We start from the raw sequence: 288,358 nt of genomic DNA, 5'->3' as shown, positions 1-288,358 counted from the left end.
GCAGCTGAGTACTGCTGAAAACTTTTCCAACGATCTCAACTTGGGATGTAACATTTGTACACTCCTGGATTCTGGGCAGGTTGGGTCTGTATTTTCTTGGGTAGGAAGTCATTCTCCTCAAGCTACTGTTTTTCACTGCTGTATGTCCACCATATGCCAGAGGAGCATTTTCAGGTAGTTTTATAATGCATGTAATATAGGTATTTCTAATGATATGTCAATTTCCTCATCACTTGCAGATAAATAGGTTACTTAATTTTGAGATCCACAAGTCTAAAAGTCTACGTAACCAGAATTTCTACTTCCTTTTCTTTTTGTTTATGTAGAGTATATAAATATTCTCATTACCTTTCCTTCACTTGCTTAAAGATTTTCTCAGTGTTTTATCTTGTTGCCCACTGATATTTTCTATTTCAAATTAAAAGTAGGTAGTTGTTCGTCACTGCTAAAAAACAAAATTAATAGCAAAGTCACACGGTACTCCTTTGCAACTTGTTTGTTAATTGCAGAGGTGAGAGGTCATTAGGCTGGAAGAAAATATGAAGTACAAGAATGTCTCCGGTCTGCCTCCCATCACAGCACCCTGAACCTTAACTGCACCCGCCAACGGAGTGAGCAGGACTAAGCAGTATGTCTATAACTTTGTGGGGAAAACATAACCACATTTTATACCACTCTGACTCACAAAGGCATTCCCACTTTCCCTTTTAGTGTTGTCGGGAGTTTCTATTCCTAAAAATGAAGCTAGTAGGCAGGCGTTACACGGAGAACCATCCCCTGGTCCATGGGGAGCCATGGAATGGTGGGACGTGAAGCGAAGCTGACAGATGATAAGGAAAGCGAGACTGATAAGCAGATGAACAGACAGGCAGGGTGTTTTGAGGGTTTGCTAGTGCTTGCGAATAGCAGTCCCACTGTACATATTTAACTTGGGCTGAAAGTAAATGAATCATAAACAGAGGTCGTGAGAAATCAGCTTCTTGGTCTATAGTCATGCTTAAAGAATAATAAATCAAAAAAACAGTGGCAGTGACGTGGTTTTTGAGTATCATAAAATTCCCTCACAGAAGGGGAAATGAAATAAAAAAAAAAAAAAACAGATCTCAAAGGGATAGCATCCTCAATAAAACTAGTAATAAGCTGCCACCAAAGCCTCCAAAGGTTGAGTGGCTACGACGGATCCCAGGCCTGTGTGTGACATATGTCCTATCATATGTGATATATTTATGATAAATACATATGATCATATACTGGGATCAGGAGCTACACGGAAGGAGAAAAAAATAAGAGGATTTCTGTTGATCCCATGAACCACATTTCAGAAACTGCTTTAACATATTCATCTCTAAAAGGAAAACCACAATCTGAATAGAAACATCCGCGAGCATTTGTCTGCCGACAAGTTTGAGGACAAAGGGTGAAGACAGTAGAAATTTGCACGGACTCTCACACTTACAGGCTGCAGCCCCGAAGATTCCAGGCAGTCTGCATTCTTAATAACTAGAAACTCACAAGCAAATCATCCTTTTATTAGTTCAGAGCCCACTCTGAGGAAATATTGCTAAAAACAGAGCCCAGATTGACGAGGCAGGAACACTGGTGATACAGAAGAGAGAGAAGGTCCACACACTCCTGAGGAGAGATCCTGAGGAACCAGATCTCAGAAAGCTTTTTTTTTCTTTTGAATGTTTATCTTTGAAAGAGAGACAGACAGAGAGATAGAGAGACAGAGAGATGAGCACAAGCCGGGGAAGGGCAGAGAGAGTGGGGGGACACAGAATCCGAAGCAGGCTCCAGGCTCTGAGCTGTCAGCAGGGCTTGAACTCTCAAACTATGAGATCATGACCTGAGCCAAAGTCCAATGCTTTACCAACTGAGCCACCCAGGGGCCCCTCAGAAAGCTTTTTTTAGAGCTAACTGCAAAGGCAGCTATTACTTTTCATAGCCCACAGCACAAACGATGAGGGAACTCCCAGTCATCGAGGGTAAAATGCCCCATGCTCAAGTCACAGCCATCACCTTAAAACCTTTTTTCAAAAATATAGGAAAACCATCTCAATGAAACATGAACAACAGAAAGGGATGTCAATGATCACTATACTCAAAAAGCGAACCAATAGAGAAACCGTATAACTGTGTCTCAAAATTAGCTAAAAAGGCATTAAGAAAATGACCGAAGTTATGACTGAGCTGTGTAAGTCCTAAAAAGAAAATCCTAAGAATGACACAACTGGACAAGGAGAAGTTAAGGTACAACAGGGAGATCAGGAAAGGAAACAATTCAGAAATAAAAACTAATAAACAGAATATTAGAAACACACAAAGACTGCAGAGAATATCGTAAGAAAAACAGAGCTTAAAAAGGAGGCAATTTTTCTAAAAATCAGAAGTATAAGATACAGAAAGAGGTTTGTGGGAAAAAAGGTAACTATGGAAGATGCCACAGATACTTCTGCCATGTATCTTGCAGAAGATATATCATCTGCAAGAAAGGAAATTAGAGAACAAAAAAGTGCAGAAGACAAGAAAAGGACACTGGGGGGACCTCGGTGGCTCAGTTGGTTAGGCATCCGACTCGATTTGGGCTCAGGTCATGGTCTCATGGTTTGTGAGATTGAGCCCCATGTCAGGTTCTGTGCTGACAGTGCGGAGCCTGCTTGGGATTCTGTCTCCCTGTCTCTCTTTCCCTCCCCTGCTGGCTCTCTCTCTGTGTCTCTCTCAAAATAAATAAACATAAAACAACAACAACAACAACAAAAAACAGAAAGGGACATTGCACTGGGGAGATCAACTAGGGACAGCCAACAGCCAAACATACCTGCATCAACCAGTTGGGCCTTAGGAAAAGAAAAATTCAGGGGTCCCTGGGAGGCTCTGTTGGTTAAGCATCCGACTTCGGCTCAGGTCATGACCTCACAGCTCGTGAGTTCGAGCCCCATGTTGGGCTCTGTGCTGACAGCTCAGAGCCTGGAGCCTGCTTCGGATTCTGTGTCTCCCTCTCTCTCTGTTCCTCCCCCATGCGTGCTCGCTCTCTCTCTCTCTCAAAAATAAATAAACATTAAAGAAAAGAAAAGAAAAAAAAGAAAAAAAAAACTCTGTAGACATTCCAAACAAAAAGGGTATATAATTTGTAAAAGAAAGAAAAACAAAACAGCCTCAGACTGTTTCACGTCAACATTTTGTGCCATAAGACAATTTTTTAATTCTGAAGGCAGGGTGGGGAGGAAACCATGAGCCTAAGATTTTATACACAGCTAAGTGAACTTCAAACGTAAATGCCAAATAAAAATAGTTATAAACAGGGGCGCCTGGGTGGCGCAGTCGGTTAAGCGTCCGACTTCAGCCAGGTCACGATCTCGCGGTCCGTGAGTTCGAGCCCCGCGTCAGGCTCTGGGCTGATGGCTCAGAGCCTGGAGCCTGTTTCTGATTCTGTGTCTCCCTCTCTCTCTGCCCCTCCCCTGTTCATGATCTGTCTCTCTCTGTCCTCCAAAAAATAAATAAACGTTGAAAAAAAAAATTAAAAAAAAAATAGTTATAAACATTCAAGAACTAAGGGGTTATTGTTCTATATGGTCTCCCTGAGAAATCCGTAGAAAAGAAGACTCGGGCAATAAGTAATTATCAAGATTCCTCGCAAAAATAGATAGCCCTGAACATATAGAACTGTAGAACACAGTTAATAAGGGCAAAACATTATAAAAGTGTACATGCTTTAACCATGTGCATACAAAACTAACAAAAATGAAATTACGGGATTATACATGGAGAGTAGGATACACTTCACAATTGCCTCCCGAGAATTAGATGAATGTCTAAAAATCACGTATAAATCAGACGTTGCAAGAGAAAAAAAATGATGAGATGTCACAAATTTCAATACTGATCATTATAAAGGACAATAAATAGTCACCGGAAGGCGATTCATGAGGCCAGGACTGCGATCAGGAGCTTCTCTGTTCAAGTACTGGGTTTGGTCAGGTGTGACTGCACTGTGACATAGTGCCTCGCTTTTAGGAGACAGTTACTGTTAACGCTTTGTTATTTTAACTTCTGCTGTCTCTTGTGGACATAAAAGGGAATGTCCCTCATCTGTACCAAGAAGATCCCATCAATGGCACTGATACCCGATTCTCCAATCAAAATGAAATGTGATTTGGGAAGCTCCTGGAAGAGATTATGGAGTTAGTTACCTTATTTAGCCATGCTGACTTCAAAAAAGAAAAAGAAAAAAGAAGAGTTAGAAAGAAAAAGCATATTTTCATTACTTTTTTTTCCAAATACGAATCCTGAAGGATTTTTTGTTTTAAACATTTACTCATTTTTGAGAGTGAGACAGAGCATGAGTGGGGGAGGGGCAGAGAGAGAGGGAGACACAGAATCGAAAGCAGGCTCCAGGCTCCGAGCTGTCAGCACAGGGCCCGACGTGGGGCTCGAACTCACAGACTGCGAGATCATGACCTGAGCCGAAGTCAGACGCTCAACCGACTGAGCCACCCAGGTGCCCCAAGATTTTCTTACTTTGGATAATTCTCCTTCCTGGTTCCACCTTCAATTAAATGGTGACAATTTCTACATGATGGACAACTGTTAAAATGCCGTCCTTGAAAAAGTTGACATACTCCAGGACAATGAGCAAGTCATTTTTATCAGTACTTAAATATTTCATTCAGTACCCAAGAGCCTCACAGGATCATTTCAGGACCATATGCAAACTTTGAAACCCAGAGTTTGCTTTGAAAATTACTTATCTACAGAAAAGAACTGTCAATAAACTCTAAGGATACCTAAATCAACAAATACTTATCAACTGTGATAACTGGACACCCAGTCCTGTTCACGTCACAGGCATTATGAACAGACCATATGCCACATTCACAGTCTTTCCCCGGAAACTTACTCCACAGCAAAAAAGCACAGGATCTCTTGCAAAGGATTTCTAAAACTCCCCAAGGGGCTATCGACAGAAAGGTTCATTCAATTTAGTCATCAACTTGCCTGTCGTTTACTCATGAGACTACTTAAATCTCTTCTTTTTCAGGCTCACTGAAAAATGGCTAATGACTATTCATGTGGTCCCAGAGAAAAATTTCATCTGGGAGAAAGAGAAGGCAACCTCTACTTGTCATAACTGAACAACACAACCTTCACCGGTAGGTGAAAAACACCAGCAGGGCTTCAAACCTTCAAGAATCAGCTCTTGAAATCAAAAATGCAGGAAGAGCTAAGTTTTACATTTGTATTTTTGAGCTTAGATTTCAAGCATCTTCGGGGCCCCTGGGTGGCTCAGTTGGTTTAGCGTCCGACTTCCGCTCAGGTCATGATCTCACGGTCCGTGAGTTCGAGCTCCGCGAAGGGCTCTGCACTGACAGCTCAGAGCCTGGAGCCTGCTTCAGATTCTGTGTTTCCCTCTCTCTCTGCCCCTCCCCTGCTCACGCTCTGTCTCTCTCTCAAAAATAAATAAAGATTAAAAAATTTTTTCTTTTTAATTTCAAGTTTTTTGGAAAACACTTTTGCCTAGTTAAAAAAATTATTTCTAAGAAAAAAATCTTAAGGTCTTCCAGGGCCAATCCTTAACAGCATGTTTATGGTCCTCACCCTAAAATACTTTAACTACATCCTCTTCAGGCTGCCAATAATCACAGAACATTCAAATTGCTAGAAAGTCCTTATAAACACGTACATATACTGGAAAAGATCTGGTCTTACTTCTATCCAAATCGATTTCTATCCAAATACCTAATCAAGTCAATTGTTTGCCATCTAGTACGTAATTCCTCTTCAAATTTGATTTAATCTGGGTTTTCTTTCACACAAAACCCAAGTAAAATTGTTCTTTTATACAAGGCAGTCTTTATCAAGCTCTTTTTATTGCTAAACCAGGGAACTAACTGCAAAATGAAGCAAGGTTTAAACATGTATTTCTTTGTTTACTCTTAGACATTGTGGTAGATCCCTCTGATAAATAATACTAGGAAAAAAAAGAGACTTCGGTCTGAAAAATATTAATCAAAATTAATTAGCTGTCTAATATTAGGTTCAAAACAAACATTAAATAACATAAGACAATGTGAGAGCCATTTCAGGAAAAACAAACAAGCAAACTATCTATAATCTGGAGCCCTGGTAATGAAGTCTTAGTAGAATAAGTCTTAGTAAGTTTTAACTTTTTTTCTCTTTTTACCAACTTATCTAACAGCATTATGGCCACAATGGTGGCCTTATGAACTGAGAATAATGATATATCATACCATAAATGGAAGTATAACCAGATAAACAGATTCTTTGTACTTACACGTACACACATATATACATACATACCAAATGTACATTTTTAAATTTCTAGAGCTGATTTGGGGTCTCAAGCATTGCTGTCCTTTTGTTTGGCCCTATGAATGTGTCTGCTGTGGCTCTCGTCGAGCACCAACAGCACGGTGGGTTCACAGGTGTAGGGACTGGCTGCTTTGGGCACACCTAGTAATTTTACATTTTTAAATCTCAGAACTATGAAAGATCTCAAAGATTAATTGTTTACCAGTTCTCTACAAATGCCAGTTACATTCAATTCTAACAATAGGCCACGAGAGAGCAAATGTAGTGTCTGTTAGTTCTATGCATCCCCTTATTTTAGTCCATTGTTTCAGAAATTCAAGAACGCAGGTTTTCACAGACACAACTTTGCTTGGATCACTCTAATGTTATAACTTAGGCACTGACAGCAAGTTGGAAATAATCGATTTATGGCAAACAAACACGGTCTTCAAAGAAAACCAAATAATGTAGTTACCATCCCTATACTATTAATAATTTCAATGAACCAAATCAGTTACAATGCTATTCAATGGAGCTCTGGGCAAAAAATACCATTTGCATAAAAATGTATTTGTACAAAGGAAAGACTTTTTAAATTAATTTTAAGGTATCACACTTAATTTTTTAAAACATCAGATTGATTCATTTCTTAAAATTATAGCGAAAAGAAATATTTTTTGGCAATGTCAGTTTAGTATCTGATGTCTCCCCTTTCCATTCCTTTGAACTTAAAAACATGTTGGGGTTTTTTGTTTGTTTGTTGCTTTGTTTCATTTGCAGGTTAGGCTAGATATATTGAAGCTAAAAATGAGAGTATGGCTGATTTGTGTTGAGTGTGTACATATACACAGACAAAAAGCAAATGGGAAAGAAATAAAAGAAATATTATACATGAACTCTTAGGTTAAGGATTTGGTTTTAGTTTTCATTCTGATAAAACAGTTTTATCTGTGGAGACTTTGGTCTGAATTAGATTTAATTATTACCAATCATTTCAAAAGATGGGTGTAAGACTTATGAACATGTGTCATGCTCTCATTTTTTAAGGTTTATTTATTTATTTTGAGAGAGAGAGAGAGAGAAGGCAGAAGATGGGCAGCAGAGTGGGGGGGGGAAGAGGGGGAGAGAGAGAATGAGTCCCAAGCAGGCTCTGCCCACTGCCAGGGCAGAGCCCCACGCAGGGCTCGATCTCATGAATTGTGAGATCACGACCTGAGCCGATATCAAGAATCAGATGCTGGGGCACCGGGGTGGCTCAGTCGGTTAAGCGTCCGACTTCGGCTCAGGTCATGATCTCGCAGTCCGTGAGTTCAAGCCCCGCGTCGGGCTCTGTGCTGACAGCTCAGAGCCAGGAGCCTGTTTCAGATTCTGTGTCTCCCTCTCTCTGACCCTCCCCCATTCATGCTCTGTCTCTCTCTCTGTCTCAAAAATAAATAAACATTAAAAAAATTTAAAAAAAAAAATAAGAAAAAAAATAAAAAATAAAAATGTAACAACTGTTCTTAGCTAACAGCCTATCCAGAAGCAAGCTGCTGGCCTGGGGCAGTGCAAAGAACATTATGTAAACTGAACGCCTGAGTCTGAGCTCTCCACTCTGCTACTGAGTGAGATTACCTCTCTGGGCCTCAGCGTCCTTATCTACAAAATGAGAGAGTTGAGGGGTACCGGGTGGCTCAGTCAGGTAAGCATCTGACTTGAGCTCAGGTCAAGATCTCGCGGTTCATCAGCTCAAGCCCCATTTCAGGATCTGTGCTAATAGCCTGGAGCCTGCTTTGAATTCTGTCTCCCTTTCTCTCTCTGTCCCTCCCCCACTCGCCCTCTGTCTCTCTCTCAAAAATAAATAAAAACATTAAAAAAAAATTTTTTTAAATGAGAGAGCTGAAAAGTCCTTTTTCAGTTTTAACATTCTAGTGAGATCATCACCCCATAGTTGATATTTGGTAAAAATGATTGGTAAGATTTGTAATGGTGTTTTATAGTTAACAAAATGCATTTGTGTCCTACCCGATTGCATCCTCAAAATGTCCTGCGATGTGCAGTTTTACCAACTTTTCAGAAAAGGAGATGGGTTGCTAAAGAAATGTCCCTAAAGTGGCGCCTGGGTGGCTCGGTCAGTTGAACGTCCGACTTCGGCTCAGGTCATGATCTCACAGTTCACGACTTCGAGCCGCGCAACAGACTCTGTGCCAACAGCTCACAGCCTGGAGCCTGCTTCGGATTCTGTGTCTCCCTCTCTTTCTGCTCCTCCCCCACTCATGCTCTGTCTCTCTCTCTCCTTCAAAAATAAACAAAAACATTAAGAAAAAAAATTTTTAATGTCCCTAAAGTCATACAACAGCTGGCAATAACAAACTCTTGTCTTTTTTTTTTTTTTTTTTTTTAATTTTTTTTTTCAACATTTATTTTTGGGACAGAGAGAGACAGAGCATGAACGGGGGAGGGGCAGAGAGAGAGGGAGACACAGAATCGGAAACAGGCTCCAGGCTCTGAGCCATCAGCCCAGAGCCCGACGCGGGGCTCGAACTCCCGGACCGTGAGATCGTGACCTGGCTGAAGTCGGACGCTTAACCGACTGTGCCACCCAGGCGCCCCAACAAACTCTTGTCTTAAACCCAGGCCATATCAAATTCTCATCACATTCTGATACTCTGAGAAAATCATATTTAACACTCACGTTTTCAAAATTTTTTATCACCTTGGGAAACCAAATGAAAATCTTTCGATCGATATTACTATACTTCTCTTACCTTTCCCAAGACACAGACTAGGATTCTGAGAAGAAGCTAATGAGGTCTAAAGAAAGAAAGGGGAAATTAGCTGGAATAGTAATAGAACATCTGTGTCTCATCAACATAGCTTGTAAAATTGAGACACTGGTAGCCGACACCTACATTTCAAGGTATAAGTATTGCATTTAATTTTATATCCCCGTAAATACAATGCTTATTTTCAATTCACCTACCAACATAATGGTTACATTCTTTTTTTTTTTTTAATTTTTTTTTTAATGTTTATTTATTTTTGAGACAGAGAGAGACAGAGCATGAATGGGGGAGGGGCAGAGAGAGGGAGACACAGACTCGGAAGCAGGCTCCAGGCTCTGAGCCATCAACCCAGAGCCCAATGCGGGGCTCGAACTCACGGACCGCGAGATCGTGACCTGGCTGAAGTCGGACGCTTAACCGACTGAGCCACCCAGGCGCCCCGGTTATATTCTTTATGTAAAGATGGTATCATCACTAAACAGAAACATCAAATCTCTAAAAATTTTGTCCTGGGTTGGATGAAGAAAATCTTTATTTTAGACCTTTCCTCCATGCTTGACTCTTGACTTTCAAAAAGCTACAAATACTCTGTGGGCCTGAGTTTAGCCACCAGAGCCTGAGAATAAAAGACTGTATGAAGAAAGGGTTTATAACTACTTGGGGTGAGAACGTAGAGTAAACTGAAAGAAACTAAGCTTGTAATATCTTAACTTTCTGATCTAAACTATGGATAATTTAAGTTTTTGTGAATTATGTACATTCATTCAGAAATTATTTTGAATGACGTGCTTATCAAGTATCGTTCTAGGTCTTTGGGATAAAACACGACTTTTTCCCTTGTGAAGCGTATTTTTTGTTCGTGGAGACAGATAAACAAATAAATGAAACATGATACTCCAGGTGGCAGTAAGGGCTATGGAGAAAAACAAAATAGGTTAAGGAGGAAAGAGCCAATGAAGATGGGGCTGGACAGACAGGCCAGGCAGAGAGAACAGCACATATAAAGGCCCTGAGGCACCACATGCTTATCAGATCAAGGCACACCCAAAAGGCCTACATGGCTGGAGTAAACAGTGCAAAGGGGCAAGTGAGAGGAAATGAAGTCAGATAGGGTTCACTCTGCTTGATGGAGATCCTTGAAATCTTTCTTGCAGAATAATATCATCATCTGACTTGGGTTTTGAAAGGATCATTCTGATAGTATGTGAAGCATACCCTATAAAGAGGCAAGGCCTGTTATAGGGATAACAAGAAATGACTGCAAAGGTCCAAGTGAAAATTTATGGTGAACTGAGAAAAAGTCACAGCAGAAGTTATACGTGGTGGCCAGGTTGTCCTGGTCATATGTCAAAGGGAGAACTCTCATAATTTACTGAGAGTTTGGTTGTGGGAACTGAGGGAAGTCAAGAATAACTGAGTATTTTGGCCTGAGAAACTCAAAGATAAATATGACTTTCAAACACAATGAGAGAGTGTGACTTTATCAGACTGGGGGGTAGGGAGATGTGTACAAATCAAGAATTCGATTTTGGGGGTGCCTGGGTGGCTCAGTCTTTAAGCATCTGACTTTGGCTCAGGTCATGATCTCACAGTTCGCCCCTGCATTGGGCTCGAGCCCCGCGTTGGGCTCTGTGCTGACAGCTCAGAGTCTGGAGCCTGCTTCGGATTCTGTGTCTCCCTCTCTCTCTGCCCCTCCCCCATTCGTTCTCTCTCTCTCTTTCTCTCTCAAAAATAAATAAACATTTAAAAAAATTTTTGAAGAATTCGAGTTTGGACATGCTAAATTGGGGAAGCCTATTACACATCCAGATGGAAATGTCAAATAGGCAGTTGGATATGAGAGATCCAAGTTCAGGAGAAGTCCTCGAAAAATGAGTCCACCCAGGAAGAGAAAAGATAGACACGTTAAATCCTGTGGGATGCACAAATTTTGAGAAGAGCAAGAGAGACTGAAGAGAAGCAGCCAAGGAGGCCGGAGGAAGAGAGAAAACTGTTCTGGAAGCCAGGTGAAGGAAATATTTTAAGAAGGACATGTATCATATCCAACACCACTTAAAGGCTGCATACAATGAGAATTAAAAAACTGACCACCAGGCTGGCAGTGCAAAAGTCTCTGGCAACCTCAATACAAGCTGTTTGAATCCAGTGCAGAGACAAGAACCTGATTGGAGTTGGTTCAAGAGAGAAGAGTACAGGAAGTGGAGACCGTAAGTATAGGTAACGTTTTGGAGGAGGTTTGCTGCAAAGAACAGAGAATTAGGGTGGCAGGTTACGAGTCTGGGGCATCAAGGGCAGGGGCAGGTTCTTTCAAGGCGGGAGCTATTCTAACATGGTTGCATAGGGAAAACAGTCAATGGAAGAGTGAAGGGGAGATATTTCAAGAGAGTGATGCTAGAGCAGGTAACGGGATGGGGTACAGTGTACGAGAAGGTCTGCCTTGGGAGGACAAAGTACAGTCAGGGTGATAAGAAGGAAGAGAATATGGTGGATGGTAGACACAGAGGAACGGTGGTGGATACAGTCATGGGAGAGCTTTTGTGACTGCTTCAGCTGCCTTAGGAAAATACACAGCAAGATCATCAATTGAGCATAACTGAGGAGGAGGTTTGGGAGTTGGGGGAAAGCTGTGGAGGAATGGCCCGACACAACAGGAGAACAAAGGAACTGGGGAAATGTAGCATGTTTCCTGGCAACACTTAAGAGTCCGCCGGGGACCTGTGGTCGTTAATACATTTTTTAAGTTGTTGTGATAGTGTGCTTTCCTCCAGGCTCGGTCAAATTCTCAAGTACAAGGGCAGAGCATTCAGAGTAAGATTTAAAGAAGAGCGAGGGTTTCCTGGGATAGCACTAGGCACAGGTCGAGGTCAACACGTTGGAGTTCCCGGGGAGGTCACGGAGTTGCTGGCGTCTTACACGTTTAGGGACAACGAATGGGAAAGATTAGAAGTACTGTTCAGAGGATGAGATCCTTGAAGTTAAGATTATGGAGGGGACAGAGATGTTGGTAATAACAAATTCTAGAGCGTCACCATGGAGGTGGGCGATTGAGGGTGGAGAAACAGCTGGCTGGAGAGCAAGGCAATGAGGGTGAGAGGCCATCGCTCTCCAGCTACCCAAACGGCGGCCCTGAGGCTGGCAGACGGGAGAGGACACCAAGAGCAAGGGGAGCCCGTGCAACCCTTTGGCTGTCCTGCCGATTGTGCAAGGACCCACAGAAAGTGTTGTATGGGAAACTGGCATAACTCTGTGGGGCTCCTCTTCTGTCATGTCAGTGGCACATTCCCACACATGGAATCCTGTGGACACCTCCCGGCAGCCATGAGAGAGGGAGTCAATCCATAGTAAAATCAGAAAAATACACTGTATCTAGTTATACGACAATTTTGTACTCTGAAGTTGGTCCGAAAGATTATCTCCTCTGACTCACTGGGAGGCCTTTGTCAGGGAAGAACCCAGTGAATTCATCATCGTCACCAAGGACATGCAGTAATATCAGGACAGGGTCAGCTTTCTCTTCTGCCTGATCAGTTACCTCCCTTGTCCTTCTTAGAAAGAAAAGAAAAGAAAAGAAAAGAAAAGAAAAGAAAAGAAAAGAAAAGAAAAGAAAAGAAAAGAAAAGAAAAGAGAGAAAAAAAGAGAAAAGAGAAAAGGAGAAGGGAGGGGAGGGGAGGGGAGGAGAGGAGAGGAGAGGAGAGGGGATCTGGGTCTTTTTTTCAGTTCTATCGACCTTCATTTCCAAAACCCTAAACAGAGAGAAGGTGAAATGTGGATGAAGAGTGGTATATGGACTGCTTAGCAAAAACCATGATCTATGCATTAAGGAATAGAGGTTTAAAAAAAAGTTCCTCCTGTGCCAACTAGCTCACAGGATAGAGAACCTAGCTGCAGTTAAAACTGAGATCTTATCTAATGTCTTTCACACCCCTCCATCTTTACTTAACATTACACCATGAATTATTTTGTCAAGACAAAATAACTTGCAAGAATATAATTTTTAATATAGTATGCCATAATTAGGACACACTGCAATGGCACAGCCAATTATCCTACTGCTGAGTGTTAAAGTTATAATTTCATAGTCATAAATGACACTAAAGAGAGAAATACTTTTATACAAGTCTGTGTCTGCATTTCTCATAATTTGCTTTAAATAAATTCTGGAAGTGAAGTATATAAAGCATTTTAATGAGTATTCTCATCTCTGACCCTCTCTGTTTCCCTCTCTCTCTCCTTCTCTCTCTCCATTTTTCTGTCTCTGTCTCTAGAGAGAGAGGATGGATGGATATTCAAATTGCTCTCCAAGAAGATCAGAGCTGTAGCGAAATCTCACCAGTAATATATAAGAATATCTTCTCACTATTCTGATACTCCCTCATAGAAACTAAATATTAAATTTAAACACTGTCTCATTGTTTTAAGAGTACAGAATATTTTTTAAAAATGTGTTGGCTGAGAAGATAGAGGTTGTCAATAATCATGTACCCATTAGAAAGTGGTAAACTTACGGGAGAAAGAAAATTGTTAGAGCACATGTGGGTAGAGGTAAATGAAGGGAGAAGCAGACAATGAAGCCAAAATGGAATTAATATATAGCAGTGATGGGAAACTTCATCCATTCGGCAAGTTGACAATGACTCATTAGCTCAAAGCCGAACACCTATCGAGGTCTGACCTTGATGACATTCTTCACTGATCTGAAGTCAGAAGCAGCATGGAGGAGACTGTCATATCAGAATTCATTCTAATCAACAGGGAGAAATACATTAGCAATGGAAAAATTGCCATGAGACAAAAATAGGTAAGTCATTTCAGAGGAATCGAGAAAGCTTCCTTTGTGTAATTCTATGAGGCAGACCTCACACACAAAGGAGAGGATTTGATTCTTTGGTTCTTTCTTAAGAAAGATGGATTAATAGAGTTTGAAAGCTCTAAAAATGTAATTATCTAGGCACAACTAATTATTCCAATGAGGTACAAAACTGATGGGTAAATGAAAAAATACAGGAGTTCCACACGCTGTTCTCAGTAAATTAAGGTCGTAATAGATGCGTACAACATCAGGAAGACTGAGCACATTGCCAAGGACAAAGCCATCGAACAAGCCATATAAGATTCTGGCTTGGACAAATCAAGAAGGTAAAATCCCCAAGTTAGCTGTGGGCTTATACTATGCAGTGTTAAGAAAAAAACAAGCACAAAAGGGATAAGTGCTACTTGAGATTTGTGTTTTGAATGTTAATGGATAATGGAAAGAAATAAAAACACCTCTTGGATTTTTATTTTATTTGGCTGCTCTCTCACCTTTATAAGGACCTTCAAAATGCAGAGAACGAAATATTACTAAGAAATAATCAATAATTTATTCCAGCAATGCCTGCTAAAACCGTTAGGTTGCGGGATGTTGGGAACAGGATATTTGCAAAGTGTTAAGTGCCCTCCACAGATTACTTAGGTAACGTTTACATTGGAGACAGGCAGACCTCACACTTTAACAAAAGGGCCACTCTTCGCATTCTGGGACATCCTGATACTACGTACCTAGTTTTATGCTTCAATATATACCAAAAATGCCTAATCTAAATATGAAGAAGGTTTTAGAGATAATTTCCAGTTAACAGAAAATGTTAGTTAGGAGACCCAACTGTATAGTTTAGGATATTTTACCAAAAAAAAAAAAAAAAAAAAAAAAATCAATAAATAAAATAACCTGATATCCCTCAAAATCAATGTTATAAAGGAATTTAAAGGTGGGGGGTAAATGATTCGACCAAAAGAAATAAAAATAAAATACACACACTTGATTGGACACGGGTTCAATTTTGACCATGACAAGAAACTAGAAAGAGAAAAGGAAACTACACCCAAAGTTAGCAGAAGGAAGGAAATAATAAAGATTAGAGCAGAAATAAATAAATAAAAGAGAGACTAGAAAACAACAGAAAAATCAATGAACCTAAAAGGGGCTGAAGGATGGAGGGTGTGTGGAGATGCTGGCCAAAGAGTACAAAGTTCCTATTATGTGGGATGGAAAAGTTCTGGAAACATTTTAAATTTTCTGAGAGAGTAGATCTTAAGTGTTGTTAGGCCAAAAAAAAAAAAAAAAAGGTAATTATGTGAAATGATGTAGATGTGAATTAGCTTCATCGTGGTAACCATTTCACAATTTAGATATCAAAACATCACGTTGTGCATCTTAAATACACAGTTTTTAATTTGTCAATTTCATTTCAAAAAAGCTGTAAAAGAGGTTAGGAAAAAAGTAACTGAAATCTAAAACAGGTTAAGATGATACTATTCAATTTAGATGCTAGAAATTATCAAGTCTTCTCATTCAAATGAATTAGACCCTAATACGTTCAAGGAACAACTAGTGTACTTTGCGTAATCAAGGAAAATGGCAAGGAAAAATAAAATACATAGTTTCAATTAGCCAAAAGTGAAGGGTGAAGTAGAAGTTCATGTCTGCAAATTATGCATCAGTAAGCTTGACACTCAGCTTGGTCACTTCACAAAACCAGTGGTAAAGGGTAAAATACAACTACTCTAAAAAGGAAACCATGATTATCAGGACTTAAGGTTTCACTACACAGAGAGGGGTCAAATCAATCATTTCTGATTTAGCAGATTAAAAGACTTGATCAAATGATCAAGGGGGTTGTGTAGACTGGATTTAAGTAAGACAGTTTGTAAATTTATCACTTTGAAACATTTTTTAATTCGTTTAATGTTAACATTCAGCAATCCAACAGAAGAGGAGAAGCCAGCAAAGGAATCTAAGGAGTACTGCATGAACTAAAAGAAAAACTGAAGAAAATGGTGCCATGGGATCCCAAAGAAGAGAAGGATTTCAAGCAGGAAAGAGAGATCAGTTGTGCCAAATGCTTCTCAGAAGGCTGGCAAGATGAAAATCAAGTTAAATCTAGTTTAAGATTGTAGTCACTGGTGACTTTAATACAAACTATTTCACCAAGTGGTAAGGACAACTGGCCAAGGGAGTTGGGTCAAAGTGGTTCTAAAAAGAAAGATGGAAAAGTAGAGACAACAAACATAAATAACCCTTTCAAAGCATTTACCTAAAAACACAAAGAGTTGGAGAAGGATTTTTGGAGGGGTACTGGTTTTTTTGCAAGACTGACCTTGAAGAATGTTTGAATGTTAACAGAAATTATTGTGAGACACAGTGAAATCAATGCTGTAACTTAAAAAGGGAATGAATTGAGCAGCAGGTTCCATATATACCAAGAGGAATGCAGATCATGAATGGAGCAGTCAATGTAAGTATCAAATGTATGAGAAAGAAGGCAGCGTATGAGGGAAGAGATACATGCACGTTGGTGGATGGGTAATTTATTTTTTTTTTAATTTTTTTTTCAACGTTTATTTATTTTTTGGGGGACAGAGAGAGACAGAGCATGAAAGGGGGAGGGGTAGAGAGAGAGGGAGACACAGAATTGGAAACAGGCTCCAGGCTCTGAGCCATCAGCCCAGAGCCTGACGCGGGGCTCGAACTCACGGACCACGAGATCGTGACCTGGCTGAAGTCGGACGCTTAACCGACTGCGCCACCCAGGCGCCCCGTATTTTTTTTAGATAACCTTGAAGTTAGGTCATTAGTTCAAAATTTGGAAAGAGGCAGAAGTAACTGAATATAAACAGAAAGAGCTGTGAAACAATCATCTGAAAGGATGAGCAAAAGGTAAATTTTAAAAATCTCAAAAACACCCAAAAGTGGGGTTTGGAGCCAAGACATGTTATAAACAGTGGAAAGACTATCTAAAATATGGCCAACTTCTCGTCAGAAGCAATGGTGGACAGAAGACAGTGGTACAACATCACTACCATGTTGAAAACTCAAAACCACCAGCCCCAAAGTCTGGATCAAGCAATAATACCTTCAAATCCAGGGTGAAAAATAAAGCATTTAGAGATAAGCAAAAGTTGAGCACATTTGTTACCAGCCAACCTACACTACAAAATACACTAAAAGTTGTTTTTCAGGCAGAGGGAAGCTGGTACCGGAAGGAAGACTGGAACTAGACGCTGGAGAAAGGAATGAAAACCACAAGAAATGGTAAATCAGTAAGTAAATATCGATTTTTTTCCCTTCTCAATCCCTCTAAAAGACGTCTGTTTACAACACAAGGCAGCATCTGGAGGGCAAGAAGACAGAGGACGATAAAGATTGATGACATTAACTTCAAAGAATCCTTAGTATGAAAGAGGAAGGACAAAGATGACCAGGGATCGGCAAGAGGGTGAAAGAAAAGTAGCTCCCTCTATTCGTTTTTCCAAGAGAAAGCTTTTATTGGTAGGGGCTGTCACTTTCACAATTATTATGAAAACATTACTATACCATGAAGCACCAAGCAAACATAATAGAATCCCCAATTTAGAACTGTTACAGATTACTCACCATACACAGTTCAATAAGACTAGGAACCTATGTAATACTTAAATAACAGACTCCAACTAAAGATTTTTAAATGATACAGGATCAGGAAAAATGGACATGAAAATAAAACACTTTTAAATTAAATATTACCTAGCATACTATGGAAATTTTTTCTTCCTCAGATTCGGAAAGAATGCCTCTTAAATACCAGCCATAGAGCCATTTTGAGGGCCTTTTCCCCCTAAGTTTTCCAATTTCTTTCACAGCTGTTTATCATTTGACTCACATTTTTTGTCTTGATTCAATGTTTATAATTTATATTTTTGCTCTAAAATTATCTGTTGAATCCAGATTCTCATGTGTATTATATCCAACTTTATGTCACCTTAAAATTTGTTAGTTCATTTATTTTTGTTCTTTTTAAGTTACTATTGAAAACACTTAAGCTGATGGATTTATTTCTTAACAGGCCTATGATAATAACTCATCCATTTTCCTATATAATACTGAAATCTCTATCTACTGCAAAGATGGATTGATAGGAGGTTGGGAAACAACAACAATAAAAAAAGGTTTTCAGGAGTTATTTCTATAAGTGAGACTATGGTCTCCTTTACCCCCAATTTACTTGAATGAAAGATCTACTTGGTCAAAAATATAATCTTATTTACAGCTATACCGCCAGTAGGAGTCTGATAAATATTTGTTGGTAAGTGAATGAAACAGTAGAAGAATACGATAAGATGTATTCGTGGAGGTACCAGAACAAATGAGAACCTTGAACTGATTCTTCAAAAAATTCACCATCTGTTTGGTGGGAGAGGAAATGAATGGGACAGGGCAAAGAAGTAAAGAGAGCAATATTCCAGGGCAGAGGAAATCAGAAGGTCCAAAGGGAAGAGACAGCTCTGTGCTCTCCTCTGCAGGTACACGTGTACAGCTGATGTGCAGATGGGAAGACAGAGCTCATGGAAGACGAGTCTTCACCAGCAGGCAAGTCCTCATCCTGAGGGGCATTTAGGACACTAATGATTTCGGGTTTTAGGCAATAAGCAATAAAAATCTAATAAAGGGTTCAAAGGAGCTGTGCGGCATGAGATTCATCCCAATATATGCTCTCTTAGAGGTGTAGTATCCGTGGTGACACCAAGCTCAGACTCTGAAGTGAAACCAACCTATGGGCCAATTCCAGCCCTCGCAACTTATCCTGAGTAAGTCACTTAACTTACAGTAACTAGATTCCTCATCTAAATAATGTGGATAACAACTCTTGAGACGAACAGTGAATTCAAAGAGCTTAGCACAACGCCAGGCATATATACACTATATGTTTACAGTTTTTATTGGTATGAGATCTCATGTCAACAAAAGCTAAAGTGCACTGGGTTTGTCCAGCAAGATTTCCCCCACCTGAATTTATTCGCAGGTTGATTCTATACACAGACCCTTCCCAATGGTGACAATTGTCCTTCCTCCTTCAGTTCGTGTCTCAACTCTTCTTTTTCTCTTACTCCTGGATCTTGAGCCACTCCCCAAACAAGGTTAAGAACTATGCTCTCATCAAAAGCCAATTCAATTCCTCCTTGAACCCCCTCTACCTGACCCAACTCTACCTTTTAGCCATTTCCACTCTGTTTTCCTTAACTCTGTTATACTGACCACAAAGGAAAATCCTTTCATTCTTAAGCTTTTGTTTACTGAAGGACAAACCTTTCTCCAGCTCAATTTTGGGAAACTTCACTTTCCCCTGTAGACTCTCCTTTTGTTTTCAAACTCTCTCAGAAGTCGCAAATTTACCCACATCCTCCAAAGCCTCAGCACTTTTCCTTATACTGTCTGCCATTTTCAGACTCTTGTTTCAGCACATTGAATCAATAACCCTCCTTTGGAGGGACAGTAGGTTTCTTGGGGGCTAGGACTCCTGGTTTATGGTCTTTCCTTCCTAGGATCCCTCTTGGTGATTTCTGCACCTGTGGGAATGAATCACGCAAACCCTGGTGTGGTACTTCCCAGACATCTTCTATATCAGTTCTCATCACATCTGTGGCCCTCACACATCACGTGGTAAGCCAGGGTCGTCCTTGTCAGAACCTCCACCTACAATGGCATATTCTGGTATTACACCCTGTAAGAATAATCCCAGACGCTAATTCCTGCTCCCACTAAATCTACTCTTTAAAATTTTTTTTAATGTTTATTTATTTGTGAAAGATGGAGAGACACAGAGCGTGAGCAGGGGAGGGGCAAGAGAGAGGGGGAGACACAGAATCCGAAGCGGGCTCCAGGCTCTAAGCTGTCAGCACAGAGCCCAACCCGGGGCTTGAACTCTCAAACCCTGAGATCATGACCTGAGCCACAATCGGTTGCTTAACCAACTGAGCCACCCAGGCGCCCCAGCACTAAATCTACTCTTGAGCTTCCACTCTTGGATGCTTTCCTATCCTCTCAAGGGCTCAATCTCTAGTCTTCCTTCTTTCTTTTTTTTTAATTTTTTTTTAACGTTTATTTATTTTTTGAGACAGAGAGAGACAGAGCATGAACGGGGGAGGGGCGGACAGAGAGGGAGACACGGAATCTGAAACAGGCTCCAGGCTCTGAGCAGTCAGCACAGAGCCCGACGCGGGGCTCGAACTCACATACCGCAAGATCATGACCTGAGTCGAAGTCGGACACCCAACTGACTGAGCCACCCAGGCGCCCCAGTCTTCCTTCTTTCTTTAGCCTGGAAACCACAGCCCATTATTTCAAATCTACACACAAATAACTTGTGAATGAGCCATCATTTTTCGACCTGACCAAATCACTATTTCATATTATTCATCTGAATGAAATATCTTTCTTCTTCGTTTGGCAAGCTCTACCTTGAGTTGGTTACAACACAAGAAAACTATGATTTGAGTATAAGTATAGGATTTTTAAAGTTTAGTTCTAACTAAATTTTGACAAGGATGTATAAGATGTCAGGAGAAAAGTTTAAAGTAAATTGTGTGCTGCCTTTTTACTTGTCTTTCTATTTAACTTTTTTGAGAACTTTTTAGGGGCAATGTAGTATATTTGACTGTGAATACAGTCTGGCATTCTCCATTCTTTCACTGAAGAGATGATCAGAAAAATCAGAGAACTAAAAATCAGAGGGATTTTTAAGGAATGATAAGAAATTTAACCCCACGGTTGGGTAAATTAATCTGGAATCTTAAATAAAACAACTCCAGGGGCACCTGGGTGGCTCAGCAGGTTAAGTGTCTGACTTCAGCTCAGATCATGATCTCACCATCCATGAGTTTGAGCCCTGCATTGGGCTCTGTGCTGACGGCTCAGAGCCCGGAGCCTGCTTCAGATTCTGTCTCCCTCTCTCTCTGACCCTCCCCCTCTCGCACTGTCTCTGTCTCTCTCTCTCTCAAAAATAAAATAAAAACATTTAAAATTTTTTTTCTAAATAAAAAATAAAAATAAAACAACTCTAAGTGAATTCCATCTTAAACCAAAGTGTTAGCTTTTATCAGTGTTTACCGAATATGTCCTTAAGTGAAACAGAACAATTAAATCTTAATCTTGGCATATTTGTAGAGTATATCTTATATTATTCATATAAATTTATGGCATCATATTTGGGGAGGGGAGGACAGTGGGTACCCATCACACTAGATATTAAAATAAAGGACTGCATTTATTTGGGGGTACTGTAAATCAGATCAGTCACACAGAGTATTCGGTCACATGAGCAAACCTAATTTAAAGACTACAGAAAACTAATAAGGCTCTTTTTGGTAGATGCACAAAAACGCTGAAACAAATTCTGCTAAAAGGATTTGATAAATTAATTAAAGCCGATTTGAGGATTACAAAATTTCAAGGCCGCTGAATTTCACAAAGACCTTAAAACAAAATATAATCTAACCTTTAAAGCCTTAGCAATAACAGTTTTCAGCATGGTTTTGATTAAACTATCCCTTTCCCTTCTTCCATTAAATAATCAAAATTAAGAAGTGACTCACTATAAGTCATGCAATGCCTTTTACGGATGCTTAATGTAATCAGCACTTGATCTTTGGATTTTACATAACGTTACCACATCCAGAGGTGACGATACAGCTAGCTTAATTTGGCTCCGTGGAAATAACACAGAATTAGGTCTCTAGTCGTGACTACTCAATTTGCCTTCAGAAGGGCACGTAGGCAACAGAGGGGATAGAAGAGATGAGCATCTTTCATGGTGACCAAGTGGACATCAGCCATGTTAACTGACCTCTTTATGTCTCCATTTCCTCATATCTAAAACTGTTTCCAGATGACAAATTGTTTTGTGGATATAATGAGCTAATATGTTATAAAGATCCTACTGGCATATAGAAAGTGCTCTATAAAGGTTAGCTGCAAGAAATGACCTTGGCACAAGGAAAACTACATCAGGTCACAAACCTGAGATTTTAACCTCATTGTTAGGCACAATTGCTCTGCAGTAAAACAGTTGTATGTTCACACTGATTTTGTCATTGACAGGCTGGGTGACCTTGAACATGACATCTAATCTTTCTGGGCCTCCTTTTTCTCGTGGAACTTGGAACATAACAAATTCTTGATCCATAATAGTAACAGTAGTAATAACAGCATTAACCCAAAGTCTCAGAAAGAAGCCATCAACATGACCAACTAAATTTAATTTATCAGCCACTGGAAATTTCTAAGCTTTAAAGACATTAAGTCTGTCTTGGGTTCTAATTAAGTCCCATACCCATAAGACTTAGTCAACTGTCTGAAAACAAGACCCTGCAAAAGTGGTCTTGCTGAAAGAGTAAGAGAATATGATTACTAAGGGGAATAATAAGAAGTTATCTCGAGGCACCTGGGTGACTCAGTCGGTGACTGAGTCAGGTCGGACTTCGGCTCAGGTCACGATCTCACTGCTCATGGGTTCGAGCCCTACATCGATCGGGCTCTATGCTGACAGCTCAGAGACTGAAGTCGGCTTTGGATTCCATGTCTCCCTCTCTCTCTGCCCCGCCCCCATTCGTGCTTGTTCTCTCTCTCGCTCTCTCTCTCAAAAATAAATCAATATTAAAAAATTAAAAAAAAAAAAAAAAAAAGAAGAAGTTATCTTATATAACGACCAGATCGGGGATATAGCTAGAGCACTGACAGGAAGAAAGACACAAGTCTGTCTAGTGGAGAGAAAACTGTAAAGTCTAATACAGCACAGTTGTTAGGATGATCGCAATAGGGCTTCCGTTGTCTCGGCTCTGAACGTGAAGTACAAAGATATGCTGCCACTGTTTCTTCACACTACAGTAATCAGTCAATGCAATCAATTCTGCCAAAGAATAATGACCTTCATAAGGAAGTTCAATCCAAGTTTTTAACAGGGCAAGTCAACCAAAATTGCTAAAACAATCTTTCCACTCCCCTACTGCTGTAGTCACACGTGTAAATGCATAGTGTACGTGCATATTGGGGCTACTAACTTTAATGTTTAAAGCACATAACTTGGGATTTACACTTTTTAAGTTTATTTATTTATTTCTGAGAGACAGAGGGAGAGAGAGAGAGTTGGAGGGAGCAGAGAGAGAGAGAGAGGGGGAGAAAAAGAATCCCCAAGCAGGCACACTGTCAACGTGGAGCCCGATGCAAAGCTCAAACCCACAAACTGTGAGATCATGACCCAAGCTGAAGCCAAGAAGAGCCGGCCACTTAACTGACTGAGCCACCCACGTGCCCCAATCTGGACTTTCAATTAGATGCATTTCAGTGAGAAATCCAACATGTAGAAATTTTTTAAAAATCATTCTTCGATATACCAAGATTTCTGTACTACAGTATTCTAAAAATCAAAACACAGACTTTAAAAATAGTAGCACTCTGCTGAGTCTGCCAAAATGTTCATGTTGCGATACATACCCTTAGGGAAACAGCTGGAACAGCCTTACGCCATTACACTAACCCACTGAATCCACTCATAATTGTTAAATAAACAACTTAGCTTTACATTAGATATGGGAGATGGGGCAAGTAATAGATACTTTGAAATTATTTTTCAGGATTATTACAACAAGAAAGGGTCTGAGCTAAAGAGAAAATACAGTACACAGGACCCATTTGAATTATAAAAATTGTGTAATTACGTGAAATGGCTATTTAACGTACAGCGTTTTATATTTATATCCCTTTTCCCCTCCATGATACTTAGCACACTAACTGGTGTTTACAGTACCCCTCAGAAATGTTTGAGGAGGATGTGATATCAAGAAGGGCATTCTTGTGTCCTTAGACCAAGTCCCATAGAAGAATTATATGGAATTTATTTTAATGTATTTCAATACAGAAAAAGACAAAAATCCAAACAGTCATAAACATGGAAGTTCATCCTCAGGATACCGTCTGAATTTCAATTAAAGAAGCCATGCATGGAGAAGGTCATCCCCAGGCAGCAAAAACGTGGCACACGTTGTTTACAGCCACTGGACCGGTGGAGATCCAGCCTCCATACTGGCTGAAAATCACTTTGTTTTCCTGCTAGTGGAAGCTCGGCTTCGAGACAGAAGCCACTACTTTCAACTCAGGCATTACAATCAACTAAGTATAGTCAATAACAAGAATTCTAATACGGCATACTGAGCTCTTACTATGCATCAGGAAATGCACTTTTCCTTAGAAGGAAGACTAAGGTCATGATTTAAAAGCAGAGGCAATAGAGTTAAACCACGCGGGTGGCCAGCCTGGCTCCATCATTTACTAGCTGTGCGACCTCTCCGTGCTTCGGTTTCTTCCTCTGTACAACGCACCTAATCACAGTACCCACCTCGTAAGCCTGTTGTGATGTAGTGCTTAGTTACGTAGGAAGCTGAATGCATAGTAAGGACCGTCTGCAGAGCCTGGAGGTGATCAAGGGGCATCAGTTTGTTGCATGGGAAAGGTATGCATGGAGCTTAGAAATGTATCTGGGCTGAAGTATCCACACCTGTGCGTGTGAGGCCTCTCGTGGTGGGGGACAGAGCCGAACGTGAGAAAAGAAGTCACAAGCCAGAGGCCGGCTCCAACACCTGCCGTCCCCTTTCCAGCCCAGAACCTGGAGTGGTCCAAGAAGTTTAAACTCAGACCTGCACGGCCAAGTCATAATGAAGGTGACTTGGTTAAGATGGGAGAATAGAACATGTTTTATGTAACAGAGCGTTAGCTTGGTTTATAGTTTCTAGATGTTTAGCCAAACATTATGTGGGCCTACCTGTACGCTTCTACTCCAGACCCTGCTAATGTTAGGGGAGGCTAAATAATACAGATATAAAAAATAGTAATAAATAATAAATAATAGAGCCATAGCTGAAACTAGAACTTCTCTCTTCCTCTCAAAAGAACTAAAGAGCTCAGTACCACAGAGAGAATGCAGTGACACAGTAATAGGAAAACGGCAGGGGAGACCCGCATCCTTCTTGATGGTGGGTTCCACCCAGGCAGACAGGCAGTCTCGCTCCTAAGTCTCTGTGATCACTGTGAGATGATGAACCTAAGATAATATTTCAAAACTCTGCTTTCTGGTACGACAGCTACCATATTTACTAGAAAATAGATGTCTCCAATGCTAGCCTTTTTCCTAATGAGACCCATATGCAGAAAGGAGAGAAGGTTGGCCAGAGAAAAAAGAGCTCTGCTTGTCAAGGCACAGGCCCCCACGCAGAAAGCCTGTTTTCACTTTGCAGCCCAGTGAGATGTTGACTTTATCATCAGTAGAAATGCTTGTGAGCCAGGCTGCGATCTCAGAGATCCCGGGGTGGAGGACGCCGGCACACAGAGGGTGTGGCTTCGTCTCCACACCAACATGGAAATCGCCAGCGTAGACGTGGGCTGCATTGTTTTCCAGCCTGGCAGCTTCTCTTATCAGAAGCCGGCAAGCTAAAAAGCAACGTGGGAGGTCTCCGAAGGCTACCTCTGTTCAGCAAAGCAAATGCCGTATCAGTTTGGTTTGTGTTATAGGGATGGGCAATGTGAATTATAATGAAGCTGAGGGCACTCTTGCTCCTTAGGAAAAGGAAAAGGAACTGGAACTGTGGGGCCTTTGTAGGAAAGGAAACTGCCAGTGAATCCAATCGGCACAGAAATCAATTTCTCACGGCCATAATTCAAGGAAACGGGGCAGTATGTAATGACGTGAACACTCATTTTGCTGTTTAAGATTTGAACTTTCTTCTTGGCTACCATACTATGCTTCAAAACAGCTGGGATGTTTTCCTCTCTCATCTCCGTCTACGAGCACTTTTGCTAACATGGGAATCTGTGAAACCCAGACTCACAGCATGACTCATTACTATTGTCCCCTTGACTTTTCTCACCAACTCATCCTGCATCATTTCCCTTCTCTCAAGAAGCAAAATCAGTAAGGAGAAAAATCAATGGTTTAAAACATACGCTGATCATACAATGCGAAATATACCAAGATACATTCGCTAATTTTGCTTTGACTTCCCACTAGCAAATATTTGGAAATTCATACACAAAGCATGTTCAAGTACAGAACTATATTATTCATGTAATAAAGCAATTAGTAAATTTCCATTACGCACCCCCCCACCGATACAGCTAGAAAAAGAAGTCTATGGATTTTGTTTTCTGATTTATATTTCCACCAAATGTGTGTCCTTGAGTCTTTTTGTAGATCTGCTATGAAGATAACGGTTTAATGCATTTTAAGGACCAATGGCAATGTTATTAAACATTATTAAGTATTTTTAAAAATATGTTCAGAATTTGAAGAGATGGGAAACTCCATGTAACTTTTTTATTTGACTGGCAAAGTATGACAGCTCTGACTTTGGTCAGATCAGCAGATGAACAGCAGTGCTTAGGTTAACCCTTTAAATACAGATACCAATGTTTTCATGGCACCTTTTCAGAGAAATTCAAGAGCAAAGATGTAGCACTTCACGTCATGTGATGGAAAAGAGGGGAAAACAGCATCATACTCTGGTCATCAGATCAAAATCTCTAGGAGAAAGATGACACCATGACAGGATGTGGAGACTCAGAGGGGATACTACAGAGGTAGGACTGAGGACTCTCTTCTAACCCAAACTCAAGGCAGCAATGCAGAATAGTATGGTATCTAATCCATGGAATGGACTTAAGAAATCAGTGATGAGACCTTCTCATGTGACAAATGAGCAAACCGAGGACCAAAGGTTTCAGTACCTTCAGCAAAATGGCACAGAGTGGAGGAAGCCTCCAGACTTTGGATTTCAAAGGCAAGAGCCCGTGCCTCCCTGTCCCACTGTCAATAGTGTTAATAGCATACCATTAAGTATCCATTTTTTAGGTAACAAAATCTTAGAATGAATAACTTTATCAGCGATGCTTTTTCTTAGGGCAGAGAATTTATAAACACAAATCAGCATGACTTCCCATCCATTTATTGCCACTTCTGGGTTTCCAGGACAGAGGCAGCGTCTCGCACAAGAAAAACGCCTGGACCGAGCAAGAAAGACCTCTGTACTGTCAATTAACCAGTCTTTCAGTCATGACAAAATTATTTGAACATTTTTTTTTTCATTTTAAGTTTCTTTGAGACAGAACACAAGCAGGGAAGGGGCAGAGAGAGAGGAAGAGAGAAGGTCCCAAGCAGGCTCTGCACCATCAGCATGGAGCCCGAGGTGGGGCTCGAACTCACAAACCTGGAGATCGTGAACTGAACTGAAATCAAGAATCCCACACTTAAGCGACCGAGCCACCCAGGCACTCATATTTGGACTTTCTGAGGTTCAGTTTTATCATGTATATAATCATGATAAAGATCACATGACCTGCAGACCTTTGTGAAAATTAAATTCGGTGACCAAAATGGAAATACCAAGCCCTGTGCCTGCCACCTAGGAGGCGCCCACATGTAACACAGAAGATGAGGACATCACACCTGACATTTAAGTGGGGATATAATGAACTTTAAAAAAATAAACACCTAGAGGAAAATCCAAAAGTGTTAAACAAACACTAGCATTTTAGTAGTGCGGTGATAAAAACGAAGAAAATAGAGACTGAAGACTTTTTGGACCAACGACAACAAAGAGAATGAGTGTGGGGCAAGGCACCGAGTCCGTGGAGAAGACGTCCTCAGGTGGAGATAGAGTATGTCGGCTGGACTTGGCGGGCAAAGCTGTCCCAGGCGTGAGAGAAAGACCAGAGCTCAGAGGGGCAGACGTGGACAAGAGGAGACCGTCGCAGGCCCAGGAGGAATGAGGAGGACAGTAGTGGCAACCTGTGGATCTGCCACAAGAATCTGCGGCCCGGTAAAGGCCTTGAGTGCCAACATGAGTGGTCTGTACTAGATCGCAGAGCGGAGGAATAACGGAACAAAACCAGCGATGTAGACACAAGCACACAAGCCGCCTGGCCATCAAGGGTGTGATGGATTATGTTAAGAAAACAATCTTCAGGCGGGTGGAGAGCAGGGACAAAGGCAGTTCAATAATCCCAGAAGGAGCGGATGTCAGCCTAAAATAGGATGATGGTGAAGAAGTCCAGCTTCTGGCCAAAAACCTACGTGCGATCTTTCCAGCCTGACCATAAGCAGTTGTAAATAAAGGCTCTACCGGGCTGGCCTCAAGGGGAGAAGCCACCTTCTCTGCCCCAGGCTGGGGGGTGCGGCCAGTCTCCAAAGGGAGGTGCCCTCAAGGACTCAGCCCCCTGGCCAGACTTGCTTTGATGCATATCTGCAGTGTGAGCCCAGGGCCCTCCCTACAGAGGCCTCTTTGTGCAAGGCTTGCCACTGAGGCCTTCCCCTGACACCTCTGGGGGCAAGGGGTGTGCCTGGAGATACATCCTTCAATGCTGACTCAGTAGCCAGAACTTTCCCCCGGGTACCCCTGCCCTCCCCATGCACCCTCCCCATCCCTCCTCTCCTGGGCCCACAAAGTGGCAGGTGTCTTTGTTCGGGAGTTAGGACACAACCCCCCCTCCTGTCTGGGAGGGTACATCTGGTCCTCACCCAGCACTGTTCCATGGGCGGGGGGGGGGGGGAATTTTCCCAGTGCTTCTCCTACCTCAGAAAGTGATTAAAAGCTCGCCTGGTACTTTCATTTGGCTTGTTGTCTTAATTGACTACTCCAACACCTGGCAGCTCAGCTCTTGACAGGTGGCACAGGGAATTAAAAAAAAAAAATGTTCAACCTACAAGAGACCCTAATTCTAATTGCCATTCTTGTTTTTAAGCAAATCTCCTACACTCTCAGTCACCACAAATGTAAACTATGTTTACAAAACATTAGAGAAGGCTTATTAGAATATGAAAATTAGCTTTAAATTCTTTCAGCAACGATCAGAGCAGTATTCCAAGTGAAATATAAATTGCTAATGTATATGCAACGTACTAAAAACCAGTACTTCACGGTGGGGACTAATCTGAACAAAACTTTCACCTCACTAGCATCCGTGATGCAAACTGAGAAGTCTAGAGATCTCTAACCTACCGCATCTCAGAAATGTTACTGAAAAATAATAAACTATGTGGACCTAACGTCTCCTACAACTAGGACGATGATGAAGTAGCTGACATCTACTTAAGATCAGAGATGGGGGTAGAGGGTGAGAAGTGGATTTATTCCCCTGCACTGTGCCCATCGCTGGCATTGAATATTCAAGCGCATGCACAAATCAGGGCGCAGAGATACCGCGGCGCCTGTTGTGGCGTTTTGTGAAAATACTGCCGCAGAGCGATTGCCGGAGAAGCTCACCGTCGGTGTTTCTGCAAGGCTAGGGGCTCCTTTGCACATCCCCCCCCCCCCCCCCCCGCCCAAGCACGCCCCGCCCCTCCCCTGCTCCAACCCGCACTTTCATCCAGGCCTGGTCCCTCATCACCTGGTCCTCCGCCTGGCCTCGCTCCCCCTCCGTGACGGGCTGCTCGCTTCCCCTCGTGCCTGAGTCCCATGGCCGAGGACGCGGTCACTCCTACAGCGACCAGGTGTGAATGAAGGAGGGACAAGGCTCGTGTTCTCTTCCACTTTGTGAATTCCGATGCGTGCATTAACATGTGACATTTAGGATGGAGACTCTGAGGAACAGGTCTTTTTGGTCATGTCGGATGTAAGCTTTTTACAATATACCTGTGTATTTTCCCACTCAAACTATTGAACTGTACCACTTTTCAGAACGTGATCAAATCGTTGCTTCGTATCACACTTTGTTGCTTTTTTCCTAATGTGATTACTCGGGCACCCTTTTTGTCACTGTTTCCCGCTGAATACTTATTTCATATACAGACCTTAAAACTGGCTTTTTGAATTTAAAGCTATACTCAAAGCCATACTCAAAGCTATACTCAAATTATGCTCAAAGCCAAAGAATCCAGAAGAAGTAAAAGGAAGGAAAACTGGGTGAGCTTTGTTTTTCTGGTTGCAAAGGGCCCGTAGCCAGTGAGGATGGAGGTGAAGGGCAGAAGCGGGTTACACGGATCCCCTGGGAAGCTCAGTGTACCTCCGTCAGGAAGGGTCACCATTTATGAGCGGAGACAGAATAGAGCATTCACAAATCACTAATCCCTATGAAAAGGACAAAGTGGGATTTAAAACCCAAAGTCTGAGAAACATCTAAGGACACGTGAACTTTTGCATGCAATGTATTTTCCTTTACAGAAGCCATCTTTCACTTAGAAATGGGAGAAGACCTCCCTCATGTAAATTAAGCTTGTTTCACTCTGATTTTGTAAAATCTGCCCTAATCCAACAAGCCCTATGCCGGCACCAAGGGCTGGATATAACGAAGGCTTGCTGCTGTTGTAGGGATGATTTCAAAGCACGTTGTTAGACACACATCTGCACAAACATACACTGCCAACTGCATGACTTTTTTATTCTAAGCCACAGAATGAAACAGTAACCTCACACTGACATCCAGGAGTGAACTGCCTTTCTCATGCACGTACAAATTATTTTACCACAAATTTAAATTCCCTGCCTGCCTTCTGTGGTTTCTCATTTATTGCCCAGCTATACATTTTGGAAACTGTGATGGAGATTTTTTTTTTTTAATTAAGTGAGAAAATAAAAATTCATCATTGCTTGAGTACAAAATGCCTCAAGTTCCTTGTAGGCTAATGGGGAGGATTATTATTGTTACAGTTCAACAAACTCGTCACTTTGACACAACTAGAGGTGATTTCTCCTCAGCTGGTCCTAGGCAGGCGAGAGGAAGCCCAGCCCAGCTGCAGACAATGACTGACATCTGCTGGATTAGAAGAGCCATGAAAACCAAAAAGTTCAAGCATGCAAATGCTGACAGTTAACCATTCTAGAATCCATCCATGTCTACAATCTGTAACACAACAAGGCTGGTATAAATCCTCAGGAATAAAAGGGTAACGCGGTGTCAGGGGAGGGAGACAACGCGTGCTTCTGTGGTGTTGCATTAGGGCAGGTCCAATCGAGGGAGACCCAGAGCAGTTAAAAAACCTCTGTAAATACTGTGTTTCTGTTGCCTGCAACTTTCTATATCTTAGTGTTGATTTCTTTAAGCTAATGGGTTCCCATCAGCTCAGCTCTGCCTGGTCTTTGCGAGCCATCAAACGATCTTTGCAAATCTAGGACCAAGAAATTAATCAGAATCAATCCCTACAGGGCTCAAAGGACAACGTGGTCCCCAGCTGGGGAAATCCCTGCCACCAGACTTTGTCCGTCCATTGCTTCAACTGGGCTTTCAAGCTTATTTTCCATCTTAAAAACGATTTCTTAATGAAGTGAGGGGATGGCTACTGAAAGCCTACCATGTCGTTTCATTTAGGCTGCACTACACTCCCAAGAAGTAGACATTTTTCATTTCTTTTATAGATAAGCCAAGCCAAAGATGTGCGGGAACTTGTCCAAGATGACACAGGTTGTAGGAGGAGTAATTAATGCTTTGGTTCTACCTCACCGCAAGATCGGAACTTTTCACTGCAGACTGGTTCAAGGGACATGATATTTTCGTACCTTCCGGTACCGTTTCATGCCACCTTTTAACTGTGCAACTTTTATTAACGATAATAAGGATTGTCCGTTAACACTAATGGGAGACTCTGATTCTTTATTCACAATCTGGTTCTGCATTTGGACACTGTCTATGAGCAAGTACTTTGTAAAGACCCGCAGACCATTAAGACGGTATTTAACAAGGAAACGAGAGGCTGTCTTGGGTACGCCTGGGTGGCTCAGTCGGTTAAGTGTCCACCATCGGCTCAGGGCATGATCTCGTGGTTCACGAGTTCGAGACCCACATTGGGCTCTGTGCTGAAGGCTCAGAGCCTGAAGCCTGCTTTGGATTCTGTCTCTCTCTCTCCTCCCTCTCTCTCTTAAAAATAAATTTTAAAAGAGAGAGAGAGAGCCCTCCTTTCCTTCCTCTCCCAAGTACACATTTAACATGTACTCTGGATCTCCGGTTTCTTTGCTTGTACCATGACTGAGATGGATTAGGTAATGTCCTAAGATTTCTTCTGAATGTGTATTCACCGCAAAGAAAAACAGGCTGAGCTGTCAGGTTCCTTATTATGCTGGAATAACACACTCAGAGAATCAATAGATACTATACTCTCCATTCAGTAATTGAAAGAAGTTCTGTTTATTTTTCAGAATTTTTGTTTTTGTTTTAATGTCTTATGACAGCTGAAGTGAAACTAAGTACTCAGAGGTAGTCTATTTTTACATACAAACATAGCCACTCAGGATGTTTTCTCGCCTGGTACAAAATTTGGAAAATGGAGCCCCTAGTCTTTCAGTGGTTTGGAAATGCTTATTCCACCTGTACAGGAAAATAGCTATGATCAAAACTTAACAACACATGTAAAGATGACCAAAGAATTATGTTTTATAATAAAGAGATAATTTCTATAAGTTACAATAAAAATATCAAATACAATACAAACATGCTATCAGCTCTTAAGAAGTCAACTGTGTTTTCAAATTTCCAGGGGCTAAAAATTTTTATCATTTTACTTCCAAAATGGGAAACAGTGGTCTGGACATCATTTTAAATATTAACGTAGAAGGGAAGAGTAACACAATATAAATGTGTTCTATAATTACTCAAATTCTTGCATTAAATATACAAGGGGTTGAATCTTGAACTCAGATAGTACCATCTAGTGGAAATCAACCAAAAATGCTAGCTTTCTTTTGCTATTCCTCCCAGTGCCTAGCAATAACTAATGCAGTGGTCAAGGATCGGAGGGGATCTCCATGCCATAGGTAACAAAAATGTTGGCAACGAAAAGGTTACTTGCTTAAGAATAACTTAAACTGACTAATGAAATATGCTGAACAGAAAGTTCTAAAAACATAAAAACCTGTGAGCTTATCCTTAACAGTCTCTCATACAAGATGTTGATAAATGTTCTCACAAGAGGTGAAATATTAGGTGTGTGAAGTGTGTGCACACAAGTATAAATATGTTTACACACACACACACATATATATGTACGTATATTTCACCCATTCATTGGCAATCATCCTTTATTTAGAGTTTCTTTTCTTCTCTGTTTCTGCCACTGTACGTTTACCCAGAGCAGTCTTGCGCAAACCCCTGTGCTTAGCTCAACCTTCTGAGCACTGACAGCCAACCGAGCCCAGGGTTACAACCACCTTCCTCTTTCTTGCTGCTGCTTATGTTGCTTCCTGAATCATCCAGGACACCCGGTTCACGCTGCACTCGCTTCCCTATGGTTCCATTTGTGCTACCGTATTAAAAAGAGGCCCCCTCTGATGCAATGTGGCTCTCTACTTCCCTTCGAAGCTAACTCCGGGTATGGGTAAGACCGTGTTTGGTGAAGATGAAAAATTGGCTTCTTGATAAAGTGGCACCAGAAAGAACAGCCCCTACAGGAGCGAGTAGACTCGCTCCGTATCCCCGACAGCAGCCATGGTCAAGATTAAAGAGAATATAGGTCTGTGGGAGTTTCAGACCTGAAAATTGGCTGATAACTTCATACCGTTCTGCATATATAGGTTACAAATAATTCTCCGACTCTGATTACAGAACTCAGAGCCTCCTCTACCTCTCGGACTCTCTTGGATTATGAGTAAAAAATAAACTGGGCATCTGGATGGCTCAGTCAGTGAAGCGTCAGACTTTGGCTCAGGTCACGATCTCACAGTTCATGAGTTCGAGTCCTGCACAGGGTAAGCTCAAGCCTCCCTTCGGGTGAGCCCCATCTCTCTCTGCCCCTCATAAGACTCTCTCTCTCTCTCAAGCCTCCCTTTGGGTGAGCCCCACTTCTCTCTCTCTCTCTGCCCCTCCTAAGATTTTCTCTCTCTCTCTCTGCTCCTCACTCACTTGTGCTCTCTGTCTCTCTCTCTCTCTCTCTCTCTCTCTCAAAAAAAAATTTTTTTTTTAATAAATGTATATTGTTATTAAGCAACTGAAATTTGGGGGTAATTTGTATTTTGGCATAATCCAGACAACCCTGATAGAAACAAATAGTTAAATATAAAATAAATAAAGCAACCCCTAAATCTACTTGGGAAACAAATATACCTTAACATGATGCAAGCGAGGGAGCGAGGTATTACCCAGTCTCTGTGCATCAGGCAAGTCTGACCTTTCCTGAGGAAGCTGTGTATGCTGAATACGCCTGCGACTTTCGGACACAGTGACTGAACAAGGGCCCCAGACTCCATGGATATTTAGCCTCTCTGACCTCTCATTTCTGCCTTGCTTCATCATGTACCTGCATCATATTTATGCTTGATAATAAAGATAAATATTCTCAGTCAAGAGAGTAACTTCCTCCCAACATGTGGATCCCAAAAGGGCCAGGTTCCTGTTTCAATGTTCAGTTCAATAGAACCATCTTTGTTTCTTCGGGGGATGGCAGGGGCTGGGGGATGCTTATCTCTGGAGTGTAGGGCCTTTAGAGTAGAGCAGTGATGAGGACAAGAAGCACCCCAGAGTCATTAGTGTAAACAGGAAAGATGGCCCCTTCTGCATTCCTAGACTCTGATGATGGCCACGAAACACAGCACCACCTGCTGGTTCCGAGTATGTATTGCATCTTATCAGAAAGTACCACCAGCTTGCAAATGTTGCAGGTCAGGTGACTCTATAAATTAGTCTTCATAAAGCCATTCCACCATTATAAATGACCAGCTATTCTGGATATGCTTATTTTATTGCACAAAAATCAGCCTTACTTCTTTTGCCCTAAAACAACCTCCTCATTCAGAAAGTGTGTCATAAATGATACTAATACTGTGAATTAGGCACTCAGAAAATTCACAGCTGGTGTCAAAAAACACCAATCTGTATTCAAAATAAGTTTCCATTCCAGCAACGGCAAATGCCTGCGTTCTTCACCTTAGAAGGGGTCCAATATAACCAAGCGACCCCTAGGCGACAGGACTGCCCCCCATTTTCCTTGGCATAACATGATATTACGGACCATCGTTGGTCAGTGCCACAGGGACTCTGAGTAGTAAGCAGGGGTAGTAACCACTTCTCACGTGGCAAGCACGAGGGATCTTTGTGGTTGAACCCATGAAAACCCGCCATCTTTGCTAACATGGCCACTTTGTCCTGAACCCACTGAACAAGAACCAGAGGAGAGAAAAACAGAACCTAACATCTATAAGACACTTGGTCATTAAGACCTATGTCTTCAGTGAGAGCCCTTCAGTGAGCATTGACTTGAGTCACTAACGTTTTACATTCTTGGCACATTCGTGGACGTCCTTCCACACACCGTTCCCTAATCTTACCTGCCACCTACTTTCCAATTTTACTCCTTCCAGGAGCTGATCGAGCATCCAAGCCATGACCAAGTCCCCAAGAATTGGTGCACCCTCTCCATCCAGAGGAAGTACATCATGAGAGTCACTGAGATTTCCTCCTCCATCATCCCAAGGCCATCTCTGGGTACCCTAACGCTAAAAGCCTATCACTCCTAACTGATGCCAGAATGTCGTGGAGGACCATCTAGAAACCAAATTCAAAAATTTTTTCCCTCTGGTAACTCAGTATAGGTCACAGATGTGGACTGAAAAAGGGATGGATGGCAGGGAGCTTATGAGTTCATCCAGAGCTTGTATGAGCCCATATAATCCCTTCGGTTTAATGTTGGAGAACTGTAATGGCTTAAGGCCTCACGGATCAGAAAAAACGTATTTTATGATGTGCCTCTCAAGTCTTACAGTTACCTGGTATTTCAAAGCCTGATAGTAAGCCTGGAATTATTCTGAAAAGAGTATTTGCTTTCTGAAGAGAGCAGAGTTTTGCTCCAAAACCCCAAGGGCATTCACCCTAATTCACCTACCAGAGCCAACCACAGGCTCCACACAGCCCCCCGACCAGATGCAGACCCTCACGGCCCCACTGGATCCACCAGGACGTGTGGCGGAATTGCTTGCATAGCAAACTGGGCAAACAGAAGGATCTTCTTTTATTCTGGGCCACATTCAGAGCCATCAGCCCCGGAATTACTGGTTTATCTAGTATTTGGATTGGAGCGGCACCTAACTACGGTATATGTTGTCTCGTAAACCAAAGATGCCCAAGAAGAGAGGGTGCTTTCCCAGCGGCAGTGGATACAAGGGGTTACTACGTGCCTTTCACTTTAGAAGTGACATACTGGGGCACCTGGGTGGCTCACTTCATTAAGTGACTGACTCTTGATCTTGGCTCAGGTCATGATGTCATGGTTCGTGGGATCGAGCCCCACATCAGGCTCTGTGTCGACAGTGCAAAGCCTGCTTGGGATTCTCTCTCTCTCCCTCTCTCTCTCTCTCAAAATTAAAAACAGAAACAAACGAAAAAGCTTTAAAAATGACACATTATCATGACCCAGATTTCTGAAGCCATGGACACTTCACCATAGTGGCAGTTCCCAGAAATTTGTGGGGGGAAAGCTCCCACCCTCTGATATGCATGTATATGAATAAGCTGGTTCACAAAATCCTATCAACATAATGTCACCAAAGTTCTAAATGGGTATTATCCATCCTGTAAGATGGTGATATAAGGAGGCTCCCTGCTGACTAAATCATAGCAGGAAAAACAGAAAACACCGATGCCCAGAAGCAAGACAGTAAAACTTACTTTAATGTAAAAGCAAACTTCTGGCTTATTGGGCACACGAGAAAGAGAAAAATACACTTACCGGGTCAACAGCTCCATAAAAGTTGCCAAGGGCTGTTTTCATTCCAGCAAAGAGATTCCTGCAAACTTGATTTGCCACCGGATTGAACCACATACCCTAGGAGGATCTCCTGCCGCAGTACAACTAGATCCTACATAAAGTAAATAAATGCACTGTTTGCACTCACTGTTCATGAGTTCGAGCCCCGCGTCAGGCTCTGCGCTGACAGCTCAGAGCCCAGAGCCTGCTTTGGATTCTGGGTCTCCCTCTCTCTGCAGCTCCCCTGTTCATTCCCTCCCTCCCTCTCTACCTCCCAAAACTAAATAAACATTTTAAAAAATTTAAGATTTGGAAAATAAACATTTAAACAAGAAGTCTTCTTAAAAATTAAACAAATAAATACATGAATAGATAATGATGGACAGCAGTAGCATGTAGGTCACAAGCAGGTGAATAGCTAGTGTTCCTAGATCGCATACACCTGCCACTCTCCTAGATGCTGGGACAACAGCAGTAGACAAACACCCCACCTCTCCTGGAGCTTACGTTTTTTTAGACCTTACATTCCTAAGTATTCATTTATGAATCCTAAGAATTTGTTACATATGCATGGTACTATTTCAAGGTTTACATAATTCTTTTAAAAATCAGTGAATTAGGAGCGCCTGGGTGGCTCAGTCGGCTGAGCGTCCGACTTCAGCTCCGGTCACGATCTCGCGGTCCATGAGTTCGAGCCCCGCGTCGGGCTCTGGGCTGATGGCTCAGAGCCTGGAGCCTGCTTCCGACTCTGTGTCTCCCTCTCTCTCTGCCCCTCCCCCGTTCATGCTCTGTCCCTCTCTATCTCAAAAATAAATAAATGTTAAAAAAAAAAATCAGTGAATTAAAAAATTAGGATCACCTGGGTGGTTCAGTCGGTTAAGCATCTGACTCGTGATCTTGGCTCAGGTCATGATCTCGTGGTTTGTGAGACTGAGCCCTGAATCACTGGGCTCCACACGAAAGAGCAGGGACTACTTGGGATTCTCTCTCTCTCCCTCTCTCTCTCTCTCTCTCTCTCTCTCTGTTCCTCCCGTGCTCACATGCACGCACTCTCTCAAAATAAACTTTAAAAAAAATCAATGAATTAAAAATTAAATAAAAATTAAATACAAGAAAAAGGCTCAATCCAAAATAACACGAGAAAAAATAAGCAAAGAAATAGATTGTACTTACAGTACAAAGAGAACAAGTCCAAATACACTGACATTCATATAATGACCAATGAAAATTGGATTTTAAAACCCGTCTTAATCTATTTAGCACCTGGGTGGCTCAGTTGGTTAAGCGTCTGACTTTGGCTCAGGTCATGACCTCACAGTTTGTGAGTTTGAGCCCCACGCCGGGCTCTGTGCTGACAGCTCAGAGCCTGACGCCTGCTTTGGATTCTGTGTCTCATTCTCTACCCTCCCCCAGTTGTGCTCTGTCTCTCTCTGTCTCTCAAAAATAAATAAATGTAAAAATAAAAAATGTTTTAAAGAGATCTCTCTAAAATATCAGGACCCAAAAAGGATGAAATTAAAATGCTTGCAGGCTATTTACTGTAGGGCCACACCATCCACTGTTCTAAGTTTGTTGTTCAGACTGCCCAGAAAATACCGTGTTTTTCATACTGTTAGTGGGTCTGTTTTTACTCGGATTTTCAGTGACATCTTAAAACTTCCTTGTCTTAAAGAAGAATAAACAAAAGAAAATAAACAAAACTTCCTTGTCTTGTTTCAGGGAGAGGGGATTTAGTGGCAAGGTGCACACACATGTGATAAAAACAGATTTATTTCTGTTAGCCCCTCTGAAAGATGGATAATTCTTTTCTTTGACACTGGTTTTTGAGTCTGGGCTCAGTTGAGATTAGATACTGCTTTCCCTTACCTCAACACTCTGCAAGGCTTTATCAATTTCCATGTGAGGGAAAACTAAATGCATTGACAAGTGCCCTTTCTACAGGTAATTTTTCTTTCCAAACTTGAGCCTTGCGCAACTGTGAACCTGACACAGCGATCCCGTACAGCGCGCTTGCTTTCCCCAACGACACCACCAGAGGGCACCAAAGCTCCAGCAATCAGCAGACCACCAGCCTTTGCGAACAGGACCATCGCAAGGATTCGATTTTCCCACAGCCCTGCACCTGAACACAGCTGAGCATGGTGAAGAACTTCCACTTCATGAGGGTCATATGAAATGCCAGCGCATCAAGGCGCAGAGACGGCACCGAGCCCAGTGCCCTGAAGGCTCTTTGCGAAATGATCTGGCCCTACACCATTTTCCGGCAGAGAAGTTAAATTTTAAAACCAAGAAACTCGGAAAAGCGCCTTGGTGAAGATGACTTCCCTCGCTAGTGGTTTTACAGGTTCAAATCGATAAAAACCGTTTCACTTACGTAGAAAATTCTCCGCCTGTGCCGCCTCACTTAAAGAATTCACTGAAGCCGCGAAGCAGGGACACATTGCTTCTTTCTGCCATTAAACTTCGTAGAGCTTGTTGGGCCTGGGTTCCTCCCACCGCCAGTTGTGGAAGATGTTACCAGGAGGCAAACCCGGCCCCAGGGACCGTAGAGGGGACCTCGTGGTGCTGGCACCCGGCCCAGTGTACTCAGTCCTTCCCAGTACACGCACACCCCGGGGCGGGGGGGGGGAGGATACTTTATACATTACGCACAGTAAGAGACTAAGGACAATAGCTAATGATCACACAGGACAACGAGAACCATCCTGTAAAAGCTATGGGACCGTGACCTCTTTCTCGCACCCCCCAGATACCTTACTGCGCTCACTCCTGCTGCGGGATAAAACACGCCGGCAAGAAGGGAGGGAGTGACGTCAGCGTTTGACGTAAGACTGACGTCCTGGCGCTCGGCGGGAAGGCGGAGCCTCTGCCTCAAGACCAGGGTCCCTTCCCTCCTCCTTCCGCTGCGAAGGGGAGGGTTCCGATTTCCTAATAATTAGTAAGGGTGAGCACACCGGGGGGCGCTTTCACAACCTGTTAACAGTGTTGCTGCCGGTATAGGTCATTACCGATCGGAAAGGTCATCGAGGATTTTGAGTAGATACATGGCAGGTGGAGAGAAACACCATGAGGCCCTGACTTAAATAAAAATATTCAGAACCTGATGGAAAGAATGTTAATACTGGTTTCATTGAATTTGTTATTGCTGTGATATAATCCAGGGTGAAGAGCTGGTGGTTTGTGAACTGTCAATCTTTAAGTTAAAAACTATAAATCTGGGGCGCCTGGGTGGCTCAATCAGTGAAGCGTCCGACTTCAGCTCAGGTCGTGATCTCACAGTTCGTGGGTTCGAGCCCCGTGTCGGGCTCTGTGCCGGCAGCTCGGAGCCTGGAGCCTGCTTGGGATTCTGTGTCTCCCTCTCTCTCTGCCCCTCCCCTGCTAACAGTCTGTCTCTCTCTCTCTCTCTCTCTCAAAAATAAGTAGACGTTAAAGAAATTTTTTTAAGTTACAAACCGTGTGGCATAGAAGTGTTTCATGCTCATCTCTTAGTCTCCTGATGAGGTTTGCAACGCGCTGCCTTGACGATGACCACTTCCTGGATACCGACCTATGGTGTTGCCAGAGGATTCTGCGGTTTTCATAGCGGTCCTGGTAGCAAGGACGCTGTTAAAATTTTCTGAGCCCTGTGCTCCCACAAGGAGGCAGTAGTTGAGACATTTCGCTACCTTGGAAGTTCAGAGAAGCAACTCACTTCCGGGGATCACCTCCCCACACATTCCGAGAACCCAAGGCTGCCTCTTGATTGCCTTGTTTACCTCTATAAAATGCCAAGTCTTCCTCTTTGAAACATCCTCGTGCAGAAACGAATGTTCTCCCAATCGCAATGGCCGGGAGAACCTCATCTCCTTCATTGTCTGGCACATTTTGTCTTGCACACCTCCTTCCAGCCAAAGGTTTATTTGATTTTTTTTTTTTTTTTAAACCTGGTCCTTCTTATTTCGCATGGTTAAAATGAGGGTAAATGTTTCCATACTTTTCATGACCGCTAATAAGCTAATCTGACTGAAGAAATTGGTCTTTTTCCATCTTTACTAGAAAAACACCGAAGCAAGACTCACCGTTTTGCATCAAGTGAAATAACGACATAACTTGTTCTGTAATTACATGTACGAGAGAGAGGAAAAAAACTGCGTCTTTGCTGAGAGACTTTAAAGTCTGTGAACTGTTCGATTCTGTCCGTTCAACTCCCCCACATGCCCATTTCATAGAAATACTAAAATCCTGCTATATGCTCCGAATGCTAGAAGGTTCTTTTCTACACAGTTATTTCTCACAGCAAGTCTGAAAGAAGTTTCGATCATTCCCATGTTTCTGAGGAAACAGCTCAGCCTTCATGGAAGATGATTCAAGCTCTCGTGTAGATGCCAGGGTGTGAATATTGGCTCTACCGCCAGAGACCCTCATGGCCTCGGACAGGCTGCTCGCCTATCTCAGTTTCCTTGTCCTTAAACTCGGAATGATAATCCCTCATGGGGTTGTGAGCTCATTTCACAAGAAGTATATGTGAAGCACACATACTAATGCCAGGCACCTACAGCTCGGTCAATACCAAGCATTCTGCGTGGGCAAGTTGCTCTGTTACAAAACTAATTATGACTTGCCCCAGTTCGCAGAGCTAGAAAGCGACAGAACCCGAATCCAAACCCAGATACTTCTGACTTCAAAGCTGGGAACTCTTTGTTACACGGCACTCTGCCAAAGCTGACAGAATGCTTGGAAAGAGTCTGAAGTCATAAAAGAAACACTCAAAGATCCGACTATATTAAGAATTTGTATTTACCAAGAGACACCATGCAAGGAGTGAGAGGGGAAGCCAGGGTGAAATACATGTGAGCAACAAGACTGAGATGGAGAATATCTAAAGAACTCTTTTAAGTCAATGGAGACAGACAAGAAGAGGGGTGAGGTTTGAACAGGCACTGTACAAAACACATCCAAGTGAGCAATAAATATCTGAGAAGAAAGTCAAAATGATTACACTTTCATAATCAGGAAAATGGAAATTAAAACCAAAGTGAGACACCGCTGGACATCCATCAGCCCGACAAGCACCAAACTCTGTAAGACCAAATGTAGGCGAAGTGTAAGCAAAGGGGTTTCGCGCTTGAAAAAACCATCTGGGGAAAGCTGGGGGAGAGGTAGGAGAGACGAGGATGTGAATCCCCCAAGACTGAGAACATCCCAGTCTTAGGCATATATGTTAGAGCAGTGGTCTTCAACTGGAAGGAGCATGAAACTCTGCACAGGACAGACTGCTCCATGCAAATCATCAGCTTTGCACTTTTCTAACCTGACCCGGCTGACAATGGGCCTGACCTTGAGGTCCTCCTTGACCAGCTTCCCTTCGCAGAGGAAATGTGGACTTTACCCAGAATCTTACTGTGGTGCATTGCTGCAAGGTATAAAACCCTGGGGGAAAGAGAGAATTTGACGACTCTTCTAATAAGAGCACCGTCAATCATGACGCCCCCATCTGAGCCGATTTCACTGAGTTATAATTATTTAGTAATGATTTATCAAAATTTCTAATATATCTACATTTTGATTGTGCACTGTTGCTGGATGGACTAGCTTTTAAACACTTAGGGGGCACCTGGATGGCTCGGTTGGTTAAGCGTCCAACTTAGGCTCAGGTCACGATCTTGTGGTTCATGGGTTCGAGCCCCACGTTGGGCTCTGTGCTGACAGCTCAGAGCCTGGAGCCTGCTTCGGATTCTGCCTCCCTCACTCTCTGCGCCTTCCCCACTCGCGCTCTCTCTCTGTCTCTCAAAGGTGAATAAATGTTATCAGTGAATAAATCAATAAACAAACACACACTTAGAACAATGAGGTTACAGAAAATTTTATGTACATATTTTGACTACGAAGAAGCATGGTACAGTTACCAAAGATTTCTGAAAATATTGCTATCTGTACCGATACCCATTATGATAAATTTTATTGGGGCAAAGGAATGTAAGTATGATTTTAAGCAGAAGAAAAAAGAATAATTAAACATTTTACCATTAAGGAAGAACTTGTTCATTAGAAATAAAATCAATGTGACTATCAATCATATTTCTATTCCATTTGATACATTTAGCTGCGTGTCTTACAGTAATACACCAGTTTGTACTTTAAAATGTTAATATTTACACGATGCCAAAAATTACAACCTTTATACTATTTTCACAAGATGAAAAATTTTAGATGTTTAATAATATTAGCAATTCTTTTTTTCACCCCATAAATCTTTGATGTGCAACCAAAAATGTCTGAAGATCTCTTTCCTAGAGAAACACAAACCCACCAGGCTACCTGTGTGAGAATACTCACAACTGTCCATCAATAGAACAGGTGAAGAAATTATGCAGACTATGGATTGCTATGCATTACTATATTACAATTATTATTACACAATGAAAATTCAGCATAAACTATAGCTTCCCACAAAAACATTAATGAATCTCTCAAATTTACAGAGCCAAAGCAGCAAGACAAAAAAAAAAAAAAAAAAAAAAAATTCCTATGATAACATTCACTTGTGCTCATAGCCAAGCAAAACTAAATTACGTCGCTTAGGGATGTGTGATAAATTATGTCATTACTCCCAAGAATTCCCTCCCCCTTCCTCTTAAGAGGATTACAAAGTGCTTCTTGAGACTTGCATTACTTCCTGATCGATTTTACATCTCCACCCTTTTGACTTTGGGTCAAAGGCTTTGCCATGTGACATGACTGAGCTGATGAAATGAGTAGACACGAGGCTTGTCACATTCAATCAGAGGCTCCAGGAGGTACTGAGAATTTCATGCAACGCGAGCCTGCTTGGCAAACCGAAAGATCAAGTTGGTCAATGGTGGCTGTGTGTGTATGTGTGTTATATGCTGGAGTGCTTTCGGTGAAACAACGTTTGCTTAGGCTCCTTGTATGGAAGCCACGGAGTCCCAGCAGCTTTGATGGGCTCTCAAGTGTTCAAAGTTACCCGCACTTAATAGTCTGACTCCCAGGAATCTCTTCCAAGTCCTAAAGGCATGGAGAACACTAGATCAAAGTTGGGCAAGAGCTGTGAACAGCATTCACTGAGAGATCTTTTGTGTATTCGAACAGCATTGAGTGATGCAAACAGCAGCAACCAGGGAAGAAGGAAATCAGTATAAACTGGGTACCCCTTCACCGAAACTTAAAAAACAAAAATCACTCTAAGGAGGGAGTACTAGGTAGAAAGATTACATTTGTCAGGGAATTCTAATGCCCGATAAGTGTTTTAAAACCTAACTCTTAAAACCTAATATGCTCACTTTCAGAAAACTCTGAATGCCTACACAATTTAAACAAAAAAACACAGAAAACGCTAAAACGTTATGTGACGCTCCTGGGCCAAGCTAATTAAGCAGCAAGATTTCTGCAGTTTCCCCCACCCCAGCCAGCCAGGTGGAAGGGCTGTGGGCCTCCCTCCCTCCCCCCACCCTGGGATGGCTGTCATGAGATGGGACACACCTGGGCCCTTCAATCACACCTTCTGGAAAACTGCCTGACCACCTCACCTCCTTCCCACTTTAGCTTCCTTAAGGCAGGAAATGAACTACTCAACTTTTGAGGTTTCTCTATGACAGCGGTTAGTGGGACCTGAATTAACGCAGAGTATTTGAGATGAGAGCAGCGAGCAGGTAGCCAGCAGTCTCTCCCAACATCATAGCGTTGGTAAAACATTACTTAGAGGTGAACGTGATTCCCAGAGGATTTCAGGCCCTCCTGGTCTCGGCAGACAGGGTAATACAACAGCGGGGGTCTTAGCAGCAGGGGCTGCAGCAATGGGACAGGCCCCCAACTTCTTAAACAAACGTGGGGGGGCTCTTCTAACGGGATGCAGTGCCCTCTACGCCCAAATGCCCTTGTTTTCGGCTTCGCATCTCAGACCCCTCCTCCTCCCCACTCCTCCAACTCCCACCCTTCAGATTTGTCCTCCCCTCCTCTCCCAGGCAGGTTACAGCCCTTCCGAGCCTGCAAGGGAGCGGGGCGAGGGGCGCAGAAGTGGTGGCCCTTAGAAGAAAAGAGCAGAGGCTTTGTCCCACGGATCCCCTGCCGATCAGCACGCTTACTTTCCTCCTCCCAGATGCCTGCTGCCAGCTACGCTCAACAGATGCACCAGCGGGATGTGTGGGAAGCACCCACGTTCCAGAAAGGAGATGCCTCGATGCTACTCTCACGGGGGAGGGGAAGGCCCAGCTGGGAAGCTACTTTCAGCTCCACGTCTCTTCAGGTAGAACAGGGCACACCCACCAAGGCTATGCACTCCTCTCTCTGCAGCAAGAACTCAGGAATCGGGCAACGGTTTACTGAGCCCCGGACTCTTGCTTTAACCCATGCCCTGGCGAGTACAACACAGATCTAAGCACCGAAGTTCTGATGCGGGGTTGCCCAGGTTTGAAGAAAACAAAGCCAAAAGCTGGCCTGACCTCTCGTATCCTCCCAAATAACATACGCTTAGGCTTTAAAACGCAAGTCCCCACTGAAGTCGGCTGGTTTTCTATCCTTGAGGGAGTTGCTTTGGCTGAGTTCCCTGGGAAACGTTCTGTTTTCTTCGAAACTCCTCTCTCTTCTGAGGTAGATAAAGGATAGATAAAAGGTGGAACTTTCTGGAAATGCATAGGTTCAGTGCAGCCCCGTGAGCCAGACGTGTGAGGGCTGGGGGGCAAACCTGTGCAGGCTCGGCAAACCAGACCTTGACACGGAGGCACCCGCATTTCCCAGCAATTTCTTCAGGAGCTAAGCACGCATCTTGCAGATTTTGAGTCGGGTCTAGGTTGTGGTTTTCTCGTACTAGAGTAAAGCACTTTCCAGATCACTCCTCCTTCACTCACTACCCCTTGGCTCGCTCACGATCAAAAGTGAGGGCTGGGAGAACGTGGGTCACAGAAGCAGGAGGAGCAGCATCCTGGCCTCCACTCAGCAGCCTAACGGGGCTGCAAGGAAACAAGACTCACCCCACATCACCGGGAGCTCAAGAACGGAAGCTGGCGGCACTCACCAGGCAGGGAGAGTGTCGGCAACAAAGCGGCCCCCGCGGTTTGGCCACAAAGACAAAGGACTTCATTCATCATCCGTATTTATTAGGCGCCTGTTCCGTGCAAGGCACTGTGCTAGGCGCGGGGAAAGATACAAAGACAAATCCGACAGGACTGCCCTCAAAGAGCTTACAGTCTAGGAAGGGAGCATACAGTGTCTGGAGAAGATATTTTAGATGTAAATAACCTCCCCCCACCACCCACCCCACAAAAAGAAAAAAAAATAAGAACTTAAGTTTACTCGACTTGGCTTCATTTTCTTCTAGTTCAGCAGCTTGACATAAAAAGCATGTACCTGAAAGTCTTTTAAAATGCACACTTTTACTCGTAAACAAAATTCATCTTCATTAGAAAAAAAGGCTGTTTATTGCAATTACGAAAATCCTCAAACATATCTTCAGTATTTTCATGAATTTTTTTCTTACGAATCTGTTATTTGTAAACAATTTCCTAAATCGCTTCAAAACGTGCAACTTTTGAAAGAGACCTCTTTAAACCCACTGGCCGTCACACAGAACATACACAGGCTCTCTACTAAAAGCCAAGTGTCTGAAACAAATAGGTGTTGTTTTACTACCCAAGTTCACAGCTTACGGCTTTTCTCCCTACACTCATCTCACGTCAACTCAAAATATTATAAAATAGCACCTCCAGTAACCTATACCTCAAAGACCCGAAGCTTTCAATCACGAAGCTTTAGATAGAATATTGGGGGAGAAATGTCTGATACAACCTTAAAGACCCATCTTCGTGCTATTACTAAGCCGGCCAGACCCACCAAAGAACTGTAAAACAATTCCAAAATAGGAAATTTACAATCACCCACTTTCCCATTACACCCTTAGGAATTTCTGAAGGGTCAGTTTTCTGTTATTTTCCTTTAAGCATCAAGAAACCAAATGTAATCAACTGGGGAAATAAAAAAGCACTGACAGAGCTTCTCCAGGCTAACCTGCTACAGAAAAGGACGATGTGAGCGAACTGCAAATTACTTGGCTTCTCACCAGAATTCTTTTAGGTACGTTTCTTGCAATCGTTCTCCTTTCCCAAGATCCTCTCTGGACTCAGACATTTCTAACACTTAGGTTTCTGTTCAATCTGAAGCCTTGGACTTCGTAAGACTTCTTGAAAACACAGACACTAAGGTAGATGATATGCTGATCAAACTGAACACAAGGCCATCTGTTTTCATGAAGAATCACGGTCAAGCAACAAAGCCGTGCGACCCAAAAATGAGTTCCTGAGACAGAGGTTTCTTATTCCCACGTTGGAGCATCCTTGTCCTGAGCAGCTGCCCGAAGTTCAGTAAAAACCAAAACCTAACCATTGTGCTACTGGGATCTTTCTGCTCCTCTTCCTCACCAAACTCCAAAGAAGCAGGCGAACTGGTCAAATAAACTTCAACTCAAGTGAACTTCAACATTCATCTCCGGCAACCTAACACACGCGCCATCACAGAGGTGTAGGGAACCACCACACGGGCGCCTGCACCTGGTTGGAACCGCAGGCTTATTGTGGTGCCCGCCTTCACGAATGCACCCTGGGGTTCAGCCGAGACACCTACGGATACTACGCTTCCACGTGTAATATCTGTACAAACTATAGAAAGTTAAATTTTCTGGGTATAAAATCTAACAGAAATAAAGTCAAATCAGGAGGAACAGTTGTGTGTTAGTCTTCTGGTCGCCTTCTCGTCATCACATTACTAAAGAGCTTTTCTGTTCAGTCTCTGCTGAACAGATACCACGCATTTTAGACTCCTGTGGTTATAGAAGAACCACTGTTTAAGTTAAGGACTCTCCAACTCCGTCTTACAGATAAAGAAACCGAGACCCTGAAGAGCTGAATGAAGAAGCTGGGGGCCACACCCACTCTGGTATTGGTGATCGGACACCTGCAACCTTTGACACAAACCACGGGATCACACACAGTGACCGCTAAAACCAATGTAAGGAAATGGGGAGGTGTTTCATAGGAGGTAAATGGAACAACTGTTAGCTTAAACCTATTCTTAGAAAACATTAGCCCTTTTTGGTTACTGCTGAGAGTGTAACTACAGTGTCTGGTCTTGCTTTTAAGGGTAATTGATTTGTACTTGCTTCCTTGAGGACATTTATTTGTTCACAGTAAGAAAAAATCATGTTAAATATGATCACATATTCAACCGTGTATTATTCTGCATTTAAATTATTTCTATATACATTTGGATTCTTCTACTTTTCACAAAGTAAAATTAATTTATGCAGAGAATGAAACGAGAGATCCTCTCTGTAGAAGTTGTTGGCAGCCTGAAAATTAGTCACTTCCTTACAGGATGGGAAACCGCTTTAAGGAGAGGCCGAAAGAGGGTCCAGGGTCACGGAAAACATAATGAAAATTGTAAGTGAATTCTGATTAGCCGGTAATCAGAGCTACAGGAGAAAGGACAGGCTTAGAGAATTAATCTGAGGGAACTTTTAACTCCCTTCCTTGCTAGGTAACCGCAAAGCAATTCAATAAACTTCCGGGTGTCAGTTTCTTCATCTGCAAAGACCTAACATTCGAACTACTTACCTCATTAGATTATCGAGGAGAACACATAGTGAAACATATGAGAGTGCTTCTAAGTGGAAAAGCACACCAACAAATACTGATTATTACCGCAATAATTATTAAAATGGGGACCTACAAAAAATTTTAAATAATTACCACTCAGTGGCACGAGGCATGCTCACGAAAACAAACTTAACTCAGAAGGTAAACCATGCAAACGTTCTCAACTTTCAATGGCAATGCTAAAAATTCACACAAAGATATAATACAAAGGAACAATTTTAGAGAAAGCACTGAGACACACATATTTGGTTGACTTAAGAGACTTTAAAGTGAGTTAGAATGATTTCCAGCTTATAAAGAGGTATTTAGTCTTTAAGTGGAGAAGGTTGCTCGTCACCTGTAAGAAAACCAAGCATCAAGGGGCATTCCTAAGACAAATGGAACAAAATCCTGTCCCTCTTGGCTGTTTTATAAACCAGGTGTCTCACAAATAACCATCTTAATGCTTCCAGTAATGAGACACACCCTCAAAGAGAATGTCCGCTTCTGAATCACATCCGATGTGAACCTGCATGAATGCAAGGCATAAAATAGCATTCTCATAACTCCACAGGCGCCTAAAAGTTTTAACAACTCTTCATGCTCACTTTCTATTCCATAAAGAATCATGGACATACAGGGAATATCTCCAAGATAAATTTGTTACAAATCTTTATTATGTAGTTGTCTTATTTTTATAATACTCCACTCTGGTGGCCTCCTTTTGTGTGTGTTTGGTTTGTAAAATTGAGTCTAAATAGCACATTAACCTTTCAAATATGCCTTTTGATGTTAGTCTTATGCCCCCCCCAAAAAAAGTAACAACCAAAAAACAAATGAAGATACAAGGGAAGAGAAAAATGAGATAGGATTAAGTATAAAAATATGTTGCTTCAAATTCAGAATAATTTAATAACTCTTCGTTATTTCATATGTATCTGGAAATGGGACAGATACATGACCTGATCCTGTCACAAGAGGTAGAATTCCAGCATTTGGTACAACGTTCCAAGACAGGGTTAAAGTGACATTCCTGTTTCCCCTATAAAAAGATATAATAATAAACGGATGTCAGCAGAAACATTTTTAGTTCAAAGAAAACATTTTAATTCAAGCACTGAGGCTCAAATACTATAGAACTAGCTATTTGTAACTGGAACCCTCATCTATCAACAGAAGTTTTCTCGTCTTCTGAAATCCCAGGGACCCGCATTCTATTTGCAGGCATCCCATGATGACCTACCTAAATTCGCTCAGTTACAGTTATTAGAACCACCAGCCAAAAAGCTTAAATGAGTAAAACACAGAGAATATAAAGAGATTTGAGCTAGATGTCAGCAGGCAATGATTTGCAATCTAATTCTATCCTTATCTAGATTGTGAACACATCACAATTTCTCACGGCTGGCAATTTTTCGTCTGCAAAACCAGAGCTTTGGTTAAAACAGCTCTCCCCTAAAATCCTTTCCAATGTTTACTCGCAGAGCTTAAGAGCTAAAAATGACCCCAAAAGACCAGCCGTTCTAATTCCTTCACTGGGTGTGAAAGGAAACTGAGGTTCAGGGAAGTTCAGAGCAGCACAGCCAGAGCCCTCAGTGTCACCTCCTGCATGAATGCACTCTTTCTCCATTAAGGGTCCCCAAGAACTTCCCTCCCCATGTTCCAGAAGGAGCCCCCTGCCAACCACAGTCCTACCGCAGGTGGGACAGCCCAAGCCCCCTGCGCACTTGGGACTAGAAGCATCCGAGGGCTCTCTGAGCGTGACTGGGGTTCACATACTGCAAGAAACTGTGTGCTTTTCCTAAACCCCAGTTACTATGACAGTACTTCTACCCAATCCTCTGGTTTGGATCCGTATACGTTTCTTCTTTCTCAACTGTCCTCTTTGTACCCTCTAATCTTTTTCTTTAAAACAAAAAATACTTCACATCGTTCTCTCCCCCGCACAACTACAAGTAAAGAAGGACAAAGAATTGCTCACTTGAGGCCATTTCCATCGTCAAAGAAAAAATATTTTGTTTTCATATCTTTCAACAGCAGCTTTGGATTATCACCTCGCAGAACAATCTTGTCCCAAAGGACTACTTGGTTCAGAGCCTACATCAAAATGAAAATGAATTAGACAGCTCATCAGAAATTCATCTCCGTCACTTCAAATTCAAAGCAGTGCTAAGCAAATAGTTTAATTTATATTAATAATACAACTTTTGAGGGAATTGCTAAAATCTTAACGCACACAAAACAATAACAAGAGGATACACATAAGAAGTGGAGCTTTGCTGGGACAAAAGATGATCTCCCAGGAAATCACTGCTTTTGCTAAGGCAACTGTCATTGAGGGCCCCCACAGCTTACTCCGAGGGTGTAGACCTACTCGCTCTCCAGAGAGAGGCCCCTGGAGACACAGAAGGGATTATTAGAATCCCTGGAAGGAAAGCATTCTCGTAAATGACCTCTCCTGCCCAGCTCAGTGTGGACTCTGCATCGTGTCAGGGAAACTGAGGCAACTATTCCTGGTCCGTCACACTGTTAACAGGGGTCACTGCAGCCAGATTAGATCATGAATATTTACGTATCTCCAAGGTCTTTAAATTATCAAAGAACCACTAAAGAAATGAAGCCTTCTAAATATTTTTCCCTTAAATTAACCATAGGCACATCACTGCTTCATTTATGGCAACACTCTAGAAGCCAATTCTTTGAAACCGCTATTTTGACATATCAAAAGCAAGTTCTGTTTGGAAAATGAGGGGCATAAAATGAAGACAAAACACATTTGTGATCACTACTAAATCCCAAGACATCTGTTCTTATAAAGCTATTATGCATTATTAGCTTGGGAGGCCAACTGCTAGCATGTGGGGAGTGTGCTCACTCAAAAGGAATGTGGATGTAATTTCTAAGAGGTTTCAAATCTTCACCATAAAACCGCGAAGATTAAACAGAAACATCGAGACTGAAGAACATACAATCAAAGATATGCCGAAGTGAAATGACACCTTCTATACATTTATTCATTCACCAAAGCAATGATGTGTCAAAGTTCCAAGTTGTATTAACTCACTAGTCACACTGGGGTAAACCAGAATTATGAATATGATTTAGGTACACCTGTCGCCAAGGTGACACATAAATTTGGATAATTTGTCGAGACCTGTAGAATAGTATGTGTGTACACAGTCATTACTCTTACCTTCAGAGTAAGTTTTTCTAAATGACCCTTCTAACATTCTGTTGATTCTCAAGGACAAGGACCAAAACTCAGCCAACCCAATAATCCGAGTGCCTAACAAATTTTGTGGTATAAAAGGTATGCTCAAAATAAATGTAAAATGAATTGAAATACTAAAAATTCCAGTTAACTAATCAAACCAATCAACAGGTAAAGTTGATTAATTTTTCATCCCTTGAAAGGAAATATAGTTCAAATAACATACAGAAGTAGACTCATGTCTAAATACGAATTACCTCCAGACTGTATGGTAACAAACACAAGAGTGACTTAGGTGAAATAACAAAGAAGCACATTTTAATTCCATGGATTTCACTTTTGTACTTTAATTCATTTATCACAATCATTCACTTGACACTTTCAGGGGATTTCTGTTTTAGTGACATTCCGTACAAATATCTCAACCCTTACTCTTATCTGCAAAAAAAGCTCTAAATCAAAATGGACCAGTAAGTTTCAATCTACAAATTAACAATTTTAGTAGTGTTTTAACCTAATAGTTTAGTAGCTTTTCATTACAAAACTTCTGATAAAGTCTAGTTTATGATTAGAAAGACTACTTTTAAGTAAATAATTGGTGAATCCCATACAACTCCAGAGCAAAGGAAAATATTTCCCAGCAGACAAATGTTAACTGGAGATGTACGGCTTGGTAAGACTATCAAAACAGTTCATGAGAAGAAAAATAGAAATACTTAGATGGATTTTAAATTAATCTGACATGATTCAAACATTTGTCACCTTTACAGTTTTTAATTACATACATGGGTAATGAGAGCTGTAAATACAGCTCACAGAGTTTGCTGATTCACATACCTTTCTCCAGTCAAAGCTGTGGAAAGCAAACTTTGGCCTGAAGAGTGTGACACCCGAGCAGCAATGCCTCACCCCCATTTCCTCGTACACCCAGCATTCAGCAACATCCTTTCTGACCTTATCGTTGGAAATGGTCTCCAAAGATTTTCGGTCAAAAATTATTTGGAGCACAAACCCCAAAAGATGCATTTTTATTTACAAATGATGTGCACAGTACACGTTACTACTTTCGGACGATATCATCACTGATAGTCAAGGCAAATTTGCATTTCAAATAGTATTCCTGACCAATGTTGAATTTTCTCAGCCAACTTTTTTATTAGATCTCAGCTCTCTCTTTTTTTAATCCACTGTGGCTAAGCAGCTCCAAAGAGAAAGAAACCCACCAGCTCTGCCCCTTTCCTGTTGCTTACATGTGGTTGAACCGTTCACATTTTCAACCTGTGATTCCTTTGCAGGAATCTTTTCAACCATTTTTTCCATTTTGTGAGGATTCATTTATTTAAAAATAGATGACATCAGAGGAACCTTGGCGGCTCAGCGGGTTAAGCAGCCGACTCTTGATCTTGGCTCAGGTCATGATCTCACGGTTCGTGGGCTCAAGCCCCATCCATATCGGGCTCTGTACTGACAGCATGGAGCTTGCCTGGGAGTCTCTCAGTCTCTCTCTCTCTCTCTCTCTCTCTTTCTCCCTGCCTCCCTCTTTCTGCTCCTCCCCTGCACGCTCTCTCTCAAAATAAAAGTAAACTTAAAAGAAATAGGTAATATCACCCACTTAATTGGATTATACTGCACAACCTTACAAAATGCTGAAAATGAATGAATGAAGAAATGCAGGCAGTGTGGTCAACCTCCTGCCCGCTGAATTCCTCCTCTTCCTCCAGGGACGCTGCATGTTGTAGGAGACATGTAATCCCCTGACTTAGGGACTGAGTGTGAATATTAACGTCAGCCCGTATTGCAAGTATTAGTAAAGCTTCTTTCCCTTTTATTTTAAACAGAGAAACATACAGATCAACTTCTTTCCAGTATGGCGCGTGAGGAGCTTGGAAGTGGCCACTCCATCCTAAGAGCCAGTAAAAAGCTAATGAACTGAAAAACTGGCAACTCTTCCTAGATCCGTAAGAGAGGAAAAAATAGCTCTGAACGGTTTTCCTTATGGATTGCCCCGTCTGCACCCCAATCAGGGGACCACAATACTAGAGAGCTACAGAAGCAGAAAAAAGACAGAGGCTACCAAAGGAGATGTTTTCTTAGTAGAATCACCTCTCCGGAGGCCTGTGATTTTTACCAAACTCCTCAGGTCAGATACTCTGAATATATAAAATTTATATTCTTGGAGCACCTGGGTGGCTCAGTCAGTTGGGCGTCCCACTCTTGATTTCAGCTCAGGTCATGATCTCCCTTTTCGCAGGATTCTAGGGATTCTCTCTCTCCTCTCTGTCCCTCTCCCATGTGCTCACGAGCACACACAGTCTCTCTCTCTCTCAAAATAAATAAACATTTAAAATAAATTAATAAATAAAATGAGGTTTTAATGATCTATTAACTAATGAGGTTTTAAAGACCTATTAAAACTTAGATATGTGTGTGTATATATATATATATATATACTTACATTATTTTTTGTTGAATATTCTGCTGATAAATAAAGAAACAATTGCTTAACATTCCAATCAAATATGTTCTCTAGATGTAAATAAATTAAGGAATATATAAATCATGAGGCAGCATACCACTTTTAAACCACTCGTTCATAATTATCCACAACAATACTAATACTAAAATAGAAAAAAAGGAGAGGTGGGCCAGAAACATAGTGAGACACTAATTTAGTAAAAATACATGATATATATATATATGTGTGTGTGTGTATATATATACGTATACATATATATATATGTATACGTATATATATACATACCGTAAAATCTAGCTCATTTCAAAGAAAAATATATCAGCAAGATTATTAGCATTATCACCCCATACCTCTAGGCATTACTAGCTGAGATTGTTTGGTTAATAACAACAGAGCAATATAAAATTTAGCTTTCTGTGACATCGACTAAGTCTAAAAGAAAGAGGATTTCATCCTTCAAGCACTTTCGATTCCATGGATGTTCTAAAGGATAACCAGCCCTCGCCATTTAAATTTACTGATAAGCAAACATGAACTAGCTCATGTTAATTACACGAAGTATAATAACTTGTCCACATGGCTTTTGGACACATGCCAGCAGAGATCAAAATGTCTCAATCCATGAAGTGCTTTGGTAAGAATATGCAGTTGAATACCAATTTGATTTCATCAGCCCATCAGAGTGAAGGAAAAAAAATTCATGGGGATTCAACACAAGAGCTGTGTCACTGGGAAATGAACGGAGTTAATGTTTGCATTTTTATTAAGCATTATATGTAAATGGTGAAGTCTTTTCATTATGTGCATTTTCATACCAACGGCAACACATCTATTTCATTCCACGTTTAGACATGTGTATCCGCTAAGAATCACACTACTGCAGAAGAATGGAGAAGTCTAGGATAGCTCTTTAGAAGAAAGGGCACAATTTCAAGTTTCACAGCAGCATTAAGAAAAGCTGACTTAACTACAAATGAGACTGAATAATGTACAGTTGTTGAGAGATCAGGAAATTTCACTGTAATTCTCCAGGTACACAAAGCTACTACTTTCACAAGAGATCCAAGCTCCTTACTAGTTTTAAAATGACGTGAAGACTCAAAGGCAGACATACCAAGTTTCCCATGGGACTGTTGTCACGGTGCACTCTATTTCCCGAAAAAGTGTCTAGAGAGCTAATTCTTAGTCTCTTTCTAAACTCAACATTTCATTTCTAAAAAGTCCAGTTAAAGTAATCCCATGGCAGTCAAGAGCCGTATCAGGTAAACTCTCCGGAATGTTATCTGCTTCGACAGACAGGTGCTTTATCCAAGTTCAGACAGTGCCATCACCAGAGCCAATTTTAATACCGAGGTCTTAAAGAGCCAGGTGACTGCACTGGAAGGGGCAGGGAACAATGCTACCAAGACCCTAGAAGACTGGATTGGCCAAAATGAACAGTTTCCAAAGGTAGAAACTCAAGATAAAGAGAAAATATTAAATCACCCTCATTCTAAATTAACTCCTTTAAATATTAAGATTTTTCTGACTCCTATGATAAAAGTACTTATAAAAAAACGATAATGGCAAAATGCTCATACAGTTTACCAATGACCATTCTGATAATGATCTTCTAAACCTTAAGAGATGCCAATTCACTTTTTTAACCTAGGTTTCTCTCTGCTACTGTAAAATATGGATATTTTACTTGGGACTGTACATAAAATATTCCACCTACGTATATCTGCTATTGTAAAATATGGATCTGTACTTGGGATTGTACGTGAAAGATTCCATCTACATAGGCTGAGCACTGGTAACATCTTTCTTTCTGTAATCCAAACAACCTGGTATTTTCTTTCTGAAATAGATTCAAACTCTCTTACAGCTTTCAATCTAGTTAATGCTTCTGTAAACAATTTAAAGTAGGTTCATAAAAGGATAACTGAAGAATCCAAAAATAATTTTTTTCAAAGTGTGAATGAAAAGGTATGAAAACTCTTACTAATAGAAACATAGGTATGGAAACCTATGGGTGCAGATGTTTATCTTGAGAAACTTAACAGAAAAAGACCATGGGGGAAGGGGGGGAAAAAAGAGTTACAGAGAGGGAGGGAGGCAAACCATTAGAGACTCTTAAATACAGAGAACAAACTGAAGGTTGATGGAGGGTGGGGGAGAGGGGAAAATGGGTGATGGGCATTGAGAAGGGCACTTGTTGGGATGAGCACTGGGTGTTGTATGGGAGCCAGTTTGACAATAAATTATATTTTTAAAAAAAGAAACTAAAGTATGGCTGATTCAGGACATAGTCAAAAATCACTAAGCAACATGTGTATCATTATACAACTACAGAGAAAGCAATAAAACATTTTCTTAAAGGATATCAGCCGTTATATCAAATGTAATGAATCCCAGATCACTTCTTTCTCTAGGTCCAGTGAAGTCTTCTACATTTTTTCTAAAAATAAAGACAAAAGTATTATCATCCTTGAAATATAACGGCACATACAATTCACATAATTCCATAAAGCTGGACGCACAGGTGGAACAGCAATCCCAGAGAGAAACAAGTAAAAATCAGAAAAACCTGTAAGTGTGAAAACAGGATAAAAATGTTAATCTGACACAAAATGAGGTCTTTCGCCATATTCATATACCTTAACAAAGAATCCCTAGCGGGGTGTAAAAACTGCTCAAAATGTAAACACTTGCTGTAAAGCACTTTGATAGCATGGGTAGAAGGTTCCAGATGACTACAGGTGGTGTGGAAGAAGCTAAGATAAAGTGATAACCACTGTTGTTTATTGAGTGCTTATTATGTGTCTGGGCCAGGTGAAGAATGTATTTTCTTTATGATCTCAATCCTCACGCAACAAGCCTACAAGTTGGGTATTATTTCCATTCTAGACAAAAGGAAATTAAGGTCCAGGACGGTACGAAACTTGCTCAAGATTAACACCAGCTAACAGTTCCTGTGTCTATTTGAATCCAAAACACAGTATCTAATAAACTGCAATAGAGAAAAAAAGGGGGTGGTGGCGGGGGGTGGAGTCGGCGATTAGAGGACTGGCTTGCCTGCCACTCCAACAAAGAAATCAAGGAAACTGACGTTGAAGAACGAGAGTGAACTTGATGCAAGATGGAACAGAGAAGAGGTGAGAACCAGGGGGGGAAAAAGCAACGTATCCAAGAAAAAAGTGCCAGAGAACCAACATTATGAAGGAAAAAAACCCAAAAGCATTCACGAAATGACAACGTCATTCTGGAATCCCATTTTTGGCATTTTCGCCGATTTATTCACGCGGCGGACTTAGACCGTCTCCACCGCGCCGCATCGGAGAGCTGGGACGGCTACCGCGCTCGGCGCATCCCGACCCCGCCTGCCAACTTCAAAGCGGCAGCAGGCGTGCGCCGCCGGCTGAGGCAGGAAGGACAAAAGCGGCGGGGGGACGGCGGGGCCGGCCCCGCGCGCTCACCAGCGGCGGGGCGGACCGCACCGGAGCCCGGGCGAGCGGGCGGCGCACCGGGCGGGCTGCGCGCGGCCGGCGGCGGCGCCGCCGCTCTGCTGGTGTGTTGCTCCCTCATTGGCCAGGCGTGGGCGGGGGGAAGTGAGGAACAGGAAGGAAGCGGAGGCACTGGCCTGAGTAACACTCAAAATTAAAATTTAAGAGCAAGCCCGGGAATTTGCGGCGGAGGGGTGGGAGCTCGAGGGGAAGCCGGGAAGCCCGCGACGTCCACCCGGGCGTCCGCCCTCGGCGGCGACGGCCGCTCGGCAGCGGGGAGGGTGGGGGCGGCCCCGGGGCGGCGCGGACGCCCTGCCCCGCGGCCCCCCCCCCGCCCCCGGCGCGGCGGCCCGGCCTCGACGCCCACCCCGGCCCGGTCCAGGCGCCCCGCCCCGCCGGCCGGGCCTCGGCCGCACTCACAGCATGATCCGCGAGACGTGCAGCCGCACCGGGACGCTCCGGTCTTTGAAGGCGGTGGTGATGAAGCAGCCGAAGGTGAGCGCCGCCATCACGCTCAGGGAGAAGGCGAACAGCGAGTTCGCCCGCGACAGCACCGTGTTCATCGCGACCGTCTGCCCCGAGCCCCGTTCCACAAGCACACGGGGGACCCCGTTCCGGCCGCGGACCGGCTCCCTACGATCCGCGCCGCCTGCGCCCGCGCGCGTTCCGGGAGCGCGCGCCGCCGCGGCCCCGCCTCCTTTCCGGTCCTCCGACGCGCGCGCGCGCGCCCTCCTCCCGGGACACACCCACCCTCGCGGCCTATCGCCTCCACCAATCAGCGACGAGCAAGGGTTTCGCCACGGAAGACCCGCCCCTGTCCTGGCTTCCTCTCCTTTGGCCGCTAGGCTCGCCCACCCTTCTTTCCCGGTCCTTCGGTGTGGTGGTCAGAGTGCCGGTATTTCATTAATTTGCGCTTGAAACCAGCAGCAGAACAAGTTCGTTTGGAGTGTGTTCTGAGGCTGCGCGTTGGAAGCAGCACTTTACAAAACTCTTACCCTTTGTCACATCGGGTCAAAGTTACAACAGTTTTTTGGAGGGTATGGGACAGAAAGAGTGGCCGCCCGGTTCCCCAAAGCAGTGTGCCTTTACTTTACTTTCCACGTCAAACCTCAGTCGAGTTCCCAGTAATGCTTTGCCTTACAACTGCAGCTAAAGCTGTTTCTGACGGTTAAGAGCTGCTGCTACCAATTTTAAATATTTGCATTTTAACGTGACATTTCCCATAACTAAAAGAATAACCTCACGGGGTTCTTAGGCTCAAAGGAGATAATTACTGTGGGATTGCCATACAGCACAATGTATAAATATTTTATTTTGCTTTTTAATTTATTTTTGAGGGAGGAGAGAGAGAGACAGAGACAGAGCACCAGCGGGGGAGGGACAGAGGAGATAGATACAGAATCTGAAGGAGTCTCCAGGCTCCTAGCTGTCAGCACAGAGCCAGATGTGGGGCCCGAACCCAAGAACTGCGGGATCATGACGTGAGCCGAAGTCTGACGCTCAACCGACTGAGCCACCCAGGCGCCCCTTAATGTCTAAATATTTTAAATTAGCAAGCCATCGATATGTAACGGCCCTGAGTCTTGGCTCTGCACTCCGGATCTTCATTCCCAGGCCCTCCTGTCTCACACTTGCTTTTTGAATCTGGCCATTCAGTCCACTGTGTTTGGTCTGCCTGTGTGCACTGGACTATATCCCTGCATGACACGTTAGCTCATTTGTTGACAGCAGCCTGCTCCTCTTGACGTATCAGACTAGTTTCTTGAGTATCCTTGAGGGGCTATCAGAAATTATACCAGGGGCGCCTGGGGAGCTCAGACCTTTCAGCGTCTGACTCTTGATTTCAGCTCAGATCATGATCTCATGGTTGGTGAGTTCGAGTCCCTCGTGGGGTTCAGTACTGATAGTCCGAGCCTGTTTGAGATTCTCTCTCTCTTCCTCTCTCTCAGCCCCTCCCATGCACACCCACATGCACTCTCTCTCTCTCCCCCTCAAAATAAATAAATAAACTTTAAAAAAAAAAAAGGAAATTATACCACAGAACGTTGGTTTCTGAGGATCCATACCCCACCCTCCCAAGGAAAATGAAGATTCAAAAGCCCTTCCGTGTTCCCTAGGCAAAGACATCCGAATTTGCGGGGTGTCATTGAATAGTCTATGCAATTAATATCCAACTTCTCTGCTCATGTCCCAGAGACACTACACTTTCAGGAAAGTGAGAGGCTGCTAGTGAAGCCCGTGGCATTTTCTTAGTTGAAGAACCTCATCAACCTTTCTCTCTTTCTGGCCCCCTCTGACTTCACTCAGAAATGCACTGTTGAAAATATGTCTCTTACGTGCCAGGGTGTACATCTGGTCACTGGAGAACCCACACACATCCCAGGGGAGCTAGTCCCAGCTGAGCAGTCCACCTCAAGGTCGGCTTTGGGGAATTACCCTGTTATAATATATTCAAACCCTTGAAACTCTAGAGTACGAGCTGAAAATTCAGACCATGCAAGGTGAGGTTCTTTAACTCATTTGAGTCACCTATATCACAGACAGGTTTCTAGATAACTATTGGCAAACAAAGCCAGCCACATCTGGAATGGAAATAAAAGTGGGGAATGGTTATGGGAAGGGTCAATACAACAGGTCTGAGCCATCTCTCCTTAGAAGTACCGCCTGCGGGCTTGGCCCTGGGCTGGCATCGAGGAAATTGGCTGGCAAACAATTCTCCGCACTGATGTAAAACTTCCCCTAAGTTATAAAAGTGTCTCACTGCACGTAAACTGTTGAAACAATGTGGCTGATGCCAAACACCTGCTTTATTTTGGGGAGTCTGGAATTTTGGGACATGCCGGGCAGAGGGTGCCTAGATGACCATCCCCACGTGAAAACCCTGGGCACTGAGTCTAATGCTTCCCCAGTTGACAACATTTCGCCTGTGCTGTCCCAACCCATTATTGGAGGAGTTAAGCACATCCTCTGTGACTCTTCTGGGAGAGGACTTCTCCCCATGCACGTTTTCCCTTTTTTGTCTCTACTGTGTGATCCTTTTACTGCAATATGGTCTTTGGCTGTGAGTATGACTATGTAAGTCCTGTGAGTCCTTATGGCAAATCAGCAAACCTGACGGGGTCGTGGACACCCCCAACGCAAAGACTATCTCCTGCTTCATAAATTTCCATATGAAGGATGTTCTTAAGGATTTCTACCAAAATCCAAGAAAACTTAGCCCCATTCTATTCTGTAAGGGAAAGAGTCATAATTTTATTTATTATTATTATTATTATTTTTTTTTTTTTTTATCCTAAGCCTTTCTAACGTGCCTCATCCTTAGTTTGGGGCGCTAAACTGCCTACGTGTTTTGATGGATTGCACCTTGCATTTATTCGGCCTGCCCTTTGGATTCCTTGCCTTCTCCCTTCTGTCCCCTCTGTCCCCAATGCTGGTGGCAGGCCCTGTTCTGTTTACTCCTGTGGACACCTTTCTCTGAGCTCTTGACCTTGAGTTACCCGCTTAATGTTGATTTTCGCAACCCTCTGCTTTTACACGTGTCCACAGCACCGGATGGGAAGATGTTTTCAGTACTTGTTCTTAATCATTGAGCCATTCAGTGTCTTCAGCAGCTCAGCTGGCCTCCCTGGAAGGGGAACCAATCAGGCAAAAGCCATGATCTCAGTCAAGTATATTCTTTGTGTGAATCGGTTACTTTCATGCTCCTTATTTATGTATGTAAGCTGAAAAGAATTTTAAATCAATATATAGCAGAGGTTAGAAAACTCTGAGTAATACCTAAAATTACCTTTTTTTCCCTCAGACTTTTAACTACTGAGAATACCTGATAAATTAAACATCCACATGCAACAATATTATTCCATCTTAGTAACTTACAAAAAAGGAGTAAGAAAATATCTGAATTCTTCATATCCTTACTTTGAAAGGTCTATTCTGAAAGAAAAAAAATTTCAAGAGAATGTACTAGATCTTAGCTCCTGAATGCTGGAATATGTTTAAATTTTTTGCACTCTTACACTTCTGTGAATCTTTCGAGTGGAAGGAAGTAAGAGGTACCATTCAAGCGATGTGAATATACTACTAAAACTGAAATTCTTGAAGCACAAATTCTGCTTCTGTGGCTTAATCATGCGTCACATTGCAGGAGTCAGTCATAAGTGACTGGTATTCGAGAGCAGATGGGGAAGCAAAAGACTTATGACCCAGCCTCAGATCTGTTAACAAATGCTGAGAAAATCATCTTGCCATTTACCCTGATTTTACCGCAGAGGCAGGCAAAACCCAGTGCCCCAAGGGTGTTCCCAGGACAGTGGTGATGCAGAAAACACCAGCATAGGAGATGTGAGTTACACATAAACTCTTAGGGGGTCTTTCTGCATTTAAGTTGCTAATTTGTTTAAGATATGCTTCACTCTAAGTTAGATAATCAACAGTCGGTACTTTTTGTGACAATTTTCCTGGGAAAGATCCCAAGTGATTCCTGACACAAAGATCCTTAGAATGAAGCAGTGAATAGGTCGTGTCTTCCTTCTGTCGAACAAGATAAAGAGCCACAACTTTAGCCAGTCTACAAGCTGTGTTTCTCCACTTTCTGTCTTCGTTGAGCCTTTTGATACAGATGTGGATACAGAGCCCTCTCTGTACTTGACCTTGCATTTCCCCTTCCTCCTTTCAGCTTAAGGTGAACTTACAATTCTTCTAGAATTATAAGCCTAAAATCAGTGTTTTTAAAGTAAGAATTATTATGTGCGTAACATCTGGTAACAGTTATTTAACAGTTTGGGGAGAGTTGCTGGAATAAAACATAGATGACAGATATCGGGGGATCTATCTTGACCATTTACCTTAATTCTTTCAGAAATAATTCTTGGTAAATCTTTTCTCTAAGGTTGGGTTTTCTGGCCACGTAATCTTGACATACTACATGTACTCATTAGGCTTGATTCTGATTGTAAGAGAAGAAGCCCCTGTTGGGGAACTTATAATAGAGGTAGAACTCAGGCACTGGGCTGGTAAGTGGTAATTGAACAAGGTGTGTCCGTGCAGGCTATAGAATGTTCGTAGGTATTCAGGGCAAGACTCCCAGGTACTAAATTGGATAGTCAGGCTGAACTCAGAGGGAGAGACCATGGCAGATTCTCAATCCTGTCTCGGATGGGGACGAGAGTGGAAAGGGGATATTGTAATTTGAGGCTACATCTGGCTGAGAAGCCACTAAAGGGGGGGCCTAAGGAGCGAAGCTGCCATAGCTGCGTCCCAGATCCCAGTTGGGGATCTTGGATTAACTATGCCCCACTCCAGGGCACAGGGGTATTCATACACTGATAATCTTTCTTACCGCCATCAGGATTGTCTAAACACCTGCAGAGTTGACCCTGTAGGTTATAGGGAGGTGGGTGGGAGGGGCACGTGTCCCAGCCTCAAAGAGCTCGGAAACAGAAAACCAGAGGGAGAAGATGTGGTGAGACAGAGGGCTGATATTAAATGCCTGTTTTTATTTTCTGTTTTAAAACAAAATATCCACGATTCTGAGGCAAATGAATCACATCTCAAAACTTTTATAGAAGGATAATTACAAATCTAAAAAATACTCCTACAGATAAAAAATGAGTTGTTTTGGGGGCGCCTGGGTGGCTCAGGAGATTAAGTGTCTGACTTCGGCTCAGGTCATGATCTCACAGTTCATAGGTTCGAGCCCTGCGTCGGATTCTGTGCTGACAGCTGGGAGTCTGGAGCCTGCTTAGGATTCTGTCTCCCTCTCTCTCTGCCCCTCCCCCCTCCAAAATAAATAAACATTAAAAAAAATTTTTTTTGATGAGTTGTGTTAGACGCCTGGGTGGCTCAGTCAGATAAGCATTCGACTACTGTTCAGGTCATGATCTCTCGATTTATGAGTTCGAGCCCCGTGTTAGGCTCTGTGCTGACAGCTGGGAGCCTGGAGCCCGCTTAGGATTCTGTCTCCCTCTCTCTCTGCCCCTCCCCTGCTCTCTCTCTCTCTCTCAAAAATAAATAAACGTTTAAAAAATTTTTTAAAAAAGAATTGTTTTTAACTCAACTATTCTGTGGACTTTATCAAATGTTTGAAACTTCTTTTCAATTCATTTGCATCTGTAATAGTTGAGTTACTCATGATCATATGGTGAGTACTATCTTAATGCAAATGTTAATTCTGAAAATTTTCAAACTCAAATAATTTCCTATTATTGAACGATTCCAACTACTCATTCTGTAGAACATAGAGCAGCCTGTAGCACCAATCTTTTCCCATGGATTAAACACATGTTGCTGCTTGCATTGTGTAAACTACCCGTCGTAACACCTGAATCACGTAGGCACTCCATAAAAGATAGCTACTCGCATTGGCCCTGCTAAAAGTCAATTTTCATCGAAACATCGATTTCGAAAGTAAAGACTACTTGCTTTCAGTTGTCGTGGTTACACTTTTTCCCCGAGCTTCAGTGTAATAATCACATTTAACTAGAACAGAGCCTTGAGTTACATATTGTTTAAAAATTAATGCCACGGGTTATATGAAGAAACAATGAGTGTACGAGACAGAAAGATGTTAGACCTACATTTCCGAGTGGAATGTGACTTCAGAGATCACCTGTAAATATAAACATATCAAGTTCATTGTTTAATGTATTTGCTATTACCAGAAGTAAAAGAATGACACAAGGTTTGGGGAGGAGGGGAAGAGTAAGCAATAGAAAACTCGGCCAGAAACACGCCCTCAGGGGCAAAGCCCTGGGTCTAAGAGCTAGATGTGAATAGCCCTGCCACCTGCAGATAAGACATCCTGCCCTCTGCTGCCTGGGAAGGCATTGCTTCAAGGTTGCAATGTGACAGCATCGGAGGTGGTTAGAAGCCCTCTGGTCCCATTTATGCACTGGAGGCTCAATATTCAAATCCGAGATCACTGCCAACCCTACAAAACAAATGTTGGCTGTAGCTGAAAAACTGGTTTATGGCAAAAAACCTAAGAATATAGGAAAGGCTGATTCGCCCCCCACTGTCCTTCTGCATCACTTCACGTGGCTCTAGCTCTCTCTACCTTTAGAAACTCTCTCTGAACGTCTCTCTGAACGAGGCTCATTAGTGTCACTTTATGGCACATCTATTTACAAGCCTATTGTGTGCCAAGCATTGTGCTAACCCACTTCATCTCATTTCCTAGAGCAAAACAATTCCAGTCCCATAGCTGCTGGCTTACAGCCCCTCGGAGGAGAGTGACTTTAAACAACAAATAAATGATTGGAAATTACTGTAAGTGCCGTGAAGGCAAAGAAGAGGTTGAGGAGAGAGATTGTAAAAGAGGCTGGCTGTTTAGGAAGGCCTGTAGGGAATGCTTTCAAGCTGCCTTAACTACAAGAAAGGGACCGTGAACCAGAGTGGTTTCACAGAGTGGTTTCACATCTCTACTCGGACCCATCTAACTCCTTCGAACCCACAAAGAGTTAGAGCTTCATGCTGGGGGATTCGGTGCCCAACCGTGTCCTCAGGAGCTTGGTTCTTCTTTCTGTTCTGCTGCCCAAAGTGTCTGTTTCCTTCTAAACCCGGGTCTTCTTAGGATCATGTCTCAGACAACATAGAAATCTATCTTTCTCTCATTTAGCGATGGTTGCAACTTGAGGATTAGTTGCATTTCCTTGACATGAGAGGAAAAGAAAAATAAGCTTAGAGACTAACCTCTGCCCTTCAGGCTGAGCCACCTTGGTAGAAAGACCGCTAGTTTTCCAGCAACATCCATCATGCTCAGGTTTCGGCAGGGCACTGGGCCACCGGGAATAAAGATTACGTTTCTCATGTTGCCTTGTGACTGTGTGTGGCCTTGTGACTAGGGTTTAGCAATGGCAGGTAAATGGGGGTAATTTGTGTAATTTCTGAGATCTACCCTTCCAGGGAGGGAGCACGCCTTTCCTGGTCCCGTCTTCCTTCCTGTGGCTTCAATGTGAATATGATGGCTGAGCATCTCCAGGCACGTGTTGAAGATGACCAGGCAGGGTGCATCCTGAGTGCTTGACACCCGTGGCAGTAGCGGCCGTGACCGTCCCCCCACCCCCTCACTGTTTAGCTTGCTCAAACCACCTCAGAGCATGTTTTGTGCTGCCTGCGTGCAGCACCCAGGGAATGCACTGTCCCTAAGTCACTGGCCAGAGAGAGCAATGCCGTGTGCTGATGGGCTCATTCAGTCAGTGCTCTTCCCCGGACTAAGGATGTGGTCGAGAGTTCCCGAGCGCAGGGGTCGCATGAGGTGGGGGCAGGATGAAACCAAAGAGTGGTTAGGAAGGAGGAAGCGGGGAAGATTGCTGAGCAACTGACCAACAGTGACCACTACCGATTAGTGACCCGGGCCAAGAGAGAAGGGTTGGATCACGCGGCGTGAAAGTAGGTGTGGGGTCTCCGAACAAGAATCGGCTTGGATGTGGATGTGTTCACAGAACTGAAAGAAAGTCAGTATGATACATGAACAGGAGAAATGACGTAAGACAAGGCAGGACCCTACTGCAAAGCTGTATCCATGTTTGGCCAGGACTGTCCTGGCTTAACCTGTCGTACTAGAAAAATTGAAATAGTATTTCCTTTCACCTTCCAAAATGTCCTGGTTTGGATAAAAAATCCCAAGAGTATGCTGTAGATACAGCCCATGTGAAAGAACTTGGACTGTATTCTAAATACAGTGGGATGTGGTCTTTATCCTTGTTCTGTCTTAGTAGAGACATCAGGCTTGCACAGCTGTCCCAAACTTTATCTTTTGGCTCCTCCCCAGGTCAAGCTAGAAAATGTTTCCCGAATTGGCTCCCAAGGTCATCTAGCCTCAGAGAACAGATAAAAGCCCCTCCCTGCCTCTTCTGAGCCACGTGACATTTCCTACAAGATTGCTTCTCTCAGCCTAGATTTCTTTTTTTTTTAATAAATTTTTAAAGTTTATTTATTTTTGAAAGAGAGAGAGAGAGAGAGAGAGAGAGCGAGCGTGAACAGGGGAGGGGCAGAGAGAGAGGGAGAGAGAGAATCCCAAGGAGGCACCACACTCAGCACAGAGCCCCATGCGGACCCCCGTCTCACAACCCTGGGATCGTGACCTGAGCCGAAACCAAGAGCCAGATGCCCAACCGACTGAGCCACCCATGCGCCCCATCTTAGCCTAGATTTCTAATCCAGCAATACGACTATTATATAAGGAATCTCACTGTGTTGTTGGAAAACCTGTTTCTAGGTTTGAAATATTTTTGCTTATCAGAATGGCACTACCAAACAGTCTAGCAATTCCAGCTCTAGGTATGTATCCCAAGAAAACAAAAACACCAGAATGTGCACTCCTATGTTTGTTGCAGCATTATTTACAGTAGCCAAGATCTGGACGCAACCTAAGTGCATTCAGTAAATGAAGGTATAAAGAAGGTGTGGTAGGTATATACAATGGAATATTACTCCGCCATAAAAAAAGAGTGAGATCTTGCCATTTGTGACGAGGATGGACTGGAGGGTAGTATGCTAAGTTACATAAGTCAGACCGAAAAAGATAAATACTGTAAGATCTCACTTATATGTGGAATCTAAAAAACATAATGAGGGGCGCCTGGGTGGCTCAGTCGGTTAAGCGTCTGACTTCCGCTCAGGTCACGATCTCGTGGTTTGTGAGTTCGAGCCCTACATCAGGCTCTGTGCTGACAGCTCAGAGCCTGGACCCTGCTTTAGATTCTGTGTGTCCTTCTCTCTCTGCCCCTCCCTCATTTGTGCTCTCTCTCTCTCTCAAAAATAAATAAACATTAAAAAATTAAAAATAAATAACATAATGAAAAGCAAACAAAACAGAAAACAGGCTCACAGATACAGGAAACTGTTGATTACCAGAGTGGGGAGGGGTTGGGGGGCATGCAAAAGAGGTGAAAGGGATTGAGAAGCATAAACTTGCTTTTCTGAAATGAGTAAGTCAGGGGGATGTAATGCATAGCACAGGGAATGTAGTCAATAATGTTCTAATAATGTGGGGCAACAGATGGTAACTAGATTTGTCATGGGGATCGTTTCATAACATAGAAAAACATCTAATCGCTATGATGTACACCTGAAACTAGTAGGATCTTGAATGTCAACTATACTTTAACTTAAAAACAATGATAAATAAGTATTCCTGCCTCTCGCACTTCCTACCTTGAGCCTGATCTTGTAGCCATCCACTCTGCTGAAAATTCTTCTGTCTACTTTTTGACCTTGGACAGGTTATTATACATTCCCTGAGTCTCTTTTCTGTATCTGTTTCTACATTTACTTGTAAAATGGAGCTGTTACCCGATAGGGGCTGTATGAGTCCTATAGGGTTGCCATGACAAAACTGGATTTTCTTATGGCAACTGGGTCTCTCAAACAACCAACTGGGTGGCTCAAACAACACACGTTTATTTTCTCACAGTGCTGACGTCTTTACACCCAAGATCAATGTGTAGTCAAGGTTAGTTTCTGGGAAGGTCTCTCTTCCTGGCATGTAGATAGCTGCCTTTTTTTTTTTTTTTTAATTTCTTTTTTGAGAGTGAGAGAGCACAAGCAGGGGAGGGACAGGCAGACAGGGAGAGAGAGAATCTCAAGCAGGCTCCATGCCCAATGTGGAGCCCAACACAGGGCTTGGTCTTGCAAACCGTGAGATCATGACCTGAGCTGAAATCAAGAGTCAGGCACTCAACCAACGGAGTCAAACAGGTGCCCCGAAGGCTGCCTTTTTGCTGTGTCCTCCCACGGCCTTTCCCTGTGTGCCGAGAGAGCGAGAGAGATCATGACTCTTCCCCTCCTTGTAAGGACACTGTTCTTACCAGATTAAGGCCTCCCCCTTGTGACCTCTATTAATCTTTATTACCTCCTCACAGGCCATATCTCTCCAAATACAATCTATTGGGGGTTAGGGCTTTGACATATGAATTTTGAGAGAGACATAATTCAGTTCATAACAAGGTTATTATGAGTAACAAATGAGATACTGCATGAAATGAGATACTTGGAATAAAGTTTTATATTCTATATTTTTAAAATATTTTAGGATATAGAGAACTATAGAGATCTCTATGTATCCTAAATTTAAATTATAGTGCTCAATAAATGTTATCGGCTACCATTATGGTTATTATTTGGGTTTTCTCCCCCCAGGACTAAACTTTTTCATTTCATCCCTGCCCATCTCCTCAACTCAATCTTTGTGTCAAGCTTGTGTCCAAGCTCTTAGCCATTAGGATAATCATGTACCAAACGGACTTTGATGAGTCGTTCTTCATCCAAATCAATGATTCGGACATGTAAAATTTGGCATTGCAGGTTATGCAGTCTGGGGGAGAACAAAAACTTAGAATACGAATACGAGGTAGTTGCTTTATTGCGACCAAGGTAGAGTACAGCAATATATACAAAATTAACTGGGAAGGAAACAATGTCTTTGACACAAGTCATACTGAGTTTTACTTGAAATAATAATCCAATACAAGCAGCAATAACACTCAGGATTATTGGCATGATCTGTAGATTCAGAAAAGGAAAAGGTCCTAACTTTGTATCTGTGACTTTGGAAGAGCTGACACGATTATGATATATGCAATTTTGCTATTTTATTATAAACTATATTCATCTTATTCATCATCTCCGGGTTTTAAATAGTAACTTCCTGCAAAGTAGTTAAATACTATTTTAATTCCCATTAAATATATTGCAGATTCATTCCAAATGCTAGAGCAGATAATCTTGTGCCTCCAATGTAAAGTATAAAAGCCAAGATATTCTAGAGCTATGGTTCCCAAATGTTGCTTCATGAATTGGCTATATAAAAGAATCATCCAAGATATCTGTTTAAATATAGTTCTCTGGGCCCCACTGAATCAAATCTCTGAGGATGATATCCCGCAGACCTCTCCCTCAAACCAGGCCTGTTGGAGGGTCCTAGCTTTGTTAACAGCTAAAGCTCACGACCCAACGTGAGGAGTTAGGTGATACCCTACCTACCATATTGAGTTGTAACTCCTGATTTTCTTGTGTTTTCTAAGTGTTTCATGGAAAATAATTTGAATCCTATCCATAATTGCAGTTTATACTCTTTTTTTAAATATTTATTTTTGAGAGAGAGAGAGAGAGACAGAGCACGAGTGGGGGAGGGGCAGAGAGAGGGGGAGACACAGAATCTGAAGCAGACTCCAGGCTCCGAGCAGTCGGCACAGAGCCTGACGTGGGGCTCAAACACATGAACCAGGAGACCATCGCCTAAGCCAAAGACGGACACTTAACCGACTGAGCCACCCAGGCACCCCAATAGTTATACTCTTTAATGAAAGCCAACCCAGTGCCTGAAACACTAAAATTGCTGGAGTTTATACCTATAGCTGGACACATGCACTAAACTTCTCTACAAATTAGGTAGGCACTCACTCACTCAGCGTTGTGGCTCACTGAAAAATAGCCATGATCAAAGCATGTTCAGCAATGTAAAACTGTAGAATCTCCATAGGGAATATTTATTTGGGATCCAAAGTACTCTGGAATGAGTAAGAGATAGTGGGGATAGATGCTTATTCTCTAATTTGTTGCACGCTGTTATCGGGCTTCTAAGAGAGTTTTTGGCTGCTTCAAATGTTTACCATTTTATGAGTCATTTTCCTGCTCACTTTCATAATGCATTTTCAGATGTGAACTAACCACTACTATTTTCAGTAGAGCTATATTTAGTATAGATCTCAAAATGAGAAATACCTCTTAGTGCCTATCATAGTTGCCTAAGTAAAATCAAAATATTTAATGATATCAAATGATGGAAGGCAACTTTTTAGATAATGTGGTATAAGAATAGCTACATTGTCATTTTTATTTGTAGTCCACATTCAGCCTACATAATGCCTTTGTTCAGTCAATGTGTTATGAGAATTAAATAAGATAATGTGCCTTTAAATTATTTGGAAACTATTATATATGTATACACCGTTATAACATATAATATATTAATATATAAAATATATAATATGTATATATTCAAATGCAATACATATCTATCTATCTAAATGTAAGCTAACAGAATTATTATTCCTTAAACATAATTGTATATTATTAGACTGGTCAAAACAAAACATAATAATTTTTCAGTTAAACCAACCATATTAAGAGTAGGAGTCTGTTTTATAGGCCACGAAACACTAGTTTGATGGTTGCATTGTGTGTTTTTAATATGTGACTATTATGCCAGGGAGATTTTGTGTCTATAGAAGACTTGCTTTAATGTGTTATTGCTACCTAAATCAATAATGTTTGGTAACAAAGATAGCAGGCAAATTCCCCATTACAATTGAAAGGACTCACATAGAGCCTTCTACCAGAAACTATAGTAGATGGCATCCCAAAAGCTGCTTTGGAAGATACTAGAATGACTGACACCAGTCAGTTTGCATCTGCAAATTCATATGCACAGAGAACTCTAAGAGCAAAGAAAACAGAAATCTCTAATAACAGAGATATGCCAAGCTTTCCTACTAAGGGTGGTGCCCCAACGTCCCATGAAAAATACCTCACTGTTCCTGATTTGACTAGGAGTAAATTATTTGAAGACCAGCGGAATTACAAAAGAAGCATTTCACTAAGCTATCAGTCATATTTAGAACTGACACCCTATAAATAAATCTCTTGAGCAGAGACGCTCTCCAGTGAGCTTGAATGATCAATTATACTTTTATTGAGTGAAAGTAACTTTTTAATATATGACTTTGCCAAAAGGCAATTTATCAGCTGGTCCATTACTGAAGATAGGAGTGAAGATTCTCAAATAATCATTATTCATAAGGAACATTCTATCACAAGCATTTGCAATTCTTTGGTTCCTTTTTTTATTATTATTAGTGTAGTGGTCAGTATTTATTATGCAGTGAAAAATTGAATATGTTGATGATGGAATCTTGAATGAAGATTTTGTAGTGTTAATGATGGTGGTTATCTGTCATTGATGTCTACCTACATTTTTGTCAATGCTCTCTCCAAATGGTAATAGTTGTCCACATTGTGTGCATTCTGCCTCCCCAGTGCAAAACCTAAGAAACTACATTTCCCGGCACTCCTTGTTGCCAGAGTACTGACATGTGACTTAGATTTCATTAATCAGATACGTTTTAATGAAGCTTTGCTTTGATGGGCCACATAAAAAAACAGGGAACTGACATCCATACTTTCAGGCATGAGTGTCCCTGAGTTTGAGGGTGAGTGAAGCCACTTCTGGAATCACAGCATAGACAGCGTAATTTGGGTGGTCACGGATGGCCGCAGTACCTTCTAGATCACAGTAGAAACAGCATTGGTCTGAGGTTAGGTAAGGTAGCTGCCCCCTTGACAGTTCTTCCTGTGCTATTTAATTTTTACTTTCTTTTATTCTATTCACTCACAAATGCTTACCTCATATAATTCCTATTTAAAGACGTCATTTTGTGGCATCAGGTTTATCAATACCAGTCTTTTTTGCTGGAATGTCAAGCCGTTATTGACTTCTGAGCCTATCCTGGTATATTATAATGAACATGAACCATGTTTTCTTACTTTTTGGTAATTCAGTACAATATTTAAGCTCAGCTTAGTTTCAAAGTGCCAGATGGCAACTAATTGCCAATAATTTATTAAGCAAATACCATGTAATATACAGAACTAGAATATGGAAATCATAAACAGAACTAGAATGTGGAGATCATAATCTGGGGCCATGTTTTTAAATGTATACTGATTACATATTTCTATGGGGATAATTTTCTAAAATGATGCCCAAATATCTTGCAAGATGCTCAGCACTGGAGTTTTTTCTCAGTACTTTTTTGTTTGTTGTACACAGTTATATCCAAGCTTCGGGAGGCAGTGTTGAATTCCGGTACCCTGAATTTTCTGGTCCTGCACATCCAAAATTCTGCTTTGCTATCGCTTTGGTGTTACTTTTGGATGCCTTCTTTTCTTTCCTGACCCAGTTAATCACCAAGTTCTCTCAGTTCTACCCCTAAAAGCCTATGGCGTTCATGGACTTTTCTCAATTTTTCCTTCCACTGCCCTCGCCACGGCCAACCCCATCTCCACCGGACTGCCCTCTGATTCCCCGCCTGCCCTGACTCTATACACACCGGCTGAAATTACCCTCCCTTGCTTTTATTAAAGCCCCTCGATCGCTTTTGTGAGCGTCCGTCATGGGAAACCGCGCTAAGACGGACTCGGGAGGTTTCGGCAGGGGGAGCTCTCAGGCCCCATCGCCCAAAGTCCACTGCAGACCCAACCGGAAGCGATGAACTTCACCTTCCACAGACGTGACCTTGCACGCGGCGGCGACTCCACTCCCTCAGAGGGATCCCCGCAGGACCACAGCTCCGCCGACGAGAAGCCACGGCACCTCGATCCCCCCGTAGTTTCCTGCCACGGACTTGGGGAGGCACCTAACAGCCTTCCCGGTGTGCCCCCCTTCTCCCTAAAAAGGCGCGCCTCTCCTTCGTTCCCGCGACTTGCTGGGGTTTGGCCGCAGCTGGTCTGTCCGGGAATGCGATTCTCTTTTATTCCCGAATAAACCCATCTTCTGCTGCTAAGATAAGGGGCGGTTTTTCTTTTTCAGGTTAGCACTTTTCATCCAGTTCAGAATAAGCTCCGTCGCCCTAAGATGTGGCACTTGGGGCTCCTCGAGCAGGAGTCTGGGAGCAGAGGGGTGTAGGAGGGAGCTCCAGGACGAGTGTCTGTCGGGAGGACTGACAGCTGCAGGTGGTGAGCAGGCCGCGGGGTCGCCCGGAGATCCCCACGGGCGATCGATGGCACGTGGCCGCGCCCACTGTCCGCGGCGCGGAACCAGTGGCCCTCCCACCGCCTTGGTGCCGACTCGTGCCGGACCTCCCCTCGGGCTGCAGGCACAGGTCCCAGAAGCCACAATATTCGTTGCCACAGGACCCGTCCCTTCCCGCCTGTGCCCGGAAGACTCCACGTGGCCGGCTCTCTCCCTGTCCGGGTCTCCGCTTCTGTCACGCTCTCCAGCAGCTGTCCCCTCCCTTCCCTAATTACGGCTCACCCGTTATCACCGTTATTTATTTTTTGGTCGCATTTATGTCCCACGTTGCACTCATCACAGTGTGTGTGTCTTTTAAATTGTTATTATTCCGCTTCTCCACAGGAGTATAAGCTCCGTGACAAAAGGGATACCTGTTTTGCTCACACCTGTCTTGCTAATATGTCACACAGTGCTGGCGCATAGCAGGCACTTAATACGTTTTTATTGAATGAATGAGTATAAGTCTTCAGCGCGTTTTTGCACCAGGGAAGCTTCCTGATCGCCTAACGCAGACTGATCAAACTGGCTGGCCGTGTCTCAGTCAGAGGCTAAAAGCTGCGGTAACAATTTTAAAACGTCAGTGACTTAAAACTGCAAAGGATTGTTTCCTGCTCGCCCTGTTGGTCCCTGCCGGGGAGATGGGAGGTCCGTTTTGTATGGTCTTCGTTCAAGTTCGCAGGCTACACGAGGCTTATTTCTTTGCTTCTGTATTCGCCCAGGCAAGAAAGAGGGAACGTGCTGAATGATGCACGGGCACCACAGGCTTTTTGCTAGAAGGGACACACATGTGCTCACATATCATTGATCAAAGCAAGTCACACGTTCGTGTTCAGCTCTACGACGATGGCAAAGGTCAGCTTTGGTCTTACAGGGTAAGAAGACGATGTCAAAAGAAAATGTCTATTCAATCTGCTTGCAGCAATAAACTCAAGTTTTGCCCTTTGTGATGAGATTCTATTTTTATCTCTGGGAGGTCACATTACCTATGACACCTCTGGGTACATTACAGAAAATTATTAATGAGATGCCATCATGTGGCAAAAGTGAGCCTGCTTGACATAACCATCACTGATGCTAAAATCTATGGAAAAAAATAAGGAACTTGAGAAAACCCATTGATATCTGAGAATCACCCCAACAGGAAAAAAGAAAACCTGCTTTGTGAAATACATTTGCAGGGGCGCCTGGGTGGTTCAGTCGGTTACACATCTGACTCTTGGTTTCGGCTCAAGTCATGATCTCGCAGTTTCGTGAGTTCAAACCCCACGTCAGGCTCTGTGCTGGCAGCACGGAGCCTGCTTGGGATTCTCTCTCTCCCTCTTTCTCTGCCCTTCCCCCCACTTGCACTGTCTCTGTCCCTCTCAAAAATAAGTAAACTGAAATACATTTGCAAAATTACTCCAAGAATGCCTAATTTTGTGTCAAAGCTGGATTGTAACAAACAATGATTTTTAGCATCTGGATTGCCAGAAAATGTAGTTTGTGGCATTATTTCTTTTATGCCTCAATTGAGTTTAAGGAGTTTGTGGCAAGATTCTTTTCCAAGTTATCAGCCATCGACTGTGTGTGTGTGTGTGTGTGTGTGTGTTTGCATGTGTACTGACAGGGATATGACATGCATTTCAGGGATGCTGGAGCAATGATTAACACTAATAATACATCAAAGCAACTTTAAAGTAATTATTAAACTTACAAGAATTATTACAGTACTGTCTTACTAGAAATGCACAATATTGTTGCCATTAATTATAACAATAAGTAAATTAACGATGGAGCTATCCCTATTAATGAGTTGTTCAAGGGCAAGACAGAAACATGAAAGAAACAGATTAAAAACAGAGTTTGATATGTAGGTGTGCAGTTACCGGAAAGCGTACTTGGCTGAAGGAAATTTAAATGATAATTACAAGGTCACCTCACACAATTATCCGAGGCCTATAACATAAATCTGATTATCACACTTCGCCAGACATTTATTGATGAAACAAATCAACACTCCACTAAAACGAAATGCATCTTGGCCCAGCGAGACATTAACTGATAAAGTCAGCATCATGAGATAAAGCTGAAGAAGTAAAAGGCCTCAAGACTTTATATATAAGACAGTTTCTGAAATGAAGTGTTGCGGGGTAATTAATTAATGCTCAGTACAATTAAGCTGTTGAGTAAAGTTGCTCCCTGTTTGGCAGAGGGACTTGATTATGGTAATTCTTTGCTGTCAATCTATGAGGATGTATTTTTAGATCTCCATGCAGATGTGAAAGAGAAAAATGGGTCAGCAACTGACGATGGTCTTTATGACTCATAACCAGTCAATAAATTATCTTTTTTTTGGTTTTACTAATCATAGCAGTTTTAAGAATTCAAAGGCTACTCTTTATCTTCTCGACTGTCTTCAAATAACGCTCATTTTTATGTTTATCCTTAGGAAACTATAAATCAAAATGGGGGCATCATTTCCATTGAGTAGTTTGAGCCTATTGAGTGTGTTTTGTTGTAAGAGAGAGGAACGTAGGTTCCATGAGGGCAAAGACCATCTTATTCAGCACTGTATTCTCAGTGATTATTGGGAGAAAAAAATGCCTCAAGTATTTTTAACTAACTTTATGTCAGAGGACTTAGGCATAAATATTTTAATAAGTATTATTGGCTTATTGAGACACATAAGGCTTTTGCTTCATAGTTTCATTCTGTTTGGAGAACGCCCTTAAAAAGTAAAAAGAAAATATTGGGCATAATTTCTCTGCTATCCTGCCAATCCTTTAAGAACTCCTAAATGTTCTTAACATTTAACATTGAATCTTTGGAAGGGAATACTTCTCCTGATGCCTTTTTTCCTAGGTGCAGGGACTCAAGGGATCTCTCTGTCCAAAGCTTTATTGGCTTCCCCTCTTCACCATCCCTGCACTGAGTGACTAACCCGATTGTCAAGTGTGGGGAGAAGAATCCGGACATGCTCGTCTCCATTCGATGTTCTTCTACCTCTTAGGAACCAGCCTTCTACCAGAAGGAGGCAGTCTCTGCTATTCCCCCAGGAGCAAGCTCTTCCCTGCCTCGGGAGCCGTCTGCTTCGGTCCAGAACTGCCACCAACTAGGTGGATCCATTTTCCGAGTTCTGATAGTAGAGACAAGACTCAAATGGATAGTATTCTGCAACCTAAGCTTTACTGGGAATAAAGGTGATATTTTGACCTCGTCTTTGCTATCATTTGTCGTCTTCCTGTGGGAGGGATAAAGGTGTTAATTATCGAACCCCCTCAGGACTTTACCATTGGTTACATTAGCCAGAATCACGGAGAAGTAAGTGAAAAGGAATAAAACCTAACATGGAGTCATCAGAGTCTTGGCTTGGGGTTTGGACTCGGACATGTTTTCATTTCTTTTAAAATCTAAAGAAAATAGAGACAATCCACCTTGTCTTTATACCAATGCAGTCGTAAAGTCTAATTTTTGGTATTTTAAAATATTTTTTTCTTATTTCATAGAAGGGGGTCCCAGAAGGCAAAGCGCCCAGGGCACACAAAAGGCATAATCCAGCCCAGCTTGACGGACCAGAGAAGATTTTATTAAGCTGGGCAGACGTCTCCAGTGGTGCCGTCAGCTTTTCCTGCCCTGACCGAAGTCAAGCTGGCTGTGGAGAGGTTACCCCGATTGGCACATGCAGCGTATGGCCTCTCTATTCTGTCCACGGATCGGTGCCTGCCCCTAATAGAGGCAGACTTGCGAGCGTGCAAGGCTCTAAGCAAACAGCCCTCGCACAGCGTCTTTCTGAAGCGACGGCACAGGGCCATCGGCAAAGGTGCCATCCCAGGGTAGAGGTTGCTACAGCTCGCCCGGGAGGTACATTTGCAGGTACATTTGTGGAGCGTGGAGCCTCGGGGGTGGCTAAGGGGCCAAGAGCTGGAATGAGGGTTCATTATAGAGAAATACATCTCACTGTGTACCGCCCTTTGATTTTATTATTTTTTCTCTTTTTAATGCTCATTTATTGTGAGAGAGAGAGAGAGAGAACTTGAGAGCATGTGCACAACCGGGGAAGGGGCAGAGACAGAGAAAGAATCTCAAGCAGGCTCTGCACTATCAGTACTGAACCCCACGTGGGGCTGTATCTCACCAACCATGAGATCATGACCTGAGCCAAAATCAAGAGTCAGGCACTTAATCGACTGAGCCACCCAGGTGCCCCTGCGTATAGACCTCTTAGATCTTAGAAGGCAGAATATATCTATTGCATTTTGAATGCAGGGTAGCTGACTGCTTTGCTCCCACAAAACACTAGTAAGCTTCTAGAATTAAAATTGGGATGCCCCCAATTCTTTTTTTTTTCTTTTTCAGGTTTTTATTTAAATTCTGTTAGTTCACATACAATGTAATATTAGTTTCAGGTGCATTTAGTGATTCAACACTTGCATACATCACCTGGTGCTCATCACAAGTGCCTCCTTAGTCCCCGTCACCTATTTCCCCCATCCCCCTTCCCCCTCCCCTCCCCTCTGGTAACCATCAGTTTGTTCTTTCTAGGTAAGAGTTTGTGTCTCCGTTTCCTTTCTGTTCCCCCCATGTTCGTTTATTTTAGTTCTTAAACTCCACATATGAGTGAAATCATATGGTATTTGTCTTTCTCTGACTGACTTATTTTGCTTCGCATCGTGCTCTCTAGCTCCATCCATGTGGAGTGACAACATTTCATTCTTTTTGATGGCTAAGTACTATTCCTGTGTGTGTGTGTGTGTGTGTGTGTGTGTGTGTATACATACATACATACATACATACCATACCTCCTTTATCCATGCATCAGTCAGTGGACACCTGGCTTGTTTCCATAATTTGGCAATTGTTGATAATGCCGCCATAAATATCGGGGTGCGTGTATCCCTTCAAATTAGTATTTTTGTACATTTGGGCAAATACCTAGTAGTGCCATCGCTGGATTCTTGGCTAGTCCATTTTTAACTTTTTGAGGACCCTCCACCCTGTTTTCCAGAGAGGCTGCCCCAGTCTGTATTCTCACCAACAACGTAAGAGGGCTCCCCTTTCTCCAGGGATGCCCCAAATTCTCCACTTCGGCGCAAGCTGGACTGTGAAACAGTAACCTTGAATTCGTGTGGCTTGTCCACAGGATCAAGTATAAAAATATTCAAAGAATCAATGGATAAACTTCAAAATAATGTGGTAGAAATCAAAGTGGGGGAAAGAGTATCTGGAGAAATTTATACACACCTCCCTAAGCCTCTCAGGGAACAGGCATTAAAAATCCCAAAAGCAGCTTTCGGTTTGGGGATTTATTGATTTTCCAGTCGGAGCAAAATGTAGAGAACTTGATTACTACTTTCTTTGAGATACAAGGTTCTTAAACTGTGGCGATCCTGCAGGAAAAGACAGCGACGGCAGCCTTTGAGGCGAAAGACTGAAAATACCTGCTTACAATGGAGCTTGGAGGCCCTATTAGCACAGAGAGCTCACACACAGCACTTTAAGCGCCAGAAATGTGACGCTGTGAAGGGAAACGCACATTACGGTGTCCTACGAGATGGGAAGAAAAGCACCCCAAATGAGACGCGATGACTGGAGCTGTCTCCACTGCAAATTTCAAATCTTACAGAGAAACTTCAGTGTCACAGGTACCCCTCTCTGAGAGAGGAGATAGTATGCATGGGTGGGCTTTTCCTTGCAAATACAGTAAGTTCCTAGGTTCATGGCACCCAAACTGAGCTGCTACTGAGAAACCTCTTTAAGTTCACAGCTGTGGGTGCCGTACAATTGGTATTTTTTGATAGTCAATCTGGTGAAGATAAAACCCAGATTTTTTTTTTTTTTCATCTACTCTCCTACGCTCAAATATGATTGAGTTTCTGCCATGGCTTTTTGGCAATACTGATACTGGATTCTAGAAACGTAATTTTTCCCGGGATAATCGCCAGGAGCAGGGAATTGGTTTGTTTTCTGCATTTGCTGGGCATGGGGCTAGAACTGTTGATAATCTTATCCACGCCCTATCTCTTTGAACTTGTTGATCCGTGAGGAATATCAGAGACTTGGCATTGGGCTAATGGGACTTTTGATGCCCTGAAAGTATTCCAAGGGAGGACCCGGGTCAGGGCTGTCGCAGGAGTTCCAGCTGTACCCCGTTCCCGACAACTCCTCCGACTGGGCTGAGCAGAATGAGAAATTAGTAAAATCATGTTCGGATCTTAATTTATCTTGAGATCTTTCTTTCTCTTCTTTCTTTCTCTTTCTTTCCTTCTCTTTCTTTCTTTCTTCCTTTCTTTCTTTCTTTCTTTCTTCTTTCCTTCCTTCCTTCCTTCCTTCCTTCCTTCCTTCCTTCCTTCCTTCCTTTTTTACTTTGAACTGGAAAGTCACAAGAGCTAATGATTTTAATTTTGGACTCCAACTCCTTTACATGGACATGCTAATGGGTCCAGTCCCTTTTTAAAACCTGTAAAGTCCAACAACGTATTGAAAACTGTGCCGATCAAATGTGCATCTTAACAAATTATTATGAAGTGGTAACCCAGATTCAAGAAACAGGACATTGCCCTTCCCATGTACATTTTTTTTGTCAAGCCCCCTGCCCCAAAGCGAACTACTAACCTGGTAAACGCCGCCTGGCCGTTCTTCATTACACGCTCACGACCTAAGTGTGTATCCCTAAAAACAATGGTCAATTTTGCCTGTTTGTGAACTTCCCATAAACGAAATTATACGGCGCGTTTTGGGGGGTATAAAATCACTACCTCGACGTGATGTTCGCGGGAGTAATACAGGCACAGACTGCAGTTTATTTTCATAACGTACTAAAGGCCCGGTTCACTGATGATTTGACTGAGCGGAAACCAGATGGTGTCCATCGGGTGGCTGGAGCTGTTCAGCCTCGTGTGCACATCGCAGACGCCAAAATGGATGTGGTCTCTCCACTCAGTGGGTCAATTCAATCCCACTCTTGTTGTTCCGGCCAACCCTCCCCTGGATGAGCCTCATTAGCTCCTTTATGGATTCTTGGGCCATGGCCAATGGCCTAGCCATGTGTTCTGCCACTTACAGGCCGGCATCCTGGCAAATTTGACGCTCCTCTTTGAGGCCGCAGATGATGGAAGCAAATCATGCTGGTAAATGAAGCATCTGGGTCACGGATGTAGATGCCCGTCGTACGGGCTCATTCCGGTGAGCCCCACTCAGGCTGCCCGTCTCCAAACACGGCTGCCCGGATCCGTCATCGCACCCACCGCGGCAACACGTGGACCGTAACACAGTGGGTGAAAGTGAAATACTCTTGTCTTTCTGCGGAGGCTGACCCTCCATCGGACTTGTGACTCCTGTCCGAAGTTCACTCATTTGTCCCCCAGGTGGGGAGGCTGCATGGCCTGGGGCGGGCCCCACCTCCTCCCGCCAGACTGACCACATTAGGGCTTTGACCCCCTCCTGGAGCCATCACGGGTGCTCCACCACTGGTCACATTTTTTTTTTTTTTTCTGTTGATGATATTTTCTGTTTGTCTGGTCCGATCGGCTAACCACTGTGGCTCTTGAAGCTCCTCTGAGCCACGTGTTGGGCTTTCTGGGCCATTTTCAGTCTCTCAATGGTGTGCTTTTCATCACAAAAGCTACGCCACAATAGATGCGCGGTCGAAGTATTGGATGAAGCTTCCATGCCCCTCCCCCCCCCCGACCATCTACCCACATCTGATCCTGTTGGAACAGCTTCCTCAGAAATAAACTAATAAAGGGGCACCTGGGTGGCTTTGGTCTTAATATCGGCTCAGGTGGTGAGTTCGAGCCCCATGTCGGGCTCCATGGGGACAGCACAGAGCTGTCCCTCTCTGCCACTCCCCCGCTCCTTCTCTCTCTCTCCCCCTCTGTCTCTCAAAAGAAAGAAATAAACATCTAAAAAAGAAATAAATAAACTAAAAAAATTCTGACTTTACCTGTCACACTTCTTCCTGATCCACACACCCGGGTGAGGCAGACCGGTCACACGGCATGTGGCTGTCTCCAGAAAAGGGCCATCCTCTCCCAGCTGCTTCCTGGCTAATAATCAGAATGAAAGGAGTTGGTGGTTACACAGACACATTTCCCCCTGATCATTCCTAGGCATAACGCACCTTCCCCTCCACTAGCGATCAGCCTGGTGAGTACTCTGAGAGGAGAAGACAGGATTCGGTAGGCAGAGAGGGAAAGATTAGGGCTTGAGGTCCCTGGGTGGGGAAAAACACCCATTTTGAAACAATGCTGGGAGTGTCTGATCACGCCAGGTCCCCTCCGGCATAAGGTTCCTCTTAAGACTGTAACAGACCCCACCTACTCCCCCCTCAGGTTCCCCTCTGGAATTTGACAAAAGACCTAAGTCCGGCCATAGACCACCCCTCATACAATGGACACGAGCCGATCAGAATGGGCAACCCAGCACCCAGAGCTGTCAAGCCAATGAGGGTAGGACACGAGCAGGAACAAGGGGGAAGGGAAGTGGGAGGCCCGACCAGAACCCTTATAGAACAGGGACCCTTGCCTGTAGCCCTCGGGCATTCACCGCATTCACTTTCGGATGCCCCCTCTCTGTAAAGAGGGCGTTCCCACTAGTCTTCCTTTCTGTTTGTGTTTGAGATGGAACAAAATGCTTCTGTGCTTTACAAAACCTCCCTCATCCCTATCGCATCTGATGCTTCTGGACAGAAGGTCTGAGGGTAAGCAGAGGATAATTGAAAAAAAAAAAAGGTGTGAAGTTTCAGCTATTAGAATGGAGTCAGACCATCGTAAGGCAGGGGAGGGGGAACACCTTACACCCTGGGAAGTGCGGGAAGAGAGGGACGTTGGTGATCTTTGCCCCAGAGCCTTCCTCACAAATAAAAATGGCCTGTTTCAACTTTCCCAAACTGTTGAAGGCAATTTCAGCTTCATGGATGGCTGGTCTGGTGCCTCCAGCCGCGTGTTTCTAAGCACAGTGTGATCACCATCCCCTTAACCGTAAGTCTGCTGGAAACAGTAGGGGGGATGGCTTCGACTCCTGTACCTCCCTGTCAATACCTCTGATGTCTTTTGTATTCCCACGCCCCGTGGCCATCACTCAGTTTTCCATGGGGTGGGTGATTGCTAGCGGTTGTGGTACGGACAAACTGGACAGGTTTCATTGATCATTCTCAGACGGTCTCCTCAAAAGGAAGGACCAGACTCAATTATCAGACTAAACTGGGAACCCTAAGACTTAGCAGCCATTGGGAGGCCATGTTCAAGGCGCTGGCTACCTGAGTTTCCCTCCCCTCAAGTAATGTAGGGATCACTCGGGGGCTGCCCAACAATTGGAAACAATGATTTCTTTCCAAGGGCACCATGGGAATCCTCGGGGTGGTACAATTAGCGTAGAAGCCACGCATTCACCTGGCTCCCTCCTCAAGTCAGAATGGGTCACGCTTAAGGAATGAATTAGAGAACACCACCAGTGGATCACATAGCCCTCAAATGGTAAGCAGAATGGCTTAGGGGTCCCCAGAGAAAGCAAGATGAGATGTAGCTTTGTTCACTTAGGAAAAGTCACTTCAGGCCCTGGCCATCTTGTGATCTAAGTCTGACTGGCACCACATGCCCACGCCATGTTTCTCACACAACTTCCTGGGACTTGCATGGAGATTGTGGAGGAATAGATTTCAGTAGTTAATGATTTTAAGGGAACGAAAGAATATAAGAACAAACAGCCACTATCAGGCCAGGAGATAGCCTAATCATACCAGGGGCAATAAATCAGTGGTAAAACTCCGACTGCTGTTTTAAAAGCAAAGATTGACCTTATGCACATTCTTGAGTTTTCTTTGAGCACTCAAACACCAGACCAGTTGGAGCCAGAGGACTGATATTGACCCTCGCTGACCCTCACGACTCCCATCGGCTAAGACCTGGACTCTGTCACCATAGGTGATTTTTGCCCCAATTCCATGCTGAAGTCCCCATTATGTAAGCCCCTTCATGAATATGCATGCACTGTTAGCTTAAAATTTCCCCAGTTTCATTGTTTAAGGAAAAACTGCTTTGGGAAATATTCCCAGTGTTCTCCTTTACTTATTACAAGGAAAACCCTTCTTTTTCCAAGTCTTGGCTTGGTTGTGTCTTTTGCTGTGACAGCCACCAAGAGGCAAACCCAGTTTCGGGTAACAAGATGACTGCAGAGATCTCTCCAAAATGGGGCTACCCTTGATTACCTGGAGATGCTCCCACAAAAATAAGAGACTCCTTATTTATGCATAGTCTGAAGGTAATTTTCCCTACAACCGCTTTGAAAAAAGATGGCTCAAAATTTGTCTCTAACTTTAGCTAAAGCGATCAACAAAACTACCTCTGCACAAGAAGGCAGGCACTCATGGCTTACGGGAGTTTTTCAGCTGCTTGGGTCCGGGACTCTAGAGGGAATGGTTGACATCGGTAGTGCAGCTGCTTGGGGTCTTGTAAATAGTAGCCTTATTCACATGTTGTGTGAGAGAAATTGGATGGATTTGGTCCCAGCCTTTGTCAAGGTTTCCGTTGAGTCTTCAGACCAGTCACAGTGGCCGAAAGAGTGACGTACTCTTGGGAGAACCAGCCAGAAGCCAAGATGGTATAGAAATGAAGGGTGAAGATGTTGGCATACAATTTTCCATGGGTCTCTTGAGTCTGTGCTCTTCTTCCAAGCAGAGGTACTTGCTGCTTTTTCTCTAGACTCTCCTTTAAAGGACGTTTGCATAGTAAATAGCCTTGGGAAATAGAGATCAATGTCTTTTTTTGGAGCAGAGGGCAAGTTTGTGCATAGCATGATATAATGATAATAGTCTCTCTTCAGGGCGAAGTTTAGTCCGGCTTACTGCCCATCACAAAAGATTTGGACTGCTAAAGCCTGGAGTTCCTCAGCTGTGACACAAATCCACTACACGTGCGGCCCATACCTGGGCCCCTCTGTGTTGTCCCTGAGGGCCTTGGAGGCAAGAGGAATTGATGCAAATACTCTATTCTTGTCCCCTGACCTGAAATACAGTCTTTGACCCAGGAGGCTCATGTGGTGATGTCAGCAGCCAAGAAACTACGGCGGGCTTACTTCTTACATGGCAAGTCGAATAATATCTCAGATCCTTCATAGTTCTGGATGAGGAGGATCTTTTGTTTTTTTCAATTAGCCTGCTTGGGAGCCATCGGGCTTCCGGAATTTGTGGATTGATATCTTTTATTAGTTTTGGGATAGTCTCAGCTGTTATCGTTCCAAATTTCGCTTCTGATCATTCTCTCTTTCCTAACACCTTGATTAAATATATGTTAGATTTTCTAATTCCATTCCTCTTGTGTTTTCTTTTGCCCCTTTCATCCTGGATGGTTTGTACTGACTTGTCTTCAGATGTGCTAACTTTCTCTTGGTTATATCTAATCTGCTGCAACACCACCTATTGAGTTTTTAATTTCAGGTACTGTGTTTTGTAGTTCCAAGACATCTATTTTTTTCTATTTTCTTTTTAAATCTGTGATGTCCTTTTCAAAGATCCCAGTTTCTTGCTGAGATGTTGAAGTTTGACTTCTATCTCTATCAGCTTAATATAATACCTGACACATACTACGTTTCTGGAAATTTCACTCTTCGAATACCTATGGGTCTGTTGTTTGTGCTGGTTTCCATTCATATTCATACATCTTTTCGTGCTCCTTTATTTTTGAGTGAGTGCTAGATACGTATGAAGGAAAATCTTGGCTTCACGGACCTCAGCGTTAGGCATGTTCACGTTTGTTTATCTTTGCGAAATACCTACACAGCCCCCTACTGCCTTTGGAGACATTACCGTCTAAGGCCAGGTGGGGGAGCTCGCCAAAGCACACTACGTGGAAAGGTCACCAGGCCAAGCTGAGGCAATTTCCAAGGAAAACGAAGCCAAAATGTCAGGAAAAGCTGAGGCCTGAGAATGGTCAAGACAAGGAGGGAATAGAAAACGCTGAATTAATGCTGAGGTTGGTGGTCCAATGAAGGCTTCTCTTGACTTTTTGATGATTTCACATTCTGGGCATCTGACAAAGAAAAGAACAAAACAAGTTGCATAATTTCGAGAAAATCTATTGTTAAAAACTGGACAGCTAATCGGTTCCAAGTCCAGACTGAGTCAGCTAATGTTTCACGCGTGACAGCAAGGACCTCATCTGCCCTGTTCAGCACTGTGTTCCAGTGCCCAACAGAGGCCGGTGCCCAGTGCACGCCCAGGCGGCGGGGGTTGAACAAAAGAGGCTTTTCTTGCCTTGCAAAACCGAGGAGGCGGCTGTGGATACTTAGCAGTGGGAAATTGGAATTCAGTTCTTGCCGGAGGGCGAGCTTGTTTATTAACTTAGAAAAGGCAGTGAAATCAGAGGCTCACTAGATAAGACGTCACCTTTCAAAGGAAATCAAAATCCTCATACACCTTGACCGGTCTGGGACGGATATAGTGTCCTGTGTTACAGGTAAGAGGACAGGCTCAGGGGCCAAGGAACTTGCCCGAACGTGGCGGCTTGTGACTAGAACCGCCAGGCCTTCCCCGACCTCGCCCTGGCACTTTGCACCCACCGCCTTGCCCGGTTTATCCCCGGACGTCAGCTGTTAGACACTCATCACATGACATGGCTTTCAGTTGGCCAGACAGCTTCCACTGTTTTCAAACCCCCACTTGGTCAACTTTAGTTAGTTCGTGGGGCCAGTCCAGGGTCCTAGTAACATATAACAAAATACGTTTTGCCTTTACTATTCTTACTATCATTGCTATCACATCACATCGTCAGGTAAGATTTTACATTTCTGGTACCTTCGTTTCTTCACGCAGGAACCATGGATTCCAATAGGAGATCAGCTTTATTTCTAAGACTCAAAGTACCTGCTCTCTTCCCTGTGTATCCAAAGCTTTTTTTTTCCTCCAACTTCCTCAGTGTAATATTAATTGTCTTGAGACGTGTTATTTTGTAACTTGAACGTCTATGTTACGCCTTGAAAACTCAAACCAAAAAATAAAATCCCACAGAAAGCCAGAAATGTCATCAGTATGTCAAAACTTCGTCACGAGCCACGGAAAATATATACATTATTACAAAATATTTGTGATGAACATATTTCTTCGGAAGTTATAGCTATCCTTCATACCTTGAAACAAAAATGTATCCTTTATTTTGTGTCTAACATTGGTTATGAATACCGGTTGTAGAAAAGGGCACACTGTCTAACACTGGTGGGAATCTGTTAGATTTATTTTGTATAAGGAGACGTCTATTGTTGGTAGACAGGATAGTACTACTGAAAGCTGGACATTTAGTTTAAAAAGCACACAGCAAAATTTTAGTGCCTGTTAAGAGCGGCCACTTCGTCTCCGCTCATCATCTCGCAGTTCGTGAGTTCAAGCCCCACATTGGGCTCATTGCTGTCAGCGCAGAGCCCGCTTTCGATCTTCTGTCTCCCTCTCTCTCTGCCCCTCCCCCACTCATGCTCCTTCCCCCCCTCTCTCTCTTACTTTCTCTCTCAAAAACAAAGAGGTAAATAAATGAACAAAAGAAATCATAATAATATAGTTAATATTTGCTGAGCTCTTATCATACAGCAGTTAAACCACACATCAAATGAGAGAGATGCTTTTATAATGGGGCTCATAACCGCAGGCAAAAAACAGATTTGAAAAGAGAGCAGATACGGCAGTACCTATGCGGTCAAAGAAACTGGAATCTGGGGCGCCTGGGTGGCGCAGTCGGTTAAGCGTCCGACTTCAGCCAGGTCACGATCTCGCGGTCCGGGAGTTCGAGCCCCGCGTCGGGCTCTGGGCTGATGGCTCAGAGCCTGGAGCCTGTTTCTGATTCTGTGTCTCCCTCTCTCTCTGACCCTCCCCCGTTCATGCTCTGTCTCTCTCTGTCCCAAAAATAAATAAACGTTGAAAAAAAAAATTAAAAAAAAAAAAAAAGAAACTGGAATCTTAGGATCCTAAGGGTGTCATCCACAGACTCCAATTTTATTAGCCAAATTGGCCACAGCCCAGAGAAATCGATACACTTGACCTCTTTGAAGAAATGATACTTATTAATTCCCAAAAGCATGTATATAGAGAAATGCTTGAGGCAACACTGGTACCTCATCGTACTTCTAATGTATCCCATGCTTTGGCTCTTCAAAACGAGGCCACGAGGCCACGGTGAAAGGCTTCTTTTTAAGTGGTCTTGAAATAGATGGTTTGTCCACATGAGACGGGTAGAACAAAATCTTAGTACCAAAGACGTGGGTGAGGCCCATGAGCTCTAACTCGGCGAAATACGCAAGTATTTAGCCAAAGACTATTTATAACCCAAACATGGCACAAATGTGTGCTGTTAATCACAAGATGGGATAGATGGGGGGGGGGGGGGGGGGGACAGTGAGCCGATGGGACGACATGAACGTTTCAGCTCTAACCTATGAACAGTGACACGAGAAGATCCGTAGCAAAAACAAAACAAAACAAAACAAAACAAAACAAAACACTGTTGGAATCCCAACACTTCACTTCAAGAGGTGTGATCTCGTGCCAATTACTTAGGCTCTTCAAGTTTCTGTGTCTTCGTTTGTTGCACAAAAGGAATAATGATACCGACGCCTCATCATTCTTTGTGATTGTTATGCCCGAAGTTTTGAAACCTCCCACAAAAGTCCACCAGAGTCATAAGTCAAAGCCAAGCGGCAAGGGTCGTTTATTGCAGGTTTGAACTTGGACCTCTGCTCACTCATTGCTGGTGACGCTAAGAGGCAAGGCCGACCGATCGGGACCAACATTCTTGATAAGAGTGTGGCTGACCGATCGGGACCAACACTCTTGAAAAGAGTGTGGCCGACCGATCAGGACCAACACTCCTAACAAGAGTGTGGCTCTGAACAGCCGGGGTACAGAGTTTTTAAAGCCGATCACATCGTTTTATCATTATCTGGGAACAGAACAGAGAAACAGTTTCTAGATGAGTTAGAAATAGTTGCCAGATGAGTCAGAAACAGTTATCGAATGAGGTGATTATTTTAGACTTTCTGCCGCTAAGTTGCAACCAGTGGGTCTCCTTGACCTTGTCTCTGATGCTCTTTTTTGAGCTTTTGTTTTCTTCATTGGTAAAGCCTGATTCACAAGAGTATGACGTATGATTTACAAGAGTAAAAGCAAGGTTGTTATCTTTTGACCTTCAGTGTCAGAACAAAGTTATTTTTCAAGCTAAGCGTTAGCCCTACAGTACAATTTAACCCTTACAGTGATGCCTCCAGAACATAGAAGTGTATCAGGACTTTTTCAGTAAAAGCGAGGGAAACCTCAATTCAAATTGGTTTAATTAACAACAACCAATTTATTTCATATTACCGTCATATTCAGCGGCTTCCGGTGCAGCTGGATCCAGGTACGTATTCAAATGAAGGTGCCAGGATACCACCTCTCCAAATCTGGAGAATGCTTTCCTTTGAACCGGTTTATTTCCTAGATAGGCCACTTCCTTCCCAACAAGGTGCTATCCCCTAACATCTTTAGGTTTAGATCTTGCTCTCTTGACTTACCCTGCAGAGTTTGGCTATCTCTCCCCAAACCCCTGCAGAAGTCCCAGAAATACCCTTCACTGGCTTAGTTCAGTCAAGTGTTCTTTTCTGGAACCAGGATATTAAGTGCATGGACGGATCCTCTAAAGAATGCTGGGTTTACAAAAGACAACAAACGAACAAAACACAACAAAGAAAACTTCATTGGACTGCATGAAATATCTAGAACCGTACACAGTAGGCATCAATAAGGGTACGGTACTTTAACGATAGACTCTACTTTTTAAGCCCTCACTATGTAGAGTTACCAGCTTCCGGCTAAGTTTTGCAGGGCCACCGACACACGTGCACGACTAGAATCTGTTTGACCTAAGGCAGCCTCTAATCCGAGGTGACCACAATATGTGACCTTTACCAAGACTCAATTTTTAGGATAGAGACTGTTCCAATTTTCCCCAACAAACCTGGGTAAAATCTAAGTCAATGATAACTTGATGAATGATATTTGGGGTTTTTTTTTTTTTTTTTTTTTTTTTTTTGTGGATTATCTTAATGCTAACAGAAATCACTCTTTTGTTCCATTACCCTGGAAGTATGGGTCAGGGCCAAAACCAAGAATTTATTCCTAAGTAGTACAATCAGACAGAATATAATAGGTCTCAACTAAACTGTTCCCAACTAAAAGCATAAATAATAATTAGTACACTAATTATAATCTCTATGACAGTTTATCCTTCATCGATATTTCTTTGCAAAGTGTCCTTTTCCCTGAGTACAGCTTTTGGGTAACTGAAGATCAGCTAACAGAACCTACTGAAGCGAGATAAAGCTAAAAGCAGGTATGAGTTCTCCTTAAAGATTTCAACTTGGAGCGCCTGGATGACTCAGACGGTTGAGCATTCGCCTCTCGATTTCCCCTCAGGTCATGATCCCAAGGGTCGTGGGATCGAGCCCCACACTGGGTTCTGTGCTGAGCTTGGAGGCTGCTTAAAATTCTCCCTCTCCCTCTCTCTCTCTGTGTCCCTCTGCCCCTCCCTCTCTATGCCTCTCTCTCTCCCCCTCTGCTCCTCTCTCTCTCCCTCTCTCTCTCTCTCAAAAAGAAAAAAAAGATTTCAACTTAAAGTGTAAACATTTCTGGTTTTATTTCAAATTCCCATGTATTCTAAACATGTAAAACTCCAGTGTATTCTAAACATCGAAGAGATTCATTTGTCCTTACTTTTTCTCATGAGATTTCACAAAAATGAAAAAACGAAGGTTATATTTTCAATGGTATTTTAAGCACACCAGGGAGCTTTTATCTCGCCAATATCAATTTGCATACTTTGATCCTTTTGTTTTATCAGCCACCATTGACTGTCACATCTATGGACAAAAGACTTTTCTCAGTTTGCATGTAACGTGTACAGATGCTCGTCAGAAACCCCCTCCTGGGGCTGGGAAGGTGCCTTGCTGTTGCACTGACTATTAGCAAGCTCGCTGTTTGAATTTATCCCTGTAGTTCTGTTTTTTGGAATATTAAGAATAAAAAATGTCAATCAGAGCCTTCAGATTTCTACCAGAAAATAAGGGATCCGATTTTTTTTTTACATTAATGATCACTTCAATGGGATGACTGTATTTCTTCTACATAAAAATATTTATGCTGAAGTTTATCAACTGGAAAGCACTAGGAAGAGGCTTTTTTTGTGTGCGTCCCAATGACATTTTCAATCTAATAACTTGGATCATACTGCAGCTAAGTCAAAAGAGGTTAGTTCCAGAATCTCTGGAAATGAGATTGTTCTATGAGAATTTAAAGGGTAATGTGGTCACATTTGAAAGTCATTATCATATTCAGCATCCAAATGACATGAAATTAAGTCTCTGAAACACACCAAAAAAATATCAATTCACGTAGTTCCCTGAGATGCTAAGGGTTGGAGCAGGAGACATGACAGGAGGGGGGGGGGGGGTTCCAGGGGCGGGCCACGGAGATGACTCTCCTTAGACACCTACATGGGGGAGGGGCAGAGAGCCAGGGCCTTAGAAGGGTGACAAGAGGGGGAAGCCAAGGAGCCTGCTTTGCTTTGGAAGTTGCTTTAAGGATTACTCCCTAACATGAGGTCCCCATTCCCAGCCCATTACCCTTGTTGAAACGCTGAGTTCAAAGTCTCCAGTGAACTTCTTGGCCAGACCTAAGATCCTTTTTTAAGCCTCATTCTTTTCATTCTTAGTCATTTGACCCTGTTGTGAACACTGAGTATTTCTTTTTTTAAGTTTATTTACTTAGAGAGAAAGAGAGAGAGAGAGCACAGGGGAGGGGCCGAGAGTGACGGAGACAGAGAATCCCAAGTAGGCTCTGCGCTCACAGCGGGGCTCAAACCCAGGAACCCTGAGATCATGACCTGAGTTTAAATCATGAGTTGAACACTTAACCGACTGAGCCACGCAGGGGCCCTGAACACTCGATGTTTCTAATGTACTCACTCTCCACTACCCTACTCCTTGGCCTCTCTCTCTGCGACTTCTCTGTTATTTTTATTGGTTCCTGTAACCAATTCTTCACCTTGAATAATCCCCCCAATATTAGCCCAGTCGTGACACATTGTCCCTTTCCTTTATTCACGTTTGTTGAGCTCACACGAGATTCTGTCTCATGTAATCATCAGAACACGTATCCCCTGCCCTACTAGCTCAGGTACTAATTTAAGCACCTGATTAAATACAATCACAGACTGATCTCTTCACTGTGTGTGAATCTGTGTGACTTTGTCTCAGTCTCTGCGTGCGTAAATCGCATTGGCTCATTTCAGATTGGAAACGCCTGAAAACAGAAAATATGAGTGGTAACTTGAGCGCTTAGTTTAGGGTCAGATCTATGTTCAAACAGCGCTGTTACTCATAATGAATGTGTACCGGTCACCAAAGCTCTCTGAACCCAAGTTTCTTTATCTTAAAAAACATTTTTTTTTTTTTTTTTTTTTAATTTTGGAGAGGTGGGGTGGGACAGAGAGGGAGGGAGACGGAAGCTTAAGCAGATTCTGAGCTCAGCAAGGAGCCTATTGTGGGGCTCAAACTCACAACTGTGAGATCATGACCTGAGCTAAAATCAAGAGTCAGGCTCTTAATCAACTTAGCCACCCAGGAGCCCTCCGATTTTCTTCATCTTTAAAATGTAAATAACAATAATAGTGAGTGTGAGAGAGAATAAAATAGTAAACAAGAAGATTTATATAAAACGTGTAGCATACACTGGATTTTCAATAAATCACTTCCGCCTGCATTTTTATTATCTCTTGTATCATCCATTCTAGAAACACAACTGTTGAGCTCAATTTTGGTTTGATCGATTGACTGAAACTAACAAGATGAAGACAGTCGGGATGTACTGGGCTAATCAAACAGATATCATCTCAATACCACATCATCTCAACATGGTCAATAGCAAAAGTATTTAGACACACAGTATGTTTCATGTGTCTTCCAAATATTAATAAAGTTATTCATGGTGTTATATAAAATGGTCTATAATGTGAAAGACACAACATTAGTTTCTATTTTTTTTTTTAATTTTTTTTTTCAATGTTTATTTATTTTTGGGACAGAGAGAGACAGAGCATGAACGGGGGAGGGGCAGAGAGAGAGGGAGACACAGAATCGGAAACAGGCTCCAGGCTCTGAGCCATCAGCCCAGAGCCCGACGCGGGGCTCGAACTCCCGGACCGCGAGATCGTGACCTGGCTGAAGTCGGACGCTTAACCGACTACGCCACCCAGGCGCCCCATAGCCTTAATTTTTATATGGTGGTTACTTAGGGATGGTAAACTTTTCCAAAGGAGAGTATATTCCAATGCAAAAAAATAGAGGTAGAGATCAAGAAACTCATTAAAATAAAACCTGGCATCTTGACAACAAATCCTACATATTGGTCAGTAATATTTTTCTCCTACTAAAACCATAGGAATCTAAATTCAGTGCCCCAGTGAGGGCAGCCTTATTTAAATAAACGTATTCCTCAACCCGAAAGAATCCAGGCCCCTGATTAGCTGATGTCGAGATAATTATTTATAATAGCACTTACTGGTAAAGAGGAAGGAGTGAAACCTTAGATGCACACTTGGATGTGGCTTTAGGCGGGTTTTAACTTCTGATTCTAAAGCACCGCAGTGGAAGTCAGTGCAGTGACTCAGAGCATTGTGATGGCCCAGCTGTCCGTGGGCGCGTCTCTCCGGGTGCGGTCACGCATGAGTCCCCACGCCAGAGGGAAGACTAACCGGAAGGTGATCGTCATGTAATGACTTAACTGACACTGTCTTACCACCAGTGAGAGAGAGGAACGTTTGGTTCCTTTCTCTTCCATACCTCGAAGGGTATTTTCATTGCTTCCCAAAGTGCACGTGAAAGGGCCCACCGGGTCCAAGGAACGGCCACCCACACGGTCTAGTTCTCTGCCTGTGAAAACAATACCAGCTCATAGAGAGCTCAGTCGTTTCTTGCTAATGTGTTGACCTAATTTATTTTTCTGGGAGCCACTCGGTCACTGGGGAAAGAAGCCTGCTTCCCTGGGCACCTTTATTTTACAGCAATGTCTCCTCTGTCTTAGGAATGTTTCATGGTAGTAACTCCAATCAGATAAGATAATCAGCATAAAAAGCATAGACGAAGGCAGATAAGCATGGAACACTTCCCAATATGTGCAGGCATCCGTGCGCTCCTTTATCGTATCGATCCATTTCTATTCAGTCTGTGTGTTAATCCGTGTTATTCTGGAGCTTCTCAGAAGGATCGGGACGCATACAACACTGAACAATGACCAAACCTGGTCATACAAATGTATGAATAGGGGCGCCCATATGGCTCATGCAGGTAAGCATCTGACTCTTGATTTCGGCTCGGGTCACGATCTCACCGTTCATGAGTTGGGGCCCCCAGATGGAGCCCCCAGATGGACTACTGCTGACAGCTCAGAGCGTGCTTAGGATTCTCTCTCCCTCTCTGCCCCTTCCCAGTCATGCTCGCTCACTCTCTCTCTTTCTCTCTCTCTCAGAATAAATAAATAATTTAAGTATGAATAAACTCCCTATGTAATGTGTCATTTTTTATTTTGGTGTTTTCTTTTTGACTTAGGTGCCAAAAGGTTGCCACTCTACATTATTCTTATTAATTTATTCTATATGTCTTTCAAAAATATAGCTTGCCTAAGAATGCCCTTAGAGCTACTTGCAATTCATTCACAAATTAACTCAAGTTAGGGTTAAAGATTACAGGCCAAAAAAAAAAAAAAAAAAAAAAAAAATGACAGGCCTATGTGGTTTTGCTTGTTTTCGGACTATATAAAACTCTTATGTTTATCTGATAGGTCTCTTCATATGCCACCTCCTCCGAGAAGTCTCTTCTGACTCTTCCCTAGGAGGATCAGGCCCTTCCTCTTTGGGCTCCCGTGATGTGATATTTATCCCATACCCCTGTGCTCCTCTAGACTACTGATCCTTATGGCCCCATCCTTACATTCTTCTTTGTCTCCCCAGCGTCCAGCAAAATATCTGACACCTAAGTAGGTGCTTAAAAACTGTTCTCGAGACGAATGAACAGTCTAAAACTATGACTCGACGGCCTTCCAATCTGTCCATTTATAAGAAAATAATTTTTTTTCCGATAAAGTGAAAGCGACATGGTTAGCTCATTGATGAGGAGTCCTTGAGATCACGCAGCCACGGCCTGGAATTCACGGACTCCATTTCATCTTCCTGTGATGAAAATCGTCTACGTTAACAACGGGAACCGCACGCGCGACGTCTTCGGAGCGTTCGTGACCATTCGACGCCGAAAAAGGAAATCATCCGCAAGCGGATTTCAGCGCCTGGGTTTTGAAATCCGGCGCAGGGCGGCGGGGGGTCGTTCCACGCGGAGCACGGAAAGTCAGGAGCCGGGCGAGCGGGCGGAGCACGTGGTGCGTGCCCTGGCTTCCACCGGGCGGCGTCAGGCCAATCGCCGTGTGCGGAGAACTTTGACGGCCGGGATAAATATTTGGAGCTCGGGGCATCGTGACCAGCTGACGCTTTCCTTCCTCAGGACCAGCTGTTCGGGAGCATCCGGAGGAGAGCCGGGCACGGTTGAGCCTCGCAGCGCCGCGGACGGCCCCGCAGGGTTCAGGTGCGGCCATGTCGCTGTTAGAAGAGAGCCGGCCGTTTGCGCAGCAGCTCTCCAACGTCTACTTCACCATACTTTCGCTCTTCTGCTTCAAGCTCTTTGTGAAGATCAGCCTCGCCATCCTCAGCCACTTCTACATCGTCAAAGGCAACCGCAAGGAAGCGGCCAGGATAGCAGCTGAGTTTTATGGAGTCACCCAAGGCCAAGGTATGTTTACGATAACGCTCTGCCGTCCGGAGCGGAGGCTGGTTATGCTCCGGCCGCAGCCCGAGGAAACCTCGCGTGTTTGCTTTAGGGGCCGCTTCAAAGCCCACTGTGTCGTTAAACCACCCCCCCCCCCCCCGACCCCTTACAAAAACATTCCTTAACCTCACGGCTCCAGGAAAAAGAAAATCATTTTGCCGTGCAAAGGCCTGGGTTCATAAAATCGGGGCATCCTGGCCAGAGAGATTAGTGGAAACCTACCATGGAGGATATATTTCTCTGTTAAAAAAAAAAGAGAGAAAAGAAAAAAGAAAAAAACCCCAACTCTTGAAAACCTTAAACATTGCATTGGCCGCGCTGTAATTCTAGAGGCTTCCATTACCGATCGTACTTCAGTTGTCCTTTAACACGTCCCCGGATTTTTATGATTTTTAAATCAACTCTTTAGTCGATTGTGAAAAAGAGAAAGGTGAAGGTTGTGTTTGTTTTTCACAGCGTTTATTTTGCCAAGATTAGAAAATAAAACACGGCCTGTGGAATACTAGGATTTACGGCGTGTGTTTTTCTGGAAGGAGCTGTCATTGCTTTGCCCCAGTGTGTAGAAACTTGATTATAAGAGGATAGGAACATGAATTAACAAATTTTTGTGTGTGTAGCCAAGGACGTCTACCCATGTTTCTCAGGAAGAAACTGAAGTATGAGACCAAACGAGAAAGTCATTTTAACCATAGACTTTAAAGGTTGTAAAACCATTTCTATTCTATTGGACTGATATCCTATACAGTAAAACAGTTGTTTTGGTGAGCTTCGGGGTGACATTTTAATTTCCTTACAGCCTTTTGATTAATTTCTGGTTTGAACATCATCAGGCAAGTATGCACACTTTAGACCCCAGATACCTCTGAAGTAGCTTCAATTTTCAGAATCCAAATGTACCATCAAGGAATGAGAAAACTTAGTTTTTTAAAAAAGAGCACTTAGAATGGAAAGTCTGCCTTCTTAAAATCTGCTTTTCTACCTTTTCCATTTGTGGAATGCTTCATTTTAGAATCTAGGTTACTCTGTAGGTACGTGGAAAGCGGAATAAACGTAGAAAATCTTCTTTGGTATGAGATGGATACGAAGTCTTTTTTTTCCCGGGAAAGAGTGTTCTTATGCAAAGTGAGAAATTTATGTACTCAGTTCAAAGTGTGGAAAATCTAAACGCCAGTATGAAACTCACACAAGAAGATGGGCTCCAGAGGGAGCAGGCAGCACGTAATTCCTGGCCCAGCAGCCCAGCTTTGGACCGGCTGTGACTATTTAAATGGGGCGCACGCTGTGTTGGTAAACGGAGTATTTGGTTTAGAAAGCAGCAAACATAGGAAACTAGATTTGAAAACACAAACCGCATTTCTAGATATAAGATTAAATCGATCCTACACGATCGCAAGGTGATAAAAGTTCTTCTCATGGCAGCCTGTAGCCCCATTACTTCCCAGTCAAATCTTGTCTACCTCTTAGGAGAATTGCCGAACATAACATGACGTGAAATATTGGCTAAACATCTACACTTTTTGTGGAGTGACAAAAAGCGTAGATGTGTAGACAAAGCTATGGTAGCTCCTTTTTGTCCATAGTCATAAATAAGTGGAGACAATTGTCTCCTCTTTAATCTGATCTCAGTGTGCTTATGCCAGAAGGTCACAGGAATATAGGACAAGCCTTCCATGTTCCCGTCTAGTTTTATGAGTCTGTGTGAAGATCTATTAGAACTCTAGGATCATGTCCCTAAAAAAGAAAGAAAGAGGGGCGCCTGGGTGGCTCTGTCAGTTAAGCGTCCAACTCTTGATTTCAGCTCAGGTCACAATCTCACGGTCTGTGAGTTCTGACAGCACGGAGCCTGCTTGGCATTCTCTCTGTCCTTCTTCCTTCTCTCTCTCCCTCTCTCAAAAATGAATAAACTTTTTTTAAAAAAAGAAAGAAATCGACACTCATTAATGGAAAATCTTTTCCTGGGAGTATTAATTGGAAACATAAGGTTTTGAAAAATTGTGCTTTGTGTTGTTTTAATATTATGTCGATTTAACAAAATTCTTCTTTCTCATATCTTGTATCAATCTATAAACAATAGAATATATCATTATAATTTTTATTCAGTGCAAGCATAATTCGTCTCCCAATTTTATTGTAATATTAGGAAGATAGGCAGGTACCTAATGAACTTTTTTTTTTTTTTAACAAACTCTTGATCTCCTGCCTCTAAGAATTAATTTTTCTTTGCCTAGGAAATTATTTATTTCTCCATTTTAACATGGCTCTTCCTTTTATTTCCTACAATCAGACTATTTTCATTTTGTTTGTATTTTTATAATTAACTAATCAAGCTTAATTATCTTCATTTCATCTAGCAATTTCCTCTTGCCTAGGAAAGATTATCACCTTCATTCCACTTTGAATTAGGCTTCTCATTCCTACTTTCAAGACTTAGCCAGATTGTTCCCCAACATTTCTGACGGAGAGTTGCCAAATTCCATGAAACATGAGATGATGTATGTATTTTCATGTCTTCACAACCACAGAGGACTCTGTTGACAACATTCTGGATGTCCTCCCCACGAGCCATAGTACTTTGGTATGAAGTAAAAAACTTGGGTCTTACTAGATGCTGTTGCAAATCAGCTCATTGTATTTGAGCAATGCAGGGTAGAGTTTTTTCTTCAAGTACTTTCCAGTCAGGCGTGGGACCAGGGTATGATGACACAACGAGAATGCCGAAGGCTAAATGGCAGATGAAATAGCTTAAGATTATTTCCTTCTTGATCTCTTTGCGATGCCAACAAAATTTACAAATCTGCCTCTTCATCTTTGGTACTGAAGACTTTTATCAACTCCGCCATCGCATTGAAGGGACCTATTTATTGGACTTTTCTGTATAGCCACCCCCCGTATCATTGTAGCTGTTAAATGTCCTGGTTGCAATTTCTAAAATACGAGACGACTAGTCTATTTTTAAAGCTAGCCCTATACTTTGAGACTAACAGTGAGGCTAACAGGAGTTGAAAGATGTTTTCAGCTATGGTATTAAACAATACAGACAGCCAATGCAGCCAACGAGGGTGTGGGGGAGCACAGTGATTTTACGAAATCACTCCAAGGGCCTAGAAGAAGCCATGAACTACTAACGAATGCCCCAAGGACACGTCAAGAGACGGCATCTCTCTTCCGTTAAGGGTAATACTTTTCACATTCTGTCTTAGGCTCTGAAGAAAGTTCAGAGGTTTTACCTACTAGCGGATAGGGCCAGTTCTAAGCACCTGTTTTTGAACACCTTTGGTAGCAAGGCACTGAGAAAGCAAGATACAGAAAAGACAAAATGTGGGGCGCCTGGGTGGCTCAGTCAATTAAGCGTCCAACTCTTACTTTTGGCTCAGGTGGTGATCTCACAGTTCGTGGGATCAAGCCCTGTGTGAGGCTCTGTGCTGACAGCATGGAGCCTTCTTGGGATTCTCTCTCCCTCTCTGCCCCTACCCCTACTTGTGTGCACACATTCTCTCTCTCTCTCTCAAAAGAAGTAAACTTAAAAAAATGCAAGATGTATTTTCTCCACCTGCAGGTAGTTTATTCTAATTGAGGAGGCTGATGTTGAGTTGACCCCAGGAACAAGCGGAAACATGGATTAGGGGTGCTCATAGAATATTAAGAAACAGTAGATTTAACTAGAGCCAAGGTTCATACAGTAGGAAAGTGATAATAAATTGGGTGCAGATATGAAAGAATTTTTTAAAAAATTTTTTAAAAATTTATTTGAGAGAGAGAGGATGGGGGGGGTCAAGGGGCAGAGAGAAGGGGAGAGAGAGAGAGAGAGAGAGAGAGAGAGAGAGAGAATCCCAAGCAGGCTCTGCACCATCAGCACAGAGCCTGATGTGGGGTTCAGACTTGCAAACCATGAGATCATGACCTGAGCAGAAATCAAGAGTCAGACTCTTAACTCACTGAGCCACCCAGGTGCCCCACAGATACAAAAGAATGTGAATGTCAGGTTAAGCAGTTCAAACTTAACTTTGAAGGCAGTAGGACTCACTGGGAGTTTCTGATGTGCGTGAGAGGGGGACATGGGAAAACACATGTATAGAACCTTAACCTGAAGTACGTGTGCATGTAGGAGCGATCTTTGGAGTTGGACAATGAGACAGGCTTGAGGGACGTAAGCCAGTTAGGCTCCTGCCTTGGGGAGATGTGGGGCCAGACTTGCCCGGTGGTGGTGGCGTGAACAGAAAAGAAGAATGATAATACAAATAAATAAAAAGAAGAAAAAAGAAACGAATCCGATGACACCTTTAAATGGCACTGGCAGAGAGGGCAGAGGTTCCTTTAGGGTAACTGTTTGTCTCCCAGAGTTAGACATGGACACATCTAAAGGAAACGTCTGTCATTCAGCAGAAAGACTGATGAGCCACGGAGGTGAGCCTGCAGTTCCCAGCCAAAGCCACTGCAGGGGTGGGGGGTGGACCCCTCGCTGCTAGGTGAGTCTGCGGGGTCACTGCTCCCTCCTGTGAGACATCAGGGCAAATCAGGAAGTGGTGGAACTGGAATCTGAATCCTGGCCTTCCATTTGAGTTACGTAAGACTTCTGTTCCATCTTTTCATCACCAAGTGACCTTGCGATTATGATCTGGCTCTTCCGGGAGGTGTGTCTACAGAAAGAGAATGAGCTGGCTTGCCCCCACGGGTGTTGTGCTCTGACACTCTCCTTCTTGTTGCAAATTAACATATTTGGATCTTGACAGCAGTCTTTAGCGTTTTGTGCTCTTTGAGTTCTAAGCCCGCCTCCGGCATATGCATTTCCTCCGGCTTTGCTGATAGATCGGGCTGCTGAGGGTGCAAAGCCACGGACTGGATTTTGCACTGTGGAAAAATTCACCAAAGTAATGTCTCCCTGTGAGGCTGCTTGGAACACAGTCTCATGACATGCAGACTCTTCAGGGACTGCTTTGTGTTCTTAGGATTTTGTGAATTTGGTTTTAGGGTGACCATTAAGCATGCAACTCTTTTTTTTTTTTTTTTTTTTGACGTATCTAATGTTGAAAATAGGCTCCAGTGTCCATTTGCCACCAAAGGCCAAATGGCAAAAGTGCCGGGAATCTTGGAGAACAACGTCAGCTGGGTAGGAAAAGCAGCTAGAATTTTATGCAATGTAATGTCATGTTTTTCTCCATCAAAAAGTCCATCTTAGGTTTAAAAACAGCTTTAGGAATTTAACTATATGTCAGATGCCAACAATTCCAGCAGCAGTAATGTTCATCTTACCTGTACTCAAGGAGCAACTTATTCTATGTAGTTTTCGGTGCTGCCGTGTGGATTGTGTATGGGGTTAGTTATGTTAGGAACTTCCTCAGAATCTCAGCAGTGAAAAATTTCAAGAGGCAAATCTGTAGGATGACTTCTTTCGTGGTGTGCATTATATAAAGGTGTAAAAATACCATGAAGATGTGACAGCTTTGGGCACATTTTCTATACTTAGATGGAGCTCCAGGTAAGAATAACTTGAATCAATAGAACTGTTATCTATGACAAAAGACACGACATTATAATCAAAAGTGCTACAAAAAAATTTGAAGCAATTTTCATTTTGCCCAAGCTCTGTTATTTTTTGGAAATGTCAGAGCACTTTTCTGGGAAGAGACCATTATAATACTGTGAATTAAAAACGGAATCTGGGAACAAAGTTCCAGGTTCACAAAGACTGTCGTGTTTTTAATGTTAGTATCTTTGCTCTTCCTCTGTATTTGGAGAAATGAATGGAATTTTGGAATTAAAGAACTTGGCCTACTCATAACTTCGCGAGGGGTTGGTTTTCCTAGGAATATTCTTCTCGTACCTTTTGTTTCCCTCTCCCTTCCTTAGGTCATTTGATTACTTGCTCCTTTATTACTTACCGTGTTTACTGGGCTAGGCATTAAGGACAAACTGTACGAACACACCACGGTCCCTTTCCTAAAGGTGTGTGTAGTCTACTGGGAGACAGATTGATAACCGAGTAGTTTAAAAACGTGGGATGTGCTATTTTACAAGGCTAAAGAAGATCTTGGGGAGCAAAGAGGCAAGAGCATAGGGATAAGAATAGTTCTGCCTGGGACATGTCAGTTACATAAAGTTGTACTAACAGCACGCATTTTCTCTCCCATAATCGTGCATGTATCCTTATTTTTAATGCTCAAAACCATCCAAATTCCCCAATTTCACTCCCCCATTCACTGTTTCATCTTTCAGTCTATTATTATTATTATTATTATTATTATTATTATTTCTGACTCACATGTGTCTTGCCTAAATTTTTACCTAAAAGCCCGAAGTTTTATTGTTAAAAGAATGTGTTTTTGGGGCGCCTGGGTGGCTTGGTCGGTTAAGCGTCCGACTTCGGCTCAGGTCATGATCTCACGGTCCGTGAGTTCGAGCCCCGTGTCGGGCTCTGTGCTGACAGCTCAGAGCCTGGAGCCTGTTTCAGATTCTGTGTCTCCCTCTCTCTCTGCCCCTCCCCTGTTCATGCTCGCTCTCTGTCTCAAAAATAAATGTTAAAAAAAAAAATTTTTTTTAAATAAAAAAAAGAATGTGTTTTTAGGCAAGAATAAGTATGTTTATTATTTATCCACTAAGGCTTTTGAAAAATAACAGGTATTTTAGTAAAAAATTTCAAAATGAATTTTGCATATATTGATAGGAGGCATTGTTATAACCAGTTCTATAGTTTTTATATAATAAGGACAGTTGAAGAATAAAAAGTAGGTCTGGACCTTTTGTCTTTGAATTTACTCTGTCTTTTAGAAGATAGTAAGTTAATGAAGTAAGTTTTTTCTTGTTAATTGGCATAACTGATAACAGTTGTGAATTTAAATCAGTTCAATAAGTACTTGGACGCCTATTTCCGGCCCAATGTCCTTGCTACACGCACACAGATGAATACATGTGTCTGTATATTACGTACGTGCACCTACAGAGAGATTTATATATTTACCACATGGGCGGCATGACTTCCCTTATGAGCAAAAGGAGACTCGGTGATGTGGGGCCAAACGGCACATATATAACAGTCAAACAGCAAGTAAGTAGAAATCCATACGGTGCTAAGATAAAACCAGTTCAGTTCCGTGATGAGTGTTTTCTAAGGAAGTCCCCTGAGAGTATCAGGCCCTTCATCAAGAAGGTGGGGCTTGAGAGTCAATTTCAGAGGCAGACCGCATCTCGTTATGCACGAGTGGCGATGACACCAAGCTGGAGATAAGCGCAAAGAGGACGTTTAGAATGTGGAACTAAGCAAGCCTGGTTCATCTGGGGCAAAGCTTGATGGATAAATGTTAGATAACGATCCATAGAGGGGCGGTTGGTGCCAGTGTGAACAGTAAAGGCACGTCTTCTCAAATCAGACAGCCACAAGTAAATAGTTCTAGTAAGAGCTTTCTGCTGCCTTGACTAGATTCAGGCTACACAAAAAAGAGCCGTTCCCTAAGGATGGAAATAATTACCACCGGAAGTATTTTATAGAATCCTTGGTGTAATGAGTTAATATGTCCCTATGTATACTTCACGAACTCCATCTCAGAGAAGACAAAATACCTCCTCCTCGTGGAATCAGCAGGACACGTCTTCGGAGCGGCTCTCTGGCGGTTCTGTGGATTCCGGCAACAATTTAGCACATTAAGCTCATTTTCCAACCTAGGGAGAAGACAGGAAGGTTTGTCCCCAGTGATAGATGAACCATGGCATTGAGAGCAGGTGGGGTATTTGGAAAGCCTCTTCATTTGAAACCACCCTCACAAAGTTGTTTGTTTTTTTTTTTTTAAAGAAGAGTTTGCTTATGGAGTCCGTAGAACTTTTGGCATTTCCTCTCTACCAGCTGCATGAAGAACAAATCATTCATTCTTTCCAGCCTTTTCTCAGCAATGCTACAAAGGAGACCGTTGGCTTTTAAGACTGCAGATGCCCACCGGATAGCAGATCAGGGAAGGAGAGTCTCATAAATTATTAAATTGCCAACCCTTCCAGGTGGCCTGTGATTAAACCAGTCCACTCTGTGAAATTTAGGTTTGGGGACAACATCTATTAGAATGATTTTTTTTTCCTGAATCTTCTAATTCTCCATCAGTTACTGTGGGACAGATTAAAAAAAAAAAAAAAAAAAAAAAAAAGTCTGCCCTCTGAGTAGATTTAGGAGTTTTCTAGAAGAGCCTGTGGGATGGAGAGGCTGTGTCAGCGTGCAGGGACAGGGTTCCTGCGGGGCCCCTTCTTCTAAACGGGACAGCCCTACTTTTATGAAGTTTCAGAAGGTGGACTTTCAGAGGAATTTTTCTTTAAAGAAAGGATAAAATGGTGTTTACAAATAAACGGTGTCCGCTTGTTTAAAATAGGATGTAGGTCACATTCATCTTCAGGGAACCTAACCCCCTCATAAAATGAGTCACAACTGAGCAACCTTTCAGCATTCTTTCCTAAGGATCCCAGCAACGGTAAACATTTTGGGCGCGTCAGGAATGTGGGCAAGCATGGGAAGTGGCAGGCAGCCATCCTGTCTCCGTGAGGGCAGCTAAAATTTCCATGCCACCATTACCTACTGAGCAAAATAGAAACATTCAGAAATACAGCCACTCTTTCCAGAAGGCTGAGAGTCTCAAACTATGGGCAGAGGACAAACAAACTGAAACGTGATACCAAAGTGCCATTCATGCTCTTAAATAGAAACGCTGGCTTAGTCTCAGTCATCAAGTGTGCAGCTTGGTTTAAATGAAGACAGACGGTGAGAGCCATGGAAGTTAAGGCCCGCGGAGCCTCTGCGCCCTCATAATGCCGCGCAATTCCTTGTCAGTTGGTAGAGTCGACTGCCACCAAAGGGTAGGAGGAAGCTATTCTAAAGAGTTCCCAACACACCACAGCGGCAGTCGATAAGGAGCACGTAAGTTGTGAGTCTGGGGGGAACGGAACCCCTTTGTGACAACCAAACACATCTCTGATGATCTACTGAGGAGACTGATGAGCTCCGTCTGTTTTCCACACCACCTCATTCACTAGAGTAATGATGATTCCTGTCATCCATCAAGGGCAAGTAATACAGAACGTTCAGCACAGTGTGGAGCACCAAATGAATTTCTGAATTTGGAAGCTTTGGGTCTGACTTCCCTCTCTATCCGGAATGGGGAATTAGGAAAAGGAAAAAGTGCTAGTTCCTTCAGAGTTCAAACCCACAGGATCACACAGCTGTTGAGTCTGGGAAGGAATGAATATTTCTTCATAGTGACTGTCCAAGAAGAAAAAGGACGCTAAACAAAAATGTGAGCTTTGTTCTCTCCATTCCGCCATTATGATGAAATTGCTCATCTGGTAAAATCTAGTCTAGAAGCCAAGTTTTATGGCTACTTACAGACACTCAAAGAAAGCAACAAACTGAGAGTGATTTGGGTTGGAGAGACTATCTCCTGTATAGAGAATATTAAGTCCTGAAAAAATACTTGTCTACCTAATTGGCGTGATGGTCTAGGAATGTGGAGGAAAGGGGAATCTGTCTAAATGCGCTCGATGTTTAGGGCCCGTTGGAAGTAATAATGTTTTTAAAGGAATTTTGATTTATGAAAATTAATTAGATGCAATATTAGAGATTTTTATAATCATTTCAAGGTTCTTTTTAAATAGCACACACAAATGACCACAAACCTGGTTCTACAGCATTGTAACAAAATATTTTGATTATTAAAAAAAAAATTAGAGTTTTGAAGGACAAGGGATTTAACTAGAAGGAAAAGAAAAGAAGTTTGTAATTAACCTGAGGCTCAAGAGGCAAACATGATTCTTGCCAAATACTTGGATACTGAATTATAACAAGACTGCAGGGAAATACTGCTGTTATTTTGGAGAAGGCAATTATACTTCTTTATTAAGTGAAAAGTCACTTGGTCTTTGAAATAACAGCCAGTGGCATATAAGAAAAACAATGCCTTGGATATTGAAGAAACTCAGCAAAGACTAATGGAATAAAGAAAATACCTTAAATCAGGGGGAAATGGAGTTTCAAATCCCATTACAGATAACAGTGATTTAGCCATACATAAATTATTCTGTCATGGTTCTGGCACCTTCCAGCTGTGAGATCTTAGGAAAGTTGTTTAAAGTCTGCAGCCTCAGTGTCTTCATTAGTAAAACAGACAGAATGATATTTATTTCAGAGGGTTATTGTACATTTTCTATGAGATATACTTTAATTACTTAAACCATTCGTCACAGTGTTGTGGACTATAGTTACTCTGTAACAGTGAGCTCTTTGTACGCTACTTTACAGTTCTTCAAAAACCGTACAAAACTGCCCACAGTTTAGTAGCTCAGAGAGGCATCAATAAAACAAGATAGTGAAATTATAAATTTTTTTAATGTTTATTTGTTTTTGAGAGAGAGAGAGACAGTGTGAACAGGGGAGGGGCAGAGAGAGGGGGAGACACAGAATCCGAAGCAGGCTCCAGGCTCCGAGCTGTCGGCACAGAGCCTGACGCTGGGCCTGAACTCACGGACTGTGGGTTATGACCTGAGCCGAAGTCAGATGCTTAATAACTGAGTCACCCGGGCGCCCCATGGTGAAATTATAATAAATGGTGTTTGCTGAACAGTTGCTGTAAGCACACAGTAATGCTTGGGCAATCTGCCCACCGTCGCATTAGCTCTTCAGGTAGATGGTCTCAGAAGCTTAAGTGGTTGGCTTTATTCACGTGTTTATTTAAGAATAACCAACGGAAGGGCGCCTGGGTGGCTCAGTCTGTTAATCATCCGGGTCTTGACTTCGGCTCTGGTCATGACCTCACAGTTCATGAGTTTGAGCCCTGTATGGGACTCACTGCTGTCAGCACAGAACCCGCTTTGGATCCTCTGGCCCCAGCCTCTTTCCGCCCCTCCTCTGCTCACTCGCTCACTCTCTCTCTCTCAAAAATGAATAAATATGAAAAAAATGAATTACTTGCAGACATTTCTTCTGCCATCTTACTCTGTCAAAGGAACTCTTGTTGACAGAGATCCTTCAGACGGGAATGTTCCTGGGCCAACCTGCTCACGGCTCTGCTGTAGGAAAACCTCCCCTTTCCCGCAAAGGCATTGTTGTAAAAGCACAATGGCAAATCACAAATTTCTCTTTGTTTTTCTGGAGTGAGGGCCATCGAAGGAGCTGAAGCTGCTTCACCTCCAAAGGATCACGGCACCAGATACTAAGTTTCTCTGCCAAACTTTCTTGCCCTTTTATTTTCTTTCCTCTTAATCCCTGGCAGCTGAAAAGGGAAGACAAAAAACAATAATGACAACACTAGCCGTGAAGGGCTGAGTCAGTTCGTGGAGGGATTCGGCTTTTTTCCTTTATTTTCTGTTTCTCTCTGGCAGCCGGCCTCTCCAGGAAGCTAGCAAAACATAGGTTTTCACTGGACATATCTTATAAAAATCGTTTGTTTTTCTTTCTCATCAGAAGGGAGAAAAATAACCCTTTTATAAAAAAACGAAGCAGATTATAACTGGAAATAAGGACGCAGGATTATTTCATAGACTCACTGAAAAAGCTCAGAGCCTATCAGTATTTTAAATTGTCTGGGGCCCTGTGCACAGGTTTGCAAAATATCCCTCCACGAGCTTCCTGGAACACTTGCTTCTTTATGAGGTTAGTGCAGAGGTTATCTGAAGGTGGCTATGCCTCTGTTGAGAAAATAATAAATCACAAATAATGATTTCGTCTTGCCTCTTGAGTAAGAGACCATTAAACTGTATGCGTTATAACCTGGGAACAAAGTAGTGATGTAAGCCGTAGGGATATGAAGGCTGTTAGTTGCAAGGTCTGAGGGACCAGTTGCTGTCCTGCAATATACATGGCCCGGCATGGACCTACAGTGTACACGGCCCGGTGTGGACCTCAACCTCAAATCAGAAATGAGGCCTTGCTACTGACGTTTGGCAGGAATATGATAATGGACAAAGAACTTTCTCAAAATGGAATGTCTAACCGCGATATCCCTAACTGGAGAGCAGCGTTTTTGAGTAACAAAGCAGTGTTTGACGACCCCGACATTTTCGTGAGGTGTCTTGAGTCTAGCCTGGTTTGCCGTAGGCTGTTTAAGGAATAATGACACCGCTACGATACTGGCCTTCTGTTTCATGAGACGATAGACCTCAGTTCCATGTTATAATACAGAATTGTAATATTCTAACACACATGCTATTTTTCCTAATAGCCATATCCTAGGTGCTTTTGAAGCTTTAAAACTTGGTAAAATACCGATCTATACACACACACACACACACACACATATATATATACACACACACACATATATGTGTGTATATATATACATATATATATACACACATATATATACCGATCAATATATATATATACTTATGTGTGTGTGTGTGTATGTGTGTGTATATGTATATGTATATGTATATGTATATGTATATGTATACATAAAGAGAGACGGAGAGAGAGGGGCACAGTTGTACTTTATAAGTTGGGTACAAAACAGCTCTTAGTAAATCACTGGATTTTGTCTCACCATGTAAACTTGTCACTTAAAGGAGTTCCTTTGGAAAGAAACTATTTATTTTGTAAGTATAAATGTTTCATATACCACATTTTCTTAAATTGAGATGCTTTCCTAGTAGATATTATGTGGTTAATGTTGGAGAAGGAGAAGATGAGAAATGGAAAAAAAGTGAATCTCTTGTTTCTCAAATTCCCTGTAATTGGACCTAATAGGGGTGGTTAGCACGTCTCTTGACCTTTTCTATTCCCAGCTTTGACTCTGCGTGACCTGTGTTACACTTTCTGATGATAATATGGTCTATTTTTCTTGTAATTCACTAAGTCTTTCCATTCATTCTATCCCTTGTCATCCTCATAACTGTCCTCTACAAAGTCGATGGCGTTAATGCTTCTTTTGCAAAGAAGGAAACCGTTGAAAATGTAGAGGAACTCGCTCAAGGTTCCTGATCTAGTTAGAGGAAAGTGAAAACACGAGCCCTGGTATTTTGATGTTGCTTCCGACATCACTCATCCTGACCATTCTGTGGGATTTTGTTTCTTTGGTTTATAGTATGAAGCAAGTAGTGTCCTTGTTCCGGAACTATCTCTGCTTCCGGTTTCAGCCTCTCTTTCAGGGTCTTTGAGATAATCCCGGCCAGACACAGAATCCCTTAGTGCCCTGTGCTGCTCCCCACCACGCCCCCGCCCTCACCGTCCATGGGATATCCTAAACAGATTCAACATTGACTTGGCCACCGGGTCGGTTTGTTAGCAGCCTGTAAGCCTCTTGGAGACACAGATTCGTGTCATCCTCGGAGCCCAGAACAGTGCCTAGCATGTGGCAGGGACTCAAATAATCAAGGAAGGAAGGAACAAATGAAGGAGGCAAAGAGGAAGGTAGAAAGCAGGAGGATTCACAATCACTCCAGTCCATGGATTTTATTTCCACTTTCCACACAGGCTTTTGCGTATTCTTATCAGGCCTCGCCCAGTGGTGTGGACCCATATGGACACTACGTATATGTTCGTGGAGAGGCTCTGGGAGTTAATTCTCAAGGAAAAATGAAGACGGAAAATCAATACTGTCCAGAATTGAAATCTATAGTAATGCCCTCCACTCCTTGTCCTTCTGAATCAGACTCACTGTCCCTTTTCCCTGGTTCCTTTTTACCTCCTGGATTGCCACTAACTGTCCTCCTTGAACAAAACAAACCCTTTCCCTTGTCTCTTTTTCACTGACGCGTACAGCGTACCTATCTTCAGGTATCTTATTCATCATCGCCTACGAACCCAGACCGCTTCCCTTCTGGTGAGGGATGCTATCTGTTTACTCTTTGATTTTTCACCTTCAGGGAATGCATTTTTATTCTTAAAATTTTTAACTTTCTGAGCCAAACTTCACATGTTACTAAATGTTCATCCTTTGTTCGTTTTAAACTGAATGCTCCTTAGGGCACCGCGAAGCGTGTGTCACGAACAGAAAACACCCGAAACGCCATACGTCAGAACTATAACTGAGAGGAGATGACTCTCTTGTCTTCTCTTGTCAAGTGTCAGAAGGTATCACGAGAAGGGGTTTGGCTGACGTAAAACTTAGATCAGTACGTGCCGCAAACAATACCTCTGGATGTTAGCTCTTCACCCTTCAGGCCTGGGCCCCAAATTCTGCCGTATCTGTTTTAGTTACCAAAGTGGTAGGAATGATACACATAAAACATTTTTTTTTTTTTAAATCTTGCTTTTGCCCATCACGCAACTGGCTTCTTTGTACCGGGGCGGCTGAAGGATTGCAGGGGGATTGGTTTATGTCGGTGTCAGGATAAGGAAGCCCAAGGGTGAAACGGAGCAGTCGCCCTTACAGCCAGGGGTAGACACAGATTGGACAGACACACAAGGACAGACCGGCCCCTGGGACACCGGAGCTGGCCAGCCCGAGCGTACGTGAGGCTGCCCGCTCACACCAAGCTCGAGTTGAGGCCAGCACGCCTGGGACTCCTGACTTCCTGTGCTTCCTGCTCTAAGCCCTGCTCCTCCAAGTACGTTCAACGTGGCAGACACAGACGTCAGCACGCCTCTCCCTTCAGCGTCAACGTAAAACCCGCAGCTGCTGCCGACGCCTGACCCTTCCGTGAACACACGGTTCGTGGGGGTAAAACCATTTGTGGCTAGAACTATGGGGAGGAGAAGGATTATGTGTAAAATTGTTCTTACGTTAAGTCCTTGTCCGTGGCGCATATCAGATTTTCTCCCCAGCAGCTGTCGGGCTCAGACTAGAGAACATGGGTTGCCCATTTCATTCCTTGTATGGGTTTGTGGACCTGTGTAAATTTCAGGCCGGCAGTCGGCAGGGACAGGACGTTGTAACCAAGCGGGGAAAGAGAAGGAAGGACGAGGAAAGTGTCGTTTTATGAGAATCTGAGAGCAAACACCAACTCTGGTCTCCGTCCGACGCCACGGGCTGTCCGGAGCCCTTGCGATCATGAGCCCATTTAGTCCTTACAGAAACCTTACGGCGTAGGGGCCAGAGGTCGTTAGATCTGTTTTTGCCTTCCTGGTTTTATGCTCACCGGTTTAGTGTGTCTGCCCACGATGTCGAGGGCAGATGGAAAGAACACTGGCGGGGAGTGGACAATCCTGGCTGTTTCCGGTCTTGCTTCGCTGGTAATGTGCTGGATGACCTTGAGGACAGCACCTACCCTCTCTGAACTTCGGTTTCCGTACCTGCAAAATGAAGAAGTTAGACAAAATCAGTGGGTTTTGAAGGCTTTTTTTTTTTTTTTTTTTAAGCCACTGACATTTTCTCTGATGCTCCAGAAGCTCAATTTAGCCGATAGAGTGGTCGCTGTGCTGTCTGAAGGCAGAGCCCCAGGCTTTGCCCGCACGCTCCACGGTGGGTCTGCTGGCCTCACGGGGCTCTTTTGAAACCATCCGTCAATCACTGAAGTCCGTGCGATCTGAGTCCTCTCTTCGCTCTGAAACAGTATGATTCTTTCATGTTATTCTGCCTGTTGGTGAATCATTTTTGACCAGAGGAGTTTTCAGCACAGAGAACCCGAGTTACCTTTTGTGAATCTATCATACCCATGACCTCACCTGCCCTATTCCAGAACATGGAGAATGTACTCAACTGAACTGCTCAGAACTGTCACGAGTCACCACAGAACACATAATGACAATTATTTTAGAACAGTCCCTGTGGTCTTGCAGACAGACATGCTTTCAATGAGTCACTTCAGGGGTCCCCCAAAGTCCCCTGAAACATATGGCTAGCGACTTTCCTCTGCAGCCACGCTGGGGTAGTGCTCTGTCCCATGGTCCCCTTCCTCTCCCTGGCTGGCATGCACACTTGCGGTTCGAAGAGAAAGCCCATGGGTCATCTCGGGCACTCTGTCCCGGAGAGGCGAACGGCTAACGTTTCTGCACAAACGGGAGAAGAGCCTTACTGGCCTCATGCACGGAGCAGACGCTCAGCAGATTCAGGCAGGCGGGCGAGCAAGGAGCCCCCCGGGTCCTGCTGCTCAGAGTGACGGGAGCCAAGTGCGACCCTTTCTCTTATTGGACCGTTAGGTTTGCTGCTAGCCCCCTCCTCTACTTAAAATCCTTTTGGCTGGCCTCCTTTTGTTGATTAGTATTTTTGTCACCATAAAATAAACTACATCAGGAAAAAAAAGAAACAGAACACATTTATAGACATTTATAAATGACCGTAAAGCAGATGGGCACCTGAGTGGTCCAGGCAATTGAGCATCGAACTCTTGATTTCTGCTCAGGTCATGCATGATCTCTGAGTGGTGGGATCGAGCTCCGCATCAGGCTCCACACTGAGCATGGAACGTGCTAAGATTCTCTCTTTCTCTTGCTCTCACAAAAAATTTTTTAATAATAAAAAAGTAAAAGATTGTTTAGTAGACACCTGTTTAACCACCATCTACATCAAGAAATAGAACATCCTAGAATCTCAGAAGGCATCCAGGTGTCCCCTTTCCATTCAGAACATCCTGTTTTATTCTGACAGGGGGTGGGTGGACAGAGGGTGACTACTTTTCCGGTGATCGTCTTCTTGTCTTTCTTTAAGGGCTTCACTGCCCTGAATATACGTCAAGTAGAGACAGTTTGGTTTAGCCTGCTTTTAAATTGTATATAAATCAAACCATTCTCTAAATATACGTTCCTGATTTACTTTCTTCACCGAACAGCATGAGAGAAGCATTTATCTATGTGTATCTGGAGTTCATTCATTTTCAGCGCTGTAAATTCCAAATGTGGCTTAACTAGGAATCATACGGAGATAAACATTGAGTACACGCAAGTTTGTGCAGCGCTAGGAGGAGAATCGCCAGGTCAAACAGCATGTAAAACTTTGGCTTTTTAGTTGGTGTTACACTGTTTTCCAACGTGATTTTATCTACAGTGAAACCCGCAGTGTATGAGAATTCACAGTCCCTCCCATTACTGCTAATATGTGGTATTGTCCGTATTCTTAATTTTTGCCAATCTAGCGGGCACGCAGATTATGTATGGTCTAATGCAACCGTATGGGTTAATTTTCATTTCCCTAATAATGCCATTTTCATATGCTTATTGGCCATCTGTACTTCCACTATTGTGATGTGTGTACCAGATATTTTGCCATCTATTCTATTGGGTTTTCTGCCCTGTTTTTCTTGGATTTAAGTGATTTATATATTCTAACAAATAAAAAATGAAAAAAACTTAAAGATACTACTTACTTACAAATATCTTTTGTGGCTCAGCTTCCCACTTTTTATGGTTTTTCTTTTGGTGAATAGACGCTCTTTATTTAAAAATACTCAAATTTAGGGGTGCCTGGGTGGCTCAGTCAGCTGAGCGTCTGACTTCGGCTCAGGTCATAATCTCGCGGTCTGTAGGTTCAAACCCCGCGTCGGGCTCCGTGCTGACAGCTCAGAGCCTGGAGCCTGCTTTAGTCTCCCTCTCTCTCTCTCTGCCCCTCCCCTGCTCATGTTCTGTCTCTCTCTTTCAAAAATAAACATAAAACATTAAAAAAAATTTTTAAATAGTCAAATTTATAAATATTTGCCATTTCGGTTAACACTTTTTGTGTAATTTACTTTAAAAATTCCTGCCACACTTCAAGATCATGAAAATATTTTTTCTTTTAAATTTATTTATTTATTTTTGAGAGAGTGCCCTCACCCATATGCACACAGGCATGGGGGAGGGGCAGAGAGAGAGAGGAAGAGAGAATCCACATAGGCTCCGAACTGTCAGTGCAGAGCCTGACGTGGGCATCCACACTCGATCCCACGAACCATGAGATCGTGACCTGAGCTGAAATCAAGAGCCCGACACTTAACCGAGCCATCCAGGCGCCCTCAAAAGTATTTTTCTGTATTTTCTTCTTAAAGCTTTCCTTTCAAATTGTCCATTTGCAAATGACCTTTTGAGTGGTAAGCCCCTTTTTTCCAAGTGGATAGCCAATTATATTCCTCCCAGTTAGCAGGAAGTCAGTCACACATTCTGTCAACCATGGTCACTGCCGCAGCCCTTCTGTGTGAGTAGAGTGTCTGTTCATACAAAGGTCTGTTTATGGGCTCTCTTCCTGGGTACATCTCTCCAGACCTAAACCACACTACGTTGGTTTCTACCGCTTTCAAATATCTTGATACCTGGTTGGACAAGCCTTCCTCTCCCCCTGCCATTTTGTTCTGTTTTCTCAGTGGCTTTGGCCATCCTCAGTAATTTGTAATTCCAAATTTTAGAAGCAACTTCTGTGGTTCACAAAACACCTGTGGGGTTTTTTGTTGTGATTCATTTAACCTGTCAGTCATTTATTACAAGGATATTCATATCTTTGCAGTCCTTGCCCTTCCAATGGCTAAACATGATATATTTCCCCATTCATTCAGGTTTTCTTTAATGTCTCTCAGTAAGGTTTTATTATTATCCCCTGAGGAGGTCTTACATATTTTTGTTGAATTCATTCCTGGGTATTAAATTGTTCTATGGTACTGTGAAAAGTGTCTTGTTAAATTGTTTCATTTTCCATCTCTATACTGTAGGCGTAGAGAAATACAATTAATTTTGATATATTAATTTTATACTCAGCAAACTTGCCAAACTTTCATTAATTCTGATAGGAGTCTGTAGGTGCTGTGGGGTTTTTTTAGGTAGAAAATCATATTATTTGTGACTAATGCCAGTTGTGTTTCTTCCTAATTGTTATGCCATTCTTTCTTTTTCCTCAGTTATTCTGTGGATTAAAACCTTCAGTATAGTGTTTGATGGAGGGGTGATAATTAGTGTCTGTTTTTAAATTTTTCCATTCAGAGGGAAAGTTTTCAACATTTTGCCATTAGGTATAATGTTTCCTGAAGGTTTTTGTTTCTTTGGTTTTGTAGACAACCTTTACCATTTTTAAGGAAGTACCTTATTATTTTTGTTACGTTAGCGGAGTGTTGTTCTGTCTTTATTAACCCAGCAGTTTCTAACTGTGCATACATCTGGGCATCCTGTTTACTTAAGGAGCACTTACTTCTGCAAATGCATTTCTTTTTTTTTTTTTAGCATTCCTCATATCATCAATGATGGAGTTCACTTTTTCGCCTAATTATCAGTACACAGGGCCCGGACTCCCCTCGTAAGTGACACACTGGCATATTCTGTGGTTGTGTCTGGGGCAGTCATACTGGTTTAAACTATTTGATCTTTCAAAGCGTCCATTCCTTACTTCCTGGACCCATGGAATGCACCTGCCTGCTAGATGGTCTGGAGAATTATTCTTTTTTAAGATGAGTTTTTTTCAACTTTTAAAAATCTTGTCTCAGAAAAACCTGATTTAGCAGTATCATTCTTCCTTTCTCCTATTACATCCTGGCCCATCAACTGTCTTCAAAGTGTCCATAAAAGGTTTAAATAACCATGATTAATTTTTTTTCCTTTTTCAAGTTTTCATTTAAATCCAAGTTAGTTAACACACCGTGTAATATGAGTTTCGGGTATAGAATTGAGTGATTCATCACTCACATCCAACACTCAGTGCTCGTCACAAGTGCCCTCCTTATTAAATCTATGCCAAGGTCAACTTGGGGATCTTTCTGTGTTTTATTATGTTTGCATAGTATTCTGTAATATGCCTTATTGCTTCCAGGTAATGAACTGTGGAGTAATTAAGGTGATCTGGAAACTCCTGACAAGCCAGGTTCAGAGAACAAACTATAAGGAGGGTGGTGGCTGAAGCGAGGCATGGGTCATTTTCACTGAAGTGACTGTTCAGTTTGGCTGTTTTCACTGGGTAGCAAGAGAAGGTTGAGGTGTATTAAAGAGCTAGCCGGTTTTCGGGAAAGACTTTTTCTCTGCACTGGATCTGAGGTCTTGTTTCTAAAGAGAGGTTCTAGGTATGAGTCATATATAGTAATGTAGAGTGATAATTGGCAGATAATGATTAGCAATGTATGTATTTTGTGCTACAGATGTAAGTAGCTATGGATGTACATGTGGTTTACAGCTGGTACCCCAGGGAACAAGGGAATTTGTGCTTTGGGGTATGAGACATGTGTCCCTCCAAACTTGTACTTGAAATATGTCACTTCTGCAGACAAGATTAGGTCTATAATTTTATTGCAGCTTTCTTTAGTGTTGGAGTTGGAATAAAATAATAGGCCCAGAGTTAAAAAAAAAAATACAGTATAACTTTCAGAGGAGAATAGGGGAAAATGGAATTATAAAATTAATCAAGCAAAAATAACTAAAGAAAGAGAAGAAAGAAACAGAAAAGGTGGGGAAAAGACAAAGTACAGAACTAACATGGGAAATATAAATCTAACTATAAGTAACTAAATAGATCAGTAATTTAAATAAGAATTTTAAATAAATAAGTTGAGTTCTCTTGTTTAAAGATAACCATTTTCAGATTTTTTTAGGTAATAGCCAGCAATATATATATTTTTTAATGACTCGTCTAAAAAATAAGGATTCAGAAAAGTTGAATAGACCCAAGAGAAATATTACCTGCAAGTGTATCACCATATTAATGCGGGATAAGACTTACAGGCAGGGGCACCTGGGTGGCTCAGTCAGTTAAGCATCTGACTCTTAATTGCGGCTCAGGTCATGATCTCACAGGATCTTCGTGGGATTGAGCCCCACATCAGGCTCCACACCGATAGGCTGGGATTCTCTCTCTCCGTCTCTCTACCCCTCCCCTACTTGCATGCTCTCTGTATCTTCCCTCCCCCACTCTTTCCCACTCTCTCTCTCTCAAAGATAAATAAACAAACAAAAAAAAAACTTCCTCCAAAACACATCCAAGAGCAGAGGATATAACCTGGGGTGTCTACCAAGCATTATAGGTAGAAATATTTCTAATAGGTGAACCATGACAGCAGAGAAAGCCAAGGACAAGTCCTCAGCTCCTTTCATGGAGTTAGTAACCATTACATCTAGTGGCTTTGTACCACATCAACTTAGTTATGCCAAAACTGCTTCCCAGGATTGCCTTTCTAGTGTTGGTCTGGATTGGGATTGGGCAGAGGAGAACTTTGTAGAACATCGGATGGCAGAGTAGAGGAGCTGCCACTTTTACAGTCCACGTTTGTGCCATCCTGCTTGTACATGTCACTGGTCATCTGGCAATGTCAGATCTACAGCTAGCTCAGCTCCCTCCAGGTTGTTCACTTGGGTTCCGGAGTCCCAGGCCAGCTGTGTGTGCGTTCTGGGGTGAAAGGCACCAGTTCTCCTCAGGGCACCAACATCCCTGAGGAGACAGGGATGTCTACCCCAGAGACAGACAAACTGTTCCAGGTTTTCCTCAAGGCTTCAAGTACACCTTTGCTCTCCCCAAATTCACATTCGGCTCTTGTTACCACGGTCAGCCAGACAGCCTATGGTAACGTCAAGCCCAGCACACCTGCAAAGACAGCAGCCTCACAGAGATTCTTAACCTGCAACCACAGAGGCAGGTTAACTAACTGCTACAAAAAATTCCTCATTCTAGAACATTCCGAGTGATCAGTTTAATGGATACGTTACTCAAACTTGAAATAGTCAGTAAAGGAAAGGCAAATTAGAGGAAGTCAATCTTACTCATGAACATAGCTGCGAACATCTTAAATAAAATATCAGCAAACCAAATCTAGCGTGAAGCATCAGCTTTCTAAGAAATTTTTATGATAAGGGTGCCTGTTTTAAATAACATTCTGGCCCATAGATTGAGTGGAAAGATAACACCCTGTTACGAGATACAACCTTGCTTTGGCAGAAGTACACAATCAAACCTGCAAAAATCACCCTGGGATTATTCTGAAGCAAACCCAGACATATCACTTAATCAGTAGAGATTGGACGATGCCAGAATGGATGTAGAGAGAACAGTTAGTATCTGTTACAGTACAGGAATATCCAGTAGCGTGGTCTAAGCCTTTGACCCAAGGGTGATGGTATTGGAGATGAATGAATATGGACATAATCAAAGGAAACTGGGGAAGAAATTTGGCATGGTGAAGTAATGGGTCAGCTTATTCATTTGAATGCCCTGGGCTAATGGCAATTAACTTTATCAAGGGATTTTCAGTGTAGACACTAAAGTGCATTATTGCACATCTAGGAATTGTCATTCATTTCTTTGTCCGTTAAACGGGCACTTACCTAGGGAAAAGAGGAAGTAAAATTCAACTGAACAAAGCTGCACTCAGGGACTGTCCAAATCATCCAGCTTCATCACCCCTGGTAAAACCTTCCAGAACCTAAGGATTGTTGATAAGGATATTTGAGAGACTTCTATGTTTCCAGAATAATGCTGCTTGCAATTACAGTAAAACCTTGGTTTGCGGGCATAATTCGTTCCAGAAACATGCTTGTAATTCAAAGCACTCTTATATTAAAGCGAATTTCAAGGACCATTGGCTCAGCTGTGATCATGTGACATTGGGCGTCACGTACTACTCGTATTGCAAGACATTGCTTGTTTATCAAGTTAAAATTTATTAGAAATGTTTGCTCATCTTGTGGAACACGTGCAGAGCAAGTTACTTGCAATCCAAGGTTTTACTGTACTTCAAAATTTGTGGTTTCTTTCCTTCTCTTTTAAAAATTTTCTCATTTCTAATATTTTAAGTATTTTCTCATTTTTTTTGTAATTTTTCTGTGAAAATGGCTGATCAGTTATATATCAACCAGCATTTCTTTCTTTGTGACCAGTAGACTCACCTCTGACACAGGACATTTTTTGAGTCCGCAGCTGTTCTAGTCTGCATTTTTTGTTGCTTAATTTTTATTAGCTGATTTTCTTTGGTTGGTTGTTTTATTTTGTTTTGCTTACAAAGTACCAAAGTTATATCCAGTAGACCAAGAACTGTTTTGTATACACCATAGACACTGAGCAACTAGTCAACCGTGAATATTGTGGCGTTTACCAGTAAGTGAATGCTGGAGCATTGTGAGTTTTTAATTTGCTTTTTAACTTTACTACTAAATAGAAAGGCAAGATTTGATGAAAAAGGCATGAATGATGCATTTATATGTACAATTCTACATTAGCCAGGATGATACCATAAAAACTAACATTATTTGAGGGCTAACTGTATACCAGGCATGGTTCTGATTTATATATTAATTCATTTAATTCTTACAGAAATCCTGTGAGGTAGGACTGTTATCCCATTTTCCAGATGAGGAAATTGAGGCACAAAGAAATGAGGTAACTTTCTCAAGGTAACACATTTATCGTTTGCCCCCTCTGGGGTATGGACCCAGATTTGGTCATTTGAGGGCAGTATTGAGGCCCCTAACTACTACTCTGTGTTGGAATGAATAGCTCTATTAGAAAGTGGATCTCCTGAGATCTGTTAAGCCAAGTGTAGATATGTTGCTGATGTATGTGGAGATGGGAAACAATAGTTCCATCAGTGGGAGTTTTAAATATTTTAGTTCTGTTTATTATGGCTGAAAAACAAAATTAGAAGTGTATATACCTTCTTGCACAAATATGTTCAACAGAAGTCTGGAGAAATGTTGAATCCTGTTTTCAAAGACAGAATTGATATCTTTGGCTAGATTCTCTGTATTTTTTTCCTTTCTCAATGACATCTTCTACTGTAATGTCGTTTCTTCTTTATTGGGAATCACTATTTACCGCTTACTATTTATTTAACTTCAGTGAAAATTGTATGCAAATCAGATATTTTGTGGACACTTCTTGAAGTTAAGGGGCATCACTGCAACCTAGAGATGGGAACTTCCAAGATTGTCATGACTCTAGGAGTCCCTGATTCCTGGACATACAGAGGTTTCTTAGACAGTGAGTGAGGTTCATGTAATTCTGAAATGCTGTCTAGAGTTTAAGGTTCAAGCGGTTGGCGACTGTCTTTTCATCTTTGTGTACCCAGGATACAGCCATCTAGTAGACACCTAGGAGATACTGAGCGAATGAATGAATGAATGAATGACATTTTATCAACTTACTCCTTCATTATGCAACTAGAAATTAATATACTTCAGTAGTTTGAGTTTATGCTAGCCTTTCATGGTTTAAAATCTTAGGGATTTTGAATTTAAATTGTTATTTTACTTTTTTCTCTCCACATATAGGGATTACTTGTGCCTTTAAGAAAATCATGTACATCTTTTGGTACAGTGAAAAATATCCCAAGTCCAGGGACATCTTTTATTTTAGAATGTTGAAAATGATATTTTAAATATTTTGAGATTTTAACTGTCAGTACTAATAAACATTTGAGTATGGTAGAAATCACCCATAACTGGGGCGCCTGGGTGGTGCAGTCGGTTAAGCGTCCGACTTCAGCCAGGTCACGATCTCGCGGTCCGTGAGTTCGAGCCCCACGTCGGGCTCTGGGCTGATGGCTCAGAGCCTGGAGCCTGTTTCCAATTCTGTGTCTCCCTCTCTCTCTGCCCCTCCCCCGTTCATGCTCTGTCTCTCTCTGTCCCAAAAATAAATAAACGTTGAAAAAAAAAATTTTTTTAAAAAGAAATCACCCGTAAGTGACAGCTAACAGAGAATTACTCTTCACTGTTAAGTTTCCTGGACGTTGGGGACGGGTACATTTTCCTCAATAGAAGCCCCTTCCATTTTGTTTCAGGATCTACAACAAAATGTTTTGTGCAAGGGTATAATTTAACCGGGTTTTATATTTACGCTTATACTTAAAAAAAATCATACCAAAACAAGTTGGTAATATTGAAAACACCTCCTTCCATAATATCGATTCTCAAAGTCTTGCACACCCAGGCTGATAAAGTATCCACTGTGGTTAGGCACTGTGTTATACGTGTGGCTGTGTCACCGTCCTAACCGTATATTCTCTAATTGCGATTTTTCAGACCCCTGGGGCCTTACCTAACCACTCAGTTGCAACTAAGAGCGGAGCTGTCCTGGACCACAAGATGTCACTCTAGGTCTCCCAGTAACCTTTAGAGGAGCAGCGAATGACCCTTGGACAAAGGTTAACTGTTAGGTAACAATCACTCTGCTTTTCCCCAGGACACTCATGTCAGGTTTGCCCTCAGACCTCAACTGCCCTCACTCCCCATCACTAGGCCAACAGAGTTAGGTACTCATGTTTCAGTAAAATAGAAGAGAAAACAAAATGGAGCGACAAGAGGGGGGCTCAGAGACGACGTTTCTGAGACACATGTACGTGTGGCCTGGCAAAGACACCCCTGGCAAAACAGCCTCCCGGAACTGAACGATGCCCTGATCCTGATGAGACTTTGCAAGGGTGGAAATTTGGCAGTAACAGGTACAAGGGAATCTAACATACCTGGTGTGATGACTTAAGAGGAAGATATTTTCTTGTACTTCACAAGCCATTGGTACTTTAGAGAAGACAAACATTTTCTTTTCAGGGATGGGAACCTTGACTTTTTTTTTTTTTTTAATTTTTTTTTTTCAACGTTTATTTATTTTTGGGACAGAGAGAGACAGAGCATGAACGGGGGAGGGGCAGAGAGAGAGGGAGACACAGAATCGGAAACAGGCTCCAGGCTCTGAGCCATCAGCCCAGAGCCTGACGCAGGGCTCGAACTCCCGGACCGTGAGATTGTGACCTGGCTGAAGTCGGACGCTTAACTGACTGTGCCACCCAGGCGCCCCTACCTTGACGTTTTTAAAAAGACGTTTAGAAAGCAGAGAGATCACAGACTTTTGTCCTAAGAGAAAGGATGTAAACATGATCAATTTAGGTATTATTCTAGAAGGCAATTTGTGAACTGAGTTGTTCTTCGAAAAATAAAGATTGCCAACATGTATTTGATGATATATCAGAATGAGCGCGTTTTGTATGATTATGATACTGTAGTTCTGATCACCAAGAGTCTTCATCTTTTAGAGGTGTGAACTGAGGTATTTATGCATCAAATGGTATAATGAGGTTTGCTTCAAAGTGATGCTAGGAGTGGGGTAGGATGGGTGACAGAAGGAACAAGACTAATTGTGAGTTGCTAACTGTTGAATCGGGTGGTGGAGAGCGTCCGGGTTTAAAATATTCCATAGTCGTAAGTGGGGGACACTGCCACCTGGATCCGAGCGGGCGTCTGTTCATCCTGACCTGTTTCCCAAGATTCAGGTGGTAGCCCGGCACTGCCTTTTGGAACCAGTGAGGTCCTGCAGTTTGTGATTGGTTGTGCGAGCCAAAAAAAGTTTCCATTTGTGTCCCAAATATAATTTTAAAACTGTCAGAAGTTGATCCCACTATCTCGTTTTTCAGAATTTCTTGAAAAAGTTTATTCACTCCCAACGGTGTCTTGGATGATTGTATATAGTTCTAGCATAATCCCTCTTAGACTTCAACTTCTCATTTTGAAATTTCTAAGGTACTCAGATTGCTCTCCGGTAGAAGTGCCTTTAGCTTTTTGATGATTTCCAGTGCTCTTTGAAATTTTTCCAATCTTCACAGCACTTTTTCACTGAGGATTGGCAACCAGCCCAAACATAGGTCCCCGACTTTTCAGACACATCAGCGTTGGTTAAAATGGGAATAGAGTGGCCCTGTTTCGTTTCCTTTATCCTTCCTAAAAGATGTAGAATTTTACGTTAGCCTTTGTGGGGAGTAGTAGCATGTCATCTCTAATCCCTAGTGAACTCACATGCTTTTTCTGAGGCATAGTAATGCAGAATCTGTTATCTTACTTGGAATGTAATTTTTATCATTTCCAGCAGCGTTGTATCGAATACTAGTTTGCTTTAAAACTTCTGCCCAATGATATCCTGCAGCCTATCCAATGCACTTTTACATGGACACAAGGAAAGATGCTAGATTCTTCTTCATATCCAGATATTTCACAGTGCGCTCATGTTTATATAATGACAGACATCCAGCATTCAAGTGATTTCGTCCGAAACACATTCACTTCACTGTGCATTTTTTAAATGAAATCATACAGTTGAGCTACTCCATAGATTTAGTATTTTGTTCCTTATTTTTTCCACTAAATTAATTGTCACAACATTTTCCTTCCACTTCCTGGAGTCATTTCTTTTTTTTTTCTTTTTTTTTTTTAAAAATTTTTTTTAACGTTTATTTATTTTTGAGACAGAGAGAGACAGAGCATGAACAGGGGAGGGGCAGAGAGAGAGGGAGACACAGAATCTGAAACAGGCTCCAGGCTCTGAGCTGTCAGCACAGAGCCCGACATGGGGCTCAAACTCACGGACCGTGAGATCCTGACCTGAGCTGAAGTCGGATGCTTAACCGACCAAGCCACCCAGGCGCCCCTCCTGCAGTCATTTCTTAAAATTACTTTCGCTTTGGATGCACTGAAAATTTGTGAAAGAAGTGATTATTATTCCCTTAGTCCATTTGATTATATGTGTGAATTATTATATGTATTCTGCAGGCCAGCACACATCTGAGTTAACTACGTGTGTAGTTATGATGCGATCCGATGGCTTGTTTTCTCCCCACGGCACTGGAAATTTATTACCCCCCACGGACTACAGAAAGCCTTCTTGAAGTACTGATGCATTCTTGTGAATGCCATTATTCAAATCACTCTTTAACTTTTTTTGTTTGCTTTGAACGCTCACTGTTCAAGAGGTACAGTGCTAGGTCTATGAAATAACAGAGGTATGCACTCTGATCACACAACCCAGAGGGGACAGCCATGGAAATGATGACAATATCTGGTGTCCAAAATTTTCAAGAACAAAAATTATCCCAATTCTCACAATAAAGCCTCCCATATTTATCTTGCAACAATAAAAGTACAAAGCCAAAAAGTCAAAAGCGTAAAATTGAATTTTTTTTTTAAACAAAAAATTAGTATTTATTCCTACCGTGCGGCTTGTATAGATCAGCACACTCCCCTGCGGCCACCACCTGGGGACAAAGAACCTACAGTTAGTGACAACTGGACACGGAGAGGGAACGGACTGAATAAGCCCCTTCATCGACCACCCTTCAGCCTTCTCAGACCCCTAGGAATGTGCCCCCCATACAGACTGCCTCAGCTGAGTTGGCCCTGAGCTCATTTTCCTGGGAAGTTGTGGCCTCCTTTGTGGTAATGTAATATGCGTCCAGCTCATATACCCTTGCCCTTTGTATGTCAGTCATAGAATCCCAATCAAAGAATGGGATCAAAGAATGTTAGAGCCAGAAGACGGTCATCTTATCCAAGTTCTTCATTTTACAGAAGAGGTATCATTAAGCTGCTTGCCTCAGATCACATAGTTCGTAGGATTAAAGCTTAATTCAAGATAAGGGAAAGATATTGGTGTTTATTAGTGATGACTTGGAGGTAAATACTGGCAAGGTAATCTGGCAGCACCTATTAACGGGGTAGCGCATGGGAAATAATTTTACGCATGAAATGTTTTTGTTCTTACCCAGCTTGTTATGTAAAGGCAATACCCCAATAACTTTTTTTCTGTATATGCCAACAGAAGGTGGAGTCTAAAAAATAGTGATAAAAAAGTAAAGGTAGGTAACAGACTCTATGACCGTTTTTCATCAAGACAGATCTCAATATATTAATACTGTGTAACATGACCGCCAGCTCAGTTAATCCCTGGAGACCAGCCATGGTCCAGTCGCTGCTCTTGACTCAGTCATGGACAGCGTACCCTGTTCTAACTTACATGCCAGCAAAAAATACGAGGCACAGGTGCGGTTTTTCCTCTCTGCTCTGCTCTGCCTTTTAGGGTGAAAGATCTGTTGTACTTAAATTGACCGCTGACGCCTTTTGGCCTAGAAATGACCTCCAAAAAAATCACAATAGTGAGCTGTGCCTATATAAATAATAACAGGGCTGTGATTTTGTAGGGAAGCCAATTCTAAAGTTAGACTCTGACGAAACGAACATGAGCTACGTACCAGCTGACCCTAATGCACAAACACTGTTTACTCCCGAGGATGAAGAAGAAAGGCTAACCACTCACTGATCACAACAGAGCTTTCTGGCTCTACCGTTCTGTCTGTAGCTGTTTTCAAGGGGCAATTTTACATGGGACTGACTTGTCAATAACTCAAATAGGCTTTCATATTTTAAACGTAGAATTCATTTCTGTTCTGTTTCCCAGTAGGAAATGCAGTTTTACACATTTTTCCTTTCTGTATCATGCAAATAGTTAAATACTTCCGGCCGCTGCTGAGTCTCCACTTTAAAAATAGAAAATGCTACTGCGTTTCTGGCCCATCCCCCACCTGCTCCTTACTAACCCCGCTCCAAGTGTTTCTGAATAGAGCTCAGTATCCAGGCCATTCTCCAGTTAGCACACAGGAATCTTTGTGAAAGTCTCAAGGGAAGGAAAAAGTAGTTAGAAATCCCGTCGCTGGTATTTCTTCTGGCTAGAGCAATTGCACTTATGATACCTGGTTGTCGCAGACAGAAACGTCTACGACACGATGCCCGCAGATATTGCTGTTGAAAGGGACTGCGTACAGCAGATCCTCACGAAAAGAAGGCTAGCGAGTGTAGAAGAACGTTCTACTAAACGAAAAGCTAGCTGGGCTATTCTGACCAGTCAAGGTTAGTATAGCGGCCATTGCAAATCCGTTGGTATCCTGCAGTAAACTATGTTGACCTGTTTTTCGCAAATACTAACTTTAAGCTGTGGGTGCTTTCCAGAACGCGGGTTCTGAAATGTAAATGTATGGCATGGCAGAGGACCGCACTGTTTTCACTTTTTAGTGCATGGAGAATGCATCTGTGGACCCATTTCTATGACTGTAGATTAAACACAACGGTAAACTCTTAGCCTCTGGGTTGTTGACCTCTCTGTTTCCGCAGGTGCTTCCAAGTTGGTATGGAAACAAAGAAAGATGCTGTTAAGCAGGAAAAGACTGTTCACAAGCCGTCAAAGATGAACATTTTGAATCACTTAAATTGGACCAGAACGTAGGAGGGTGATGGAGGCAAGAAAATGAATAGAATGGGTTCCTTAGAATACGCTGACACAAAGTTATTAATTTTAGGAATAAAAAAATGTGAAACGTATAAAGGGGAATGAGCACAGTACCAGAGGGGAGCTTTGTGAGGAAATTAGTTTTAAAAAGAATACTCTAAATGTAAATTTTAGTGGAACACCAGTATGGTCAATAATAGACCTAACTGTTGGGAATGCAGACTCGAAGGTGACCCTTGTTCCAGGAAACCTCTATTTCCAAAAAGGCTGCAAGACTTGCATTTACTGTGTAACAGATGAAATCTGAGAATATTACTGATAAAGTATTACAAATTTTAAAAATCTAAAAGAATACTTTTAAATAGGATGAAATACTATCACTTCGTTAAAAGACTGAGAAAACTCCCTAATGCTTCCTCCCCAGCACACATTGCCTTTCAGTTACTTTTTAACTGTACAATTATCAATAAAAATTAAGGATAGATTAGCATGAATAGAAAGTAGTTGACTACAAAGAAGACAGTAGTCAGCAAGTGTTTATTGAGCGATTACTGTGTCCTAGGCATTGTGTTAGAGGATGGAAAGCAGTAATAAATAGTCTCATCATTTGCACGGTCCTTAGATCCAGGAGGAATTTAGGCAATTGTTGTAGAATAAAGAGCATTTTGTTCCTTCTTCAGTGAAGACTAAATTACCTAAATATGCACTTGACCACAGGTACGAGCAGCATACAAGAGTTCGGCAAGGTGGCTAAAAACAAACAAACAAAAATTAATTCAACTGGATGAGTCTCACACATTTTCACTTAAGACAGACTCCAGAGAAAGTTGAAAATAAGCTGTAAAATTGTATTTTAAAATCTAATTTTGTGTAGAGAAAATAGAGTTTTACACAATTTTCCTTGACATAGTTTAAATATATTAAAAATAAAAAGGAAATGTCCTATGCTTCAATAAAAAAAAAAAAGTCTTGGCAAACTTTCATTAGATTTAGCTTCAAATGTTTCCAGCACTGTTAATGAGAATGTAAACAGGCCCATTTTGCTGAAGATAATTTGATGACATATATCAGAATCTTAAGAATTTACTCTAAGCAGATAATTAGACACATTCACAAAAATAAGAAATAATATTAATTCCTCAAAACTAAAGGCCCCCTAAACATTCACTAGGAGATTAAATAAATAATGGTATACCTATACAATGACATATGCATTATAGCCATTTATTTTTTTTATTTTTATTTTTTTTTAAATGTAGCACACTTTTTCAACGTTTATTTATTTTTGGGACAGAGAGAGACAGAGCATGAACGGGGGAGGGGCAGAGAGAGAGGGAGACACAGAATCGGAAACAGGCTCCAGGCTCTGAGCCATCAGCCCAGAGCCTGATGCGGGGCTCGAACTCACGGACCGCGAGATCGTGACCTGGCTGAAGTCGGACGCTCAACCGACTGCGCCACCCAGGCGCCCCACATTATAGCCATTTAAAATGTTGTAGAATTATATCTATAAATGAAAGCAAAAGGTTAAAAATAATCTGAGCAGTATGGTTGCATCTTGATTAAAAAGTGTGCATTTAGAAAAACATTAGGAAGTATATACAACAAAAGGTTTGGTTATATTTGGAAAGCAGCATTGTGATTTTTGGTTTTTGATTACAATGTATTTTGATTTTGATTGACAATGTATTTATTGTCTTATTTAATGTCCCACTTTTATAATTGAATAAGAGAGTACAGCTATTGTTGCTACTATTGCAAATATACATATTATTATATGAGAATGCAGACAACAATTCCACGGTTCTTTTTCATTTTTAGAAGGTGACACTTCTTAGTGTGTTTAATTAGTTTTGTAGTATTTATTATGGATCCATTATGGATTAACAGCCTACTAAGTATACTGTATGCTCTGTGGTTGAAGAGAAAATATTATATGATAAAGTTTCACTGAACATTCAAAAGGACTGAGTTTGCTTCCTGGATTTATCAGATACTGATTTGAACTTGAAGCAAAGCATTTAATCACTGTCTCAGTCTTCTTGGGCTGCCGTAACAAAATACCACAGGCTGGTGGCTTAACCAACAGAAATTAAGTTTCTCACAGTTCTGGAGGCTTAGAGTCTAAGCTCAAAGTGCCCACATAATCAGGTCTTGGTGAGAAGTGTCTTCCTAGCTTATAGTTGGCCACCTTCTCACCATACGCTCATATGGACTTTTCTTGGTGCATGTTTGTGGAGAGAAAGATCTCTCTCTTTTTATAAGTCCACCAACCCTATCAGATTAGGGCCCCATCCTCATGACCTTGCCTCCCCTTAATTACTTCCTAAAAGCTCTATCTCCAAATATAGTCAGTCACATTGGGTGTTAGGGCTTCAGCGTAGGAATTTGGTGGCAGACAAAATAATCCTGTCTTAGTCCACTTGTGCTGCTATAAAAAAAATACCAGAGACTAGGTAGCTTACAATAGAATTTATTTCTCACAGCTCTGGAGTCTGGAAGTCCAAGATCAAGGTGCCCGCACAGTCATGTTACATGAGGACCCTCTTCCTGGGTCATTGCTGGCACCTTCTCACTGTGTCCTCCTGTGGTAGAAGGGCTCGGATGTCTCTGGAGCCATTTTTATAAGGGTACTAGTCCCCAATTCATGAGGGTTCCACCCTTATGGCTTAAATATTTCTCAAAGGCCTCACCTCCAAATACCATCACATTGGGCATCAGGATTTCAACATATGAATTTTAGGAGGACACGATTCAGTCCATAGCACTGAATCTCAGTACAATGGAAATAAGAGTCAGAGTTCTATTAAAGACACACTGAGGTTCAAACACTTCTCACACAGGCCCATTTAACCCTTATAACAACTGGAAAATGCAGATACCACTGCCCCCATTTTATAGATGAGGAAACCAATTTAGCAACTTAAACTCACCGACTTGCAGTAGCAAATACATGATGGTCAGATGTCCAACGTAGATACGCCTTCCGTCCACAGCCCGGGTTGCAGCCCCCTCTACATCTCCACCTGACCTGTCAGGGTTCTCAGGAAGATCAACATGACTGTGTCTGAGGAAGCAGGAAGAGCCCACTGTGGAGCAGTGGTGAGGGAGACTGAGCAAATGCAAACGTGCAGAGTCGGTGCTGGGAACACAGGATGGCCACACCACTCACGCTCACTCTCAAGGAGCTGAGGTCTGTGGAAGAAAGAGGGCTTGCACTCCTGCTGGAGCGCTCTGAGGGTTTTCTGGACGAGAACACTGTGGAGCCAGGCTCTGTGAGGAGGTCAGGGAGAAACCAGTCTAGTTTGGCGAGAGAGAACCTTACTCTGAAAATTGGCATGGTCAAAAGACGACAGCCTGCTTTAACTTCCCCATTAAACCTAGCCTCAATCTCCCATCCCTCAGGCTGAATGGGAACTTTATCTTTTTATTTTATTTTATTTTATTTTATTTTTATGTTTACTTATTTTTGAGAGAGAGAGACAGAATACGAGTTGGGGGGGGGGGTGTGGGGGAGAGACAGACAGGATCCGAAGCAGGCTCCAGTCTCTGAGCTGTGAGCACAGAGCCTGATGCGGGGCTCGAACCCACGAACTGTGAGATCACGACCTGAGTCGAGGTCGGATGCTTAATCGACTGAGCCCCCCAGGCACCCCACGAACTTTATCATTTTAATAATGTCCCCTCCCATCCTTTTCTTCGGCTTTGTGCTGAGGTGGGAGCTGAATGCCAGTGCACTAGGGAGGTGCGCTTGGCCTCCAGTCCCCAGGCTTCCTGCTGATGAGCCTGCTGGCCGAGCCATGAATCCCTTGAAACAAGTTCAGCAAATCTTAAAGCTTAAGATGTAAAGCATGCAACTTTGTCCTGAAGGTGGGGACACAAGGGCGAGGGCCCCTGTCTTCCTCTGCCTGTCACCTCTCAGGGGCGTGGCCAAGGCCTGGACACTGGCATCTGGTGCCTCAGGACCAGCATTAAAAACCATCTCTGTGGCTCTCTGCCTCTCCTTCCCTCCATTCCTTTGCCTCTCCCCTCTCACACCTCCCTCCTGCCTCTCTATCCTCCTTTCTCTTGGCTATCTTCTCCTCCCTCTACCCACCCTCTACCCTCTTCCCCCGCCCAGTGTCTAACTCTCCACGTAAGGGAAGCTATCACTTCTGCTTTTTGGACTTCTTAAGCCCCAAGGATCAGAGCAGGCAGACCAGCGAAGCAGACAGACAGCCACAAAAGAAGGAAAATTGAGCTGGGGGAGATGATCCAAAAAAAGAAGAAATTGGGGGAACACGTACAAGAGTCCAGTTTAACATAAGCATGGGGCACGTGAAGGCAAGTAACAGAAGATAAAAACAGAAGGTCTAATCCACATGGCAGAAAATCTTTTATTCTAGGATGGGCCTGTGAGTGGCGAGCCATTCAAGGTTTTGAGCCTGAGAGCAACATGGTCCTAAAGGTGTTTTCGGGCTCACAACAGCCACTCGCTGTTGTGTAGCCTGACCATGTGTGCCCAGCATGGGGTGTGACTGCCATGGAAACGGGGGCCTTTTCTAATTTTCCTCAAGACACCTTGTGGGCTGGCTGGAACTCTAGGTGCTTTTGGAAGTTTAATTCAATGACAGTATTAAGGATGGTGGGAGAGAGATGGGCATCAGGAAGACCATCCAAACTGAATTCAAAAGGAAGTGGACCATACTTAACTCATCTTTGTGTATCTCTGGCATCTAGAAGGGTGAAAATTGCTTAGAAGAGCACCATAAACGTTTAATAAGTGAACAAATAGTGGGTGAATGTGAAGGGCAAGATTATTGCTTAAGGAAATACTCTTAGGACTCATCGATGGGGGGGTGGGGAGTGGCTTGGGGCAATGGAAGAACCAATGAATTTAGGAGTCAGGGCCCCCAAGCTCTAGAGCATCATGTGATTTTGAACATTTATTCATCAACGAACATTATTAATGGGCTAAGTATTGGGGGCATGGCAATGAATAAAATACACCAAGTCCTGCTTTCCAAGATCTTATATACTAGCGGCAATTATGAGAAGAAAAATAAAGCAGGGTAGAGAGACAGAATGAAGAAGAGGACAGGGAGGACTTCTTAGAAGATGGCCAAGGAAGGGCTCTCTGAGAAGGTGACGTGCCAGGGCAGAACAGAGGTCACAAAGAAAGCCGTGTGCAAATTTCACAAAGAGGCACGGCAGGCAGAGGGCACAGAAGTCCATGAGGTGTGTTTGCGGAAGAACAGTGAGGCGAGTGTGGCCGATGGAAGGGGTCGGAGGTAGAACCTGAGATCAGAGAGGAGCCTGGGGACACTGGTGGCTCACAACGACGACATCAGATGTTACTTTGGGCAAGAAAGGAAGCCACTGGATTCTCCGTGACTTAAAAAGAATCATTTTGGCTCCTGTGGTTACAACAGACTATCGGAAGGTCACAAGTAGAAGCACACAGACCAGTCAGCAGGCTTTTGTGGCACGTCAGGTGAGGGCAATCGTGGCCGGTAGTGGGGCAGCAGCAGTGAGGGTTGTGACAGCCAAAGTCTGGATTACACTGGAAGGCGAGAGGCGGGAGACTTACTGGTATCTGCCTGTGGGATGTCAGGAATAGAAAGGAAGGATTACACGGAAGCTTCTGGCCTCACAGCACCTGGATGAGTGGCATTGTCAGGAAGTGGATAGGAGATCTAGGAGGAGTCTGGCACGAGTTCAGTTTTCCATGTGAAGTGGAACTGCCCACTTAAATACCCAAGTGGAGAAGTTGGAAGAGCCAGCTGGAAATTTAAGTCTGGAATTTAGAGGCGAGAGCTGGTCTGGAGATGCAAATTTGGGCTCATCAACACGCGAATAATATTTATACTGATGGGACTAGAAGAGATTCCCCCTAAGAGCGAGTGTAGGCAGATGCTAGGAGTCTGCTTGGGTTGAAGAAAATTCACAAAAAAAGAAGTACTGAGCCAATAATAACTAACTCCCTCCTTGCAGAGGAGCATATGAAACAGTGACCATGTATGAAGTTTCCTTGAAAATGGTTGTGCTTACATTTAAGGCCGTATTATTAGGGCCAGGTGATGGGGGGACGGTATTGTTTAAAACCATACAGAAGCAAAAAGAAATAACTGATTTTGAGAGAAAGGTGACAAGTTTAGTTTTAGAAATGTATCGAGATGATTGACCTAGGTGAACATCCAGGAGTAAATTTCAGAATTGGCACAAAAATTTTCGGGAAGCCCAGGGAAGAGATTTAGGAGATAATTGTCCCTAAATTTTGACCATTCTCTATCTATTTATAGCCCCCTACAGATATCTAAGTAAGAGGAGCTAAAGCTTCATAACCTTAAGTAAGTTAAGTTGTTCTACCCTCCTGTTTAGAACAGGTCGCAAAAAGCTCATGGGGCAGATATTTGGAAATAATTGTTGAAAAGGGAATTTGGATTGTTTTTGACAGATTTCAAATGTGTTTGGTACTATGCTAAGTAGTTCACAGTGACTCCAACCCTGTGATGTATAGAGATTTATCCTTCTCATTATGGTTGAGAAAACTGACGTTCAAGAGGTTAATTACTACCAAGTTCACAAGTAGGATCTGTGCCAGAATTTGAACTCAGATCCACCTGAAGATGTCCAGTGTGCTCTGCCCACAGCCCCAGTGACCAGTGACAAGTAATTGGAACGACTAGATAGTCTCTTCCGAGAGCAGCACTGTTACCTGAGCAAGGCCTTACAGTCTCTTTCTCTCTTGATTTTGGATATTCGTGGATATCATAGTGAAATCTCTGCCTTCACTTTGTTAGAAATTCTTTTTTTTTTTTTAATGTTACTTATTTTTTGAGAGAGACAGACAGAGCATGAGGGGCAGTGGAGGGGCAGAGAGAGAGGCAGACACAGAATCTGAAGCAGTCCCCAGGCTCTGAGCTGTCAGCACAGAGTCCGACGCGGGGCTTGAACCCACAAACCACGAGATCATGACCTGAGCTGAAGTCAGATGCTTAACAGACTGAGCCACCCAGGCGCCCCAAGTCTTTTTTTTTTTTTTTTTTTTTTAATTTGAGCTCAACCCCAATTTACCTGTTGTCTTTTTCTGTTCGGGACCAGACACTGTCTTCTTAGGAGATAATGACGGGATCCTAGACTGTGAACAAGAAACCAATTAGAGTAAGTTGCATACCCCTGCATTTCACCACTTAGACCTAAAGTTTCCAAGGCACAGCTGTGGCTGGTGGTTTTCAGATCTGGACGAGATTTTTCTGAGGAAACTTTCAGAGAGGCAACAGTGATGGAAAAAGAGGACAATCTCAAGCTTGGGAGGGACTGGTTTTAACAGCGTAATGCTTCCCTCCTTGTCAGGCATGTTCTCATGGGTTTATGTAGCTCTACTTATGTGGTTAAACAGCAAAGTACGCCATCAAGGTCAGTAAATGCCTGGTGATTTTTTAATTATTTTGTAAACCCGTGAGGAGGGATGGGCCAGATGTTGAGCCTGAAGCTTATCTGCATTTTGGGATCTTCTTTAAACAAAATAATACAAAATTACAGAGTCTTACAAAGTGTCTGTGCAATGGAGGGGTCCTGAACTTAAGTTTGCACTGGCTTCATGGTAAATCCACTGCCATTTTGAAAAAGATAGTTGATTTAATGCTTTATAGCAAAGGGAGTTGTAAAATGCATTAACGTTTGGTACCGATTCATATAGGAAGATGTCATTGCTTTCCATCTGTCCTGATAATTTCCTGTTTGAGATAAGTGTCCTGACTTTCCTATTTTGAGACCAACTGAGCAAAGTGGGAGTGACCCAAACACAGAGAGCCCTCTGCACCACAGCCAGTGCGAGGTTAGCTCTGGAATGAGGCTACGTCCTACTTCCGCACGTGGGACTAAGGAGAGCCAGGCACAGACTCTTTAAGAAGCAGATTGGTGTCATCATCGCTATGGGTAGAGCTCTCATGGTAATGCTTGGAGTTTATTGCAAGGCACATACTGTAAAGAAAAAATTAGGTAGGAGAAGCAATTTGTCAAAGAGGAATGATCAGTAAGAAAAGGCAGTTTTGAAAAATAAATCCGATTTTAAAAGCTGTTTCGTTTTGGGTGGTGAAAGGTCATGTTACAAGGAGCTTAGAGGTCCTTAAGATGGCCGAACAGAGCTAGCAAACGACAAGCGAGTTTTGTTTTGTTTTTTATGTTGATGAAAGATATGAGTCGGATTTACCTCAACAGTGGCTGGCTTGAAGTGCCATGGGGAGATGGCGATTTAGGTACGGTATACACTCTTACCAAACCGTATTTATCTAAGAAAGAGAATGTTTTTGCTCTAGCCATGCGATGTTTACAGAACAGGGTAGGCTCTCTCCCTGTAAATTATATACCAGATGTCTGGGGACTGGTGTCGTTTCTAAATATAGTCAAGTTACCTCTGTGTGGCACAGCACGGCCTTCACAGAAGGCACCCGATCAGCCTGGGGAAACTTACAGGTGTTTTGTAAAACTAATTTTCACACTAATTCATCCTAAAGAGTTAAAGTGGACACTTAAAAAATCTTAGCTACGCAGTTAAAGTCTGACAAGTTGTAAAGTTCCTGAACTGTTGTATATGAAGCTATGTGTAATTTTGCTTGGTTTTGAGAGAAAGTGTGTCAATTGTTCTAATATAAGGCATGTCCATGTTGAAAGGGAAGGTATTTTATATGCAACACAGCTGAATGGAAATTTGCAGTTGCCGAATTTCAGATTGCGAAGGCAGGAAATACGGAGGGGTGGAGGCTTAGGTCAAAACAGGAACCGGAATTTGATCTCGTACCTGTGATTCTCACACGTTATGGATTCATTTCAGAGATTCCTCTCCAGCATTACCGGGAATGAGGTGGGGTTGCTTGGGAGTTAAGCAAGCAGAGTTCAAACAAACAAGGTGCCTTGAGTCCCATGCACGTGCTATAGGTCACTCCTTCGGTAGATGGACATACCTACACTTCAAAAAAACGTAGCATGAGGTGTTGTTTGTTGGCTTAAATACATTTATAAATCATTCAGTTGCTTTAGTTTATTAAACTGATAGCACTGAAAATTATTTTAATGCTGTTGTTTATGGTTTGAGTTTCTCTGGTTTTGGAAAACAATTATTTTTCCCTAAAATTCCTACTAGAAGCCCCCCTATTTACCAGTTTGTTTAGCAAAGACCACCAGGTTATTACTTATAGAACAGGCTCTGTACTTGCTAATTCCCAGTCCCCCTCTCAACCCTGTCTGACTGTTGCTGCTGCTTGTCCCATTTTTGGTGGAAACCGAATCTTGGAAAAGTTAGATGACTTCATGGAAGCCGCTGTCCTAAACTGGGATGCAAATCGTGGCCTGCCTGGCCCCTCGGTCTCTTTCCTCCTGAGCTTCTGTGCTCTAGCTTTATCTGTGTCTCATTTAATTCTCCTGCTCCCCGCCCCTCCCCCAACCTTCCACCCACTCCCCCATCCCCAACCCAGTTCTTGTAGGAATAATGGCAGGCAGCAGGGGGCCCATGCTTGATCTCTGCCTGATGGGCCAAGAGATTCCTCATCCAGCATATTTCCAGTGGTTTTGTAACTGACCTCCCACCACGCTGCCCTGTAGATTACGTTTCACTCCCTTGTCATGCCTTTGGAGGTCATGTATATAGAAACAGTACCAAAGACACATAGGGAGAACCTGGCTCAGCTTTTTCTCTCCCCACCATAATAGACCTAAGTCTTGGTGAAAAAGAAATTGAAGGTGCCACAGAAAGCTGTGTGACAGTCTGGGGGACAAGTGGTGGTTGGGGTACGGGGCGGTACCTTCAAATACTTCCATTTCTTTATTTTGGTCCTTCTGTTGCCTGTTTTCTAAATGATCCTTTTCCTTTCTTCCCCCCACCGCCTTCTTTGATGAACACCAACAAGCAATGCTGAAATTGTTCAGAAGTATATAACACAACGATTTTGATGGGCAAACACATTAGTTTGCAAAAGGGGGATATCAAATTGCCGTCAGCTACAAATATTGTTCGCTTTGCTGCCCCTTAAAGGTCTTCATAAATATACTAGATAGAAATGAGCCCAAAATGAACAAAAAGGCTATTTCTCTAAACTTTTCCCAATCTCAACATCTGGTTAATTGCCATTTAGCTAGTGACAATGAAAGAATAGGCAGCAATAATGAATCGGCATCATGTAATTCAGCATATATCTTTTAGAGGTAAATTAAGGTAATGAGTTTATTGAGCCAATATACAGGAGAGAAAACATGATCATTACAATCATTATAAATACTATAAATGATTATTTAAATTTATATATTTAAGCAAGGATTACTTAAAACTTTATTAATTTACTACTGCTCTTCTGAGCAAGCTGAACTTAGTGATTTCACATATGTGATCTCTTTGAAAAGTTGTTATAATTTCCTTATTTAAATCTTCACAATGAAATTGATATGTGTTCTTAAGTTCTCCAGAGTTTCACTCAGCAGTCGAGTTTACTTTAATGATAAAACAAACGTGTATGACTTTTATTTTTATTTTTAAAGTTTATTTATTTTGAGCAGGGGAGGGGCAGAGGGCAAGGGAGAGAGGAAATCCCAAGCAGGCTTCTCACTGCCAGCACAGAGCCCGATACAGGGCTCGATCTAACGAACCATGAGATCATGACGTGAGCTGAAATCAAGAGTCGGATGCTTAACGGACTGAGCCACCCAGCTGCTCTGACGTGTATGATTTTTAAAGCATCAGGTTTCACCTCAGAAGCTGAAACTCAAAACATAGCTGTTCCCCCAAATAATATTATTTACGATGGCGACTTTGCAGTTTGTTTAGCGAGAACATAACGTTCTAACTTCTTAGAAATGATTGCTTTGTCGCCAAATATTGTCCTATCAACAAATATTTATTGCTGTGCATTTCAATCCTACTTTTAATATATAATAGGAGTGTTGCACACGGGAAAGAAAGAATGCCCAAAAGCTAATAACAGTAAATCTTCTTTCAGTTGACAGCTCAAAGAATTGGATGTCTGGCTTGCTAATCTTCTGAGTAAGCAAGAAATAATGCTGGCTGGAAAGGGAGAACAGAGCAGTGTCATAACCAACTCCAGTTAGATTATGTAGCTCTCTTTTTTTTTAATTTTTTTTTTCAACGTTTATTTATTTTGGGACAGAGAGAGACAGAGCATGAACGGGGGAGGGGCAGAGAGAGAGGGAGACACAGAATCGGAAACAGGCTCCAGGCTCTGAGCCATCAGCCCAGAGCCCGACGCGGGGCTCGAACTCATGGACCGCGAGATCGTGACCTGGCTGAAGTCGGACACTTAACCGACTGAGCCACCCAGGCGCCCCTATGTAGCTCTCTTTAAATGATGTTTCTCTTGGCTCTCATTTCTCAGCTTTAAAATAGAACTAATAGGGGTGTGTGGGTGGCTCATTCAGTTAAGCGTCTGACTCTTGGCTTCAGCTCAGGTCAAGATCTCAGCGTTCGTGAGATCGAGCCTTGTGTAGGGCTCTGCACTGTCAGCGCAGAGCCTGCTTGGGATTCTCGCTGTCGGTCTCTCTCTGCCCCTTCCCCACTTGCACTCTCTCTCTCTCAAAAATAAATAATTTAAAGGAAAAATTTAAAAACTAGAACTAATAGTTGTCTATGCCTCGGCGAGTGTGAGGAGGAAGGGGGATCATGCACACGGTGCTGGCACAGGTGTCCCACGTCCCACCGCATGTCCCACACGGTGCAGGCTGGGCATCGGCCACCATTACCGTTACTGGTACATCAGGGGTAACGGGAAGAGAAGCTGTGCCCCCTCGCCCTCGGGATTTGTGTCTTCCACAACATCCCATAATATCGCTGGGTATAAAAAAGACTGATGATGGGCAGTTGCCTTCTGCCCTCTCTACCACGGTCACTCGGTCCTTTCATGAATCCTGTGATATGTGGCCCACATTTTATTCAGTGAAATCGTTTGGACCTCCCTTACGGTGTTCTGGCAGAGTTCTTCTGTGAGACCATAATTGAGGAAGCCTGGGTCCATGTGAGACTTCTTCAAAGGTATGAAATCATAGGAGCAATGACATGTTTCTAAAGTACTACACCTTACCGCGTTTCCCCTAATTTCCTGACCTATTCAGAAACCTTCAGACATGCTTTGCATAAAATGTCTGTTTCTAACAGCTAAGTGACTTTATTTAAATTGTACTAGGACTGATCAGCAGGGCTTTTAAACATTATTTTTGTTTATTGCGTCCTGTGGATCCTCGAAAGGAGGAAGAGGGAGTAGACAAGAAGACAGATACTAGCGAACATAATCCCATTACATCAGGTAGGCTCTCCCTCTAGCTAGCAGTGCTTCAGCTTATCAGCCAATGAGACCCCTTAAAGGAATGTCTTTCTGATTGGCACGGTCTGCATGTTTCATCACTGAAAAACCTCCACAGGTGATCTCTCGTGTAGATTAAATAGAATTAACCATGCTGATCCTGTTTAAATTACAAGAAAATCACCGGGCACGAAGCTGGTATCATATAAAACCACCTGGGTGGACCACAAGGGTGGGAGAGAGAGGGGTGGTTGGATGCCAGATGGCTCTGGGGGAGAGAAGGACATGGGATTTCCACACGGGAGGGCACTGATTTTCTAATGGGAGGGGCGCATAGGCATGTAAGAAGGGGGAACTTGGGGGACAAGGTAGGTCAGTGCCTTTTTCTTCAGGATGTAGGGTTGGAGGGGTTGCTGACCATTGGTATGTGGAGAATCAGCGACCCCTGAGGGAGCCCTTGGCATTATGGGTACCATTTCAAACATCAATGATAGTCTGCTCCTCCCAACCCGCGACACCCCTTTCGAGGGCCCACTGGGCTTGTTCGAGGGCGCAGGACGTCGGGGTCAGCTACTCATTCTCCTTGGCAACCTGGCATAGCCCCTTTACACCTCAGGGCAAACTGTAAGGAGAGGACAGTCTGGGGGTGCAGAGAGAGGGGGGCATGGCAGGGCGGGCGTAGAAAGTAGAGAGGTGGGGTGCTCCTGCTGCTAGCCTTCCTAAAAGTGCCCCAAAAAGATTTTTGGGGGCGGGGCACCCGGGCGGCTCAGTCCGTCAAGCGTCCGGCTTTGGCTCAGGTCACAATCTCACGGTTGGTGAGTTCAAGCCCCACATCGGGCTCTGTGCTGACAGCTCAGAGCCTGGAATCTGCTTTGGATTCTGTGTCTCCCTCTCTCTCTCTCTCTCTCTCTCTCTCTCTCTTCTCCTCCCGTTTGCACTCTGTTTCTCTCTCTCAAAAATACACAAACATTAAAAAAAAAAGTTTTTTGGAGTGCTGAGAAACCATGAAACAGGTACTTTTGGGGCACATCTAAGGGAACTTAATCCTCCCCTTCTTTGGAAGACAGTTCAAAAGGTACAGGAGTTCTGGGATTGGTCAGTTCCAGAACATGCTTTATAGCCCTTGGCATTCTGAACCTGCCAGGCTGGATCTTTTAGACAAGAATCAGACTTCCTGGTATATGGTCAGGTGTCTCAGTCACCTTGTTGAACACAGACTCTGAAGAGTGTGTATTTCCAGGAACTGAGTGTGTCCGTCAGGGTTCGCTTCTACTCACAGATCTCGTCTTCTTTTCCAACAGGTTCCTGGGCAGACCGGTCACCACTACATGAAGCAGCAAGTCAAGGTCGTCTTCTTGCTCTGCGAACGCTGCTATCCCAGGTGACGTATTAGCTACGGCTGGAAATATACCCCTGTCCCATGACCGTAGAACATTAACTTTCAAAAGTACTCAAAGAAAAAAGAATAAAGCTGCTTAATAAATGCTACCAGTCTTTTTTTTTTTTGTTTTAACCCCTATATCAGTCAGCTCTCTACTTTGCATTTAGCTTTGAGATTTCTTTATACATATTTTGGTATAATCCTATGTCTTAATATACCGAGTTTCTCATATAGTATACTTGCTCACTGAAACATATTTCAGCAAGAAGTCACTGGACGTACGTATTATTCATTTAGCACTTCAACTATGCTTTACTCTATACAATGTGTGCAGCTAATTGCAGAGAAAGTTTGGTCACAAAATATCCAAAAAGGGATAATCAGAGCAGATGCCCAAACAAGCTTTTTTACATTGATCTGTCCTCTGTGATGGCGAATTACCCATGAATGCTACAGAGTGATCACTTCTCTCCCTGCCCACTCCTCAGACTCACCAGAGGAGAAATGAAAAGCATAGATTCCTTACAGAAACACAGAGCACTCTGGCTTAGCCTGTGCATTGTTAAAATTGAACGACGTGATTCAGAAGCACACCCAGATCTGGAAGTCATTGTCCTGGTGCTTCCTGGTATCCGGGAGAAAGGGATGCTCTCGGGTGGCTGTGTGGGAAGGAAAGGCAGTGATGCCCGGGTTCCAGGACATGGCCCTGGGACTCAGGGCACCTGCATGCCAGGCGGGTTCTTAAAGTGGATCACAACCTTCCTGACCTTCCTTTCTTCATCTGTAAAGGGAACATGTAGGACACGGTGCTCCTGTAGGGCTGTCCTGTTCTGTGATAACAGAGTGACCATTTTGTTTGCTCATCACTTGATGGGGCGGGGGGGAAAAACCCACCCTCGGAAAAGTCAGTAATTTTCTAAACGTAACCCACTCGGTCCCCCCAACCACCTACAGAAACCCTCACGCAGTTCTTTGAGAGGAGAGCAGTCTCGGGATATTTTTCGACATGTAGCTCATACACCCACACGCCAGCCAGGAAGACTCCGAGGCTGCCCCCCGAGCCCGACGGGAAACAGAATCCAGACCTTTGCAGACGCTCGGCCACCTGGTCACCCCGGCGGGTGGCAGTTAGGAATTGGCTCCTTCAAGTCTGACTGCTGGCTAGACAATTCGAAATCTGTGAAAAGATAACTTAAGGGATCTAAAAAGTTGCCACCTGCTAGTGACAAAGATTGGGGGTGAATCTTTTCTTGCCTTCATTTTAAGATCCATCCTTGTATTACAGGCCATGGCGGTGCGTCATGTTATGGGGGTTTGGCCACGAAAATCTTCCTCTTACAGTGTTTAGTATGATGGTCAATAGACAGTGAGTTACCAAAAATAGCAGGAAAGGACAGAATCTCATGTCCTAATATTTAATTAGTTTAGTCTGACATCATTAGTTTAACTGGAATAAAGTGTTTTATTGGTTTTGATTTGATTTTTAAAGTGTGTATTTGGTTTTGATTGGATGATAAAATAAGATGGAACTCTTGCCATATGCGGGGCCCGGTAACAATAATCGCTTTACATACATCATGCTGTTTAATCCTCACGATGACCCTAAAACTTAGAGGTTAAGGTACTCACCCAAATTAAAATAATTACTGCATTCTGGAACAAGGCTTCAAGCCCAGGTGTGACTGACTTGAGGATCAGAGCTCTCAACCACAAGAATGGAACCTAGTCACTCCTATCCAGTGACAAAAGTTCACAACATGGCTCACTACAGTTTAGAGGATTTTCCCCCCAGTCTGGGCTAACCTGTAATTTCACAGCCCCAAATCGAAACAGGTGACCCAGCCTATCGACAGTCTCCACTTCTACAAAGTAAAAAAGAAAACAATAATAGTAATCAAACCAATTCATAAAGACCACAGAAAGTTAAGGAGGCGGGATTTTCTGAAAACACTCAGAATCTACTAAACAAAACAATGTAGCCGCTACAGGGTTCAGATATGGTGGTGATGTTACAGTATTGACGAGTTTTGACAACGGACTGCCTCTATGGCGTCTGAACTGGCCTCACCTGCTGAACTTAAGCCTGCCTCCCTGAGTCTTTGGTCTTTTGTATCACTCACTAATGACCTGTATAAAGATGATTTCGTATACTTTCTTGCTCACCTTTCAAAATTATTCATGTTGTATTTAGGGTTACAACGTAAATGCAGTTACCATAGACCACATCACCCCGCTGCACGAAGCTTGCCTTGGAGACCACGTGGCGTGTGCCAGAACTCTGCTGGAGGCTGGAGCTAATGTAGGTACCGGTTAAAACCATTCATCACTTCACGTCTACTGACTAAGATAATCGCACAGAGTTCTCATGTTGCATTTCTTAGTAGTTTTCAAAAATTGCAGAATGATAAGAAATCACTTTGCTTCAGGGTTCTCAGTGCACTCCAAGAAGGATTTCTAGTCATTGCAAAAATGGGTAGCATGCTGACCTGAGTCGAAGTCAGACACTTAACTGACTGAGCCACCCAGGCGCCCCAGGAGGTTTTTCTTGAGATAAATTCTCAGAAACACAATTTCCCATTTCTCTGATTTACCACCAGCAAGGTGACCGCATCACAACATTTGTCACCATCACATTTCTGGACTTTTTTCCTAGTTGAAAGGCACCTGACCGTTGAATTCGTTTCTGTTTGACTCTTGAGCATGTATTGATTTCCATGACTTTTACTAGCTGCGTGGCCACTCTTGTGACTGACTCATCTACCACATCATATTTCTGTTTATCTCTTGACTTTTAAAAGCTTTGCTTAATTGGTGCAGCCACTCTGGAAAACAGTGTGGAGGTTCCTCAGAAAATTAAAAATAGACCTACCCTATGACCCAGCAATAGCACTGCTAGGAATTTACCCAAGGGATACAGGAGTACTGATGCATAGGGGCACTTGTACCCCAATGTTTATAGCAGCACTCTCAACAATAGCCAAATTATGGAAAGAGCCTAAATGTCCATCAACTGATGAATGGATACAGAAATTGTGGTTTATATACACAATGGAGTACTATGTGGCAATGAGAAAGAATGAAATATGGCCCTTTGTAGCAACGTGGATGGAACTGGAGAGTGTTATGCTGAGTGAAATAAGCCATACAGAGAAAGACAGATACCATATGTTTTCACTCTTATGTGGATCCTGAGAAACTTAACAGAAACCCATGGGGGAGGGGAATGAAAAAAAAAGAGGTTAGAGTGGGAGAGAGACAAAGCATAAGAGACTCTTAAAAACTGAGAACAAACTGAGGGTTGATGGGGGGTGGGAGGGAGGGGAGGGTGGGTGATGGGTATTGAGGAGGGCACCTTTTGGGATGAGCACTGGGTGTTGTATGGAAACCAATTTGACAATAAATTTCATATATTGAAAAAAAAATACATAAAAAAAAAAGCTTTGCTTGTTGACGCGTATGAGCGAAATATCCTCTGTCATATTTACTGCACACATTATCCAAGTGATTTCTGTTGGGTCGTAGAACTGTTTGAAATGCCTAGCGTTTAATCTCGTACGGCTCTGTGACTCTCGTTGCTGAACTCTGGCTTGGTTTAGGTAAACGCAATCACGATAGATGGCGTGACTCCATTATTCAATGCGTGCTCACAAGGCAGTGCCAGCTGTACAGAACTTCTTCTGGAATACGGTGCCAAACCCCAGCTGGAGTCCTGTCTTCCTTCTCCCACACATGAGGCCGCCAGCAAAGGTGACTTAGTTATGGGATTAGGTGACAAGGGGAGGAAGTCCCTTTAGCAACGTGGAGTGCTGCATTTTGCTTTCAATGAGTAACTGCAGGGAACAGCATGAGGTGAGGCGCAAGGAGGTGGGCAGTGTCGAGAGTAAGCTCCTCTCTACTTTATGTTGGCAGGCCATCACGAGTGCCTAGAGATACTGATATCCTGGGGCATAGATGTTGACCAAGACATTCCTCATCTGGGAACTCCTCTGTACGTAGCTTGTATGTCACAGCAGTTCCACTGCATCCGGAAGCTTCTTTATGCTGGTAATTTTCTTTAAAACCTCTCTCGTTCTGTCCGTACACGTAAGCAATGATTCAGATCCATATTTATGTCTCTGAATAAACTGTGTAAAGATATCTCCCTGCTAAAAATGTTCTTATTCTAAGCATTGTTGCATGTAAGTACATAACCCATAAAAAAAGGAATTGCATTCTTGATAATTCACAAGCTTTAGCTCACAAGTCTTAAAGTCCCCCTTGTAAAGATCATACAGGGTAAAACCTCAAGGTTGATATAGTGTTGCCAAATATGTATTTCTTCATGAATAAATCCATCACAAGGAATTTGAGGGGTAGTAACTGCTTAGCTACCTTGTCTTCTACCAATCATAAGAGCTCATGTGCTCGCCCCGACTTTGTCCTGTCCCATTTACCTACAAAGACTTAACGGCCTTGTCTTCTAACTTGAAACAAACCTATGCCTCAGCGTTCAGTGTTAGCCTCCTGAAAACTTGTCCTAATCTTTTGAGACCATAATGGTGTCTCCCCCTATAGGAACAGGAGCTTTTTTTAAAAAAATTTTTTTTCTTAATGTTTATTTGTTTTTGAGACAGAGACAGAGCATGAACGGGGGAGGGTCACAGAGAGGGAGACACAGAATCTGAAGCAGGCTCCAGGCTCAGCTGTCAGCACAGAGCCCGACACAGGGCTCGAACTCGCGGACTGTGAGATCATGACCCGAGCCGAAGTCGGATGCTTAACTAACTGAGCCACCCAGGCACCCCAGGAACAGGAGCTTTTGAGGATGTGGATTATGTCTTTTTCCCCATCATCTCCTTTCCCTACCACAGCGCCTCCCACGCGGTAGGTGCTGAAAATACACATAAAATGAGTAAAAGGATTTCCATGCTTTTTACTGTTTCTGCCATCATTTGGCCTCTGATATGCTCATAATATCTTAGCTAAATTATAAGCTTCTTGCAGGCAGTTTCTACTTCGTTAGTTCACTCCCGTCATATCTGTTAAGTCTTAAATATGACTTCTGCTAATAACCGTTGACACACTATTATTTTCTGGCTGTGATCGCCCACGAATTTATAGAACTAGAAGAGTTTCTTCTTTGTTGCCTTTTTTCTTCTCTTTTCTTTTCTTTTACTTTGCTAGGAATATTATTATTTCCACCAGACATTTTATATTGGGTAAGAAAGAGAATGCTGTTGGTAATTGTGGACTCATTGTTATTATCAGGCTCTGTCCTCCCATAAAACCAACATAACCAAAAGAGTTTATGCTTTCTCCATGGAGATTTTGTTATGGACTGTCATTCTTTCACTAAACATTGTGTATTTGGTGAAAGAATGTGAAAACAATTACATTTATTGAAATGTGAAAGTAGCAGGAAGGCCTAAAGGGACCCTTAAAACGTACTGCTTCTCGTAAACATCGTTACTTTTATTGATAGTATCAGAAAGCAGAGTTGAAAAGGACTTACACATTTTTACCGATAGATATTTCTTGGTGTCATAACCACTTAGGTACTGGGAAATGAGATTGCTCTTTCCAGTATTACACAGTATTGATTCATTGCACACGTATTGAATGATCACCATGTGCCATGACTCGTACTCAGATAAAATAACTTGGCAATAAATAATTTAATAGGTAGGGTGGTTTTTTTTTTTTAATGTAAGATTTTTAAAAAATTTACTTTGCACATGGAAATACAATGTGCCTTTCTACTTAAGAGGCTCACCGCCTTTATATATTTATCGACTTACATTGTATGAGAGAGAAGTGACAGGAAAGTCCGTGCACATTTTCCCCAAACAGCTCACACGTCTAGATTCATAAGTTTTCCAGGAAACACGAAGAGCTCTATTGCCTTAAAATAAATGAAAAGAATATGAGCAATAAACTCTTGAATAATCCTAAGGAATCTCAACCATGATGAAAACAGGTATGAGTGGGCCTCATCATGCTGTATTTGTAATACCAGTTAACATGATTACTTTGGGGGCTTTAAAGCATTTAAAAATATTTTGTATTATGGGATCTTTCAAGCATAGAGAAAAATATTAGAGAACATAACAAACATGTGCACTCTCCACCTATGTGTGTCAAGTTTTAATGTGTACATTTTAAGTGTGTGTGTGTAAGGAGGGGGGGAAATAACTCATTACAGACAGAGGTGAGGTCCCTTTGGCATCACCCTTTTCTGCGTGCATTGAGGTAAGTGACTGGTCTAAGGGTTTTTGTTTAGATTTCTCATCATTCCTTATTTACACGTAGGTGCCGATGTACAAAAAGGCAAATACTGGGACACCCCACTGCATGCAGCTGCCCAGCAGTCCAGTATGGAAGTTGTAAACTTACTGCTGGAATTTGGAGCGGATATCAATGCCAAAAATACAGAGCTTCTTCGACCTGTAGATGTAGCGACTTCCAGCAGTTTGGTGGAAAGACTGTTGCTTCAACATGAAGGTAGGAATACTTGTGGGCACTTCAAAACACAGGGCGCCTGGGTGGCCCAGTATGTGGATCCTCTGACTCTGGATTTCAGCTCAGGCCATGATCCCAGGGTCTTGGGATAGAGCCCTGCATCGGGCTCTGTGCTGAGGGTGCAGCCTGGTTAACATTCTCTTTCTCCCTCTGCCCCCACCCCCAGCTTGTGCTCTCTCTCTAAAAATAAAAGAGAAAACAACCCAAAAAGAAAAAACAACCCACAAAAATACATTTGCCTGAAATCAATGCAAAGTAAAGACTTTTTGTTGACATGTAAAATGATACTGGCATAACATTTAAAATATTTTTTTGAAGCAGATGATTTCTTCACTTAGGTTCTTAAAAAAATTTTTTTTTCAACGTTTATTTATTTTTGGGACAGAGAGAGACAGAGCATGAACGGGGGAGGGGCAGAGAGAGAGGGAGACACAGAATCGGAAACAGGCTCCAGGCTCTGAGCCATCAGCCCAGAGCCTGACGCGGGGCTCGAACTCACGGACCGCGAGATCGTGACCTGGCTGAAGTCAGACGCCTAACCGACTGCGCCACCCAGGCGCCCCTCTTCACTTAGGTTCTATCTGTAAAGAAGATAGCAAAATGATCTCAATTTTCTTTTTTTTTGTCTTACCTAAAGTCTGTATACGTTTGGTTAAGTTAAATGTATTCAGTTTGTTTGACAATATGCAATATGTAATTCTGTTTAATATCTGCTGATAAATATTTAGAAACATGCCCCCTTTTCTAAGGGCAAATGGCTTCTATAATGTTATAGAAACAGAATCAGGAAATACGTTCATACCTAAGACTTTTGTTATTCAAAAAAAATTTTTAATGTTTATTTTTTTGAGAGAAAGAGAGAGAATGTAAGCGGGGGAGAGGCAGAGAGAGAAAGAGGGAGAGACAGAATCCGAAGCAGGCTCCAGGCTCTGAGCTGTGAGCACAGAGCCCGACACGGGGCTCAAACCCGTGAGCTGTGAGATCATGTCCTGAGCCACAGTCAGATGCTTAACTAACTGACTGAGCCACCCAGGTTCCCCAAGACTTTTGGTATTTTAAAACAGAATTTCTGAAGCGTGGCTCAGACACTATAATAAAATTTGTTTTGGTTTAACTAGTAGACCTAGTTTGAGAAAAAGATACAACTTAAAACTTTCCCCCTTTAGTGCCTAACATTATTGGGTCTTTTGATTTATATGTTCTTCGAAAAGCAGAATTTATTTCTGAGGCTTTACATGCAATAACAATTTCATAAGCCTCAGGATTATAATGTTTTAAAGAACCCATATGGAATATACCACAATTACAATAAGAGCTTATAAATAAAAGCCACTGAAATGCTTATGTAAATGTCTCTAGCATAGCGGTCGCACTACCCTACTTTACCTCAAAGCACTGAAGCTTATGGTTTGTTTCGTGCATCTTACAACATATAACAATCCATTTGGATTTTAATTAACAAATGCCTTCCTGTCTTTTGTAGCTACTCCGAGCAGCCTTTGCCAACTTTGCCGACTCTGTATCAGAAACTACATAGGGAGGCCGAGATTGCACCTCATCCCCCAGCTCCAGCTGCCAACGTTGTTGCAGAATTTCTTACAGTACCGATAAGGCAGGGAAGTAATGCTAAATACTTGTGAAATCAAAACATTTCTGTCTCATCTGCATAGTGTATATTTCATAGTAAAATATGCTAAACACAGTATATAAGGGATTGTGAGGCCCTGGGGAAGAAGTGAAATGTCAATTTAAATTTTAAGTGTACTAGTGAGTACTACTGTTTTATGCATTTTTACTGTTTTTTTTTTTTTGGACTATAGCATATTTAAAATAGCTATATATTATTAGCTATTCCCATGTACCCTTTTTGATGTAGAAAAAAAGAGAAATTTTCATTTCCGTGTTTCTTTTTATGAAAAAAAATGTGAACTCTTACTGAAACTACGTACTTTAAAAGGCCTCCATTCTGCCAATAATGCATTAACTTTTAAATTTTAGCTGCTGTAATTGGTGATCTCTGTGGATTTTTTATACTAATGCAAAATACGAGTATGGTTTAGAAAAGAGCAACTACTACCCTTTTTGAAATAAAGATGGCTGTCATTCACGAAACCCACCGCGTCGAATGTGTGCTTGTCATTATAATCATCAGTTCATCAAGAAAAGATAAACTGCCCCCTCCCTGCAAAGATCTCACTAGTCACTCTGCCACCTTAAATGTCCCCATTCCAGAAACGGGTTGGACTAAGGTTATGGCTCCTTCCATCGCTTCCTGGGATGGTTGGAACCTTACACCTTTGCTAAGACTATTTTAAGACTTCCTCCTTCTCCAGGGTAGCCTCATAAGGCCTCTCTACAGTGCTTTTGTACGAAGCACTCCAGCCTTCTTCCATCCAGAAACTGTCACTAGCTGGTGGTACCTGCAGACTGAAGACCATGAACTTCATACCCAGTTGCGAAAGAGGCCCTTCCTGGGCCATGCTTCAGGGATCGGGGCAGTCCAAGGCTGTGGAAAACAGAAGATAAAATCTCCTTCGATTGTGGGGTGTGCAAAGAAAAAGGCTGCGCCACTTAGCAAACTTAGACACCTTACAAAATTTACCCCATACATACACCCTACTAGCGCTGTTTCCAATCCTTCTTATGCAAAGCAACGGTTGAGGCTTAGACCGTGTTAGCAAGAGGGTATAGCATTACAAAGTAGTGTCTTCGGCAAGGTTAATACTGAGTTTATTTTCTTCTGCCTTAAACGTACTTTAGCGCGGTATAAAACATAATAAAACAAACTGTGTCTTCTTTGTAATTTAGACTAAGTTTGAGTCTATTGTGGACTGAAAAATAAGATAGGATACTTACTATAGTGTAACGTAGAAAATGTTTTGATGAGTTTTATAAATTTATCAAAGTTTGATGAAGTATTTTGACCACTATTTTAATAAGCCCAGGGGCCTATTTTTTCCTTTCTTCTCGGTTCTTGGATGAATTTTGGATACCTACGGGAAATACACTATTCTTGAATGTAACCCCAAAGTCACTAAGATCGCATCGTTAAGTCGTGTTTAGATTTTCAAAAATAGAAATAAGGCTGTAGCATGTGTGTTAAAAAAATGTCTTCTGTGTGCCTAGAGACTTTTAAATGAGGCTATTCTACTAAATAGTTCAGCCTAACAAATTTATAATGTCCTCATGAATAATGTGCATTTAATTGTTTAATTATAGAGTAACCTCATTACATATAATTGGGTATTCAGACTGCTTTTTTAGTAAAACAGGTGTTGACTAGTATCTTCCCTGAGCTAGACATATGTAGGCTTAGGGTGTAAGGTAATATAATTCGTCCCTTTTCACTGGGCTTGTGCCAATAAGTACACATCAATATTAAAATTAAAACGGATACTTTAAAATTTTAGTATGCTAATACCTTTTATCTTTGCTTGGGTATGATTGTCTTATCGAAGAAGTGTTCTAATTTAACTGTATCATGTGTTTGTTAATATGTTAAAGTGTGACTATTATCACTGGAATAAAACACTTTTTTTTCTGTTCTAATTAGTATTTGGTTTTATAACTGAAGGTAATGGAGAATAAGATTCAGTTGCCCTAATTTTTTTCAACATTAGTTTCAAATCACTGTATTATGGGCATTAGGAGAGTAGTGCAGACTGAAACAGATACTTTGAAGGCCTTCTAATCCAAATCTTACTGTGTGCGCACACACACACACACACGTACACACACACACACAAAGATCTAAGGACAAAATCCCACAAAGGCAAAGACCAAGCAACACCAAACTATTTGACATGAGATTAAAGTACCATGAAATTAATCACTGTAGTAAGGCACTGCTGAAACATTTATTTTGTAGGAAAAGGTATTTAATTTCTACTCTTGTTTTAGCCACAAAGTATATTTGATGTTTCCGAAGAAGTGAACAGAGACACTATGTGAAACATGGCCCCTTTGGAAAAGAAGGTCTGAATGTACTGTGTTCATTGCTCTGTGATGGTCTTGAACCCAAGTGACTGTGGCTATCTGTTTACAAAGTAACTTTATAAGTTATTCTCTCTCCCGGATTAGTCTCACTTTTTTACTCTAATTTTTCAACTTTCTTATTCTAACTATCATTTATAATTAGTTTAAGGCCTGCCTTCTCTCTTAAAAACCTAAACAATCATTGTCAGATTTTTCAGTGTTGGTGGCAGGAAATTTATTCAGAAAATTCAGGTGTAGGGCACCTGGGTGGCTCAGTTGGTTAAGTGTCAGACTCCTGATTTTGGTTCAGGTCATGATCTCAACAGTTCATGGGATTGAGCCCCACATCCGGCTCTGTGCTGACAGTGCAGCGTCTGCTTAGCATTCTCTCTCTCTCTCTCTCTCTCTCTCTCTCTCTCTCCTACTCATGCATGCTCCCTCTTCTCAAAATAAATAAATAAACATTTTTTAAAAAAGGAAAAAAGGGGAGCCTGGGTGGCTCAGTCGGCTGAGCAACCGACTTCGGCTCAGGTCACGATCTCACGGTTTTTGAGTTTGAGCCCCGCGTCAGGCTCTGTGCCGACAGCTTAGAGCCTGGAACCTGCTTCTGATTCTGTGTCTCCCTATCTCCCTGCCCCTCCTGCACTCATGCTGTGTCTCTGAAATAAACATTAAAAAAATTTTTTTAATAAAAAAAAGAAAAAAAATTGGGTGAGTTATTACCCCTCCATCTGCTCTAGGACCTTAAACAATTCACTTCAGCTCTCAAGGTCTCAGCTTTCTCCTTTTTTAAATGATCGGTATCTTCCCATTTTGAGTAGTATGCTCAAATTCAAGGAGTCTTTTAATAAGTAACTTTTGAAATTCAGATGCTTTCTTTTTTAATGCTTATTTATTTTGGAGAGAGAGAGAGCGAGGGAGACACCAGCTGAAGCAGGCTCCAGGCTCTGAGCTGTCAGTACAGAGAGGGATGTGGGCTCACACTCAGGCACTGTGAGATCATGCCCTGAGCCAGAGTCAGATGCTTAACCAACTGAGCCATGTAGGCACCCCTCAGATACATTTTTCAAAACAGTGTTGGTGTCCGAGAGGCTTACCTTATAGATACAAATTCTACAAAGCACATATTCAGGCGTATAAAAGCCAACTTTATTCTTCTTGTAGAACTTCACGTTTATCGCGAGCTTCCCTTTCACCCAGTGAAATCTGGCCAATTTGGGGTAAACTCATCCAATTCGGTACTTTCTCAGCCTCTCAGGTACACTCTTCAGATGAGGCCTGTTAATGCCAGTCTTTTTTCTTCCCTCCCCGTTCTTTCTGGGGTAGCATCTGAATTCCAAAAGATGCTGTGAAACCCACTTTTCGGTGGGCGTGTTCACTGGCCAGGGTGTGCCTCCGGAAGGCTCCCGTGTCAGAGGAACGAGTGTTTGCATCAGGAGACAGATCACCAAGGGCCTTTTACAGGGAAACTCCCAGTGGGAAAGTCAGAAAGCACCTTGATTCTCCCTCAACTACTCTTGCCTCCTTGCCTCTGCCCCTGCTGTTCCTCTGCCTGGAACGCTCCGCCCGCTACCTTGTCATTGCTGTATCCGGGCACGCACCGGCTACAAAATTACTCCTCCCCTTTGAGTTGCAAGTAATCTCCCTGTTTGAGAATGGTTGGCTCCTTGTTCAGCAAAACATCCTTGTGAAGTAAAGCTCTCTGAATTTTCTCTCGGCAGGCGATCCATCAAAAACCACCACCGACTTTGATGGCTATCTGGCTGGGACAACACTTCGGTGGATCTTACAGGGTGACTGTGGATTAATGCAAACTTCATCAGGCAGTAACTCCAATTATAGCCATTCCCCCCCCCCCACCCCCCCCCTCCCCCGCCCCTCATTTGACATCTCTTTACTGGAATAAATCACCACAGTCCTAGCAACTGTGACGCCATTACCCGTCTGGAAAGTACCTTTCCCCTCTGTCACAATCTGCAAGAACCACCAAAAGTAGTTTGCTTTTATTTATCAGGACCCATAGTGCACGCTCATGATCTTGCCGTAGGGTCAGATCCGTTTTCGTGCTTTCTGCCGGAAGATGAGCCAAGGTTTCTAAGTGTCTTCACGTTCCACAGAACGTCACGTGTGCACCCTACGGATGATGCCATGCTGACTGGACCTGGATCTTGATGCCTTAGTAAGAAGCAGGTCAACTAGCGGAAAAGGGAAACCTCGCTCCACCTATAAGGCAACGGATCCCTCAGCATCCAGTCGGGAAGATGGAAGTAACCACACAATTTAAACAAGAACTTATCTAAGGAAGTGGTTAAACAGATGCCAGCGAACAGAAAAACTAAAATGGGGCCATCACATTAACAGAAATAGGCGATTCAGGAAGCAATTGCTCGTGCTAGAGAACACAGTTAAGAAGTGCGGGCTGTAAGAGCCGAGAGCTCGAAGGGAAACTTCCACGGACTGACTTTTTGCAGGGTGAGAGTACACAGCTGGAGCCAAGGCTTCGGAAGCTCAGAGTAAAATCCGGGACTCTTTAAGGAGGGCCGCTTCCCAGGGCTTGGTAAACGTCTGAACCATGAAGATGAAATCTGCTCCAGGAGAGCCAAAGAAAGTTGGAGATCCAACCACCTGCCCCTGCCAGGTTATGCTTTGTTGCTGCGGCAACACCCCTGCAAATTCATGTGGAAACAGCAAGCGCCTTTTCCCCTCCCTTTCCCTCCTGGCCTCCCTCTAGCTCCCCCTATTGGCAAAGTTTAATAAAGCTTTCAGCAAAGGAGAAATCCCATTGTGGTGGCAAGACGGGCTAAATACAGAACGTGTTTGAAACAGAGATGTATCTGCTTATCAACTGGCACATTTATTGCGGGAAGGCTTTAACCCTTAGCAAAACTTTGCTCAATTAAGCCCCAATCTGTAGCCCTAATCTAGCTCCTTAGCTGTTACCACCTAAATCTTGGGTTAGCACTCATGCTAAAACCTAAACACTTTCTCTAACCCTAATGAGTTCGTTATTTCCCAAAACTCATAAAAAGCTCACATATCGGGACGCCTGGGTGGCTCAGTCGGTTAAGCCTCGGACTCTTGATTTTGGCTCAGGTCATGATCTCATGGTTTGTGGGTTTGATCCCTGTGTTTGAGCCAGTGTGGAGCCTGCTTGGGATTCTCTCTTTCCCTCCCTCTCTCTGCCCTCCCCTGTGCTTTCTCTCTCAAAATAAATAAATAAACTTAATTTAAAAATCCTCACATATCACAGATTATATCATCTGTACTTTTGTTGGCAGTAGTCATTCCGTGTGGAATTGTCCCCATCCCCCCATCCCACAGATTTCCATGATCGTCTTAGAAACAACTTATTCTTACTGAGATCTTACTATGTACTGCACACCCTTCTAGGCTCTTTGCATATTTAACTTTATTTAATCATGAACACAACCCTGTGGGGTAGAACTTATTTATTTCCACCTTTTAAACATTTTACAACTTGCCCAAAGTCACATAACTAATAAAAAGTAGAGCTGGTCCTCCAATGCCTGTCATAAACAATTTATTTTTTTTTTTTAATTTTTTTTTTCAACGTTTATTTATTTTTGGGACAGAGAGAGACAGAGCATGAACGGGGGAGGGGCAGAGAGAGAGGGAGACACAGAATCGGAAACAGGCTCCAGGCTCTGAGCCATCAGCCCAGAGCCCGACGTGGGGCTCGAACTCACGGACCGCGAGATCGTGACCTGGCTGAAGTCGGACGCTTAACCGACTGCGCCACCCAGGCGCCCCCATAAACAATTTAAAATATCGCCTCATCAAATCCAAATCAAATGTCACCTTCTCTGAAAAGACTCCTAGAGTCCCTCAATCCAAATTACATGCTTCCTCCCTGATATATTTTTACCATGGCGGAGCTTTTCAGTGTACGTGATCTTTTCACTGGTATTTATATCTGTGCACCTTCTATAAATAATCTAGTGCCCAGCTGCCTAATGGAACCCCCTGCGGTGACAGCATTGTATCTGTGCTGTCCAACATGGGGGATGTTGAACAGATGAAATGCAGCAAGTGTCACTCATGTTATTCTGTTTTATTTAAATTTATACTTAAATAGCCACAGGTGGCTAGGGGCCACCATATTGGATTGTGAAGATGCAGTGAGTAACACAGTACAGAACGGTTACTCATTCGTGAAAGACTTCACTGGGCAAAAAGAAAATACTTCCAGAGCTTCGTTCTTCTCTTTCAAACCATATACAGACTCACACTGACTTTATTATTAATTTTCTAATGTTTATTTATTTATTTATTAATGCTTTTTATTTGTGTTTGAAGGAGAGAGAGAGAGAGAGCATTAGCGGGGGAGGAGCAGAGAGAGAGAGAGGGAGATGAGATAAAGAATCCGAACCAGGCTCCAGGCTCTGAGCTGTCAGCACAGAGCCTGATGCAGGGCTCAAACTCACTAACTGTGAGATCATGACCTGAGCTGAAGTCGGATGCTTAACTGGCTGAGCCACCCAGGTGCCCCTAATGTTTATTTGTTTTTAAGAGAGAGAGAGAGAGACAGAGCAGGGAGAGGCAGAGAGAAGGAGACACAGAATCCAAAGAGGCTCCAGGCTCGGAGCTGTGAGCACAGAGCCCAACTTGGGACTCGTACCCACGAACCTCGAGATCATGACCTGAGCCAAAGTCCCAGGCTAAACTGAGCCACCCAGGCGTCCCATGGTTTGCTTTATTAATAAATCTCTATATGAATAAACATGCCACAAAACATTATATAGCTTCACTATCAAACTCTATCCCATATTTTATCTTGCATAATATGTATCTACATGCCACACTGGTGTTTTTTTGCAAAACTTTTTGAAGGATTTTAACAAATCTGTTGCGTATTTAGTTTATAACTGTCGATGCTATGCTTTTTTCCCCTCTGCATTGTTCACTGATAAACCCCAAGTAACTAGGTCAGTGCCTAGCACGTACTAGGGACTCAAATAATTGTTGAATGAATGAATCACCTATACCAGGGCATCCATGTGAAATGGGAAAACTTACAAACTTTTATAAACAACGTAATAATTAAGGAAAGAGGTTAAGTCTGTAGATATTAGACATTTATTCACTTTAATTTCGAAAATTTTTTCTTTGGCGTTTTGGAGCAAATATTCTACCATTTCCGATTTCTAAACAAAAACTGACCTTGTCTTCTGGAAGCTTCTCCCATCCTCAAAATGCTTGACCGACAATAGGCCTTTGGCTGGGCTGAATCCACAATATCTAAAAAGTAAATTTGGAAGGACAAAGGGTTGGGAGAAGAGAGGCTAACTACAACCAAGATTGGGGCCAGGAATCGCCCCAGACCAGAGCGTCAGCTCTGCAAACTGGGGAGCGTGCGAGGCCCAGCGCCCGCCCCCGCCCCCGCCGAAGCCCCGCCCACCCACGGGCCCCGCCCAGCCGCGCTGAGACCCCGCCCCCACGAGGCCCCGCCCCGCCGCGGATGCTGCCATAGAAACCCAGAAAGCGACATGGCTGCCGCCGGCCTGGGAGGAAGGCTTTTGACACTGCCGGCGGCAGCCCTACCCAAGTCACCGTCACTTTCGCTACAGGCAGCAGCTCCCATCCGAGGGAAGCCTAAGAAATATCTGGTCTATCCGCATCCACCGAAGAGCTCCCGCCTGTCCCCGTCGGTTCTGCGCTGGCTCCAGGGCCTGGATCTCACCTTCTTTCCTAGGAACGTCAACAGGTGCAGGAGCAAGCCGCCTAGACGGGGCCTGAGCACCCCGGGGACCCGCCGACCACTCGGCTGCCCCGCCTGCCCCGCCGCGGCACTGGGCGCAGACGGCCTACTCCCCTGGTTTAGGTTTCAGACCCCGACCCCCACCCACTCAGCGCGCGGTGCGCGCGCGCGCGCACACACACACCCCCCTTCTTTTAGGGAGCGGGCCTGGAAAATACATGATGAAGCACTCACTTATTCATTTACCCATTCAATCATCACATTTTAGATTTAAGCTAATATAGAATGCCTTGGTGACTACAAAAAAATACTGATAGTCAAGGCTCTTTCTTTAGAGACACTGGACATTAATAATCGTGGGGATCAGTTTATCCTCTGGATGGCATCTAGTTTTTCCAATCAGGGACTGGAAAAAAGTTGCTGCTGAACTGCAGCCACCCTGAACGTAACGGGCGGTTAATATCTGCTCTGGGAATGCGAACTAATTTCCATAAATATGAAGACAATGACTTTTTTGCAGACTCTGGTTTACTAATTTCAATACTCCTTAATAGAGACATGCCTGAAATTTTCAATGTGCATCGGAATCACCTAGGGATCTTGTTAAAATGAAGATTCAATACAAATTAATAGTTTGGGTTCATAAAAAGAACACGAAAGCCTTTAGTGTGTATCTAATCTTATTAAAATTCTATTCCATAGCAGGTCTTCCTTAGAGCAATGATCCAACAAAACTAATTTTATAAGTTATTTGCTGTCAGTGTGGAATATTAAATTGGTGTTAATTGATTATAAAACAAACTGTCAAAGTAACCACATTTTATTTCATTTCTTTAATATTATGGATCAGGGATTTTTCAAATGGCTTCCTGATTGCAGAAATATTCACTATATATTACCCCAGGGACCTTAAATTTTCATCCTTTGAAAATGGAACTTCTTTGAAAGTCAAGTTGGATAACTGGGCACAGTTGGAGAAGGTAAATTAGCAGTCATCGACTTTAAGAAGTTTGTGTTTTAAATGGTGTACTCCTGATGTCGTGGATATCTACACACACGTGCGTGTGGCTGTGCCACGAAGCTGGCAGCTTGTTTCCGTGTATTAAAATGAATGTTATTAAAGTTTGTCAGGAGTCACTTATAAAACTCATTTCAAATTGGAGTAGGATAGAATGGTTGCTTTTCTTGCTGAATGATATTTTTTAATAATTAACATGTTAAAATTAAAAACTATTAGTTGAGAGACAAAAAAAAGGGGGTTAAGGTGAATACAAAGTAATTGAAGATTTTTACGTAACTTCTTATACTGAAAATACCTTCTTTCTACTATTAAAGTTCCTGGCAAGAAAAAGACTTAAATTACCTAAAGAGCTAATCCATGGAACAATTCATTGCAAAGCTGGAGTACCTGAAATACTAATACAAGAGGTTTATACTTTGCTAACGCATCGAGAGTAAGTCATTTGGAATCTTCTAGCAATACAACTTAAAATGAAAATTTGATAATATAAATCTCATTACTAAAATATGGCTTGTCAACAATATTTTTTTCTTTCCAGAATTAAAAGTATCCAGGATGACCTCGTGAATTTCACAGACTACAGTTACCAGATGCGTCTGCCCCTGGTTCCTAGCTCCACAGCTTCCAAGTCGATTAAAGATAACATTAGGTCATCAGAGATAAAAAGCAATCCCAACACGCTCAGCAATGAACTTAAAGTAGAATTCCTCTTCCTTTTACAAATGTTGCAAAGAAAATTAAGGAGAAAATTGAATCCCCGTAAGTTTTCCTTGGAAATAGTCAACTGAATTCTTCCCAACGTAGTGAGGCTATGCTTGAGTGAAGATGAAAGAAAAGTTGACCACTGTCTGTCCCAACTCTGCTTTTTCTATCCCTGGTTTAAAGGGAAAGTGGTTCTCTTATGCTTAGCAGTGGAATGATCTATCATCACTGGAGTGGTTTACGGCACATTTTTTTAAATGAAAGCATAGGTTAACTTAGTATATTAACACTTCTCTTTTTAGAAAAGAGTGACTATGTTCACATAAAATTCTGTGGGAAGTAAGTTCAAATATCAAGTTACTAACGAGGATGAGAATATTTCAGACTTCATCAGGATGTAAGTACTTTAGGAAAAGCCTGGATTACCATGATTTGCTCTAGATGATTTCCAGACCATGGTCATGGTTGTCCTGTAGTAGCCTCGGTATGTAGACTGGGTACGTAAGGTAAGGCAGATGGAGGCAACCCATGGCAATCTTCCAGAGAGATCACTGAAATAATTCTCAAAGCATCCAAAGCATTTGCCATCAGAGTCCCAACAAATGACAAACAAAATAAGTGAACTTTCTTTCTTTCATTGTTGTTGCTTTACTAACACTTAACTTAGGACACCATTGGTCTCAGAATTCTATAGTCCTTGATTCCAGACATTTAGTGACTTCATCATGACCGTGGCACTAAAACCATTCAAGAATGAGGCAGCTGTAGGTCAGTAGGATTTCTCCCTCATTTGAACCCCCACTTTCTGAAGAAAAGAGCCATTTTCTCTCTAGTCTCTGGAAGGAAAGGAGAGCAGTAACTGTAACTTCCCCTCACAATGTGAGTTGGATATTTTGGTTTTCATCCTGTTGCTCTGTTCATCTTCCACTGCCTATCATTTTTTGTTTCTCTTCGTTATTTGCTCTTACTCATGAATTTGTGAGTAGAAAAGAACTGAGGTCATTAATCCTGTTGTGGAATTATATAGTCAAATTCTTTTGTAGGTTTTTAAACACTGTAATTCTGCTGTGATTCATGCATGCATATAACGTAGGTGTACAACTTTAAAAAGACAATGAATAAATATTTGTGTATCACTGCATAATCTATGACGTGGAACATTCCCCATAGCTTTATATTCTCCTGGTGTCCTGGTCTTACCGCCTTCTTCATACTTGCCTCTGAGAGTAACCATTGTCCTGCAGCCTTTGTCATTGCCTTGATTTAAAAAAGTTTGCTTATGCGCACGACTTCATTCATATGTATTTCTTTTTTTTTTTTTATTTTTTTTTTCAACGTTTATTTATTTTTGGGACAGAGAGAGACAGAGCATGAACGGGGGAGGGGCAGAGAGAGAGGGAGACACAGAATCAGAAACGGGCTCCAGGCTCCGAGCCATCAGCCCAGAGCCCGACGCGGGGCTCGAACTCACGGACCGCGAGATCGTGACCTGGCTGAAGTCGGACGCTTAACCGACTGCGCCACCCAGGCGCCCCTATTCATATGTATTTCTTAATTGAGAAGATTTTATCAAACTCTGTACTAGGTAGAATGTCTCCCATGTTGTTCACGCCCCAATCCCTGGAACCTGTGAATACGTTGTATTACATGGCAAAAGAGGCTTTGCAGAAGTCACAGACCTCGAAATAGGGAGTTTATGCTGGATTATTCAGGCGGATCCAGTCTAATCACATGAGCCTTAAAAGCTGAGATCGTTCTCCAAGTGGACTCAGAGGAGTGCAGCAGAAGCAGGAACGATTTGAAGTGCGGGAGGGCCTCAACCTGCCACTGCCACAGAGGCCACCTGGAGAGCACAAGGTGAGGGCATGGCCTCACACAACTCTCAGGGACAGCCAGCAACAAGACAGATTTTGGACCTAGAATTGCAAGGAGCCAAATTCTGCCAAAAACATGAATGAGCATGGGAGAGGATTCATCCCCAGAGCTTCCAGAAGGAATGTGGCCCTGCTAACGTCTCGATTTCAGCTCGGTGAGCCTCTAAAAAGCAGCCCATAGACTTCTGTACTGTGAGAGTAAAGATGGCTATTGTTCATAAGCCACCAACTGTATGGTAATTTGTTATGGCAGAAATGAAAAACAAATACAAACTTCATAATTAATACTGTTGGCATCATGAGGTTATAAAAATATTCTCCTATCCTTACCTTGACTAAGGTTTAGCCTTTCCATTTTTTTTAATTTTTTTTTTCAACGTTTATTTATTTTTGGGACAGAGAGAGACAGAGCATGAACGGGGGAGGGGCAGAGAGAGAGGGAGACGCAGAATCGGAAACAGGCTCCAGGCTCTGAGCTGTCAGCCCAGAGCCTGACGCGGGGCTCGAACCCACGGACGGTGAGATCGCGACCTGGCTGAAGTCGGACGCTTAACCGACTGCGCCACCCAGGCGCCCCAATCCATTTTTTTAAAAATTTTAATTCCAGTTAACCCAATGTTCTATTAGTTTCAGGTGTACGATTTAGTGATTGCTTCCATACAACGCCCAGTGCTCATCGCAAGTGCATCCTTAATCCCCATCACCCATTTCCCCATCCTCCACCCACCTCCCTTCTGGTGACCATCTGTTTGTAGTTAGGAGTCTCTTAGTTGTCTTTTCTTCCCCTTTGCTCATTTTTTGTTTGTTTTTTAAATTCCACATATGAGTGGAATCATATAGTATTTATTTGCCTTTCTCTGGGTGACTTATTTTGCTTAGCATTGTACTATCGAGCTCCATCCATGTTGCAAACGGTAGGATTTCGTTCTTTCTTATGGCTGAATGATAACTCATTGTATGTATGTATATATACATATATACCTATATATGTATATATACACGTTATGTTTATATACATATAAACATACACACCATATCGTCTTTATCCATTCATCCATAGATGGATTCTTTGGCTGCTTCCATCATTTGGCTATTGTAAATAATGCTGCTATAAACATCGGGGTGATGTATCCCTTTGAATTAGTATTTTTGTAGGCCTTGGGTAAATTTCTAGTAGTGCAATTACTGGATTGTAGGGCAGTTCTACTTCTCACCTTTTGAGGAACCTCCATATCATTTGCCAGAGTGACTGCACCAGTTTGCGTTTCCACCAACGGTGCAAAAGGGTTCCTTTTTCTCCACATCCTCGCCAACACTTGTTTCTTGTGTTTTTTATTTTAGCCATTCTGACTAAAGGTGTGAGGTGGTATCTCATTGTAGTTTTGATCTGCATTTCCCTGGTGATGAGTGCTATTGAGCATCTTTTCATGTGTCCGTTGGCCATCTGGATGTCTTCTTTGAAGAAACATCTGTTCATGTCTCTGCTCATTTTTTAACTGGATTGTTTTTTGGGTGTTGAGTTGTATCAGTTCTTTATATATTTTGAATACTAACCCTTTACTGGATATGTCATTTGCAAATATCCTCTCTCATTCAGCAGGCTGCTTTTTAGTTTTGTGGACTGTTTCCTTTGCTGTGCAGAAGCTTTTAATTTTGATGTAGTCCAAAGAGTTTTTGTTTTTATTTCCCTTGCCTCAGGAGATATACCTAGAAAAATGTTGCTATGTTAGCCTTTCACTTAAAATAATTTTTCAACTTTACTGAGGTATAAGTGACAAATAGAAATTACATATATTTAAGGTGTAAAACTTGGTGTTTCAATATACATATACATTGTTCAATGATCACTGCAATCAAACATATCCATGTTCAGAGCGCCTGGGTGGCTCAATCAGTTGAGCGTTTGACTTTGGCTCAGGCCGTGATCTCACGGTTCCTGAGTTCAAGCTCTGAATTGGGCTTGCTGCTGTCAGTGCAGAGCCCGCTTTGGATCCTCTGTCCCCTCTCTCTGCCCCTCCCCTGCTCAGGCTCTCTCGCTCTCAAAATTAAACATTAAAATAAAATATCCGTCTCCTCACAAGGTTGCCATTTTCTTTCTTTCTTCCCTTTTCTTTTTTCCTTGCTTGCTTGCTCTGTGTAGTGAGTACACTTAAGGTCTACCCTCTTAGCAAATTTCAGGTACACAATAAACTATTAGATGCAGTCACCATGCCACACGTTAGACCTGCAGAACTTACCCATCCTGCATAACTGAGACTTTGCACCTCTGATCTGCATCTCCTCACGTGCCCCTCCACCCCATCCCTAGAAATTACCATTTCACTCTCTGCTTCGAAGAGCCTGTTTTACATTCCACATAGAAGTGGAAACGCAGTATTTGTTTTTCCATGTCCGGCTTATTTCTCTTAGCATAACGTCCTCTAGTTTTATCTGTGTTGTTGCAAATGATAAATTTTCCTTTTCATTTATTATTTATTCATTTTGAGAAAGAGACTGTGCCAGTGGGCAGGGGCAGAGAGAGGGGGAGAGAGAGAATCCCAAACAGGCTCCTCACTAACCATGAACCGTGAGATCATAACCTGAGCCCAAACCAAGACTTGGAAGCTTAACAGACTGAGCCACCCAGGCACCCCCAAATTCCCTTCTTTTTAAAGGCAGATTAGGGGCGCCTGGGTGGCGCAGTCGGTTAAGCGTCCGACTTCAGCCAGGTCACGATCTCGCGGTCCGTGAGTTCGAGCCCCGCGTCGGGCTCTGGGCTGATGGCTCAGAGCCTGGAGCCTGTTTCCGATTCTGTGTCTCCCTCTCTCTCTGCCCCTCCCCCGTTCATGCTCTGTCTCTCTCTGTCCCAAAAATAAATAAACGTTGAAAAAAAAATTTTTTTTAAATAAAGGCAGATTAATATTCCATTTTGAGTGTGTGCGTGTGGGTATGTATACATGTACATATTCTCTATACGGCCATCCATTTTTGGACATTTAGGTTGTTTCCGTATCTTTGGCTAATGTGAATAATGCTGCAGTGAATATGGAGGTGCAGATACTGATTCTGTTTCCTTGGGACATATACCTAGAAGTGGGATTGCTGAATCATACGGTAGTTAATTTGGGGGAGAATCTCCATATTGCTTCCATGATGGCTGTACCAATTTACATTCCAGCAACAGTGTAGAAGGGTTCTCTTTTCTCCCACATCCTCATGAACACTTTTTATCTTTTGTCTTTTTTGATAACAGCCATTCTGACAGATGTATGATGACATATTATTGTGGTTTTGGTTGCATGTCCCTGATTATTGGTCATCATTCGTGATGTGGGGCACCTTTTCATACACCTGTTTGCCATTTGTATTTATTTTGAGAAACATCTACTGAGGTCCTTTGCCCCATTTTTAATTGGGTTATTTGCTTTGTTCAGTATTGAGTTGTATGAATTCCTTATACGTTTTGGATATTACTTCCTTCTAAAGTATTAAACACTGATGAAGGAAAGAAGACACAGATAAATGGAAAGACATCCCATTTTCATGGATTAGAAGAATATTGTTAAAATGTCCATACTACCAAATTGATCCACAGAGTCAATGCAAGCTCGCAAAATTGAATGGCAGTCTTTACAGAAATAGAAAAAACAATCCTGACTTCACATGGAATCACAAAAGAACCTGAAAACCCAAAGCAATTCTCTGAAAGAACAACGCTGGAAGCATCACACTTCCTGATTTCAAACTATATTAAAACAGTAAAGTACTGGCATAAAAAACAGCCATGTGAACCAATGAACCAGAACAGCGAGCCCGGAAATAAATCCATGCATTCACAGTCACCTGGTCTTGAATAAGGAAGCCAAGAACACACAACAGGGAAAGGACGCTCTGTCTCCTCAATAATCATGCTGAGAAAACTGGATATCCACTTGCAGAAGAACCGAAATTGGACCCTTATCTCACACCCCAAATCAAACCCAAAGGGATTACAAGACTCAAACCTAAGACCTGAAACCATGTAACTGCCAGAAGAAAACACAGGGAAAAAGCTTCTCGGTATTGGCAACGAGTTTTTGGAAATGACACCCAAAACACAGGCAAGAGAAGCAAAAATAAATACATGGGGTTGTATCAAACGAAAGCGCTTCCTGCATAGCAAAGGAAACAAGAGTGAAAAGGGAACTATAAAATGGGGACAAAATGTTTGCAAAGCATGTATCTGATAAGCGGTTAGTCTCTTTCAAGATCTTAATTTAAAAAAAAAAAAGATCTTAATTTGTCTGCAAGTGAAATGGAGAACCAATGGTCTCAGAACCATTTTTTGAATAGTCTGTTCTTTCCCCACTGATTTGTAGTATCCTTATGTCTCAAACTTTCCAAGTTTCTGTGTATATCTGGGCCTGTTTCCTATATATATATATATATATATATATATATATATATATATATATATATATATATATATCCTAGCTGATTTTGTCTAAATGTGTGCAACCTCATCACCCGTACGATCTTAGTTATGTACTTTTACGTATAAAGCTTTGGCTTTACAGCAAGTGTTGGCACTTGGTAAACAAGTCCTGCCATTTTTCCCTCTATGAAGTATCCTGTTGCACGGACCTATTTATTTCATTCACCGTGACTTTTACTGTTAGGAATTCAGTAGTACTGCCTACTGCTATATTTGCATTCACGTCTATCGTGGTATTTTGTGCTCTTTATTCTTTTTCCGTTTCTTGTTATTGTTTCACCAACTTTTCTTCTTTTGCAATGATTGGATTGAATTTTTTGTAAAGACTGTCTCCCCCCACCCCCCCCCAAAACTGATTTGGAAAATTTTAAATTTCTATTCTTTGTAGTGCCATTCGAGAAATTTTACCATGCAGACTTATCCTCGTCTAAAATTAATGTCTTTACTCTTTCTCCAACTATAAGGACCCTAAAACACTGACGGCTCCTTGTCAGCCCCTTACCGCACTTCAGCATTTTAGTTTTGTCAAGTTACCTTATTTCTAACACCATAAATCAGATACGATTATTTTTCATACAGAATGTTTGCTTTTATTTAGTCTATCTCACCATCACTGTCACTGGTTCTCACTGGGATTTCTAGAGCCAAACGCAAGTATTCTATTTAATCTTCTAATTAAAAGTCCATCTTGGCACAAAGTTAACCTGTATCTCTCTTGTCCTCCCGTGAGCACACTTTCTCTTTAGCCATGGATCACCTCAACCCTTCAGATTCTGCAACAGTATTCTGTTATCACCCATCTTGATCTTTGAGGCTGCTGATTTGAAGCTCAAAGTCATGAACTGTGATAATTATAGTTCTGAGGATGCTGCTGACCAGAGCTGTATTTAGCATGAACAGGGTCTGGCTGATAAGTAGAAATAACCTTAGACTCTTCTTCAAGCTGCAGAGGAGCAGTAAGTGATCTTTAGAAGCACAGGGAAGTTGATATCCAAGTGTGATAGATAGAATTATAGAATCAGTTAATGAGAAATAGGGGAAATGAAGAAATAATTTTAAGTCACTATTTTTAAAGCATAAATAGGTTTGCAAAACAGATACTGCATGTTGTTCATATGAGATATAAACAATATTTAAGAAATCATTTAACCTGTGATGACAGAAGTCAATACAGTATTTTCTTTTCAGGATACTGTGTAGGAGAGACAAGCAGGGGATTTGGGGGGTACTTACTAGTAATATATGATCTCTTGACCTGGGTGATGGCTACCCCAAGTGTATTCATTCCAAAAATTCATCAAGCTGTAAACACATAATTTGTTTACTTCTCTGTATACATATTATTACTGAATAAAAACTTATCAAAAAAACTAAGAACATAGTCTTTAAAATAACGGGTTTTTTTGAAGTAACTTTTTCAAAGCCACTATCTTGTGCATCAAAGATGTGAAAAATGTGGGGAGAAGGTTAATAATCTTCATATTCACACCACTCTTAAGAATATGATAAAACAGATGTCTAAAGAATTTGCCTAATTTTTAAATTACAGTGTCTTATTCTGGCCCTGGCCGTAGTGATTTTCTGACAGTTTTTGTGTTCCTATTTCATAGAATGGTTTGAGGTCAAACCAACAGTGGGAGAACTTACTCTTGACCACCTTCCGACCCATGGCTCTCGGTGCAAATATAATTCCATGATTTCAAGGGACAGAGGTGCTCCTGTTTTACGTGAGTCTTTGTTACTGTGGTTTTCTTCTTAACTTTTTACCTGTGAACTGAACCTGTTGCTGCTACTTGGTACCTCAGAATTTTTTTCAACAGTGAAAATTGTTGGTCTAGGCATTCAGTCTAAAACTGTGTATTAGGCTGGTGTCGGCATGCCTGGGTAGGTGGAGGGGCCGCACGGTCCGCGGAGTACCGGTCACACTGGGGAGCTTTCTAAGCCAGGTTCCCCCCACCCCACCCCAACTAAAGGACCCACTTCAGCTCTGATTTATCTTTAAAGAGGTGGGTCTGAAACAGGCGAAGGCCAGTGCAGAGCTCAAAGCTCCATTCTCTACCAGCAGGTAAGGAATCAGCCCTAAGGCAGATACTCATACTTGCATACTTGTATTACAACAAGCCCCTAGTTTAAATCCTGGGAGTTCAGAAAGTGTTCATAGCATAGCAATCTAGAGCCCATAAGCCAAAATCAGTCTCCCACCCTGTTTTTGTAGAGCCTGCAAGTTAAGAATGGCTTTCACATTTTTAAATGGTTCAAACAGTGTATCAGAAGAAAAATGGTATTTTCTGATGCACGGACATTGTATGAAGTTCAAATTTCTACGTTCGTAAATAAAGTTGTACTGGAACACAGCCAGGACCGTTCCGCATGCCATGTCTATGGGCTGCTTTTACGCGACAAAAGCAGGGCCGAGTCGCTGCCCACAAAGTAGGTTCTAGATTTAGTGAATAAAAACAGATATAACCAATAAAACCAATAATTACGGGGACATGTTGAGGACATACTTTCATTGAAGACGACTCATTGCTCATCTGAAATTCGAACTGAACTGAGTGTCCATGTTTGTTTTTACTGTCAGGGCTCTGGTGGAAAATATTAGGGGACCTGTCCTACAAGGCAGGATTCCCAAAATGTTAAGGGTTTCATGGGGGGTGGGGGACACAGGCCTTTGTTTATATAGGGTCTGGAAAAGCAATGTTAACAGATTCCTCCTTTTAAACTTGTGATTTCTCAGGGCCTTTAATATGCGAATACTCATTGTAAACAGTGAAGAGGAGAGGTACCCAGGGAAGTGTTTTCCAAACTCTATTTGATCACACACCACTCTTACTTGGTTTTGTTTTGCTAATGGCCGGGTAGAACTACCATTTCTAAGAGCACACTTTGTAATATCTAGACATTAGAACAGTCCATTAAAAGGTCTAACTCATATGCTTGAGGCATGGTACTCAGCACGACTCAACTCAACAGAAGTGAATAATGACGTTTCTATGGAAAAAAAAAAAATAAGTACCCATAGTTTCACCTTCAGATTCTGGGAACACATCCTCGCCTTCAACCTGCCTCAACCTTCTTCCAACACTGACGCCTGCAGGGAGAGCTCCAGCAGGTAGAAGCTGCGGCTCCAGGGCAGAGGCTGGGGGGCGGGGGATGGGGGTGGGGGTGGGGCTCTGCTGGTTCCCTTGCTTGCCTCTTTCCCCTTAGGACTACTTGGACCTGCCTGGGGGTGGGAAAGCACAGGACCACTTGCTTCGGGACCTGCAATGAGAAGGCGGGAAGAGGAATGAGATGTTGCAAGGCCTCCTTCCTGCCTAAGAAACAGATGCAAAGTGTCCATATATATGTGTGTGTGTGTGTGTGTGTATACACGCACACACACACACACAAATGATGGGTACTGATACTTGAATAGCTGAAGAACATTCCTTTATCTTTCCAGAAACATTTCAGGGTCCCAAATGAGTTTTTAGAAAAATAATGCTCTCATTTCGGATCACAACTCCAAGGAGAGCGGAGTCCTGCTTTTACGACTGTAATGACGTAGCAACTGCTGCACGTGACTTTTCCCCCATTTTATTCTCTCCATGCTCTTCTACGAGTCCCCCTCACTTCAGTGGGCTTTCTCCATCCTTTTCAAAGTGGGTGATGGGCTAAGCGAGACATCACCAGGACAGATCAGGATGGGAAGAAACATGCTTTTCTCTCTCTACTTCTCTCAATCCTATTCCAGAAACTTGGATCCTCTTAGTCTGGGCATAACGGAAATTAACGAATGGTGTGCAGCTGACTTTGGTAATTACGTCGATGAGAGCTGTTTTGCTAGATTTTATTTTTTCCATATGAATTCAAGGGATTCCATCTCAGTTGTTTCTACTGAAAGAGCAGAGTGTTTAGGTCAGTTCAGCTGACATAATCGGAGTGAGTGGAAGGAGGGGAGCAGAGCTAGGCCGCAGGTAAGACAGGATCCTATTTTACCGTCTAAGATTGCGCGGCATGTAACGGCACCAAATCCACAGGCTGTTCACCTCAAAAGCTTCTAATTCTCAAACAGGGTGGCAAAAATTAATTGTAAGATAGGCTGTTGCCTTTGTTTTTTTCGTTAACACTCAAGTCCCTCCCTGTGTTTACCTAAACCTAGCATCTAGTGAACTCGTGGGCCGAGGGAGAATACGTTTCTTAGCTGCCACTGGTCCCTCACATGAGAACTGAGCGACCTGGAAGGTCGGCCAGTTTGGACGCTTCATTGCAATCAGAGTTCCAGAAACGAAACTGCGAATTATGTGTATTTGCCAAATCTCAGCGCTGTTAGAATCGAGGCCTCAGCTGCTTTCTGAAACAACATCTAAAAATAGTTGAGTCATATTCAGTATCAGATACACCGAACTAAGCCCCGGGTATTTTAGGCACTGCTAATGGCTTTTGGAAGTGGGGGGCATTCCGATTTTTTATTTACGGCCACTACACTGCGTGCTTTAAATATTCTACTTACCAGGCACGTAGATGAACCTGTGTTCAGACTGTTGCTGATCCTTGGGCAAGTTCCGTACGTTAACACTGATCATCGCGCAAATGTTTAATAACCACAGACTGATTTTAATGTCGTTTATTTAAATATGCCAGGAAATACAGGTACTGTTGGCAATCCACCTAGAAGAATTCATGTCAAACAAGCTGGAAGATATTCTTTTGAATCTGCTATGAACCCTATCACAAACACGAGAAAGTAACCTTGAAAAGCACGTGTCCGATGGCTTTGAAGATGTAATGCAGCGTCTCCTGCCATCCTAGAGGGTCTAATCACCTGGTTGTGGGTATGTAAGTAAATTATATCGATGTCTTATCCATAATTGGGCTCAAAACGTGTTTTTGTTTTTTTTTTTTTTTCAATTCAACAACCACGTATTAAAACACCTGTGCCAGGTACTGTTGAAAATGCAAAATCAACAGAGAAGGAGCAAAAACCATTTTAAAAGGTACAGTTAAACACAATTCACCATGACAGGTAAAAGTGTTCTCTCATCAATTCTGTAGCAATGGTGGATCTGCTTTGTTATGTTTTCCTCATCAGAAATGAAAAGAGCTACCACTTTGCCTGATATACATCTACACATCACATGCACTCAGAAAGAATGCATTCCGAACGGTGATTATCACACATTGGCCCGGAAAGAATACTGCCCACCCCCATAAATAGCTAGACTTAAAACATTTTTAAAAAACAGGCATCGTCCTTCTTGTTGATAGGGAGTTGTGGGAGAGGAAAAATTGTGCCTCACTTGCAATTTGGTTCTGGTGTTTAGCAAACCATGTAGCTCAATTGAAAAATTTCTACTGGTTGCTGCCACTCCCCAGAATTTTAGTGGAGGGAAACCAGAGTTGGCCGATATCTTGAAAGATGGATTATCTTTCATGCATTCTTACAATTTTACATTCACATTTGGAAAATTTTCTTCAACTGTAATTAGTCATGTTGTTAACACTCTCTCATTAACAGTCTCATCCGACTTCCAAGATGAGCATTACTAATGCTGGATCCTGAGACACACACGCCAACCCCCAGCTAAACTCTGTTCGTTGTTTTGCATTGCTGAAGGCTTGGCTTCATTAGAATTTCTATCTCCAAAGACTTCTGTGTTTAATTTCACATTTGGGGCAGGTAATATTTAGTGAAAGAAATTAAAGAGGGCCCACATGAAATAGGATGGCTTCTTGGGAGTGAGTGTACAATCTAGTTTTATGTGAGGTAAAGGGTATATAGTTTAAATGCGTACCTTAAGCAGCCACACGTTACCCATCTGTTACCTTGCATTCTTTTAAAAACAATTTTTTTTTACGTTTATTTTTGAGAGAGACAGAGAGAGACAGAGTGCGAGCAGGAGAAGGGCAGAGAGAGGGGGAGACAGAATCCGAAGCAGGCTCCAGGCTCTGAGCTGTTAATACAGAGCCCGACACGGGGCTTGAACCCACAGACTGTGAGATCATGACCCGAGCCAAAGTCGGACACTCAACCGACTGAGCCACCCAGGCACCCCTGTTACCTTGCACTCTACTGGCACAAATCTAAAGTAGACAATTATGAGACTAATTTTTAACCCATAAAATCTCGTTCCTTAGGAAGGGGCTATAGAAGCAAGTCTTTGGAACCTCAGCTGGGGAAAAGATCCAGAGAAAAGGATTTAAATTTGGGTAGAGAGTCATACAAAATGTTGCTTTATTCTTCTCCTGACTGTATGTTCAATCTCCTGAAAAAGCTGACCACTCACCACTGCCTATGTTAAGTTCTCATGACTCCCATGGGGCCTCTGGAGAGCAGTGGAAAATACGAAATACACTGTATGCTTCATAGTGAGCAAATAAATGGAGGTAGCAGCTATGGTCAAAGTAGGTAACTTCAAGAGCTTCAGGAAGATGAGTTGTATTAAGAGAGGCCAACACTACAGGTGTATCTTAAGAAGGCCATTTACTTCACAAAGGATCTTTGGCAGAAGGAAGCAAGGAGCTTTTCTAGGAGCAACAGCAGCTCCTCTGGGAGCAGAACCTTTTCAATCAATTGGCACAACACTCATCAGGGACCGGATGCCTCTGTGATACGCTGTTTGCATTATTAGTAAGCTTTTCCCCTTTTATGCTAATTTTGGGGTTTACTACAGTCAGTATTTCTTACAAGTTGGAGAATCATCTTCCTGAAAAGCCTAAAGAAGTGATTTTTCTAGGTTTCCAAGTAAAGTAATAACACAGATGAACAGCTCAGCCCTTCACACCTCTGATGATTCTGGCCCAGCATTTATGGAGAGACCGTGTTCTCTCAATGGCATATGTGGGGACAAGGCTGATGCTCATTTTAGCGGTTAACTCTGTCATATCTGGTTTTAACTGCAGTGTTTCCTGAAATTTAGGGGACCTGAAATACGTACATACATACAAGTCTCGATAACTGCATTCCATATCATAGCACTGTCATATGGCTAATTAAATTTACCAGAAGAGTACTTTTTTCAATTATTTAGGAATAAATGTTTCAAAGATATAGTGCAATAAGCACTTATTAAGAGTTGACCATAAAGATACCTTCTGTATTACTGCTACACTAAATATAAACCCAAAATTTTATAAACAATTAGGGAGGCTTTTACTATATTCAGAATGCCTTTTGACTTAAGACCAAAAAAGTGTCAATTTTCCTATTTTAAGGACAACAAAATACAAGTCATTGCTTTAATGCAACCATGTTCCTGAACACCTCTGGATGATTTCATGGAAAAATCTATGTGTGTGTGTATCCATATACATATATACATATATGTATACAGAGACATGTATGTATACACACATATATGTCAATTTTGATTGACATAAAAATCATATTTCCCAAGACGGAACTCATTTTGATGTTGCAATTTTGTTAACCACCTGGTACTTTCTATAGACAAAATATTTTTCCAATGCTTTCAAAACCATTATCTAAGGAGACTTCTTTCCTAAAAGCATATGTAACCTTGCAAAATAATTTGTCCATGTTATCAATAATATAGACATCTTCTTATAGTAAGATAAGCTATATTATTTGTTTGGGTTTTCATGCATATGAAATGTAACAATGGAAAACCTTTTATAAATTTAAATTGCTTTGTTTTTCATATTAAGGCACAATAGATGCAGACTGGCATGGTCAAATGACATAATTCTATGAAGAATTAATAGTTACAATTAATACTAAGGTACAGAACATTATAGAAGTCAAAGAGTAATAGAATTATATTTGAATCAATTCAATTTAGATTTTAGACACAAATTTGGTTCCTCCTCTATTATGTTCATGTGCTAAAGAGTTATATTTTTTCAGTTTGTACATAAAATACCATTTTTCCGCATTCATTTAAAATACAGAAGAAGGAAATAATTGTTTATCTGTGTATAACTTAAACTCAATGGTATCTTTTCTTTCAAAGTAGTTAAAGCACAGAAGATAGGCTTCTATTAAGAAGCTTCTATTTTAAAACAAAGAGAATTATAGTAGGATTTCAACTGACATTTTTAAGTGAATTTTACTACATATATGCTAATGAAAAATTCTCCCACCTAAAAAAATTTGAGTTACACATATAACCAAGGATTTAAAAAAATACTTCTCACTATCAGTGAGTCACATATATTCTCTTCTGCAGTGTTAATTAAATCTTTTTAATAAAATAGAATTTAGGCCTTCTAATGTCTTTTTGAGGAGTTAGAAGTGGTTAATGCAATAGAGAGTACATAATATATATCTTATTTTCTGTTTTAGAAGTGGGTTTAAGAAAATTTTTAAAATACTTTCAATGTAACAGGTTTAAATATAATAAAAAAACCACAATTATTCTATTTATATAAGCTCACTCTTTAGACAAAAACATCTATATTATGAATCCTATGAAACAGCTCGAGTACCAAAGTATTATTGTTCCTAGTCACACATTAATTTCATAGACCTCAAAACCAGAATTCTAATACAATTGAAATACTGGTAGTCATGCCTCAGACTTTTTCAAAAAATAGTTTTATTATTTTTTTTTGTTTTGTTTTTAATATTTTGAGAGAGAAAGAGAGTGAGCAGGGGAAGGGAGGGGTAGGGGAGAGGCAGGGGGAATATTATGCAGGTTCCACGTCCAGCGCTGAGTTGGACACGGAACCGAACATAGAGTCTGAAGTGGGGCCCGATCTCACAACCGTGAGATCATGACCTGAGCCAAAATCAAGAGTTGGACGCCTAACCGACGGAGCCACCCAGGTGCCCCAATAGTTTTACTCTTTTAATAAATATTTTAAAAACTTGAATTTATAATATACCCCAAATTTTAACTAATATCCTATTTACTCATAGAAATTTGAAACTGAATTTATCAAATAAATGTTATAGAAAGTTAATATAAATCAATTAGAGATTACTGTAAATATTAAATGCATAATCAAAACATCCACACATATCAAATATCTTTTAAAATAGTCAATTATCATCAAATGTAAATTCTCAGACCAACTTAACTGCATTTGTGTTTTTCATGCGTCAATTTTTGTTATGCCTACATAACCTAGTCCTTTATACTTGCACATTTAATTTCAGTTAAAAAATTTGGTAATGCCTTCTTTTTTTAAAAAATAAAACTCGTAAGTATTTTGACTGTGCATCCATTTATTGACACGCTGTAAGCTCGTAACTGGAAACTTTTTATTAAATATGAACTAAAACTAGTGGTTTACTATATATTTTACAGAGGACAATCTAGGTGTTTGTTAACTCGAAGATCGGTCATAACATACCTTAGTTACATGTTGATATTCCAATATTCCTTAAGTACTTACTACATGTCAAGCACTATTCTATCTGTTGTGTTATTTTATATGTTTCAAAGTTTCAAAAATATAGTCTTTTGGTACCTTTTTGCTTTCTGAAACTTTAATATGCTCTTTTATATTTTTCGGTCTTTTATAACTTAAATATTATCTTTCTCTCAAATATGGCTACTCTATTTTATAAAGAATACACCTATTTTTCCTTGAAATTACATAAATATTTTATTTTTTGAAGTTGATGAATTAAGTCAACTGTTATTCCCACCTCCCCTTCTCCCCTCAACCTTTGGTTGTGCACAACAAAAGTTAAGGTAATATTAACCCACAAAAGGTCTTTTTTAAAAAACAGTTAAACATGGAGAAAAACCTGTCAAAACGGGTTGAGTCGTATTCCAGTCCCTAAAGGTGAGAATGGGTTCACCTTTGCCCACATCAAAGCGTCATTCAATGAGATAGTAGATTTCCCATCTTCAAGGAAAAATACAGGGCCCTGCACACAGAATTGAGGAGAGAGACGATGAGATTATAAATGTGTAACATGCTTTTCAACTTCCAGAAACAGAATCACTCTGATAAAAAACTACTGGCAATATTTAGGCATTGCTAATGGGAATTTTTAAAATATGAGAAAATCCGATTTTTTTGAACTGCTACAAATATCCCTAAATTTTAAAATATCTTAATATGCCCTGATGTCTTTCACAAGAGAATTTAGTTTTATAACTTAAGTTCTTTGAAAACAGTAGTGCTACCAATAACGACAGGTAGTGCGAATCTATTAATACAAAGTAAACATTTTATAAAGGCATATACGCCTAGCATAGACTTAAATATACTTTATTTTAATCAGAAGGCCTGCATGAATACAGCTGGGGAAATTATTCAGACCAGAAGCTCTGAACCTGCTCCCTAGAAGACAAAGAACATGTTGCTGTAGATGTGTCTACATAATTTAAAATCATGTCAATCATACGGTTTACTAGCATATTTATAATTTAGCTATGTCAGTTACTTTGCATGTCAAGGATAGTTCTGAAGCACCAAATGCAAAGAAATCTTTCAATCTGTTTCTCCTAGCTCTCAGAAGGAAAAGCATGATTAAAAAAAACACAAATTGGAATAAGAACTTATCTCCTTAATTATCTTCTAAAGTTATCAGATTTTTTATCACAATTTCAAATGGTACAGCTTGTTGTTAGTAAATTATTCGAGACACTGGAAAATCCATCACATGGGGTAGAGAGCTTCCTACTCTCAAGTACCTACCTACTCTCAAGTACCTCTCAAGTACCTACCTACAGGCACTTGAAAGTTCATAGTTCTAACCAGAATATTACTTTTCTGTTGAAACAGAAGTATCCTGGGAGAGGAGCACCCCATCTCCATTAGTCATCTGCACTTCAGTGTGTGTAAGATAATTAGTAGGTCTTTTCCTAATGCAGGTTTGGGTGCGGAGAGGTTAGGCAGCCTATGTGTTGGGCCACGTGGCTACTGCAGAAGGAGAAAAAGATCTTGAAGGTATCACGACAAATGGCACAGGGAGGGCGGCGACTAGCGCTGAAGATAAACTCTAAATATTGCATGATCTTTTTGCTCTTAATTATAAGTTACTGAATGTACTGCTTTGATTCTTGACCTCTGAACGGAAGTGGATAAAAACTATGCATGTCAGTGTCCTGTTTTTTCAGAAGATATTAGTTAAATATTACTTACATAAACTTATAGTGTCAAGTCAAGCTATGGTTAGGGTTTACATTAGCAGCAAGCTATTTAATTTAAATGGTTATTCCAAAAAAGCAGCTGTCCCCATTGACCTGGCATATCAGTATGAGAAATGTAATTAGTCACATTCCATTAGAAATCTAAGAATCCACTGAGTAAAATGTGAACACTTCTGGGAGGTGGTGTTCTTTCAGTCCAGACTGTAGTTTCAATCCGCATTCTGTATGGATTCAGCTTTGTTGACTTCATGTGGACACCTACACCTCGCCCTGACTCTGAGATGATGAAGGCCTCTCCACTGTCTGGAGAAAACAGCACCCCTGGGTCACACTGGGAGGCTCTGGAATGATTCACCATCATTACTTTTGACTGTATGTTAGGGACCTTCCTCAGGAATTAGTCATCCCTTGTGACGGATCCCAGTAATTTGTAACTGTTGAAAAATTCAGGAAGTCACTCTAAGAACATATACAGTATATCGATAACACACACCTGCCAGTTTTTAATGTCTTTGTGTTTATAAAACACAAATGGAGAATATCAAGTTAATTTTAATCTATTTAGCTATAATTTATAACTATGTTGATTGTAGCTTTGTCTCCCTTATTTAATTTCCCAAAGGATATGATCTATATGTATTTGTAAACATTTGTTACTAAGTATACCTATTACATGAATTGCTTTCATGATAATACAAGGAGCATCTCTCTGAATTTATTTTAAGGAGCAAACGACCATTCATACTAACTACACAGCATTGAGGGCAGTGTTTTCTCAGGGGCCACCAGTCTTATTTATAGGTACCGACTTTTATTCAGATTATGCTTATTCTAAGACCATATTGTTTTGAGTAACTGAACAAATGAAAATAATGGAAATGAACAATTTATGCCTTACATTAGGCTGTACCTGGATTTTTAATCCCGTAAGACAAGAGATGTGAATATCTGAATGACTGGGCAGATTTGATCCAGTCACATAATCCGGCCCAACAATTCCTTTGAGTGGTTCTTCTTGTAGTCTCTTTAGTAAAGTTGCATAAACCATTCTTTGTGAATCAGAAGGGGGTGTATATGGAGATTCTTCTGGTGATCTATATTTTCAACAGATATTACATTTTCATTTTCATACAACCACAGAATTATTAAGGTTTAAGTTAGAAACAGTCCCTGATGACTATTTAGTCCCCATTAGAGATGATGGCAAATTAACTTTAGGCTTAATTTATAGTAAAACGAAGTACTTTAAAAAGGCAGAAAACAATAGGATTGTAAATGATGACGGAATATATGCTGACCAGACCAAGATTCATTTTTCGGCAAAGATTAATAGTGAGCCAATCCACATTTTCAATAAATGTGTGTATAATATTAACACCTCCGTATCCCAATTTTTACACTGTCCTCACTCACCGGCTCGCGGACCGTGTGCAAGCCCTCCACGCATCCAATTCCTCAGAGAGGTGCTCAATTTTTAAAGGCACTGATACCACCCGACGTTTTAACAGCTGACTGAAACGTGGAACAGAAATTAACAACTGACATCCAAGACTAAGATATGAAAGAAAGCAAATGAAGTTTAAATAATTGCTATTTTAGATTTAACAACTACTGTTCAAAAACACGTGTATACATGAATGCGTGTGTGTGTGTGCGCGCGTGCTTACTTGTATATCTGGCCTTCAAGTTCCCTGGAAAGTTAAAGACGTTCAATGCTGTTGGTTGGAGGACAGTCTGAGTGAGCGGATGAAAAATGGACTAGCGAGGGAGGGGGTGGGGGGGTGAGGGAAACAGGTGACAGCGATTCAGGATGTACTTGCTGTGATGAGCACCCGGTGATGTATGGAAATGCTGAATCACTATATTGTACACCTGAAACTAATATTACATTGTATGTTAACCAACTGGAATTTAAATAGAACTTTAAAAAACTTAAGGAAATAAAATGTAAAACTAATAAATAAGGAAATAAACAAATGAAGGACCAAACAAACTATGGAGACTGGATAGTCCAGCCAAGAATGCTGAATAACAGCCACACACAGCAGGGGTGGGAGGTGGTGCATGTCTGAATTACAAATGAGTATCAAGAGTAAGAAAACAAGTGGGAGAATGGCTAGAGCAGAATGTCAACCAGCAGAAAGGAATGGAAATGCTCAATTCTTGAGAGAGACTGGTGAGAAAAAGCAGGAAAACAGCCACAGTAGTGATCCATCACAGCCGCACAAGGAAAACTGGAAACAGGTCTAAGTGGTATTAATTAGGAGGCTTTAGATAAAGAATTATTAGTCCTAGTTTCTATACTAAGTCACAGACTCCGTGTGCTTTTCAAGGAACTAGTTATGGGACATTTAAAAGCAAAAGCTGTTTGGGAGATAGAAAGAAACAGAACGTAAGACCTTACAGATGAACTTAAGGGTACAGGTAAGCCATTCTGTAATGTACATTTTACGGTTACTCCAATTGTCCTCATTCTGCTGGGACCTAATAAGATCTGGTGAGGAAAAAGGCACACATCTCCCCCTACACACGCCTAACACTGTAGTAATACTATCTCAAATCAGTAAGTTATCATTTTCTTCAACCCCAAATTACTGAACTTAAGATCATTTTTTGAGAGAGCGCAAGAAGGGGAGAGCAGAGGAAGAGGGAGACACGGAATCTCAAGCAGGCTTCACACCGAGTGTTGAGCCCCACAGTGGTGCTCAGTCTCACGATGGTGAAATCATGACCTGAGCCAAAATCAAGAGTCGGATGCTTAACCGAGTCACCCAGGCGCCCCCCCAAAATTACGGAACTTAAAATTTGTATTGACAACGTGGCTGGCTCCAAAATGAATTCCCTCAACACTGTGCCTTCCGTGTCTACAATTTGGCACGTGACAAGACTTTCCCGCCAGTAGTGTTTGATGATCTACTATATGCAAAGCAGTGTTAAAGAGTGAGGAGAAAACAAGACACTGAGAAACTACCAGCGGGAAAGCTTCCATACATATGGGGTCACAAGTAATTCCGTTTGACCAAAGTGGAGAACGCAGAGAAGGCTAAGGTGGACGGCTTGGTCAGAACCCTATTTCTGTAGACCTTTAACGTCAGACTAAGAATCTGGAAGTTCTGTGATGGACACTGGGGAGCCCCGGAGGATGCTGAGGAAGGGCAGTGCTTCAGGAAGGCAGAAGCCACAGTGGGGTCAGGCAGGCAGCAGGAGGAGGACAGTGATCCAGACAGCAGGTGACCAGATGCAGGGCTACAGTGGGAGGGAGTTACTGCAGACCCTTACTGCGGTCAGAGAAAACACCCGTGACCCTCACCATTAAATTCTGGGAGACAGAAATAGAACGCCACAGTCAAAAGAAGGGACACAGGAGAAGCAGCAGTTTGAGAAGGAAGAGGATGCTCATTTTGAGCACACAGAGTTGAAGGCAGGGTTCAGGGAGCCACAGAGCGATGTCACAATAACTGGCAAGGTAGAGCTACAGAAAGGGCCAGGTTTCTGAAGGACAGAGTACAGAGAGGGGAGCAGAGGGAAGGGGAGGGGAGGAAGAAGACCGAGAGGGAGCTGGGAAGCAGAGGAAGGAGCAAGCCTGGGGACTCAGCCTGAGGGCAAGGCGGCAGTGTGAGCACAGGAAACAGACACCATAATCGGGGAAGTTCTTTCCAATTAGGGCCTTAAGTTTCTCCTTCTCCACTGTTTCTCTCAGACACGTTCTCCCAGGTCTCTTCTGCCTTACAAAATCCTCCTTTCGTTTCTGATATTATTTCAAGGGACCATTTTCTCTCTCTTTACTTTCATTAGCCAAGTCATGTTTATTAAATGAATATATTTCATTAAATAGATTTTAATTCCATGTGGTACATACACCCTATTGCTCCCGGATTTTCAAATTATTAAAAGCTGCTTTCACATTTGGGCCTGCTGCCTGCACAGAAGTAGGTTTTTCCCTGAGTGCCTAGCAGTGTCCCTCCCCTCTGCCCCCTACCCGGTCTGCTCTAGGTGGGGGCCCTACATGTAAGCAGAACCTTCTCTGCGACCAGAAGGAAGAGGAGGGAAGAGAAAGCTTTGTTTCTCTCAGAATCTCCGCCCGCGTGAAGGCACTCAGAACAACTGCTTAGTCTCACACTCAGCACTGTTGGGGGTTGGCTACTCTACCGCTTAGCAAACTGGTCAACTTGGAAATGCTGTGTGGGGAAGGCACTGTGGGGCTTTCTTTTTGATTACAACAAGTTTTAAGCACAACGGCCAACATTCAGCAAGCCGTTAGAAGATACAGGAGTCTGGCAGGAAGGGTACACCCAACTAGAAAATAGTGACTTACCCACTATTCACAAATCCTCTTTACTCTGCTTTTTCCTACTACAGAGATCGGAAAAGTAAAATACCCAGTTTTTGCTCTGTTTTTTTTTTTTTTTTTTAATTTTTAAATGTATTTTTTAAAGTTTATTTTATTTTTATTTTTTTTAATGTTTATTATTTTTGAGAGAGAGAGAGACAGAGGCAGAGAGCACGAACAGGAGGGGCAGGGAGAGAGGAAGACACAGAATCGGAAGCAGGCTCCAGGCTCTGAGCCATCAGCCCAGAGCCCGACGCGGGGCTCGAACTCACGGACCGCGAGATCATGACCTGAGATGAAGTCAGCCGCTTAACTGACTAAGCCACCCAGGCGCCCCTTATTTTTATTTATTTTGAGAGAGAGAGAGAGAGAGAGAGAGAAAGCAGGGGAGAGACAGAGGGAGAGAGAGAATCCCAAGCAGGCTCCACACTGTCAGCGCAGAGCCTGACACAGGGCTCGAACCCACAAACTGTGAGATCATGACCTGAGCTGAGATCAAGAGTCTGCTTAACTGACTGAGCCATCCAGGGGCACCTTCCTCTTTTGAAATTTGGGTTCCATAGATCCGGCCGGTAGGATGCCAGCCTAAGGGGGCCTCTCCTTCCTGAGTCACATGCCCTCATCCTTTGGGGTCCCCATCCTGTCACCTTTCTCTCCTTCCCACTTAGACTGCAGACATAATACACATGACCCTGTCACCAGGTAGTTCAAGCAAGTGGAAGGAAACCAGGGAGGTCAGTGTCAAAAGCAGGGAAGAATTCAGGCCCTCAATGGACTCTGGCTGTAGCTCTAATGGCCCTGGAATGTCAAGATCCCAAGTGTCTCGACAGAAGACCAATAAACCTCACACGTTTAAGCTAGCATTAGGATTTTGATTATTTATAGCCTAATTTATTTCTAATTCATATAGTTTGATTGCTGCTTTATTATAAAGTACATACTGGATGAATAAACGGATACATGCAGTATATATCTGGTGCCTTCTGGACACACTCAGAGACTAAAACCTTAGGGAACGGAATGTCTCTCATTTCATACCAGAAGAGAAATCATTTTTACCTTGTGTACTCATAAAGTGCTGGAACAATGCTTTGGTACTGTCTTCTGATGGCCAATAATGCACCAATATAACCACATAAGACGAGCAATTCATTTCGAGCTCTAAAAGAGAATATAGTTTTTAAAATTCTTTTAACTTGAGGTATAGAACATTACTCACATATATAGTTACCGTACTTATATCTCTGTATCTTGATGGGTGACATTTATAGCAAAATATGTTTAGAAAATTTTCTCAACTTGAAGATGTTTTATTCATGAGTTGAGTCCCTTTCAGACATTTATGCTACAGCACAAGTAATGTTTTAACTTTTGGCTCCTTGTTTTCCTCGATCCCTTGGCCGTTTCTTCGTGCAAATTTCTAAGGAACTCATTAGGCCTGATTTAGGAATTCCTGGCACATTACAGACTCTAAGCAAGGACAGGGCACACCCTCTCGATTTCCCGCTGGGGAAACGTCTAAGTTTCCCAGGCTGTGGCAACGTCTTTCCCGCACTGCCATTAAAACAGTAACAGCCCACAGCCTCCATTGCAAACTCTACACCATCTCCGGGGACTTTCATTCTGTGGACGAGTGTCCTTCCACGATACCTGAATGCAGGGCTGGTAACTAGATGTCACTCCCTAGCACCTTCACTTTTCCCCCAGTAGTATGCTCTGTGCACAGTGGCTGTTTAATAGACATGACCACCAGCTTCTTGAGGACTTCGGGTCTAGGACCACCCCAACGCTCTGGATTAGCCCTATTTGAACCAGGTGTGCATGTGTGTGTGTGTGTGTGTGTGTGTGTGTATCCATGTGTGTCCGTGTGTCTTGTCTTTGTGTCCATGTGTGTCCGTGTGTGTGTCCATGTGTCCATGTGTCCATGTGTGTGTGTCTATGTGTCTGTGTACACATAAATAAATATACACACTCTAGGTATTAGTAAATAGGACCATGAGAATTTATTTTTTCTGTTTCTAATTGACCTCTGTATTTTTTCTTAAGAATAGCAAATATAGGGGCGCCTGGGTGGTGCAGTCGGTTAAGCGTCCGACTTCAGCCAGGTCACGATCTCGCGGTCCGTGAGTTCGAGCCCCGCGTCGGGCTCTGGGCTGATGGCTCAGAGCCTGGAGCCTGTTTCCGATTCTGTGTCTCCCTCTCTCTCTGCCCCTCCCCCGTTCATGCTCTGTCTCTCTCTGTCCCAAAAATAAATAAACGTTGAAAAAAAAAAATTAAAAAAAAAAAAAAAAAAAAGAATAGCAAATATAAACGTAATTTTTCTCCAAGGGCACTTCCCTATCCAAGATTATCTTATTTCTTGATATGAACACCAAAAACAATATAACCATTTTCAAGCATTACATAAATTCCCTTATGTATTTTGGAGTAAAAGCACTTACTTAGTACACGTATGCAAGACTAATTTTTCAGTACGGATATAACTCAATAGGTCAAGAATGGGGTAAACGGTATCCAATGTCCATTCTGAGCTACTGATGCATTCTGGCAAAACAAAACCAAATAAGAGATGATCCAAATAATCATACTAATCATGTTCATCCAATTTTTAACTTACATAATTAATTCTCTCCTGGCCATCTCATCTGGACAAGTATTGCTCATCTACCCTCTCTCAAGTCCCCATAGCACACAATCAGCAATCTCTTCCTTTTTTAAATTTAGGATGGCTGGTGTCTGACTTTAAGGCTGCTTGTCAATACTGATGAAAGGCTCAAATCAGTGAGTAGATCTGAGTTGATACCACCAACAGAAAACTTACCTTTGATGAAGTCAATACCAATAGGAAGGGCTTTTTCAGGCTCTTGACTTAACAAGAAATACTTCACAGTTTCAAATATATTACCATCTGCAAGGGCAGCCTCTGCTAACTGCATACATTCTTCTACTGTGGGTAGCTTGCACTGAAAAGTAATCGGTTTAATGACGTTACTAAAACTTAGAGGGATACACGCAGCAGTATAAGTACTAAATATCTCCAATATGCCTACTATGCTCTTCCTAGTAAAGTTGCTCAAAACAGATGTCAGTGAAATAATTTTTATTAAAAGCACACACTTATGAGAATATCTTTAGGATCTAATAACAGTAAATAAGGTATTACCTAAGTGCATCAGTAGTTTTTCATCACACAAATACTTAATGAAAAAGGTAGAAGTAAACTATCCTGTGATATTGGAATTAGTATCCACACATGTAACTTAGAAAAACACATGCTGAGATTTATCACTTCAGAATATATTGACCACTGTCAGAAACTACATTAAATACAGAAAACATAAAAAATACACTCTGACATCTCACACACACTGTGGAGTTTAATTTTGCTTGGCCTTTGAGACAGAGCAACTTAATTTCAAGTAGAAAGGCAAAACACGTTACAAGCTCTCAAAGTTTTTAGCTCTGACATTCTGAAATGCCACAAAATGCAGATTTTGAGCCCAGGAAATTTCATTACTGGAAAATGAAAAGCACTACTCCCCAGTTTTTCAAATGATTTTTTTTTTCCTGTTGAAACTCAGTCTGCTCCTCCCTTAGGTACGTTCTCCTGCTTCCAGGGTGCAGGCGGGGGTTTCCCGCATTGTCCCCCTTCCAGCACCTATAAACACTTAATGCTTCTTCTCACTGGGGTTGGCAACCACTGATGTGGTGCTTCCACAAAGGTATTTTGTGTTAGGACTCCAGAGGGCGCGGTTCGCGCACAGCAAGGTTGCCCATCTCCTCACCTCCGAGGTTTATCACTTTCTTCCCTCTCACTTTTACGTCCCCTTAAGTTACTAGGTTGATTTATTCAATAGTTTCCTATTTTCTGTTTCAAGGGGATTTGGAGATGGGGGACAGATGATGGGGATTAAGGAGCGCACCTGCTGTAATGAGTACCGAAGTGTTGGGTCACTATATTGCACACCTGAAACTGATATTACATTGTATGCTAACTACCTGGAATTTAAATTAAACTTAAAAATCCAATAAAAATTATGTAAATTGAACATTTTGGATTTCACAATCTCTCTTAAAAAATTACAATGAACTAAATTAAAGGAGCTCTCGTGTATATAAAATTTCATATTGTTTCCCCAACTTCATTAACTAAATGCCAGTTATTTACTGAGCAACTATGTGCACTAGGTATTACAACTGGCTAAAGTTCTTCACTTTGATATATGCTCCAAGAGTAAAGGGGAAAAAAATGGTTTCTATTGAAATTTTATTCTCAAATAAAATATAATAAGAGTAAGATGATCATTGCTGTAATTCCCATCCTATCTTAAAATTCTAAGTTATATAAATTAAGATAATATTTAAAAATATCATTTGTAGCATTACTTGTGAAACTGTCCACAGGTAGTAGTAACACCTTTACACCTGACTAGTCTTTGTAAACAGTTATCGGTGAAGTCTGAGCAAAAAGTCTAATTATATCCTTTTAGATTGTGTGACAAAAAGGCGATGCGAATGCCATCCTGCCTGTGTCATTACGAGCGTGTAAACACAGACAAGTATTTCTCCTCTCTAAGCCCCAACATTAGTGCTTGCTGCTACCACCTCATACAGGGCAGAGGGTGTATATTGAAAGCACCACGCAGCAAATGTAAGGTTCCTACTTCCTTCCCTCTGCATTTTCATTTCAACACAGGGATAGCTTTTACTTGTCATGTTTGTAAAAGTGAAGCACAACTCACTTAGAAAATATTTCACAGAACACAAAGTGTGTAAAGAAGTCAGGCCACCCATAATCTCACAACCCACTGGTCACTGTGCATGACTACCATCTCATAAGTATTGTCCCTCATCTCACACACACAGTCACTCACACACATACACACTTGCTCAAACACTCACATATACACTCACTCATGCACACACCTGCTCACTCTATCTGTGTTATCATAATACTTAGTAAGTATCCACTGTTGGATGAAAAGGGCCACTCAACACTGCATGGGGCGCCTGAGTGGCTCAGTCAGTTAAGCGTCTGACTTCGGCTCAGGTCATGATCTCACGGTTCGTGAGTTCGAGCCCCGAGTCGGGCTCTGTGCTGACAGCTCAGAGCCTGGAGCCTGTTTCGGATTCTGTATCTCTCTCTGTCTGCCCCTCCACTGCTTGCACTCTCTCGCATTGTCTCAAAAATAAACATTAAAAAGTAATTTTTAAACACTGCAGACAAATCAAGGGTCATGAAGTGGGGCATTTAAGTGAAACAAAACACTGCTATTTTCATATTAAAGACAAAAAAATGTTTTACTGTAAGTTATATTTTTCTTAAAAGAACTGTATATATCTCCTTAAATATATAATAATTAACATAAATATGTGCAGTTATTTTCAAAATGAGAATCATATGGCATGTATTTCATATTCTGCTTTTTTACAGAACTGTTTTATAGCCTTGTACCAATGTCAATAAAAAGAGAACTTCATGATCTTTTTAATGGGTGAAAAGCATTGAAATACAGAAATGTACTGCAATTTATATACACAATCTCCCTATCGTTGAACATTTTGGTTATTTTTATACATAATCTTGGTTCATAAATTCCAATATTCTGCAAAGGAGTATTTTTTTAAAAGCACTTTAAAGCAATGCATGTGAATTTCATCATAATTAACTCTTTTAAAGGTCCTAAACTGCCTATTTGTAAAAGTTGGCAAAAACGAACCTTAAGGGGCAGAGGGGCGGAGTGGGACGGATGTGGAGTCAGAGGAGCTAAAGCTCAAGTCTACACCCTGCCTCTAACTAACTAGAGGCAGTTGCCTAAGCTCCCCGAGCTCACTTTCGCTGTAAAATAGGAACAATGAGCCTTGCTTTTCGGGGCTTCCATGTGAATTCAGTAAAATACAAACATATGTGAAAATTCAGAACTGTCTCAAGCACACAGAAGCTCAACCAATGTCACTTACTGTTATCACTTCTGTTATATCTATAAAAGGGTTCGCGAGGGATCATATGTTTCTCTGCCTGAATCTTTATTTGCCCTAACCTAAAATTAGTTAAATCCTAGCACTGCATTCCATTAGAATATGTAATACCCTTAGAATACCTTCTCATGAAGATCATTGATCTCTTCGGTACACCCTGGGTAGAAAGCACAGAGTTTAACTAACTGTAGTTCATTGTCAGGAGTCATCAGGAGAAGATCAGCTGCCAAATTCCTATGCACATAACAAAGGGGGAAACTGATTCAACAAGGAAAAAATCTAAACATAACAGTTAGAACTATTTCAAAGGAAGAAAACTCTGATACTTCCTTTGGTTTTCTACTAACATAAAAAATACTAATTTTCTACTTAATTATGAAAGACCTCCAAACGTGGATGACAGATAAACCAAAGGGCATGAAGGAAAAATGTATTAGGAAATTTCTATAATTTTGTAAAAATCTTAAATCTGTATATATTTGCAATTAATTTTGCTATTACAGAATTATTCTCTAAGCAAACTAACCAGTATTAGGTATGTTCTATGGAGTGAATTATGAAGCAAGCTTTGTGAAGGCTACTTTTCATCAACTTTTGTTATGGCCACAACCACAGCTGGATTAAGCCACTCTTTAAAACCAGTAGAATACTGACTGGGGCGCCTGGTGGCTTAGTTGGATGCATCCGACTTTGGCTCAGGTCATAAATCTCATGGTTTGTGAGGCTGAGCCCCATGTCAGGCTCAGAGCCTGGAGCCTGCTTCAGATTCTGTGTCTCCCTCTCTCTCTGCTCCTCCCCCACTCATGCTCTGTCTCTGTCTCTCAAAAATGAATAAACATAAAAAAAAAAAAAAGAATACTTAGATATTTTAAGTTTCGAATTTCAGGTGTTTTGCATCTCTCTTAAACTTTACGTGGAAATCAAAGATAGAAATGCAGTTTCCTGATTTACTTTTTTAGAGATTCAATGAAAGGAATAAATCACTTAAAAATAAGGTATTTTAGGGACGCTTGGGTGGCTCAGTTGGTTGAGCGACTGACTCTTGATTTCGGCTCAAGTCACGATTCCAGGGTCATGGGATAGAGCTGCATGTCAAGCCCCAAGGTGGGGTCCCATGGTTGGCATGGAGCCTGCTTAAGATTCTCTCTCTCTCTCTCTCTCTCTCTCTGCCCCTCCCGAGCTCATGCCCACTCTCGCTCATGGTCTCTCTCTAAAATAAAAATAATTTTAAAAAGAAAAAATAAAAAAGAAGGTATATTAAAGCGCCATGTGTCATATTTAATGGCTTTACGTTAAAAATGTTCTGTATAATATCCTCTTTAAAAATCATTAGGTGAAGAGTTTTTCGTTGCATACTGTTGCACAACTGAGAAAACACTAATTTTTAATGATTCAAGATGTTATTATCCACTTTTCAAGAAACTGATATAAAACACATTCAGCATAACGAGAATAGGCAATATTTCAAATGTGAGTTTCTGAAAGGGTGGACTTCAGAGAGTAAAATCTTCCTTCACCTTCTTTGTGAAGCCTTCAGTAAAATGGACATTGGTCATTTATGTGAATAAATTATTTTTAAAACATTAAGAGGTGTGTAATCAAGAATATAGTGAGCATGGAACAGGAAGGGAGACAATTTATGTGTATCAAATACTCTATCATCATTGAACAGGTAAGTCTTTGAGTGTTTTCCCAAGTCTCAAATTAGGGTAATTCATCTCCTCTTTCTAAGAAGTTTCAATGCTTATGTTTCCTGATACCGACATTTAATAGCAGTATTTGATAGTGTCCATGAGAACACAGAAATTAACATTTGTTTTTACAGTACATAAACTAGATGTGTAAATTCTATTCAAACTTCCATGAACTACAGACAAAAGCCTGACCTTCTTGCTGTAGAATTATATCCTGATACACTGAAGTTTGCAGCAATGCTAATTTTCTTCTCCTTTTAGTGTAACTTACCATTTACTGAAACTTCCATTTACCAGTCGGGGAAAATGTATATACGTGTAACGATACAGACCTACTAAATAATCTAAACTCTCAAATTTCATTGTCAGAACAGGCATTTTCACTTGTTTAGCTGAGTTATTGACTACTATTTTGTATTGTAGAAAGTCACAATTCATTTATGACACAAATTTTAATATAAAACCATGAGAGATTTTGCACCTACACTACAAGAAGTGTTGTCACTTTGTAGTTACGTTTTATAGGTTACAAATTCTATAAATGAATTGTTATTCTGCAAAACAATGAAGCAAGAACAGGTAATGATCATTTACTATAGAGTTAATATTCTAAAACTGAAATAAAATATGAATATTTTTATTAAACGTTTTTATAAAACTAGACATAGTACCTGTATCCAACAGATGGAAAGCTAGAAAGAAAATTATTTTAAATATGAATACCATGTATATGCAGTGAGAACCAAGAAAAAGGAGACTTTTACCAGCAAATGTAAAACAGGGAAGGGCACTTGTCTTAACTTCTTAGGGCCATTACGAGGAAATAGAAGTTTGTCTTATATTAAAAGCAACTAAGACACGTAGTCAGTTGAAAGATTTTTTAAACCTCACCTAAATTTAATTTCTATTTGTTTTGCTACTTTTTACCTTTGCCAAAAAAAAACCAAAAACCAAAAAACAACTTAATCACATTTTATTTAGATTACACGATGACCTCTAGCAGGGAGTCCGTCACCTTTGTGAATAAATAATCTACGTGAAGCTCATGCTTTGGGATAAGGTCTAAGGCAAGTCACAGTATGCAACTGACCGTTACCGTTCCTGACAGACACAGACCTGGGTACGCAGGATGGTGGGCATTACACACACACAAGTCGTAAGTCTAAGGTCAGTGGTGGGGTGCTGCCACATTTGGGTTGGGGGAAGGACCTCTCGTGGCTGTAAGATACGGGAATAAATGACAAAAACTGTGAGATTCCCGATTCCCTATGAAGCCCCCAGATCCAGAAAGGGAAAACGGGAAGTGGTGCTGTCTTTCTGAGCTAGCCACAGACGAAGGGGGCCACATGGCTTGATAGCTGAAAAGACCGGAGACCTGTGTTGCTCCCCACGTTCACATATTGAAACTTAATCCCCAGGGCAATGGTATTTGGAAGTGGGGCCGCTGGGAGGTGATTAGGCCCTGAGGGCTGAGCCCTGAACGGTATTGGTGCCTTGTAAAAGAGGCCACAGAGAGCTAGCTCGACCCTTCCACACACGAACAAAGGGAGAGGATGGCTGACGAGGACCCAGGAAGCCGGCTGTCATCAGACACCAAATCTGCCAGCGCCTTGATCTTAGACTTCTCAGCCTCCAGAACTGTGAGAAATACATTTCTGTCATTTGTAAGCCACCCAGTCTGTGACACTCTGTCACAGCAGCCTGAACCGACAAAGACAGTAGCTAAGTATAAACTTCGGAGCCAGTCTATAGAACGTGGAATCTTGGCTCCACCACTTATTGAGGCCAGAGGCAAAGCAGTATCTATCGTGAGTGAATCACTACATGTAAAGTGCTTACCACAGAGCTTGGCACACAGTACAGAAGGGTTAGTTAGCTGTCATTATTCTTAATGTTATTACTGTCTGTGGGATTCGACAGTAGAGTCTGTACAGCTCCATTTTACGAGTGGCGTGTGTGTGTGTGTGTATGTGTGTGTGCACGCACACACGTGAACTGGGCGTGCGGTGGGAAGAGGTGAAAGGCCCGATTAACACGTTTATTTAGAAACTCCTTAAGGTTTTAAGTGCTTTAGGGAAGGAGAAGATGAATGTCTGAAATCATCTTTATTCAACAAACATCTCTTGAGTGTCAGCCTCGTATCTTTGCTCAAGATGCTCCATAATGAAGGACTATCTGCCCGAAGATCAGGGCTCTGCAGACGGGGGTGAGAACTGCTTGGACCTGGACTTCCAGGTCACCCCAGGGACTTTCCAGGGTCTATTTCTTAGAGGACTGTCCACGTCTGGGGAAATGGCCTGTTCCAAGTCTCCAGCTAAACTATGTTATTATGCTCCACTAGAAAAGTGACCTTATTTTGCAAACCTTAAACTAAGACACAAGGTCTGACAAGAATGAGTGTAGATATGCAGAATCTGAAATGTGGAAATGTGTGGTCCTGATTATCTTAAGCAGTGCACATTTATTCACGACATTCTGTGCACTCGAAATAATATCGAGTTACGAGGGGACTGCTTCAGAATGGGCCACGGTAGATTTCACTCCAAACCAGGGCAGTTCCCACGATTACTTCATTATCATAGCCCTGTTTCCTCCCACAATCTTTCTCTTTCAATCAAAAAGGAGATGCTAGGCGCTTGGGTAGCTCAGTCAGTTGAGTCTGACTCTTGGTTTCGGCTCAGGTCATGATCTCATGGTTCATGAGTCTGAGCCCCACTTTGGGCTCTGTGTTGACAGCTTGTAACCTGCTTGGGATTCTCTCTCCTTCTCTCTCTCTCTGCCCTTCCCTGATCACATGCCCTCTCTCTCTCAAAAATAAATATTAAGAAATTAAATTAAGTTAAAAAATTTGAAAAGGAGATGCTGTATTCTCTCAAAACACATCAAATGCAACTTAAAATATTTTAAAAATGTATTCCATTCCTATAAAATTATTCTTCAAATTTAGAAATTCTTACCATGGTGGAATCATCATGCATTTTCTCGCCAGCAATTCCAGGGCATAGTGGGTTGTGGGTGCAGCAGGCTCTCCGAGCACTGTGCCCACACTGACGGCCAACTCCAGTTCATTTCCACGAATCAGGTATGCCATAGCAAGCTTACCCAATAAGAAAATAATTCCTTCAGTTTCATAGATGCTGGATTGGATCATCTTTCCCCGCCAAGCTCATAAAGCAGATAAAGCAGTATTAACCTATAATCAATTATTCTTAAAAATACTGAATGTAACATTCCTATAAAGTACTTATGTAAGTATAAACGCAATTTCCAGATGGAAAAGCTTATCTGATAAAGGGACACACAAGGAATTTTTACGAGGTCAGAATTTAAGTTTAGAACCCTTGATAATAGTTTTTTAATGAATTAATAACAGTTTGTCTGCTATATCCTCATGTCCTTCCATGTCTCTATCACAAAACAATGCCAATTCTTAGAAGATTCATCAACAGTGTGCAATGATTATCAATGATCCCTTAAATCTACTGTATGTAAGGATACATGCAAAACAGAATCCATCTTTACATTTTTCTTACTAGATTAGAGGATCAAATAGAAAATACCTTAAAAACATCACTTTTGAAGATTATACTAACGTATACTTAAAAATAAGTGCTTCCAAAAGTCAAGTATTCTGAATCCCTGAGATTTTTCCCTTCACCACACCACTTCTTCTCATATCAGATGAAATACTTAAAGTCAGGTTGTTACAAATATGTACCTTGTGATAAAAATGAATTGGAAATAAGATTTCATAGTCTGTAGAGTTTATGTGTGCTTCTGAGGCATGGTAGCTCAGGCTTGGTAAGCACGCAAAATCAGATCTTGCACAGGAGTTGCCGTATTTTTTCCACTCAAACACCATGACGCACCTTAAGGGCTTTCCATTTACATAAACCAACGTGAAATGTACCTCAGTATTATCTACGGCTAGCTGGCAACATGCGGCTAACACTGCGCGACCATCCTGAAAATACCATTCCGCTAGTTCTTCACTGACTTTGTGCAGGAGTCTAGAAAAGAGAAAGAGTATGTAGTCTATATAAACAGAAGGATTCCGTCATAAAATGAACTAACGCCCTTTTAGAACAAGCTTATTAAGGGATCACATAGGATTTAATTTGGTATCTTTGATTCAGGTATAAAGTCTGATCTTTGGGAAAGAAAAATCAGGAAAGCTATTTTTCTTAGCAAACAAATTAGTATGTATGGCATGCCCCCACCCCAAATGTCAGAATAAAAGTCTCATTTTCAAAATTTGCCATCCTACATTGAATAATTCACAACTCAGCTATAGGGACAGTTAACTGCAGAAGAATTACAGGCTGAACTGAAACTTTTCAAAATTTAGATGGTGACCACAATATGGGTAGGGTATGTTAGATCTTTAAAATGTCAAGTTTTGGGGCGCCTGGGTGGGGCAGTCGGTTAAGCGTCTGACTTCAGCCAGGTCACCATCTCGCGGTCCGTGAGTTCGAGCCCCGCGTCGGGCTCTGGGCTGATGGCTCAGAGCCTGGAGCCTGTTTCCGATTCTGTGTCTCCCTCTCTCTCTGCCCCTCCCCCGTTCATGCTCTGTCTCTCTCTGTCCCAAAAATAAATAAACGTTGAAAAAAAAAAAACATATAAAATGTTGAGTTTAGATATGGCAGAGAATAGCAGCAAAGAATCAGGAAGGAGTATGCTGGTCCTAACACATTATTTGCTTAACATTTTATGACCCTTTTTTACTTGAAAAGCATCCTAAAAGTTTAGATATCCAATTTTTTTTTTAAATTTTTTTTTCAACGTTTATTTATTTTTGGGACAGAGAGAGAGACAGAGCATGAACGGGGGAGGGGCAGAGAGAGAGGGAGACACAGAATCGGAAACAGGCTCCAGGCTCTGAGCCATCAGCCCAGAGCCCGACGCGGGGCTCGAACTCACGGACCGCGCGATCGTGACCTGGCTGAAGTCGGATGCTTAACCGACTGCGCCACCCAGGCGCCCCTAGATATCCAATTTTTTAAAGCAATAATAGGAGCCAAAAATGAGGCATGGGAAAGTAGATTATTAGATTTGAAAAAGGGCAAAAGGCTGAAGAAGTCTAACTTCCATTTCTTTTAAAAAATGTGTATTTAGATTTCTTCTTTAAAAGGAGTCTAAATTTTATTCCCAACACTAATTCTGGTGTCTTGGGATGATGTCATCTACAATGACTTTACAGTGAAACATTAATAAACAGTCCTCCGTATTTTTACTGGCTTTCCTCCCTAAACAAGGTTGATGTTTTGAACTATTTCGGTGCTTTATCTGCAATCTCTCTACTGAAATACATGCTGCCTCTCTGAAAGCCACACAGAAGGCATGCAGGGTGCACGTGCATTCCTGACACTGCCCTGTTCACCCAGAGGCCCTGGGACGGAGCAGGACTGAGGCGAGAATCAAAGTGAGACAGCCCAGCCCCTGTGCATGGAGAAGGGTGAAGCGCATGGGTCTTAAAACCCCCTAAGGGGAAGCCAACCCTGAAAATACTGATCCCACACAAAGGATAAAGCGCTCACTCATGACAGTCTTCCTTGTAGATATCATCAGGATATGAAGATCCTTTAGGTGTGGAAACATGTACGGTCTGCATGTTTCCCTCACAAGCAGCCTGGAATTTAATAAAATCTTTAATTAATTTTTAGCTAATTGTTGACAGCTGCCCAATTTCTAAATACTATTTTGATCAAAGTGCAGTTGACCCTCCAACAATATGGGTTTGAACTGCACAGGTCCACTTATATGCAGATCTTTTCCAATAAATACAGGACTGTAAATGTATTTCCTCTTCCTCATGATTTCCTTAAGAACACTTTCTTTTCGCTAGCTCACTTTAAGGTCAGAACACGATATATAACACATGTAACGTGCAAAATATGTGTTAATTGACTGCTCATGTTATTGGTAAAGTTTCTGGTCAACAGTAGACTATTAGTACTTAAGTTTTGGGGGAGTCAAAAGTTATAGGAGGATCTCTGGGTGGGGGTTCAGTGTCCCTAACCCTATGCTGTTCAAGGATCAACTGCTAATTTAAATCATGTTTAAAATTTATACAGTCTGGAGGTACCCTCAGAATTTGAAAAAGAACGTGGACTCCATCTTATCAACACGAAGCTTCAAGTGCACGGTTACTAGAAATAGTTGTTCACCCACATGTGACATTCAGCTGCATACAAAAGTCCAGGGATGCCTGAATGTCTAAAATACGTGCAGTGTGACCAGGGCATAGAAAGTGTGACCGTACTGCGGACAGAGAAGGTTGGGAGGTGGGCAGGAGCCAGGCCATCTGACTGTCGATCACGGGAAGGCAGGCGTGATCAGTCAGCACAGTCGTCCTTCCACAGGCCCTCCCGCCAGGGTAGGTGGCCTGTGTGATCATGTACTGGTACCTGTGCCACAAGCAGAGCTTCTGTAAGCTGACCTCTTGACATAAAAAAGTTCACTAATTTTTTCACATCTCCAATGGCGATGCAGTATGGAATGACATCATCCTTATCTTCCTGGATTAACTGATCAGCTCTCCTAATAAAACAAGAACAACTTTCTTTATAATAAACCAATTTCAAGGTTCTCAGTTGGGCTCAGATTTTCTGAAATATCTAAAGCAGCCAAATATCCAAACTATGTGGTAGATTTCCTAAAACCCTTCTGCATATCACTTTTCGAAAAGCTTCAGATTTTATAATCAAATCAGATATGGAAGACAAAAGTTTTCTGCAATAAATAAAATAGATAACCTATTTTCTCTTAAAACACTACATATTTTCATATTTTAAAAGCACTGAACGTATTAGGTCTTAAAAATGAATACAGCTTATCTATTAAAGTGAGCAATATATTTTCTGAAAATAAGTTGTAAACTAGATGTGTGACGGAATATCTACTTTCAATTGGATTAATAAATACGTGCGTGTCTACTGCATTAAAGACAGAATTTTAAACATTTTAGGGAGCACAACAATGAATGCAAACCCTTTAAATGCAAGTAACTTAAAATCATTAAAAAAGAGGAGAGTATAAATACTGACAATAAAATATAGAATACTATGAGCACCCCAAGCAAGGCAGGAAACAAAAACAAAAAGTTCCTGATATGTGAGGGGAAAACAGGATCCTGATCTTGGAGATTACCAAGAATCTACTCGTGTCTGCCTCGGTCTCTCTGTATCCTGTCTGTGTTTCTCTTTTCCTAACTAAGTCCCAAGTAGTTTCCCAGTGACCAACCAAATTAAATTAACTCTTAATATTTAGCCTCAGGTTTGTTGAAAACTAATCTGGGGGCACCTGGATGGCGCAGTTGGTTAAGTGTCTGACCCGATTTTGGCTCAGGTCATGATCTTGCAGTTTCGTGAGTTTCAGCCCTGCATCGGGCGCTAGGCTGACAGTGCAGAGCCTGCCTGGGATTCTCTCTCTCTCTCTCTCTGCCTCTCCCTGACTCATGCTCTCTGTCTCAAAATAGATGAATTAAAAAAAAAAAAAAAGAACACTAATCTGGCATTATTTAATATATGCTGGCATTTGCATTAAACTACATTTCAATCGCCAGTCTCTGGGTTGGTGTAGCACAGTTTTTGTTTGCCCAGCTCACTGTTAACAATCTCCAACCTACAGGGTCACTGGAATTCTCCCCAACATCTGTGTTTTCAACCATTGTGACACTGATTTCTTTGTTATAGGAGTAATAATATTCCCTTCTAAGGAACTAGGACCGAGAAATGGCCAATCTCTCTGAATGGCTGCATCTATACAACATAAGTTTAGGAGCCGTGAGGAGACCATTTTCTGGCCACCATGTGAATTAAGGAGTAGAGAAAAGCAGGTGTTGGTTTCCAAAGATATCTGAAACAGTTTTTGCTGAGGTTGAAACACAATTGTTTTGTGAAAGAAACATTGTCTGCTAACACAGCTTTATTAAAGATTTCGGGGGTTGGGGGGGAAGATAACATTCACAAGTGTGCAGTGAGGGTACAGGAACTTGGAATTATTTGGGATTTTTAGAATTTAAGACAGGGAGCCCACAGCCAGCCCGCTGATGCACTTATTGCTGGGAAAACAGGTGCCAGAGAACGGTCTACTTTCCAACGGCAAATGTGTTCATTAGTCCTTCTGCATTTCATGCGTAGCCTCAGGCAGATTTTTATTTATACATGTGAGTTGCAGTTGAATTTGCTTCTAAATCATGTCTCGTGGAAGAAAAATCAAACTTTTCCATTTTTAAGGCCAGAATCAAGGGAATTGTTCATGAAATAGTAGTCTACAGGCCTAGCACAGTGCTAGACACACAGTGAGCACTAAAAAAATAAATATTCCCTGAATGACTAGAATAGGGAACAGTCTTACGCTGTGAGTTGAAATGTGTCTGCCCAAAACATGTTTACTGAAGGACCAACCACGGTCTCTACAAATGTAACCTTATTTGGAAAGAGGGTCTTTGCTAATGTAATCAGTACAGAGGGAGTTCAACTGGTTGAGGGTAGACCCTCAATCTGCTATGACTGGTGTCCTCCAAGAAAGAAGGGAATGTGCACACAGACACACAGGGACTAAGGCACCGTGAGAAGAAAGCAGGGGTTCGAGTGGTGCCCCCATGACTCAGTGAAGGCCGACGACTGCCAGTAACCACCAGAAGCTGGGGAAAACACGTGGAACAGATTCTTTCTCAAAGACCTCAGTAGGAACCAGTCCTCCCGACAACTGGATATTGGCCTTCTAGCCTCCCGGCTGTGAGAATAAATTTCTGTGGGTCTGAAGCCAACCAGTTGATAATACTTTGTTACAGGGGCCATAGGACATCAACACATCTCAGAAAGAGGCTTCACCAGTGCCTCCCTCGTATTCACGGACGGGAGACGGCAGGGATTGGTGGCCAAAGAGAACAGATTATTTACAGAAGAAGTACTCTGTGAACTTTAGGAAACCTTCAGAAAATCTTACCACCTATATTTCAGTAGCAATATATTCTCCAATAAGTATGTTTACTCATCCATCAATCCCTCCATTGATGTGGAGAATCTCCCTTCCACCGTCTTTCTCAGATGCCAGGTCAAACAGAAGAACACCAAGTGACTTGTAACCAATTCATTTAATTTACGGCATTAGCAGACATAAAACTCAGCTGTTTTTAAAGACAACCTAAGACTAGAAAATTTCAAAAGCTACTATTTATATATTGCTTCCATTTTAACATATTTTAAAACATCTATTTGGACACAGACTCTGTGCTTACCTCTGCATTAACTTCTTCCAGTATTTCACAGACACCCCCGGTGCGACTGACAAGGCCTTGTCCCACTAGAACAGAAAAAAAGAAAGGCAAAGTGTATTTTGACTGTACTAACTCTTAACTTTTTTTTTTTTTTTTTTTTAACGAACTCAAATTTTTAATAGGAGTTTTTTGTGTGTTTTTAGGGTGTTTAGATTTCCAGGAATATTTCTGAATTCTATCCCATTCCACAGAGTATAAATATTACATTTTAAAATAAAGTAAAATATGTAAATTGTATTATTCAGCAACGAAAATCCCAAGCCTAGACAGGGGGCAGTGGGAGGGGAGAGGAATAGTACTACCTAAGTGTGTAGTTTAAAAAACATAGTACCTCCCCTTCTGACACAACACCAGAGTAATCTGTTCTATAATCTGTTCTACGGTAATCTATGTCCTATGTTCAAAACAATACACACTGAAATTCTTCTGTTTAAAAAATATGACATTTACTTCTATTTTTATTCTTTGTTTTTTTATAAATTTTATTTATTGTCATATCTTTCTTTATAGTTGATAAACTGATCTTCGTATTTTATTTTAATTTTTTTAACGTTTATTCATTTTTGAGAGACGGAGACAGAGCACGAGTGGGTGAGAGGCAGAGAGAGAGGGAGACACAGCCTCTGAAGCAGGCTCCAGGCTCTGAGCTGGCAGCACAGAGCCCATCACGGGGCTCTAGGTCACGAAGCTTGAGATTGTGACCTGAGCTGAAGTTGGACACTTAACCAACTGAGCCACCCAGGCATCCCTGATCTTCGTATTTTAAAAATTAGACTGTTATTAAAGGTCATAGTTCAATCAAGGCAAGTGAGACAATTATATGGAAAACATAGACTTCACTGAACTCATGTCTAGAAGGGAAGTGAGGGTGAAGAATTCTGAATATCACAACGTGGATCTAAACTTCATTTTAATTAAGGCTCTCCCCAACAGTAGAATTCTACTACAATTATGGCTAGAAGATTGGTAATTAGCCTGAAAATAATAGGTTAAATTTTAAATAGGTAAATGTTTTTTGTTTTTATTTAAATTCCAGTTAGTTAACATAGAGTATAAAATTAGTTTTGGGTGTACAAAATAGCAACTTTTTAATACTACATTATTTGTAGTCATGTTTCCTTTTTATTTAAGTTTATTTTTATTTATTTTGAGAGAGAGAGAGCAAGCGGGGATGGACAGAGAGAGGAGGAGAGAGACAAAATACCAAGCAGGCTCCACACTATCAGTGCAGAGCCAGAATGGGGGCTCAAAACTCATGAACCATGAGATCACGACCTGAGCTAAGTCAAGAGTCAGACGCTTAACTGACTGAGTCACCCAGGAGCCCCTGTCGTCATGTTACCTTTTTAGAAAAATGTAACCTAAATTATGCTTTTAGGGAAAATTAGTCTTTATTATAGTAGAGGCAAATGCAAGAAACAAGTTAAAATGTAGATTAAGTGAACTTTGAAATCATCAAGCCTTTTCTATAAAAACATGTCCGGTAAGTGGTGAGATTAACTGTTTTCCTAATCTCACAGAATTAATCTCAAAGAATCAGAAACTACAGAAGGAGGATATCGTGAAGCACTCCAAAGACGTCTGTGTTTCTTAAGGATTGGAAGGACAGTGTTTTGGATCATTAAGAACATTGATGACCTTCCACAACAACAAAATTCTCAAGCTCCACAAGTGGACACTGTGAAAGTGTCTTTAAATGTGAATTAAATATAGCTTTAAAAAATATATACCCAAATATAAAACTCAGGAAGATGAAGAATTAGTATTCTACCAAAATTTATTTATTCTTTTTCTTCTTGAATTTGATCAATACTCTAACAGTGTCTTGCTAGAAAGGTAACCTTTAAGCCAAACCTCTACTTCTCTAGAAGTAAAATTTTTATATTGCTCCTGAACACTTTATAGTTTGCAATGTGTTTTCAGTAACATTTTAAAATGACATTTTGTTTTAGGTCAAGCAGTAATTCATTATTTGTTTCTAGTGTATAGGGGAATAAAAAGGCAAGTTAAATTTAATTTTGATATATTTTAATGTAACTTTATTGTTCTTTTACTTTATATTATTTAATAGTACACTTAATAGTATTTTGTAATTATAAAATAACTAACTTAGAACTTTTCATCAACTATGAAATGAATCCCTGCCATTTTTTTCGGGGGGGGGGAGGGTTGGGAGAATTTTTGTTGAACAATGTAGACATTCAGAAAAACAAAAAGCTCCATAAATTTTCACAAACTGAAAACAATCAAGTAACCACATCCAGATCAAGAAACGGAAACCCCTTCTCCTTCTTGTCTTAGTTTGTTTGCCACCCACTTTCCAAAAATAACCACTACCCTAACTTTAATAGGATAGATTTATCTTAACCTTTTTCTTGAAAACTCTGTTTTGCTGAATCAGTCCTCTAACTCAGGATGTGCCCTAGGACCATAATTCACCAGAAAATCCTCAGTGACAACCCTTCTTGTGGCCACTGTGGGGTTTAGTCACAACAAATCGTATTAGTGAGGGGAGCCCAATGCGAGCAAATTAGCCAACATGGGTATTTTTTTAGATATCAAAGGGAATCAAAGATCCTACCCCAGGGCAGTGGTTCTCAGGCTTCAGGCATGTGAAGAACCTGAAGGGCTTATAAAAGCACAGGTCGTTGGGCTACATCCCTGGAGTTTCTGATTCTGTAGGTGTGGGCTGGGAAATACACGTCTAACCCGTTCCGGAGTAATGCTGATGCGGCTGGACTGGGAAATCTCACTCTGGTAAGTACTGTTCTCAGGCACACTACCTGAGATAAGCTTAATACTTGGTCTTCCACCAATACTTAGAATACTTTGTTAAACTCATTGATTTTAGCACATTACCTCTCCAAGTTCAACCATAAGTTCACAGTATCTCTGAATTTGTCCTAATCTCAAATGTATTTCTGCAGCCTCCTTCAGTCTTTCCTCTTTAGTAGGCACACCAATACCACCACCAAATTTAGACATCTTGACTGTTGTTAATTCTTGGGCTTCAGACTGGTTAAAAAGAAGACAAAATGTTCTAAATTTTGTTACACAAGAGCTGGTGATAAAAGATGACTATAAAAGCATTACATGGGCACATATTTTAAAAGCAGATAGCAGTGGAATACTTTTTCTCTATACTTTTTCTCTATAAAACATGATACCTCTTTCAACCTTAATATTTTGATGTGTGTGGGGAGTAAAGAGTAGATGTGTCTGGTATGGGGTAGAGAAAGGCTAAATCCCACTGTCCTTAAAACTTAGCAGCTGTTATGGTTAGATACAAGTCCAGGGGCCAAAAAGTAGTGAATGATAGAGTGATATGTAACTGGTGAAAACATATATGAAAAATCTCAAAAATTAAAAGTGACAGGCTCACTCTCTAGGCTCTCCTACTGTCAGGTGGTAAGAGCTGTAGTGGGTAGGTGTCGTTTGTGATCAAGGCGCTCCTTTATGAAAATAACTGTTCCGTATGACCTTTCCATCCACAGCTCTGGAATGGTTCTCCTCACCGACAGTTGAGTTAACCACAGATATTTCATTGCAAATATAAAAGCTATTTCCTGTTTCAGGTCCCAGGAGTGGTCTGTTTGTATGGTATATCACTCCAGGGATAAGGTCACTGATAATTTCGAAATGAAATTCATTAAGAGCTATAATATGGCCAGTTTTGATAAAACGTATCCGAGAATACAGCGTATTCAGCCTCTGAGACTAAAATCAGAGGGGTCCACACATCATGGTCACCTGGTAATAGGGTAAGGGTAACACCACTTCAGGTGGTGCCAAGTGACTTTGAAGAATCACACGAGATTCAACCTATAGAAACCGTGGCTGTCTTAATCGGGTCTCAAATAATTCATAGTCTCATGATCGGTTTTTACTATTTATGTTCTCAGTGGTTACTCATTTTACTTTACTAACTCTATGTAAATTTTGAAAAATAATGTTTATATTTCAACAGTGAAAAGGCAAAAATAATTTGGGCTTGAGTACATGATCCTGACATACATACTTACCGTTCTAAATTTAATCAGATGTTTCAAATGCATTATTCCTTTACAGTAGTTCTGAGGGAGCAAGCTATCGTCCTGTCCTTTTACCACAGCAACTAAGTTCCATAAGTTGTCACTGCCACCTGGAGGCTAAAAGGTTGATACAGAAAAACCAAAGATACAAGGATGAATTAAAAACCACACGGAACGTTGCATCTTCACAAACACAACGAAGGCATATTTAAATTGAAAGATTAACAAAATTATAACTATGCTTTATCTCATTTATTGTTTCTGGTTTCCATTTGTTTTCTTATTCTGTACGAGGTATGTTCAGAGGGACCCATTGAGTTGGGATGATATGAGCAAATACGTGATAACTTGAGGACAATAGTTGTCATGACTCGTTTAGACTACAGGAAAAATGTTCACCTAATTCCTATAATACTCACTGATAAACACTCTGAAAACCATCTTAGCTTCTTTGCTCGAGGATTACCAGTTAGCTTCTCTATTTCGTGTTTAATATCTCTTGATACTTTACCACACAATAGAGGGGGAGTGCCTTGTTCCACAGCATGATCTAAAGAACAGACATAATTCAGTGAGAAAGGACTGCTTAGAAGATAGTATTGAAAAATAAAATCTAATGCATGCATATTGGCAATACCAATGTTCCCGATAATTTCTTCCCAAGATCTGTCTGCCAGAATATTTATTGGTAAAGGAGCGATTAAAGGTGTTAATGACCAGAGTCTCACTGTAGAGTCACGGGAACAAGATGCCATGGTGAAGGGGCGGCTGGGATGGCATGTTAACCCTGAAGGAAAAAAAGAAACCTACTTTAACTAAAGTAAACATTGAAAAATACTTTTCATCTGTATGTATCTCATAAAACTTCCACAGAATTGAAGTTATAAAGAAGTGTTTTAAGACAGCATTTCTATTTTGGCTGAAAATGATACAAGAATATAAGAAATTATTCAGCACAGTCTATTAATATGGATACAAAATTGAATAATGATTAGCAAACGGTCCTGGATGAAAATGTTGAAATTACATTTCGGGTGGTTCGGCAGCAAGCATACTATCACGCCAATGGAATACATGGTCATGGTAATGGTAATGGTAATGGTAGATGGACGGAAGTTCCAACTGCAAGAAGGAACACTTGGGACCTTCCAGTTAATAACATCCAGAAACAGTATCTCTCCCACACACTCAGCCCCACTGCTTCAACTAAAAGTCCACTGATACGACATATATGGACACAAGTGGCTAGAATTCAGTACCTTTCTTTAAGGAATCATTTTTTCACCAAAGTTTGGGTTTACAAATGAAAGTGACACGCAATAGACAAGAAATCTGGTTTCCATACCCAGCTCAATTATATTTATTGACTTAGTATCACATTAAAAAAATAAAATATTGTCCTAAATATCCAAGAGTAAAGGCAGAAGAATGGTTTGGTAAGTTCTATCTACTGTATCAATGATTCCCTGTTTCACAACTTCTTTATGAAGAGATGGTAAAGGAAGGGAGAAAAATCCAAGCCATATGTGTGTGCGTGTTTCTGTGTGCACAGAAACACAAATAATTTCTCATGACGTTTTGGATTATCTTGTGTATTCTGACATTCCAATAACAAACAAGTACAATTTCTAATAAGAAAAACGTTATTTTAAAATGAAGCACTGTAAGCCTTATTCAAAAAATATTGCTTTTCTCAGAAATTATAACCATCAGTAATACAACAAAATTTGAAAGTACATGAAAAACACATTACCATATACATCTGCACCGTGATCATAAACAGTATCCAAACAAGTTCCTTCTCGAGTGTCCCATACTTTTATAGTGTAGTCCCAGCTGCCAGACAGGAGAAGGTAAGGGATCTCAGTATTCCACATTAATCCCCTCACAGGTGCAGTGTGGCCACTAAGAATGTTTATGCAAGCATCCTGAGTATAATCCCAGATTCGAACAGAACTGAAAACAGAATATTACGTATATGATACCATTCAAGTTATAACTTATCTAAAGTACTGACACACTCTTAGTGGAGTACAATTATCTCTCCGTAAACTGGAAAAGCTTTTTAGTTTCAAGTTCTACTACAATTCTTTTCATCATGGAAATGAACAAATAATTAGGCTAGAGCTAGCCTACTTCAACATATTTTTCCTTACTTTAACTGTTCCTTTACTACTGATACTAAATATACTACTCCGGTTTATATACTTAAAACATTTCTTTCTTCAAGAGAAATATCCAGAACAGATAAAGCCAAAAGAAAAATATGACTAATAATACATATAAAATAATCTAACAACCCTCACATTATTTGTACATCATGAAAATATAGCATGTTTGATGATGGGTATTATTTGAACAATCAATTCATCTTTATGCTTTTAAAAAAGAGTAAATCATTCCTTCATGTTTTGGTCAATAAAATAAGTGGCTTAGTCAGTGTGCAATCAGTCTAAAATCAAGTACAAAATTCAAATATAACTGAATTCATGACATTACTTGAATCTACCCATTGTACAAAGTAAAGAAGACACATTATATAGTTTTATTTAAGGCATACTTATTTTTGCTTTCTATTATAAAGACTTCCTTTTTCTTCCCCTTACCCTAGTACAGGACAATGTGTCCAGGCATATCATAACCTAACTTTATGCTAATCTCTTATGCTACCATTTAAGTTATTTTTGGTTGATATCACTCTTTCATAAATAAGATTATGCTAAAGTGAGTTGTATCAAAATAACTTATTCTAAGAGGCATTCCCTAGAACAGGTATTGCTTTATGACATAATTTAGATTAGGCAAACATTAGGCTAACAATTATATTTGGTAGCCAAACACAAAAAGAGTTTGATATACCCCACTGCACATAAGCATTATTTACAGGTGCCAACAGCATGCTATCACCTATATGACTACTAACGGGATCAATAACCTGAATTTACAAGACTTTCAAGTTTCATTATCATAAATAAGTAAAATGCTTACTACTACCTTTCTGACAAATATTTCTTAGACAATGGTTGAAGATTATACTTTTTTCCATGTACCCACAGAATTTAGATACTGAAGTCTATGTTAACAGACTTACCATAAAGTCAACTCCTTCACTTTGACATTATAACCTTACTTTAAGTAACATTTCCAGTGAAAACCCACAGAAACTTCACATTGTTTTTCTTATGAAATTTGGATGGATGCCAAAATTTCAAGATGAAAATAGCTAATTATTCAATATTAAACCTGTGGTGACTGTATACAGATTTCTATCTGCCTAAAGTAAGATTTTTTTTTTTACCCTAATTTATCTCGTATTAAAATAGGGACCAAGCTGTACTATGCAAATCTATCCCGTTTGAATATAAAACATAGAAAAGATTTCAGGAACTTTTTCACAAACCCCGAAAAAAAAAATGTTAAATCACTCTCATTTCTAAACACATTCTGTTCACGCTAAAATACAAGGTCATCTTCTTTTTTCTTTTCCTAATGAAAACAGAGTATAGCTGTTTTCCATATTAAATATTGGGTCATTATTTTAAAAAATTCTTGTGTTTTACAGAGATTTATTTGTTTTGGATCTTTTTTCTCTTTCCGAACTGATCCTTTAAAAATTTTGTTTCTGTTAACTTTGTCTCTAGTAAGATAGAAATAAGCATCCGTAGTAAACAAAACAAGTTAAAGAAATAGAAATCATGAATATGATGACAACTTAAGTGTGGCAAAATTTAATTTACTTTTGGCTAAATGCGATTAGGTAAGTGTTAACTGCCTGTGTGTACTTGTTACGTATTTTCACCCAAAAGTTGGATCACATGAATGTGTACATTTCTAGAAAATTATAAGCTTATGATTTTAAGGACTAAAACATTAAAATCCAAAACTACATACCCGTCATCAGAGCCACTGCAAAGAATTCCCTCCCGCAGAGGAGACCATCTAACATGGAACACTTTGGCAGTGTGCCCACTGAAGACTTTCAGCGGTTGATCAGAGCTGGTGGCTACGTAATAGACACGAACATTTTTATCTTCACAGCCAGTGGCTATCATGTCTCTGGAATATCATCAGTGGCACATTAAAATATGAAAAAAGTTGATATTATTTGTTGCTGATAATTTTAAAATGTATTACAGTTCTAATTTCTGAAACTAGAATTTTTTGCTTCCTTAACGTAGTTAGAAAACTCACAGAAGTAAAACCATTATTTCCAGAAACTGCCAGAGTGTGAAGCGTTTCCTTATATTCCCTTTTAATTGGTTGAATTGCTATTTTAATCTTAGATCAGAGATCATGGAATCTGTATTTCTATAAGGTCTTTTTTTAAATGTCCAGGTTCATAACCTGGTGAATATTTCTCATACCTTTCTATTTCATAGCTATTGGGTCTTAACGAGGGTCCACAATGGTGAGTAACTGAGATTTGCCTCCTTGCTGGTAAGCAAATTATTAATCATAGAAATTTTTCTGTGGCATGAGCACAGATAGCAATGCTTCCTCTGAAGGATGCTGGGAAAGCTCCCTGCAGACAAGGCTGTCCCAGCCGACGGAAGTTACAGTCCTGGGTTCCCAATTCTCTTTGGTGGCTACTCCAGTAGGAGATGCTTTAACTGTTCCCACTAAGGATCCTCTGGAAACATAATATGTGGATCTGATCTTTTCATGATATTCGTTTGTTATTCTCAAGAGACTGAGAGTAAACTAAGAAACCATTTATACCCTTGTGTCATACTTGGAATACTGTTCCAAATGGAGTTAGGGCACTAATTCCAGCACTAACAGGGTGGAACTGTAGAAATCACTAATGATCATTAATGATCATACAAACAGCCCCCACACTCTAAACGTAAAGAGAGGAAGTTACACATTTGGACCCAACTGTCATCACAACCTTCCTTCAAATTGTTGATTTTTGTCATACAGGTCATAATACTTATATTTACTTAAGCCCACATGCAGAAATACACCAGTTTGCAACTGGCATGCCCATCTCTAAATGTGCATTATCACATCTGCCTAAGTCCCACTGATAAATGGGCCAGGTTCTACACATGGGGAAATACACTTTGCATAATACAAATATTTACATGTATACGTGAGTACGTCTTCGTGGCTATATGTATGTGGATACATAAATATAAAATCTTAAAAATTAAATAATAAACATTCAAGGAATGTACAGACATCCAAATTGTAAATTCAGAGATATCTTATGAATAAACTTTGTAAGTTCAAGGTATTTTTCACTTATCTCCTAAGGTGCTACCTAAAATATGGATACTCTATTAGAACATTTTTTAAAAAGTTTTTAAAAATAAAAATGAAATTTATTAGGTACACTTGGTAGTAAGCATGCAAGTTAAGTACAAAGGACTTTTTTTTTTGAACCAAGAAAACATATTGCGTTAATACCTAATTTTTATTTCAACTAGTCAAACGCTTACCAACCATATAAAGCAGAGAAATACGAATGTAGAACTAGTCTATCGGTCGGATACAAGGTAATCCTATCCATTTGTATACTGAAGAAATACTTTTTAAATAGTCACTTTGTTCAAGGACAGTGAGGGTCAGCAGCACAGTGTTTTGCTGAGAATACGCTCCTAAAAATAGAGAACAGTTGCTGATCTCATGGAGCTTACATTTTAGAGAGTGAGACGGCCAATTTCCAACTAAAATTTAATTTTATTATGTTTTCTAAAAATTATATATGTATATATTTATTACTCACATGGCTAATATTTGTGTGTCAAGTAGTTCCTGGTTGATTTTCATCACGAGTGTACTCTTTAACCTCCATCTCCTACTTCCCCCATCCCTTCATCCACCTTCCCTCTGATAACCATCAGTTTGTTTTCCATAGTTAAGAGTCTGTTTCTCGGTTTGCCTCTCTTCTTTCCCTTTGCTCGTTTGTTTTCTTAGATTCCACATGAGTGAGATCCTATGGTATTTGTCTTTCCCTGACTGACTTCACTTAGCATAATACCCTGTAGATCCATCCGTGTCATTGCAAATGGCAAGATTTAATTCTTTTTTATGGCTGAACAATATTCCATTGTGTACATGCCGCATCTTCTTTATCGTTCATTTTAACAGGACTTGTTCTTACAACCCATGAGCACAGAATGTCCTTCCATTTCTCTGTGTCATCTTCAATTTCTGTTAAAGTGTTTTACAGTTTTCAGAGTAGAGGTCTTTCCCCTTTGGTTAAATTTATTCCTAGAAATTTTTTTGGTTTTGGTGCAATTATAAGTTGGATTGTTTTCTTAATGTCACTTTTTTTTTCATGAGAGAGAGAGAGAGAGAGAGAGAGAGAGAGAGAGAGAGAATGAGCACGGGAGAGTGGCAGAGGGAGAGAGGGAGCGAATCCCAAGCAGGTTCCACACTAAGCATGGGGCCCAACATGGGGCTCAATCCCATGAACTGTGAGATCATGACCTGAGCCAAAATCAAGAGTCGGATGCTCAACTGACTGAGCCACCCAGGCGGCCCCTTAAGTTCACTTTCTGCTGCTTCATTATTAGTGTATAGGAATGCAACAGATTTCGGTATATTGATTGTATCCTGCAATTTTACTGAATTCTTTTTTCAGTCCTAATAGTTTTTTGGTGGAGCCTTAAGTGTTTTCTTTATACAGTATCATGTCATCTGGAACTAGAGTTTTACTTCTTCCTTACCAATTAGGATGCCTTGTATTTCTTCATGTTGTCTAACTGCTGTGGCTAGGACTTCCAGTACTATGTTGAACGACAGTTGTGAGAGTGGACATTCCTGTCTTCTTCCTGACCTTAGGGGAGAAGCTCTCAGTTTTGACCACTGAGTATGATGTTAGCTGAGGGTTTTTCATATATGGCCTTTATTATGTGGAGATATGTTCCCTCTAGGCCTACTTTGCACAGGGTTATCACGAATGGATGTTGTACTTTGTCAAATGGTTTTTCTGCATCTATTGAAATGATCATATGGTTTTTATCCTTTCTCTTATTGATATGACATATCGATAAATTTGCGAACACTGAACCACCCTTGCATTCCAGGAATAAATCCCACTTGATCGTGGTGTATGATTTTTCTTTTTTCTTTTTTTAGAGAGAGTGAGTACATGAGTGGGGGTGAGGGGTAGGGAGAGAGAGAAAAACTTAAGCAGGCTCCATGCCTAGCACAGAGCCTGACACAGGGCTCGATCATGCAACCCTGAGATCATGGCCTAAGCCAAAATCAAGACTTCCATGCTTAACAGACTGAGTCAGCCACTTTCCCCTGATTTTCAAAAAATTTTTTAAAGTTTATTTATTCGGAGGGGGAAAGAGAGAAAGAGAGAGAGAGAGAGAGAGAGAGAGAGCAGGGGATGGACAGAGAGAGAGGGAGAATCCCAAGCAGGCTCTGCACTGACAGCATGTAGCCCGATGCAGCATTTGAACTCACGAACCGTGAGATCATGACCTGAGCTGAGATTGAGTCAGATGCTTAACCAACTGAACCACCCAGGTGCCCCTGAAGTTTTTTTAATGTTTATTTTTGAGAGATAGAGAGAGATAATCTGTGAGTAGGGGAGGGGCGGGGGGGGGGGCGGGGAGGGAGACAAAGGATCCAAAGCAGGCTCTGCACTGACAGCAGAGAGCCCAATGTAGGGCTCAATTCACTAGCCGTGAGATCATGACCTGAGCACTTAACCAACTGAGCCACCCATGTGCTCCCAATTTTTAAAAAAATATTGTTGGATTTGGTTTGCTAATAATATTTTGTTAGATTTTTGCATCTATATTCATGAGAGATATTGACCTGCAGTTCTGTCTCCTGTGGTGTCTTTACCTGATTTTGGTATCAGGGTGATACTGACCTCATAGAATGGATGTGAAAGTTTTCCTTTCTCTTGTATTTTTTTTGGAATAGTTTGAAGGAACAGGTACTAACTCTTTAAATGTTTGATAGAATTTGCCTGTGGGGCCGTCTGGTCCTGGACTTCTGTTTTGGGGTTTTTTGATTATTGATTCAACTTCATTGCTGGTAATTGGTCTGTTCAAATTTCATTTCTTCCTGCTTTAGTTTTGGTAGGTTATATGTTTCTAGGAATTTATCCATTCCTTCTAAGTTGTCCAATTTGTTGGCACATAGGTTTTCATTATATTCTGTTGTAATTGTTTGTATTTCTGCGATGTTGGGTGTTATTTCTCCTCTTTCGTTAATAATTTTATTTGGCATCTCTCTCTTTTTTTAATGAGTCTTGAATGAGGTTTACCAATTTTGTTCATCTTTTCAAAGAACCAGTTCCTGTTTTCACTGATCTGTTCTATGGGGTTTTTGTTTTTGTTTTTTTAGTTTCTATATCATTCTTTTCTTTTCTTAAGATTTTATTTTTAAGTAATCCCTACACCCAGTGTGGGATTCGAACTCACAACCCCGAGATCAAGAGTCACATGCCCCACTGACTAAACCAGCTAGGCAACCCTGTATCACTGATTTCTGCTCTAATATTTATTTAACTTTATTTGTTATAATTAATTTCATTACGTTAAGTGTTCCCAGGCTATCACAGGAGAAATTTACCTAATACGGGGGTCAAAGAACACTTTTCTGCAGAAGTGGTTTGGACCTGAGAGCCAGAGCAGGGGTGGACATCACCTACATACAGTACAGATGAGCTGTATTGTATGGCTGTGGGGCTGGGAGCAAATCCTAAAGGGAGACAGCATGAGGGAAAGCTGTGGTACGAAGACGAGCTGACTCATTTTTACATTATTTCACAATATCTAAAGAAAGTCTGAATTTCTATGTATAATTTATATAGCCTAAGGAGAGGTCTGAAACGCAAGATTCTTGGAAGTGCGGTGACTTGAAGGATCGGTTTTACTAGGGGTTTGACTTAAAAATTGGATCAATTTTTAAAGCTGAGCCGACGTTCATATGGTGAATACACTAGGGTCTTCAGCAAGGATGACCGTTCAGAACTCTGCATGCGGGTTCTACGTTTAGGAAGTCCTCCAATGCCACAGCATAGGCATGAAGTGGGCAGCGATGGAAAGTCTTGGTGGGAGAAAACCACTGGAGAGATCGCTAAGTGGGTTTAGGGAAAGGGCTGCCTACACCTCTGTGGAGAAGCTCCATGCACATTAGACTTCTCTGCACTTCTCGTTAGTTAGCCCCCTGCTTCTTCCTAGAGCATCAGCTGGAACAATCACAAGACCAGGCAAAACGACCATTACCTAAAAAGAGTGAGGAGTACCACCTATGGGAGTAACATTAAATTTCATGGTTATTTAAAGTTTTTACTTATCTCGAGAGCAGAATTCTTACTTGTTGTTCTGGCTCCAGTCACAACCGAACACCGCAGCGGGGTGCTTGTATCTGTGCAACACTTTACCGTCAACCGTTCGGATAATACTGAAAGCAAGTGCGACATATTAATAGAAGAAAAAACACCCTAAATACGTTATTCACAAAAACAAAGCCAGAATGGTTTCATTCAAAAGGATAGAGACCTTGTCTGCAAAGCACAGGGAACATTTAAAAGCACTGTGTAATTACCAATTATAAGTATGTTTACATCGGACACTATTAATTATGGCGATCCACTTAATTTGGAGGTGATAAATTTTGATTTAGAAACTATTAGTTGAGGAAACACCTAGTTTAATACATGTATTTGAAAACAAGGATCTAACTGACATAAGCATTTGACTTTTAGCTTCAAAATTCAGCAGTTCAAAATCTGTATTTACGGCAACCCATTTATAATGCCAGCTGCGTGTACTATTGCACCAAGCCCGAGACTCAGAACTTATAACATTTTTCTGGCAAATTCTAATGCCAGAAAGAAGTTCTAACACCCGACGGTATCATTGCCAAAATACAATGGCTATTGATTCCATTAAAAAAAAAAAAAAAAAAGCTGTGTATGAATTAACGTATTACAGGTTTTTCTAAGTCTCTAGAAAAAACCGTCTCAAACATCATTAGGCCAATGAAAACTTCGGGAACTACCTGGGAGTCGTGGTGACCTATGCTTACAAACGTTTAGTCACTGCCTGTAGTATTGATCAAATAAGCGGGGTCCTGACAGTGCATGGGAAAGCTAAATGTGTATCAGCTAATCAAAAACCTCAGAGGCATATCTCTTGTATTTGGCTATTTATCAATTAGCAAATAGTTCTTTTCAGGGGGAAAAAGTCACTAATATTGTTATTTCTGAAAATTTTAACTTCCTGGCGAAAAGATCTTTGGTTTCCATAACAATTATCTTTTTCACTGAAATTTAAAAATGAGGAAGAGAAAATTGGGCTGGGGATTGCAAAACCTAACAGGAGGCAACGCTTACTATATTCTCAACAGCCATGTGTGTCTACACCACCTGTCAAAGATGACAATGCTTTGTCAAAGATGACAATAGCTCCACGGTAGCATCATTTGCTAACAGACATTTGTTTAACTCAAAGGCAATTCTTCCCTTCCATACATTTCTTGGAAACCTACTTTTTCCTGGGACTTAACAGAATGAAGAAAGCACATACTTCTGAAACACAGGGTCAAAGATATTAGTCACCTAAAAAAAGGCATCTCCCACATGTATTACTTTATTCCTCCTTGCAAAGGCTTTTCATCCTTTTATAAATAACAGCATCTACAAAAGGTGAACAAGTTTCTAGAGCACTTGTATCTCTTGAACCACTTGTAAAACTAGAATACCACTCCTTTAAAAATGTGGTGAGGATTATTTAGGCTCTTAGTGAGAAGTCCTTAAAGTTTCTTTGAGGCAATTCACAGTATTTTAGTTATATCTCAGGTGGTAGTTCCATTTAGAAAGGAATTATTGGTTTATGTGTTTTAAACATCACCGCACTCCTATTACTAATACAGTAAAGCAACACAGCATGTGCCTAGATGGGTTTATATATATTTAGGATAGTTGCTAGCGCTGTACAAATGGAATCTCACCGACTGTTTTAATGTATGCGCTAACATGATACAATTGGTATTATCAAATGTATCTTTTATAAACAGGGTAACTTCATACACAGTACTTACCAGAAACCGTCACCACTGCAGGTGGCTATTCTTTTGGAATCTTTATGACTCCAGGCAACGCAGAATATTCCGTTTTTTCCATGCTTCAAAAAATGCAAAATACCTATCAATAAAAAATAATTCACCCCTTTTTTCTCATATTTATTTACTTCTTGTATTGCTTTTCTATTAGGAAGTTACTCTAGATGACGCTAACAGAGGCATTATTGTCAACAGCAGAAAGCTGGGTATATGCGTTTAAAATGAATAAAGCTATCATATTTAAGAAACAAAACCTCTGTCTTGATATATAAATTGAGTGGCTCTACTCATTTTTTGCAGACACTGGCATAGAGCCAGAATCTGTTTCCTCGGCCATCTGTAGAATAAAGCTCTGCTTAATGCCTTTCCCTGAAGTGCCACTCGAGACGAAGACGATTATCTATCTGCTTCCTAACCCAGGGCTACAACTACAGTGTACGAAATACTGCAAGAAATTGTTATTAGTGACTGTTCTTCTAAATTTCGAAGTTTTATTTTTATAGAAACAAAGGAGAATGGATTTAAGGTTATTTCTATAACAAATCACTCTATGTTGACCTGTTCCTCTACATTCTTGGACTGGGGAAGGGGAAGGGACAGAGTCACAGGTAGTATGACAAAGATTTTTAAAACCACAAGGAATATGTTAGTCATGGGAACGTCATTCATCAACAGGGATATGGGTGAATAAACGTTGCAATCAATCCATTTCCAACTTTTATTTAAGTTCAATTGTGGCTGCTGCTAGGGAGAGACTAAAGTAACTTCTTACCCTGAGTTTTAAGACTCCTTTACTAAAATGGTCTCTAGGTGGCTCTTTTTTCCTCTTTGGGGGTTGAGGCAGGCAGCTGTGTAACGACGGGTACAAAAATGGAGGCGGTCTCTATACTCATGTAGTGGAAGGAGTGGAGGCCTTCCGTCAGCCTTGTTTGTCCCAAGGAAAGTGCACTTATGGCTTGAAGACCGTACCTAACTCGGTTAATTAAAGCTGGCATTGTCCCACATTTATCATGCTAGAGGCCAGCACTTTTTAGATCAGTCTCGACTATGCTACTGAATGCCGGGAGTCTTCCCGTATGGACATGAGAGACGGCCCCGATGCCAGGATGCAGGGCTGCTGGAGGCCGGACGGGCCGCGGTGGCACTGATGGACACGTATTTGAGGTCACAGATGCCAAGATGCTCTAAGAAGAGATCAACAGGACTGACACCTAAGGATAACATTTTTCAATTAAGGCCAAAAGTTTCTTTCTCGAGTTCTTCTTTTCTTTTTACATGACCACTATGGGATAGGTAGTGTTCTTGGTGGGAGGGAAGAGGGCAGGTTGGGGGCACAGCTGAAAGGGAAGTATTGTTATGCAGAGAAAGGGAGGGATGTAACTACGTGGTCCTTCGTCAAGGCTTCGTCTTTGCTTACAGGTGGTGGGTAACCTTTCCCTAATACGCTGCATTTGCCGCATTACTTTACTGTCCCCTAGAACATCGAAGCTGCTTAACCCTTGTGGGAATATCAGATTTTGTATAAGTGGTTTGAAAGCCTGAAATATAAACCATTTTCAAATAAATTATATATTCAATAAACTTCAATAGCAATCATTTGAAATGACTGAAATTTTGAAATGGTGAGAGATGCTGTTCCTATTTCCCCTGATTCATACCTAACACATTCTAACAAGATCATGTGGTTTCCAAATATCAGCGGTACCCTGTAGAATACGGCCTGGCAATTTAACTCCAGGCAGAAGTCAAGTACGATCTGAGACACTGCAAGCAGGAAGAGGGGAGGTTTTCGTGCTTGCCGTGGAACAACAGAATTTGAGAAGTGGAAGGAAATCCAAGAAACTGTATAATCCAACTTCACCATCTCACAGTCGAAGAACCCAGTTCAAGACATTAAATGACTCTGCCAGTGTCAGAAGCTGGTTAGTAACAGAATTCAGGCCGTAATTTCGGACTTGTTCTGAGTTCGGTCTTTTGACAACCAATTGAGTATCTGCCTAGGCAATTCTGTGGAGGAGGATTCAGAATTCCTTTGAATCTCTAGGGGCGCCTGGTGGCTCAGTCGGTTGAGCAACCGACTTTGGCTCAGGTCATGATCTCACGATGTTTGAGTTCGAGCCCCGCATCAGGCTCTGTGCCGACAGCTTAGAGGATGGAGCCTGCTTCTGACTCTGTGCCTCCCTGTCTCTCTGCCCCTCCCCCACTCATGCTCTGTCCCTCTCTCAGAAACAAACATTAAAAAAAAAAAAAAAAAAAAAAAAGAATTCCTTTGATTCGCTAATGCAATTTTAGGAGAATTTTTATATCTTAGACCCATCTACATTTTTCAGAGTTCATTTCAACATGTGTATGTTCTCTTGGATTTTTTTCTAAGGGACAGAACATAATGTCACCTGGTGATTATTAAATTAAGAGAGAAAAGCATTTACAAAACATGAGGCAGTACAAGCCATCATACTACTCAGCTAGCAAAAAATAAACCTTACCTCATTAAATCGCTGTACCATTTTGCCCCTTTTCACATCCCAAATAAAAGCACCATTTCGGGACGTTGCACCAGCAATGCAGTTTAAGTCACCTTAGGAAACAGTTGGTTAGACATGATACGAAATGTTTGACACATACGTAATTCTTTTCAAAATGTAATTTTTGAAAAAGTAAGACTTGTACTTTGCATTAACAGTTCTTTTTAAATGTTTTATAATGGAAATTATGAAGTATATGCCAACAGAGAAGAGTGTAATGAATGTAACCATCCCAGAGTTTCAACAATTACCAAACCACAGTCAATCTTGTTTTGTCCATAGTCCCTCCTGGGTTGCATGGGAACAAATCTCTGACACTGTATCATTTCATCAGTAAATACCTCAGTATGGATGTCTAAGAGACTCTTTCGTTGACATGAACAAACTATCACAATCACAAATACAAAAACTATCAACAATTGCTGAATATTATCACATTTCCCATCTGTGCTTACAATTTTCTTTATCTTACACCTAGTTAATTTTGGGGGAGGGGTTAGGAAAGCACTTCTGTAGGCAGAATCATAGAAAAAATAAAAAAACATAAATTATGTTTTTAAGAAATAAAAAATCTGTGGAAATCAAACTGCTGCTAAGTTAGTAAATGGTCTAGGACTTAAGTATTTTTTGCAAGGCAGACAAAGAGAGACTTTGTCCATTAAAAGAAAGGAAGAGTTGCCATGTGCTACCTAGGAGTAAAACATGGAGTGAAAACATGGAGGAAATGATAAATTATTAGAAACCTAAAAAAATATACAAGTCCTTACCATGTTTCTAGTATTTTCATTCTGCTCCCCCTTTGGGTTCTCAAATTACTGGGGAGAAGTTTCTACATAAATCTGCACTTTTTTTTCTTTTCCTGCGGTAGCTACTCTAAAATTATGGCAAGTTACGCAATCCTCTCTACTCTACTTCCTATCGACCTGCATCAGTCTTTTAAATTTTCTCCATACTTAACTAAAGTAGCGATTCATCGGTAATCACATTTCAAAATATCAAAGAAAAAAAACTTAAGAATTTTCCATTTTCCAACATGTTTACTTTCTTGAGGCAAATTCTCAATGTAGAGTGAAATAATGCTTTTCAGTAAGATTAGGTTCTGGGTTACGATGTCAAACAATGGTTTTTACACTTAGAATTTCTCTTTAAGTTTTAGGGTTGAGACTTCTATAACATTCTGTAGGAGGAAGACTATCCAGCTACTAGCTGCCATGTGCTATGTCACTGCATCGGCTGGCCCAGTTCCCGCCTCCCTAGCCAGGGGCCCTGCTAAGCAGAAGCATATGGCACCGACTGAGAACACAGGCTTCAGAGTCAAAGTGACAGCTGTTCGCACCTTGATTCCACCACCACCCACTATGCACATAACCTTGGGTAAGTTACTCAACCTCGCTGACCTCAGACCCTCTTTAATAAATGTTGGTCATCACAAAAGATCAAATTGAAATGAATGTGAATAAGGCAGCGGGTAAGAGACCTAGTTAGCTCTTTTAATCAGTGAAGTAACTTTTTGTTTTCAATTAGCCTTGTATGCATATTGGCACTAAGTATGTTCTTAAAAGAACAACTACTGTCATTAAGAGTTTGAAGTAAAACCGGCTTCTGGATCTTCTCCTGATTGTTAGAGATAAGGGCTAAATAAAACAGCAGTAGGTTCCTAGCCTTTTTTGTATCACAGACCTCTATGAAAAATCTGATTCCTAAGATAATCTTTGACAGACATTGGCACATACACACATATGCTAAAACTTTCATGCATAAAATCCAAGAGACTCCCAGGATCTCTGAAGATGTCTAAAGCCCTCGATAGCCCATAAATTCAAGGCTAATCATCCCTGTGCATGAAAAGATAATCTCAAAAAAAGCTATATCCTGGTTATATGTGGATTTTAAATTAATACGTCACCATTAGTACAAGTAAGGAAAACATCCTATATACTTTATAAAGTGAAAAATTCATTTAGGTGTGTAAAGTGATTTATTATAGGGCAATAATGTTTTGAAAAAAAAAATGTCAGAAGTTTCAAGGACATCTTTTCTCTCCTTTATGTACGGGAAGGTATAAAGATAGCATCTTTCTGAGATCAAAACAAAAGACCCTATTCTGGCAATAACAGTTCTTCAATATTACAAAGGTAAACTTTATATAGAATTACATAGTCACAATGGAACTGTGATGATTATATAATCATTCATATTTGCAAATAGCTGTATCAGGGAAAGATATGGATTATAATTTTTTATTATTTTTTTTACTTTCATGTGTTTGGCTCATATGAAAATTTTAAGGAAAACTTTTATCATATAAAATGTGTTGTACCTTTCAAGGCACAGCTATACAAATGCAACTAAAACCAGAAGGGTCAAGATGACCCTTACTGACTGCGGTTTTCGTAAATGATTATGTCACATAGAAGGGCTCAGAAATCAACGGACCTGCAGGGGAAGTCTATTCCTAAACCCCACAAAAACAGAACCAACATACATACTGGAACTAATTTGCCTCTACAATCATCTGGAGCAAGATGGCATTGAGAGAAGAATATAACCCAAACGAAAACAGAAGTTAAGAAAGTCATTTAGCTGTATTTTTTTTTTTTTCATTTAATTGTATTCTCTATTTTAATGAGCTGAGTCTTACCTGGAGCCCACGAGAGGGAGTAAACAACGCCTTCGTTCCCCGGGGACGTGTGCACGGCTGTCAACGTGTTTATGTCCCAGACTTTTATGGTGCCATCAAATGAAGCTGTCGCCAAAAGATTGGGGTCGTCGGGTTTGAATTTGCAGTCAAAGATTGTTTCCACATGCCCCTGAGAATGCAGACAAAGAAGTCAGAACTACTGGGGACAATTCATGTGATTCATGAACAAATGACAACGTCTAATCAGGTGACACATGGACCACGGTTTCAAACATTCATGTTAAAATAGATAATATATACTAACATAGTAATACGAAATGAGAATCGCTGCTGTGGTTGAATGTTCTCTGTGCTGTTATTACTATACTCTTTTATACAGATCTAGATTTTATTCAACCACAATACCTCAAATCAGCAACAAAATACAAAAAAATTCCCAAGTGTCATTTGTCAACTTCAATTCAAAAACACAAAACGTGTCTTTTCTGATTATTATATTCCAGAGATTTATAAAGTGGGCGCCTGGGTGGCTCAGTCAGTTCAGTGTCTGACTTTAGCTCAGGTCATGAGCTCACAGTCATGAGTTCAAGTCCTGTATCGGGCTCTCTGCTGTCAGCACAGAGACTGGAGACTGCTTCAGATCCTCTGTACCCCCTTTCTCTGTCCCTCCCCAGCTTGTGCGCTCTCTCTCTCTGTGTCTCAAAAAATAAATAAAAATACTAAAAGAAAAGAAATGTATAAAGTAATTAACTATTAACAGTTACATAATAAAAGACGAAGATAAAACTGAAACTATAGGTCCTTAAATGCAACTCTTCTCTCTTATACCATGACGTACGCCAAAAGAACGTCATGATTTGGGGAGAATTGAAAAGTATCCAGCATAGCTTTGGTTTTTAATTAGTCTTGTTCCAAATTTTCTAAAAACTTTATTCTTTAAAAATTGTAAGGAAAAAAAAATCACTGTCTCTTCAGACTGGCAGGCATTATCAAAATGAAAGGAGCCACTGCAATAATTTATAATCGAGGACTATTTGTTTTTTTAGAACTATAAAAAGTTTTCTAAATAAAACATTTTGAAATGAAGACACATACTCAATAGAAACTCTACTGAACTTTGATTGCATGACTACTCCTTTGCTAATAGAAGTTGTTACAAATTTAAATGTAGTTTTGTATTTTTCTCTCTTCCCTTACTTTAAATGTAGTTTTGTATTTTTCTCTCTTCCCTTTCATAAATTATTTTGTAAGCAAATGGTAATCTGAAGTATAAGAAGAGTTCACCACACTGGGAAATGATTTACATGGAAAGAAAATTAAATAGTCTAGAAAAAAATCTACAAATGGAATATTTAAAAATAACTAAGCTACACATTGTTACAACATTTTTTTTGGTTACCTTTCCATTTTTTTGGAAGATGAAATTAAACATGTCCTAAAATGATACAGGATTAGCGATTGTTTCCCTCAATTTTTTTTTTTTTTTTTAACCAGGGCAATTATAGCTCTAGATCCCTTTTCTAAGTTTGTCTACAGAAAAACAACCAACACTTCAAGGTTTCTTAAGTATCTGGATCAGTCTAATGCAACACGATGTAATTATATGCCTTCATTCAACTAAATTTAATAAAGTCTGGCTGTATGGCAGGCATGATTTCATGTCATGGGGATAAAAAATCAGACAAAAACATGAGTCCACAGCGAGTTTGTATTCTATTTTACACGGGGGCTTAATGATCACAAGAACAGAAGTTCACAGAATCAACCGATTTATTGTACTGATTCGATAACAATAAATCTTAGGAGAACACTGAACTCAACCTTATTCATTTCACAGATGTGAACAACAAAGCTTGGACTTGTCCTTCCTTCTGAAAGAATACTGGTTTCTTATTTTGCTTCCAACATACAGTACAGAAATGTAATTTCCCAATACTACATGAAGGATCCACAGGGTGTACACAAAAATGGGAACACTACCAACCATGTGCAGTAATCATGATAAAACTAAATACTAATGAAGTTTAATGTTTAGAATTTTAAGAAACATAACAGTTTTCTTATCATTCTATATAAAATTCTAAAATGTTGCAGCCAACCAAGATAAGGTCCTAACATACGATTCTTTGCAAAAATAATTTTAACAATATTAATATGCAAGTAAAAGTAATCATCATATGCTACCACAAAATAAGTGTTGTGTATAAAGGAAGGAATGACTTACCAAGTCCCTAAGAAAATCCCACTTCTTGGCTCCTAGGTCATAAAGCCCAACCCCACCATCCAAGAAACAGCACACGACGTGACCGGGAGGAAGAGAAAATGCTTGATTCTGTGTCAAAGTTGGGGGAGGAACTGCTTCACTCGTTGAGGACGTATAATGATTTTTAGTTGGAGACTGGGTTGAAACTAAAAAAGAAAAGAATAAACAAGTAAGTATTTATACCAACAGCTTCCCATAGTTTATAAAGATGTCCCTTTGTTTCCTTTCATCCAGAATTTATATCAATAAACCGTTAGACGATAACCATATTTTCTGCCACAGGAGTAAATCAGCAGCACTGTCAAAAACCATACGTACATCTATGTAGAGGTGGAGATGATTTTGCAAGGATATGTATAAACGTGCAGGTGGAAAAAAACGGATGAAAATTAGTTGAGTGAGGAACCACAATATGTGGTGAATACTTGGTTTCTTATCTCCCCATAAATTAAAGCACAGCATGATTATTTTTTAATTAGAATCTTCTCTCAAAATGCTGACTAACGGCTTACTTCCCCTCTACAGACACAAACATGCATGAATGTTTTTATTTTAAGGCTAATAACGCTCTTCCACTAATTTCCAATCCAATGAAAATATTTTTGACATTATTTATAATTCAAATTTAGCACCCAAATTAAGAATCACAACTCTGACGTACATTTACATCGCAATTTTTCTTTCTTCTTCCTTAGGTTTATTTTTACTGTTCATATATTTCCATTTCTCAACTTTCGATTATATTCTTTGCCTCATATTTTGTCTTCTTTCAAGAAGTTTTGCCTTAGAATGTGAATATTTTCTTGCAAACACAAATCAAAGTAATGACACTGCTGTAAATGATCAGACCAATCTATATTAAATAGTGGAATATAAATAAATATTTTCCAGTAAGTTCTTTTTGATCCAAATAAAGCCTTCCTTACTACATTCAATTTGATAATATTCATTTCTCAGAATCTGAGAATTACAGGAAGCCCAAACTAGCATAAACCATGAATAACAAAAAAGGCATTTGGTTCAACAAAATTCTGCTGACAGTTTGGTTAAAATTAGTCTGTTCCATGGCTGGTTATTCTAATATTTTAATTTGTTGACATTATGGGTGATTGTGACATTTAAAAAAATTGTTTTTAATGTTTATTTTTGAAGGAGAGAGAGACAGAGTGTGAGGGGGGTGGGCAGAGAAACAGGGAGATGCAGGCTCCAGGCTCTGAGCCATCAGCACAGAGCCGGATGCAGGGCTCGAACCCACAAAGCGTGAGATCATGACCTGAGCCAAAGTCGGATGCTTAAACGACTGAGCCACCCAGGTGCCCACTGTGACATCTTTTATGTACCCATGTATCTATAACTTACCTTTTTGAAGAATTTGGTGACTATGTATATATTTGAAAGTTTTCATTTTCACATATTTTTTTTATTCCACATTTTGTTACATTAAAAAATTGAGGAGGGGAGAGGAATGAGATAGGTATCTAACAACAGGTAGCCTGAAGTGATCTACTAAAAAATCACAAGATGGCTATGTGCTTCTTTTTATTTTTGGTATTATCTCTAATGAGCAGGGGCAACCCTTGTAATAATAAAAAAATATGAAAGAAGAGAAACTGTAATAGTTCAGTCATCCCATGATAGCAACTAAACACAAATAACTTCAAAAAAAATACAGGATGCAGGGATATGCTGGCCTCCAGCACAGGACTTGTCTGGCCCTAATGTTTCTGTCCCCTCCAGTTTCCAGGATCCAGGAGCATTAGGCCTGCACAGCAAAGCTTAAATGTATGGAAAGCCTGGAAATGTATGAAAGCTCTGCCAACACAGAGACCCTCCCCTACTTGCGTCACCCACTAAATTCGATACCAAATTTGCAACCAAAACCATAGGACTTTGATTAGGTCTTGCTAATTTTTTACTGTATTCTAAAGAGGGACAGCAGTAAGGAGGCGTCAGGAACTCCTGAACGCTCGATCATTAAGTTCCCTTCCCCATGTTTTTCTCCGATGCACACAAAAATGAAAGCACTACGAACCACATGGAGCAATCATGATGGACTTAACAGGAAGTCAATCTCTTTTCCCTCCCTTAATTTGAATTAAGAAAAATTCTAAACCTCCCCCACATGCCAGACGGTTTCCTTTAGAGCTTAAGTGTATTTTATTATTTCTCTTCATTAAAAAAGCAACAAAAGATAATCGAGAAAAAAAGTGGACAAAAATAAATAATATCCTAAATAGCAGCTCTGAGTCCAGTGACAACTGGTATTCACACATGTAACATATGTTCCAGAGCCTAGGTTTCACGCATTTGGGTTCTTTCAACTTTCTTATAAACCCTACAGATTGTAAAAGAGCCACAGGTAAGACATAAAATGTCCTAGTTCAGACCAATTTTATTTGATCCCATTACTCTCGATATTTGCTATTTTCACAATGATCATTGCTTCATTTTCCCCATGTAGGTAAGTTGAGATTATCTTAACATTCTCATTAGCATTTTTTCCTCTTTTTAAATTCATTAGCATTTAAAAAATTTAACTTGGCTCTAAATATTTTCAACTTAGTAATATTAGATATTATGTGGCCTTAACGGGTCCTTTAGTACATACATTGTCAAAGGCTATTTTTAAAAATCTGCTTTTCAGGAGCATATAGTATTTGGTATGTCTATATATCATTATATCAGTCACTTCATTTGATAGCAACAAATCTGACATTTTAAAATAGTACATTTTGATGATATTTTTACTTACATTTTTTTCTTGGAGGAGAATTAAGTACATGTAAGCAGTGAAACCCTGTTTTCTTTAGTTTAAAATTATCTATAGGTGTTGTTCGTGAAACATTCCAAATACGCAAAACACCCACTTGAGAATCTAGTCGGATGAAGAAAACAGCATTGTATTAACGAATATTATTTGAAATATAAAATGCCCAGACATAAAAGAAATAACAAAAACCTCAACTTGTAGATTCTTAGCACCACTTATCAACATTCTTCAAACAATATTGCACAATAACACAGAGAAACAGGTGAAACAGTATTCATCCTTTACATTTTTGGCTAGTTTTACTTTCACTTTTCTGTTCCAAATCCTCTCCTAGGGTGAAAGACTGCCTACCTTGGCAGTATCCCCTGAAAAGGTTATTATCAGAGTCTGATCACAAAAAAAGCAGCCCACTGCCACAGTTGCTTCAGGAAAGCCATCTAAAGAAACTGTCCACCGCTAACACTAAGTAATATTTTGTCTTTCCAAATGCTGGTAAAATGCTCCCTCGCCCACTTGTCAGCAAACAAGGACTACCTAAGAACCAATTAGAAAGCTCCCTCCCTTCCAAAAAATCCCGCCTATTATATACAAGCTACTTTGGAAAATACTCTGGCAGTGCCTCACATGATTAATGAAAGCCAGCATATGACTCGCCAGCTGCCCTCCCACACATACACCCAACAGAACGATAAACACGTCCACACAAAAATCTGTACGCAAACGTTCATCACAGCATTATTTACGATAGCAAAAAAAAAAAAAAAAGTGGAAAGAAGGTAAACGTCTGTCAACTGATGCATGGCTAAACCAAGTGTGGCGTGGCCACACAATGGAGTAGTATCCTTGCACAAAAAGGAATGAAGTACGGACACGCACCGCAACACGGATGAACCTTGAAAACTTTACGGTTAAGTCAAAGAAGCCAGACACATGCACTGAATCATTCCAGTTCTCGGAAATGTCTGGAGTAGGTAAATCCAGAGAGAGAGAGCAGTTTAGCAGTTGACATGCACTCCTGTGTGCACTTGGGGCTGTGGACAGCGGCTGACGGAGAGTGCCTGCTAATGGTTACAGAGTCTACCGGGGCAACGACAAAATGTTGCGGCAGGAGGTGGTGGGAACGGATGTGCAACTTTGCGCCTACAGAAGTCGCTGAAGTCTACACTTCAAAATGCTGTTTTATTGTATGTGAATTTTAAGTCCGTAATAACGAAAGCATACTGAAAATGTTCAGGTCTATCATCAATTATATCCTAGGAAGTGAAAGGCCATTTCGAGATTTAAGTAAGACTCCATGAACTTCCATGTGTGACATAAGGGCTTAAGGATGTACAGAATTTCTTTAAGACGGTGGGCAGCATGAAAACTCTCTTATCCCACATGAAGCAAATGTGGGAGGTAGTCACACAGTAGCTCAAAGTACTCAGCCTTTCAGAGACTTCTCTCTTGCACCCTAAGTAAACAACAGAAGTAGTTATTTAATCCTTAATTACCATTTTGAATGCCCTCATTTTCCCTTCCCGTCACTTCTTAGCTTTACTAATTCTCTCACAATTCGGCAACCACGAAGGGGCTTCTGTTCTAGGCATGGTAATAAATTCCACTTTCATTTCCAACCTACGTTGAAAATGCCTTGGTCTCTCTCGGTACCCGTGGTCCCTGACGACCAAAATCATCGGTGAGGAAACGAGCTCCCAGCCAGGTCAACCGTTTTTCTAGTCAGTACTTTCCCTGTCATCCTTCCATGCCTGAAACTGTATTGTCGGTGTCTTCTGTATGCACGTGAACACAAACACATGAGCGCACGTGTGTGTACATGTGTGCTCATACAGACTATACGCCAGTTTATTATCAAAAACCTGGAAAACTGGGCCTTAATTTCATTTTTATCATTATGTTAATGACACACAATATAAAGGAAAGTAAACTAGGCACTTACTGTAATAAATAATACTGGGATATTAATTCATTTTACACAAAATTAACCAATAAAAGGGTATCATTTCCCTGACTCCATTAAAGAATAAACATATATTTAAAACTCTGGGGACCAGGGTAAACTTACCTCCAGTGACAAACATCCCGGGCGCACTGGGAACCCAGGCCAAGCACTGGACAGAAGCCGCTGCACTGGGAAAATTAAATGCTGTGATGCAATGAAGGGATTCCGAATCTAGTAGGCGAATTCCAAAGTGCAAATTAGCCACAAGGAGATAATCGGTAGACAGCGGGTCCCATTCCAGGGCTGTCACTGGATCTTCTTCATCTGTCCCTTCAAGAGAGTCAGGTCTCAGAACATGTTTCTGACTTTTACTACCTATTAAAATATAAAGAAGAAAGATTTTAAACACAATGCTCGAAAGAAAATTATTGAGGGGCGCCTGGGTGGCTAAGGCGGTTAAGCGCCCGACATCAGCTCAGGTCGTGATCTCGCGGTCCGTGGGTTCGAGCCCCGCGTCAGGCTCTGTGCTGACAGCTCAGAGCCCAGAGCCTGCTTCGGCTTCTCTGTGTCCCTCTCTCTGCCCCTCCCCGGCGCGTGCGTGCTCTCTTTCTCCCTCAAAAATAAATAAAAACATTTAAAAAGAAAAGAAAATCAGTAACTGCGATCCTATTAATTTTCTCTCTGCATAGTGCTGAAGTCTGGCATCTGTGTGCAGAAGTCACCGTGGACACTTGAGCGCAGGAGGACGTGGAAGCCTCAGCTGCAATCCCTAGAGCCCAAATGCTCCTGTTTGTTCCCAAAACGCCAAGGGAAAAAGACGCAGATAAAGAATACCAATGCTCTTGTCATCAACTACAGTTTGCACTGAGTTACAACAGTGTAGGGGCGGGGACGTGCTTACCAAGAGGAGCACCCGACTTGGCAGTGGACTGCCTGGGTGCAAAGCCTGGCTCCACCACGGACTAGCTGCGTTCTCGGACAGGACACCGAGTCTCTGTGTGCTGGGGTTCCTCGTTTGTATGATGGAGAACAGAACAATCCTTAGCTTGCAGAGTTTTGTTAAAGATTAAGGGAGTTAGCTGCTTAAAGGGCTAAGAACGGGAGGGCCTCTTAGAAGCAGCATATCGGTATTTACTATCCCTCCTCGTGCATCAGAGCATCTGTCGTAACCATAACTCACTCCCGACATCAGGTACAAATAAGGCAGCCAGAAAAGCAGGGACATAAAACATGTGGAACTGAATGAAGCAAAGAATGATCCAACAATCCTCTTGTGCCTTCCCAACTGAGATACAACTGGCAATAGGGAAAAACATGCTTCTGCTGATACACCACACAGGGCTCCAGTTAGCCGGCCTCGGTTCCCAGAAGAACGGCAGTGAAACAACAGAATTCAGAGGCCATGATGTTAACACAAAGAACCCACTCCTCCTGAGTATTATAAACCCTGCAAAGCGTGTTTACTAAACCATAACCCACTGACAGACACCAGAGCCCTTTCTGTAATCTCATCATTACACATTGTTTTTCAACGTACCAGATTATAAAAGCAGAAAAAATAAATTTCCTCGGATATATCTGTAAAGTGAACTGAACACCTTACAGTTTCTGGCCTGGGAGTAAATTTGTCAGAATACACTGATCTTCATAAAGCTCACCTTACAAGGGCAGAATTTTATTTAGAATTTTTACACATAAAATCATAGAAGGCACATGAGATGTTTCATCAAAATTTATCAAATTTTTGCAATCATCATCAAGAAAAGTTTGGTTCTTCTTGCCCCAAATAAGCACCTTGCTAAAGTGCTATTTGATATAACAAACAGTAATGAATATTAAAATAGCTATTCACTGTAAGCCAGAGAGAGGAAGAAAAATGATTCACCTAAGTTGTACTAGTTATCTCTTAAGTAATTTTTAGGTATTTGCATATGCCAGTTAATATCAATGGCTTATTAAAAATATTCCAGCATGCAAAAAAAAAAAAAAGTAAATGCTAAATATTGAAATTGGGTTGCTTCAAAGCCCCATACAGTCAAAATGATTATGAGTTATAGCCATTGTTTCCTGTTCTGTCTAGTACCAACATTTTTATTATTAAAAAATAGAAAGCTAAATCTGTAAAATTTTACAGCCAGGCATTAGAACAAGAGCTGATAATACTTTCGTTATTTTATATGTATTTATGTTACTATTATTTATGTTCCTTTTTATTATACAAACATCAGCCAAGTTGTGTTGTCAGATGAGGACAGGAGTGTATGACAAGACTCAGTAAGAAGATGAGGTTGACAATTTCTGTATGAAAAACAAAAACTGGGGCAAAGGAAAACTAGGGCCGAAAAATAAAATAATGAGGATAATGTATAATACACATATCTGTTCAAATTTTCATTTTGAGACCAGCAGCCCAAGCAAAGTAGAAAGAAATCAAGAAAGGTTACATAACTCAGGGTCCACAGGATAAAAATAAAACAAAAAGACACAAAAAAATGTGCTCAGGAGAAGCACAACTTTTCCCAGAAATGAGACCAGCAATACATGTCTCCCGCGTGTTTTCAAAAAGGGAACACAGCATTACATAGGGACAATGTCATCAACGTTCCTAAAATAAAACCATGCAAATTTGATTAATGCACATCCTTGGAATAATACCAAAGTCAATTCAATGAAAACATTCCTATTATGAGAATAAAAAAAAAATTCCAATGACCTGGCTTTGTCCAAAACTATTTAAAATAGCTAAAGCAGTTTTCTAATGTTTTTGGCCCTAGATTCCTCTGCTCATATGTGGATCTGTACATGATCCAATGCATTATTAAACAGAATAAAGTTGGGGCGCCTGGGTGGCGCAGTCGGTTAAGCGTCCGACTTCAGCCAGGTCACGATCTCGCGGTCCGTGAGTTTGAGCCCCGCGTGGGCTCTGGGCTGATGGCTCAGAGCCTGGAGCCTGTTTCCGATTCTGTGTCTCCCTCTCTCTCTGCCCCTCCCCCGTTCATGCTCTGTCTCTCTCTGTCCCAAAAATAAATAAACGTTGGAAAAAAAAAAATTTAAACAGAATAAAGTGGTGCTTTTCAGACTGAAAGGGAGAAGGCGTAAAAGAGAGATAAAGACAGGAAAGCAGAGAGCCTGAGGTCTTAGCCTCCTGTAAGACCGGGGAGGACATTAATTTCATCTTGTTGCACAGAGATAGAACCACCTGTTGTGCCAATAAATCATTAAGAAAGTGACCCCTCCTTAGGAAAGGACAATACCAGTATGCATACTAACAGCCTCAAAGCTTCAAACTCACAGTGCAGAATGTAGTATTAGAACAAAAAGTACTATTTCCTTCACAACCATCAGCTCATATATGTGCAAGAGGAAAATACATAGCAGGGTTATACCTTTTCTGATGTTGTGTACATATTCATTGCTATACATCCTATGGAATAAATGAGGTCAACAAGTCTGTTCGGGGTGGTTACCCATACAGGGAATTGTGTTCCCCTACAAGATGTTGAAGTCCCAACCTCCAAGAATCCGTGAATGTGATTTTACTTGGAAATGGGGTATTTGCAGATGATAAATTAAAACGAGGCCATTAGGGCAAACAATAATCCAACATGACTGTGTCCTTATAGAAAAGAGAAATTTGGACACAGAGACCTGCATGCACACAGGGAGAACACCATGTGAACAGCGATGTTATGTTGTCACAAGCTCAGGAACCAGAAACGAAGAGACAGGCTAGAACAAAAAGCTTTCCCTGGTGCCTTCAGGGGGCCCGCTGACACTTTGATTTTGTGTCTCTGGTCTCTAGAATTACGTCACAATAAATGTGTCGTTCTAAGCCATGCCGTGTGTGGAACTTGGTTAGGGCAGCCCTTGCAAGTAAACACATGAGTGGACCCAGAAAAATCATTTGATGACACGGGTAAAATGCACAAATTACTCTAATAACTTGAAGATGAGTTATGGGAAAATCTGGGCCCTTCTAGAAGTGACATGGGTTGGAATGCTGAAATATCATACATCCCAGCCCGACTGAAATCCACAAAAGGGAAATAAGGGAAAGGAAGTCTTTATCCATCCCTACCCTTTCTATGCCAGAATGAGCATACCACATCTCAGTGTTTTAGGTCGTAGATACATAATACAATGTTTCAATGTCTTAGGAGTTAAAACCTCCAAAAATGCCTACTAGCAACAGCAACAGACTAGTAACAATAATAAAGCAAGAAAAGAAAGCCATGGTCAAGGAAAAAGGAGATGGCCACAATGACAAATTACAAAACATGAATAATATCTAGAATGAAATTTGGACCAAAGGAAGCACACCCTCCTCAGTATCCTCTTTAGAGCTCAAAAAGATTCTCAAAAAGAAAGTATAACAATCCAGGGTGCCTGGGTGGCTCAGTCGGTTAAGCGTTTGACTTCAGCTCAGGTCATGATCTCACAGTTTGTGGGTTCAAGCCCCGCGTCGAGCTCTGTGCTGACAGCTCAGAACCTGGAGCCTGCTTCAGATTTTGTGTCTTCCTCCCTCTCTGCTTCTCCCCTGCTCGTGGTCACTCTCTCTCTCAAAAATAAACACTTAAAAAAATTTTTTAAGTGAATATCAGATCCTGTTCGACATATATTTGAGATAAAATGACCCCAATATACCAATGTTTAACGTAACATTTTTTAACTTTAGAAAGATTGTTCCTTTAAGAAATATTTATTTGAATTTTCATGATTTCTTTGGTTCGATTTCAATTTTTTTCTTCCATTAATTTCAGGTAAGTTGAACGTAATCTGTTTTGTGAAAGTAGCGATCCTAACCCTAAAAAGCGCTTTTACCCATCTATCTAATGAATCAGGAGTCACATTTATTAACAGAGGTACCAGATGGCTAAAAGGATGTTTCTCAAATGGTAGCCATCCTTATTTGAGTGGAGAGCTATTTAGGCAATTTTTAAAATTTTTCATTGCACAACTTCTCATTGTTTAAATTAAAAAAATAAACATAATTACTCAGACCCTTTAATTGAGCCAGATTGGTTAACTAGTAGGGGGCTCCACAGAGTTATTATTCCTTTTTATCTCAGGTTCAAAGTCTTTGCTAAGGGGTTGCAGCATCATAATGGTATTGTACAAGCAGGTAGGAAAGTATTTTTGAGTTGTATTAGTAAGTCATCATATATGTCTTTTTTTCTTAATTTTTTTTATTTTTTTAAACTTTTTTTTTTTTTTAATTTATTTTGAGAGAGAACAGAGGAGGGGCAGAGAGAGAGGGAGTGAGAACCCAAGCAGGCTCTACCCTGTCAGTGAAGAGCCTGATGCGGGGCTTGAACTCACAGACCATGAGATCATGACCTGAGCTGAAACCAGGAGTCAGACACCCAATCAACTGAGCCACCCAGGCGCCCCAAATCATCATATAGTTCTTCTGTGTGTCCTTATTCATTCAGGCCACTTTCTAGGTAAATGTGCAAAAATGAACAACAGACTTAGAACAATAAAATTATGGGGCAAGTGACAAGATTTAGGCTAATGCCAAGTGCAAACTGCACAGAGGAGTTATATCTATTACAACAACACTTCATGGTGCTGGATTATATTTGCACAGCTATTATTTTACAACTAAAATATTGTTGACTTTGGCTATATGTCGTGGAGAAAAGAAATTGTAAGTTAAGAAAAATAAACTTCAAGAGATCTTGACTAATTAAATTCTTACCTGGTTGAAAAATTGATAGACTTCCATCAATATGACCAAATACAACTTTCCCCCTTTTTTGGCTATGCCATCTGAATATACAGATATCAGACAAGAAGCTGTGAGCTTCCCTGTGAACAGTCACCCCACTCTCTGGTCCTGAGATGGTCCAAATGAACAGCGGGCCTCTGTGGGAAACAAATGCCACCGTATCACCTGCATTCCAGCACCAGCTGAGAGAGGCAGGCACCCCTAGAATAAACAAAATATAGACACGTAATAGACACATGTGGAGGAACACCAGACCATGAAATACTATTTACGTTGCACACTGCTGAAACAACTTAAAATATAACAATAGTCTTGTTATTAAAATAGTATTACCTTCTAAGTTGGGAATTGGACTTAAAAAGTAACCCCAAAGACTATAGGCCACCTGTGTAGGGTGCTTCCAAAACGGAAAAATACCTAGTTAGGGTTAAAACTACTAATATGATAATATGCTTCATATATTCAGGCATTTATAGAGGTTTTTTTTTTCTTCCAGAAACTATGTAATCAAGCATTAAATTCTTACTGAGTTTTTGTATAGAACACCTGCTATAGGCATTCTAGGTATAAACGTATGGGATACGATTCCTGCTTTATAGGACCTTAAACACAAGATAAAAATATAAAGTCCTGGGAAGGTAAGGATCCATTGTATGAAAAGTTGAATGCTGCTATAAGAGTTTAAAAACAATAAAATTAATGCTATAGGACTGCCTGGGTGGCTCAATGAGTTGAGCGTCCAACTCCTGATTTTAGCTCAGGTCATGATCACAGGATCATGGGACTGAGCCCTGCATGGGGCTCCACGCTGAACACGGAGCCTACTTGAGATTCTCACACTCTCTCCCTCTGTCCCTCTCCCATGCTTGCACTCTCTCTCTCTAAAATAAAAAATAAATAAAAAAAATTTAAAATTAATGCCACAGTCTATGTTTTATCGGGGCTTAGATTCAAATCTTAGCACTGCTTCAGATGAACTAAACAAATAACCACCTCTTAAACCTCTGCCTTCTCATCTATAAAACGGATGTAAGTAAAAACAGCTGAACACCTATTCCCCATGAATGTTAAGAAAGGATATATAATAATGTATGTAAAAGTCCCTTTTAAACTATAAAAGACATACTAAAGTTAATTGTATTCTCTTCACCATTACAGTGATCAAATAAATCATATATAAAGTAAGTGGTATGGTAAATTTCTAACTCAAGACAGAAATTATAAACGTGCCAACACAGATACTTTAAGCAACTGCGTCAGAATCAGCAAACTGAATATGCGTATCAGATCATTTGGAATTAGGGCCCAGGAATCTATCTGTAACAAGGTTCTCCAAATGATTTTGATGTGTAGAAAAGTGTGTAAACCACTGGGCTACTGTCCTGAAAAGAAACTGGATTTGAATTATACCTTGAGAGACAGCAGCAGAGTTTAATATGTGGGATGAGTGGTATTTCCGAGGAAAAGGAAATGGTATGAATAAAGACGCAGTCGGAAGCTGTTCATGGACAGTAAACTCAGTTTGTGTCACAGTCCTTACCACCCCACGGGCAGCAACTGCATGCCTAATGCCTACCTTGGGGCCTGCCATCAAATGGGAACTCCATAAATGCTTATAGAAGGAATGAACGAGCACATGAATAAGGCCAATAAAAAGCTGATGTGGTTTAGCATCCATTAACAGAAGGAGAACTTCCCAGTAAGGAGTAAGAGAATGGGTCAAACCACCACAGCACATGTGGAGAAAGCCAGAAAGCTGGTTCTCCGCATTGGGTTTCAGGAAATGCAGCAAGGAAGAGAAGGGACCAGAAACAGTGTCACAGAGTTAAGACGGAAAACGCTTCTGTAGTGGCTTAGTATGTGTCAGCACTTTGAAGAGCTCTACAGAATATCAACTCATTTAATTCTCTCCCAAATACTCTGAGATGGGCAGGTAGTACTATTATCCACTGTTAACGTGTTTTGGGTTGTTGTTTTTTTTCCTGGATGGATATTACCAAGTATGATTTTTTCCAAGTTGATGATAATTTTAACATTTTACATTTAAACAAATACTTGTTTCCCTTTAAGTGTATTTTTTTATTATTGTGGAATACAGAATGATGAAATGAAAATACAGAGGCAACATCAAGTTCAACTGCTGTACGTGCAAGTTCTAATAGAATTTTTTTTTAAGTTGATTTAATGGAAACTTCTACTTTGCGTAAGCCGAATTCTGAAAAGCTGAAACAGAGTCTAATGAATTTCAAAGTGAAATATTTACAATGAAAATGACCAAAAATATTCATAATATTTTTTTGTAAATAAATCACAAACTTTCAACCTTCAAATTAAGAAGATATTTAGGGGCGCCTGGGTGGCTCAGTTGGTTGGGCGTCCGACTTCAGCTCAGGTCATGATCTCACGGTCCGTGGGTTCGAGCCCCGCGTTGGGCTCTGTGCTGACAGCTCAGAGCCTGGGGCCTGCTTCGGATTCTGTGTCTCCCTCTCTCTCTGACCCTCCCCCGGTTCATGCTCTGTCTCTCTCTCTCTCTCAAAAATAAATAAAACATTAAAAAAAAATTTAAGAAGATATTTAGATATAGCAAGAGGAATTTATTGTTAAGGCTCTGAAAATTTTCAAAAGAAGGAAAATGTGTAAGGAAAGGAGAAATATGTAGAAGTAATCAAAACTCTTACCACAACCATTTAATAACTGTACAATGTTAATGAAAACGTCTTATTTAATTGTATGCTCACTGGCAAAAGAAGCCTGGTGCACACAGTAATGAATAAAAAACTCTTCCATCGTGAATGGAGGTGATGCATATGGTGTTTCAGGACAAACTGGCAGATAAACTAGGTGAGGATACATCAACTAATATGTACCTGTGCATGACATTTAGAAATGTTATTATGCAGGTATCGCCTGGTATAGATTTTGTGCGACAACCTCAGAAGAACCATGACATCGTATAGCATTTTAGGAGTATTTATTGTGTTATTTAAAATTAATCTCATCTAAAGCTGAATTTAAAGTATTGAGAAAATGCACTACTGACCAATATAAACAATACTGGAAAAAACTGTAGGAGGTATGATGGGGAGACAAACAGGTATGAACAGGTATAACCAGAAAAATATAAAAAATCTTATTTGGAGGCTATCAATCGCTGTTTATACATCACAAAGCCTGTACCAAAAGTATTTTGGTTTTTCCTCTTTGATGTATTGAAAACCTTATGGTAAACTGTTACAATAATGGAAGCTCACTGGATAGCTGACTTAAAAAAAAAAACACAACTGCTCAGAGACTGGAGCAAAGTACACACTATCTAGTACTGAAGCTCAAGTGAAAATAATAAGCAGGTTATGTGAACTTGGGAATGAGATTTGCATTTTTCTAGTTGAAAAATTAACCCTGTTTGGCAAATATTTTCTTAAGATGAAAGTTATATAACAAAACTCGTTTATTTTACTGGTATTTTCAGCATTCCTAATGACCTAAATTTGAAAAGACAAGGAAAAAGCCACATACTAAATACGCTGAGCATAACATTTGGCATTATTATTACTCTTGGAAGCAAGATTTAAATATAGCAGCCTATGAATTCTCTAATATTGATGCTACACACTGAAGACTGTTCTAAAGAAATCGAACCGTCATGTCCAGGCTTTTTATCTCAAAGTGATAACTGGTCATTGTTAGAGAAACAACTGAATATAAAGAACATACCCAGCAGTTCTCAAAACCGTAATTAATAAGCGAACTTCCTTCGGTGTTCAAAAAGAGACTGAATTATTGTAACATCTAACCGAAAAATGGTTACTTTGCGTCATCATTATTGTGGGGTAAGATGCTAGCCAGAAAGAGTGTAATAATATTCAATTCACTAAGACCTACTTATGTGAACTAGGACTTTCCACCATGACCCAATTAAAAATAAGGGAAAGAAACCAGCTCATCAGGGCAGTGACTACATGGGTAGTGTTTGTATGTTTCAGATTGGGACAGAATGGTGTTTGTATGTTTCAGATTGGGACAGAATAATGACCCGGTTAGGATAACTGTCTCATTAAGAAAATCTTACCAATTACTACTTTTATATATATCGGGGGAATTTTTGTCATACTTAAATATTAATGAAATCATTTGGTATTGACTATGGTTTAACTGGTGTACTAAGCAAAAATATTTCATGAGATTTTGCCTCAGTTTTATACACATGTACACACATGAGTCATGATGTGAAATGTAGTTCTTACATAGACGAGCAGTAGAAAGTTTGAAAAACAATACTTTAAAACCTAAGCTAATTTAAATAAAATATTTTTCTTACTGAAGTAAAAATAATTCACTCAATAAAATAAATCCCAGTTATAAATATACCTTTTGTATTGTCGAGCTTAGCAATGGCTTTTTGTTCTGCAACATTCCAAATGATCACTAAGTTATCGGTACTGCCACTTGCAAACAGATCAGGGTTATGTGGACACCAAGAGAGAGCTGTGATTGTTTTTTTATGTTCAGACATAATTGCGTGAAGTTTGAATTCATTATAACGGTGATCCAACTAAAAAAAATATATAAATGAGACATTTCAGTGCTTCTTTTTAAGTTATACACTTCTCATTAATAATCACATTGGTTTTAAAAAGCTACGTACGTGAAAATTAGTACATCTACTACGATGATATGAACACATTTCAAGCCTTGGTCTCCTTTCAAACGTGAACAGTAGTCAATCAGAAGTAAACCATTTTTTTAAAGTTTTTAATTCCAGTTAGCTGACATAGTTTTATTAGTTTCAGGTGTACGATATAGTGATTCGACACTTCCATACACCCCCTGGTGCTCATCATGAAAGTGCATCCTGAATCCCCGTCACCTATTTATCCCATCCCCTCACCCTCCTCTCCTGCATTAGTTTATTCTCTATAATTAAGATTGTTTCTTGATTTGTCTCCCTCTCTCTTATGTTTTCCCTTTGCTTGTTTTGTTTCTTAAATTCCACATACGAGTGGAATCCTAGGTCATTTGTCTTTCTCTGAGTTATTTCACCTAGCATTATACTCTGTAGCTCCATCCATGCTGTTGCAAATGGCAAGATTTCATTTTTTTTTTTAAGGGCTGAGTAACATTCCATTGTATATATATATTCTACTTCTTTAGCCATTCATCAATCAATGGACACTCGGTCGGCTTCCATATCTTGCCTAATGTAAATAATGCTACTATAAACAAAGGGGTGCATGTATCCCTTGGAATTAGTGTTCTTATGATCTTTGGGTAAATACCCAACAGTGCAATTGCTGGCTGGATGACAGGGTAGTCCTATTTTTAACTTTTTGAGGAACCTCCATACTGTTTTCCACAGTGGCTGCACCAGTTTGCATTCCCACAAACAAGGCACGACTGTTCCTTTTTCTCCATATCCTCACCAACACTTATTGTTTCTTGAGGTTTTTATTTTAGCCATCCTGACAGGTGTAACGTAGTATCTCACTGTGGTTTTAATTTGCATCTTCCTGATAAGTTACGATGTCTAGAAAAAAATCAGTTTTTAAAAAGTAAGGGCACTGACATTAAACATAATTTATAAAAGGTAAAAATAACTGTACACTTAAATATGCATAATAATTCAGAGCTTTATATTTTCTACAGCTATATGTATTTATGAGGGAAAAACACTTGGTTTAGAATATTTTTTTCTGTAACTTTTCAATGAGATGTGAATGAAAAAATTTAGGTTAGAAAAATTAACTATTGGGACTACACCAAAACAAGCTTTTGCAGAGTGAAGGAAACCACCACAAAATGAAAAGGCAACCTACTGAATGGAAGAAGGTATTTGCAAATGATATATCCAATAAGGAGTTAATACACAAAACATATAAAGGACTTCTACAACTCAACACCAAAAAACCAAATAATCTGATTTAAAATGGGCAGTGGACCTGAATAAACATCTTCCAACATACAGATGTCCAACAGACACAGGAAAAAAATATGCTGAACGTCACTCATCATCAGGGAAATGCAAATCAAAACCAGAATGAGTTATCACCTTATACCTGTCAGAATGGCTAAAATCAAAGACACAAGAAATAACAAGAGTTGAGAATGTGGAAAAAAAGGACCGCTGGTGGGAATGTAAATCGATACAGCCACCATGAAAACAGTATGGAAGTACCTCAAAAAATTAAAAAAAGAAATACCACATGATGTAGTAATTCCACTACTGGGTATTTACTCAAAGAAAATGAAAACGGCCCTATTTTTATTGTAGCATTATTTACAATAGCCAAGATATGGAAGCAACACAAGCATCTGTCTATAGATGAATGAATGGATAGGGGGCGCCTGGATTTCAGTCAGTTAAGCGTTGGGACTCCTGATCTGGGCTCAGCTCATGATCTCACAGTTTGTGAGATGCACTGACAGTGTGCAGCCTGCTTGGGATTCTCTCTCTCCCACTCTCTCTGCGACCCTCTCCTACACACACCCGCTCTCTCTCAAAAAAATGAGCAAACTTTGAAAAAACAGATGAATGGATAAAGAAGATGTGGAATATTACCCAGTCATAAAAAAGAATGAAATCTTGCCATTTGTAATGACACGGCTGCAGACAGAGGGTATGATGCTAAGTGAAATAAGTCAGAGAAAGACAAGTATCATGTGATTTCACTTATATGTGGAATCTAAAATCAAAACAAACAACAAACAGAAAAACAGGCTCCTAAATACAGAGAGCAAACCGGTGGCTGCCAGAGGGGAGGTGGGTGGGGTCATGGGTGAAATAGATAAAGGGGATTAAGAGGTACAAACTTCCAGTTACAAAATAACTCATGGAGATGAAAAGTACAGCAGAGTGAATACAGAGTGAATACTGTAATAACATTGTATGGTAACAGATGTTGACTACACTTACAATCATGATCAGTGAGTAACGTGAAAACTGTTGAATCAATAGGTTGTACACCTGCAACTAATATAACATTGAATGTTAATTATACTTCAACAAAAAAAATCAGGTGAAACAAACCACCTGCTCATTATTACGTTAAAATGTCTGAAGTCTGCAGAACAATGGTATCACTGGACCTGTTTTATGTTATTGCTTTTTGGACGGGGCATTTTGTTGTGTTCTTATATGGAAGTGGACAAAAGAAAGAGCCTAATTTTCCTCTTTCCTTTGTAAATGCGCCATCAGCCAGTGCCTTTTCCTTTGTTACCTTTTTCAACATGTCTGGGATTACACCATATAGCCATTTGGTTGTACCTGGCTTATTGTACACAACAATGAACCTTTCACACTGCTACTGGAGAGTGTTTCAAATCATTATTATATTAATTACCGATTACATCAATCTTTCTTCAACCTTATACTTGCAGTAAAATCCTGACTGCAACATGGCCTTCAATGCCCTACAGCATCATGAACTTGGTTATTTTGCAAGGCTCATTTGGTATCACATTCTTGCTTGTTCACTCTGACCCTCCTGTTTCTCTATTACAGCAAAATCACATCTGCTTTAACACGTTTGCTGTTCCCTTGGCCTTCAATGCTCTCCCCGTCTGTCTGCTCCTGGTTATTCATTCTTTCCTGTTCAGGTCTCAGTTCAAAACTGCCTCTTCACAGAGGTATTTTCTGACCACACTATCTAAATAAATTTATACACCCCTTCCCATGCCAAAACCTGTCCCCTAGCTGTATCTTTTAGTTGAGATACAGTTGACATGTAATATTAGTTTCAGGTCTACAACATAGTGATTCAACATTTGTATATACTGCTAAATGATCACTTAAGTCTAGCTGACTATCACCACACATAGTTATAATTTCTTTTGGTGTGACGATAAATGTTAAGATCCACTCTCGGAGCAACTTTCAAATATACAACAGAGTGCCATCAACTACATTCAACATGCTGTACAATGCATCCTCATGCCTTATTTAGTTTCTAAAGTTTTGCCTTTTGACCACCCTCACCCATTTCTCCCTCACCGCACCCCCACCTCTGGCAACCACCAATTGATTCCCTGTATCTATGAGTTCAGTTTCATTTTGTTTTTTGTTTCAGACTCCACGTATAAGTGAGATCACACAGTATAAGTGAGATCACACAGTATTTGTCTTTCTCTGACATATTTCACTGAGCATAACGCCCTCAAGTTTCATCCATACGGTAGCAAAGAGGGTTTCCTTCTTTTTATGGCTAACTACACACACATTTTCTTTATTATCCGTCCATTCATCAATGGACACTTTGGTGCCTTCCAAGTCTCAGCTATTGTAAATAATGCTGCAGTGAAAATGGGAGTGCATACATCTTTTCATTTCCTTCACATAAATGCTCAGAAGCAGAATTGCTAGGTCACATGGTAGTTCAGTTTTCAATTTTTTGAGAAACCCCCATAGAGTTTTCCACAGTGGCTGCACCAATTTACATTCCCATCAACAGGGCATGAGGGTTCCCTTTTCTCCACAGCCTCACCAACACTTGTTACTTCTTGTCTTTTTGAAAACAGCCATCCTAACAGGTATGAGGTCATATCTCAGTGTGGTTTTGATTTGCATTTCCCTGGTGGTGAGGGATACTGAGATTTCTTTTCATGTGTCGGTTGGCAATCTGGAATCCCTCTTTGGAAAAATGTCTATTCAGATCCTCTGCCCATTTTTTAATCAGATCGCTTGCTTAATTTGCTATGGAGTCATACAAGTTCTTTATATGTTTCGGATGTTAACCCCTTATCAGATATATGATCTGCAAATATTTTCTCCCACTCAGTGGGCTGCCTTTGTATGTTGTCGGTTTCCTTTGCTTTGCAGAAGGATTTTAGTTTGGTGTCGTTCCACTTGTTAACTTTTGGTTTTGTTGCCTTTGATTTTGGTGTCAATGACCCTAGCATATTACCTATTTTTACATCTTTTGTAGGACGCATTTCGTCCTGAAACATTTACTTATTTATTCATAAAATGACATATTTCACAGATTTCTCCCTGTCCCCTGTCCTTACTAAGAACATGAATTCAATGAGAAGAATGTGACTGGTTTGTTCAGAGCTGCATTCCTAGTGCCTAGTAATACTTGGCCAAAAGAAGTTCAGTTAATATTATTGAAAAAAGGAGGCATTATGCTTTTGTTTATCATTTAAGCAACTTTTAATTTCTGCTATCACAAATAATGCTACAGCGAACACCTCTGTATCTAAAATTTTGACTAATGACCTAATTATCTCTGAAGGTTTTGTCTTCTATAATTTCTGTATCTCTTACTACCTGAACTTCAGCTATTCCTGAACAACTCTGGATGAAAATATTATTAGAGATAACCAAGTACCCGTAGAGTTTTCATCTGATTAGTATTTAAAAAAAATTTTTTTTTTCAACGTTTATTTATTTTTGGGACAGAGAGAGACAGAGCATGAACGGGGGAGGGGCAGAGACAGAGGGAGACACAGAATCGGAAACAGGCTCCAGGCTCTGAGCCATCAGCCCAGAGACTGACGCGGGGCTCGAACTCACGGACCACGAGATCGTGACCTGGCTGAAGTCGGACGCTTAACCGACTGCGCCACCCAGGCGCCCCTCATCTGATTAGTATTGCAGTTACAATAATCTTCAATTGTCCTGTTTAAATATTTAAGAATATTTCCTGTACATTTAAGAATGAACAGTTTTTTAAGTTTGATGTTATTCAGTGATTTATGTTACCTGTGGTAAATACTGTGAAAGTGTCTAATGTATCTAATAGAAAGACTGCTCTATAAGCTAGAAATCCTGTGGAGGAGTCTATAAATACAAACACATATGAAGAAGCTACAATGCACATCAATGATCTTTCCTGGATTTAGTACACAATTATCCAAGTAGTATCTTAAGCATGATATAGAATACTTACAGGGATTAATTTATTAATACATTCCCATTCTATTTACAATTGAGAGCCTGTACCATTACAATGAGCTAGGCCATAAATTATTTTTAGAGTAGTTAATACAATATATTATTGCATCATAATCCAATGGTTAAAGAAAAAATTCTTATGGCATTTACAAGTATCATTTAATAGTTCTGAAAAATCTGATAAAACCTCAGCACCATTATAGAGAGTGTAACAGACAATCAGACTTTGACTGTACATTGACCCTGGGTGTGATTTAGTAAATATTCATGTAGCATAATTTTCAAAGCATTTTGATTTAGATAATGACATTTAAAACAATACTGATTAACGGAAGTTGAATGTTAATGCCACCATTTAATATAAATGTAATTTTCTATTATACTTTGCAACAAGGTTTTACACTGAACTCTGTAATCAACTGTCACCTGAGTTTCTTTTAACTTCTAAATCAGAGTGATTTTTAGTTTGTTTCACTCTTTAATGATACATAAACTTTCTTCATAGGGTTTTTATATTAATAATTTTAGCTTCACTGGGTGTTGTATGGAAACCAATTTGACAATAAATTTCATATAATAAAAAAAAATAATTTTAGCTTAATCTTCCTAAATATTCAAGTCATAAAATGTCATCACAAAACTTAAGACACTTGCAAACATGAAAAAAATTGAGTTCTGCCTTCATCCACTTTCTGACCTTCTTTACTCCTTAGAGGAATAGTTTGCCTTGTCTAATACATTCTTCTTCTCTAAAAGGAAATAAGACAAGAAGATAGGGACTTAAGACTAAGGGAGGCACTTTGTAGATCTTTGGGAAGGAGAAGCTTGGGAGGACATGGAAAGTGTGAAGGAGGCAGATGGGAGGAAAAGGGGGGGTGGTCAGTCAGCAGACTTCTGCTGTCTTCTGTATGGGAAAGCGAAAAATTGTGAGTTATATGCAAATTGCAGTTTGGTGTGTATTTCTACAACCTTGAGTAATGGACTACATAAAAATTGATATTGTGGAAAATTGGTTTATAGATTAATGCTGTTGTTTATTAAATTTTCAATAAACCTACAACACTGTTAGTAGTTAAAAGGATTTTTACTCCAGAATAATGCGATCATTTTTTTCACTCTTAACTGAAAATATGTTGGTGTTTCAAAATAACAAAAAAATGTATCACAAGAAAAATGTTTAATGAGTCTTTATTAAATACCAGAGAGTGGGGCTCCTGGGTGGTTCGATCGGTTAAGCGTCCAACTTTGGCTCAGATCATGATCTCACAGTTAGTGAGTTCGAGCCCCGCATCGGGCTCTGTGCTGACAGCCCAGAGCCTGGAGCCTGCTTTGGATTCTGTGCCTCCCTCTCTCTCTGCCCCTCCCCTGCTCATGCTCTCTCTCAAAAATAAATAAACAATAAAAAATACCTTTAAAAAATACCAGAGAGTATGCATAACTTGAGAGTTCAAAGGTGAGGAAGTCTCATTCTGGTAAAGGGAAGCACTGAGACGGGCAGTCTGTTTTATAAGATCCTTTGCTAATAAGAAAGAGGAAAAAGCAGAATATGGAGAAGAGTTTATACTTCAACTGAGATCTGAAAGACGAGAAAATACTTTCTAAACAGGCAACACAGGCAAATGGAAAGAAATTAGTGTAAGCAAAGGCAAGATATACAAGAGTCTGAGATGTTTTGGAAAATACAATTACCATGGTATGCCTGGAACACAGGGTGAGAGGAGAGAGACAGAATGCTGGTAACACGATATCATACTACGAAGTTAGGATTTCATAAAAGGGAATGAGGAAGAGCTGAAGATTGAAAATTTCAGATTTGCATTAAAGATGATTAATTACAATGAAGAATAAACTAGAGAGAGTCAAAGTAGAGGCAAAGAGGATATTGAGAGACTATTCGAAAAGTGTAGGTGACACAGTATAAAGAAGACAGTAACGGGTACACAACACTAGGATGGCCCCTGCTCACCTTCAGCGAAAGAGGTGAGCAGAAGAGGGAGCCAAAGACAGCTGGCTCTCCCGGCTGTGGTTCAGATGAAGGGCGCGGTGCTAACACCAAAATGTGGGCTCCGAGTCTGAGGAGGGAGACTGACTTGGACTGAAGAGGCATAAGGCACCTCTGCCTGGGGAAGCTCAGAAGGCCACTAGCTCTGTAGATTGGGAACTGGTAAGAGATGTCTGGATGGAGCTAGTTAACGGAAAAAAGGAGTTATAAAGGCTTGTATCCCAAGGATATCTCAAAATATATCTGCACTGTTTTTAATAGAATGATCTCTCATGGATGATGCCTACTCTTCACCTGGTAAGATTTTATCGTATGAAAGTTACTAAGCAAGGTCTGAAACTAATGAATAAACGAATTCCAATTATTTATATGGGAATATATTTTAAAAGAATTAAATTCTACTTGCTCACCATTCATAAATGGGGAGCTCTTGGGGCACCTGGGTGGCTCGGTCAATTAACCATCTGACTTTGACTCAGGTCATGATCTCACGGTTCGTGAATCCAAGCCCCACGTCAGGCTCTGTGCTGTCGGCTGGGAGCCCGGAGCCTGCTTTGGATTCTGTGCCTCCCTCTCTCTCTGGCCCTCCCCCGCTTGCACTGTGTGTCCTTCTCTCAAAAATAAATAAACCTTAAAAAAATTAAAAAATGAATGGGGAGCTTTTAATTCTTGAAGAAATTCTTGCTGATGAAACCGCATGAATGACTGTGAAATCAATTAAGATTCTTATAATTTATAACTGGAGATGAGCATTTTCTAAAAGCTTGACTTGTAAAACCAAAAAGCACTCAGCTTTTCATACCACAGGGATTTAAAAATACGTACTACTTAAATATTAACTTTACCTAATACAATTCGGAAATCAGAAAGAATCCACAGAATCTGACCTGATAAATATAGATGGCCAGGGTAGCACAGTACGCAAACCTGTCTCCATGGGCAGCGCAAACATCTTTGTTCCAAGGCTGACATCCAGCAGCTAGGAGTCCCACTTGCCTTACCTGGGACATGTTTGCCTTGAAAAACAAATTTGGAGAAATATCAGTCATTTCCATTATGCAACCAACTTAATTATTTTCCATCCATCTTCCTCAATCTTCATCTTTTTTAAAGAAATTTCTACGAGAACGATTCATCTCAGTGCAGACTTTCAGAGAACAAGAGTTGAAATCCCCCGATGTCTAGAGACACCAAGGCAGGTCATTTCAGTTTGAAAAGCAAGAGATTAGAAATGATAAATGACAAATGGCACCCGGCCAAGGAATGGGAACCCTACAGGACCCACGGGGACTACAGTGGAATACAGGTGCATGTTATATCTAAAGGGCTTGAGGGCCCCTGGAGAAAGGTCCTCCTCCCATGTGGCCAGATTTATGAAACTCTCCAGGGAAATGGAAGAATCTAGATTTTTGTGTAAAACCTAACGATTTCTAAACACTGGCAATACATTCAAGGCAGCAAATTCAAACGTAAAACACCATGAGCCACTATTGGGGGTACTGCGTGGCCTCTGCCACAGAGCATCACTATTGTTACAGTGACTCAGCACCTTCACAAAAGCCACTTGAGGCACACAGGGCAGGTAGACAAGCTGCATTACCAATATTGCTCATTGCGAACAGGGGACAGAAGGAAGCTGGAAACTACCGGTTACAAGTTGTTGATGTGGCAGGACAGAGGCTGGTGGAGTCAACAGCCTGGAGATGCACAATCAGCCTGGCTGGGACACAGGGACGGAGACCCGACTCCAAGCCAGCGGACGGCATGAGCTGGACTCAAGCATCTAAGCTCAGGTCTCTGCTTCTTCTAACAGAAACCCTGTGAACTAGGTTTTCCCTACCATCCCTCTCAGCCCAAAGGATTCTGTGAATCTACGCGTAAACTCTCTGGGATTCCAGAGAAGAGCAAACCAAGAGGGAGGCTGCTTCTAAGTCTACAATCGTTATGAAAATCCAAATACAGTAAAAACACGAAGACAAAAAAAAAACAAAACCAAAAAACCTATTCTGAGTATTGCACTATATAGTTACCTAATGAATGGCATTCAAGAATAGATTAATTGGCCAAAAACAACTTTTTAAAGACAGAACCCAGACTATTATTAGATGTCTTTTCTAATATGGTAAAAAAATATTGGTCTAAAAATGAGGTTTCTTAGTATAAGACAACTTTCACTAATACCACAAAGTTATACCATGCCATTTTTCACTATTGTCCATTTCATATCTGATTAAAGTAAGGAAAAAATACAGCTAGCAATTATAATCTTAAAATATTTTTGAAAAAATAATATCTGGGAAATATGATAAATTTGGTTCGTGTTGACGAGTCTATCCCAGAGTCAGCATTTCATCACTATTTTATGTTCTTCAAAAGCTTTACATCATTTCAGCAGCGAAATGTTATTGCCTTAACACCACACCTGAACTATCACATATATGAAAGATAAACACAGAAAGACATATACGTCTGATCTATGACACAATTCTTATAGGTACATGTTCTGTGTAGCCCCAGGAACCCTCCACCCCAACCTGCCTCTTCTCTTTCTATCCTGCCACCTAGTGGGTTAAAGCCAGCTACTCTGAACCAGCGACGCCTGGTACCATCACAGAAAAATAAAACACTGTCTCTTTACTACCTGCTTCCTTTTCAGTACAGGTGGAATGATGTCCTGACCATCACCCTATAATTCTCCTTTATTTTAGTGCTCAGCAATTAATAACTTCTAGTCAGTTCTATTATCTCCATTTTTATAAAGTTACTTTCTTCTATCTTTTCTATTTCATATTCCCACTTTCTAGAAAAGATCTCTTAATTTCCTCTTTCTTCCTCAAACCTATCTTCATCCCATCAAATCCCCTTATTAGGGTGGAACTAGTGGCTTTTTTAAAAAAAAAAAAAAGTAAAACATTATCTGAAGTGAAAAATGGCATGATAAACAAACTGGGCCTTCAGTCTTTTGAGTGCTTAACTATAAAAATCTTCGTTCCTCCTCCCCTGGCACCTATATTTCCTCAGGCACTAACAGTCAGGACAAATGTTTTAAAATATACTTTACCTAACTACTAATGTTACCACATTACTTTTCACTGAAAATATATATTATTTCAACCGCAGGGTGAATTAAGTAGGCTTTTGTATTTTATCTTTGGGATCCAAGATTAATATTAATAATGTTTGTGTGCAAATAAAAATGGTTTCTGATTTATGTTTAAACAAATCTTGAATTTATATCTGGAAAAGAAACATAAGACTTAAACTAGCGGGTAAAATGGAATCATTTAAACATTTTTCACTTTCTGCTTTTTTACTTTTTTTTAATTAATAAACTGTTTTTAGAGCAGTTTTAGTTTCACAACAAAACAGAAGATTATAGAGCGTTCCCACTCACTCCCTGACCCCCAATATGTACAAGGTCCCCCACCCATCTATCCCCCATCAGATCGGTGCATTTGTTACAATGGTGAACCTGCACTGACACAACGTCATCACCCCAAGTCCACGGTTTACATTAGGGCTCACTCCTGGTGTTATACACTCTCTGCAGTTTGACAAATGCAGAAGGACATGTACCCGCCCTTCTCGTATATTGTAGAGAAGAGACTCACTGTCCTAGAACTCCTCTATGTTCTGCCTATTCAGCTCTCCCTCTCTCAATAACTCCTGGCAAGCACGGATATCTCCGCTATCTCTGTAGTTTTGCCTTTTCCAGAGTGTCATATTGTTGTAATCATACAGTATGTAATCTTTTCAAATTGGCTTCTTTAACTTAGTAATATGCATTTAAGTTTCTGCCATGTCTTTTCATGGCCTGAAAGCTCATCTCTTTTTAGCAATGAAAAATATTCCCTGTTCTAGATGAACCACTTATTTATCCATCACCTCCTGAAAGACATCTTGGTTGCTTTCAAATTTTAACAGTTACGAATAAAGCTACTATGGAGGTGCCTGGGTGGCTCAGTCAGTTAAGCGTCTGACTTCGACTCAGGTCATGATCTCACCATTCGTGAGTTCGAGCCCCGCGTCAGGCTCTGCGCTGACAGCTCAGAGCCTGGAGCCTGCTTCGGATTCTGTGTCTCCCTCTCTCTCTCTCTCTGCCCCTCCCCTGCTCATGCTTTCTCTCTCTCTCTCTCTCTGTGAAATAAACATTAAAAAAAACTTTTTTAAGCTGCTATAAAGCTGCACATATGCATGTGCAGGTTTCTGTGTAAACTTAAGTTTTCAATTCATTTAGGCAAATAACAAGGGGTGCAAAAGGAGGTGACTGCTACATCCTGGTAAGAGCATGTTTACTTTATGGATGCTTTTGATTTTGGCTCAGCTCGTAATCTCACAGTCCCTGAGTTCTAGCCTCGTGTCAGGCTCTGTGCCAACAGAAGCCTGCTTGGGCTTCTCTCTCTCCCCCTCTCTCTCTGCCCCTTCCTCTCCCTCTCAAAATAAACAAACATCTTTCGAAGAGAGTATGTACATCTTGTAAGAAACCATCAACCATGTGCACTCCCGCCAGAAGTAAGTGAAAGCAGCTACTGCTCTCCATCCTCAGTGGCCTGAATGTTGTCAGCGGTCCAGACATGCCATCCTAGTAGGTATGTAGCAGTAATTCACTGTGGTTTTAATTTGCAATTCCCTGTGCTGGTCATCTTTCCATACACTTACATGTCATCTACTTTCTGAAGTGAAGTATCTGTGCAAGTCTTTGAATTTGCTAGAATGGCCTCAGAGAACTCAGAGAAACATGTTACTTACTAGACTACTGGTTTATTATAAAAGGATGTAACTCAGGGAGAGCCAGATGGAAGAGATATACGGCACGGCACGGAATGAGGGGAAGGGCAAGGAGGTCCCCTAGTCTCAGAGTGGGCCACATGTTTATCAAGTTGGGAAAGAAAACCCTTCCTTTGCAGTTTTCATGGAGGCTTCATTACAGAGTCAAGACCCATTAAATCATTGCCCAGGGGCAATCACTCAACCTCCAGGCCCTCTCCCCTCCTGGAGGTCAAGGGGGTAGGACTAAAAGTTCCAAGCCTCTAACCATACGGTTGGCTCCACCAGCGATCAGCCTCCACAAGCTTTTATTTAAAGTCACCTAATTAACATAACAAGACACATTAATGGCTCTCAACGCTTGGGAAATCAGGTCCTGTGAATGACCCAAAGTATTTTCTTATAAATCATGATACCGCAAAACATTATTATTGATTCAATTTCTTTAAAATGTAGGCCTACTCAGATTGCATAGTTTTCCTCTGTGAGTTTTGGCAAATTGTGTCTTCAAAGAATTGGTCCATTTCATCTAGGTTATCAAATTTGTGGGTATAGAATCGTTTGTAGTATTCCTTTACCAACCTTTTAATGTTCATAGGCTATGCAGTGAGGTCCACTCTTTCATTACTGGTATTAGTAATATGTCCCTCCTTCTCTCTTTTCTTCTTAGTCTAGCTAAAGGCCTATAGATTTTGCTGATCTTTTTCAAAGAAGCAGATGTTACTTTTCCTGATTTTCTCTACTAATTTTCTACTTTTAATTTCACTGATTTCTGTTCCAATTTTTATTATTTCTTTTCCTCAGCTTACTTGAATTTAATTGGTTCTTTTTCAAGTTTTCTAAAGTAGAAGTTTAGGTGATTAATTTTAGATCTTCCTTCTTTTCTAATTATGCATTAAATGCTATAAATTTCCCTCTAGGCACTGCTTTGGCTGTTTCCCACAAATTACGTTAAGTCATATTTTCAATTTCAGTTTAAAATACTTTTTAATTTACGAATTCTTCTCTGGGGTGCCTGCGTGGCTCAATCAGTTAAATGTCTGACTCTTGGTTTGGGCTCAGGTCGTGACATCAAGGTTCGTGAGTTCCAGCCCCACATCGGGCTCTGTGCTGACAGCACACAGTCTGCTTGGGATTCTCTCTCTCCTTCTGCTCCTTACCTGCTTGTGCTCCCTCTCTCAAGATAAATGAACTTAAAAAAAATCTTTGATTATGTGTTATTTAGTTATTTAAAAGACCATGGCTTAGTGTCTAAGCATTTGGGGATTTTCAAGTTATGTTTCTGTTACCGATTTCTAGTCTGATTCTACTCATGTCTGAGAGTAGACCTCATATTATCTCCATACTTTTAAGCTGTTGAGATGCGTTTTATGGCCCAAAATACAGTCTATCTAGGTGAATGCTCCATGGGAGCTTGGGAAGAATGTATAATCTGGTTTGGGGTGAAGTGCCTTATAGAGGGAAATTATATCCAGTTTACTGAAGATGCTAGAGTCCAACTACATTCTTACTGATTTTCTGTTGCTAGATCTGTTCAGTCTGACAAAGCATTAAAGTCTCCAACTATAATAGTGCACTCATCGATTTTTCTTTGCATTTCTATCGATTTTTGCCTCATGTATTACAGTACTGTTACTAGGTGCATACACATTAAGGATTATTATGTCTTCTTGGAGGAGTGACCCCTTCTTGGAGAGTGACTATGTACTGTCCCTCTTTATCCCTTCTGTGAATTCTGCTCTGTCTGAAATTAACACAGACACACCCACTTCTTTTAATTAGTGCTAACATGGTGTATCTTTCTTCATTCCTTTACTCTTTATATATGTCTTTATATTTAATGCAAGTTACTTATAGATAACATATAGTTGGGTCTCTGTCTTTTAGTTAGTGGATTAGAGCATTAATGTCCAAAATAATTCTTCATGTACTTGGATCAGTATCTTCCATATTTTTACTGCTTCAATTTGCTCCTCCTGTTCTTTGTTCCTGTTTTTTTGTCCTCCACACTTTTTCTTCCTTTTGTGGTTTCAACTGAACACTTTATATGATTCATTTTTTTTCTTAGCATATCAATTGTGTCTCATTTAAACATTTTTTGTGTGTGACTGTCCTAGAGTTTCTAATATACAACTAATCCAAGTCTACTTCCAAGGTAGTACTTCTCAGGTAGTATGGGTACCTTCTAATAAAATATCCCTAATTCCTCTCTCCATCCCTGTATGATCATTGTCATTCATTTCATTTATACATAAGCAACATAGCTATATATATATGTGTGTGTGTTTGTATAAAAGTATAATCAAATACACTGTTACTATTTTATTTTGAACACACTGATATTTGTTAACAAGATTAAGAGTAAGAAAGATAAAAATGTTTATTTTACCTTTAATTATACACTCTCCAATATTCTCCCTTTGTTTATACAGACCTGAGCTTCAAACCTTTATCACTAATTTTCTCCAAAGAACTTCTTTTGGGGCGCCTGGGTGGCTAAGTCGGTTGAGGATCCAACTCTTGGTTTCGGCTCAGGTCACGATCTCATGGTTTGTGAGTTCAAGCCCCACATCGGGCTCCACGCTGACAGCATGGAGCCTGCCTGGGATTCTCTCTTTCCCTCTCTCTCTGCCCCTCCTCTGCTTGCTCTGTCTCTCAAAATAAAGAAACTTCAAAAAAATTAAAAAAAAAAAAAAAAGAACTTCTTTTAACATTTGTTGCAACAAATTCCCTAATGGCAACAAATTCCCAAATTTTTGCCTGAGAAAGTCTTTATTTCTCCTTCATTCATGAAAGAGAACTGCAGTGTTATCAGTACAGATTTCTAGGCTGGTATTTTATTTCTTGAACACTCTAAATATTTCATTCCATTCTCTTCTTGCTGTCATGGTTTCTGAAAAGTTCAATTTAATTCTTATCCTTGCTTCTTTGGCTTTTTTCAAGATTTTTTCTTTTTTTTTTTTTTTTGCAGTTTGAATAGGATATATGATTTGTAGGTGTAGTTGTTTGTTTTTGCACTGACCAGGTTTTGTATCTTCTGTGCTTCCTGGATATGGAGTTTGCCGTCTGACATTAATTTGGGGGAAATTCTAAGTCACTATTGCTTCGATTGTTGCTTCTGCTCCTTTCTCTTCTTGTTCTGGTATTTCTAGTATGTACATGGTATGCCTTTTGTAGTGGCCCCACAGTTCTTGGTACTCTGTTCTGTTTTTCCCCGTTCTTTTTTCTCTTTTCAGATTTGGAAGTCCCTACGGTCATATCCTCAAGCTTAGAAATTCTTTCTTCAGCCATATCCAGTCTGCTAATGAATTCACTATAGGACTTCTTCATTTGTTACAGTGTTCTGACTCTAGCATTTCTTTTTGATTCTTTTAGAATTTCCATCTCTCTGCTTAAATTATCCATCTGTTCTTGTATGCTGTCTATTTTTTTTTTTTAATTAAAGCCCTTGGCATATAACCACAGTTTCTTTAAATTCTTGGTCCGATAATTCCAACATTCCTGCCATATCTGACTCTTGTTCTGATTTTTTTTTTTTTTTACTCCCTTCCAATAAATTGCTTCTGGTTTTTTGCTTGTTTGTTGGGTTTTGTTTTTGTTTTGGGGGGCTTTGGGGGTTCTTTTGTTTTGTTTTTGCCTTTTAGTATGCCCTGTAATCTTTGAGAGGAGAACATGAATGTAGTGCTAAAAGGAACTGTGGTACACAGGCCTTTATAATGTAATGGTACATTGAGGGTGGAGAGGAAACATGAGGAAGCATTTGAAAGTGCTAAGATTAGGTCTCTGCCTTTTGGTGAGTCTATGCCTGTGGAATGTGAATTTTGCCTGTGATTCTTGGGGTTTTTTACTCCCCAGGTGGGACATGAGGGGTACAGTGGGCTTGAGATAGCTATTTCCCTTCCGCCACATAGGGTAGGTTCTGAAATAACCAGCAAGTTAGGCTCTGGTAAAAGAGTTTCCCCTGAGAACACCCTTGCTAAGAACAAAATGCCTGGACATATTTCACAATACTTCCTTTTCCCCTCCCCAGCCAGGAGCATGCAGGGATTTTCCCTGATCTTCATGGTGAAGGCCTAGTAGAGATCCTGGAGGTAAAAGCACATAAGCATGGCAGCCTCCCTGGAACTTTTAACTCTCAGACTTGTCACAGGAGCCTCACAGCAATTCATCAGTTAGTTCAGTTTTTCCTACCCTGGTTCTGCTTCCTGCAGAGGCTTTAGCTGGTAGGTCTCTGCTCCAGTAGGTTGTGAATTTCTGTAACTGCCTGTCAGTGTCTCCAGTGGTGTGAGAAGCAATCTGCCTTGTGATCTCACTTCTCTTAGAGATCTAAGAAGAGTTCTTGATTTTTCAGTTCGTTCAGCTTTGTATCATTTTAAGGATGAAATGAAGACTTCTAAGCTCCTTACCTGGCAGACTAGAAACCTAAAGTCCCTCTGCTAACTATTTATTAAAAATAAGTTACTTCAAAATCCATTTCGTCAATACACTCTTACTTTAACTATCAGTATATCTTGAATTTACTACTTTAGAATTTCCAAACTTAGATAATCTAAAAATATCATTGTTGTCATCCAATATGGTATGACCTTGTTCATAAGCAGCTTTTATAAGTCTTACAGTCTAACAACTTAAATCCTTTTTAAATTCAGAGTTGAATAACATGTCCAAACCCAGCCATTAATAATAAACAGGACAAAACAGTGACTTATTTTAAAAATCTAGGATTTTGGATGAAATTTGAAAAAAGTTATACATCATTAAATATATAAATACTACTGCATTTATACATCTTAATTATAGGCAGTATTTGGAACTTTGACTTTATTTTTCAAAAGTATTATTAAAAATATATGTAATACTATGTAGCTCCTATAAAGTGGTATCTGCAATCACTAAAGACATAAAAAGAAATGTCCAGAAGCTTGTGTTATCTTTGTAGTCCGCATGAATATTACACAATTAATGACTCTGCATTACTGAAAATGGAAAATGTTCAACTGAAGGTCTATTCTAACATATGTGTCTGTACCTTAAATATAAATCCTATAAAATGTCATATATTTAGGAAAATAAATATATGTTAACTGAATGTAAGCTCATTACATATTTCAGATAAATATGATGTACCCTTTTGCATCCTTACTTTAGAATGTTTCGTGTGTGTGTGTGTGTGTGTGTGAGAGAGAGAGAGAGAGACACACAGAGAGACAGAGAGAGAGAGAGAGAGAGAGAGAGAGAGAGAGAGAGAGAATGACTTAAGAATCTCCGTGTTCATTCCAAAGATTTGTTGCTTTAGAAAATACCATCTTTCTGGCCCAGAAACAACATGCACACTTTAAAGATGAAGTACTAACCCTTTCGGTACACTGAATAATGGAGATTTATAAAGGATTCAGGAAGACAGTCAGAGCATTGGGACACCCCACATGCAACTGACATTGTCAGTAGCCTGGCAGCAGCCTACTTGCAAAGATATTACTTTATTTTCTTAACCTAAATTCAATTTTTTGTTTCAATCTCCTATGAAATGCACCTACATACATTATAATTACAGTAGAGATGCTCTACACATTAAGTGCATGAAATGCAAAAAAATTAAACAAGTGGTAAGAGTATATTTACATTAGATTTGTATAATATTAAAGCTCATTTTTGAATATGCGAGAGTATGCAGATATGAAATAATCACAATGAAATTTAAAATATAGGGGCCCCTGGGTGGCTCAGTCGGTTAAGCGGCCAACTTCAGCTCAGGTCATGATCTTGCAGTCTGTGGGTTCAAGCCCCATGTCGGGCTCTTTGCTGGCAGTTCAGAGCCTGGAGCCTGCTTCCAATTCTGTGTCTCCCTCTCTCTCTGCCCCCCTCCCCTGCTTGCTCTCTCTCTCTCTCTCTTTCTTTCTCTGTGTCTCTCTCTCTCAAGTAATAAACATTAAAAAAAAAAATTTTAGGGGCGCCTGGGTGGCACAGTCGGTTAAGCGTCCGACTTCAGCCAGGTCACGATCTCGCGGTCCGTGAGTTCGAGCCCCGCGTCGGGCTCTGGGCTGATGGCTCAGAGCCTGGAGCCTGTTTCCGATTCTGTGTCTCCCTCTCTCTCTGCCCCTCCCCCATTCATGCTCTCTCTGTCCCAAAAATAAATAAACGTTGAAAAAAAAAAAATTTTAATTATAGAGTTACAACTGCCAAAAATAAAACTATAAAACTAAGTGAAAATTAAGTTCATATACATGTGTCTGTGTATCTGTAGAAATATGTACATATGCCATCAATATTAATCCTATCAAAATTAATTCTATCATAATTTCGCACTAAAGATCAAACTCACTTGTATGTAATTTTTCAAAGACTCCATTTTTAAACCACAATTTTAACTAAAAAAATATCCAACTTATCTTTTCCTGTGAACAGTTAAAAAATATTATATTGAAAAGTTTACTAGGCTGAATGCTGATTATATAGGATATATATGCATAGACACATCATCTGAAAAATAGTAAGCTGGATTTTTAAAGAAATTAATCAATATTCATGTGCCAATTCTCATTATTTAGAACAGGATCTTTCATTCCCATTTAAGTCTATGTAAGAACTGATCAAAACCTGAGCCAGAAGAACCTCAAGCCCATGAAGACGATGTGGTCATTTCAGGGTCAAACTTTATCCATATGTAATAACGGCAACTCTCGTACTACGTCTCAGAGCCAGGAATTCATTTATAAAGTCCAATGGTAGTTTTAAAGGGTGTCAGGATGGTGTCAGGACAGAGGAAAAGAATTTGAATTCTCATAATCTCTAAACTACCCTAAAGTCACTATATAAAGGAACACCCAATTTTAGTAAAAAAAAAAAAAGCATTTTAGCAAGATAGACTACCATCCCTATGCTTTCCCACTGAGAAATACACGGACTACACTGGGAAAAAAGCCTCTGGATCCACATCAGAAATGCGTGTATTATTCCATTAAAAATGCGCACGCACAATACAGAGATGCTGTGGGGTATCTGTGTCCTGTGGCACGTAGGAAACCCACAAGCTGGAACAGTTCCACCATTTATGGATAAGACTGGAGTCCAGAATGAAAAGCTACCCATGGATCCTCCACCTGTGTCCTGAAGAATGCTTTAGGGTCCACGATATGAGGATTATTCCCCAGGGTTTGCTATTAACTGGCTCCAGAGACGTTCACCGGCTTGTTTCACTGTTGAAAAAACAAATCTCAAGAAAAGCCCAAAGGGCAGGAGGCTTTAAACTGCTGAGCAATTACAACAAAAGAGATAATTAAAAGGAAGTAAAATACTGGGAAAATGTCTTTCGTTGATGTGCTGAGAAAGGGACCCGAGGAAGTGAGGGGGAGAAGGCAGTGCTGTCTATCTCCAGTCTTGTCTGCCCTCGAACAACGACGAGGACCAGCTGGTGAGACTGCGTGAAGATACTCTGGCTCTTTTGTTCCAGTCACTAATAAAAGGAAAAATCCAGGCTGTGTAAGAAGCAGAGAGAGAGAGAGAGAGAGAGAGAGAGAGAGAGAGAGAGAGAGAGAAAGGAGAGAGAAAGGAAAAAAAGAAAGAAAAATCCACAAAATGCCTTCATCTAAATGATTAAGAAAACTTCCATTACAGAAGTGAAAATAATCAGAAACGTCATACAACTTTACACAAAATCCATCTTGATTAGATGCATTTTTAAATAGCAGTTTTCTACTATTGCAATAACAGATCAGAATAGCTGTTTTCAAAATACTATACAAAAGTTGCCATAGTAACAATGCCAAGTCCTTTTGCAACATAATTAATTGCCTAAAAATTCATCAAATAGAATATGGCACTCTTCTTCAGAACATTTCTGCATTTTCTATTACAGTATTATTATATATGTAGTATTATCATGCACATCTTCTACTTCATCAAGTTTTTCTCTATGTAAAATGATTTTGTTAAAAGTATTACTACTTTCATCCATCGATCTCATTAAAAAGAATTGTTTTATATTAAAGCTTAAAGATAATCTGAAAAAATTAAGAATTCATCTGAAACCAGGATGGACAAAAAAATGCCTTTTCCTCAATATACAACTATATTTACATATTCTCTTCTTACCTCTGCTTTTGAATCGATCAAGTGATTATCTTATTTACCCTCAGAATATTTCAATGAAAAAATGTCCTCAGCATAAATGACAAAGAAACACAGCTGCATGAGTAGTAAAGCAGAAAACAAAACCCACAGAATATCATAATTACAACATAAATGTATCTTACTCTTTGTAGTCCTTCATACCAATCATCTTGATCAAACCAATTTGAAATGTAAGTCATCCAAGCCATAGAATGTTTCTACTTTAATCAAGGCAATTGGAAAGTCGGCATCAGAACAGTCAGCACCTAAAGTAACAATAACGTGTTTCAACCAAAAAGCTTTACCAAATTCCGCCTTGTGAAATGTTGTTCAGTACAAGAAGCTAGAAGCCCAGCAACATTTCAGCTGAAACAGCTTTAATAATTTACAAAGAACAGCATCTGTAAAAAATAATGCTAACCCAGAAAATGTAAGCCTAGAGTCAAACAGGAAAGAAAAACCAAATAATCATTACGTTGTTGTAAAGTACCAACAAATGCTTCATCAAATATTAGGCTTTCAATTTTCATTCTAAAAAGCATGTGATTCAACTTTTTCAAGAAGGCAAATTAGTTTCAAAAGTGACCCAGTTATAAATAAGGAATGCGAAGAAAGCACAAAGCAACAGGAAGGAGAACATTAGTTCCATTCTCAACCTTAGGAGTTGGAGATAAAGCCGGAAGAAAGCCTCTGCGTTAAAAGGTCTATGACAAGACCAATTCTGTATTTCTATTTGCTTCGGTCTCCATACTTGAGAGTTAAGTCATTTTATTTATTTATTTATTTATTTTTAATTTTTTTTTTCAACGTTTATTTATTTTGGGGACAGAGAGAGACAGAGCATGAACGGGGGAGGGGCAGAGAGAGAGAGGGAGACACAGAATCGGAAACAGGCTCCAGGCTCTGAGCCATCAGCCCAGAGCCCGACGCGGGGCTTGAACTCACGGACCGCGAGATCGTGACCTGGCTGAAGTCGGACGCTTAACCGACTGCGCCACCCAGGCGCCCCGAGAGTTAAGTCATTTTAGAGTCAGCTGACTGCTCAGCTCATTACCTAAGTGCCTCGAAAAGTCAAAGGCCACACCTCACTTCATAGAGTGCTCATACGCTTGACAGAGAATCACAATCACGTGAATTTGATTTCTTTTCAGTTTTACTTACTTCTGGAATAAATTTACTAGCCATGCTCAATAAGAGATTCCCTGGGACACCGGAGAGCACGTGGACTTCAAGACGTAATGTTGACGTGCTTCTCCCAACGTAACAAGTCCTGACTGATCTTTTCCTCACCAAAGAATTACACCTCAGTGGAGAAAAAAGGAAAGAAGAGAAGGGGTACTCACCAACAAATGAAATAGGATTAGAATTCAGATCCTTATAGGGAGATGGCTAGCCAAACCATTTAAGAAATGTTTTTTAAGTGTAAAATTAAAGGCCAACTTGAATCGGTAAAATTATTTTAAAATCATATCAGCACAAGTATATTTATTACACCATTGTAAAAACAATGCAGTTAAAATGAATACCTTGTTTATAGACACACAATAGTTTGGATGTTTTATTTTGCGATATTTTTCCACAAGCACTATTTACCATATTTACAAGAATTAAGAAAAGTAAAATATTTCACATCATGTAATCCCTGATGAAATATTATCTTGCATAAGATATGTAGTTCCCAATTGTTGTTCAGGTATTTTGATGATCTGAGAGTGACTAGAATCTCACTAATTTAGTGTAAGAACGACAGTTTTCAACTCTCACCTCTCCTCGGTGGGTTAGGACTGTGGGGAGTGCAGAGCTGAAATCTGGCCTCACAGGGGAACCATGTCACCATCACTCAGCTGTAACTGAGACACAAAGGACAGAGTCAATCTGGCACTTCTCCCACATATTTATTTATGTCTGTGGATTGGTCTGTGGGTCTGATTATTGTTAAAATCACAAATTTAACGGGGCGCCTGGGTGGCTCAGTCAGTTAAGCGGCCGATTTCGGCTCAGGTCATGGTCTCGCGGTCCGTGAGTTTGAGCCCCACGTCGGGCTCTGTGCTGACAGCTCAGAGCCTGGAGCCTGTTTCAGATTCTGTGTCTCCCTCTCTCTGACCCTCCCCCGTTCATGCTCTGTTTCTCTCTGTCTCAAAAATAAACGTTAAAAATAAAAAAATTAAAAAAATCACAAATTTAACTTAATTCACAGTCAGAAAATTCTTAGTACCTCCTATGACTAGTGCTGGAAGGAAATGATAATAATCAAAGACTAAATATCATGCTAAAGAAAATGAGGAGAATGAAGTAAAACTTTTTCTAATGTGAGGAAACGTACTGTAAGCATTCATGTCCAAACATGCAAGAAACCTGAGGTTTGAGTATTGGCTCTGTTTCATATCCCTCTCTGTATCTTTGCCATGACCCCACCATGGGCAGACCGTATGCCACTGCCCGTTGGCTCTGGACTTGCCACATGACTAGTTTTTCTCAGCGATACATGCACGGAAATGAGAGCGCTCCGGTTCCAAGCTTTGGAGACAGGGCCTGCTTCATGCCTTGGTGGCTCTGCCCTAAGCGCAAGAACATTCCATGGCTACCCTACTGGTCCAGGAAGGAGGAGAGACACAAGGGCAGGGCTGCCACAGACAAATCACACACACCCGCTCGGCCAAGCCAAACCTGTCGTAAACCCCAGGATCGTACTTGTGAGTGTTTTAAATGTTTAACGTCGTACTTTGCTGAGTTTTGGAGTGGCACGTAGGAAGTATTTTTGTGGCATCACTAACTGCCACATTATCTCCTATGGGAGACACACGCCCATGGAGATGAATCAAATCAATACTCTCATCTGATTTACACTAGGAAACCGGGGTCTACTGCCTGTGGGAAATAAGCAAGATTCGTAGTTATGACTATCTATGTCCTTGGCAAAGTTTTAAACGCGAGGACTTTTTTAAATTAGCTGCATATAGCAAGAAATAATTACTTCTATAAGGAATCCGAATTACCTCATGTTATTTTTTTTCAACCTTTAGGAACCATGAGAAAATGGCATCTTGTGTGATCCGTCCATACACATTCAATGTCTCCACTTTGCTATGCCTCTCGTGTGTGTAGAAGTGCTTTGTAATTCTAGGAGCAACTAAGGGATATAGCCATTTGAACTAAATAAAGTAGGGCCCTGTTCTCATTCTGATCCTATGCGGTAGGCATCAACATCCTACTGTAAATATGGAGATTAAAATCAAGATACATGTCAGCAGTCCCTAGCCTAGAAATCAAAGGACTTACAGTTCTCTGGTTGTGATTTCACACGAACCTCTGGTACCACGTCCTGTAATGTTCATTTCTGCCCTCCTCTGTCTAAACTTGACAGTGTTTTCCTTTCCTTGTGCCTGTTTAAAATCCTAAAGGGAGTAAAGCGACCTGTTTTGCCTATGTACAGTTTGGTCTCCATCATGGCTGTTCTGATCGAACGTTTCAATTCTGCCATCCAGTTTTACCTCAGACCAACATACTGGCTTCACCCTCTGAAATTCTGTTTGCAGGTGATTCCTTCTGTACTAAATCCATCCCTCCAAGTGATGTCCTCTTACCTACCTGCACCACAGTTCCTGCACTCTCTTAGTGAGCCCCCGTCTGCCATCTTACAAGACAGAAACGGTAGTTATTTTGAACTTCCTAACAAACCAAGTAAGCACGTGCCATTGCTTGTTCACCAAAACAGAGCAGAGTCAAGTGTAAAGTAAACGGCACTATTCACAATTATTCTCTTGCCTGCCTGTATCTGTCTAGAATCACGGCAGGTGGGTTAGGGGAGAGGACAGTGGCTGGCAAGTGCACACGAGCCTCATGCTGAAGGTGCTGCACCAAATGACAGAGACCTGGGATCACCTGTCTGCTTCCCCTTCCTATGCACAGACACTCCCCGTGAGGAATCAGCAGAAAGCAGATGACAAAAGCATTGTATCGTACAATTTGGGGGAGTTGTCGACCCCAACTAGATCAACACTCTACCTGAGAATCTCAAGAGGGGGCTCCTGGGTGGCTCAGTCGATTAAACATTCAACTCTTAGTTTTGGCTCAGGTCACGATCTCATGGTTCCTGAGTTCGAGCCCCAGGCTGGGCTTGGTGTTGACAGTGCAGAGCCTGCTTGGGATTCTCTTTCTCTCCGTCTCTCTCTGCCCTTCCCCTATTCTCACTCTCTCCCTCAAAAGTAAATACACATTTTTTAAAATGTGAAGAGGAAGTCTGAGTTAGAGATCAGATACACAGTTTATTCAGTAAGCTCCAAACAGAATGATTCTATATATTTATTTTTTTAGAATGATTCTATACGATTAAAAGATGGTTACTTATAAGACCTTGAATCTCAGCCATGGCAGACAAGCATGTATATACATACTTACGTACACAAACACACACACATAGGCATATGTGTGTGTGTGTGTGTGTGTGTAGACACATATCTCTAATGCTCCTACCAAAGACAACTAGAAAAGCTGGATGAAAATAGGTAAAATCCAAACTAAAAAGGGGAACCCCAAGAGAAGTCCACAGGGTCTAGCCAGGCACTTTTTCTTTGGTGGGGAAGGGGCAGGGAATGCTACTGTTTCCCCAGTAAGATTTGCCTATAAAAGTAATGGCTAAACTACTAAGAAGTTATGGGGAACTTCTGGTATTCTCACACGGCCTCAAGAGCAAACCTGGAGTTCAGATGCTGCCAAGGGAAAAAGTGATCTAATAACGGTGTTCCTTCAGTAACAACTGCCTGGGTCTACCTCTGAAGACTAAGAACAGAGTGGAACTAGCCCATCCCCTACAAAGACTGAGGCTCAGCTTCAAATAAACTCATTCCATAATCACACCAAGTTGATCATCCCTAACCTACTTCTCTCCAAAAGCAAAAGTGTGTATTCTCTGGAGGAAGAGGACATTAAATTGTCAGGCTAGAAAGCAGGCAAGAAAAGTGCAAAGAATAACAAGCCCCTCTCCAAAGAGAAAGGACATACTAATGGTTCCACTTTTGACAAGGCATGGGAGAAAGAGATGACTGCCACAAAAGCAGGTAAGAAAAAAAAATCTGATAAAATGGTAATTAATTCCTAAAGGCCAATGTGAACTACAGCATCAGTTTAAATTTTTTTAATGTTTATTTATTTTTGAGAGAGAGAGAGAGAGAGACAGAGACACCAGAGGGGGAGGGGCAAGGAGAGAAGGAGACACAGAATCCAAGGCAGGCTCCAGGCTCTGGGCCATCAGCACAGAGCCCGATGTGGGGCTTGAACTCACGGACTGCAATATCATGACCTGAGCCAAAGTAGGATGCTTAACCGACTGAGTCACCCAGGCACCCTTTTTTAAAAAAATTTTTTAACGTTTATTTTTGAGAGAGTGCATCAGTTTTTTTAAAAAATAGAGGTTTCATGGGATGTCTGGGTGGCTCAGTCAGTTAAGTATCTGACTCTTGATTTCGGCTCAGGTCATGATCTCACAGTTGATGAGTTCCAGCCCTGCATCAGGGTTGGCGCTGGGAGCTAGGGGCCTGCTTGGGATCCTCTCTTTCTGTGCCTCCCCTGCTCTCTCTCTCTCTCTCAAAATAAACAAACATTAAACAAACAAACAAACAGAGGTCCCAGATGCAAGCTGAGTTTGTACTCATTTCTAAGAACTTCTCCACTAGCCTCAGCTGAGTGCTTAGGAGAAAGATGGGGCAAATCAGGACCGTCCCCCTGGTGGCTCAGACTTGCAGGAAGCTTGGGGCTGTAGACAGGTGACAGGCATGAAACATGGTGTATCCCTGAATCCTGCTCTCGCATGAAACAAATCCTACAGCTACTAGAAACGAGGGAACAAACACCCTCACTCCGGGGACACTGCAGGGAGAGAACACGCAAACCTTATCTGCCTCCAGGAAGGCACAGAGAATCCCCCTTCCCAACCCCAGGAAGGAGGTGTTTCCCCCAGAAGGGGGAAGGGAGGCAGCAAAAGCTGTGTGTGCTGGGGTGCCCCAAAACAAAGCACGGATCTGCCACTGTTTGAGGGGGCGCGAAGCAGTTCGCTCCTGCTCAACACCCACCATGGATGCACAGTGGTTTGGCCGCCAGGATGCGGTCGGGGAGGGGGAGACACAGAAGTGTCCCCAGGAACCAGATTCCCCCGGTCTGAGAGGTAAAACCGTAAGACACTGACACACTGGGGTACTAGACAATAAGTAAAATGCATTACACATGACACAATGGATACACCCTACAATGTAAGGACAACTGAAGGTCCAACATACTGCCTGAGTCCCTTTAGAAAAAGCTGGAACACAAGCAAAGCCAATCGATGCTACGAGGAGTTATGAGAGAGTTTTCTTCGGGGAGACAGTAGTAGTGACAGGAAGGAGCCAGGAGGGGGATTTCCTGAAAGCTTATGATGTTTCTTTTATGCTAATTATGCTAATAAGCACATTTTGCCGGTACAAAACACTAAACCGCACATTTCTGCTGTCAGACATATAATCTAAATTTTAAAAATTATACACTAAGAACTCACAGCAGTGCTTTCCAATACTAACAAAATTAAAAGGGGGGAAAAACTCCGAAATGAACTTGGCCACATAAAGCTGTTGTAGAATTGGATTGTATTTTCTAATTTCACTCGGACTCTTCATCTCCTAGAGCTTCCTGCCTCACTTACCACTTCCAGCCGCGGTATCTCGGAACACATTAACTTCCGTCTCTGTCCCTGGGATCCAGCACTAAGACTTCTTTAATCCCCAAGTCTTTTTAGAAGCAGTGCCAGGGACAAGCAGATGAGGAAGGAGACAAAGAACGATCCCACAAGAAGTGAGGAAACACCGAAGTCTCCCTTTACAGGCTGAAAGGGACTGGGCTGGGCTGGATCAGGACCTGTGCTTGGGGGTCCAGAGGAACACCAACGGGTTATCTGACGACTGCCATCAAAGTCACATCCCTGAGGGACCCCTACCTCCTTAATCCCTGCTATCCCGGGAACGTGGCCGTGCGCAGGTCTCCACGAGCACACCCCCACGCGCCTGAAGAGTCTGCCGAAATTCCCACCCGAGCATTTCAGGCTTTGACCAGACCTTCAAAGTGTTAAACAGCCACATCCAAACAGTCATCCGAAAGCTCAAATTTCAAAACAATTTCAAAGCTCAGCCTTGAACCACAACAAATTGGTACTGCTGACAAGACTCCAGTGTTTGGTGATTCTAGTTAGTAACAGGGATAACGTCTACAGTATTCTTCTCCTTAGTTTCAGTCACGTGATATGTTTAATGTGTGGTCACAAACAAAACAGACGAAAGGTGATGTATTTTTACCAGAGGATAGAATATATACAAAGTAAATATAAGATGGCTACTCAAACTGAAAGACACAATATCTGAAATTCAGATCTCAATAGAGGAGTTCATTAGCAGATTAGATACAGCAGAAGTCCGGATTAGCGCCACGGAGTAAAAATGACTCGCATACGCCGAAACTAATGCAGAGGGAAAAGAGAGAGAGAAATAGAATCTAAGAAGTAGAAACGGTTTGGTGAAAAGCTAAATACAGATGTAATGGGAGTCTTTAAGGGGGAGGAAACATAACAACAAATATTTAGGGGCGCCTGGGTGGCTCAGTCAGTTAAGCATCTGACTTTCACTCAGGTCATGATCTTGAGGTTTGTGGGTTCGAGTCCCGTGTCGGGCTCTGTGCTGACAGCTCAGAGCCTGGAGCCTGCTTCAGAGTCTGTGTCTCCCTCTTTCTCTGCCCCTTCCTAGCTCTCTAATATAAACATTTAAAAAAAAAAAAAGCTACTTAAAGAGAAAAAGAGTGAGAAATTTCCAAAACTGATTTAAAAAAATCAAGTTCCTAGAGCTCACCAAATCCCAAGCAGGATAAGCGAAAGTACAACTTTATCTAGGCATGCCAGTAGGATGCTAAAAACCACAGCCAAAGAAAAAAATCTTTAACATGGTCAGAATGTTGTCAAAGATCAATTAAAATAATAGTCAAAAGATAATGGAATAACATTTTTAAAGTTAGGAGAAAAAAATAACCACACACCTAGAATGCTACACCCAGTGAAAATAAACATGAAGGCAAAAATTATATTTTCATAATGCAAAAACTACGAAATTTATTGTCAGCCAGCCCTACCTAGGAAACATTAAAGGGAGTTCTTCAGGCAGGAGGAAAATGAACCCAGGCAGAAAGATGAAAATGTTAGAGATAACAAAGATCATCAGAAAGAGGAAATATACGGTTGAATAGAAACAGATACTAACTACACAAGACGATAACTGTAATGTCTTCTGAAATTTAAAACATTTATAGCACTAAATTCTATGAAAACAGTAACACAAAAGGTGAGAGCAAGTTAAATGGAGTTAGGATCAATGAAGAGGTAAAATTAATCACTTCTATTAACCTGTAACGAGTCAAAGTTACATCTTAGAATCTCTGGTCTAACCACAAAAAGAATAATAAACATATTATTAAGTGAATCAGAGGAAAATACAGTAAAAAATTTGTGGACCAGAGAACAAAAAGTTTGATTGTACATGTACATCAAATTGTAACAGTTATACATTGTTTTTTTTTTTTTAATGTTTATTTATTTTTGAGGAAGAAGACCAGCTTAACCAACTGAGCCACCTGGGCGCCCTTCACACATTAAATGAGAGTGGATTAAATTTACGAGTAAAATTGGCACACTATCTAAAAAAAACTCAACCATATACTCTTCACAAGAGTCATACTTTATTAAAAGGGAATATAGAATGGTTGAAAGTCAAAAACGGAAAATTATATGCCAGAATATTATTAACCAAGAGACAGCTATTATAGTTAAATAAATAAAAGATAAAATAAATTTTAAGGCAAGATACAGTAGTAGAGAGACAGAGGGACATTACTTAAGAATAAAGGGGTAGATTCGACCAAATGACAGAACAGTCCTAAAACTGTCTGCACTCAAACTACAGGACTCTCAAACATAAAAAGCAAGAATAATGGAATTAAAGGATACAGATACAGATCCATCATCATAATGGCAAGCTTTGAGTAATAAATCTCAATATCTGATGAAATAGAGAAAATTCTGTAGAAGTGTAAAAGATCTGACCATATTTAATAAAATTGGCCTAATGACATATACAGATAAAATTCTAACAGTGATAGAGTTCACATTCTTTTCTAGTGAACATGGAGTAATAACAAAAATAAACAATGTGCTGAGCTATGAGGAAAACCTGACCAATTTCCAAAATATTGGAATTCTTTGAGTGTATTTTCCAGTTGGAATGAAGTCTGAGATCAATAAAAGAAAGATAACTAGAAAATCCACAACTGTCTGGTGATTAAACAGTGTGCTTCTAAATAATCCTTGATTCAAAGAAGAAGGAAAAATGGAAGTTAGAAAAAACTTAGTACTAGATGGCAAAGCCACAACAAATAGAAATTGGGGGTTACAGCTCAAGCAATGCTTGGAGGTAGAGGGTTACCGACTCATGTTTTTCTAACAGAAAATAAAAAAGAAGGATTTAATTTTCTATCTCAGAAAGTCAGAAGAAAGCAAAATAAATCTTTAAAAATGTAGAAAAAGGAAATAATTCTGAAAAGAGAAAGCACATTTATATTTACAAACATATAACAGAAAAAAATCAACTAAACCAAATGCTGGTTCCTTTAGGTCAACTTTTAGAAGACTTAAAAAAAAAACAAAAAGTACAAATATAAATAACAGGAATAAAAAAAAGACATCACTGTTGGAACTACTGACAACCAAAAAAGAATAAGAGAATGTATTAACACATTTGCAGGAATTTAACAGATAACTTGGATGAATGGGCAAATTCCTCAAAAAAAAAACACAAGTTACCAAAGTTGAAGGAAGAATGAGAAAATCTAAGTGGCATTAATATAAGGCTACAATTAAAACTCTCCCACAGACAATCTCCCAGGCCCAAATGGTTTCACTGGTCCATTTTTGCAAATGTTTAAAGAAAAACTTTTACACAAATTTTGAGAGTTACAGTGAAAGGAATCACATCAATTCTTTATGCCCTGCCAAAACCTAGAGAAGACTTTGAGAGAGGGAATTATAGAGCAATCTCTGTCCTAAACTAAGTGTAAAAATCCTAAACAAAAGAGTAGAGACACGTGTTAATGGATATTAAGATTTAATACTGTGAAGATGTAAAGTGCCTCAAATTAATCTACAGATTTAATACATGGATGGATATGTCAATGGCCAAGAATAGTCAAGGCAGTCTTGAAAGTGACAAAGCTGAAAGTTTACACTATCAGCTATCATTACTTCTCATAAAGCTACAATAATTAAGACAGTGTAGTACTGATACAAAGATACAAAAACCCACTAATGGAACACGATGAATCCAGAATAAACCCTTTCATGGGCTGTTAACTGATTTATGATGAAGGTGATAATGCTGTATGGTGAGCAAAGAACAGGCCTTTAAATAACTACTTGTGGGTCAACTGAATACCCTTAGAGAAAAATACAAAGAAATCTTCACCCCAATCTTATAGAATACCAGGAAAAAAGCACCAATACCAGAGAGACTGGAAATCTAAATATGTAAAGTAGAACAATAAAGCTTTCCAAGAAAACTAATAAGAATATACAGTCTTTGGAGTAGAAAAAGATTTACTAAACAAGACACACCCAAAAGCACAAAACCACAAAGGAAAACAATTGACATATTTGATTATATTAAAATCACAAACTTATGGGGGCACTTGGGTGGCTCAGTCAGTTAAGCGTCAGACTTCAGCTCAGGTCATGATCTCACTAATGGTGAGTTCGAGCCCCGCGTCAGGCTCTGTGCTGACAGCTCAGAGCCTGGAGCCTGCTTCAGATTCTGAGTCTCCCTTTCTCTCTCTGCCCTCCCTCTGCTCACACGCTGTCTCTCTCTCTCAAAAATAAACATTAAAAAAATTTTTTAAATAAAATAAAATTACAAACATATTCACCAGACATCAATAAAAGAGTGAAAATCAAGACACAGAGTGGGAGAAAATATTAATAATACATATATTCAACAAAAAAACAATCTACAAAAAAAGAAAAAAGACTGCTAAGCCAACAGAAAAATGGACATAAGACTTGGACAAAAGACAAAAGAACTCCATCATCACAAAAGCAAGACTATGAACATATGAAAAGCTGTCCATTATTATTGCAAATTAAAACCACAATGAGATACTGCTACATTTCCAACACAAGGGCTACAATGCACAATACCACAGGTTGGCAAGAATGCAGAGTAACTGAAACTCATATACTACTCATGGGAATGTAAATTGAAACAAACAATTTGGACAACTCATTGGCAGGATCCTCTAAAGCTGAACACAAACACACCATATGACCCAGCATTTCACTCCCGCTCATTAGCCAACAGCAATGGGTATTATGGGTATTTATGCTCACCAAAGACATGTGTTGTAATGTTCAGAGCACTTCTATAGCAGCACCAGAGTGGAAACTTCTCAGATCTATACTAACAGCAGAATGGGTAAATAACTGGGATATATTCATTCAATGGAATGTTTACAGTAATGAGAATGAATGGATAACAATTCCATGTAACCTTTATAGATGAATCTCACAATGTTGATTGAAAGAAGCTAGACACAAAGATAATACATTATCCTATTATTTCATTTACATAAAGCACAAAAACAGACAATATTAACCTATTCTGCAAGAGGTCAGGATAGTGGTTATCCTTGGTGGGGGTGATGAATGCTGAGAACATTCTGTGTATCCTTAAAAAAAAAAAACAAAAAACCTAAGAGAAGAACTGTCTCTGGATGATATGCTCCTTTGTATCACAGTTATCATACCCAGGAAGTTCTTTTTAATGAATCCTCACCTCTTGAAAGTTTGACCAAAGTTCCTAACTGGAATCTCCACATTGACCTAATCTAAAAATTAAAAATGATGTGCACTAAGGTAATGTAATAAGTCTAAAATTTCCAGCACATTTTATGCTGTATCATAAATCAAATATTTTGCGTTTTTAGACTATAAAATGGAGTTCCAAGTTAACCACTACTTAATAATTTGATTTTCTAAGGAAGTCCATTTTTGAGCAGTTTCTTAAATATATTGCATTTTTAAGGTACATAAATGTAGTTTCAATCAAAATTCAAAGAAAAATATCTTCCTGTTTAAGAAAGCAACTCTTTTTATGAAAGTGGACACAGCAAAGAGTATAATCAACTGTTCAAAATATCTGTATTTTTAGATAAGCATATATTTCTCCATATAAACATCTCTGTCTTTGCTATTTCATACAACCTAGAAGAATAAATTAATTCAAAATGTCCTCTGAAAAGCATTTTTATAAAATGTCGATGAATCAACATTAGACAAAATAATTTTACAAACAGAGGAAAGTGTATTGCGAGACTCTGTACTGCCCAAATTGTTGACAATAAAAAGCATTAGGATGTATGGGCTACATTAAGAGCAGGGACGTGCCATTTTCAGCCCACCCTTTCTCTCTCACCTGTACCTGGACGAGGAAGACCCAGGTCCCAGTAGATATCCTAGGTCATAAGATGAGAGTTACACCCAAGAATTGGTACAACAGAGAACTGGAAGAAACTAGATCTCTGAAAACTTCTTGGACTTCGAACCTCCAGACCTTTTTCTTTTTAATGAGAGAGAAATGAACTTCGATTCCGTTTAAGCCGCTCATATTTTGCATTTCTTTATTATATTTAATCAAATCTCAGGTATTGTATAATTTCAGAAGTCGTATATGAGAAAGTAGAATTAATTAGTCAATAATGTCAATTAGCTAAACCCTTAATTCTTTGTCTTTAAATATATTTAACTATCATGCCTTCATCACCACAGGTGAACACCATTACTAAAATCCAATCATTATTTCCTACGATAATACAATAAGCAGGGCTGGGTCACCCTATTGTGCCTTACCAAATATACTCACCTTGCGACCACCTCACCTTCGGTGAAAAACACCTTTATCCATGTACATATCTCTGCCATTATCATTTTATTTCATTCGTTTTGGTAAATATTTAGCAAGTGTGTATCATAGCTAAGCACTGATTCTAGTTACTAAAGATACACAGGTGAACAAGAAACAAACAGGGAAAAAAAGCCCTCCTTCAAGAAGCTTACGGCATTGGCAGAGCTAGACGTGGCACAACCACTGTCTGGTGTCTAACCAACAGCATTCTCACCCGTGTCCGCCCCTGCCAACAGAAACTCAAAGTATTCGGGTACAGGCAGAATTACAGTGATCTCAGGGAGGATGGACTTTTCCTATCACCTAGGAGGTGATGCTCGGCCAAAACCATAAACCAGTTGTAGTGATACCGTCCTCCTTAGGCTTAGTGTGGGCAAGTGACTCAGTTTCAGCTGATGGAATGTCGGCAGAAATCTCAGATGCCCTTCTCTCGCTGCTTCTTCTGTCTTGGGTGCTAATGTGAAAGTCTTGCTGCAGGAGCTATCTGGAATCCATGAAACCAAGACCAAGAAAACACCAGAAAGGTTGCAATTCTAACATTTTGATGTGCTATCTTCAGTTACTTGTTATGTATTTTTTTGGATGTCTCTTTAAGTTACTGGTCTGGGGTTATTTACATTTCATTTCTTATCTGATCGACACAAATTTATGAAACAATTTTCAATAGCAGCTTTAATAGCAAATGAGCAGAAGGGTAAGAGGAGCAAAAAGACAAATGAACCCAAATCTGCTTTAAGTGTTCAAGAGGCTGTAACAAAAGAAAGGGGGAGGTGTGAACTTCTAGGCAGAAATTATTTCTCTATGCCCAAAATATGATGATACATGAGGAGAAAGAGTGAGTTGTCTGACGGACAAGTAGGTAGAAGAGAAAATGATGGAAAGTCACGCAGCTCGCGATAAGGATTGTGGATTTTATCTTACATGTGACGGGGAGTCATTGAAGTAGTTTAAGCATGGTAATTATGATATCAGATTTTCTGATTTACAAATACTATCCTGGCACTCCCGGGAGAAGGCTGGTGGGCGACAGGGCAACAAAACATGAAGAAGGAGGTGAGAAACGATCAGGGTGAACTAATAACCTGATGGCAAGTGAAGATACAGGAGGACTCCCAGGAAGACTAGGTTTCTCAGCTGCCTTACTCATTGATCCGGCAGCATTTACTGAAAGGGGAAGTCAGGAACAGGACAGGTCCAGGGTAGAGTTCTACTGAGATACATTGTGCAGTGTGCATAGGACATGTGGGTACTCATGCCTCAAAGTCACTGAGAAATTAAGATCAGGACCCCAAAAATAAAAACCAGCCACAGATAAGCAAAGGGCATAATTACATTACTAATAATTCATTACTGGGTTCTATTTTTCCTGTATGGAGGCATTTCCTAATTACTTTGCATTCTGTTACTTACATGGCACTAAGTCCACAACAATGATTAATTAATATGTGAGCCAAACTAGAGAAATAGCTAAATATAATTTAACTGAAAATTTGTTATACTTTCAGATTCCAACTGAGAAGTTCTGCACACCCCCATGTTTCCAGGTTCAAAGCCCTGTTTTGTTCACAGGCTCAACCTGCCGGCAGTCTCCTGCGTGAGGCAGGTGTTAACAGGTGCTCTGGCTTCTACAGCAGCCCCTCAGGGCCTCTTACAACTTCCCACTGAAATAGCAGTGAACTTTTGCCGTCTGCCTCCCCATCATGTTCCTTCTGTTCTTTCAGAAACGGTTCTACAGGTTGGTTTGCGGGTCCCTGCTCTACTTGGCTCAAGGCTTAAGTGGAAGACCAGTTTGAACTAGAGCAGGTGATTCAGATTGATGCTAATCACTTCTCTAGCCATAGAGATGTGATGGGAACACAACGATGGGAACACAGGTTCAAGGTGTCTCGGCGGGAAACTCAGGGCTTTGATAAGAACTGCTGGAAAAAGAGGCTCTATTTTACATCCACTTAAGCCATAGTCACTCTGAAATCTGAGCTCGTGCAACCATCTTGCTATCCTGAGAAGATACCAGGAATTGCCAGGGGCTCCTACCTAGTTTGGGAAAGCGCCAGCACGGTAGAGAGGGGCTGAGTCACAATGATAGTAATTGAGCACTGAAGTTAGCTACGATAGTTGCACTCTAACTTTAGACTTTTTAGTTATATTAAGAGTAATACACATTGTATTTTCTGTTGCTGGAACCAGAACTGGCTCCCATAAGATCATGGAAAACACACAGGCACACACATGCGTACACACAAACTTTCCTAGTAGCACTCAAAACACGGTCTCAGCATCATTCTCGTGAGGAATCCCCACTAAATACATAGGTTCTTTCATTGCTGTCTTGGGTCTTAGTGTTCTAGTGGATCATCCACAACACTGCTAGAAATTTTAAAAGGCTTTCTCCCAAGAAGTATGTATAAATTTACATTATCAGTGCCTCACTAGCTGTCCCCGTTTAAAACAACAACATCTATGTCAATCAGAAAAATTCCACTATGTCGTGGGAGATACAGTGCTGCCGTGGTCATTCCCTTCAGGCACCTCTTCTCTGTCCTGTCCACTCAATTCATGATTTTTACGTATACGTCCTCAGTGACTACAGAAAAACTCAGTGAGGGGCTCCTGGATGGCTCAGTCGGTTGAGCATCTCACTATTGATTTCAGTTCAGTCATGATCCCAGGGTTGTGAGATCGAGCCCTGCACTGGGCTCCATGCCGGGCATGCAGCCTGCTTAAGATTCTCTCTCCCTCCCCACCTCTGCCCCTCCCCCACTCGTGTTCACTCTCAAAAATTAAAGTAAAAATAAATGAAAACTCAGCAACTAGAAAAAAAATGGGACAAATGAGAGATAAGACAGAATACTGTACTCAAAGAAGTATAACTCTTTAGTGATATAATACAAAGGAAGGAAAAAGCAACAAGGTACTTGTATTTTTTATGTATTTTCTCCAACCATTTGGCCAAGGTAGAGGGGAGAAAATTCTATCTCAGCACAACAGAACCATACTCGGTAATGAAAAGCATGACAGATGATGGCAATTAGGCCAGGATATTGGCAAACATTTTTATCGATCTTGAGATTTTTATACCGATCAGATAGTGATGTAACTGATCCATTGTCCCAGAACACAGCGTTTGGGCCCTGCAGGCAGCAATCTGCATATTGTCATTGGATGTTCTTTATGAGTCTCCTCCCATTCCAGAATGAGAATGAAGATACTAGATACCACCAGCTATGATCAAAAGGCTGTGGGATGAGATAGTCAAAACAATAATCCTGAAGAAAATAAAAAGCAACAGAAGATCCATACCAAAGAGCAATAAAAGGCACAATTCAAACTGGAAAAAAAAAAAACAAACCCCAAAATCTATTAGTGATTTCAGAAAACAAGTAAAAAAAAATTCAAAAACATTGTGGGAAAACAAAATGATTTTTTTTTAATTAGAGACGAAATGAAATATACAGTGTACAGGGGATGAAACCCCAACCTATATATTATAAACATGTTTACAGAAAACAGAAGCACAAGTAACAGAAATGAAAGCAACAACCCAAGAGGTAGCCAAAATAACATTATCTGGGCTGAAAAAGACCCTGATTAGGACCCTGAAAGTAGTCCTCTTGTTTCAAGCAAAATATATATTACGGCAAAGTCAGGACACTTCATTTAATTTTTTGTACGACCCTATGAGCATGTAAGTAGAATTTTTTTCAATGTTATGTACAAGTGCGGAAAATGCAGATTAACATATCTCACCACTGCACCAAATTCCAAAAATCAGCAGTACAATAACTATGTTAAATTCAGCCACTGTGATCTCACTATTCTATAAATGGACAAAATATAATTCATGTGTGAAGGGAAAAGGAACCAACAGAAATGCACTGTCATACACACAAGGGTTTAGAAGGCAATTTATCCATGAAAAATTCCTTTGAAAATTACTTGAATAAAAATTAGAGGCTTTTGGAGAGAGGCAAACCATAAAATGGATCCAACTACAAAGAACAAACTGAGGGGTGCTGGAGAGGACGTGAGTGGGTGGGGGATGGTGTAAATGGGTGATGGGCCATAAGGAGGGCACTCGTTGGGATGAGCACTGTTGTATTTAAGTGATGCATCACTACATTCTACACCTGAAACCAGTATTACATAGTATGTTAACTAACTGAAATTTAAATAAAAACATCAAACTAAAAAAATAAAGTCTAGCTTGTCCGATATTTAAAAAAAAATTTACAGGCTTTTAAAAAATTAAAACAACTCAAATATGGATGTTCATGCAATTTTAAAAATATATTAAGCAAATAAATCTGAATATTTAAGTTTAATGGTTACAAAAACTCATATATCAAGAGTAATTACTGAAAGAGAAGACCAGACAAGAGTTAGTTATAAAAATCTGAACATCTTGGTTTTCCCAAGTACTGAAGTTTTGGAAAAGAAGAAAAAGTATACTAAATTTCTCATTTCACAAAGGTAATCAATAGACACAATTTGTGTCTTGATATTTAGGGAGAAATTAACTCAAAGTATTTTTATAACTTAAAAATCATCATGAAATATTAAATTTTGTTATTTTTACGTTAAAGTAGACTATAAATAAAGTCAAAAGAAAATAATCAGACAAAAATGTATAAACATATGTATAACATCTTAATATGCAAACACTGGTACCCAGCAGGTTTGAGAAACAGTAGGAAAAATTAATAAAAGGGATTGAAAGTGTATTCAAAGGTCAGAGATATATCAGGATGCAGATATTCAAGGTAGTTTTGTTTAACTCACCTTTATACTCCCCAGAATTTTGCAAATTTTCTTAACCACACTGATTATATTAATAAAAAAACAACAACAGAAAAACACCTTGCTGAAAATCAGTGTTTAAAATTTTAATACAGGGGCATCTGGGTGGTTCAGTCTGTTGAGCATAGGACTCTTGATTTTGGCTCAGGTCACAAACTCATGGTTCACGGGTTTGAGCCCCGCACCGGGCTCTGTACCGACAGTGCAGAAACCTGCTTGGGATTCTCTCTCTCTGCCTCTCCCCAGCTCGAGTGCTCGCTGTCTCTCTCTCTCAACATAAATAAATAAACTTTAAGAATAAATAAATAAAATTTTAATACATTATACAGAGTTATGCAAAAATATTTTTATAATCATATATCAATATGTGCTTATTCGAAAACATTTAGAAACTGCCCAAAAATGGGAAGGATTTTTTTTTTTAATCGGCCACTGGCCCACTCATTTGAGATCTTTCTCCTCTGTCTAGTATCCATAATTCTAAATGACCACTATTCTCACTGATAGGTAGAGCCACGGATTATCAAGGACGAATGAAATTTTAAAAGATCTCTAAATCATCTCAAAGTGTGTGTCTCAGATCTCCTGCATCAGAATTAACTGAGAAACTTGCAAAAACATGCAGATTCCTGGATCACACCCCAAAGCTAGTGGATCAAAATCTTTGGGTAAAGCCTGGAAACTTGCTTTTTAACATTACTACCAGATGACTTATATGCACAGTAAAGGTGGAGAACTACTTACTTAGTTTAATGGCGCAAAGATAATTTAGCCGAAAAGCTGCCTCTGGTGTCTTGTACTGATCAAGATTCATCTCTCAAAATTCTATCATTCCTAGGTTTACCTTTCATGTGCTTGGTGGGGCAGTTTATCCAAGCATGCCCGACATATGTCAAATCATGATGTTCTTAAAAGCTTACGTGGTAAAATAGGTCACAACAAGCACAGTATTAACCTGCATTAAAATCCTGGATTAGGTAGCAAATAGAAAAGACCAAGGTCATTATGGTAGTTCTGGTTTGCACGCAAAATGACCACTACGCCAGTATGAATTCCAATTTGATCAGTAACACACAGGAATTACAAGTAAGATCAAGACACGGAGTCAAAGACGCAGCCCAAGCGAAAGGAGTTATTCTATCATCCGCCTACATACTTATTTTATCACCCATCTGCATATTTATTTTTATACTTTCCTACATTTTAACCAGCAAAAGGAAAATTCCATGAATTATGGAATTAGATCTCTCTAGGTGCTTGGAGGATTATAGAATCTCCTGAGCAGCAATGTGGGGTAATTTTTAATTTGACTGAAGAAGGAATCCGCTTTTCTGAAACAATATGATCATTTATATACCTTCAGTGTGACCATTCTGAGTCAGCTGAAGAAAAGCAGAGGAGTGAAATGTTTTCATCCATAAACTAGTAAGTTTGAAGTCAATATTCCACTGAGAGAGACATTTGATATAAACAAGTATTTATCATAAAAAAAATAGGATTATTTCCATATAGGGTATGGCAAGAATGTGTAACCTTAGTTCTATAAGCAGGATCATTCCTGCTGAAGAAAGACTTGAGAAGCTATACCATGAATCATTCTGTAAACCTGAGGATCCCCACCCCCTTCTAATTAATCTGTTCTGTGGGCTGGATTATTCATATGAGTTTTTAAGGTAGGGTGGCCTTTATCTGTCTGTGAAAATCATGATTCCCATTTGGCAGAAGCTGTTACTCAGACTGGCATTTTCCTGTTCTCGACAAGGTGTGTTAGAAAATTATTTTGATGGAGCACCTGGGTGGCTCAGTCAGTTAAGCTTCCGACTACTGATTTCAGCTCAGATCATGATCTCACAATTCCCGAGATCGAGCCCCACATTGGGCTCCAAGCTGACAGGGCAGAATCTGCTTGGGATTCTCTTTCCTTCTCTCTCTCTGTCCCACCCCCACTCATGCGCTCACATGTGCGTGCTCGCTCTCAAAATAAATAAATAAATATATTTTGGCAAGTCAATTTAGAAAAACTAGCAAAGGAAATCCAATGGTTTTAAAGCTTAAAAGCTTTAAAATGAAAAGAAATAGTTCTTATGATGTCACTAAATCCAAAAATGTCTTTAACGTATGCATGCATACATTGATAGAAGGCCTGAGGTAAATCCTAAAGTTTGAGAAGTGACGGGTTGTATAGGCTAAGGCAGGGCCAATGCAGATCAGGTAAGTTGTTAATCTACTTAGTAGCCCGTCTGTCAAAAATTATGCCCCTGGCCAACATAAAATTCCCCTTAAAGATGGATAGTGAAGGTGATACATTATGTCCAAAAAGATACTATCCCATGTTTATGAAATGTAGCCACTATTACATTTTCAGGTGGATTCATTTACTTAGCAGTTCCTGGTGCTCCAAGTAAAGTTTCAAAAGGGGAAGCATACATGGCCATTAGCAGCTCATGAGGGGACTGGGTCCAAAGGCATAATGCACCTTATATCAATCAGTACTTCCCAAACTCTACTTGGTTAAGAATCACTTGGGGCTTATTAAAACACAGATTCTGATTTGCTAGGGGTGTGGCCTGAGGCTGTGCATTTCCATCCAGCTCCAAGGAGATGCAGTTGCTGCTGGTGCAAGGCACACCTGGACTAACACTGCTCCAGATGGCTCTGGTATCGAAGGGGCACAAGGTCTAGAAAATAAACATCTAACTTCAAACTGTTGCCCAATGGTAACCACCATCCAGGCTGCAGATGTGACTTCTGAAAGCTTCTTATTTCCCAATTGTAGGTGTGATGGCTCTGTACACTTATGTACCACTGAGATTCATTAGGATAAAGAATTTCTAAGGTACCTGGATCCCAAAAAATCACAAAGGACTTTACAGCAAAACTCAACTTGTATTAACGAGAAAATTAAAAAATGGCACAAATTGTGGGAAAACACTTTTTAACCAGTATTTTAAGTAAACTTTCTAGGAGACCAAACCCATGTACGATGTTCATTTTGTACAGTTATTTTAACAATATAGAATAAATGTAAGCCATCTAAATCCTTGACTACTCAAACTTTTGAATTAGTCATTTGAAAAAATACAATGACAGAGAAAATGATGCTGGTGATCACCTCTTCCACAGATTCACTCTGAGCAACACATCGTTGTGTGTGTTGTGATCTCATCCAAAATACGTGCTAGATTAACTGGACCCTTCTGGCCAAAATTCTGAAATGAACCCTTCAAAACCATTACCATGTTTACCTTAAAAATAAAATGTTGCTTAACTCTTCATTAAAACTCATTCATAATGTTTTATTTCAAAGGACCAAGCTTAAATATTACCTATTTCATATTAACCAACCATCCAATTCTCAAGGCTCCAGGTGGGGCTGTTATATATTGGAAAATGAAGGTTTTCCTACAGCACATCAACATGAGTGCTCGGTGTGATAAGAATTATCTTCCACTTTCCAATTTGAGAGTAAATTGTGTGTGTGTGTGGGGGGGGGTAAGAAACTGAACTTATTACACATAATTGCAAATGAGGATGCCGGGGATACTGGCTGATGCTCACAACCTAACGTGTCAACACTGTGGAAGATAATGACGAACCTAAGAATAAGGAAAACTACTGAACTCCTCTCCTGTAAGTTCTCAATGTCTGAGCATTCGGATGTACGAACCAAGTATTGAATGTTGTGACATCCCCACCAAAGCATGAAAAATCACTTCCTACATCTTGTGATAGTTTTCCTGAACATGACAACTATCAGTCATCCCCGTAATAGCAAATAACAGTGACAAATTATCTCCCATATGTTCTTAGTGTAGATTTATATGACTTACTGTTGTTACTATAGATAGATAATTAAAATGCAGAATTCCAGAGTTTTAGGAGGTAATCAGGCTAGAAAATCACCCTTTGGAAGTACATGTAAAGTAATAAAAAGTAAGGCTTCTGTCATTATTGTTTTCTTAAATTATCTCACTCAAGTAGCCAATAATGTCACATCTGGATCACAAGTGCCACCAACGGCTTCAATTGCAGGTCCCCCCCCCCCTTTTTTTTTTTTTTTTACAAAGTCTAGCCTATTTCAAATGTTTGAATTTCTCTCCAGTTATATACAGATATCTATATAAGATAGATATTTTTTCTAGGCATTGAAATCAAGTAACAACAATCTGAACCCTCTATCCTAATGTTTTACCACCAGAACTTTTGAAATCCTTCTAATCAATCATGACGGGATTATTTTCTTTAGCTATACAAAAGCATAGGTCAAAGCTGGTCATTTTACATTTCCCTACCAATATTTGTAACCAAAGTCACAAATCCTTCTTGAACATTTTAAGTAACCTCAGGTAAGACAAAAGATTTTCCTTTGGGTTTTGTTTCTGTATAGAGTAAATTCTTTGGGGAATTTCTCAAATTCTCTTTAGGCATCCACATCTCATTTCTTGCTCACAAATCTCCAGGAATATTGTCATCAACAGTGAGAGAATAATTACCATGTAATTATCACAGAACACAGCAGGTCTTGGATGTTGAAAAGTGCCAAGCAATTCTTAATGTATCTTTCTGATACAAAAGAAGTCAGAGTTAATAAGAAACTCCCCCCAAATTCCTAACATGATTTTGATGGATTAAAATACTCAGTAAAATACTCTGTTCCTGAAAACACACTAAAAGCTGTATACCTTCACTCTAATATTTCAATCTGCTAAATGGAATAGACATACAAAAGATAAAACGACAGAACTCATCAACTGCACAAAGTTGCATATACCTCGTTATACCATGAAGAGCTGAGTAAACGGTTTATTCAGTCATCTGATAAACTTACCTTTCTGGCATGTATTAGATTTCAAATACATTCTAGAATATAGGAAGGAAATGTAAATCCTTCGCCATTGTTTGAATTTCACCTTAGTCTTCATTACAGAGTTCAGGCAAACAAAATTAGGTAATCTGGAGAATTTGAACAAATTTTATTGATCATGATAATCTAATCACTTATGTTGGACTTCTAGTTATCTCTCAGGGTGAAAAAACCAAAACTATAGCTGTTCCTAATCTTCTCTGGGTGATTTCAAAACCTCCACTGGCCTCTCCAAGCCCAGGCTGAGGGTATACCTACAGGCAAGAGAGAACAACAAAAACATTCTAGCCCTCGCAGTCCCTCTACTGGGAGCAGAAGATTTAAAAACATTTTTTTTTCCAGGGGTGCCTGGGTGGCTCAGTCGGTTAAGCGTCCAACTTTGGCTCAGGTCATGATCTCACAGTTCATGTGCTTGAGCCCCACGTCGGAGCTGTGCTGAGCCCCACGTCTGTGCTGACAGCTCAGAGCCTGGAGCCTGCCTCAGATTCTGTCTCCCTCTCTCTCTACCCCTTCCCCACTCATGTTCTGCCTCTCTCTCTCAAAAATAAACAGACGTTTAAAAAATTTTTCAACATTTTTTTCCAAAACTAAATTTGTGGTAAATTCATTACTATGCTAAATTCCTATGCTAAACTACTAAGCTAAATTCATTACTATGTAATGAATAAGAGTCAAAAAATTTTAGGACACCAATATTAGGAATAACAAAAACAATGAAGAATTTTTAAACTTTCCAGTAAATATATTTGCTTTTCCCCCCCAGAGATATCCACAGTTCTTTGTGTATTTCTATAAATATTAATGTAGGAGAAATTCAGATCAATAATAATATTCAACTAGCCGTTTTAATATAAAGTTTAAAGACCTCACTTAAGAAAATAGGATTTTTTATATTGCACATAAAAAATAAATACAGTGCCCATTATATTTTGGGCTGTTAAGGAAGGAAGGAAGGGAGGAAAGAAGGAGGTTTTTCTTTCCACGTATGCCCTTTGAAATAGGCCCCTGGTTTATTCCAATTGAGAAGACTTCCCAAAAACTCAATGTAATGACCTAAAACTAGCATTTGTAACATTAATCTCTAATCCACTAAAGAATGTTTCCCCAGATTTTGAGTTAACGGACCATTTTTCATAGTCACTTAGTTACTATTTTAATGTTAGATCACAGCACAGTGAAAGACTGTCAGATTACCTCCTTCACACAGGTAAGACACAACTATGCCCATCTCCTTGCACACCTAGGCCAGTGAGGCAGAATCCCAAAAGGATGGAACGGGGTGCTTTTTCCCCAGGGGCTGCATCACCAGAGGCCCCGCACGGGCTCCTCTAGAGCAGAGCAGTGCGAATACCCAACACCTGCGGTGTTCTAGCATAATCACCTGGAGATTATTCTCTCACTGGGGAGGAGATTATTCCCGGAGATTTGTGAGCAAGAGATAGAGACACCTAAAGAGAATTTTAGAAATTTCCCCCCCCCCCCAAAGAATTTACTCTATAAAGAAAACGTAGAGGAAAACCTTTTTCTTACCCGAGGTTCCTTAAAATGTTCAAGAAGGACTTGTAACTTTGGTTATAAAAATTGGTAGGGAGGGGAACCTGGGTGGCTCAGCCGGTTAAGCACGAGACTGTCAATTTCAGCTCAGATCATGATCTCATGGTTCGTGGGTTCCGCCCTGGGTCTGGCTCTGTGCTGACAGCGCGGAGCCTGCTTGGGATTCTCTCTCCCTCTCTCTGCCCCTCCCCTGCTCGCTGTCTCTCTCTCAAAATAAATAAACTTAAAAAAAAAAAAATTGGTAGGGAAAATAAGTTTCTCTGGGGGATATTTCCGAAACACTCAGTGAAACATTCAGAAATGTAATCTCTCCGTTCAAACCCTTGTGAAAGGCTCCATCAAGCCATCAAAAGAAGTTACAAAAACAAGTGGGTTAGATTTGGTACATAATCAAACTTCACTAAATTTCATTTAAATCAATGGCTTTTAATGTAGTAAAAATTAAAAAGTCAGCTTAAATTTGCTCCTTTTAATATGTGTATGCAAAATACAAATATGTGTATTTAATATTTGTATGCAAAACTCTGGGGACCTGTGGGTGGAAAAGCAGGAAAACATTGTATTTTTATGATTTACCACAGGCTATGCCTCTCACACTTAATACCGTCTTTTTTTTTTTTTCTTTTTTTTCCTTTTCACTCAGTAAAACCTGAATATTAAGACCATCTTCGAAAGGGCTGGTAGTCCGTACAGAAGCGCCTGGCGGGCACAGAGATGTGAATAACAACCTGACTCCGGTAGTACAAATACTTAACAACCTTAAGAATTAGAATGGTGTCCCTCGCCGTGGCCGCTTCACACCCCAGGCGCAGCTCAGATAAACCCACGCTGGCTGCGCGTTGTGCCTCGTGATAATCAGGTGCGTGACCCGAAAACTCCGAAGCTTCACCCGCCAGCAACGTCGTGTGCAAATCCCAGGAGGGCGCGCTCAGCTCCGGTGTGCGGTCCCCACGGGCGCGCTCGCACTCCGGATCCTGCGACGCCACCGCGGTTCGAAGACCACCGTTCACGCCCGCGCCCGTCCCGCTCTCACCCTGCGCCCCGCGGGCTCCTTACCTGGAGGAGGCGGCGACCGCAGCGGCGGACAGCGGAAGGTGCTGAAGCGGGCGCGGCGGCGGCAGCAGCGGCGGCGGCGGCGGCGGCGCAAGATCAGCCCGCGTGCGCCCCGCCCTCCCCGCCTGCGCGCCGCGGACTCGCGGGGCGGGGCGGCCGGGCCGCGGGTTGCGGGGGGGGGGGGCGGGGAGGGCGGGGCTCGTCGCGCCGGACAGCGCGCCCGGCTCTCCTGGGCCCTCCAGGAAGGCCACGTGACGGCCACGCTGGTCCCTGATTGGAGCGCCAGGCGGAGAGGCGGCAGCGGCGCCTGACCCGAGAGAGGGTGGGCGGGGGGAGGCTGGTTACCTGGCAACGGGGAGTCTGCGCGGAGGACGCCGTTCCTGGCATTGGCGGAGCTGCTGCAGAGTTTACAGCGAGGCTGAAAGTGGAGGAAAGCAGTGAGCCGCCGGCGTTCTCACAACCTGACATATTCCACCTACCGCGTCCGCACTTTCTAGGGAAATGAGTCAAATATGCAATAAATAACTCACCTCGTCTTCTTGAGGGGCGTGGAGGACGGCGTTGAGCCTCCTTCAGCGGCGAGGCTGCACTGGTCATGAACTGTCATCACCTGGAATGGGAATGCGTGCAAAATGCTGTCTCTCCTGCGCTTCATTACTGTCTCATTGGGCTCAGGTAGCTCAGTAGGAGACCACTTTGGAGGCGATTATTTGTCTTTGTTAGTGGAGTGCTAGGTAGATAATACACCTGCCATCAATGCGTGCAAAGCTGACATTTTCCTTGTGGAAATCTGGTTCAGTGGAAATGCTTGGTACTGTCATTCGTAATTTCTTCATATCTCTGAAACATCTTCACTATTTACAGCCCTTATCAAACACACTGAAGAAAATAAGGCTCGGGATAAAGGATATTTAACAACAATTACTGAACTCGAATTATATGTCGGACTCTAGATAGTTAATAAACTAATTAATAAATTAATCCCCCCAACCAGAGAAATTGCCTGGACATAATTCCTATCCATCTGTGCCATAGATTTTTCTCCTCTTCTAAAATATTCTCCGCAGACCGTACCCCATTACAGCACTTAACATTCTGTTTTGCAAATTAAAATTCACTTGAAAGTTGCCTTTCCACATAGACAATACAGTGTTTAAAAACTGGAATCAGTGCTTACAATAATTTTTTTAAATTTTTATTTATTCTGAGAGACAGCACGTGTGGGCAGGGAAGGAGCAGATAGAGCGGGAGAGAAAGAATCCCAAGCAGGCTTTGCGCATTGTTGCAAGACTCGATCCCAGGACCTCCAGATCACAAACCTGAGCCCATATTGAGCCTGATGCTTACCTGACTGAGCCACCCAAACATCCCAGTTCTTAGAACTCTTGCCTACATTCTAAAAAGGTGCTTGATGAATAGCAGGTCTTTAATAACGGATGGATGGATGGATGGATGGATGGATGGATAAATTAACATATGATCTACCAGAGAAAGTAGAGAGGGCAACAACTTAGTATAATTCCCATGTAAGCTCTGAAACACGGTTGTATAACAGTCTTATGAGATGATTCCAGGTGCGAGAGGGAGAAATTTTTCTTCCAGTGTGTTCAGAGAAAATAAGAATGTTTGAAGGGTGCCTGGTGGTTCAGTCTGTTAAGTGTCCCACTCTTGGTTTCAGCTCGGGTCATGATCTCACGGTCCTGAGATCAAGCTGTCCCCTGCCCCAGGTCAGGCTCTGCACTGACAGCGTGGAGACTGCTTGGGATTCTGCCCCTCTCTTTCTGCCCCTACCCTGCTCTTGCTCTCCCCCTCAAAATAAATAAATAAACTTTTTTAAAAGGTGATGTTTGAACAGGAACATAATAAATAAATAGATTTCACCTGATGGAGAAGGCGAGCAGACATTATGGAACAGGAACAACATGGCCAAAAGTGGGGGAAATGCATGATTGGTTTAACTGATTTTGACTTAATTGCCTTGTCTAGAGGAGGTAAGAGCTACCTAAAGAAATGTGGGAAGACAGAAATTGGCAAAAAGTTAAACTGGAAAAATAAGAAAACCAGATTGAGAAAGATATTGGACTTTCTTTTTTTTTTAATTTTTTTTACGTTTATTTTTTATTTTTGAGACAGAGCATGAACGGGGGAGGGGCAGAGAGAGAGGGAGACACAGAATCAGAAGCAGGCCATCAGCCCTGAGCCCCACGCGGGGCTCGAACTCACGGACCGCGAGATCGTGACCTGAGCTGAAGTCGGACGCTTAACCGACTGAGCCACCCAGGCTCCCCGATATTGGACTTTCTATGTAGGTTAGACCTTAACCCCTAAAACCTTGGGCTTGAGGAAGGATACCTTCCAAATGTTGGAGATAAAAAGGATGCAAAGAAATGAAAAACATGGTCAATTAGGAGAAAAAGGCAGTGGTTCATGGAAAAGATGCTAATGGCCTAAATTAAGACAAAAAAAATAAGAGCAATGAAGAGGGAAGATTATAACGAACATTTCTGGGAGAATAACTATCATTTTCATTTATGACTATTTGCTAGGTACCATGCTGAATAGTCAGTAAGAGACCTCAAGAGAAAGAGTTGTCAAAGACAAAATGTCGAGCTTGGCCCATTGGTTGGATGGAAAAGTCTTCTGTGTCTCACTGATTCAAAAATGCTCTAACTCTCCACTTAAGAATCACGAAAGCAAATGAAACATTAGAAATTGTCTGGTTATGGGGTGCCTGGGTGGCTCAGTCAGTTAAGCGTCAGACTTCAGCTCAGGTCATGATCTCGCAGTTTGTGAGTTCGAGCCCCATGTCGGGCTCTGTGCTGTCAGCTCAGAGCCTGGAGCTTGCTTCAGACTCTGTGTCTCCTTCTCTCTCTGCCCCTCCCCCACTTGTGCTCTGTCTCTCTCTATCAAAAATAAACAAATGTAAAAAAATTTTTTTAAAGAAATTATCTGGTTATGCATTCACAATTTAAAGATGAAGGAACTGAGGCCTGGAAAGTTATAGAATTTGTCAAGGTCATATAGCTACATTAATAGCAGAACTGATACCACGAGCTCTGATTCCCAACTGAGTACTCTTCTCCCTTGTCTGTGATTTGGTTCATTAGTTTTGAAAGAGAAATTTAAATAATGACAGATATAGTTAGATTGAGAACCCAGAGAAACAATATAATATAATTCGTAAGGAAAAGATCTCTTTACCCTGATTTTCATTCTTTCTTCAACAAATATTTAATGTGATGCTCTCATCACACAGTGAAAACAATCGTCAGTGGCTCAGCCTGGCTGGCAGTTTCAGGGCAATCGTTAATTCTTAACACATAGAGTACACAGAGTTCTTCAGGATGAAATTTAAAGCAAAGTGATTAGGGAACCAAATGTGTGTAGTCAATTCATCCTCAAGGCTAGGCATGTTCTAAGAGGCCAGTGGCTTTAAAAAGATAGTCCATGTTATTTAATGTGGCAAGTGCTTTTTTAGTGGATATTCTAAATAAAAAACCAATCAGGAAGGACTTAAAAAAATTTTTTTTAATGTTTATTTATTTTGGAGAGAGAATGACAGAGCACGAGCAGGGGAGGGGCAGAGAGAGAGGGAGACACAGAATCCAAAGCAGGCTCCAGGCTCTGCTCTGAGCTGTCAGCACAGAGCCCAATGCGGGGCTCAAACCCATGAACCACAAGATCATGAGCCGAAGTCAGATGCTTAACCGGCTGAGCCACCCAGGTGCCCCTGGGAAGGACTTTTTAAACTTTAATTTTTGGAAAATTTAGCCACAAAGGCTTTAGATTCACTTTAAAGAAAAAAAATTAAAGAAAAGAAAAAGCACTCACAGGGGCACCTGGGTGGTTCAGTCAGTTAAGTATCTGACTCTTGATTTCAGCTCAGGTCATGATCTCACAGTTCGTGTGTTCAAGCCTGGTATCAGGCTCTGTGCTGAGAGCACAGAGCCTGCTTGGGATTCTCTCCCTCTCTCTCTCCCTCTCTTTCTCTCCCTCTCTCTCTCTCTCTCTCCCTTTCTCTCTGCCCCCCACCACTCGCTCTCTCTCCTTTCTCTCAAAATAAATATACATTTTTAAAAAGCCCTATTTTAAATGTAAAAATGGCAAGAGAACAGAAATAGTGTGACAAAAAAACTGATCAAACTGTACATCAAATACCTAGAGCGCTGAATACTTAAAAGCTTACTGTATATAAACACACTTCTAAAATTTGAAAGTTTAAAAAAAAACTATTTATTTCCATTATTTTAATATTAAGGTGTATATTTATTACTTTTAAATATTTAAAATTAGCATTTCTGATATTATGAAATGATTGCTTATCCAATGTCATTCTTTGGACTTCATGAAATACCAAAAGGGCTTAAAATTAATTAACTAATAATTGCATAATATTTGAGATCTTATCTCTAGAATAACATCGATTCGATTCATTAAAAAAGTTTACAAAGTATTTAAAGAGGAAAATACAGAAAACACTACAATAAACATATTTAATAAATTGCAGGTTTCTGTCATATTTGTATCATGTCTTTTTAAAAAAAATAACACAAATATGGATAAAGTAAAATCATCCTTTTTTTCTCTTGTCTTTGGATTACCCTCTCATCTAATTAGATTAACTAATCTAACAGATTAACATATATTCTAAATTCGTTTTATTTCCCACCATTATTTTTTTAATTTTATACATATTGGTAAGTATAGTTATAGTTTGTTCATGTTGATTGATGTGGATCTCACTGTACAAAATCACAATTTACTTATTTACCTATGGAGTATTTAAGTTATGTGAACTTTTCCGTATTGCAAAATGAAATGAATCTCCTTATATGTTTACTGTTCTATGAGTTTCTCAGACCACAGGTGGGATTTCTGGGTCATGATACATACGTACCTTCAAGTACGATAGGTATTACCGAATTCCTCTCCGTTTATACTATAACCAGCAGTATGTAAATGTTTTTCCTGCTCCATATCCTCACCAACATCATATTTTCATAGCTTTTAAAAAAATTTTTTTAACATTTATTCATTTTTTGAGAGACAGAGAGAGAGCACAAGCAGGGGAGGGGCAGAGAGAGGGGGAGACACAGAATCCGAAGCAGGCTCCAGGCTCCGAGCTGTCAGCACAGAGCCCGACGCGGGGCTTGAACTCATGAAACGCGAGATCATGACCTAAGCTGAAGTCAGAGGCTTAACCGACTGAGCCACCCAGGCGCCCCATATTTTCATAGTTTTTAATGTAATCGATGTAAAATGGCATCTCTTTATGATTTAAATATGTATTTCCTGAATTTGTTGATATGGAACATCTTTTTCTGTTTATAAATGAAGTCTTCCTTTCCTTTGATTATTTTTCTTTATTTTTTTCTCTTTTCCTTACCGATTTGTCATTTTTTAAATAGTTGGGGTGTTAATCTTCGTTCAATATACTCTTTGCAAATATCTCCAAATCTTCAGTTGTGAAGAACTCTCAATTTCTATTCCTTTCAATATTTATTCTATTTTCTTCCTCTAAAATTTCAAACAGACCTATAATAGAGTTGTCAGATCTACCTAGCGTACGTCTTTATCACTTTTTCTTTTCCTATTTGTTCTTATCGTCCCTCTGTACTGAATTATATATAAATCACTCAGTACAATGTTTCAGTTGATGAATACTTCAGGTGGTTTTCAAGTGGTGAGTCTAGGTCCTGCCCCAGCCTCACATGAACCCCCTCGACTCCATTTCTCATCTAGTGCCAACTCTCATCTGCCTTTACCTGCTTCAGTCTTAGGATCCAGAGGGCTACGGTTCCAGCCTCAACTCATTATGTTTAGTCCTCAAATGTGTTTATCAAATTTTTGAGTGAGGTTACCCCCTTTGATGTTCCAATACTCAAAATCCCGATTCCTCGACCCCCCCCCCGACATTTCGACTTTTTCCTAGGAAAATGTTTTCTGTACACTCACATAAAATTTGCATGTGAATCCAGAGATTTCACCTTCCGAAATCCCTTCAAGGATCCATAACCTTCCCTAGGTTACCAAGCCCTATTCTATTTCCCTGATGAGGAGTGAGTCCTCATCAGGGCAATACAAATCAAAACCTCACTGAGATACCACCTCACGCCAGTCAGAGTGGCCAAAATGAGCAAATCGGGAGACTACAGATGCTGGCGAGGATGTGGAGAAACGCGAACCCTCTTGCACTGTTGGTGGGAATGCGAACTCGTGCAGCCCCTCTGGAAAACAGTGTGGAGGTTCCTCAAAAAATTAAAAATGGGCCTGCCTTATGACCCAGCGATAGCACTCCTAGGAATTTACCCAAGGGATCCAGGAGTGCTGATGCAGAGGGGCACTTGTACCCCAATGTTTATAGCAGCACTCTCAACAATAGCCAAATTATGGAAAGAGCCTAAATGTCCATCAACTGATGAATGGATAAAGAAATTGTGGTTTATATACACAATGGAATACAACTTGGCAATGGGAAAGAATGAAATCTGGCATTTTGTAGCAACGTGGATGGAACTGGAGAGTGTTACGCTAAGTGAAATAAGTCTTACAGACAGAGACAGGTACCATATGTTTTCACTCCTATGTTGATCCTGACAAACTTAACAGAAGACCATGGGGGAGGGGAAGGGGAAAAAAAAAGTTAGAGAGGGAGGGAGGCAAACCATAAGAGACTCTTAAATACTGAGAACAAACTGAGGGTTGATAGGGAGTGGGAGGGAGGAGAAAGTGGGTGATGGGGATTGAGGAGGGCGCCTGTTGGGATGAGCACTGAGTGTTGTATGGAAACCAACTTGACACTAAATTTCATATTAAAAGTAAAAAGAAAAAAGAAAAGTTTTAATGTACCTTCAATATGTCATTGATAAAGCCCAATCAAAACAAATTAAATACAAAAAACAAACAAACAAACAAAAACAAAGCCCCATTCTATAGGCTCCACGCTTCTGTAAGGCGTTGGTCTTCATTCAAGTAGAAATGCCTTCCTTGTCTTTGGCAGTATATCCACTTTGACAAATGAGTTTCAGACTCACACACTTTTTCAGTGTTCTCTCTCACTCATGTTAGTTCTTTAATACCTTTTTTCAGTTTGATTTATTTTACATGTAGCAGTAAAGTACATGGTGTGTTCACTCAGTAGGCTGTTAAAGCCAGATTGTACTGGCCGGAGAGAGAGGACTTATATTTTTGAGGATTTTTGCAACCCGTTGTTAAACCCAGCTACTGTTAAAATTAAATGATACAAACTTATAATTTAAAAATTTTATTGAAAGCAAAGTATACTCAACATTCACCACTTTATGATTATTTCTTAATATTTTACTTTTATCTGTGTTCTTGAGGTTATTTATTTCCACTAAGTCTATTTATGTCAAAGTCGGTATGGTGGAAATATTATATAATATTGCATATTTCTTCCCAATTTGGCATTCAATGATATCACACTGATGGCTTGAAATTGCCAAAATGGGGGTATTCACACTCCAGAAATGAGCAAGTTCTACAAATCAGGGTGTGGTTCATAGTTTTGTTGACTGTCTCCACCTACACTGTGTAACATAGTATCTACTATCAAAATGTGGTTATTTTTTTTAATTAAAAATTTTGTTTTCAACATTCATTCATTTTTGAGAGACTGAGAGAGACAGCGAGAGCTGGGGAGGGTCAGAGAGAGAGGGAGACACAGAATCTGAAGCAGGCTTCAGGCTCTGAGCTGTCAGCACAGAGCCCGACGCGGGGCTCGAACTCATGAACCGTGAGATCATGACCTGAGCCGAAGTCGGACGCTTAACTGACTGAGCCACCCAGGGGCCCCTGTGGTTACTTAAATTTAAATTAATTTCAATAGAATGACAACTTTAGCTCCTCAGTCACAGTAACCCCATGCCAAGTGCTCGATAGTTACATGTGGCTAAGTGGTTACCGTATTGAATAGTGCAGATAAAGAACACATCCATTGTCACCAAAACTTCTCTGGGTGAGTGCTGGTTTATTTCGGGAGTCAGAAAACTGTTTCTGTAAAGAGCCAGATAGTAAATATTTTGGGTTTTGTGAGTTGTACGGTCTCTATCTACTCAATTCTGCTGCTGTAGCTCGGAAGCGGTCAGAAAATACATAAATGAATGGAGGTGGCTGTGTCCCCAAAAGACTTTATTAACACAAACAGGAGGCAAGCTGGATTTGATCTACAGGCTGCCAGTCCCTGGTATAGACTTAAGAAGGTGATGGGGAAAATATGAACAATACAATTCAGCTGTAAAGCGGGATGTGTTTGTAGCTGTTACACTGTAAATAGCACCACACACTGAGGAACTCGGCTTCCAATATTCAAAAATTATTATCCAACACCCCGAAAAAGTTGCTAAAGTCAGTGATGAACAAGCCTTTATTGTTTTGCTTTTGGTTTACTCATTAACGTAAATAAAAATATCAATCAACGCTCAAGTCAGCTGTAAGTCACTACACTCATCTATCAAATGCAGCCCTAAGTGGGCTACAAATAGAAGAGTTTGGCAAAACTTAATGGAAGATTCCGTGAAAACCAATTAGGTGCATGGAATATAAAACAAAGAATATTGCATATTGTATTATGTGTAAATTGCAGGCAACATACCCTTCATATCAGAAAAGTTTACAGTAAACTTATGTACATGCATATATGCACGTGTTTGTTTTCAGAAGGCTGGTTGTTAAACATTTGTCAGCAACCACTAGAAAAGTCCTTAAATGTGTCTAAAAATGTGACTCAAGGGGTGCCTGGGTGGCTCAGTCACTTGAGTGTCCGACTTTAGCTCAGGTCGTAATCTCGGCCGTCCTGTAAGTTCAAGCCCCGCCTCTGGGCTGAAGGCTCAGAGCCTGGAGCCTGCTTCTGATTCTGTGTCTCCCTCTCTCCGGCCCTCCCCCGTTCACACTCTGTCTCACTCTCTCTCTCTCTCTCAAAAATAAATCAACGTTTAAAAAACTTTAAAAATAAAATAAAATAAAATAAAAATGTGGCTCAAGAGTGCATGGTGAACCTTGGTGTTTCTAAAGCCATCCGTCCATGTATCCACCTGTCTTTTTATCTATCTATCTAACGTGGCCTTGAAAATGTGTTTCTCATCTCTTGCTCTGGGGAGCATAAGTGAGAGATGGCCCATCTATGCTCTAAAGCCACTTCCATTATGTCAAAGCCACGCTTCCCCATAGGTAAATTTTATCTCAGCAATTATTGTTTGACTTTGGCAAATAATGAAAGGGAAAGTTGAAATGTCCCAAGAATGTACACTTGGCCCATCAGATTGGAGGAAAATTATGTGAATACGTTTCTTTAGTGAAAGGGGAGATGCTGTTTGAACATATATTTGCATTGAATATTGGGAGTTAATAGAAATATGAGTAACGTTATTCTTTTCTTGGACCTGACTTTATACCCTTCATTTTACTGTCTTCTACTTAAATAATAATCTATTTTCAACTTATATAGAAATATATTTTGGTAGAAGGTACAGGAAACTTTGATCTGAAATGAATATTATGACTCCCTAAATATAAAATTCCCAATGTGGGCACTCAATTCGTGTGTGTGTGTGTGTGTGTGTGTGTGTGTGTGTGTGTAATATATATTTTACTGTCCATGTATTTAATAAAATTTATCAAAGCTTTATAAATAACATTGAAGAAGTATATATAATACATTGACAGCGTGACAGACTAAGCATAGGCAAAAGAAAGCAAAGTTCAGACTTGCAGCTCTGGAAAATACATCGTAGACTGTTTCTGTATGAAAACAAGACAAGATGTTGCTATGAACGGGAGTCCCAGATGAAGCAATTTGCTGAAAATATCTCAGAAGACTGTGGGCCCCCAAGACAAAGCTTTCTGGTTCTAGAGATGACTGCCAACATTTTTAATCCACAATTTTAATCTTCAGGGACTCTAGGTTGAAGGGCTCTTGAAAATGTTTTTACCTGTTTTAAACATGCTTAAGGAAAATCTTGTTCAGCGCATGGCTGAATTTCTCTCGGCTGTGCTTTTGGAGAGCAGTTGTGAAATTCCACCTCAGAGGATTTCTTCTGTGTTACTGTATTCCCAACCATAGCCAGCTTGCCAAAAAAAAAAAAAAAAAAAAAAAAGAAAGAAAGAAAAGAAAAGAAAAGCAACCAGAAAAGACTCTGAATATATATTTCATTAACTATGAAAACACTGGAGTTTTCTGGATGTAAACTGATACATTGATTGATTTTATTACCTACACATATTTTTCTAGGAGCACAACAGGCTAAATTAATAAAAAGTTTGTCCATGGGGCGCCT

General features: G+C 40.9%; 4 protein-coding genes and 4 long non-coding RNA genes across 24 annotated transcripts; 2 read left to right on the top strand and 6 right to left on the bottom strand.

Moving 5' to 3' along the window:
* Nucleotides 1-45,647: 45,647 nt before the first annotated feature.
* On the bottom strand, nt 45,648-58,081 carry SPCS3 (signal peptidase complex subunit 3). Its single transcript, XM_045452378.1, has 5 exons — nt 57,788-58,081; nt 56,249-56,322; nt 53,862-53,938; nt 50,177-50,292; nt 45,648-49,237 (listed from the first exon to the last, which is right to left on the bottom strand). The coding sequence occupies exons 1-5, from the start codon at nt 57,928-57,930 to the stop codon at nt 49,105-49,107; spliced, it is 543 nt and encodes a 180-aa protein (XP_045308334.1). The 5' UTR covers nt 57,931-58,081; the 3' UTR covers nt 45,648-49,104.
* Nucleotides 58,082-63,996: 5,915 nt separating this feature from the next.
* On the bottom strand, nt 63,997-67,824 carry LOC123584539. The gene is made up of 2 exons (XR_006705509.1): nt 67,523-67,824; nt 63,997-64,295 (listed from the first exon to the last, which is right to left on the bottom strand). It is a non-coding gene; the product is annotated as an uncharacterized LOC123584539 (long non-coding RNA).
* Nucleotides 67,825-94,661: 26,837 nt separating this feature from the next.
* On the top strand, nt 94,662-151,742 carry ASB5 (ankyrin repeat and SOCS box containing 5). Of its 6 annotated transcripts, XR_006705470.1 has the most exons (9): nt 94,662-94,982; nt 138,411-138,490; nt 140,682-140,789; nt 142,087-142,237; nt 142,400-142,534; nt 144,779-144,970; nt 146,472-146,604; nt 150,685-150,756; nt 151,081-151,742. XR_006705470.1 is itself a non-coding variant. In XM_045452374.1 (8 exons), the coding sequence occupies exons 1-7, from the start codon at nt 94,787-94,789 to the stop codon at nt 146,597-146,599; spliced, it is 990 nt and encodes a 329-aa protein (XP_045308330.1). In that variant the 5' UTR covers nt 94,662-94,786; the 3' UTR covers nt 146,600-146,604; nt 150,685-151,742. The 6 variants fall into 6 exon arrangements, 5 of the variants coding, with proteins under 5 accessions (XP_045308330.1, XP_045308329.1, XP_045308333.1 ...); XM_045452374.1 differs by having other exon boundaries at nt 150,685-151,742; XM_045452373.1 differs by lacking the exons at nt 150,685-150,756; nt 151,081-151,742 and having other exon boundaries at nt 146,472-148,537.
* LOC123584566 lies at nt 98,889-106,121 on the bottom strand. The gene is made up of 3 exons (XR_006705529.1): nt 105,949-106,121; nt 102,573-102,671; nt 98,889-100,526 (listed from the first exon to the last, which is right to left on the bottom strand). It is a non-coding gene; the product is annotated as an uncharacterized LOC123584566 (long non-coding RNA).
* LOC123584577 lies at nt 109,168-122,915 on the bottom strand. The gene is made up of 2 exons (XR_006705539.1): nt 122,759-122,915; nt 109,168-110,211 (listed from the first exon to the last, which is right to left on the bottom strand). It is a non-coding gene; the product is annotated as an uncharacterized LOC123584577 (long non-coding RNA).
* LOC123584550 lies at nt 127,283-138,498 on the bottom strand. Of its 2 annotated transcripts, XR_006705518.1 has the most exons (6): nt 138,387-138,498; nt 133,608-133,770; nt 131,882-131,945; nt 130,395-130,463; nt 127,759-128,020; nt 127,283-127,410 (listed from the first exon to the last, which is right to left on the bottom strand). It is a non-coding gene; the product is annotated as an uncharacterized LOC123584550 (long non-coding RNA). The 2 variants fall into 2 exon arrangements; XR_006705521.1 differs by lacking the exons at nt 127,283-127,410; nt 127,759-128,020 and having other exon boundaries at nt 129,738-130,404.
* Nucleotides 151,743-154,433: 2,691 nt separating the features above from the next.
* SPATA4 (spermatogenesis associated 4) lies at nt 154,434-167,468 on the top strand. Of its 3 annotated transcripts, none has more exons than XM_045452362.1 (8): nt 154,434-154,688; nt 155,533-155,662; nt 156,018-156,136; nt 156,242-156,462; nt 164,343-164,459; nt 165,767-165,844; nt 166,175-166,241; nt 167,356-167,452. In XM_045452362.1, exons 1-7 carry the CDS (start codon nt 154,471-154,473, stop codon nt 166,195-166,197), a joined length of 906 nt encoding a protein of 301 aa, XP_045308318.1. In that variant the 5' UTR covers nt 154,434-154,470; the 3' UTR covers nt 166,198-166,241; nt 167,356-167,452. The 3 variants fall into 3 exon arrangements, with proteins under 3 accessions (XP_045308318.1, XP_045308303.1, XP_045308309.1); XM_045452347.1 differs by having other exon boundaries at nt 165,755-165,844; XM_045452353.1 differs by lacking the exons at nt 165,767-165,844; nt 166,175-166,241 and having other exon boundaries at nt 167,356-167,468.
* A 3,007-nt stretch (nt 167,469-170,475) lies between these two features.
* On the bottom strand, nt 170,476-278,136 carry WDR17 (WD repeat domain 17). Of its 9 annotated transcripts, none has more exons than XM_045452269.1 (31): nt 254,547-254,632; nt 252,926-253,048; nt 240,794-240,922; nt 232,384-232,567; nt 227,986-228,216; nt 222,408-222,659; nt 220,325-220,447; nt 217,534-217,718; nt 215,310-215,478; nt 212,630-212,721; nt 210,123-210,205; nt 208,395-208,481; nt 202,992-203,156; nt 200,854-201,056; nt 199,738-199,887; nt 199,520-199,650; nt 199,092-199,217; nt 197,929-198,084; nt 195,031-195,095; nt 192,194-192,326; nt 191,324-191,415; nt 189,697-189,796; nt 188,744-188,883; nt 186,458-186,478; nt 184,215-184,326; nt 180,935-181,076; nt 180,555-180,657; nt 179,173-179,274; nt 175,197-175,295; nt 174,682-174,877; nt 170,476-172,552 (listed from the first exon to the last, which is right to left on the bottom strand). In XM_045452269.1, exons 2-31 carry the CDS (start codon nt 252,989-252,991, stop codon nt 172,433-172,435), a joined length of 3,957 nt encoding a protein of 1,318 aa, XP_045308225.1. In that variant the 5' UTR covers nt 252,992-253,048; nt 254,547-254,632; the 3' UTR covers nt 170,476-172,432. The 9 variants fall into 9 exon arrangements, with proteins under 9 accessions (XP_045308225.1, XP_045308230.1, XP_045308256.1 ...); XM_045452274.1 differs by having other exon boundaries at nt 174,694-174,877; XM_045452300.1 differs by having other exon boundaries at nt 222,408-222,614.
* Nucleotides 278,137-288,358: the final 10,222 nt, after the last annotated feature.

This window comes from Leopardus geoffroyi, chromosome B1 (genome assembly GCF_018350155.1).
Source record: "Leopardus geoffroyi isolate Oge1 chromosome B1, O.geoffroyi_Oge1_pat1.0, whole genome shotgun sequence".
Lineage (NCBI taxonomy): Eukaryota > Metazoa > Chordata > Mammalia > Carnivora > Felidae > Leopardus > Leopardus geoffroyi.
Note: the sequence above shows the minus strand (reverse complement) of the source record. Positions and strands in the feature narration are given on the sequence as shown.

Bases quoted from the DNA above. Each gene is read 5' to 3' on its own strand.
- WDR17 (XM_045452269.1), bottom strand. From the start codon at position 252,991: ATGGCTTGGATGACTTACATTTCAAATTGGTTTGATCAAGATGATTGG. The intron at 199,218-199,519 runs GTGAGTATTATA...TCAACCTTTTAG, and splicing joins GGTTTTCAGAGTGTTTATCA to CCTCCAGGTGGCAGTGACAA. The intron at 174,878-175,196 runs GTGAGTGAGGAC...TTGAAAATATAG, and splicing joins TGCACACGGTCCGCGAGCCG to ATCACCAGAAGAATCTCCAT.
- SPCS3 (XM_045452378.1), bottom strand. From the start codon at position 57,930: ATGAACACGGTGCTGTCGCGGGCGAACTCGCTGTTCGCCTTCTCCCTG. The intron at 56,323-57,787 runs GTGAGTGCGGCC...CTTTATTTTTAG, and splicing joins CACGTCTCGCGGATCATGCT to AAAAAATGTAGAAGACTTCA. The intron at 53,939-56,248 runs ATATCCTTTAAG...TAATTTATTTAC, and splicing joins TACATTTGATATAACGGCTG to ATCTAGAGAACATATTTGAT.
- ASB5 (XM_045452374.1), top strand. From the start codon at position 94,787: ATGTCGCTGTTAGAAGAGAGCCGGCCGTTTGCGCAGCAGCTCTCCAAC. The intron at 94,983-138,410 runs GTATGTTTACGA...CTTTTCCAACAG, and splicing joins TGGAGTCACCCAAGGCCAAG to GTTCCTGGGCAGACCGGTCA. The intron at 142,535-144,778 runs GTAATTTTCTTT...ATTTACACGTAG, and splicing joins CCGGAAGCTTCTTTATGCTG to GTGCCGATGTACAAAAAGGC.
- SPATA4 (XM_045452347.1), top strand. From the start codon at position 154,471: ATGGCTGCCGCCGGCCTGGGAGGAAGGCTTTTGACACTGCCGGCGGCA. The intron at 156,137-156,241 runs GTAAGTCATTTG...TTTTCTTTCCAG, and splicing joins ACTTTGCTAACGCATCGAGA to AATTAAAAGTATCCAGGATG. The intron at 156,463-164,342 runs GTAAGTTTTCCT...CCTATTTCATAG, and splicing joins AAGGAGAAAATTGAATCCCC to AATGGTTTGAGGTCAAACCA.